Raw genomic sequence first — 279,309 nt, 5'->3', positions numbered from 1 at the left:
CCTCTTGTCCCTCTTAGAGGGAGTCTTAGGATTGTGTGCGTTCCCTTCATCCTGTCGAGCCAGGCTGGGTCTGAACGCCTCCCATTTTCCCTAAGGTAGTCCCCTGAAGTGTTCAGATTTGGGCACCTTTTCCCAGTCCAGCAGAGTGGAGCTGGCTGCTATGATCTGCACCAGCTGTTGAGATCTGTGTACTGTCTGTGGGGGTGCTGAGAGCACGCATCAGCTGGGTGGGGAGCCTGCAGATGAGTCGTGCCATGGAATTCATGGAAGGCTTCTTGTGGAGTCTGCCAGCTGATTAGCAGAATCTGCAGCTGGCTGTGGAGACCCGGATGTGGTTGCTGTGTACTCCCTCCTTCCTACTCCCTCCTGCTGGAAGTCCCCATCACCTCAGGGTTCTGGGTGAGACAGGAGTCGGCCTCCTGAGCAGTGTCCCGCAGTACTTGGAGAAACTGGTGTTCATTTGGCTCTGACCCATGGGGGAAATCACAGACCAAAGGGCATCTTTGGAGGAGGGGTGGTGTAGGTAAAGTAAAACTGTTCTTCTTACCCCCTAATGTGTCCACTCTGGGACTCTTTGCTCCCCTGGGGTGCTGGAACCTCTCAGCTAGATTCTGGGCTTCCCCAACGATATGCTTGTCCATGGGTAGTTGGTAGAATCAATGTTTCTGTGGGGGGAATGAGGGCTGGAACCTATTCTGCTGTCTTACTAACCTCTTCCTATAATTACTTTTATAATAAAATCGTCCAAGATTTAGCCATTGGAAGATCCTTCAAGTTGGCTCCTCCAGCCTTTGACGTGTCTCCAACACTGTTCGGCATTTTCTTATTTTCTAGCACTAGATATTCTAGCCTTACCCTGTACTTTCTCTGTCCTGCTCTGAAAGTAGCCATTTCTCCAAAGAGCTTTCTCCCCTTTTAATGAGGAATGGCATTTAGAAGCCAAGAAATAGACTTTGGGTGTGCAGGTCGTTTCTGGGGCACCATCGATTCTGGGCCCCTTCAGTGGATAGAGCTAGGAAAGAGATTGTGTGTGTGGGTCATGTATTATACACGCACGTACATACATGCACATGTGTGCGTCTATATATAAAAACGGTTCCTACTGATAACTTCAATCCCAGTCCAACCCACTGGGCCGTTGCTGGCCTTTCTCTCCACGTGTGTATCTTCCTTTTCAACTATGAGAAATCTGTTGCCCAGCATGATCGACTCATTTACTTACTTGCTCAGTCCTATAATACACAGAAGTTTCAGAATTGCCATCCACACAGCTGTGAGAAACAAGCATGACTCGTTAAGATGAGTTTGTAATTATTTTGTGTTTGCTCTGAGATGGAGAGAAAGGGCAGACTGTCCAAAGTTGGGTTGGCTCTCATTGTCCCCCTTTGTCTGAAATGCAGATGGCTTCATTTTTTTCTGTTTGTGTTTTATTTTGGGTCCTTCCTCCATCTTTCTGACTTACAAATTGTAAATTATTCTTAACAGACCATTACATTCATGAAGTTTTACTGTGTGCTATTTGTGAAAGTTTTGTTCCTTCTGACACAATCCAGAACAACCAAGCTTTGAAATTCCAAATATTTCTGTTGAGCGGTAAACCAGATGAGGGCCTCTGTTGTGTCACAGGCTGGGCAGTGTGGCTGCGTGGCTTCTTATGGCTTTAATTACAGGTGCAGTAGCAACCGGAGGCTTGCGGGCAGGTGCCGCTGATCCAGGCTGCTGGTGGCGACTTTCTCTCAGAAGTGGCATTTCACAGGGCCCTGCACTTCAGTCCATTTCCGAGGGGTGTTGCTGAAATCAAGTGAGGTGAAAAGGCTTTGAAAACCTCCATCCTACAGAATTAAAGTGGTTGTTAGGGCTCTGTGTCCCAGTGTCCTCTAGTGCGTGTCCTGAGGGATCACGCTGGACACCAGGCTGTCTACCCGCAGTTGGGATCCCAGCTGCTGCCCACATCCCCCTCCACGCCATCCGCAAGGCTGGCTGCAGTGCTAGGGAGTGGGCACTGGGCTGGGGCGCCAGGCTGCAGGTGCTAAGTGGTAGGTGATGGGCCGGGTCGCTGGGTGGGGGGCACTGTGCAGGGGCGCTGGGCCACAGGCGCTAAGTAGTAGGTGCTGGGCCAGATCACTGGGTGGGGGTGCAGGGCCAGGGATGCTGGGCTGCAGGCGCTAAGTGGTAGGTGCTGGGCTGGGTCGCTGGGCGGGGGGCACTGGGCCAGGGCACTGAGGCCGTAGAGTTTCCTGCCTGATGTGGGGTCTCCCGGGGGTCTGGCTCATTTTCTTAGCTTTCTTCTTCCTCTGGTTGTCCCAATTTTACTGTCAAGTCCTGTTGGGACAAAGGGAATCAAAGTGAAAGATTCGTCACCACAGGATTGCTTTGGGGGGCATCAGGGGTCACTTGGTGTGTCAGAATTCAGCAGCTGACATTTTTCTCTGGAATCTCAACCATTCTATAGTTCACTTTCAACTGTAAACATTGTGCACGTGCATGTGCTTATCTGGAAGCCACAGTGTCTCTGAATTACACCAGCTCAAGGCCCCAAATAAGAGTGTGGACATGTTTATTCCACTGGGACCCACTTGGTCCCACCCACAGAGTTAAACCCTGGAGTGAGGGCACAAGACAGCCCACCTGAAGGGTTCAGAAACACAGTTCAAGTTAGACAGGACAGGTCCTGCAGCAGAGTGTGCTGAAGGGTGACGGGGCAGTGGCTGTTCCCAGTGGGGCAAGGATTGAGAGTGACCTGGAAAGACGCTCCAAGAGAGTGGCATTTGGACTGGATCTTCCAGGAGGAGCTGAGAGGGCACCGTGAGAAGTCAGAGCACAGGCATGAGCTGACCTCCGCATGCGGGTCCGTGGGATGGAGTCATGTTGTGGCTGGCACTTAGGACAAAGGACAGTCATGGCAGGAGATGAACCTGACACCTGTTCATGAAGAAGTTTCAGCTCCACGCTGAGGAGTGAGGGCTTATCTCATAAAGAGTAGGAAGTGTTGGCAAGGCGAGTAAATGACTAAAGTCGTGTTCTCGGAAATACTGTGGACAGAGACGGCGGCCGGCCGGAGGCAGGCGAGCTGGAGCAAGGGGGCGGTGAGATGCTCCTGCGGCCTCCCAGGCCAGAGGGGCCCGGGCTAAGCCAGCAGCTGTGGGAATGGAGATTTCCAGTGAAGTTTCTGACAGATTCTCATCAGAATCAGTGACTTTAAATGAAGAGGCCGAGAGGGGGAGAGAGGAGTCTGGAATTTAAGGCAGGGATTGAGGCTCTCGTAGATTTTGGAGGAAGGTGACTTCAGTCTGAGGCATGTTGAGTTCTCTGGGGTCTGTGGAACCCACAGGGGTCAGGGCTGAGGGTTAGAGATACACCACCTCTGGGTGGCAGCTTAGGGATCGGCAAGATTTGGAGCCGCTCCTGGAGGGCGAGGTGATGAGAGGGAGAGGCCGAGTCCAACAAGCGGGGAGAGGACCCCGGGAAAGCAGCTGGAAACAAGGCCATGGAATCGTGCGGAATCAATGCAGACAGCCCGGGGCGGCAGTTTGTGACAGTGGAGTCGGCCTCACAGAGAGATTAGACGCTAACCCAAGGCTGCGAGCCTCTAGAGAGCTCATTGCGGCCTGGGCAGGCAGGAGCCGGGAGGTCCGCGTGGATGCGGAAGGCGTGGTCTACACAGGCACAGAGTGTGATGGAAGGTCTCGTGGGAGAAAGACGGGCCAGGGAATCGGGAGCCGTTCTGTTTCTCACCCTTACATTTAGTATCGCAGGCTGCAGTGACGAAGCTGGTGGCAGGGACTTGGCTACTCAGAGGCAGAGTTCACAAGAAGGTGACATTTATCTTGAGTGGAGCTGGATAATGATGAAAAATGATGTTTGCAGGAGAAGGCGATGAAAGGGAGACTGGGGGCTGGTTGAAAATGTTCTGAGGGTGTGGAGGTGACTCTGGGAACACTGGGGGCTGTGTGCGCTTTGGGAAACAATGCCTCGTGTGTCCCATGGCGAGGCGGCCCGGCCCCGGAGCCAAGCGATGCTGGCCTTGACACGTCCGGCCCGGGATGTCCGGCCTCCGTGGGTGAGGCAGCCACGCTCCCCGCTGTCCTGGCGCCGGCTGCGGTCTCAAGATGACCGATGGCTGCCGACGTGGACGGCTCCTCCGTTCCTGCTCTGGCAACAAGAGAGCAGCCCCCGTCTCGCCTGGCGGCACCGCGATGCTCCTGCGTGACGGCTCCCACCAGACGCCAGCCGGCCGAGCACCTGTCACAGGCTCGCTGAGAGGCAAAGGCGGGAGCCCCAGCCCCGGCGGGAGTGAGATGCTTCAGACCAGTCCCCAAGGTGATCCCTACAGCACGCCATTTGCAACAGGCCACGAGCTTCCTTTCACCTTGTCACAAGTGTTTCCAAAGAAGGAAGTCAAAATCTTCCTCTTATTTTTTTGGTTTGCCAATTATTAACATTTTGCCACATTTGCTTTTCTCTCTTTTTTAACTACACACACATACATGTATGTACATACACATTTATACACACACACACACGTTTTGATGGAGTCATTTGAAAGTACAGATGTCATGACAGTTAATCCTATGCCATCAGCCCGCGTCTCCTGAGAACGAGGACATGCTCCACGTGCCCGCCGCACCTGTACCACACCTGAGGACGCCATGTGAACCCTGCAACACAGTCCAACAGACGGTCCGGGTTCATGCTGACTTTTCTGTAGCTGTTCTTCCCCCTTAGGATATGATCAAGTTTCAAACCCTGCATTTGCTTTTTATTTCTCTTTTAATAGAGAACACTTTGCAGAGTCCTGGCTAGCTGTCTCGGTGAGTGTCCCTCATCCTGCATGTGTCTGGCGGCTTCAGATTTCACATGTTTTGCAGGAGCGCTGCATGGGGATATGGACACTTCTTACGCAGTCCTCAGCGGCCACGAGAGGTGACGCTGAGATGACCTCTCGACTAAGGCCGAGGCACAGTGAAAGTCCATTTTTACCTTTGTAATCATTAAAGGAGATTACCAGAAGGAAAGGAAATTTTACAAGGGAAAATATGTGTGACTTTCCTGTTCCCAGCAACATTTTGCCTAATGGTTTAGGCGTCCGTTGATGACCCTTGCCAGAATCCATTATTACTTGGGGGTTCCAAAGGGTCTTTTTGTAATTCTCTCATTCCTCCTAAACGAATAGCTGGCGTTCTTCTTTACAAATGAGTCTTCCTATACCCCTTGCCCATTTTCCTGGCAAGGGTCAAACTCCACCCATCTTTAGCCACTGGAGTAGTAACATGAGGACTGGGATGGGTGGGCTTGGTGACAAGTGGTCTCTCTGAACCGTAATCTTGCAGAGGATGAGCTTTCAGGAGAGCCCACCAGGAGGCATCGGGCTGGGTGGGCTGTCCAGCATGCAGGTCTGCTCAGTCTTCCCAGTTCTGCATCCTCCTGGGCTGGCAGCATGGACTTCTACCTGCTTGGGGTGAGGCCAGAGGGAGGGAAGGCTGGGGTGCAGCTTGCCAAGCCTCTGTAATTCCCAGCTGCATTACACCATCAGCGCAATGTTGTTACATTGTCCGTGGGCTGTTTTAAAAATAAATTAAAAGATTAAGCACCACACTTGTGCAGTGCCTTTACAGCTAGGTGACACCATTCTGCAGACCCTCAGTCGGTGGTAAGGTCTAGAAGGGACCAAGAACGTCAGAATGCTGACCACAGGCGCATTCACTGACCATCAACCCCCCACATCACCCACCTCTGAACTGCTAATGCCTATGAAGGCAATTTACTATTTCTTTTCCTCTAATTGTTTGGGTGGGTCTGTGAGCACCTGGAATGCCAGCCCTGAGCACCAGGACTCAGGAGGGGCTCGCCAGCAGCTAGGTAAACCACACCATTGCCGTTTCTTCTTTATGCTGATCTTTAGTCCTGTCCATTGAGAAGTGCAGGTGGTCTCGAGTACAGGAGACAGTGCACGTCAGTAAACAAGATGTCCAGTGGAATCCGCGTGGACGGGATGGGAGCAGACCCTGCTGTGACACGAGTGCGGCACTGGCCACGCTTTCCTGACCACACGTACGGGGCAGTGCTGGCAGCCGTGACCAGGCCATCGCTAGTCGCACCCCTGTCCCTTCCTCAGCATTTCCTCTTCCTCTGTTTTCCATGAATAACTTAGTGAAAGAGCTAGAAGTCCTGCTGTCGGCTTGCTGACGGCCTCATATCGGCAAGAAAAAGGCACTTCCAACTCAGAGTCTGTGATTTTACAATCTATGATGAGTTTTGTGTCCTTCAAAGGACAAAGTACTGTGTTAGTCACCGGTAGGTTCTTATCTAGATGAAGGAGGTGCCCGTTCGTCATTTATCGCACGAGAGCAGAACATGGTTACTTCTCACCCAAGTGTGAAGAGGGGTTCTCTGCATCCATTTCTCTTCCTCGGTCCCCAATTTGCCATGAACACACTGCGGGGGTATGTATTAGTGTCTATAATTCTTAAAAGTGGATGGGGAATCTGGGACGTCTTTGCTTGTGAAAGTACACGACGAGACCCAAGGCACCAGGCCCTTCAGTTCCCAGCAGCTCAGAGTCACGCGGGAGGCGGTGCTGCCCCCAGGCGCCACCGTCCGAGGGCTGATGTGGTTGCTTCATTTTCCCCAGCCTCAGCCAAATCCCTGATTTCCTAGAAGGAGTCACCCCCAGATGTGCCCGAGGGCTGACTGTCAGATCACGACAAACCCAGACTGCCTAGAAAGCGCGGCCCCAGTGCGCGCTGCGTGCCGCAAGCCCATGCCCCGTTCAGGGCACAAAGTGCGCTAACTCATCAAAGTGCAACGTGCTTGCTGCAGACCTATTTTGTCCTCACCCTCTAACTTTTGATTAGTGAAGGAAGTGTGTTTCAGTCGGTCCCCAGCTGGCGGGAACAGCCCCGCATGATCGCCAGCAGCCCTAGCTGTTTTCTGAATCAGGTTTAATGGGGCCCACAGAGTCTGGTTTTCTACTTTAGCAACAGTGGAGCAAACATGATAAATCAAGCTGCAGGGGCCTCTGGCGGCCTCCGAGCCTCATACCTGGGTCTTGGCCTGACGAAGGCCATGGGGACTGGCTCTGCCCTGGTCCTGCTGTCCTGCCCTGCCGGGGAGAGTGGCAGATGCAGGACTGTGAGGTGGAGAGCCCTGCAACACAAGACGAATTTTGAGGCCATCCCCCACTGTGTGTGAATGAATGAGGGTCCCTTTCCTCCTGTGACATGACACTGTAGAAAGCTCACAGGGACAGGCCGAAGGCTGTTCCTCCAGAACATTTTGGGTGGGTCTGGTCTTCATCAGAACTCAGAAGCATCATCAGCAAGATGTCAAGAAATCGTGGAACCACTATTTTGCCATCTGGGACTTTTTGGGGCCCCTGGGGACCCTGACTTGACTCAGGGGCCTGGCAGAATCTGAGTGACAGCCACTGCCTAGGAGCTGCTGGAGCTGGTGTTCTGCCCCCAGCCTATGGGGACCAGCACCTCCCAGCACCCGACCCTGGGAACAGCCCCAGGTCCTGAGAAATCCTGCATGGGGAGGGGGGGGACAGCGAGCAAAGGAGGACCCTGCCCAAGCAGGGATTAAATGTGGCCGAAGGAGGGGTCCGGGTCATGGCAGGGGCTGGGCCCGCTCTCACGTCACCAAACACCCTGCATGTTCAGTCAAGAGGTGGGGGTCGACGACTCCAGTCAGGATACCGGGGATCTGCTCCACGCCCACCCCCTGCTCACAGCACCACATCCACGTCACCCGGTTCTTAGGGCCTTAGGGGGCTCTCAGAGGAGCATCTCCTCCCATGACCCTATGGGGACAGATGGCAGGGGGCTCTGCGTCGTCCATCCGCATGCCTGCCACCCATGGGAGCTTCCCAGGGCCACTGGAGTCTCCGTGGGAAACACCCTGCTGACTGGAGGGCACTCTGCCTGCTTAATGGAAGAATAAAACACTTTGTTACCTGCGAGCGAGAGGCCTGATAAAAGCGAAATATTATCATTCCATCTGTGATTAGGAGGCAGCTGGGCACTGGAGACACCGTAACATTTATGAGTAAATATAATTTATTTCTGTTCTCTGATTATGAAGGTCATGGTGGTTTAACCCTGGTGAAGGCCTCAGACACATTATCTGCTCAAATAGAGCTGGGAAGGAAAACACCGGCGGTCATTAAAAGCGAATTACTTGGTTTTACGAAGTAGAAGGGAGGAGGCCTCTGAAACCTCGAGGCATGGGGCCCTGGGAGCGCCACGGGAGGGCGGGTCTCTGTGGGCACCTCGTGGGGCAGGAGCTGGGCACGCTGAGAACCTGCCAATCCACCTGCAACCAGAGACCCAGAGGGGTCAAGAGTCCCCCTGGGGCTCCTTGGAAAGCTCTCAGGATTTTCCAGGCAATTTTGGACGCTGCCAAGGGTACATTGTGTGACCATGCCAGTGTTTCTTTACCTGCGGAAACAACGGGAAGGATTTCTGAGAGATACAAAATTGGCTTCTATTTCTGGTTTTAAATGTAGCAGAGGACATATTTGTTATTTGATGCACTGGCTTTATTTTTCAAAGTGAAATCTCGGCCAGAAACGGTAACTTTTCTGTCCCTCTCTACCCCTTCTACCTGCCTATTCACCTCCTCAGCCCCCAACCCTCGGGGTCGTTGGGGACGTGCTAGTGAGCAACCCACTTGGTTTAAATTAAATTCAGAAATGCAAGAACCTCACAACAGGGACAGTTCAAGCGACCATTCAGTAAGTCCCCGTCTACTACTAATACACGAGGGTGAGCCTGTTGGCTTCTCCTCACTGCGGCTCACAACCAAGGGCACATTTTGGTGGATGGCCCCGGCTGCTGCCAGAGTGGATGGGACAGTCGAGGCGGAGATGAAGGTGACAGGGCCGGTGGAGGCAGCAGCGCAGGACAAAAGTGGACAAACTCATGAGGTGTCTCGTAGGTAGACTCGGCCCTGCAGATGGGCCGGATGCAGAGAATGAGGGAAATGCAGAATTGAGCACGACCTGAGCCCCTGGCTCAGACATCCCTTTGCTGAGTTGGGGACGACCGTCTCACTCAGTAGAAAGAAACCAGCTTAGCTTGTGGGTCCTTTCTATGTGTCCGTCTCTGTGCTGGGTACTGTGTGGGAAGTTAAAAAGCACCTAGATGCACCCAGCAGAGGCGGATTCATAGAAACAGAAAGCAGAGTAGAGGTCACCAGGGGCATGGGGGAGGGGCAGGGGAAGTAACTGATTAATAAGGTGCTGAGTTTACATTGGGGACGATGAAAACGTTTGCAGTATAGATAATGGTGACGGTTATACAACATTGTGACTGTATCTAAGGACACCAAATTGTACAGTTACAAATGGTTAAAACAATGCGTATTATGTTATGTGTATTTCACCACGATAAAGAACCAAAGCGAGTACCTGTGGCAGTTTGTTAGTTGTTTCCCAATGTCCACGTGGCCCCATCTTCCCTCGGAGGAGAACCCTAGTGCTTAGCCGGGCCCGAGGCCAGCTGAAGTTCCCATGAAGCTTGGTGTGGCCGCATTCAGAGTTCCAGCTGGTAAAAACAGGTGAAGGGGCCACTGTCAGGCCCCCGGTGGGCGCCCACTCGCGGCCCCCTCCCCTCCTGCTGGCTGGGATGTGGAGCTGAGCCGCCATCCTGGACCATGGAGGGAAAGTCACGCATCTAAGATGAGAAACGAGATAAAGCGCCTGGGTCCCTGGGGGTCGGGGGCCCTAGAGCAGCCCTGGCGCCCTGTGTTTGTGGGAGAGAGAAGCAAGCTCTGTCTGTGTAACGGCCGACACTTGGGCGTTCCTGTCATCCTAGGCCTGACACAGTATCTGACGTGGTCCTTGCCCTCAAGCAGCTAATGGCTCAGTGGGACACAGCCAACGGTGCACAGTGAGCACACGAGATGAGGTCACTGTCCCCATGGATGGAGCCCTCTTGGGAAACCCCAGCCGATAGAGCCCACCGTGCCGCTGCTGGCGGCCGGTGCCCAGCCCTTGTCCATTGCATGAGAGTTACCTGGTAAATGCCGCTCAGCACAAGAGCAGCAGCCCGGGTGCCAGCTAGAAGGCCAGAGCACACTGACGTCCTCGCGAGACCTTGGCCGGAAAGGACCAGCTGTGCCAAGTAGGTACTTACTGGATCAAATTGCTTTTTCTGGGTGACAAACTGCCCCAAACACAGGGCTCACCATAGCCTTTATTAGCTCACCTTTCTGTGCCTCGTACTTCAGGCGGGGCGCAGCGGGGCTCCTGTTGCTGTGACTGACAGGTGCCTGGGGCTCTTTGGCACTGGCTGGGGTGGCCCTGCTTCTCCAGATGGCAACTGGTTACCCACGGCAGCAGCAGGAGGAGGCACAGGCTCAAGGAGCAAGCATGTTACAAGGCTCTAGTCATGTCCCACTTGAGAATGTCCCACTGGTCAAACAGGCAGGGGGGCCGGGTCAGGGAGGCTGATCACTGGGTGTCATTCTCTCTCCCTGGCCCTGCAGAGTCAAGGCTCAGTGGCAGAATAGGACACTAAGGCAAAGGGAGGTCATGTCACCTGCCCTGGGCCACCAAGTCAGTAAATGACAGAGCCAAGATTTTCACCTGCACGTTCTTCCTCCTGGATCCTGGATTCCTGTAAGCCTCTCTCCCCTTACCGCCCTCTTCTCTCTGTGTACACACCCCACCCCACCCGGACACGCACACATCCTTCTCCCAGGCTAGCCTGGGCTACTTGAGGTCTACTTCTTACAAGTCCACAGACTTCTGCCACGGCATGTGGACATTCTGTGTACCCTGTGGGTCTAGAGACAGTTGGCTGGAGAGAAACCATATTGTAGGAGGTGGGGGCAGGTGTTGTTTTATTTATTCATTTGTTTAATTATTCAGTGAACGTGTATGTGGTCCTTGGCATTCCATAAATATTAAGTCATTTAATCCTCATAGCAACCTTGTGAGACGGGAACTGTTAGAGTCCTCATTTTACAGACGGGGATGATTGGGCACAGCATGGTCAAAGAACTTGCTGTGGACACAGTAAGTCCATGCACAGGAGAGAAAGACCTGCATCCCGTCTGAAGGACAGATGGGACCAGGGGAAGTCCAGGCAGGACCAGAGTGGCAGGTGTCCAGGCAAGGCACCAGGCAGGGGAAGGACAGCTGGTGTCACTCAAGGTGCAGTGGGCTGGAGGACAATCAGTGGCCTCCTCTTGGCTGGTAAATGAGAATTTGTGCCCGGGGCTGGATGATTGCTCATGAGTTTACTCTTCCACAGATCTCCTGATTCTCTAAAACTGACTATTAACCTTTTTATGTGGAAATTTTGTTTTTCTCTTTTATTTTCTACAGCAATCTTCTATGCATTGGTTAATAATTAAAATTAGAAAGTCATGTGTGTAATCTAGTTCTCCCAAAATTCCCACTCCCAGCACCTACACATGCCTCTCTGTTCTGTTTTCTGGGATATTTATTCCACCATAAGGTAAGAAACATTAAGTCAATAAGAATATTTGATCATTTTTAGACTCAGGATAAAAATCCTTTACAATTTTTTTTTCTTGGCGGCCAGCTGGCTGATACAGACTCCACAGTCCTAAAGGCCTCTAATGCTCTCACCCAGCCCTTAAAGGCAGCCTGTCTCATCACCCAATTTGTCGTCTTCCCACCACACAGTCCTACAGTCCTAGTGAGTGACGTTCACAACACCCGCTGTCATTTGTCGGGGTTTACCATGTTGCAGGGCCTGCGCTGAATGCTTTGTATCTTAATCTCCTTTAGCCTTCCTTTGCAATAATCTACAACCTCACACATAGCCTCATGTATCTATGCACCTTTTATAGCATATGACTCACTTATTTACTATGCTGATTACTAACTGTCCTTCTCTTCCCACTACAGTGCAACTCCAGGCGGGTGGAGATTTTTATCTGTTTTATTCACTAATAAAAATTAGTGAATTTTTAATTAACAGTGCCTAGCATATAGCAGGTACTCTTAAAAAATGTGTTGAGTGAGTGAGCACATGAATGAAGTTTCTGAGCTGGACATGACTATCTCTACATCACAGGTGAAAAGGCCACAGCCTAGACAGGAAGTTCCCCCAGGTCACACAGGTACTTCATCTGAAGAGGTGCACGGATCTAAAGACCTGGAATAAATTAATCACAGGGAGAGACTGACCAGCGTGGTGAGAGATAATGTGCACATGCTGCAGACGGAGGAACAAACACAATTTGCATTTCCTTTACAGATTGTCTATTTAAAAAACACGTTGCAGGTTTCCTGTTGCAGTGCTGGCCTCTGCTGTAAAGAGCCTGAGCCACGCAGACCTTAGACGTGGGCCCTGGCTCCGGAGGAACAGGACGCAGTTGGCGAGAGGCAGCTAAGCCTCGGGCTTACCCAGGCTGTCTGGGAGCTGCGGGGCCTCCTGCCAGGTCGCCGGACCTGCCTGGTCTTTGGAGAGAAAAGGTGGGCGCCTTCTGTCCCCTCAGCCTCCCCGGCCCAGAGCTGAGCCTCGCTCCTTTTTTTTCTTTATTTTTTCCTTTCCTTTTCTTTCTTTCTTTTCTTTTCTTTTCTTTTTCTTTTTTCTTTCTTTTTTCTTTCTTTTCTTTTTCTTTTTTCTTTCTTTTCTTTTTCTTTTTTCTTTCTTTTCTTTTCTTTTTCTTTTTCTTTCTTTTCTTTTCTTTTTCTTTTTTTCTTTTCTTTTCTTTTTCTTTTTTCTTTCTTTTCTTTTTCTTTTTTCTTTCTTCTCTTTTTAATGTCAGCACAGAAGAGGAAATTTCAGGCTTGGGAGGAAGGTTATCAAACGGGAAGACGCACTGGGATGTTAAAACAAACAGGAGCTCCAGGCGTCGTGCACCGGCCGTGGGCGCCACCGCGCTCGGGGCCACCCCGCTGTCCCTCCTCGGGGGCCGCCGGCTCCGCGCGGGCGCCTCGGGACACGCCCGGGAGGACGAGGCGCGGGGCACCTGCTCGGGCACCTCCCCAGGGAGCCCGCGGCGCGCTCGGGTCCCCTCCGGGCTGGCGACCCGGAGCGGAGAGAGACCCCGGCCTGACCCCGCGCCGGTCCCCGCCGAGATAAGGCCGCGGCCTTTGTTCCTGCCCCCAGCTGGGTAAACCGCGCCCGCCCTCGCCGGCCCCGCCGGCCCGCCCCGAGCGCCGGGGACAATGCCGAGCGCGCACGTGGCCGCGTCCCGTGTGTACACGGGGAGGGGGCGGCCAGGTGCGGAATGCGGGGTCGGCGCGGGGCCGGGCTCCGCGGGGTCGGGGCTGCCGCGGACGCCGCGCTTTGTCGTCGGCGTCCGGCTGGGACACACCTGGCGCGTCGTAAAGTGATTTACGAAGTGAAAGTGCTGAGCGAGGCGCGGCGGAGGCCCGGCCGGCGTCGTGGGTTTATTAGGTGCCCTACGACGCAGGAGAAACTTTAATCCGCCCATAAAAGCGAAGCTGAAAAACACATTTGCCCCGGTCGTCGGGAACGCGGCGGCACCCCCGGCGGAGGTCACACCCCCGCGACATCAGCTTTGTGCAGGAAGACGCGGGCGCCGCGGGACTTTGATACTGGGGGTGGGGGGCCGCGCTCGGGTCCCCTGCGCCGCCACCCTGCGCCGCCACCCTGTCCCCTTCCACAGGGTCCCCCCACCCCCTCCACGCCGCGGCCCGGGTGGGACCTAAACTGCCTCCCAGCCCCGGGGGACTCGGGGGGCCGCAGGGGTCAGTGCACCCCCAGCCTGGCAGGGTGCAGGGCCTGGTCCTCCCCTCCTGTTCCTGCAAGCCCGGCCTTCCTTTGTAAATGGGGGTGCAGGGGGTGTAGGGAAGGAGGGAAGAAAGAGGCGCAGGAGGAGGCAGAGAGAGGCAGGCAGGGGCGCAGGGGGAGGGACAGAAGAAAGTTTACAAACCACCTTACCCAGCCCGGGTGTCCCCTCAGCACTGCTCACGCTATGCACGTGGTCATGCGACAGACCTGCAAGCATCTCATCGTCCCAAACGGAAACCCTGTCCCCACCACTCACTCACTCGCCAGTCGCTCTCCTCCTGGCCCGGCAGCCACCGTCCCAGAGTTTGAATCTTACCTACAGTGACACCGTGTCTGAGCGGAACCGTGCAGTAGTTGTCTTTTTGTGACTGGCTTATTTCACTTACCATAATGTCCTCAGGGTTCAGCCACGTTGCAGCATGTGTCAGGATTTCCTCCTTTTTTAAGGCTGAATAGTTCTCGACTTTATGGACATGCATTGCTTCGTGGGAATACGTCCTAAAAGTGCATGGTTAGGCGGTTTCATCGTCATGTGATGTCGCAAAGTGCACTTGCACGAGCCTGGATGGTGCAGCCCACCCCCTCCACGCACCCAGGCTGTCGTTCCGTCCCATATGCCCTGATCCGAACGCTCTTCTGCAGCACGTGACGGTGTGTGCCACATTGTGCTTATCTTCCATCTCTTGGTGGACATTTAGGTTCCATCCACGTCTCAGCTATTGTGAGTAATGATGCGATGGACACGGGTGTGCAAATCTCTCTCTGAGATCCTGTGTTCAGTACTCTGGGATATGCTGTATGCACAGAACTCGGACGACTGGGCCACATGCTGACCCTCTGTTTGGTTTATGGAGGAAACCCCATACTGCTTTCCATAGTGGCTGCACCATTTCACAGTCGCACCGGCAGCTCACAAGGGCTCCGATTTCTCCACACCCCCCAACACTTGCTATTTGCTGAATTCGTTTGTTTGTTTGACATTGGCCATCCTAGCGGGTATGAGATAGTACCTGATGATTAGTGAGGCCGCGCAGCGTTTCATGTGCTTGTTGGCTATTTGTGTATCTTCTTCAATGAAACATCTGTTCAAGTCCTTTGCCTGTTTTTTTTTTTTTTTTTTTCTTGGCTGGTAAAGGGACGTCACCCATTTTAAAACTGAATTGTTTTGGTTTTGTAGTTGAGTCATAGGAGTTCTTTACATATTCTGGATATTAACCCATTATCAGCTGTATGGTTTGCAAATATTTTCTGCCTTCCCTGGGTTGCCTTTTTACTCTGTTGACAGTGTCCCTTGTGGCACAGATTTTCAGTTTGATATACTCCTGTATGTTTATTCTTGCCTTTTCTGCCTGTGCATCAGTGTCATAGAAATAAAGTCTTTCAGCTGATCTTTACCTGCTGACTCGGTCTGGTAACTGGGCAGGAGAAGGCCAGCAGAGGTGGGAACAGGCCCGGCCTCTTTACGTTCTAGTTGTTTCTGTGCTTTTCTGACTCCTGGGATTAACCCCCCACCCCACCCCCACACACACCCCGACACCTTGCCAGCCTGTCCCCCTGAGGCTACAGCTCCAGAGGGGCTGGAAAGGAGACTCTGGCTGCCGTCTGCAGGGTTCTTGTAGATCGCTCTCCTGTCACCAAAAGGGCTTTGTCCACACACTTCTGCACACCTCGGAGAACTGCACACAGCGAGGTGCCCTTTCTGAAAACGGAGGACAACCTCTCGTTAGAGCGAGGAGAACGCTGCCCACAGGCTGCCAGGGAAGGTGTCAGCTTGGGGTGGGGGCCGACGATGGGCACCCAGCCTCTGGGTTGCAGTGATCGCCAGGATCTCCACCGCGCATCCTTGCTTCCGTTTAGAGCTGGGAGACCCACAGGCCTCGCGGGGACGGGGACGGAGGGCTTCACAGCGACAGGACAGCAGGGGCTTCCTGAGGGGGAAGCCTGGAGCTGTCTGAAAACAATGCCTTGAACTCCCTCTGGTCTCCGGCTGCACAGACATGGCCCTGGGTCCTGAGTACCCGGTCCTCGGGGGTGCAAAGATGTTCTCCCCACGCGGGGTCAGCCTGTGGCTCCAGTGCGGATCGAGGCCCGGGCCCTGAGGACGACCCCTACCCCAGGCCAACCTGCCAGGCAGGAGGAGCGGGCGTCACGACTATTCATTAGGCGGAATGAATGGCTCGCTGTGCCCGGAGTGGGTGAGGATGAGCCAGTGATTATATTTAAATTTGCTATAATTGATTTGGGGAAGAGCTACTGTGACAAGAACGAATTGATCATTAAATTTATTAGCCAGATAAATTCCGCCGCGATTAAGCGGCCGGCTGGAGACGCAGGGGCCGCCGAGTCCCCGCGCCAAACCCGGGCCTTGCTCTGCTGGCCGGTGGGGGCGGCCCTAACAACTGTCCGCCTTCAGCGTCCCCGTCCTTCACCCCAGGGGGAGCGTCCATCGCTTGGGACGGGAGTGGGGGCAGAAAGAACCTCTGGGGACGCCGAGGCCCAGCTCCCGGCGGAGGTTACAGCCCCTCTCCGGGCCGGACCCCTTCCCTGGCTGCCCCGTGTCAGGCGGGGGCGCTGGGCTGGGCCGGCTGAGCTCAGGGGAACAGCCCCCAGATGTGGAGCCGGTCGGGAGGGGGTCGCTGCAGGCGGCCGCCCACCCGTGCTGGGAGTTAAAAGGACACGCGCAGACTGCAGGGCCTTTACAGACCCCAAGGCGTCTGCCCCCGTCTTCGTCCCCGCTCGCCTCTGATCCTCCCACCCGCTCCGGCCGGGCCCTCTTCCTCCGCACCAGCTGCAAAGCCGGTCCCGGGTCCCCCGAAGCACCTTTGGACTCTCAGGCGACCGAGGCCCGCGCCTTCCGCCCGCCCGCGGCTGCCCCTGCCCAGGCTCCCGGCAGCCACGCCCGGCCTCGGCTGAGGCTGGATTTTATGGAAGGAGCCCGCGGTGATAATGAGCTGCCAGGGAGGACATTAATGTCACCCCGGCCCTGAGGTACAGGAGTGGCCAGGTCACCCCCGCGGTAATCACCCAAATGAAACGCCAGGCCCGTCTGAGCTCGTTCATCCGCGGGCAGGGGGGGAGGGGGCTGCTCGCCCAGCACAGGTGCTGCTGAGAAAGTGACAAACGGGGAGGGGGCAGGCACGAGACGCAGGGACAAGCAGTGTCCCCTGATCGCCCGCCTCCTCGGGCCCAGGAGAGGTGCCGGGTCAGGGATGCGGCAGGGGCTGGGGCTGGAGCCCGGCATGGGCGCAGCACCTGGCCCGGCCGGCCCGGTGACTGACGGCGCGGTCCCGCCGCCCGCCGCTGTCCTCCAGGACGCCACGTGCACCGATGCCAGAAACCCCGGCCAGGCAGGGAAGGCTGGGGTCCGGGAGCAAGGGACTCGCCCTGCAGCCCAAGGCGTTCCGGGACATGTACGCAGGCAGCACCTGCGGGCACCGACCCCAAATGCCACCGAAGGCTGGTCGTTTGAGGCTTTTCTGAAACGTTCGGGGCACCAACGAAGCAAGAAGTCCCACAGGGAAACAGGAACGATAAACACGCCCAGTCCAAGTGACCCTCCTGAGTCACGCGTCCCAGACAGGTGTGAGCCAGGCACCCGGGCACGCGCCGACACCTGGCTCCGGCATCTCCACCGACGCTTCACACCTGCGGCTCCGGAGTCCTGGGCCACCTCGGGGCCCCGGGCTGGCGGGGTCCTGACACCAGCCCTGTCACTGCAACAAGCAGAACCGCAAAGCCGCTTTCGCAACGCCCCCCGCCCCCAGGTCTGCGCTCTCGTCCAGTAAAAAACCAATTTATTTTACGTTCCATCCTGAGCGATGGGAGAAGCTAAATAATAATTTAGCATGCATAGGTAGACGTTTCTTCATATATATATAAATACAGCATACAAAAATAAAGACAGCGCAGTTCTGAGATTTCCAGCCGTTTGAACGCTCGTGACGTGCGTTCCCCCCTAAGATCCTTCAGCATAAAACGTTTTCCTCTCCCCGTCCTCGGCAGGATGGCGTTTCCAGAGCAGGTTTCAAGTTTCAGAGGTCGTTTAACACTGTCGGTTTCTGCCTCCCTGGAGCTGGCAGAGGGACGTCCCCAGCCTCCCCTGGGCGCGCTCGGCCCGGCTCCCAAGCGCTCCCGCAACGCCAGCCAAGACCAAACCCAAAGAACGGGAAGTCAACTTGGGGCCCGCTGGGTCCCCGTCTCGCTGTCCCTCGAAAAGCGGACGAGGCGCGGTGGCCCAAGGTGAGGCCCCCAGGTCCCCGCGGCCGGGGCGGGTGGCCCGGGAGGCGGCGGCCGGGCCTCGTCGCAGGCCAGCCGGGCCGCGGGGGCTCCTACTGGGGCGGGGGCTGGTGGCCGGGCCCGCCGGGCCGCGGGGACAGCGGGTCGTCCTCCGAGGAGCAGTCGGAGGCGGCGGCGGGGACGCTGGCGCCGTTGCTGTAGGGGAAATGGTCCTCGTGGTCGTCGTCCTCGTCCTCCTCGGGGTCACTGTCCCTCAAGTCCCGCAGGCGGCGTCCGCTGCCCTTGTCCCCGGCCGCGGGCGGCCCCAGCAGCTCCTCCTGGCCCTTGTCCTCGGCGCCGCCGCCCCTCTGCTTCTCGGCCTCCTGCGCCGCCTGTTCCTTGGCCTTTTTGCTGCGTTTCCATTTCATCCGCCGGTTCTGGAACCAGATCTTCACCTGCGGGCACAAGCGGCCGGGCGTGAGAAGGGCCCTGCTGTCGCCCGCCCCGCTGCCCCGCGCTGGCACGCTGGATGGGGGCCTCGCGGTCCTGTCCCCCCTCAGCCCTGCGCACAGGCCAACCACGGAGCTGGGCTGGGGGCCCCAGGGCAGCTCGGACTGCGCCCCCCGCTCCCCCGTGACGCTTCTACCCGCGGCCTCTCTGCCGAGGAAGGGCCAGGGCCACTGGGCATGTCCCCTCAAATCCTAGGATGTTCCCTCGCCTCTCTCTGGGACAAAACTTCCCGAATGGGGCCCGGGGAGCACCGTCCTCAGAATGGGGGCGGTCGCTCAATGCGGATGCTTGGGCCCCACCCAGGACCTACCGGATCAGAACCGCCAGGCGCCAGTACAAGAACGCCTGGCCTGCGGGGCGAACCCTGGCGAAGGTACTGATCTGCACCCGAGGGGTCAAGGGGCGCGGCTCCAGACGCCCAGGACAGCCCGAGGGCCGAGCGTGCAGAGGTGACAGTGTCCCCGGGAAGCCGGGGTGTGCCGGGGCGGTGGGGTGGCAGCGCACCTGGGTCTCGGTGAGCATGAGCGAGGTGGCCACCTCGAAGCGCTTGGGCCGCGACAGGTATTTGTTGAGCTTGAACTGGTGCTCCAGCTCGAGCAGCTGCTGGCTGGTGAAGGCCGTGCGCGGCCGGCGGCACTTTCCCAGGAGGCTGGACTGCGCCTGGGCTGGGGACGCGAGAGGGGCGTGAGGCCCGAGGCCCACCCTCGTCACACGCCCCGCGGAACAGGGGATGCGGACCGCCAAGGGAAGCCCGACTTTCTGTCTGGTACGGGGCCTGCCCTGCGTGTCCTCATCAGAGAGCGTCTGTCACCTGGACTCAGTCTCTCCACCTGGGCGAGGGTCGGCAGGGACAGGCTGGACCCAAAGGTGAGAGCCGGGAAAAGAGGCACCAAACCGCGTGCCCTCTCCTCGCTGCGCCTTTGCCAACTCTAGCCCCAATCCAGACAGGTCTGCTGGTGCAGGGTCCCACCTCGACCTCCTCACGACAGGAAAGGAGGCGCAGGAGGGAAAAGAGGAAGGGGAAGGAGGGAGGGAAAGGACCAGCTCGCAGCCTGAATTTGTGTATTCACGGGGACCCGCCCACATTTCAAGATTTTCCCTTGACAAGGGGCACAGCCCAGGGAGATTGGAAACCCTTTCAGGACAACTCCCATTACGCAAATTAAAGGCCGAGGCGTAGGCGGATCCGGCTTTTTGTGTGTTCCAGGAGGCCCGTCCGGCTTTATTTACATAATTTCGCACGGTTACATCACAGAGAATTTTATGACCTCAAAACGAGACTTCCCTTGATTTCCCAGGAGCCTGACAAGTGTCAGACAATAAAAGAAAGAAAGCAAAGGAAAGGAAAGAGGCCAGCCCCGGGGCGATGATCTCGGGCTCCCTGGGATGGGCAATTTGCTGTAGAGGGAGGCCCACGCCCCCCGCTTTAGTTAGACAAGGCCCTGAATTCCCAACTTGACAATACATTAGAACTTTAATTAAAACACTGGCTCCGAAGGGACCATTTGGGAAATGCCATCCAAGTAGCAGAGACAACCAATTAAAGGAAACCAAACAGGTTTTCCAGCGACCAGAGCGGAGGGCTTCTCGGAACACGTTCCACTGTCCTCGTCTGCACTGATTATTGCCCTGTAGGACTGTGGTGTTCAGATTCCTTCTCCCAGCTTAAAGCTGGCTGTGTTTTTAATTTGGCCACCTCTAGGTCAAGATTAGGAATCAGAGATGGGTGAGGTGTGTTGGCAAAGAGATCCCGCTTTAACCGATTATCTGAGTGACCTAGGGCTGCACAAAGCCCCCAAAGCACTGAGATGGCTGGGGGACCCAGTGCCCTAGGAGACCCATGTGGAGACCCCTGCCTCTGGACCCAGCAGCCCCCCTCACAGAGTGACTTGTTGGGCTCTGCAGCCAGGCAGCCAGGCCCGGAAAGGTGCCCTGGGTTTGGCAGATGGATCAGCAGACTCGGAAATGTGTGAAGCTGCAGCCCCTAAACCAAGAGGTGTGGGGAGCGTCCCTCTGCTCTGCAGGACGTCAGAGGGGGCTGCCTCTCCAGCAGAAAGGACGGGTGGCCGTTAGGCCTTGTTGGAACAGAGCTGGGAAAGGCCTGGGGTGGCTGTGGGCAAACAGTGCACACGCTGGATTTTCTCACCTGCTTGTGACTTCTCCAGCCCTCTGGGGTCCTAGCTTTTCTCTGTTTAGTCACAACCACAGCTTCTAGCAGAGGCATCCGAATTCTGGCAAGTGTTTATTTCTGCTTTCTTTTTCGCTTTTTCCCCTCCCAGTGCCTGCATCTCCCCAGTCTAAACAAATCCACTCAGACGGAAACAATGGGGTCCCTTTGTTTGGGCGTCTGCGGCTGGAAGCATAAAGCCCCATATATGTCTTCTGTTCTGGCCTGACTCGAAGGTAGCCCACCCCGGTGGGGCGAGCCAGCGGCAGAGCCGGAGCCCCAGGGCGCCAGGCCCGTGCGTCCGCGAGATCTCGGAACGCCTGAGCGGGAGGCCTCCCGCGCGGTGTCCGCCTGGGTGGCCAGGCAGCCGCCGCGGCGCAGAGGCTCTCAGTGGAGGGTGGCCGGGCCTCCCTCGCTCCCACCTTGGGGACGGGTTTGCTACCCTGCTGGGTGCCCCTTACTCCCAGGTAGGCACCTACTGCTTAAAGTCCCTGCCCCGCGCGGTTCAAGCCGGGCCATCGGCCTCTTGAACGTCGCACCCCGGCCCCGGCGCCCTTCCAGGGGAGGGTGGCGCCTGGCACGGGCCGGGGAAGCCCGTTTCTTTCCGTTCGCTGCTCCTGGATCCCGGGGGTCTCTCTAGAGCCCAGGACGAGGGACCCAGGCCAAGTTCGTTTCCCTGGTGACAAGCGCCTGGCTTCGGGACCCCCATTCCCAGGCCTGCCTAGCGCAGGGCTCTCTTCGGCCGGCCTCCCCGGCCACTTCCTTGTCCTCTAGCCTCCAGGTTAATCATTAGGTTTCAGTCCCCGCTTCCAGCTGCTCCTTGCCGTTAAGAGAGCAGAGGCAAGGCCCAGCGAGGCCATTTTAATGATTCGCTGCCGGTGCCGCCCCGCCAGCCGGCGCGCGTCCCCGCGGGCCCCGGGCAGAGCCGAGGCGGCTTCGGGCGCTGCCGTCGCTCAGGGGCGCAGGAGGACGCGCGAGAGCTCGGCCGCCCTCCCCGCCGCGGCCCGGCCGCGCGGTACTCACAGTTGAAGTCGGGCATCTTGGGCAGGATCATGCCCGCGGTGGACGCGCGCAGCCACTGGTCCAGCTGGAAGGTGCCGGCGCCCAGCTTGATGGGGTCGGCGGGGTGCGCGGCGTGCGCGCCCTGCACCTGCGGGTACGCGTAGGACAGCGCCGGGTGCTGTCCGGCCAGCGCCGCCGCCGCCGCCGAGTAGCCGTACACCGGGTGGCCGTAGAGCGCCGCCTGCGCCGGGAGGCCCGCGCCGCCCTGGGCGCCCCCCGGGTGCAGCCCCAGCGCCAGGCCCCCCGCGGCGGCGGCGGCGGCGGCAGCGGCGGCGGCGGCGGTGGCGCCGGGGTGCGCGTGGTGGTGGGACCCCCCCGGCCCGCCGCCGCCGCCGCCGCCGCCGCCCGCGCCCAGGAAGCCGGGCTTGGGCAGCAGAGCGCAGTGCGCGGCCAGCAGGCGCGGCGGCGACGGGCTCTCGGCTCGCAGGCGGTCCGCGGGCGCCGTGGGCGGCTCCGAGGTCGCGGGGCTGCAGCTGCCACTCGTCCCGCTGCTCGCCCCGCCGCCGCCGGGGCCAGATGCGGCGGCCGCGAGCGACGTGACCAAGGCCAGCGGCGCGCTCTGCGCCGAGGCGGCTCGCGGGGGGTCCACGGCCAGCAGGGCGTCGATGCGGAAATTTTTGGATTTTTCCATCGGCTCTTTAGGGGCCGGCGATCAGGACCAGGCGGGGGCGACGCGACCGTGTGCGGGTTCGCGGAGTCTGTGAGTGGCGGTGGCGAGCCCCGGGGCTGGGGATTGGTATTGTGATTATTTGCCAATAACCAAAGTCGCCGCCGCAAACTCAGCCCAGGGCGACCAGGGTCCGCCGCGTCCTCCTGCGGCCCCGCCCCGGGCCGCGCTCACACTGTCGCACACGCTCCCACGCGAGCGCTCCCGTGCGTCTGGCCGGGCAGCCCCGCGCTGTGCGCTCCAGCCTCAGGCCACCGCGCCGAGGCCGCTGGCGCCTTGGAGCGGACCCGCGCCCCTCCACGCACTTGAAGCTCAGCGCGGCCTCCGATTGGCGCGCACGCCGGGGGCTCCAGGAGGAGCGCGGGCCCTGCCATTGGCCGAGGGGTGCACCTGTCATCGTCCCGGCCGCCCGCCGCCCCGCCCCCGCTCCGCCAGGTCCTAAACAGCTCGGCGTGTCGGGCCGTGAAGGCCCGGCGGGGACAGCGACACGAGTTGGAAGGCTTGGAGGCTCAGCTTAGGTCTCTGCCCTGCCCTCGCGTGAAGGCTGAGCGCGGCGGCGGCGGGCGCTGGCCACCGCGGGTCTCCGCCAGCTCCCCGCGGTCACCCTAGCGCGGCTCCCGAGACGCCTTGTCCAGCTCTGAGCTCGCGTCTCCTGGAGCCAGCAGTGCGCCTCCTCTGCCGCCTCCTCGTCGACTCTTGGGTTTCTCCACTTGTGCCTCGAGAGCCCGGAGTGCCCACGTGGTGCCCAGATCTGGCCGCTCTGCAAGTGACCTCGGCACGCTGAAGACTGTTCCGTTTCCAAAAGCCCTCCCTGCTCCTGGGTCTGCAGGGCGCAGCAGGGGCGGTTTGTGACCCTGGGGCCAACCCTCTGCAGGTCGAGCCTTCTTATCTCCTCTGGGAAGTCCCTGTGTTTCGGGTGTGTGTGGGGCGTGTGTGCGTGAGTGTCGCGTGAGCGTGAGTTTTGCTTCCACAAATCCTCGCTGGGAGCCCCCTCCCGGGTCAAGGCGGAGAGGGCAGCGTCTGTGCGCGCCCAGCCTGAGGGACCCACGTGAGACTCACCCACGTGCCATCGAGCGGGTCCTTGATGACAAAGCTCTTCCTCTCTGCCGAGGGATGCCCATGGGCATGCAGGATTTGGGGCCCTCCCGCCTTGGCTCCGGAAAGCCCTCCGGGACTGAGAGTCACCCCGAGTCTGAGCCACTCTGAGCCACTCTGAGCCCGGCCAGCCACAGGCAGGGAGGAAGGGAAATGTCCTCTGTCTCTCTCCTCCCACCAGCAGCAGCCTGCAAAATGTGGACGAAAGGGCTTCCCGGGACCCAGCGAGGTAGTGGAGTGAGAATCTGGACTTCACCCCCACCCCCATACACACACTTCAAATATTTACAGTAAAAGCACTTCCAAGGGCTTTTTTGAAGCCAAAAGAATCAACAAGCAGGTGGGGAAGTCAAGCAGCCACCAACACCAGGCTTTGTCAATGGCTCCATTAGACCAGTTATCTTCCCCAAACAGGCTGAGGATGAGGAAGGGGTTTCAGGTTTATGGGGCCATGACTTCCTATGCAGGTGAGAGGTGAATAAAGCACAGGAAGGGAGCTGTGGGAGGGAAGAGGACTGGAGAGACAATCGGTGCCAAGTACACTTTAAAATTAGCAGGCGGGTTGCTCCAAGAGAGATTTTTTTTTTTTTTAAGGTAAATATAGGAACCATGCAGTTCCTCTTCAAAAGGCTTTTTACCCAGGTGAGAGTTGATCACAGGGATTTTGCTGCACAGGCAGTGTTTCTTTTTCCCTACAGCACAGGGTGGTTCTGAATACACAGTACTGGCTGGAGGGTTAGGGGAACAGCAGTGGTTAAGCAACAGCAGTTTGGAGTAAATGCCACATAGCTTTGCAAAAGTCAGGAACTAGTAAAGAGAAGTGACAGTGTTTACATGGAGTTTGTCTTGCCTTGAGATGATATCTCCTTGGGGTGACAAAAATGCAGTCCTGCCCCTAAGTGGGGAGAGGGGAACACACATTTCTTGAACACCTACTATGTGCCACGAGCTTTCCGGAATTATCTTCCTTAACCTTCATGGTGACACTAGAAGGAGGATTTTTATCATCTCCACTTTCTGCAGTACAGGTTCAAAGAGTTTGAGACTGGTCCCAAGTGGGCAGTTGAGCCTCTGCTGGGATGTGGACCAGGTGTGACTGCAGGGGCCACGCAGTTCCCACCCTGCTGCCCTGTTTCCCGGTGCCATCTGTTCGCTTTGGAGAAGAAAGGCTAATGTAGGAGACCCCGGCTCCTGAGCAGGAAGCCCTGTGAGGGGGACTGAGGGCCCCTTGGTGGCCCTTCCTCCTACCCAGAGCAGACGGAGCAGTCTCATGTGCTCCTGCAGGGACCTGGCTCTCGGGCTGACCTGCCCTGCCTTCACCTCCAGCTGCTGGGGGTGGGTTGGTCTCTGGGGGAGGGAATGGCTGCAAGAGACATTTCCCAAGACATCCTGGAGAACCTGCCGTTCTTCTCTCAGACCTCAGGCCATTGCTAGGAGTATTTTAGTTCGTGACAGGTGTATGCTCAGCACTCAGTAACATCACTCCATCTTTCTCAACAAAATCATCCTGATTTATTTTCTTTTATAACTCCCAGAGGTATTCATTTTAACTCTTTTTGTTCTGCAGTAACCATGCTCCAAAACCCCCGCCCCACCCCCATGCTCCTACTCTGCCTGGGACTGCCTGAGAGCATCTCCCTGAAAGCACGACAGGACAACAACGAATGTGCGAATCTGGCCTGAGCAGGTCTTTTGGATGTACCCGCCTTACCACCTGTGGGGCTGAGCAAGGCCTTCCGAAGAGGGCTCCTGGCTGCCCCTCTCGCTGCAGTGCGACCTCGGGGTCGAAGTGCCTTATCTTGATGGATTCCTTTCTTTGTCTCGAAAAGCAGGGCATGGACCAAAGGACTCTAAGGTGCTAAAGGCCTTTAAAATGATCATGTATTCTATTTACACTTAAGAATAAGGTAATGGAGAGAGGCGGTGTCGCGGGGAGAGAGACGGAGCTGTGTGAGAAGTGTGGGATCTTTGTGTGGTTTGCGACCTGGGAAGCGGAGCAGCTGGGTCTCCTCCTGCCCCGGTCTCTGTACTGAGCACGCCAGCTTGCTCAGGGCAGGCCGGAGCTGGGCTTGGGTCTTGGGCAGGGCCGCAATGGCACATCAAAGGTCTGCTCCAGCAGCACCCCCAACCCCAGGCCTCTGGGTACCTCCTCTCTCAAGCGGCCCCAGGGCCAGAAGCCAACCGTGGGAGAGCAGGGACAACTGTCCGTTCCCCAGGAAAGCAGGGAAGGCCTCGTGGCCTTTAAGCGGCTGGCTCCCCGCGCCCCCAGCCCGCCGCACCGCTGCTGTGTCTGCGCGGGGCTCGCGGGACCCTAGAAAGGAGGCTGCTGACTCGCACAATTACCAGCGAAGACGCTTTTGTAATCTCGCCTATTTCCATCTGGAATTACACGTGAAGCTGGGAACTGAGGATTTGGAGATAAAGTCTTTATATTCACACACTTACAAGAGGAAAGGCAGGCGCCGTTCATTCATCATTTATACACCGCTTTCCTCCGTGTGAAATGCGGCAGGTACAACAGTCGTTAACATAAAGGCGACCCTGGAGAGACGCCGGGTGGCTGAAAGACAGGGTGGCAGACTTTTCCCTGGGGTACCCCTCTGTATGCCGCCCACTTTCACCTGAGCTGGAGGGTTTCCAGAACCGAACCCCAGGGCCAACAGGCAGGAGCTCCCCTCAGAGGACGCCGCCCACCTGGCCTGGCCTGCTGAGACCGTGCACTCAGCTCCACTGTGATTTAACCGTGGCAAGTTTCCCTTCAGGAAACTGAGGCATGAGGGTGCTGTGGAACCAGCCAGAGGTCAGGACCTGAGCACGTGGTGGCGATGGGACGTGCCCTAGCCTGGGGGGGTCAGGGGGAATGCTGCGACCTCCTTCCGGGCCCTCAGCTCCTGGAGCCGCCCTGGGGACGCGCGCGGGCGCAGGGGAGGGCCTGGGTCACCGGAAGGCAAGCGCGAGGTGGGGGTGGGGACCTGCTCAGATGCCTCCTCCCACGCCGGCCCCTGCAGCGCCCCAAGGGCCAACGGGATCAAGTCGTTAGCGCCGCCCTTTGATCTGCTGACCTTTCTGACCCCGGAGCTAGGTCTTTAAAGGGGTCTGGAAAGGGTGGTAGTCGAGGTAGCGACCCCGAAGACCCACCGCTCAGATCCGAGGTGCGGGCCACATGTGCCCATGCTTGGTGCCTTTTCTCTGTCGTCCCTGCTTCTCGGCCATCCCTGTGCACCTGGATTCGTGTCACTCTTTCAGAGGCCTCAGTCACCCCTGACCCTACCTGCGTGGCCAGCACCTTGGGGACTGAGCTAGAGCTGAGCCCAGGCTGTCTTGGTGTCACATCTGTCTCCTCCACAGGCTCCAGCCCTAGCTGCAAACAACCAGCAGAAACTGGGGCTTGGTAAGAGGTTAGGGAGATGCTGCAGGATATAAATATGTAAAACTCCACCAACCCACGGGCCTTCTATTTTTGGAAATTTCCTCCAGGTACAAAAATATCTGCTTTATGCCCAGACCTTGGGCAGCTTCCCATCTTCCCTGGATGGAAGGGCAAGGAGAGGCCTGGCAGCCCAGGGCCTGCAGCTGGCCCCCAGGTTTCTTCTGACCCAGGGAACCAAAAGTGCTTCCAACCTCTTCTGTCACAAGAATTCAAAGCTCCCGAGTCATAAAGAGAAACAAACCCAGGAGGGGGAAGGGAGGCTCATGTGAGCCCCTTTAATCCTGTTGGGGAACAACGACGCTTGACAGAAATGAAAGACTTGTTTGCTGCAGGATTTTTATTCCATCTTATTTTACGTTATTGCAGGTTCAGGCAGGGTCCTTTATTTCATACTACTGTCAGGAACAAGGTACACGCATGCAGTGGCTTTCTCAGAATGCTGTGACTTGTACCTCCCCCTCCAAGTACACACTAGCGTCTGGTCTGCAGTGCTCATGAGTCTTGCACAGAGGGGTTTATATTTTAAGACCAGGAGCAACGCATGCACGCTTTAGAGGGCCCAGCCTCCAGTCTCCCATACAAAGTATGTTTAGTGATGGATGGCTCGCTTTCCAAAGCCTCCGCGTGGCTGTTCACGTAGCACTCGCCCAAGGCTCCAGGCACACCTTTCTAACCCACCTGTCCAGCTGCCCCAGCAGGAGGAGGAGAGGGTCTCATTGCTGGCCACTCTATGACCCAGGAAACAACACCCACAAATGCAGGCAAACAGCACAACGTGAGTTACAAAAGGCTGGTGTCCACCCCAGCCTGGACGGTGACTACTGACCTACAGGCTGCTGGGGCTGGGGGCAAAACACACAGAAACAGATGTTGCTTGGGGATATCTTAATGCTCCAGTGCGTGAATTTTTTAGTGCATTCTGACTCGAAATTATGGCCGAATAGTACACGCTAATGTCCAAATCCGTGTTAGATAATGGCAGGAAGTCTTAGCTAATTGGTCTATTCACTAGTTGCTGAGGTGGCAGAAGCTGTGGCCGATGGCGGCTGGGGGGAGAGGGAGAGAGAGAGAGACACTGGCCCTCCTCCCACACTGCTTCCCAGAGCTGTGGGGGTGGGGGTGGGGTGGGGGTGGGGTGGGGGTGGCTCTGCAGGATGGCAAATGGCATCTACAGTCAAGTTTACCTCTTTCAATCCTGTCCAAGCCTCTTCCCACAGGTGCATACAGTCAAGGCCCAAAGAGGGACCCTCGAAGTACCCATGAGATCCTAGTCTTGGGGTGGGCATGGGGACTTGGCCGGCTTGCCCCAGACACTCTTCCCAGTCTCTGCCTTTCTTAGGGCTACTTTCTCTACCCCACCTCATACCCCCCCATCCATGTTTTCTAACTAGGGTTGTGGGGAGGTGGGCTCTGGAGGGCAGAAGAAAGCTAGTCTGTCAAAAACCTACTGCCCACCCCACCATGTGGACTGGGAATATTTTACCCAAGAGGCATGTGAGGCCTTGAGAGACCAACATCACACGCTTAGTAAGTGTGTGTTGACTCACGGCTCCCAAGCCCTTAGTGCACCCACCCCAGCCGGGTCCCCCGAGGCTGGCTGCACTTCATCCAGTACTCACAGCACTCCTGCCAAAACATACCCCGCCTCCACCTTGCAGTTGGGCAAACAGCTCTGAGCAGCCAAGACACTGTGCTCAGGAACCTCAGTAAAAAGTCGCACCAGCCTCCCACTTCAAGTCCTGTAGGCCGGGCTTTAGTCCCAAACCTGGGCCGATCCCGCTAGTTATTACATTATTGTCTCTATAGCATGATTCTAACTTTTTTTCCCACTTGACCTTTGACAGGGCTTGGCTCTGACCTGTGGGACATAACTGCAGCGGGTGTCCTGCCTGCAGCTGGGACGCGCTCTGGGTTCCTTCCTCCCAACACGCAGGCGGGCTGGGTCTTTCCTCCCCTCTGCAGTTTCTGCAGAGGCCAGGCGGGAGGAGACAGACCACCGAGCCCCTCCTCCACCCTCCCCGAAATCCCCAGGGCTCTGTGCTGCGGGCAAGATAATTTGGCTAATGAACTCGTTAAAGGGCCCCTGGTGACCCGCCCAGGCCTCCCCTTGGCCCATCTGGGAAATTCCATTGAAAGGCGGAGAGCTCCACAGCCCCGCCGCCGCCGTCTGTCGCTGCTGGAGGCGCGAACCTGGTGACTGGGCCCCGTTACATTAAAATAATTACCCAGCGGAACAGGTGGCCCACTCCGGGAGCCCAGCAGCATCTGGGCCCCAGAGCCACCGCTGCGGGGGGAAGAGAGCAGCCCGCCCAGGGGAGCGAAGGTCGGGCCCGCTGACCGGGAGCCGGGGAGGAAGGAAAGGGGCCTTCCTGGGGGGTTGACGATGCCAGGGCACGAAGGACAGGGAGGGGAGGCCACCGCCTCCAGGTGCGGGTGAGCGCGGCCGGCTCAGCGCTTGGGCCGCACCTGGCCACCTGCACTGCCACGCGATCTCGGGGGACCAGGGTGACAGGGCGCAGCCTCGAACTCACACCCAGCTCCGAGGCTGGAGCAAATCCTTATATTGGGCTTTGCGCCCGGGGCTAGCGGGAGAGGGTGCCCGCTACGCCGGCCCAACGGGCTCGGAGCCGGGCGCGCCAAACAGCGGCGTGTGCACCTGTGTGCGCGTGTGGAAGTGCGTGTGCACCTGTGTGCGCGTGTAGAAGTGCGTGCGCACCTGTGTGCGAGTGTGGAAGTGCGTGTGCACCTGTGTGCGCGTGTGGAAGTGCGTGTGCACCTGTGTGCGCGTGTGGAAGTGCGTGTGCATGGTTGTGCGTGTCCGTGTGCACCTGTGTGCGCGTGTGGAAGTGCGTGTGCACCTGTGTGCGCGTGTAGAAGTGCGTGCGCACCTGTGTGCGAGTGTGGAAGTGCGTGTGCATGGCTGTGCGTGTCCGTGTGCACCTGTGTGCGCGTGTAGAAGTGCGTGCGCACCTGTGTGCGAGTGTGGAAGTGCGTGTGCACCTGTGTGCGCGTGTGGAAGTGCGTGTGCACCTGTGTGCGCGTGTGGAAGTGCGTGTGCATGGTTGTGCGTGTCCGTGTGCACCTGTGTGCGCGTGTGGAAGTGCGTGTGCACCTGTGTGCGCGTGTAGAAGTGCGTGCGCACCTGTGTGCGAGTGTGGAAGTGCGTGTGCATGGCTGTGCGTGTCCGTGTGCACCTGTGTACGCGTGTGGAAGTGCGTGTGCACCTGTGTGCGGGTGTGGAAGTGCGTGTGCACGTGTGGAAGTGCGTGTGCGTGGCTGTGCGTGTCCGTGTGCACCTGTGTGCGCGTGTGGAAGTGCGTGTGCTCCTGTGTGCGCGTGTGGAAGTGCGTGTGCGTGGCTGTGCGTGTCCGTGCGCACCTGTGTGCGAGTGTGGAAGTGCGTGTGCATGGCTGTGCGTGTCCGTGTGCACCTGTGTACGCGTGTGGAAGTGCGTGTGCACCTGTGTGCGGGTGTGGAAGTGCGTGTGCACCTGTGTGCGCGTGTGGAAGTGCGTGTGCTCCTGTGTGCGCGTGTGGAAGTGCGTGTGCGTGGCTGTGCGTGTCCGTGTGCACCTGTGTGCGCGTGTGGAAGTGCGTGTGCACCTGTGTGCGCGTGTGGAAGTGCGTGTGCGTGGCTGTGCGTGTCCGTGCCTGCACACTGTGGACCCCGGACTCCCTTTCCGTGGGAGAAGCGTCCCGTTCCCGGCCTGTCCGCGCGGATTCCCAGGCCCGGCGGTGGGGAAGGGGCCGCAGAGCTGGGGAGTCGGGGAGGTCCCCGCGGCCGTGCTGATAAAAAGAGCCGCGCAGCCCAGGCGCGGGGCCAAGCCTATTGCCAAAAACACATATTACACTGCGACATTCTGTAAATGAGATAATGATACATAAACCCGGATGATAGATGTGACGCGCCTGGGATGTCTTCTCTAAATTAGCTGCTCGCATCGACTGCTAATAATGGTGAGTTTATGAAAGCAATTTCAGTGCAAACTGCGAGAGGGTCTTACTCTAATCAGCCCGCCTCGGCTAATGGACGAGGGGTCAGGCTGAGAGTGACTGACACGCCCGTGCCCTTAACCTGTTTCCCAATAAAGCTGATTAGTTTTTGTCAATTCATCAGCTAACCGCTCTTGCTGGAACTGCATCAAAGTCTTATTTGCTCAGGGGAAATCCACAAGTCACAGATCAGCTCCGTTAAGGGGCGCGGCCGGGCCAGGACCCTCCTGGGGCCCAGGGACGCCCCGACGTACCTCAGGCCTCCCCGGAGCCGCCAGTGTCTGACAGCGGGGGCCCCCTGAATTCCGAGCTCCGCGACAGGAATGAGTATGGCAAAGCTGCTGTCTGGAGACTTCCTTCCTCTTCCTCTGATGGCCGAGGAGAGGCACCCGGGGCCAGCCTCTTGCTGCACTGTCCTGCCCCTGGCGGTCCGGGTTTGGGCCGGGTCACTGTCGAGGCCGGTGCACGGAGTTCAGCGGCATGTCGCAAGGCAGTGGAAAGCAGAGGTCGTGAGGGACAGACTGGGGGAGGTCCTAGGGGTCTGCACTGTGTCTGTCCGGTGGCCCCACATCCCTCCTTTGGGTCCTCTTGAGGTGACTGAGAGGCGGAGAGCGCAGAACGCTGGGACCCCACCAGGTGCACAGGCCTGAACCTGGGCTACGGGCAGAAAAGTGTTGTTTGGGTGGGATCACACCCAGGGCTGACGGCGACTTTGCTGAGTGACCGCCACAAGCGCGCGGGAGGGAGCGCGGGGGCCGCCGAAGAGCGCAGTGGGGTCGGGGTCCGAGTTACCGCTCCACTGCCCCGGCTGCAGGAAGGGTCCGCCCAGGCCTCCCGCCGGCAGGACCGAGCAGACCCCCGCTGGCAGGAGGTGACCTCCAGCCCTGGCCGGTGGCGGGAGAGGAAAACGTGCGCTGTCCCTTTAAGCCCCGGCCACCGCCACCTCCCAGCCCCATCCCCCCTCAATTTAATTTCATTAAAACAGAGCATGAATATTTCTATTAAACCTAAAATGAAATATGAAGCCATTTAGACTCTGCCTGCACCAATCACCCAGATTTATGACTTTTATTCATCACATCAAGAGCTTGGAAAAATGAATTTTCTTCACCCAGGAAGGAAATAAAACCTCAGGCTTGGTCATTTCCAGAAAGCTGTTAATTTGACCATGTGGTAATTACTTTCACAATTAACTAAAATACAAATCAACTTGACAAATTGGGCTAGTTTATATATTAATTAGCCCGCTTAAATTTATTCATTATGAAAAGACAATTTCAGGGGACCTGCGGTGTCTGTTTTATTGCAATAAATTATTGTTAGGAAATGGGTCTAATAAAATATCTTAATATTAAGCACACTGTATACGCGGGGGGGATGCTTTATTGACAATTTCATTTTGCAATTAGCGATTTTGTTGTAATATATCTGCGAACCCGGGACTCCCGGGAGGAGAGGCCGGACTCTCCCGGCTCTGGGCAGGGGCCGGCGTCCCATCGGACCCCGCACCCCGTCGGTGGCAGGAGGAACCCAGCCGGGCACAGGACCCGGGCCGGGATGTCGCACTGTCGGGGCCTCCTCCCCACGCAGACCTCGGGGGCTGATTTAATAGGATGTCGATAGAATCATTCGATACCTTTTAGCTTGTGATCTTTATAAATGTCCCTCTATTAAATTAGAAAATGATTCTCTTCTCGTTTAATTGTATTCCTTCGTTTCTTATTTCCAATTAATTAGTCCTATCGACGTTGCAATATTTTAAGTGACGAGTCCGTTTCCAGGTGGAGTACGTGGGTCGGCACACGCGGCTTTGTACCCGGCAGAGCTGCACGATGCGGCTTTTGACCGCTCGCTCCTCATCCGTCTTACACGTCGGGCCGGAACGGGCCACCGGCCGCCCGCCCGCTGCGCCTCCTGGGGTCGCTCCCGGGCCCCGCGGGCTCGGCCACCGCCTTGATCCCGGGTTCTTTCCGTTTAAACCCGGCCCCAGCCGCGTGGCTCCGGGGTCGGTGGGCCCCTCAGAGCAGCGCGGTGCCACGTCCCGACTCAAGCCCCGTGTCGTGCTGTGTCCCCCGGGACGAGGAGAGTCGCGACGCCACCTCGCCCCCGTCTCTCCCTCGGCCTCGAGGTGTCGCAGGGGTATGGCCGGCCCCGTGCGGATCGGCGGAGGGACAGCCGGGCGGGAGGGCCTGGGCCCGGCTGCCCTAGAACCTTCCGTCGCACCTGCTGTCTCCGCGCTGCCGCCCGAGCCTTTAAACATCACCTTTTAAGAAGATGGCCTTGGACCCCGTCCCCTCTCTGCAGCCGCCCTCGGCCCTCACGTGCGCGCCGCCCCCCGCCCCAGGCCCGCGCCTCTGCTCCTGGGGACCGCGCGGCGGCCGCTGCTCCCGCGGGACTCGGTCCCCGCCCCGCTCTCCACGCCGCGGACGGAGAGTTCGGCCTAACCCGACGGGGCCTCCACCTTTCCTTAACCAGCTCGCGAAGAAGCCACTTCCTCCCAGGCACGTTTATGGGGTGCTGCTTGCTGCCGGCGCCCCCGCCCCGTGCTGGAGCCGCCCAGGCTGACTGAGGACCCCGGGGCTCGGTGCGCCCTGGCCCGGTGGCCAGGCCGCAGCCCTGCCCGCGTCCCCAGACCCTGCCCCTGTGTCCCCAGGCCCTGCCCCCGGCCCCAGCCCTGCCCGCCCCCCAGACCCTGCCCCCGGCCCCAGCCCTGCCCCCGGCCGCAGCCCTGCCCGCCCCCCAGGTCCTGCCCCAGTGTCCCCAGACCCTGCCCCCGGCCCCAGCCCTGCCCGCCCCCCAGGCCCTGACCCCGGCCCCAGCCCTGCCCGCGTCCCCAGGCCCTGCCCCCAGCCCCAGCCCTGCCCGTGTCCCCAGGCCCTGCCCGTGTCCCCAGACCCTGCCCCCGTGTCCCCAGACCCTGCCCCCGGCCCCAGCCCTGCTCGCGTCCCCAGGCCCTGCCCGCCCCCCAGGCCCTGTCCCCAGCCCCAGAGGGGTGCCGGCGGGGACCAGGGCCTCCGCGCCTTCCCGTTATGGGTGGGCAAGGGGGTCCCCGCGGCCCCTACGGGACGCCTCCCCAGCCCGGGTCTGCGCTTGTTTCCGTGGCGCGGTGGGAGACAGGGGGTGTCAGAGCCCCCCAAAAGGTTAATTCGTGTCAGGACGGTCCACGTGTTTTCCTGGGGGCGGGGCGGCCTCCCCTGCCCACGTCCCTGCTGACATCTGCGCAGGGACCTCGCTCCTCACCCTGACCCCAGCCGCAGTGCCTGGAAACCGTGGCCTCCTTCAGGCTTGGAGAGTCGGGGGTGGTTTCCCTCCGCCCTTAGCCTCTCTGTCCCTTCCTTGCAGGGCGACGAAGTTAGAAAGCGATTTTGTGTATTTCCAACTGGCCAAGCCTTCCCTCCCCGTGACTTCCTAAAGTGGGATGAATTCGTCCGAGTAGCAGGCGCTCCATCGCCTCGGCTTTCTTCCCCAGAGCAGAGACCCCCGCTTCCTCCTAAGACCCACGTCCTGAAAAGTGGGAACGTGAGATTTACTGAGCAACCGCGAACTTGTCCCTGCCCGTCCCACGGGGACAGGGACAGCCACGCCTGGCCTCGGTGGAGGAGGCACCCTTCCATTCTCACACCTGGAAAGTTCCTGGTCCTTGAAGGCACGCAGGGGTGGGGCTGGGAGGCATTTAATTAATTTTACAGTTTTAAGTCTGGACCTTACAGGTCACCTGGGAAACCAGATAAAGAAGCTACTGTCTTGCCCAGGGTCCTGTGGCAGGACTAGGGTCTGTTCGTCCCCTCTGCAGAGGATACCTGCTTGTTACACCTGCCCTCGGTGAAACGCAGTAGCTGGGACGGACAGATGTCCTTACTGCAATTGCGTTTTTTGCAGGGGTAGAGGAGGATTTTAGGCCAACTGAAGTGGGCAGCCCATTCCTCCAGTGCCTCTGGCTGAGATGGGCAGGGAAGGACCCTGGGATCTGGAAGGTACTGTCCTACTTTAAGACATCTCTACCACTAACTACAACAGCAGGTTAGCTTTCTCGTGGGATATAAGGGCAGACTACCTACCTCCTTTCATACACCCTGAATCCATCTGCTGGGTAAATTCAAAATTTGCTCATCATCAATTTTTCTGGTTATTAGCTAGGATTGTCTACAGACAGGTTGAAGGGAAAAAATAATCCTTGGCAATCAGAGATCACCAGAGGACTGAAATCTGCCCCGCTTCCCCACAGCAGCTGCTGGTCCACCTGGGTGCAGGGCCCTACTAGGTGCGAGATGAAGGACTTCCCTTCATCGCCACTGCTCAGTCTGAACATGATGAGAGCAATGGCCTGGGACAGGCCAGCCAGAGGGTGACCTGCCAGATCTCAGTGAGAGCTTGCAGAACCACAACCTGGAACACCCCCCCCCCCCGGCCCCATGCCTGCTGGAGCATCTCATGCTGTTGCAGGGGACAGGAATGAGATGTCCTCTCCTCCTGTTCTGAGTGACACTGGCAGGTACATTTTCTGGTCTCTTGGCCCCAACTGGACTATTTACCATGATACAAGCCAGCAGGTACTTATTAAGCCACTCTGTTTGACCAGCTTGATACTAAAGGATAGGGCAGTAGCTTAAAATACTCTTTCTGTGCTCAAGGAACTTAATGCTTTCTTGGAGGAGGAAAAATGTGCACATGTGATACAATTAGAGAACGCTGTCAAATCATACATCACAAAGGACAAGAGTGCGGCAGGGAGTGAAGCTGTGGGAAGTCAGACGTAAAGCCTGGTATTTATGTGTGACCAGAGTGTGCCTCCCAGAGCCCTTCCAGAGGGACAGAACATCAGGATGCCGAGAAAACAGTGCCAGAGCCTTATTTTCTCTGTGTTGTACAGCAGAAGGATTGTCGTTTTATTAACTATCACCTTGCACACAGAGACAATGTGGCCTGTAATCAGGATGACATTGGCACATGTCTGGTGAAACACTAGGCACCACTCCTGCGTCAGCCACTTTCTTTGTCATTCAGGGGCTGGGGTTCAACCATCTGTGTATTTGGGACACTACCAGGCACCATGCAGTGGGGGAGTTAGGACACACAGACATGAGCTGATCACCGGTTGTGGAGAAGCTCAGCAGGGACAGAGGAAGAGACGAGAAGGGCAAGCTTCGGAGGTTGGGGAGGAGCAGACTGAACGGGAAGAGAGAGGGAGGCAAACCGCCAGGTGGTTCCGCCTCGTTCCGTATATTGGATGTCGCAAAACTAAATAAGGAAATGACTCCCAACTACTGGTAGGCAAATATTAAACATAAACACAACTAAGGATAAAATTTAAAAAGTGAAAATAAGGACTAGAGAAATGAAATGTCATAACCAATAGGGGAAAAAGAGTGGGTTTTTTTCAGCTTTATTAAGGTATAATTGACAAATAAAAATTGTATGTATTTAAATTGTACAACACGTTGATTTGACATGTGTACACGTTGTGAAATATTACCACGGTCACGTTAGTTAACATATCCATCCCTCACACAGTTACATTTGTGTGTGTGGCGAGAACATCTGAGATCTACTTTCTGCAGATTTCAAATTTACAATAGAGTATTATTAACTCTAGTCCTCATGCTACGTTAGGTCTCAGAAATTATTCATCTTCTAATTGCAAGTTCGTGCCCTTTGACCAACATCTCCCCATCCTCCCTGCCCCTGGCAACCAGTCTTCTCTGCTTCTATTAGTTTGACTTTTGTAGATTCCCCATATAAGTGAGATCAGACATTATTTGTCTTTGTATGATTTATTTTGTTTGGCATAATGCCTTCAAGTTTCATCCATGCTGTCACACGTGGCAGGATTTTCTTTCTTGTGTAGCTGAATAATATTCCGTTGTATATATACCACCTTGTCTTTACCCACTCATCTGTGTCGCAAATGCTGCAATGAACGGGTGAATGCAGATGCCTCTTTGAGATATTGACTTTGTTCCCTTAGGGTATTTACCCAGAAGTGGGATTGCTGGGTTATATGTAGTTCTATTTTAATTTTGTGAGGAATCTCAGTACTGTTTTCCATAATGGCTGTGCTAATTTACATCCCCACCAGCAGTGCATGAGGGCTCCCTTTTCTCCACACCCTCACTAATACTTATCTGTTGTCTTTTTGATAATGGCTATTCCAACAGGTGTGAGGTGATATCTCATTATGGTTTTGATTTGTATTTCCCTGATAATTAGTGATGGTGAACACATTTTTGTGTACCTGTTGGCCATTTGTATGTCTTCTTTGGAAAAAATGTCTGTTCATGTCCTTTGTCTATTTTGAAATCATATTGTGTGTGTGTGTGTGTGTGTGTGTGTGTGTGTGTGTTTTCCTATCAGAATGTATGAGCTCCTGATATATTTTGGATATTAACCCCTTATCAGATATATGTTTTGTAAATGTTTTCTTCCATTCCATGTGTTACCTTTTTATCCCATTGCTGTGCAAAAGCTTTTTAGTTAGGTGTAATCACACTTGTTCATTTTTGCTTTTGTTGTCTGTGCTTTTGGTGCCAAATCCAAAAAATCATTGCCAAGACTAATGTCAAGGAGCTTGCCCCTATGTATTCTTCCAGGAACTTATAACTTAAGGTCTTACATTTATTTAAGTCTTTAAACCACTTTGAGTTAATTTTTGTGAGTTAAGAGAAGGGTCCAATTTCATTCTCTTGCTGTGGATATCCAGTTTCCCCAACACCATTTATTTAAGAGACTGTCCTTTCCCCCATTGTGTTTTCTTGGCACTCTTGTCAAATATTAGTTGACCATATGCATGGGTTTATTTTTGTGCCCTTGATTCTGTTCCATTGGTCTATGTGTCTGAATTTATGCCTGTACCATGCTGTTTTGATCACCATAGTTTTGTAACATAGTTTGAAATCAGGATGTGTGATACCTCCAGCTTTGTGCTTCTTCCTCAAGTTTGGCTATTCAAGGTCTTTTGTGGTTCCATAAAATTTTAGGGTTGGTTTTTCTACTTCTGGGGAAAATGCTAATGAAATTTTGATAGGGATTGCATTGAACCTATAGATCACTTTGGGTAGTATGGACATTTTAACAATATTAATTATTCTGATTCATGAACTTGTGATGTCTTTCCATTTATTTGTAGTGTTCTTCAATTTCTTTCATCAACGTTTTGTTGTTTTTAGAACACAAATCTTTCACCTCCTTGATTAAATTTATACCTAAGTATTTTACGTCAATTTTTTGATGCTTTTGTGGATGGGATCATTTTCTTAATTTCCTTTACAGATAGTTCATTGTTAGGGTATAGAAATGCTCCTGATTTTTGTATGTTTATTTTGTACACTGCAACTTTACTGAATTTGTTTGTTTATTGTTTTTTAGTTCTGACATTATTTTGGTGGAATCTTTAGGGTTTTCTAATTTAAGATCATGTCACCTGCAAACAGAGAAGATTTTACTTCTTACTTTCTGATTTGGATGACTTTTATTTCTTTTTCTGGTCTAATTGCTCTGGCTAGGACTTTGAGTACTATGTTGAATACAAGTGAAGAGAGTGGTCATCCTTGCCTTGTTCCAGGTCTTAGAGGAAAAGCTTTCAACTTTTCCCCATGGAGTATGATGTTAGCTGTGAGTTTGTCATGTATGGTCTTTATTATGGTGAGGTTCATTTCTTCTACAACTAATTTGTTGAGAGTCTTTACGATGAAATGATGTTGAATTTTGTCAACTGCTTTTTATGCATCTAATGAGACAATCATATGGTTTTTGTCCTTCATTCTATTAAAGTGGTGTATCACATTTATTCGCTTTTGCGTGTTGAATCATCCTTGCCTCCCATGAATAAATCCCACTTGATCATGGTAAAGGATCCTTTTAATGTGCCACTGAATTAAGTTTACTAGCATTTTGTTGAGAATTTTTGCATCTATGTTTATCAGGGATATTGGCCTATAATTTTCTCTTCTTGTAATGCTCCTATTTGGCTTTGGCCTCACTGTCATGCTGACCTCATAAAATGAGTTGGGAAGTGTTCTCTAAAAGAAAGATGTTTCTAAAATCTTTGAAATTGCCTTCTCTGGCTGGGTCTCCTGAAGGGCCCCAGTAAGGGATGGAGTGGCTGTGGACTGCAGCTTGCCATCCCCCACTCAGAGCATCTGGTCAAGTGTGCATGTGGGGATCCTGTTAGGGGGCAGACACCCACAAGTGACTTAGAAAAGAGCTAGTAAAATCGGAGATATAGGAGGGTAGAGATCTAGCAGTGGGGAAGGAGAAAGGGGTGGAATCTGGGCCAAGGTAATTGTGGAATGCTGCCAAGTGACAAGGGGCTTGAGCACTTGCCGGCTGGACATTAAAATACCGTGAATCATTGACAAGAAACCAAACAATGCTGGGTCTATATAACAATTCGAACCCATATTGCTCCAAGTAAAATCAAATTAGAAGCTTTTCTCCAATTAGATTATGCAAACGCTGACACAGAGCAGAACCGTGTTTGCGGCGTGCAGGACGGCAACGCCACCTCACACCTTGCACTGCACGGCGGCTCTCAAGCACACCCATCTCCACACCGGCTTGTGTCAACACGCTCCCTCTAGAGAATAAATATGAGACACAGTGCACACTGCTTTTAATTGCATCGATAAACTGGGATTAACCCCCAAGTCAGACTTCACTATTGCAATTAAATGTCCTCAAATAAATTGTTTCCTCAATAAACAAATGGAAGGGGCTGTGTTTGCCCTGAATAATAACAGGTGTAATATTTTACTGGCTAAAGTTAAGCATTAAGTGGAATCACTTGCTAGTCCTGATTTATTCCCTGAGATCGGAAAGTCATTTTTCACCCGTCATGTGCTGCTGCAGTACTGTATAAACAGCTAATAATGCACTAAATCAACACAGCGCGACCTTGCATTTCACCTAAAGCCACCAAGCCTCAAAAAACTTGCGCTGGGGGTTCTCAAAGGAGCCAAAGAAAATAGCTGTCATGAAAAAAACAGCTGGTTGACTGCTTTCTGCGTTTTTGTCTTCAGCTCCTATGATTTGAAACTGAAGAGTCATTGTACATGAAAACCTACAGACAGAACCATTACCCAGTCCAGGAGCTCCTGATGGACACAGGTCCCCTTTGGGTTTCCCGGTTGCTGTCGAGCAGGCTGGAAGGCCTATCGGAGGGCGGCTAACAACGCTGAGGTGCTGACTCGCAGCCTCTCTGCTGCTGTTGGTAAAACGGCACAGGCAGTTGTGAAAGCCCCATTTCCCACCTCGTCACAGGAGCGCTCTCCTCGCCTCGGTGTGTCGGTGGACACCGGGTGCACTTTCACGGTGTGTGATGCACAGAGGCAAATTTGAGGGTGTCACTGCTGCTCTTTATTTTTGAGGGGGCAGGGAGGGGAGAAGACAGTAGCGTGCCCTTGGAAGCCGGGGGTGACAGTCACAACAGCTCTCAAATAGCTAGGACCTGCTCTTCTTCTGTAACAGAACAGGACAACGTGTCTGTTCTATGGCAGTCCACACGGGGAGCTGTGATGTGTTAGAACAGACACTACTAAAATTCAGATTATCAGCGGTCGATTTTATTTGGTCTTTTTAGATTTGTGTGTTCTTTCTCTCTGATTCCTTAGCCAAGGATCTAGTGATGAGAATTTGTAATCTTTGCATTTTGGTGTTTGTTATAAAACTGTTATAATTTACACTAAAGATTAAAGTAGACACATCTATTTTATCCGTGTACAGTCTCTCTAACATTTTAGCCTGTTGCTGCTTAAACTTTGCATCACCATGGACCTCTCTCATTTTTCCCTGGAAACCTTATACTCACACACCAAACTGTATTTAAAATAATGCATCGCTTTTTAAAAATTAGTGAAATACCTATTGAGTTTCTCATCCACATGAGAGAGATAACACATATACCACACTGAGCTAATTCCAGTTCCAACCAGAGATTCCGAAGACTCTAGCTAAGGCTGCTGCATGGAGAGAAAACGTAAGGCTTTTACTGAGCTTTTAACATATGGAAAGACACTGCCCCCTTCCCCATGACCACCTGCTTAGATGCCTAGAGACCTGGAGACTCTAGGTTGGGATTTATTGATTTAGTTAAAGAGCAATTTAGGACACATTTTATCAATATTCTTGTCATCAGCATCACTGTCACCTTCTCATCATTGTAAATGATCACCACGCTACACTTATTTTTACTTAGTGAATCTTTCACACTTGTAATACCACGGGGGAAAATGCTTGTTTAGCTCCTACACAGACAAAAAATATGCACAGGAACTATTACGTGACTTAAACATACAAAAATAACCTTCCTTTTAACCGATGGCCTATAACTTAAAAGAGTTTGCTTTCCCCAAACTATTATAAAACGTTTTTAGATGGCAGAGGGTATCAGATGAAGCAGATAAAGTATTTAACACATCGGTCCTCATCCAGAGCATGAATTTGTCTGTGGGTAATTGTAAGCTCCTGGGAATACTTGATGGGAAATCTATTGATAATACAATTTTTCTTTTGAAAGGGATTGTAATGATTGCAAATTTGGTTTAATAATTAAATTAATAAGAACTATTTGATTCAAACATGGGCCTTTTAATGATATACAGAGCTAATAATATCAGTCTTGCCAGCTAAAGAGGTTTTAAAAGACTGTATCGGGTGATCTAGAATTGAGTACCTATGTGCCCTTTATTAATGCAACATTAACCTTTATATTAAAATGCATTTAAGTGTAGTATATGAAAATACTAAAGAAAAAACAAATGTTATATAGTTCACAACAATACCCTTATCTTACTGTTGTGAATAAAAATGTTATGTAATTTTCCATAAAATGTGACCCTTTACACTTTAGGAATCCGTTGCAAAGTAGAAATATAAGTTACTGAACCTGTTAAAGCATTTTAGGACAACATCTTAGAAGCTGGTGACATGCAAGAGCAAGTTCAGAAAACATGCGTCCGTATCTTACGTGTAACATGTGCGTCGAGTACTTGCTGCCTGCAGCCAGCGTGGCTTCTCAGACGGAGCGTGAGTTTGGAGCCAGACGGGTCGCAGGTCAGGGCCAGCTCTCACTGCAGGCTGTTATGTGACCTTGGGCAGGTTACTTCATCATTCTCAGCTTCAGTTTCCTTATCTTATCTGTAAAATGGAGATAATAGATGTCAACCCCAATGAGGACATTGGGAAAACTGAGAGTCCATGTGTGGGACACCGGCACACGGGTACCTAACATCTGTGGGCTCACGTTGGTCTCTTTGCAGAGTATTAATTTATCGTAACCAATGGTGGTGGTTGGAATTTGTAAGGGTGTGAAGGCCTGAAAACAAAAACTGAAAGCAGGAAGCCAGGCTCGCTGGTGTCTACTGTTTGTCAGACCGTGTCTTCCACACGTAACCTCGTTTCCTCCTCGGGTGTCTGCGGGATTGAATCTACTGTTGCCCCATTTCACTGATCAACAGACTGAGGCTCGGAGACATCAGGCAGCCTGTTCAAGGTCACCTGGCTGGTAACTCCATTCACACCCAGAGTTGGGCCGTGCCTGGGTTGCTGATTTCCTCCAGTGCCTCACAAGGTATTAACCAAAAACAGGGACCCCGTTAAGAAGGCTCTGAGGACACCCCAAGGCCTCTTTCTGCTCCTCTGCGTGGGAGTTCTCAGCCCCCATCCTTGTTGACTCCACATGAGGACTGCCCGGGCGAGCAGGGCTGTGGCGGTAGAGACCCCTCTGTGGGACACGGGCTCAGGACACCAGGTGGAGGCAGATGCTGAGAGCCCCAGGCCAGGGCAAGAGCAGAAATCAAGGACTGGGGAGCACATCGAGGGGAGGACAGGGACTGGGGTCAGGTGTGTGGAGGGTCGGGTCACCTTTTTCCTGCAGCTTCCTAAACACCTGCCCGTCCACAGGGCTTGGGCCACAGGTGGTAGGTTCTGAAATAAACGCGGGGCACATCGGAACATTCCCGGCCACTGGACAGACACCCGGAACTCAGTGGCTCTGTCTCGACCTCACACTGCAGGGTGGAAGGGCACCTGCAGGGTCACCTGTTCTGAAGAAGCAGAGGTGGAGACGTGGCAGCGACGGGTGGCTCAAGGAGGACACGGCAGTGAGATCGGTCCACAGGCACAGGTGACAACACCAGCCTCATCTTCAGAGGACTTTCCAAAATTTATTAGACAATGTTTATAAAAAATTAATTTCCCAAGCATTTTCTCTATATTACTCTAATTGTCTTTCCTTGACTAATGTTTTTTAATTGCAGTTTTATAAAAAACAAACAAACAAACATTTCCAGATGAGAAGGTGTCTCTCTGGGAATACAGCTTCCAGAGAGGTTTGTAATCTTTATAACTGGCTTTATATATTACCCATCTATTGATACTACTTTTTGATTAATATTGTGTATAACATTCCTTAATGCACCAGCAGAATTAATTATGCAGAAACATTCAGGCACACGGATGTTATACTGATGAAATGACATTTTATTGACAAAATGACAGGTTAATACTGAGCTCTCCTGAAGCCGTATATCTAATCGATTGCCTCAAGTCCAGGAGTGAACCTGCCGGAGTACGGGCGAGGGAAATCTGTCCTGCCTTTACTACGGACTCTTGGTGGACCAGTCTGGAGCATTTGAGAGATGTACAGTATACTTCTGTACAATATTCTGATTTTGGTTAACCTGGTACATACATAGTACAGATTGTTCATCCCTGGCATATATCTGGATTATACACTACATTTCTTTTTCAAAATTCTGCAATTTGCACCTTTTATCGGCTCAGGGCTGCTTTCCCCTGTGATATGGGTTGAACTGTGTACCCCTAAAATTCACATGTGGAAGTCCTAATGCCCAGTACCTCAGTATGTGACCTTATTTGGAGAGAGGGTCTTTAGAGATGATGAGTTTAGATGAGGTCACTAGGGTGGGTTCTTATCCAGTGTGACTGGTGTCTTTGCAGAAGAGGGAATTTGGACACTGAGATACGTTCGCACTCAGGGACATCTGGATGCTGCTGCTGGAAGCCCGGGAACCGCCAGGAGCTGGAGAGGGGCCTGCGACAGGTCCTGCCCCGGCACCCTGGGGGGAGCCCAGCCCTGCTGGCACCTCGATCTCAGACCTCTGGCCTCGGGACTATGAGAGAGCGAACTTTTGTCGTTTAAGCCACCCGGCTGTTACTATGTACCAGCACCCCTAGGAGATCAACACACCCTGTTTCAAACAGAGGTTTTTTCTCTGTTCTCCTTACACCTGGAGACTCCAGCGTCCAGGTGAGAACGCATGATCGTGGGGGCCTTGTGGTGGACCCATCTGGGGGGTTAGGTGGTGATTAAATACGGGCACTGGAGGTCTGAGAGTGAAGGAACACTGGCTTGGGAGACTCGTTGACGCCATGTCACAGGGTGGAGGTGCAGTGACTGAGCTTGGTGACAGCACGACCCCACAGATCTTCTCGGCTGTGACGGCTCTTTACCTAATCCTCACCACAGCCCCATCAGGAAGGCGGGGTATTTGTCCATGTGGTACTGAGGCCCTACCACATCCAACTAAAGCAGAGACACCACCTCTGCAGGTTAAGGGTCAAGGTCAGCAACAAGAACAGAGCGGATGGCCACCCTGCAGCAGTGGCACTGGTGGCACAGGGGTGGACTCAAGGACAGAGGAGTAATGTCTTTCCTCCAGATGATGTTACTCAGGGTCAAAAGGAGGTCACAGCTGCGGCTGGGCAGGGGCCACCCGAGAGCCTCCTGGCAGCCGCGGTCTGAGATGCTGGTTTCAAGCCATTTCCTAAGCTGATGGGAACCCACATCCCTCTTGGAGCACTATCTTAATTGGCAATTTCAGCAGAGAGGTCTAAGAACAAATGAGAATCATTACTTGGTCCAGTTTCATCCGCTCTTCTGTGCCATGAACATTTATCAGAAGGGCCACGCAGATATTTATCATTATCAGTGAGACTGCCAATGCTCCTTGAGTCATTTCTCCATCGTCCAGGGTCGATGGCGGTGTTGGTGAACTATCCGTGCCCTTGCCTTGGGTTTGGCTTCTCTCTCGTCTGGTCCTGCACCCACCGGGAGCTGCCCAAGCAAGTCTGGTAGAGTTTGGCCCCTGCTGGTGCCTGCTGCCCCCTGAGCCTGCTCACAGCCGAGGGCTACTGGCCCTCCATACAGAGCCAGGAACCCTCCTGCCCTGGGCGGGTTCTGACCTTGGAAGAGTCCTTGTCTCAGCACCAATTCAACCTTAAATAGTGACTGTTCCTGCTTTGGGGGAGAGTGCTCTTCTGGAGACCATGTCTTAAAGATCCTCATTGTAAGGGATAGTCCTACTATTCACAAGTGGCAGGGACATCAGAGAAGGTGGCTAGAAGTGACCTTTGGACTCATTTAAGGTGGTCCGGCTTCAGAAAAGGGGTACAGAGCTGGGGCGGTTTGTCTTCTGATTGTTGTGGTTCGGTCAAATGGTCGTACTCTGTGGGTTCCTGACCCAGTGTCCAGCGCTTACCCAGGGAAGCCGCTCATGTCAGCCGGCTCTGTCCAACTCACAAAAGCGCTGGTGAATCCCAGGAGGGAGGTGTTGGTCCCACCTGCCACTGCAGAGCCTCCAGCTCAAGTACCTGAACACTGAGCAGCTGCAGACACACAGCGTGTCCTGCTGAACGGACCCTGGGCTATGTCTCCACTTCACCACCTTGTCTGGTACTCAGAAGCCTTGTGGGAAGGACACCATCGGCTTCTTGCAGGCCTGGCCACGTGTACTGTCACGCAGGGCTCTGGTTCTCACGTGACGTAAGAGCAAAAGCAGGGCCCGGGGTACAAGTGCACCTGCTTCCCGGAATCCAGGCCAAAGCTGAAGAGGGCCTCCAACAAAATCATTGTACCTTCGTTGAAACTCAATCGACCCTGCATGTCAGTGTTGTTTCTGGACTCGCAGTTGCACCCTCCGTTGCTCTGCACCGGAATGGGCCGGGTCTCAGTCCTCAAGTCTCTTCCCTATGTTGAGTCTCTGCTAGGGGACTTCATTGAGTCTATGGCTTCAAATGTCATCACATAGTGGTGACTCCCAAGTCTGTCTCCATCCTGGCTCTCTCCCCTGGGTTTCAGACTCACGTATCCAGCTGACACTAGCAGCTCCTCTTGGGTGCCTCGTGGGCATTTCAAACTCAGCAGGCCTGCAGACCAGACATTGGTCTGCTCTCTCATCAAGACGTGCCCTTCCTCCACCTCAGAGATGGCAGTTTTCATCCTTCCCGTCACACAGGCTGGAACCTTGAGGTCACTCTTGACACCTCCCTTTCTTGCATGGCTCCTATCCCATCTGTCAGCTGATTTTCTCAGCTCCTCCTTCCAGCCTGATGTGGAACCCAGCAATGTGTCGGCACCAGCACAGCCATCTCCTCATCCAAGCCACTGTCATCCCTTACCTGGAGTCGAGCAAAGCCTCTGCCAAACCTTCCTGCCCTCCCCCCATGTGCAGTCGCCTCGGTCACTTTACACGAAAGTCAGCTCACAGCCCTTCCTGCCCAAAGCTTCCAGAGAGAAGCTGAGGTCCCACCATGACCTGCAGTGCCCCAGATACCCCCCTACCTCTCCTCTCTTCCATCCCTGTTCCATCCCATCCTCTTCACTCAGCCCTCGCTCATACCCTGCCATCCACACTGGCCTGTTCCAGAATATTCCAGGCACCCCCACCCCCCAGGGCCTGTGCACTAGCTCTTCCCTCTGGCTGGAACCCACTTGACCTCTCCTGATTCCTGCCAAGCTTCCCTCCCTTCCCTCTTTCGGCTCTCATATCCAAATACCACCCTCTCTAGATATTTGATCTAAAATCATAATCCACCCCACACAGCACTTCCTACCTTCCTCTACTGCCTTGGCCCTGCATGACATCCTCTAGTTTTCCTTTACTTATCTTGTTTCTTGTCTGCCAATTAGACTGTGTGCACTGTGATAGCAAGGGTCATATCTGCTTTGTTCTCTGCTGTATTCCTTGGTGTCTGGAGGAATGACAGCCACAGTAAAGGCTTGGAGCATGTTGCTTGAGTAAATAATAAATGTTGTTATTGGAATGAATGAATCAGTAGGCAGACTAATGACTCCTTCTGATATTTGTGCACATCTTTATTCCCAGAACCTGTGAACATGTTAAGTACATGGCAATGGTAATTAAGATGGAATTAGAATTCCAACTCAGCTGACCTTAAGATGGGGAGATTGTCCTGGGTTACCAATGTGGGCCCAGCAAATCACAGGATCCTTCAAAGGGGAGGAGGGAGGCAAGGAAGGAGGAGGGAGCTGTAGCTAGCGGGGAGGGTCAGAGAGTCGCAGCTTTGCTGGCTTTGAACGTGGAGGAAGGCACCGCCAGCTAAGGAATGCAGTCGACCTCTGGAAGCTGGTAAAGGCAGGAAATCAGGTGGGGTTCTTGTCAAGATGGTGGAATATGTGGTCTCCAGTGTCACTCTCTTCCACAAATCAACCAATTTACAACTATAAAAATGTAACATTAGCCAAGCTGGGGCTGCTGGAGCTCAGGGGAAAAGTAGGAGAGATCTACAGAGTTCATGAAAGGGGAGAAGCCATGATAAGAGAAAGAAAAAACTGCTCTGAGCATTTTGTGCCATGGCCACATTAAGGCTGGAGCTGCTGAGCGCATGGAGCGGGAGCTGGCAGAAGCCACAGCTGTGCCTTTTGGATGGAGTTACTTGGAGGCAGCAGGGGGAAGAGGGCCTTGGGGCCCCCAGGACAGCAAGACCACTAATAGATTTCCCATGGACCCATGCAGGAGCGAGGAGCCAGAACAACTGAAAAAAGGGGAGCCATTCAGAGGCCGGTGAGTCGTCACAAGGGACCGGTGCAGGGCCCATCCCACGGGAAATGTTTGGAGCATGAGTGGTGGGGGAGATGGGCCCACTGGGAGAACACTGGGACACAGCAAAGACAGCCAACCTGCCCCCCAATCAGCACAGGAACACTCAGAGGAGACTGGTTGGGAATACAGAATTGCTTGGGGTGCAGTTTGATGAAAAGATTCAGGCCCAGATTAGAGTTTCTACACAATCCGGATCCACCAGGTCTCTGGAGAGCCGGAAATACCTATAAGGTCAACCACTAAACCTTGAGCTGCACAAAAAGCCTTCCCTAGGGAAACAGCAGCGAAGCAGCAATTTAGTGCAACCACAGAGCTTAAGTACTGGTTCCCACAGGAAGTTCTGCCATTTTAGAAGTAAGCAAAGGACAAAAAATTAGTTCCCATCCAGGCACACCACCAGCACCTCTGGGCCTGTCTGGGAACCAGAGGCTTAAAGTGGGGGACCAGACCCTCCCACAACCAGGCACACTGCCAGTGCCAAAGAGCATGTAAAAACATCACCTCCATGTGAGTGACCCACCACAGCCACCACAATAACCATGGCTGCCGCAAAAGCAGCTAGACGCCATAACCATCACACAGATGGTCACCAGCCACTGGAGTGCATTGACACAAGGAGAGTCACGAGCAGAGACCAAAGAAAAGAAGAGGATGTTTCTCACCACAAAGCCCATTTCAGAGTGACAGAAGAAGCATCCGCTCTGTGATAATATTGGGGGACCTGAACACACCTCTCAGCATTGGACAGATCATCTAGGCAACAAGGAGAGAAGAAATCTAGGGTAATGGAGTGGGGGAAAGGGGATGGGGAGAGATTGGACAAGGGGTATAAAGAATAATTATGATTTGTAACAATATATGTGCCAGTAATATCGATTTGATCAACATATCTCAATGTTGAACCCCAAAAATACGTATAATCAATTTCAAGTCAATAATAAAAAAAAAAAAAGGCAGGAAGTCAGGTTCTTCCGTGCAGCTGCCAGCAAAGAACAGCCCTCGGACACCGAGATTCTAACCCTGAGACCCATGCTGGACTTCTAACCTACAGAACTGTAAGAGACTAAATCCACAGTTTTTAAGCCACTGCCTTTGTGCTAATTTGTTAGTCAGCAATGGGAAGCTGATACAATGAATAAATGCATGGACTAAGGTAGTAAGTGTCAAATTCGACAATTTGCGTGTGATTTCACAGTCTTCCATCACAAACCTAACTTCACACCCAGAAATGGTGGCCCCCCAACCTGACATATATGCTGAATCCTTTCTTGCACTCAGAACCTGTGGGGTTATTTTTTTTTAAGGGTGTACGCGTTATAAGCACAAAATAAAAAGACTTCAAAACAAACGTCAACAACATCTACGTGAGCGTTGGCCTTTAGGGTACTCCTCTCATGACCATAACACATACGTCTACTCAATCCATGGCACAAATCTTGGGACCCTCCAGGTCTTGCTTGATGTCGTGAGTGTCACGTCATGACTTTATAGCCCCACGTCGTTCTTGACCCAGTACAGTGCCACAATCCAGCTTGACCACCCACATCTAGGTGCTTCCAAAAGTCTATTTCTCCTCAAAGAATCAAGTTTTGTGACCATTGAGGAAAGTCCAAAGAATGTGCCATGAATTCCAAATAGGAGCTGGAAAAACTCTGTGGATTAGTGCCGCACCTTTGGAATACGGTAAATGTGGAGTCGTGGAGATGACCACCTTGAAGTACCGATGCTCGATTAGGTGTCTAAGTTTCAGAATGTTGGTTAAATGACAGTCACATCCCCAACTGTACTAGTTTGCTAAGACTGCATGACAAAGTGTCACAAACTGGGAGCCTTAAAACCGCAGAAATTTATTCTCATACAGTTCCAGGGTTAGACGTCTGAGACCAAGGTGTCCGCAGTGCTGTGTTCTCTCCAGAAGCTCCAGGAGAGATGCCCCCTCTCCCCATCCCTGGCGCTCCCTGGCTGGCAGCCGTATGATTCCAGCTTCTGCCTTCATCATCACATGGTGGTCCCCATGTTTCTCTTCCCATGCCATCTCAAGGACACCCGTCATATTGGATTAGGGACCCACCTACTCCAGTGTGACCCCCATTGTAAGTAATCATGTCTGCAGCAACCTATTTCCATATAAAATCACTATCTCAGGTACCAAAGGTTAGGACTTCAACATGTCCTTTTGGAGGACACAAACTTACACCACCACCGTCGAGGAATGTTAAGTGTGTTGAAGAAGCAAATCTAATGTGCACGAAGCAGAGAACCGCATGGGGTAGCATGTAACAGGTGTAAATTGTATGGTTTGGGTCCAGCAGGGCCTCATAGTTGGGAGCTCTGCGCGGGCTGAATAAGGATAGCAAGGGACACGTGGGCTTCAGAAGAACGGGCTCAGGCTTTTGGGAAAGACCGGGAAATCCTTCTAGGGAGGGAGAGCTGGTGACAGAGGCTAGAGGAGGAAATGACCAGGTTGTCCGTGGGGCTGAGCAGACACTGTCGGGCCCACCTGGATCCTGGTTCCCCTGAACGGGGGCCCAAACCCCCGCTGTGGTAAGTTTTGGCTTCTAGAAGCCCACAGCAGGGGGCCTAAGGCCTGACCCTTGCAGGCCAAAGGGTGGGTGACTTAGGACGCAAGCCTCCCCAGGGCCAGCCAGGTGGCCTTCACCTGAGCCCACGCCCTGCTTGCCCCTCCAATCCCCACTCCCTGTCCTGCAGGGTTTCCCTGGAGAGCACTTCCTCGATTACTTGCACATGTCATCCTGGTCACAAGCTTTGCTTCTAGGGAAGCTGCCCTTCAGCAGGGACAGTCCAATCCACCTGGCTTGCAGAAGAGAGGGAGAGAGATTAAATATCTGCTATTTAATCTATTACCCTACGGCTGCTATGGTGACTGGTTGGAAATGTCAGACTTTTCCTCTGTCTTTATATTCCACGGATAGGATTGATGGACACATAGGATGAGCAGGTCAAACATCAAAAACAAGGCGAGGAACACGTCCCTAGGTCTGATTTTACGTGTTACTTCTTTCCACCTTAGTGTTTGTATCAGTGTTCTCTGACTCTGTGTAGAAAAGCAGCTGACAAATAAGCAGATGAGGAGCGGCAGGACTTCCAGATCTATGTGACAGATCTTAAAATGCCCCGGTGATTAGGAGGTCACCTGAGCAGACACATTCTTTAATCCAGCCCATTAGCCCTCGGCAGTGTCTGCAAATGTGGGAAGCGGCTGCCAGGGAAGACCAGCTGCTTGTAAATGTTGCATCAGCGTAAACACCCGAGGCTGCTGCTGTAAGAACCCAGCCGAGCTCACAGTGGGATTAGCATAATGAAGTGAGAAGGTATTGACGCCTTGTATATCTGCAGCGCTGAGGCTATATGAAAAGAGATATCTACAATGCTAATGGCAATGTAATTGATGTAAAACTGCAATTCTTACGATGAATTCAGAAGGCAAAGAGCTCGCTTGTAAAATAGATAAGATTAGAGGGAGCAGTCAGAATCCCAAGACATCAATCCTGACTGCATTTCTGGTGCCAAACGCTAATAAGTGATTGTTTTAATTCATACAGGTACCACCAGTATTTATGGTGTTCCGCAGATCAAGCTCACCTGCTGATGAACAAATCAATGAGAGTTTCACTGTTTCACTTCTCCCTCAACAGTGTCTGTGGCACAAGCACCACATGCTGTTACAATGTGACAAGCCAGATGCAGAGCCCATCAGCAGGCGCTGCACATTCATACGCGACAGTGCCATGACCCGGTGCTCCCCGCCTGTTAATGCAGCCCTTGCCACCCAGGGCCTCACCTGGCCACCCCTGCTGCCAGAGCTGCCCACAAGAGACTTGTGGCGTTGTGGAGGGGCACACCAGCCATTGGTGGGGTGGGTATCGCAGGGACATCATGTTTGCTCTCAGACGGTTTAAAGCTGGGGCTGAGTGTCTGGACTGGGATAAGTGTGCCCTGGGCGGCTGGTGATGGCAGCACTCCCGCACCTGGTCAGTTGGCCTCGGGCCCCTGCCTCGCCCGCCCCTGTTCTGTCCCGGGCCATCGGCTGACTCCGCAGGCTCCTCAGTCGGCTGGCTGCCCACTGCATTCCCAGAGCAGAGATACGGGCGTGAGGTCGAAGCAGGAAGAAGTGAGAAACCAGCGCATTCTTCCCCCTTCGGTGACTCAGGAGAGGTCCCCGGCAGCTGAGGGTGGGGTCCTCCTCTGTGGCCAGCTGCCTCTGGAGGCTGGCACGCTTATCTCCCGCTTTTGTCCTGTCTGCTTGAAGAATGGTGGTGGTTTCCAGCTGTTGCAAATTTCTGCAGGGCCTCAGCATCCCCTGCTCGGCTCGCCAGCTCTCCCGTGCACGCTATGTCCCTTCTGTCTTAAACACTTCAAGTGCTTTCTGCTCTCCTGGTTGGAACCTGACTCCAGTCCCCCACCCTGGATCAGGAACTTGTGAGGTGCCACAGATCGCTTTGGCTATTTGGTGGAACCCAGGGATGGCTTCTCAAGAGAGTCTTTCAGTGCATAATGCAGAATACGTGGGCCTTGGAAGGAGAGCAGTGGTAGTCAAGCATACTTATGGAAACAGTTAAACCATGAAAGAGTAACACGTGCATCTCTTTATTGGTGCATTAAATGACAAGACATGGGAGGTTCTAACACTGACTGTTTTAAAGGAACAATGTCTGTAAACAATATTCTGAGGTTTCGGCAAAAACGTGATGCATATTGAGATATCTGCAATAATGTGATAGTAAAAATATCTGTGCTTTCTACTGGTGACAGTCGTAGGATGAGCGAAAACACCTGTGGCCTGCAGCCCACATTCACAATAAAGTGCATGCTACATTTTAGTTGGAGATTAGTGAAAATAAATTCATGGACTAGTGAATTTTATCCCCAGACCTCTTGGTGGGAGGTCTCTGAAACCCAGATTAATGACACTTGCCACAGATAAACCAAATGTGTCCTTGGATTTTCAGGTTGAGACCTGGGCCGTCCTTCCCCCAAATTGCCATTTCACTGTCACCCAGGTTTTAAGTGACCGTAGCTTTCTCTCTCCCCACAGATGTCTGGCCACACTGCTGCCCTATCCGAGTTTAACTCCTGGTAGAGTTAAAGTCCTTTGGTTTTTGGGGCTCAGTGTTCTCAGTGGGCACTACTTGCTGGATACAAGGGAAGCCCACCTTTTCCAAGACAGCTGTTTGGATCTGAAAGCCTTGATTTAACTTCCAAAGCCCTTCAGGCATGTCCTCCTCAGGAGGGTGTGAATAACTGCAGGTTGGCCCTCTGGAAGCAGAGCTCCACTTTTAATATTTTAGGGAAATTAGAGAATAATATTTCCTCCCAGGAGACAGTTTCCTGGACCCAAACAACCATGAGTCAGCTGGGGCATGGCAGCCTTCTTCCCTGATGGGGCCATGTGCGTGTGTCTTCGGGTCACCAGGGCTCTGAATCAGGTCACAGAAACAGGTGTTTCTCAGGCTGGCTGACGGGTGCTCAGACATCAAGAGCTAACATGAGCCTTGAAGGGCCGCACCTCCACCCACAGCCGTCCTTTATGGGAAGGCCACCTTCGCCCTGTAAGTGTCCATGGAGCCAAAAATGTTCCTCCGTTCAAAGATGCAAGTAAACTCAACGGTGAAAGAAACCAACCACAGCTAAACCAGTTGTTCCACTAAATTGTCTTTTTTTTTCCTTTTAATTAAATGGACCAGTCGTGTACAAAATTATCCACATGACTTGTGCACATGGATCCTGTATTGACTCTGTCACTCAGGGGGCCATGGAGTCGACAGTCCAGGGTAATTTACTACACACATTGTATTTTTCGTTTCCTGGGGCTGCTGTAACAAAGTATCACAAACTCGGTGTCTTAAACAACTGGAATGTGTGCTCTCACAGTTCTGGAGGCTGGAAAGCCAAGATCAAGCTGCTGGCAGGGCTGCTTCCTTCTGAGGCTGTGTGGACAGTCTGCTCCAGGCCCCTCCACGTCTGGTGGTGGCTCCGATCTTTAGTGTTCCTTGGCTTATAGATGCTTCACCCCGATTTCTGCTACGTGTTCACACGGCATTCTCCCTTTGTGTGTGTCTGTCCCTGTGACCAAATATCCCCCTTTCATAAGGACATAGTCATACTGGATTAGAGCCTATCCCAATGACCTCATCTTAACTTGATTATATCTATAAAGACCTTGTTTCCAAATAAGGTTATATCCACAGGTACTGTGGGTTAGGACTCCAGCATGTAAGATTTAGGGGACATAATTCAACCCTTGACACGTTATCTCTTATGAAATGGGAAGCTTCTCAGTGCAGGAGCAGTGCCTTCTGCTCTTCCTTCTCTCCCAGATACACGGTAGAATTTAGCAAACACTAGCTGAGCCCATTTCACTCAGACCCCAGGCCCTGGCCCCAAACGCCACCTTCAGGAAGCTCGGCCAAGGATTGCAAGAGTAGAGGCCCGCAGAAACCACTCACCTTGGAGTACGTTCCTTCTCTATGATGGGCTCATAAATGGTTGCTTTTCTCTCAGTCTTAGAAGTTCCCTCCAGCCGTGCCTTTGGCAGCGAGCTACATACAGACCACCGTGCTGAAACTGAGGCGTGTCAGACAGCTGTTTGTCACCACCTTCCGCTGATTGACCCCGTCAGCTGGTGTTCAGACGCGACGCAGTGTTGCCCTGGAATGACAGAGGTGTCTGCTCACAAACAGGAAGCGGCAACAAAGGACTTAGATCTCCTCAGCCATGGGGCAGACCTCAAGGTGCCCTCGGGGACAGGGGAAGAAAAGCCCATCGTGTTGTGGGGGAGATGGCACAGAGGAATCCACGACCGGCGTCAGTGTTGCAGTTTTCCAGCTCTTATTGGTGTTACAGCTCTTTGTTCAGTGTGACAGCACTTCATTTCTTGCAAGCAAGGAGAGCACTGGGGAGGGAAGACTCCTAGACCAGTGTCTCCCAGAATGAAGGAAAAAAGCAGTCTTATACCGCCAAAATTCCCGCCCTGACTTCCCACCCAAGTTCCCATTTAGGTCCTCCTATGTAAATGAGGGATGCAGTCCTGCTAATTTGTATTGACTGATTATGGGACACAGTCCAGTGGTCAGCTCTGGAGCCTATATTGCATCCAGACCTTAGGGCCCTGTGAGACTGTTGTCTCCTATTAGCACATGGATACAGGCGGTGCAGGAAGCTGGCGAGCCAAGCCGCAAGGAGCCAGAGTTCGCTACCAAGACAGTCAAGCATAAAATCTCTAAAATGGTTTCTTGAGCGGAAAAAAGGGAAAGGTTTAACAATTGGAAAATGCTCAGGGTTCCCTGCAACAATCAGAGACAAACTCCTCCATGTGGTGAATGCTGCCATTCACTACCAGCTTTGGTGGAAAGTCCCACATAGGCCAAAGTATGACGAGGCAGAAGGAATACCAGGAGACTGGAGGCTCAGCTTTGCCACTGGGTGACTACAGGCATGTCGTTTAACCAAGTGGAGTTTCTGTGTCTGCATCTGCTCACAGAGGGCCTGAGCTCAGAGAACTGCCTGGACTTTTCCATTCTTCATAGCTGTTCTGTGATCTGACAACCTGCCAAAGAACATGGCAGCATCTCATCCACGGGGGCTCTCAGAGCTGCCTTTGGGGTGTCAGCCCAGCCTGTGATTCCCAGTGCCTCGGCCTGGGTCGTGCCTGGCACCTGGTAGGCATTTGTCTTAATCAAGGCTTGTCTGGTTACAAGGTATAGAAACCCACTCAGCCTAGCATGGGCACAGTGGGGATTGCTGGACAGACACCCAAGGCAGAACCAAACAAAGCTGGGCCACGTGTGCCCCAGACACAACGGGATGTTGAGGACAAGGCTGCTGCCTGCTTCATGAGGACACATGATCCACTTGCGCACACACCTGCACACACCTGCACACACACACACACGCATGCTGGCTTGCGTCAGCACACACTCTGGTTCGGCTCTACTTGATCTCTCACTCGAGAGTCCTTCATCAGCTGTCGGATCTTGTCTCTTAGTTCAGACTATCTAGAGAGAGAGGAGAAATTGATCAGCTCGGGTAGCATGGGCTGATTCTCCTTGGATTAGGTGCTACAGCTTTGGGGATTCGTTAGTTCAATCAATCAATAAACATTCTTAAGCACTGCAACAGAAAACCCGGCGGTTGCTTGTCTTCCACCTCCTCGCCCCCCAAATTTTACAATCTTTGCCAGGCTGGTAGGTGAGAAATAGTATTTCAACTAAGTCTTAATTTGCATGTCTTTTATTATGAGTGAGGTTGGGGGATCTTCCATGTGTAAAACTAGCTGTATTTCTTTTCCTAAGAATCATTCATCTGTGTATGGCCTTTGCACATTTGTTTCTCTTGGGTTGCTGGTCTGTTTCTTATTGATTTTTAAGGAGCTCTTTGCAAATTGAGAAAGCATATTGTATGTGTTACAAACATTTATTCCCAGCTCCTCTCTGGTCTATTGGCTTGATTTATGTGTTTTTCTTCGTAAAACTGTTATACTTCTATTTAGATAAATTCATCAATTTTTTTCTTTTATGGCTTCTGGGTTTTATGTTGTCTCAGAAATGCCTTTCCCACTCTGAGATTATTCAAAACACACAAGCCATTCTCTCTGGTTTACTCTGTGCGTTCATGAAGAGCCACTCACAGGGGGACAGCCACACAGCTCGTGGGACCCGACGGCTCCCGAGCTCTGTGTGGTTCTCCCCACCGGGCCGGTTCTGAAATGCTCTCAGCACCACCCTGTTCAATTGATTCTATAAAGGCGCAGAAGATTTTAAAGCGGGGAGTGGACACGGCCAGCCTCACGTTTAGCAGAAGCCTCGGGAGCTGGTGGACGGCAGGAAGGCCACTTTGGAAGGTGCTGTGACGGCTCAGCCGAGAGATTTGGAGAGCGTGGCCTCCGAGAGGAGCGACAGGAACGAAAGACAGGAAGAACGTGTCTCCTGTTTCTGGGGAGAGGCTTTTTTATGTATGCAGAGCTGATAAAAAAATAGACAAAATATTTAAGTATTGTCCGATCTATAATTCAGTCAAGATCTTCCAAGTACTCACCCTGCCCCCGATGCACGAGCCACATCACCACTGAGAATCTGTCACATGTTCCTCCAGGTTTTCTTTACTGCATATCCATAAATGAGCCTATAGTGCACATGCGTAATTATCAAATATATGTTAGTAAGTATGCACGTATTTTTATTAAGATGAATATTAAGTCCGATTTCTCTCATTTCCCCTTCCAAATATACTTCTTCACTGTTAACTGTCTGTGATTTTAGTTCTTCCAGTGATTATTAATAAGTAACATAAATTAATATAAAATATATAACATAACATGATATAATATATAATTTATGACATAAAACAAATAATATAAAATAAAAACATAAGAGAAATAATATGTAAGTATATAAATAATATATAAAATACAAGAGAAGGTAAGTAAAACGCCTTGTAAGACAAAAACAGCACAGAGAGTGTAGGCGCCGTCTCCCGTCTTCCCTGTCCATTTTCCCAACGTTGTTATTCACATCGATGTTTAGTTTTCTCAGTCTCTGTCCCCCACCAGGAAGGACAGGGGCCTTAGCACGCTGATGGTTCTTTCTGCTCTTCCTCACCCTCTGCCTTCCAGCTTTTGTTGGTCATCTTTTCCACACTCTCAAGTTTTGTTTGCATTCGGTTTATAATTGTAGTCAGGTCTTCCGTGCTTTGCCTACAAGGTGGTTCTATAAATTGCAAATGCAGTAAGAGACATTTACTCATTAGGGAAACAGGTGAAAACCACAGTGAGATGCCCCTTCATGCACTACGAGGGCAACAATGAGGAAAGACGGACGGTAACAAGTGCTGGCGAGGAAATGGAGAAACTGGAGCCTCACATGCTGCTGGTGGGAATGTGAAACTTTTAGCCACTTAGAAGCAGTCTGGCAGGTCCCCCAAAAGTGAAGCATAGAGTTACCATAGGACCCAGCAATTCCGCTCCTAGATATAAAACCAAAAGAGAAATGAAAATATACGTTCACACAAAAACTTGTACATGAATGGTCATCATAGCATTATTTGTAGTAGTAAAAAAAGTGGAAACAACCAAATGTCCAGCAATTGATGGATGAATAAACAAAATGTAGTATATCCATGCAATTAAAAGGAATAAAGCTTTGATGTATGCTATGAAATGGGTGGACCTCGAAAACATTATGTTGAGTAAAAGAGGCCAGTCACAAAAGTCACACATGTTGTATCATTCCATTTATGTAAAATGTCCCCAATAGGAAAATCTACAGAGACAGAAAATGGATTAGTGTTTCCCTAGGACTGGAGGTGGGGTGGCGGCGCAGTGTTGGGGAGAAATGGGGCATGACTGCCAATGGATGGGGTTTTGTTCAGGTGTGATAAAAACGTTCTAAAATTGGTTATGGAACTGGCTGCTCAACTCCATGAATATACTAAAAAGCATTAAATTGTACAGTTTAAATTGATGAATTATATGGTATACGAATTACATCTCAATAAACTGTTTAAAAAGACATTTGTGATTTTATGATTATGTAAATATTATTCACTTTGGAACAAACAGTATGATTAGACCAATAAAAAGGAAATATAACTCTCTGCTTTCAAAGCTTTGCTGCTCAGAGTAGACACTTTCAAGCACCAAGGTCTAGGTGATTCTTCTTTAACGTTTTTCTAGCTTTGCACTTATTATCAGGTACAGCTTTTGCTTTGTTTATCTGTTTTGGTTTTTTAAATATTATAATAATGTGTGTATGTATATATATTGTCCTTGTAAAATTTAGTTGGCTGGTTAGCTCACTTGGGAGAGCATGGTGCTGAGAACACCAGGGTCAAGGGTTCAGATCCCCTTACTGGCCAGCTGCCAAAAAAAGAAAAAAGAAAAGAATTTAAATATTATTGAAAAGTCTAAGGTCACTTTGATCGCCCGCTCTGCCCCCTCCCCCAATCCCAGTCTGTATTGTATTCTTCTAGACCTCTAAGTTTGAATTTTCATAAATCTTCATGTATCTCTGAGAAGTATATAATGTTTTGTGTCTGTGAATGTGTGTTTAGCATGAATGGTGTTCTCGACCATGCTACTACAGCTTGCCCTGCTCACTCAACAACGCTGCGAAGAACGTTCTGGTCCTTCTAGGTGGATGTCTGTAAAGCTCACCCCATTCTTTTCAATTGCTTCTTAGTTTTCCACCGTGGCTGTGCCACAGTTCATCTCATCATCCTACTTAGGGGAGATATTGAGGTGCCCCAAATTCTCGTAGACCATGTTTTTCTCTTTTTGTGAATTCCTTTTTTTGTTGTTGTTGTTGTTGGAGTACCTCCTTGAGTAATTTTTTCAGGTCTTGAGAAGCATATAAATGTCTCTCTCTCTCTTTTTTTTTTTTTTTTTTGGCTTCACATGTGGCTGATTGTGCATATGCCATAGAACTCCAGGGTGGACAATTTTTCCCTCTGAATTTTGAAAGATTTAATTTATTGTATTATTATATATTATTGCCAATAAGAAGTCTGCAAATCTTATTACTATACACGTAGCCCCCTCTTCCCATGAAGTTGTTAGGATTTTCTCTTTATTTTTCGAATTCTGCAATTTCATCAGAATGTGTTTAGGTGTGGGGTCATTTTTCATTAATTCCCCTGATATTCACTAGATATTTGCAACCTAGGCAAAGATCTTCTGTGCATGGAAATTGTCTTTTATTATTTCTTCGACATTTTCCTTCCTTCTGTAGTCTCTGTTCTGGAACTCCTGTTAGATGGATATTGTACCTCTGTGTTTTCTTAACTTTTCTCTTATAATTTCCATCTCTTTGTTGTTTTGCTCTATTCTGGGGGAGGATTTCTTCTAATTTATCTTCCTGTTTATCAACTTAGTCTCTAGTGTATCAATTGAAGTTTTTAGTTCAGCAATTATATTTTTTTATGTCTAAGAATTTTTTTGTTTCCTCTTGCTCTTGGGAACTTGTTACTATTTTATGGAGTCCATACACCCTGTTGAACATACCTGAGGATACTGAGAATTTTTCAAAAGTTTTGTTCCATCCTCTCTGTTACCAGCTGCTCTTGGGCCTTCTTTTATGTACTGGTTTTTCCAGAAAAGCCCAGTGATGGTTGGTTATGTGTCCCATGTGTTTATGAGACAAGGACTGTGTGGGTTGGTGTAGGTATCTGGAGCAGAGGTTTGGTTTACTTCTAGGGATTAGCTCAAGAAAAGGGTTTAAGTTCTAGACAAGCCCGTCTTCCCAGCCTTTTCGAACTTCCCTCAACTTCCCTCTCAGATTTGTTTCTGCAGTTTTCATGGACAGACAGCCCCACTTCAAGTCTGCATGTTCCCTCCTCCAGGACCCCTTTGCCAAGAGAGGACTCAGGTGCCTGTAGAAATGGACAAGGCTGTGTAAATAAAAATATTTACAAATAATCCAAGTGAAGAAATGGGCCTAAAATTGAATTCAGAGAATCTGCTACTCGTGTGATTTTACTTTATTTCCAAATAAAAGAGATACCATCATTAAATAACTCACACTAGTTAGGTGCTGGCTCTGCGCCAGGTGCCTCATATGAATTATTCAAAGGGTGGTGCCGATGCCGTGGTAACCATCCCCGTTTTGCAGATGAGGAGGTAAGTTCTGTTATTATTCCTACCTTATGGAGGAGAAACCCGTGCTCTGAGAGGGAAATGTAAATTGTCTGCGGCAAATGGCATGTGGCACAGACAGGACTTGAACCCAGGCCTGCGCTCCAGCCCTCTGTTGATGGGCAGCTGTGGTGACCACTGACTCCACCCCGTCCCACATGTAGGGGGAGGTCTGGTCCTGAAGGGGCAGACAGATGGAAGTGAAGATTCTGGGCTGATCTCTTACCAGCTGTGTGACCTCCTGGGCTGTCGTGACCATTAAGCCAGGTGTGGTGTTTAACGGCTGCTCAATACATGTTAGTTACCTGGTTGTCTAACTGGGGCACAAGACTAGGGGTACGTGAAACACTCACAGAAAAAAGCAAGAAAACATAGACTTTTGCTGAATATCCTCTGTCCCATACAATATTGAAAACCGTCTCTTGGTTAAGTGAATTCTGGTGCACTGTGATGAGCAGTGTCAGAAATGGCAGGTCCCCTGACTGCTGATATGTGACATGGCAGTTTGCTAAGAGACCACTGGCCAGTAGGAAGATGGCCTGTGGCACTGGGGGCTTGCCCCTGGGAATCCGGTGGCCATTCACTTCCTGCAAGCGTTCTCCCAGGGTGCAGGTGGCAGTCCCCCAGGGACACTGACGCCCTCCCTGCCTCGCCTGGAACGTAGAGTGGGGCGTAGGGTGCCGCCTGCCAGTGGCACCGGGATCTCCCTGTGTGGCCCACCTTCTCCCGAGTGGCCGTCCCCGTACTGAGCCCCGGGCACCCCGCACTGCTGTCTGCAGAAGCTGCCTTTGCGGCCGGGCTCCGGCCTGTGCCGCGGGGCCCCACAGACACCTGGTGAGATCGCGGCCTCCTGCCCTTCCCCGGCACCGCCCGTCTCGGGGAAACCCGCCCCATGTCCCAGCTGCCAGCAGGCACCTGCTTTAGGTCGGAATTATGTCCTTGAACCTCCACAATGCATGGAAGTCATTCTTAAAACAATTAAAAGTATGAAAAATACCACAAAGCTGTTTCTGAACAAAAGTGGGGATTTTCGTGCATCGAGGAACCCAGATTGGCTCCGCAGGCCGACAGCGGGCAGCGTCCAGTGCTGGCTCTCTGGTCACTGTGGAGCCCTCGCCTGGGAGGTGCCAGAGAAGCACCGACTAGATGCAGGAGCCGGTGGGATGCTGCCGCTCCCCAGGGTCCAGTGTCGCCCCTCCCCGGGGTCCAGCATCTCCCTTCCCCGGGGTCCAGCGCCTCCCTTCCCCGGGCTCCAGCGTCGCCCCTCCTCGGGATCCAGTGTCGCCCCTCCCCGGGGTCCAGTGTCGCCCTTCCCCGGGGTCCACCGTCGCCCCTCCCCGGGGTCCAGTGTCGCCCTTCCCCGGGGTCCACCGTCGCCCTTCCTCGGGGTCCACCGTCGCCCCTCCTCGGGGTCCAGCGTCGCCCTTCCCCGGGGTCCAGTGTCGCCCCTCCCCGGGGTCCAATGTCGCCCCTCCCCGGGGTCCAGTGTCGCCCTTCCCCGGGGTCCACCGTCGCCCCTCCCCGGGGTCCAGTGTCGCCCCTCCCCGGGGTCCAGCGTCGTCCTCCCCTGGGGTTCAGCATCGCCCTTCCCCGGGGTCCAGTGTCGCCCTTCCTCGGGGTCCAGTGTCGCCCCTCCCCGGGGTCCAGCGCCTCCCTTCCCCGGGGTCCAGCGTCGCCCCTCCTCGGGATCCAGTGTCGCCCCTCCCCAGGGTCCAGTGTCGCCCTTCCCCGGGGTCCACCGTCGCCCTTCCTCGGGGTCCAGTGTCGCCCCTCCTCGGGGTCCAGCGTCGCCCCTCCTCGGGATCCAGTGTCGCCCCTCCCCGGGGTCCAGTGTCGCCCTTCCCCGGGGTCCACCGTCGCCCTTCCTCGGGGTCCACCGTCGCCCCTCCTCGGGGTCCAGCGTCGCCCTTCCCCGGGGTCCAGTGTCGCCCCTCCCCGGGGTCCAATGTCGCCCCTCCCTGGGGTCCAGTGTCGCCCTTCCTAAGCCTCGCAGAGGCTCTGCCTGGCTCGGCGCTCTGTCACCGTCCACCTCCCCAAGGTAAGGCGCTTCCCACGCCAGTCGCTGCAGTGACCCTCTGTCTGCGGGGTCACCTAAAGGCCTTGACCGAGGTGGTTTGCCTCCTCGGGGACCCCAGACACCGATGACTTTCCTGAACACTGGCATCGCTCCAGAGTCAGCTTGGACCCAGGTCTAGTTTCAGAACCATCAACTCTAAGCTGTTTAAGGAGCCTGTGTACATTAAAACAGCCGTAAATCACGGTGATGGCTCCGCATTCCCATCCCGACCACGAGGCTGTGACTGCGGCCCTCGGTGCCCGAGCCTTCCGGGGCAAAGCGCACTAACAGGCGGCCCCACACAAAACCTGCACGCGGGGACAGAGGGGCAGGAGCCCGCCCAGCACGCACAGGCCTCACTGTTCTGAACTGCCCGGAGCAAGCAAGAGAAAGTGGTCAGCCCGAGAACCTTGTCCATCAGGGAGAATTTATAAACGTATCAGTTCAACCCTTGGAAGGGTTTCAGCACAATTTGCTGGGCCCCTGCAGCAAGGAGCAGTGCGACTCTCAGTCTCCGGAGAGCAGAGAAAGGGCCACGTGGCTGCTCGCGTGTGCACGCGGATTCACAGCATCCGAAATGCTTCACACTTTCCAAACTAAATCGGTCTGCCCCTGAGACGGACAGGAACGGCCGAGGACGTCCCGAGCCTTACCAAAAAGCACGGGGTGCTCTGAGCAGAAGTTCCGAGGCCCGGGCAAGCCTGCCAGGCAACCCAAGGTCGGTGTCTCTCCCAAGTCCCCGCAGCTGGCAGTGAAAACGCTGATGCATTCAAGCACAGTCCTCATTTGATTTCCATTTGCAAATGAACAGGAATGATTTCTTCCACTTACCCTTGGTGATTAACCGTTGGCAATCACCATCGTACAAACAAATGAGCCTGCCCCAGTTTTCAACTTCATAAATTGCACACTTCAGAAATGTCACTTCTCAGGTTTCTGAGAATGAGCCCAAGTGACTCCAGCAGGTACTCAGCCTTGTGTCTGGGGTCTGGGCTGATTCTTATCGTGGTCTCTCCCTTTCCATTGTTAGTCCTGCTCTGGGTTCTTTCCAGGGGTGGTCTCCATGGAAAATCACGTTGTTGACTTTCATAAGAACGCCTCTGGCTGGCTGTCCACTGCTGACGTGAGGACAAACAATGAGGTTATTTGGTGACGTTTATTTCAGGATCAGGTCACCTCCCAGAAGGGATTGTTGGGAAGGATCAAGTCACCTTGGCTACCTGGAAACTCTCCTTTCCCACTAACCCTGGAAGTTTTCAGAGCAGTTCCCCCATGGCAGTCTCTGGGTGTCCTCTCTCCCCTGCCCTCTGGGGGCAGCACGGGTGGGGGGTGGGTGCAGAGGCAGAGACGCCACTCGGGGCCTGTGTGTGAGAGAGAAAAGCCAGCCGCATCTGCAGGAGAACACTTCTGGGCCACGTGTTTCACTTCCTAAACCATGTGACCATGGAAAGTCCATTCACAACACTCAGGCAGGAGCAAGCATTTCATGGTCACCTGGGTCCCCCAAGGGGCAAGGGGATAGTTAGGACAGAAATGTGGTGGGTGGGAGGGGATTAGAGAAGGGAAGTCACTTTGGCAATGAAAAATCTAAGATCTAGAATGTTTAAAAAAGAAAAGCAGTTTTTTGTTTTTTTTTTTTTCTTTTTTTTTTTTGTCGTTTTTTCGTGACCGGCACTCAGCCAGTGAGTGCACCGGTCAGTCCTATATAGGATCCGAACCCGCGGCGGGAGCGTCACCACGCTCCCAGCGCAGCACTCTACCAAGTGCGCCACGGGCTCGGCCCGAAAAGCAGTTTTATTACTGATTTCTAACCCTGGGTTCCCTCCTTGCTCCTGCTCCGGCTCTGACGCCTATGCTGGCGGCCTCCGTCCGCCCCAGAGTCCACCGCAATTCACACGTTCCATCCATCACCGAGGTGCACAGAGGCTCCCACCTAAGTGGCTCCTGGATCCGTCTGTCTTCTCCCCACCTCCTCAGCATGGGCCTCCCTCAGGGCCTACACAGACGTCTAGGACAGCTTGCTGGCCTCCCTGCGTTTATCAAGTGTTGGGTTTTCTGAAGGCTCGGGCCCATGCTCTCTTCTTGTGCTAAACTAGCTTTCCACGTGACTGATCTCATTTCATGGCTCTAACTCTCAAACCTATATCTTTACCCAAGACCTCTTTTTAGAGTCTAGACGAAACATCCAACTGCTCTCCGCATGGGTGTCTCACAGGCAGCTCAGACTCAACATGCCCAAGACTGGGCTCATGTCCGCCTTACCTGAAATGTGTTCCTCTGCTGCTGTAGCACCAGCAGGTGGTACCAGCATCCACCCGGCTGAACAACCAGACACACAGGAGTCACTCTGGCGTTCTCCCTCGTGGTCTGTCTGCACACGTGCCCCGGCACAGAGATGAGGCGCCTTCCATCTCAGTGGCCCGCGTCTGCTTATACCCCTCTCCGTCTTCCTAGTCCAAGCCTTCTTCAGCACCGACCTGAGCTTTTGCAACAGCTTGCTGGTCTCCTGCAGCTATTTTAGCTTCCTCCAATCCACTTCCCAAACCGAAGTCAAAATGATATTTCAACAACAACAAGACAGTTCTTTGATAGCTTCCAGTGCACGTAGAACCAAATCTAAAACCTGTAACAAGGTGAAGCCCTGCACGATTAGGCAACAACAAAATGGATAAATGAGCCATAGCACCGCCATGCCACGAAACACTGGACAGCCGTGAGAGTGACCAAACCATTGCTACACACAGCAATGTGCATGGAGGCCTCAGACACGCTTCAATGAAAGTCTTCTTTAAAAATGAATTGTACTATACAGGCCAGCTGTGAAAAAAAGAGAGAGAGAGAGAAAGAAAAGAAAAGAAATGTGGGCTGGCTGGTTAGCTCATTTGGTCAGAGCACAGTGTTGATAACACCGAGGTCAAGGATTTGGATCCCCATACTGGCCAGCTGCAAAAAAAAAAAAAAAGAAGAAGAATTGTGTTTGGTGGTGAAGTGCTGTGGGCTGAGTGTCTGTCCCCTCCAAAGTTCATGTCCGGCTTCATCCCCATCGTGGGAGTGTTGATACGTGAGGCCTTGGAGGTGATTGGATCGTGAGGGCTCTGCCCTCATGAGTGAATTAATCCATTTATGGATTAATGGGTTGATGTATGAGTTGGTTGTCACAGGATGGGCACTGGTGGCTTTACAAGGAGAGCAAGTGAGCAGGTTGGTACACTCTCTTCCCTGAGCCGTGGGACACCTTGTGTCACCACGGGACTCTGCAGAGTCCCCATCCAGAAGAAGGCCCTTGCCAGATGCACCCTTTGACCTTGGACTTCCCAGCTTCCAAAACTGTAAGAAATAAGTTCTCTTTCTTTATAAATTACCAAGTTGGGGGTATTCTGTTCTAAGCAATGGAACGCACTGCTACGGGAGGGCTGCGTGTGCATGGGGACAGGCATGCGGGGACTCTATACCCTCTGTTCAGTTTTGACTTGAGCCTAAAATTGCTCTAAAAAATAAAGTCTATTTTTTAAAACAAGTAATCGTGCTGTACGCTCCCAAGTCCTTTCAGCTGGAGACGCGTCCTTCAGACCTGGGAAGTGCGCTGGTGTTGATTTGGTGACTTCCTCCTCTCTGTTTTATCTCTTCTGCTCTGTAATCCTCACGACAATGCGTGACTTTTGGGTCGATCCTTTGATTGTCTTATTTTTTCCTCCTATTTCATCTCCTTGTCTTTCCTTTTTTTTTTTTTCCCTGAGCTGTAGCTTCAATTTTCTTTTCCAAACTTTCTGAACTTTTCACTCAGGTTCTCATATCATCAATATTTAAGAGTGCTTTCTTATTAGAAGTCGTTCCCTTTCCTTTAAAATAGTGTCTGTCCCCTTATGTTGTGTATCCAGCATCTTCTCCTGTTTCTCTGAAGATGTTAATTCTAGTAGGGTTGGTTTTTTGTTGCTGTTGTTTTAGTTTTCTTTTGCCCCCTATGATAAAACTGCTCTTTACAGTTTCTTCTATTCTTTTTCCTATCTCTTTATTCTTTTTCTTTTTATCTCTGTCTTCATGTTAGAGGCTCTTCTCAAATGTCTCGTGATCCTTGGCTATCAGATCACATTTGAGAATGAGGCACTAACAACTCCTGAGAGCTCTGTGCGAGGAAGATTAAGGGAGCCACAATCCTCCCCACGCTGCTGTTGAGAGATGGTCTAGTCGCCCTCCCCTCCAACCTGAGCTTGCCTTGGGGACTTCCTTGACCAGCACGATAGAGTAGAAGTGGCTTCTGAGGCTTCCGAAGCTCGACCAGAAGAAGTCCTGAGGCTTCTGCCCAGGCTTCTTGGAATCCTTGCTCATGGAGCTCTGCTGCTGTGCTGTGGGGAGGCCCAAGCAGCCCGCAGAGAGGCCCCCGCGGAGAGGCGCGAGGCCCCCGGCCAGCTACCTGCACCGCGCTGCAGCCGACAGCCACGTGAAGAAGCCGTCTGGAAGCAGATGCCAGCCCCAGTCAAGCCACCCCAGACGACAGTGTGTGAGGGAGACATGAGCTGTCCCATGGAGTCTGGCCCAGACTGTAGATTTGTTGGGCAATAACTGCTGCTGTTTTAAACCACCGGATTTGGGGGTGTTTTTTTACACAGTGATAAATAACCAGACTCGTGTATGCAGGCAGAACCTTTCAACAGGTGGTGTTCACTCTAGGGGTGGTCAGGTGACAAGCCTGCCTTTGGGTCAGGGACTCCTAGACATCACTGTAGAGAAGACTCCATCCACCTCCCGCCTGAGCGCTGGTGGACGGGGATGCAGCACGTGCTGCCTCGTTCTGAGAGGTGACCCACTCTTCCCACCTCCTCCCGGGCTTGGTGTCCTCAGGTAAGAAGCCCCTTTAGTTCAATTTCTCCAGAGAAGAAATCTCCAGTCTCCTGCAGGGAGGGGTTGCAGGTGGGCGAGTGACACGCAGGTCTCACGTGGATGTGTACCCCTTTCCAAACCTTCCTATGTTTGATGTACAGACGGCAAATCAGCACATATAGAGTTGTTCAAAATCGCCGTCCATTAGACACGCAAATGAAAACCACAGTAAGATATCACTCCACACCTACTGGAACGGCGGAAATAAAAGTCTGTGACAACACCAAATGCTGGTGAGGATGCAGAGAAGCCAATCAGCCGCACGTTGCTGGTGCAGCCGTTGTGGAATGTAGTGTGGCAGTTCCTCTCAAAGCTAAAAGTGGACTTACCATGTGACCCAGCAATTCCAGAGAAATGAAAACTTATTGTCACGTGGAAACTTGTATGTGAATGCACATAGCAGCTCTATTTCCAATAGACCCAAACTGGAAATGATCCAGATGTCCGTGGACAGGTGAAAGGTTAAATAAACTGCAGTGCACCCACGCCGTGCGACAGCGTGTAGCGACAAAGAGGAACGAACCCTCAATACGTGCAACCTGGATGCACCTCAAAGAAATCATGTTGCGTGTAAAAGCAACTCTCAAAAGGATGCCTGTGTACTGCATTTATGAGCTCACAAAATTGTCAGACTACTGGCTGCCAGAGGTGAGGGGTGGGGAGAAGGCGCGGAGTGGGGGTGGCACAAGGGAGTCTCACAGTGACCGTCCAGTTAAATCTCCTGATTGCGGCCGTTGCACGAAGCTACACGTGTGAAAATCTCACAAGGCTACACACGCACAGAGTGAGCGCACTGTAACGTGGAACCTGAGCAAGATCTGCAGGTCGCACCAACATCAGTTTGCTGGGTGTGACATCGTGCTGGAGTTGTGTAAGAATTTAACGTGGGGGAGGCTGGGGAGGGTGCACGGGGACCGCATGTGCCGTTCTTTGCAACTGCCTGTGAATCTCTAATTATTGCAAAGTTAGAAGTGATTCTAAAAATAAGCTTGGATGGACCATGACAAATAAACAGTAATTAGAAAACGGTGTGGAAACCCCTCCCTGTCCAGCAAGGTCTCGCTCAGCCCTGCCCCTCACTCAATGCTTTCCGATTTCCCGGGAAGAGCAGGGCCTCGCCCCTGTGCGGCAGAGACTGCTGCATCTGCCCTCGCCCCTGTTTCCTCGGTCGTCTTCGGTAATGGAATCCCCGATTCTTAGTGGGGCATTTAGCCACCCGGAGCAAAGATGGCCTTTTCCAGCCTCTCTGGGATCTCCGTTAGTTTGTGAAGGGGGCTGTCTGCCGTCTCTGCAGCAGACACTTCATGGGACGCGGTGTGTGCTTCTGCCTCTTCCTTCCTCTGGGAATGTAGGCGTGATGGCTGGAGCATGAGCAGCTTCTTGAATCAAGAGGTGGGAGCCACCACTATGGATTTTCTGTCCCTCACAGTCAAATCCTTTCCTCCCCTGTACACCATCTCAGGCTTCTAAACACACCAGCCCCAGCCCAGGACTCTTTTCTCTCTTATCGCTTGCTACCCAAATACCGCCTCTTCATTTTTCAGAAGTTAGGTTAAATCTGCTTCCTCCAGGAATCCTTCCCTGAGTTCAAACTCAAGTGAGATGTAAGCCCTTTTGGGGTGTTTTCACTTTTCATGATAATTCCTCTTCACTGAGAACTGCCATCTGTCTAAAAACAGGGTTACAGGGGAGGACCCCAGGAGCCATGTCTGTGTGTCATGCTCACTTAGGGATGAATGGACCCTTGACCCAGCCGGAGCCAAGCAGATTCTCTGCTCTGGGATTTGGGCTGGAGACTCAGGAGTCTGTGAGCCTGCACTAACCTGGATGCTGTGGACAACCACGCTGCATAACGTCAACCGAGGGGCAGAAGAAGCTTGTCGCAGGGAGAAGAGTGACGCTGAGCCAGAGGAGGGAACAGAAACAGGACTTAAGGAGAGCTCGGTGTTTCACTCCCTGGTTTCGTTTCTGCCAAGACAGGTCTCTGTCGCCTTGGTTAACTCAAACAACTCTGCAAGCTTATTATTGCTATACTAAATTCTACCCTGCTTTTTCTATTTTTTCAAAATTGTGGTAAAGTACACATAACAGAAAATCGACCATCTTAACCATTTTTAAGTGTGCAGTTCAGCCGTGCGAAGCATTTTGACATTGTGCAGCCATCATCACATCCACCTCCAGGACTGTTTCCATCTTGCAAAACTGAAACTCTGCTACTCTGTTTTTTGTTTGTTTTTGAAAAGCTGGCTCCACCTGGCTTCTGTTGCTGCAAATAAGAGTTGTAAGACCTGTGGGACTGTGCAAGATGTCCATGAGTCAAGGAGAGCTTGGCAACGTCTGTGTGAGAACTGTGTGCGTGCGTGCGTGTGCGTGCGTGCGTGCGTGTGTGTGCGTGCGTGCGTGTGTGTGAGAAGTGTGTGCACGTGTGTGCGTGCGTGTGCACGTGTGTGTGCGCGTGCGTGCGTGTGTGTGAGAAGTGTGTGTGCGTGTGTGCATGCATGTGTGCGTGCGTGGGTGCGTGCGTGTGCGTGCGTGTGTGCGCGCGTGTGTGTGCATGCGTGCGTGTGTGTGAGAAGTGTGTGTGCATGCGTGCGTGTGCGTACGCGTGTGTATGCGTGTGCATGCAAGTGCGTGCGTGCGTGCGTGTGTGTGCGCGTGTGTGTGCGTGCGTGTGCGTGCGTGCGTGCGTGCGTGCGTGTGTGTAGGTGAAAGGTGAGTTTGGATGGGACGGAGGTGGGCTTGGAGTTAGGCTGAGCTGGAATCTCACTTCCTGACGATGGGAAGCCACTGTGTGTTTCTGTACGTGGAACGTCCAGTGTACAATTGTGCCCTGGGAAGTCCGACTTGGCCGTAGTGAGTAGTACAGATTGGAGAGGAATATTAAAGGAAAGGACATGAGTTCATTAATTCAACAAGTATTTATTTAGCTCCTGCTGTAAGCCAGGCCCTGTTCTTAGTCCTGGAAGTGCAGTGAGGAATGCAGTGGACCAGGTCTCCGCCATGACGAAGCTGACGTTCTAGATGGGCCAGACAGTGATGTACAGCAGCAAGTGCACACACAGCTCCAGACAGCAAAAGTCATCCTCATGGGAATGACCTGAGGTGGTGAGACCAAGGGCGGCTGGACAGGGTCTGCTTTAAATGGCGACCCTCGAGACCTGAGTTAAAGTGGGGAAATGGAAGTCATAAACAGGACAGAGTTTAACCAAGAAATAATTCAAATTATTCCAGTTGAATTCCATAAACCGTTACGGGGCATCTACTCGCACCAGACCTTCACAGCGTTGGGCATTACACCAGCTTTTAGTCCAGCGGTTTTGTGCCCAGATGGAGAAAGAGGACTGAACGGGAGGCCAGGGTCAGACAGCACGCAGGCTAGTGAAAAACACAGCTGTGATGCCGTTGAAAGCGATCAGAGTCTGCAGGAGGGCTCGCTTCGTGCAAAGTTGATTCATTCAGTCGGGCTTGGTGGCTGTGGCGTGTTAATGGGACACACCAGTGGAAGCATCCAGCAGACCCAGAGGGTCAGCCTGAAAAACCCAGTTCTAGGAGCATCCTCAGGCCCTTCCTCTCTCTCCACCTCCTCGGCCACGTGGTCACCCAGCGGGGTGGCATCTACCTCCTGGCAAGCCAGCCTGTGTCTGCAACCTCCATGCCACTGCCTGAGTCTTTGCAGCCACTGCCTTCTCCAGTTCCCTCTGGTATGGGGCACACAGTAGATGCTTCATAAATGTTTGCTATAAGTGAAATGAAATTGCAGCAGAAAAGTGTAAAGAGAGGGGAGTGTCAAGCTGCTGAATTAGGAGTTGGCAGCATTTTTATACCTTTGTTCCAGATAGGTGGGAAGAGGGTCTAATGGGTTACAAAATGCCAGGGTGGCAGCAGCAGCTTGGCACGTACAGTATGCCTAATACCATGGCACTCTGCTGCCTACAGAGATAAGGTACGGAGAACACGGTGAAGATGGAGGGCAGCTCGGGGCTCGGAGGAGGGAGCAGGGGCGGTTGTTGGGGGCCCTGGAGTGGTCCTGAGCAGCCGCACCCATGCTCTGGGCCGTCTTCTGGTCTAGGGTTACGCCCTCCTCTCCTCCTCAACCTCACCACCCTCTTCATGGGTTAACAATGATCTGTTGACCATTAAATCGTTAGTTAATTAGCTCGGTGTCGGGGAAAGTCTTTGCTGGGTGAGGCGCAGAACAGGAGACTGAGCTCAGAGACCGCAAGTCACTTGTTCAGGGTCACACAGAGGGTTAGTGGCGATGGGTGGCAGAGGAGGCTTTTTTTGTTTTTGAATCACACTGATGTGCTTCAAAAACTTGAGGCAGTCGGTCCGAACAGCTGTGGGTGTCTAGACTATCCCGGAATGAATCCCCTTCTTCCCTCCCTGTACCCCTTTCAGACAAGATTTACTGAAGTCAAGTGAACCTTGGTTCAACCTTGTTCGCAGGTTCTAAGTGGTCGTTTCATTTAAGACATTTAACTAAAAGCCCTTTCCATAGAACCAACTCCTGCAGGCACGCTGCCAGCAATTAATGAAAGATGATAAAATAATAAAAGAAGTAATACATTAACTATATTATCCTTGCACATTTGGGCAGTCCTTTTCATTATATCCTCTTTATGGACATTCTCCAGCAACATTTGAAGAGCTGCTTTATTGCTGTTCTGTGACTGTTTAGGTTTGCAGACATTAGCAGGCTACTTAAATGCTAATGCTCTCCGCGCTCCCCGTCACCTCTGGTTGGGTTTGATGCAGATGCTCAGTGGGGCACGTTGCAGCGCCCCGTTCCCTCTCTGCTTGGAGAGTGAGCTAAAAGAGAGCTTGGAATGACGGATTTCATTTTTGGACTCTCTGAAAGAAATTGGTTTGCTAATTAAGAGAAATGATGCAATTGGCCTCTGTCTGTAATTTGCTTAAAGAACAATTCGGTCTAGAAGCTGAGCGTCCCCGTGGAGACTTACATGTCCAGGTCACAGTCAGCGTGGGCGTAGCATGGCTGACGATCCTCATGCCTGAGCAGCAAAACCTGTGGCGGTCACCTCCCTGTGTACTTACCCCCCTCCTGAATTGTCCCTTCCCACCTTTCATCCAATCTACCGGACTCTCTTACACCACAGTGTCTGAAATTACAGCTGAATATTGTCCCTGAGGCCTAGGCCCTTCCTTACTAAAAGAACCCATATTCTGGAGGAGAGGAAAAGTGCCCAACTAAAACACCCGCTGTCCAGAGACTCTCTTGCAGCTTGTCGCCATGCGACACCATTCTGACCGATGGGATGTGAATACAAATATGGGCGTAATACCTGGGAAAGTTCAGGCAACCAAGTGACACAATTTGGACCAATGAAATGCTAGTAGAAGTACACTGCAGATTTCTGGGACAGATCAGGTGACCACGGCACACAGTTTTGACCAATGAGATGCACGGAGGAATGTGACTTCTGGGAAAGTTTAAGTGACCATGTGCCACAGTTCTGACCAATGACAAGAGAGCAGAAGAATGGGCCTGGTGTTGGGAAAGCTCCCCAGCCCAGCACGGGAAGCACCCTTCCTCCTCTCTCTTCCCTTCTTTCTGCCTGGAACTGGGCAGGTGTGACTCCTGGACAGGCAGCCTGCACCTTGAAGCCATCAGGCCGTAAGCATGAGGACCCTGTGCAAAGAAGGTGGGGCAGAAAGACAGAAAGGACCTGAGTCTCTGGCAGCATTTTTGAGCTGCTACGCCTGCCAGGCTACCTTTTGACTTCTTGTAGTGTAAGACAAAGGGTCCCCAAGGCATTGAAGCCACGGTCGGGTGGGCTTTCTGTTATTGCAGCAGGCTGCACTCCTTGCAGATACAGGGTCTCATCAGAGAGTATTGGGCTGGCTGAGCAGCGGCCACTCTGGACAGAGCCAGCCCCTCTCTGCATCCCTCTCTCCAGGCATAAGCTTGACTCTCGCTGCCTCCTCGGTTCCCCCTGTCCTGGTTGCCATCGTGCTGAGCTTCCTTGGCAACAACTGTGACCTCTGTGTTCCTGACCTTGACTCAGCAGACGCCTCTCTCCTCCTCATTCCTGTGTTCCCACCTCTGCCTCGGCTTCCAGTCCTGACTGCTGATAAGGGAGGCTCAGGCCCTCTATTTCTGCCTTTACCAGAAGATGAGTCATCCAGAGGCAAAGCCTGGAGACTGAGTGGACAGTGAGAGTAAGAAAAACAGACCCAGAGGCTTCGGTGGGTGTTTCATGCCTGGAACTGAGCCCACCTAACAGGGAGCACAGTCGGCAGCTTCCCGTGTCCACCTTCCTTCTCTAAACCCTCATTCCAGAGCTCGGCTTGCTTTTCTGGCCTAATCAAAGGAAATGAGTGAGCCTTAAAAAAAAAAGTGCCTCGGGAAGAAAACGGGGTGTGGGACCTGGATGACTGGATTCATTTGGGGTCTCAGATAAGTGCTCTGAGAATGACAAGTCTCTGCCAACTCCACGTGTTCTAAAATTATCTTCTGTAATTTTATTTTCCAGCTATTTTTATGAAGAACCTAATGTTTCCTGCAGTGGAGTTACTGGCCCCTTAGCCTAAGTGCACTTCTCTGGGCTCTTGGCACCGAATGCCATTCTCACCGTGGCTGCGGCGCTGCAGCTTTCTGGGGCAGAGGCGCCACTGATTTTTGCTCCTCTCCTCATACTCCTGAGGAAGATGTCCCCAGCTGGCAGATCGCCGCTCGGACAGCCCCAGGCCCTGCCCTGCTGCAGCTTCTCTCCAGAGCTTCTAGGTCTTCCTTCTTCCCGATGAAGAACACAAGTGAGTCAAGGCTGAGCTGAAAGCCCAGGAGGAGATGCTGGGGAATGAGAGAGGCTCCCGGCCAAGTCAAGGTCAGGGACACAGAGGCCAGAGAGCCATTGCCAGGCCAGCTCAGTGATGAGGGCAACCAGTGACTGAGGGGTCTAGGAGTTGGAGGAGAGCGCAGAGGTCTTCTAGGCGCGTCAGGTGTTTCCCTGCACCCCCTTCTCATATGACTTTCTGGAATGTGCCTTGCCTGTCTGCTGAGACTCCAGGTGTCTGTGGGTGCCTTGTGTTCTTCTGGTCCTTTGTTTTTGGCAGCTGGCCGGTACTGGGGATCTGAAGCCATGTGCCTCTGGCATTCTAAGTCTGTGCTGTAACCAGCGGAGCTAACTGGCCAGCCCCCGCCTTGTGTTCTAAGGCGGTCTTGGCTTTGCCCCCTTACTCGGGGCTGAGCTGAGCCCTCAGGCTTCGCCCTGAGAAGAAAAGGACAGCATAGGGCACTGTCGTTCTATCCCAAAGGGAGCAATTTTACCTCAGCTGGACAGTTCGATGTGGTCGTATGACCTTGGGTTTGGCCCTGACTCCAATGAATACCATTAGCACTGTTCAAAAGAGAGGGGGTCCTAGACCATGTTTGCACCCCCTTTGGAAAGCCCTTGTTTGTGGACCAGTCGTTGAGGGCTTTGGATGCTGTGAAGACATCAGCTTCAATGGTCTTGGCAGTAAGGAGTGTCCTATAAATTCATGAGAACCTGTTAAGAGAATCAGCTTTGCTCAAAGAATGAAATGGGACAAAACCCTGTAAGTCGCCGATAAGAAGAGGTCCTCGTTTTCACAAGGTTTAAGCTCAGTTGTTCAGAGACACTGACTTGTTCAGCAGTAAAACAATGTGGCACGTACTTCCTATACTAATACTTTGTGAATGGTTTTTCTCATGTATTCTCTTTTTATTCTTTTTCATTTTAAGCTTGGAAGAAACCCTCATAACCTTTCAATTTAGAGATTTCATATTACTCACTGTGGAAATCAAAAGCTTTGCCAGATTGGAACTGAAATGTCAATTAATTGTCAATTCTTCACATTGAGTAATTGATTAATTGGCACAATGTTAATCTCTAAATCAGTGGTAATAAATTACTTGGTTTTTAATCTTGACCTTGAGAGTGCTAAAACTCTTCAAATTGCCACTGTTCTGCAGAAAAATGACGGATGAAGCTACATTCTCCCATAATTTTTGTTGCTCCTAAACTTTGTACCTAACTGAGAATCTCAGGAGTGCTGGGCGCCAGCTCTGCCGGAGGACCCCTCACCTTGCCCAGACCGCAGGTGGAGACTCGGGGAAACCGGGCCGATGCATTGGCGGGAGCACATTTCCACTGATGATTTGTTTTTTGTGTGTGTGTGTGCAAACCTAATCACTTTAATATCACATGGGGTTAATTTAACAGGTGCCCTATTTATCACAAAATTTATAGCTAAAACACTGGAAAAGTGTTCTTTTCTCTTTTTTTCATTTATGAGACAGAACACAGAGTAAATGGCGACAGTGTAGGAAGCTGTTTTCATACAGGATTTCCCGGTGATTTGGTGTCACCTTCTTGAATCCCGTATTCTCCTTGAACAGAGGCTATATGCAAATAAATGCATTCAGCCTGACACCAAATGGCTTCTAAAGGTGAGCGTTCTTATAATCAGGAAAGCTTTGGGAATAACTGCTTTGTATTTCTTTCTAAACATAGGTTTGGGTTTTTCCCTCATGCAGTACAGGGTCAGGGTGAAATTGCAAGGCGGGTCACTTGCTTCTGGGCTCTTCTGTTCTGCTCCCGGTCCTCGAGTCCTCTCTCTTGTCCATTGCCTTCCTTTCCCTCTGATCAGGTACGCCAGACACTGAAGTGGGAACGACGCCACCTCTCAAGGCTACCTGCGAATTAACAGCCCTCCTGAAGAAATCCTACCTCTGCTCCCCTGATGCTCGGACAGTCCCCTCCCGGGCAGTCCCAGCCCCTCTGTGTCCCCTCCCGGGCAGTCCCGGCCCCTCTGTGTCCCCTGCTCTGATCCTGACCCCTCTTCTCACACTGCTCTGTGGGACCTGGTCAGGGGCTGCCTTGGGACTGGAACAGGAGCTCCTCCAGGCAGGGCTTATTCAGCCGTACACCCAGCAGGAACAAGGGATTGATTGCTTTTTTCAACCAGGTTCAGCAATTAGAATTTATCTATTTGATTCCTTGTAAATTAGTTGACATATCTTGATGAACTTTGGCTAATGTAAGAGTATCAAGATAAGCATAAATATAGCGATAAACCCATCTACCATCCTTAAAGCAAAATGGTGGCTGCTTAACACTTTAAAATATACATGTCTTCTGTAAACTTCAGTAGTCTCCTAAGAAATTGGGCGTGTTTTTAACATTTAAAGAGGTCTGATTTTATTGAGTTAAAGTTGTATGCGCATTGAAGAACCTTTACCATGAGTAGCTACTGTCTGTGGCAAGTCACCATTAACATAGGCAGATCTAGGTCCAACTAGAAAGACTAGAAAGATCTTCCTCTTGGGGGGGAGGGGGGGAGGGAGAAGGGAGGGAGGTTTTGGTGATGGGGAGCAATAATCAGCCACAATGTATATCGACAAAATAAAATTAAAAAAATAAAAAAATAAAAATAAAAAAATAAATAAAAAATAAATAAATTAATTTAAAAAAAATAAATGCTAAAAAAAAAAAAAAAAAAAGAAAGATCTTCCTCTTGTCTATATTTTCGCAGTGTCAGGAGGTTGTTGAGTGAACATTGCCTGGATGTCCACAGAGCTGCATTTAGGTCACCGTCTTTCTGTCTGTCATTGAAAAGTCACTTTGACCTCCCTGAGGGTTTCCCGTCAGCAAAATGAAAATAATATTGTTTACCTGAGAGGGTTGTTTTTGAAAATTAGATACTATGTGAAAAAATGTTTAGAAAATGTAGCATTATATATATAAATTAGGTAGAGTCGTGTTTTACTTGATGTTTCTGGAGTTCTAGCAGGATTTATGGCTCTTCTGGGAACGCACAAGTGCAGGCACGACAAAGAGGCCTGGGGGCCTCCTGAAACTACCCCACAGTCCCCTCAGTCCCCCGGAGCAATCGGCTTGGTGGGCAGACTCGGCCAGAGGTTTACCAGCAAGGCACTCGCGAGCTGCTTCCGGGTCTGGCCACAGCTGTCTGGGATGCCTCGACACCAGGGGTCCAGGCAGCAATGTAAGGGGGATGCGCTGGCACAGCATGGGGCGCTGGAGTCTGGTAAGTGCTGGACTCCAGTGAGTCTGGTTTATGCTCTTCAGGGTGAACATCGCTCCTGTCATGTCCCGAGCAGCGCTGCATCGGGAGGAGGGAGCAGGGTATCTGGCCAGGCCTCCCAACAACTCAGTGGGGGTGAGAATAACCAGGCGGGTCCCTTCTCCTGTCAAAGAGACCAGAGTGACACCCAAGTGCAACATATGAATCTTGACTGGGTCTGGGAATGTTTAAAAATCAGCTTTAAATGAGTGTAGGGGACAATTGAATATGGATGGTATGTATATTGCATGATATTGTGAAATTGTCCATTTTCCTTGGTGTGATAATGATATTGTAGCAATGTAGGAGAATGCCCTATTTTGGAAGCTGTATTCTGGAGGGTTTAAGGATGAAGAGTCACGATGTATCAATGGTTCAGCAAAAAAGGACACATCAGTACCCACCTGCACATCCACACACACACACACATCCAGGCAGCATACATGTACACACACATCCACACTCACATCCACCCTGAATATATATACACACACACATCCACACACATATCCACCCTACATATATACACACACACACACACCCTGCACATATATACACACACTGACACCCACACACACCCTGCATATATACACACACACATACACACACATACACCCTGCTTATATATATATACACACATCCACCCTGCATATATATACACACACTGACACTCACACACACCCTGCATATACACACACACACCCAAACACACGTCCACCCTGCATATATACACACACACACACCCCAAACACACATCCACCCTGCATATATATATTTACACTCACACCCACACCCTCCCTACATTTATATATACATACACATGCACACCCACTCATGTATACACACACACACATCCACTCTTATATCTATATATGCCCACACCCATACCTTCATATAGATACACACACATCATCACAGCCACACCTACATATATAGGTACATATACATACACCCACACTCATACCTACATATATGTAGATATTCACCCACACCCTCCCGCACCTACATATATCTCCACAACTGCAAGTGCATCTACATACATGTAGTTGGGGGGAGGGAAGCAAATGTGGTGAAATGTTAGCAAGTGGTGAACCTAGACAGAATATATATGAATATAAATTGCACTATTTTTCTAGTTTTCTGGTAATCTGAATATTTTCAGAATAAAAATTTGGGGGAATAAGACATTGTACAAATAACAAAAAACCACACTGGTGGCCTGGATCTGGCCTACTGGTTGCCTATAGTAAATTTTGAACTAGAATTTCCTTTAAATTTATATTCAAGCTTTCTTCTTGAGTCTTTTAGGTTGCTATACCTTTTATTAAGTGTATATTTGAGAATGAGTAGAGAAATAGTATTCACCATTTGCTCTTTTGTGTTTATGGAAGGAAAACTCTACTGTTACAAAAAAATCTGCATGAAGTAGAAATTGATTCCAATAACATCAGAGCAGAATGAAGCTGTGGGGAACTTGGGGTGAACTGTTGTTCACAAGTGTTGTAAATTCTGTGTAGTGAAAGGCTTCCTAAGATGGACGTCACTGTCACAGCCGGCGTGGCGTAGGTTACCTGACACAGAGACAGCACTCACACGAGCTCCTAACTCCTGGCTGTCAATGTGCATTCAGTGCAGGATGACTGCACCTGCAGCGTCCACCAGGACTTGGTGGTGACGGACCACGTCGCCCCTGTGTCAGGATCCAGAAAGCAGCCACCACCACCCTCTGTGTGTGTTCTCTTTTTGTGTTTTCCTTCATCTTTTTAATCAGCTCTGCTGTTGTTATGCTTCTTAGCCAAAGTGGTAAAAGCAAAGTGGTAACCATCTGACACAGCCCCTGGCAGTCGAGAAGAGAGCGGGTGTCGCACAGCATCGGGAGCTCTGACCTAAAAGCAAGGCGGTCGCAGGTCTTCCCAGTGGCAAGACCTGGAAGATTTTCCTGCTCGGGCCACAGGAGGTCTGGCTTGAGTTTGTCTCAAAGCTGACATAAGAAAATTCTAGACCTGGGGAGTGTGAATAAGTCCTGTAGTTTCCATCCAATTTCATTCCCCTCATCAAATACCCACGAGGGGTGCACACAGTGAGGCCGCAGTGACGGAAGCTGGTGTCAGAGTGGGAGTGCCACTCAGCCCTCGCAGTCACGCCGTCGTTCCTGTGAGTCATCTCATCGGGATCCGCAGGGTTTGCTCTGGCTGACAGGTTGTCCACACCGGGAATCCAGGGCATAAACGACGGGCGAACTCGTGCGTTGCGTACGATGCTCTGCTGTTTGGGTAAAGGGCGTGAAGAAACTCTTTCCTCCTGGGAGTTCTGGTGTGGGTATCCTTGGCGAGAGGCCTCCATGAAATTCTTATGAGAATAAGACAAGCTTTGAACGGAGTCAAACCCACTGTAATCCCCAGTGAACTCCAAAGCAAGAGGGTGGCACGGCCACGTGTTCAAACAAAACGTCTCTTGGAGACAAACGTGCTCGTCTCACTGAGTACGGAGGCTTCCTGCTTACAATTTGTTGTCACACTTATGACTGGACTTCATGTCCTTCAAAAAGTATGTCCCCTTGGATCTTGGGGTGGTGTGGAGATCCCCACATCCTTGGTTTGCATGAGTTTGTGGCTGGGGGGTCCCTTCGGGAAAGCGTGCGGCTTCCCCTGCCGTGAGAGCAGCAGGCAGCCTCAGCCACGCGGATCAGCTGCGCCGGCCGTGAACTAAAGTTTGGGTTCCTTTTTTTTTTTTTTTTTTGGCTATAATTTTATAGCAACTCTAAAAAGGGGGGAGATTAATAAATTTTTCCTGGATTTGTGTGTGTGTGAGCAAAGCCGGACAGGGGTCTGTTGCACATAGAGGCAGATACGGTTCTGTCTGTCGTAGCTCACTGTGTCCTTGCTGAGAGCGTCAGCTCATGTTCCATGTGTCCCGGCCAGACTGTGTGAACCCGATCTCTTTTTCAGACTCCTGGAGGGACCTTTGTGCTGGGAGAAAGGATTTACTAAGTACATAAAGTACTTTCTAAAGTCATGGAACAGGTTTAACCGGAGAACTGAGGATGAGCTGCAGCTGCAGATGAGAAAATCATTCCCGACTCCCATAATTCATCAGAGGCCTGAAGCTCAGCAAAGACACTGCTTGGTATTCCGTCACACCGTTGGCCTATTTTACGGACCATGAGTGCCAAACTAAATGTCATTAGCTCCTGAGCCTGGTGCAGAAAGGAAACAGCAGGGCTCGGCTATCTCTTCCTCCCTGTGCCTCTGGGTCTTGCTGTCGCTGGGGCTCAGGGACTGTGCGGAGGGTGTTTGGCTCCTGACCTCTGGAAGGTCAAATGCAGTCCTTGTCTTTCAGCTTCCCAGAGATGCCCTTCCCGGTCCAGTGTGACGTGAGCTTGAGGGATGTCCGCAGCCGTCTGGAACACGTTCCGTTTGATCCTTCCCCTGGTGACTGGGAGGCTACTCACCTTCACTCTGATCCGACGGGGAAAACAGAAGCATCTCCTCAGCGCTCAGGAAAGCGGCTCCGCACACTCTGTTCTCAGTTGACCGGGAAAGCGCCGATGCAAACGACAACCGCTCAGGTGTTCTCAAGGAAGGCGATCGGGGCCTGGCGGGAGTAGGGTCAGGTGTTTGAGAAGGAGGCGCCTCCCCGGACAGAGCAACGCAGACGGCACAGCTGTTCTCTCTTTGCTCCTTGAGCTGGTTCTGTTTTGTCGCTCAGTTTGATTCGCCGGCACAGTTTCAATGATTGCTTTTGTGAGTCGTGCTGCGTGGGGCCTCTTCTGGGGAGCTACCGCTGCAGATCCCAACTGCAGATCAGGAAGGGAAAACGGTGACGTTAGAGTCCTCACCACTCGGAGTCAGCTGCCAGGAGCGCGAGCCTGGGCAGGGGCTCGGGAGACGGGGCCTAGCTCTGCCATGGTCTGTGTGGCTTGAGGAAGCCAGTGAAGAGCCCCATTTCCGCAGCCATGTGGTGCGTTGTGCCCTGCTAACTTACAGACAGGATTCCCGATGGAACCCGTGCTGGGAGGCCCCCTCCTGCAAGAACGCACTCACACGCCGCTCGTGCACAAAAGGGCAGCTTATCCACTCCACTGGCCAGCGACCGTCTCTCAAGGAGCCACCAAGGGAGAACGGCATCGGGCCTTGGTCTTGTGGGGTTTTTAAAGGCAAAAACTACATCCCACTGGCACACGGGTTTGTCCAGGTGCACAAAGCAAGCTGGGGAGCTAGGTCACAGCGGCCGAGAATGAGCCATTCGAGCCGTCAAGCACACGAGTTTTCATGGTGCGCGGCTCCCGTTCCCACGTGGTAGTTCACTGCTATGGCTCCTGTCTCCATGCAATGGCTTTTGTTTCTATGAGAAGGTCAGCGGTTTCTCATGCAGAAGGGCGGGGTAGTCTGCAGGTCAGACGGGGGTAAAATGGAGTTACTTAGGTTAAGCAGGCAATTCTACAGAAGCAGACAGCTACGTTATGAGGGTGCGGGGAGCTCTATTTCACCCGTAGACACGAGGGGCTGGAGAGCTCACTGGCGGCCCCGAGACCTAGCCTGGTAGGAAACTTGTCCGGTCACATCCTTTCCTGGACCAGTCAACTGCAAGAGCAAACGAGCCGCGCAGCATCGGGGACAGGAGAGCAACTGTGGAAGGCAGTTCTGTTCAGGGCCGTGGCCGCCGTAGCTGCAGGAAGCCCACGAGTCTCAGCGAGAACATGCGCTTACTGGCTTTCACCCTGCAATGTGCTCATGAAATGTAAAAAGCAGATCCTAGCAATCCTGACGGAAGGCAGGACACACTTCAGTGTTGCGAAACGCAAACCCATCCCTAGGTCAGAGAAGACAACCAGAGAGATACAGGAAAAAACACTTATTTGGTGAAAAAGAAACTCAATTTCGTGTCCGTGCCGTGAGAGCCACGAGACAGACACGTGTGTGTGCGCGCTGCGGGCAGGCCTGGCTGGGAGGCACAGTGCAGCCTGCACCGGGGGCTTCTGCCCTCCCACCCATTGTGCTTGGCACCCGTGTCCCTGGGCACTCCGCACCAGCAGATTGGTGAGCAGCTCTGCACCTGCCCTTCCACTGGACGGAGCTTCTCCAAGTCAGGCGTGTGTTTCCTGCTAGTCTGTGTTTCCCAGCGGCTGACCCCGCTGGGTCGTCTTCTTATGCTCAGTAATGCCAATAAAAAGAATGAACGAGGTGCTCTCAGACCTCTCCTCGCCCCGGGTGCCTGGGCTCCTTAGGTGCACCTGGCTCTGAGCTGTCACTTCTCAGGTGGCTCATTCTCTCCCCTGTGCCCTGCCCTGCACTTTGTGTCACCTGGTCCTCTCTGTTCCCACAGCTTATCTGATCCATGTCCCTTTTCATCAAATATTGCAAGGGTAAGTAGACAGCAGCACTCTGAAATGTCAAAGTGTAGTGCTGTGGTTCTCAACTGGGGGGATTTTGCTCCCCAGGGACATTTTCAACTGTCATGACCCTGGGGCAGGGGGCTGTCATTGGCGTTGGGCAGGTAGAGACCAGGGATGCTGCCATGATCCTACTGTGCAGGGCAACCTCCCCCAACAGGGAAGAATTCTGTGGTCGGGGCCTGAGGGTGGCTGGTGAAAGGGGAGATGTTGTTCTAGGGGCACCGAGTTCCAGTTAGACCAGAGGAAGGAGCCTTAGCGACCTATTGCCCAGAATGGTGACTACAGTGAACAGTGACACAGTGTATATTTCAAAATGGCTAAAACAGTAGATTTTAAATGTTTTCTCCACAAAACGAGGATGAGTATGTGAGGTGTTTGATTGGTTAATTAGCCTGATTTATTCATTCCACATTATAAACATGTACCAAAATATCACATCATACCCCATAAATACAAACAATTATTATTCATTAATTAAAACTAAACATTTTAACGAGAAAAATAAATAAACAAATGTTTAAACGCTACGCCACTGGGGAGAAAAGAAAGAAAAAGAATTATCTGGTTCAAAATGTCGCTAGTGCCATGGTTGAGAACTCCCGGGATCGTGGTTCCATGTAACCCTCCTCCTGAAGTCCTGTGCATTTTGGCTAAGAGCTTGGGGACACCAGCACAAAGGCATGTCCCTAATCGAGGGCACCACAGGCGGTGGTAGGTCTGTGCTGACGAGAGGAGAGGGGGCACTCTGGCCCTGTCGCGCTCAGTCACTGCGGCCAGGCAGGCAGCAATTGGGTCAAACGCTCTTTCCCCAGTGGGGGCGTTTCTGCCTAAGTGACGTACCTGCTGCTTGCGTTCTCCACTCTGCTGTTCCACAGTCAGAGGGAACGTCTGTTTTCTTTGAAACGTTCTTTGGCTGTACGTATCCGTGTCTACACACTCTGTCTGTCTGTCTGTCTACATATACCAGGGAATGACAACGCTGAGAAGTTGCGTCGACTACACTTGCTTGGGTCTTCGGCAGGAGGCTTTACAGTTCCCAAAGTAGGAAGGTGGCTTCCGTGACTCAGGAGGGACCGCAACAAAAAGAACAAAGTGAGAAAGGAAGTGTTTGTGGACTCCTGCCAGGATTTAGGTTTTCCTTGTTTGGCCACCCTCCCTTCTCCGCAAATCCAGTCCAGTCACGGTGGCAGGTGCCCGGCCAGTTGCGCGGCTCCCGTCTGGATCCGATGCCCTTAATCACAGGTCCCCTCTCCAGATCAAAGCATGCAAGGTGCGGGCTGCCTTCTGTGGCCTGGGAACGGGTTTACAGTGCAGGAGTCAGCTCGAGTGAATACAGGACCCACTCAGCGAGAATCGGTGTCCACCCTGCCCGTGACCCAGCCGCCGTCCCATCCCACCACCACAGCAGCCCTCTGGTTTGGGAGAAGACTAGGAGGCGTTAGCACAGACCCACAGCTTGCAACCTTGACCTCCAGGACAGAGGTTTCCCAACCTGAGTAACACGTTCGGGGGATGGGCTCTTGTGATCAGGGCACCCCTGACCGTATTTACACCTCACTTGCAAGCTGGGCCCCGGGATCAGGGGACAGATGGTGCGCCTGGCCTCATGTGTGTGGAGACCCCACAGAAGGCTTTGTGTTTTCTCACCAATGACTAAGCTGCTTTCCACCCCAGACCCATTACACCAGGCAGGAGGGGGACTGTCCCATTGAAAGGCCACGCTCCTTTTCAGGATGTGGAGCACTCTGTCTGTCCTCCAGAGGGTGACTGGACTCACACTCGCAGACCCTGCTTCTGCACTGAGACCATTGTCCTTGGGTTTGGCGGGGAAGTTTCCACAGGCGCTGTGAAAGGGCGCTCAGGGCAAGACAAATGACCCGTTTGTTTGCAGGGGAAGGGGCTGCAAATCAACGCTGGGGGGCGAGGGGTGGGGAGCGGAGGTCGGGACAGGAATGACAGAGGACAGGCGGCTGGAGCCTCGCGAGCAGGGCAGCAAGCATCAAGAACTAAATCCCACTTTCACACCTCAAAATGTAAAGCTGTCAATTTTCATTAAGGATGAAGCAAATGAAATCTAGATGCTGCCAAACAATTAATGATGGTTAATAACCCTAGTAAATTTGGATTTCATCAAAACCATATTGCCTATCATTGTGATCGCTGGCAGGAATGGGGACCCAGGAGGGGGCCCAACACCTGGACGAAGCTGGACGCACCTGACATCCTTCCCAGGTACATCAATTATAATTAAAGAGTCATAAGGATGCCAAGCGGGCTGCCCGAGCCCTTGGATGTGGAGGCCCAGGCGACCAAAATTAAATCCATTCATTGTCACTGCTGTACTTGTGCGGTCCCGCAGGCAGTGCACAAGCTTGCACACTGCTCCAGCCACCACCTCGTCTTTGTTTAAGAAGGACTCTGATTTGTCTCACGTGGGAGGTGGCACGAGTGTGCCCAGTCACGCTGACAAGGGTTGTTAGGTCATTTTGCTGCAGACAGTTCAGAAACGGATCATGTAACACGTGTCTGGAACCTGGACCAGAACTGAGTCGGGGAAGATGTGAGAAGGGTCTTCAGGGGCCCCCTCCCGGCGCTGCCTTCCGGAGCCAGGGACAGAAGCGTGGCTTCCCCTGCCGGTGTGGTGACCGCCACCCAGCGCAAGCTCTGACCATGCAGGTGCGAGTCCAGCGACCTTGCAGGTGCGGAGATCCAGGGTCAGGCTGCACGCAGGCCTGGGGGCTGCTCCAGGGGAGGGGGGTCCACAGGGGAAGGGGGAAGGTGGGGAGGGAGGGGGAGGGGAGGAAGGGCAGAGGGGCGGGAGGGGGAGGGGAGGGGAGGGGGCCAGCTCGCCGGTGGCCTGAGCAGCAGGAAGGAGGGGTGTGCTGGGGTGTGGGGTCCGCTGATGGAGCAGCCAGGCCCTGCCTGTACCGGGGCTGCAGCACAGGACTTGACGGGGTGTGTGTGGTGTGGTATGTGTGCACATGAGTGTGTAGTGTGTATGGTGTGAATGTGTATGATATGTGCTATGTGTGTTGTGTGTGTGATGAATGTGTATGGTGTGTGGTGTATGTGGTGTGGTGTGTGTGGTGTGGTGTGCGGTGTGCGTGTAGTGTGTGTGAGTGTGTCTGGTGTGTGTGGTATGTGTGGGGTGCATGTGGTGTGTGTGGTGAATGTGTGTGGTGTGAGCGTGTGTGAATGTGAGTGTGGTGTATGTGGTGTGTGAGTGGCTGTGGTGTGAGTGCAGGTCTGTGTGTGTGTGAGTGTGGTATGAGTGTGTGATGTGTGTGGTATGTGTAGTATGGTGTGTGTCTGGTGTGTGGTGCGTGGTGTGGTGTGGTGTGTGTGGTATGTGTGGTATGTGTGGTGTGTGTGGTGTGTGTGGTATGTGTGGTGTGTGTGGTGTGTATGGTGTGTGGTGTGTCTGGTGAGGTGTGTGTGGTGTGTGGTGTGTGTGTGGTGTGTGGTGTCTGGTGAGGTGTGTGGTGTGTGTGGTGTGTGTGGTGTGTGTGGTATGTGTGGTGTGTGTGGTGTCTGGTGAGGTGTGTGGTGTGTGTGGTGTGTCTGGTGAGGTGTGTGGTGTGTGTGGTGTGTTTGTGTGGTGTGTGTGGTGTGTGTGGTGTGTGGTGTGTCTGGTGAGGTGTGTGGTGTGTGGTGTGTGGTGTGTGTGTGGTGTGTCTGGTGTGTCTGGTGAGGTGTGTGCTGTGTGTGTGATGAATGTGTATGGTGTGTGGTGTATGTGGTGTGGTGTGTAGTGAGGTGTGTGTGGTGTGGTGTGGTGTGTGGTGTGTGTGTGTCGTGTGTGTGTGCGTGGTGTGGTGTGTAGTGTGTTTGTGTGGTGTGTGGTGTGTGGTGTGTTTGTGTGGTGTGTGGTGTGTTTGTGTGGTGTGTGGTGTGTCGTGTGGTGTGTGGTGTGGTGTGTGGTGTGTGTGGTGTGTCTGGTGTGTCTGGTGTGGTGTGTGAGTGCGTGTGTGTGTCTGCGCGTGTGTGTTTGTGTGGTGTGTGGTGTGGTGTGCTGTGTGTGAGGACCCCTGGGTGCAGGAGCAGCCCCCAGCGTGGGGAGGCTGAGCTGGTGGCAGGCAGCTGTGCGTCCTGCCATGCCCGCATGTGATGGGCGCTCAGGAAATGACCCATGAGTCAGGGATTCAGCGACAGATAAGAGCTCACTGTCCCCGCAACACCCAGGGCAGTACAGTGTTGCCTGTGTGTGTGTGTGTCCTGGTGCCGTGTGTGGACCCCAGCCTTCCGCTCACCCTTCTCCCACATGCCAGACCACGGTGCCCTGGCTCTTGCTCCTGTGGCCCCTTCTTGGCTGCCTCCATGTCCCCGGCACCATCGTTCATGATGTGACCTCTCGGGCTGGCTTGGGGACCTCAGCTGGTGCTGCTCAATGCACTGTGTTTCCGTGAACGAGATGAGGAGCGTCTCCAGGACAGGCTGTCCCTGAGCCACAGCACACAGCTGGCGCTCAAAAATGCTTTGCTCAGTGAATTGAACAGAACGACGCTGTCGCGGGTCTCAGAGACATGTCCGTGCAGCGCCTGCAAAGAGGCGAATGGAACCGCCTGCTGCCTCTTGTCTAGGGTTGCAGGCCCTGCGCCCTCTGAAGTTTCCTTAAATGGCATCCTCGGTTGGTGGCTCTGCTCTGGCAACACTCAGTTCTGCGTCCTGGGTCCCCTCAAAGTACTTGCTGCTTCTTCAATATGACAGTCTCTCAAGTATTGTAAATAAAATATGCACCAGTGGTAGCAGAACAACAGCCCCCCACAAGGCTGTCCTCCTCATCCCTGGAGCCTGTGACTTCGTTCCCTTTGGGACTTTGGGATGGGGAGATTGTCCTGGATTAAATGGGTGGGCTCATGTAATCACGGGGTGCTTATGAGAGGGGGTGGGAGAGTCAGTCAGAGAAGGAGATGCGAGGACAGAGGTCGCAGTGTCACGGCTGCTGGAAGGGGCCACGAGCCAGGGACGCTGGCAGCCTCCAGAAGCTGGAAAAGGAGAGAAAACATTCTCCCTGGAGCCTCCAGAGGGAACCAACCCTGCTAAAACCCCTTGATTTTAGCCCAATGAGACCCGTGTCTGACCTCTGGAACTGTAAGATAATACATTTGTGTCATATTAAGCAGCTGAATGTGTGGTCATTGTCACAGCAGCTGTGGGAAACTGATACACTTAGAGTCTCATCTCCTACATTTGAAAACTCCAGCGCCCCTGGCTCCATAAGAGCGAACTTGCATAGAATCAAGACGCTCTGGGCAGAACCCAGGACGTGACGACGGGATCGCTCACGCCCAGCAAACGGCGAGCCCAGCCTGGCCCAGCCGCCCTGGGTGGACGCCCCGCCGGCACTGTTGGAGGGACAGGAGCTGCGACGACCCCTGCCTGTGCCACCTGCTTGGGTTTGTTCAGCCACTTCACGGCGGCGGTGATGGCAATCTGGTGCCGAGCTCCGCGGAAGGAAGCTTCTAGCTGGCTTCTGCGGTTTATTTGCTTTACCTTAAGACTGTTGGGATCAACAAACTGGTGAGTCTGAGATTGTCTGAGGCGTTAATAACCGATGGCCTAATCAGAACAGGTGAGCCACTTCGGCAGCATAGATGGGACATTCTCTGCTTCTAGATTTTTGGGGGGGGATGGGACACCTTATACTTTTTATTTTTATTACAGTGTACCTTTATAATGACATATTCGATGTCCTCACTCAACCACATCATCGGGCATTGGTACTTTCATTTAAGTCAAAGAGAGTTCACATTTACTTTAACCTTGAGAATTGTTCTAGTTTGCTGTTCTGAGACTCTGACTTCCCTGGGAAGGTTCTGGGCTTTCCCCAGCTCCAGCGTAGGCCCTGTCAGGTTCAACAGATGCACGGCTTTGGGGCAGGACCACTGTCGCCGCGGCTCGATTTATTGGCTGCGACATGCGGCTCCTTCTGTGCATGAAAACACCACCCGGAACAGGCTATGCAACTCCTGATCGAGGTGATACGAAAAGATCTCAAATATGTGCTGCTCCTGTGACAAAACACCTCAACTGTCACAAGGTAGGTCTGAACACATTGCTCGCAGAGTGTACATAATACGTGAGATGAAACCTGCTTTAGCAACAGGACATGTTATACGTGTAAGGAGACATGTACCAGACAACGCGACAGGTTAGCAATTTCCAGAACAGAAAACTATGTGACGTGCTTATTTCGGTTTATGAATTTCTTCTCCAAGAGCAGATAATCTCAACAGCGGCCTCTCTCTGGGCCTGCGATCGGTACCAGCACCTGTAAGGATTAGCTTTGTCTCGGTTTCATCTTATCCTCCAGGCTGAGTGTATTTTATGGGCTTTCATGAAAGGCATGATTTATACTTCAAGACTCCTGGAAAAGCTTGTAGCTTTTAAAAATAATTTCTGAAAATGAATTTCTTTTTAGGGTCAATGACATTATCTTGTAACTCGGGAGGACTCAGGCCTTGCCAACAACAGTTTTAAGTGTTTTCCTCTTTCTTCAAAATTTATTTATTCTTTCGCAATCTTTTAAAAGAACATTAGCTATGTAAAATATGTGCCTCTTCTTATCGTTTACACATTTGTCCGGTGTCCCCCAGCATTTATCTGAGCCTCATCTGTAGTGGGGTAGCAATAGGTACTTGTTGATTGAGTTTCAGGAAGCAGGGGCTGGGCTGTCGTTCAGAACCGGGGGCCTCCGCTCTTGCACGAGGTGCTTGTCCCAGCCCTGCAGGCCTCCAGCGCGCAACCCAGTCAGGATTCTGAGGATCTCTTGACAGTGCTGCGGCTGTGGTTCCTCTTCGTTCCGCTTCTCTGAAAAGATCCTTTGCCCCCAGCAGTGGTCTGAAAGGTTAAGGATCAATTAGCGCCAGCTCAGCATGCCGGCAACCCTGCCATGGGGGGAGGAGGGAAAGACAGTGAGGGGACAACGCAGGAGGAAAGAAGGCAGAAGAACCCAAGGAGGCCCAGGGACAGTCAGGTGCAGGGACAGTCAGGTGCAGGGACAGTCAGGTGCAGGGAGAGCAGTTTGCCCCTCCTGTCCTGAGGGAGAATTCTGAACTTGGGACTGGAGGAAGGGACGTGGCCTCCCGCTGCGATGGGCAGGGAGGGGGAGGGCAGGGTGACTCCCTGCTCTGCTCGGCAGGTCCCCTCTCTTTGATTGCTCTCAAAACTCCCTCCAAATTCCTTGCTTTAAAAAATACAGGCTTTTATTTATTGTTAAGTTTGATTGTGGTAAAACAGACATGACATAAATTGACATTTCTAACCACTTCTAAGTGTGCAGTGCACTGGTATCAGGCACATTCACACTGTTCCGCAGCCATCTCCACTGTCCATCAGGTGGCGAAACTGACACCGTGTCCCCATTAAGCACAAATACCTATTCCCGCTCCTCCCAGCCCCCCACAACCTCCCTTCTACTTTCTGTCTCTCTCTATGAGTGTGACGACTCTAGGAACATCACACAAGTGCAACAATAGAGTATGTGTCCTGACTGGCTTTTTTCACTTAGCATAATGTCCTCAAGGTGTATCCATGTTGCAGCATGCGTCAGAATTTCCTTCCTTTTCCAGGCTGAAAAATATATCAAAATTCCCTGACTTTTTCAACCCATAATTTGAAAACTTGCTCTTGATTGGGAGAAGAAGGTGAGGATCTTCAGAAATTGTGAATCAAGTCTTGTCCCACCTGTGGTTTTGCTTTGGAGGTAGGATCAGGTTCACAGTCTCAGCTGTTGCCTTCCCCGGCCTGTCTCTAGAACATTCTCTTCCCTGCTGGGTGCTGGCTCCACCAAGCTCTCAAATAGGCCAATACTGCTCTGGTCTCAGGCTGCTCCCTCTTGGCTGTTCCCTGGGTCCTAAAAACTCCCTTCCAGGTGTCCTCAGGGCTGATTTCCTCCTAGCATTGGTCTCAGCTCAAGCCGCCTCCTCAAAGAGGCTTTCCTTGCGCTGGTCCAAGACTTGCCCTCCCCCCGGGTCATTATTTTTACCCCTGTCCACAAGGAAGCTGCAGGAGAGCAAGACCTAGTCTTTCCTGTTCATTGCTGAGTCCTGGCGTCCTTCTCACCACTTCGGAAGGAGTTTGGGAAGCTAAATCAAAGCGGAGTGGGAATAAAACACCCGTTGCCTCTAGTGAATGGGGGTAAACCGTCCACTATTCCTCTGGCTCTACAAATTGGCAAGCAGGAGGGACAGAACGGCCAGGGAGAGAGAACGGTTTGCAGACCTGAGACTCACAGGACTGCGGAGGAGAAACGGGCCTTCGCACCTCAACGCCACGCGGGAGTCCAGCAGCAGTTATGGAAACAAGCAGAGCCGGCTGGTCTCCTCCTAGTCAAAAGCCCCAGCAACGTGCCGCTCAGTCTCTAAGGTGTCGTGGTGACAGAAGGTAAAAGTCACCACCGTGACTGCTAGCAATTAGTACATTTCTGTGGATTGAAGCCTGTTTTCCAGATTTTGTTTCTGGAATAAGTTCAGTAATTCTGAAAGAGTAAGTTAGCTGTCACTCAGGGAACTAGAAGTGGTTTGTCAGAGAAGAGTATGTCAGCTCCTGAGCTCCGTCTGAGAACTCCCCGGGGCTGTCTGCTAGAGCTGAGCGTGTGAACGTGCCGTGCATGTGCCAACAGCCAGCCAGCTTCGGGAGGGGCGGGCCTGATTCCCTCGTGCTCACGTGGTCCTCACATCCTTCCTCTGAGCTTGCAAATGAAGAAAATAAAAATAGCTCCCATATACGGAGCCTCTACTATGGGTGAGGCAGACACTTTATATGTATTATCCCTAAGTCTCACCACGACTCTGCAAGTAAGGATTATTATGTTTATTTTACTGCCGAGGAAACTGAGGCTTAAAATGATTGGTTAGATTATAAGGTTATACAGCTAATATTCATATAAGTACCGCGCGCTAACCGATTGCGCCACTGGAGCTTCTACAGCTAATATTCAGCAACTGGGATTCCAATCCAAGCTTGTAGAGCTCCCAAGTCTATCCCTTCATTAGAAATACCAGCCTGACTTAGTGACACAATTTTAGGATTATCAAGAGACCCCTGACCAAATGTATGGTCTGAGATCCGTGTATGCTCTGATATCAAGCATGTGACTCTCTCCATTAGAAACCCTGGGAAAAAGCAGGTCCATATACAGTAGGACATCACTTATATATATATATATATATATATATATCTTAATTAAACTATATTTTCAGATAGTTATGTAAACTTTTACTTCACAAAAAGCTTAGAGTTTCAGGATGATGGAGTGTCTACCTCACCCTCTAAGCATCCTCTACCCAAAACAAGGAGACAAAGACCCGGGAACAACTCCCACTTTTGATGAAACTACAAAACATCTGTGACCCTGAATCACCATGCAGAAGACTGACAGCATGTGGGGGCTGGAGAACCACGCAATAGAGGGGACGTGTCTGCAGAGTGTTAGGAGGTAGAGAGGGACAGAGAGAAGCTGTGAGCTGCTCCCCTCCACGTGGCCCGAGAAGGACAAGGGAGCCAGAGGTACTGAGCCCCTCGGACGGCCTTAGCCATCTCAGGCGTGTTTTTTGACAGTCTGGATGAGGACTAGTTAGACCCCCCGGTTCCCAGTCCCCACAGCCAGGCAGCCACCCTTTCCCATTCGTCCAGTGGTTTGGTTTTATTATTTGGAAAAGTTAAACCAGAGAGACTCTGGATTGGGAGCCAGGCTGACGGAAGAAAGAAGAAAGGTCTGTCCCTGGAGCTCAGGCAACTACGTTCATGTCCACACGCTGTCAAAGGACAATTACAACAAATTGGATTACAGATCTCAAGTGGCTTTACTGTGATTCTAGACTCAGGCAACACATTATTCCATCAACTAAAATAAGTGTTCCAATGGCCTGAGCAGAGGGGTTTGGTTTTATAGACAGAAGAGGCTGAAGAAAGCAGAAACAAAGAACAAAAAGCAGATGGGTCGTTTCAAAGTTACTTTCCTTGTAAGGCAGGGTCAGGGGGGCAGAGCAGTAGGAAAATAACTGACCGGTTAACGTCAGGCTACTGCAGGCTGTCACTTCTGTGCGAGGATTAGAGCAGAGGGAACTTCATTATCACGCCTGTTGAAGATTTCAATCGGCCGATTTGGGGAAATCGGCTGTTTTCTCTTTCTCCTGACTTCTTGGAAGGTCAGACCACAGCCAAAGTGACTGGAACTTAGCAGGGGGGACTCCATTTTGGTTTTTAGACTGGTCCTTTGGGATGTAGTGCAGGAACTTAGTCCAGTGGCCTCTGATAATTTTTAAGAATGCTGATGGGGAGACGTGTTCCTCCCCAGCTTGTGAAAGTAACATCCAGCTTCACGCCCTCCACAAAGGAGACTCTCGTCCATGTCCTGCTCTGGAGACAATGATCTCCCCCCAGAAAATGTGTACAGATATTGACCTTGGGGGGTTTCTGGTTAGAGCACACAAATGCTGCCAAGTAACTCCAAGGAAGAGCCCACCTTCAGCAAGCACCTTCTTGCCAAGTAAGTAGTAAAGGGAGGGCCTGGCCCAGGAGCTCGGGAGCACGTGGGGACGTCCAACTCAGACTAACATGTATTTCAGAAAGACAAAACAGGAAAAGAAATGCAAGGAGGAAAACACCAAAGACATAATGGAAGGAAATTCCCCAGAACTGAAAGACACAAGTTTTAAGATTGAAAAGACCCATTGAAGGGCCGGCCCATGGCTCACTTGGGCGACTGCAGTGCTGACAACACCAAGGCCACGGGTTCAGATCCTATATAGGGACGGCTGGTTAGCTCACTTGGGAGAGCGTGGTGCTGACAACACCAAGGCCACGGGTTCAGATCCTATATAGGGATGGCCGGTTGGCTCACTTGGGAGAGCGTGGTGCTGACAACACCAAGGCCACGGGTTCAGATCCTATATAGGGATGGCCGGTTGGCTCACTTGGGAGAGCGTGGTGCTGACAACACCAAGGCCACGGGTTCAGATCCTATATAGGGATGGCTGGTTGGCTCACTTGGGAGAGCGTGGTGCTGACAACACCAAGTCAAGGGTTAAGATCCCCTTACCGGTCATCTTTTTTTTTTTTTTTTTTTTTGTCGTTTTCATGACGGGCACTCAGCCAGTGAGTGCACCGGTCATTCCTATATAGGATCCGAACCCGCGGCGGGAGCATCGCTGCGCTCCCAGCGCCGCACTCTACCGAGTGCGCCACGGGCTCGGCCCTCATCTTTTTTTTTTTTTAAAAAAGAAAAGACTCATTGAATACCTTGGAATAATGATTGTAAAAAGACCATATTGTCATCAAACCCTCAGAATGGTAGGGATGAAGATCCTAAAAGCTTCAGAGGAAAAACATACAAAGTTATGTACAGAGGATTGGAAATCAGAGCCTCATCTTCTCAAAACCAATCGGGTAGTGATACGACAATAGAATCTAGTTTTCTGCATCCAACCAAACTATTGTATTATTCATGTGTGAGCATAAAAAGACATTCAAAGACACTGAAGAGTTCACGAGACCTACCCGTCTTGTCCTTGGCAAGCTACTGGGAGAGGTGTTCCACCCAGTGAGGGAGTGACCCGGGCCACAGCTGGCAGGAGGCAGCATTTACAGAAAAGTGCTTCAGCAGCCCAGAGCCTGGAGCAAGAGGCCCCAGGGCTTCCAAAGGCGCATCTCCAGAGAAAACCGCTGGCTTCATAGACCCTCTGACACATGTGACCGTGTAGAAAAGGCACTGGCCTCACTGGAAGACATTTCTGAGAGCTGTAGGAGACCAGAAAAGCATGCACAAAAGTTTCAAAAGAAAAGAAACATAAAAAATTAGGCAGTTATTAATTAGCTTCAGGAAAAAAAGTCAATTAAGAGAGGAAATACAATCATAGTATAGATTCACTGTGCTGTCCAATATAATAGCCATGAGACACATGTGCTTATCTAAATTTAAATTAATTAAAATTAAATAAAATTAAAGACTCATTTTCTCGGTTACATTAGCCACAAGCGCTCCCAGCCACAGATGTCGAGTGGCTGCTGCGTTGGACAGTGCAGAGATGGAGCATCCCGTCGTCACAGAAAGCTCTGCTGGGCAGCGCTAACACAGAAGCTGGTCCCACAGTGAAAAACATTGACATAGTCATAATGATGAGAATATGAAGTAAAACAAAACTACGAGATTTCTACCCAGAGAAGACGGAGGAGTACTGGAGAGCTGAAATCCTCCTCTGTGCTAACATTATCATAATGTAACAGAGGTTTAAGAGGGTGCATCAAGAACTAGCTGCAGGGCTGGCCAGTGAGCTCAGCTGGTTGGGGGGGGGCATGACACCAAGGTCAAGGGTGTGGATCTCTGTAGCCTCCAGCCACCAAAAATAAAAAACTAAAAACTAGCTGCATCTGCATATAATACAGAAACAAGGCGGGAAATAACCAGAGTAAACCACCAGAAGAAAAGTGGCCACCCCTGAGGATGGGGGTAGGACGGGTAGAGACCTATTTGACAGTCGCGTAACACTATTCGATTTTAAGAACCACGCTTGCATATTACTTTGATAGACGTAAAAAACAATCTAAACCAGGACAGATTAGCCACGCTCCGCGTGGGCATATGCACAGGTGGTGGGATGGAAAGATGCGGGCGGACGGACGGACGCACCCCCATCTCAGACAGATCCCTCCCAGCAGGGCTGAGGGGGCTTCAGCAATACCTGACCCTTTTATTTGCTCAAAGGAAAAGGGTGCGAAGTGAGGAAATGTTTCTTGGTCTAGGTGATGTGCACACAGGGATTGCTGTACATCCTGTCCTGTGTGTGAAAGACGTCACAAGAAGAATAAAAGGGAGAGAAGCCCCCTGTTCCCGTCACTGTCCTGCATGTGATATTTGTTGCCTCTAGAGCATTTCTGTCAAAACACATAATACAGGCTCTGTCAGAAATGGGGCAGGAATTGTGTAAGTGGAGCCTGGAATACCTCGTCACTCCAGAAATCAAGGAGGCTACCCAAGGTGGCAAGTGTCATGTCAATAGACTCAGGAGCTAAATCTAATGGGCTCCCACTAGCCAAAGGTGGGACAATTAGAGCATCAATAAGAATAATAATTACAAGGGGTTGACACTTGTTATGTTTTTTATTGATACTTTAAAAAAAAGAAAAGAAAAGAAAAGCTCGCTGGCACATAGAGTGCATCAGATGGGAGGTTAAGGGCACAGTTCTCCAGGAGCCTGCCCTGGCCTCAGGCACCAGATGTGAGTTCACTTCTGACCAGCCGGCTGCAAATTCAGGGCTCCCTAGACCACCTGCAGCTTCAGTAACTTACTAGAAAGAGTCACAGAACTCAGGAAGTGCGATACTTATGACTACAGTTTTATTATAGCAAAAGGATACAAATCAGAACGAGCTGAAGGAAGAGACATGCAGGGGACGGGGGGGAGGTCTGGGAGGACCCCAAACACGAAACGTCTGACACCCTCAGGTGGGGCTGCACAGAGTACCGCCAACCAGCCTCCAGCCCAGCCGGGATTGCCCAGGCCCAGCTGCGATCACCCAGCCCTGGAATGACCAGACATGGGTGCTCTTTCTGGCTGGCCTGCCCCGACCACCTCAGTAGCACAAACTCCCACTTGGGAAACCCCGAGGGCTTAGAGGGTCTAAGGAGCCCGGGACCACAGCCAGCCAAGGTCCTTATTGCACGACTGGTTGTGACTGAGGATGCTCAGAACCAGTTCGGCATTTTCAAAGCTGGCGAGTAAGGTAGAGAACGAATCCAGCCTTGCCCCTACTTTTCCTTGGTGACTGCACCTCTGGTTGCCAAATATTGATTAGGAGAAATTTCTCTTGATAGAAAAGCATTTCACTGGTAAACAAGGAAGGAACAGATTAGAAGATATGAATAGAATCTCTGCATTTGTCTCCACAGTGACAGCTGATGTGACACAGGACCACCCCACCTGGGAAGGAATCTTGCCAAAGTGGAACCCGAAACCAGCCAGCTTCTAGATGTGACTTCTCGCTTCCAGATAACACATCAGCCAGCACAACAGGGATGCATTTTGTGTAACAGGCTATGGGACACTTTCTAGGACAAAGGACCTGGACTCTTCAAAAGTAAATTGTGGAGGGGCTGGCTGGTTAGCTCAGCGAGCTAGAGCTTGATGTTATAACACCAGAGTTAGGGGTTCAGATCCCCACACCAGGTAGCCGCCAAAAAAAAATTTTTTTTAAGTTGTGGAAAAGATCTATTGTACAACATCATGACTATAGTTAATGACAATATATTGAATTCTTGAAAAATGCTGAGAGAGTAGATGTTAAGGGTTCTTACCACAAATAACTATGTGAGGTAATGCATAAGTTAATTAGCTAGATTTAGTCATCCCACAGCATCTACATTCTTCAAAATATTGTGTTGTGCATGATGAACACATACAATTTTACCTGTCATTTTATTTATTTATTTTATTTATTTTATTTTTTATTGTGGCCCATTACTGAAACCTCCCTCCCTCCTCCCTCTCCCCCCTTCCACCCAACAATGTCCTTTCTGTTTGCTTGTTGTATCAACTTCAAGGAATTGTAGTTGTTATGTCTTTTTCGCCCCCCCCCCCAGGTTTTGTGTGTGAATTTATTTATTTATTTTTAGCTCCCACCAATAAGTGAGAACATGTGGTATTTCTCTTTCTGTGCCTGACTTGTTTCACTTAATATAATTCTCTCAAGGTCCATCCATGTTGTTGCAAATGGCAGTATTTCATTCGTTTTTATAGCTGAGTAGTATTCCATTGTGTAGATAAACCACATTTTCCGTATCCACTCATCTGATGATGGACATTTGGGCTGGTTCCAACTCTTGGCTATTGTAAAGAGTGCTGCAATGAACATTGGAGAACAGGTATACCTTCGACTTGATGATTTCCATTCCTCTGGGTATATTCCCAGCAGTGGGATAGCTGGGTCATATGGTAGATCTATCTGCAATTGTTTGAGGAACCTCCATACCATTTTCCATAGAGGCTGCACCATTTTGCAGTCCCACCAACAATGTATGAGAGTTCCTTTTTCTCCGCAACCTCGCCAACATTTACCATTCAGAGACTTTTGGATTTTAGCCATCCTAGCTGGGGTTAGATGGTATCTCAGTGTAGTTTTGATTTGCATTTCCCGGATGCTGAGTGATGTTGAGCATTTTTTCATATGTCTGTTGGCCATTTGTATATCTTCCTTAGAGAAATGCCTGCTTAGCTCTTTTGCCCATTTTTTAATTGGGTTGCTTGTTTTTTCTTGTAAAGTTGTTTGAGTTCCTTGTATATTCTGGATATTAATCCTTTGTCAGATGTATATTTTGCAAATATTTTCTCCCACTCTGTTGGTTGGCTTTCAACTCTGTTAATTGTTTCTTTTGCTGTACAGAAGCTCTTTAGTTTGATATAATCCCATTTGTTTATTTTACCTTTGGTTGCCCATGCTTTTGGGGTCATATTCATGAAGTCTGTGTCTAGTCCTATTTCCTGAAGTGTCTCTCCTATGTTTTCTTTAAGAAGTTTTATTGTTTCAGGGTGTATATTTAATTCTTTAATCCATTTTGAGTTGACTTTAGTGTATGGTGAAAGGTGTGGGTCTAGTTTCATTCTCCTGCATATTGATATCCAGTTCTCCCAGCACCATTTGCTGAAGAGGCAGTCTCTTCCCCAGTGTATAGGCTTGGTGTCGTTGTCAAAGATCAGATGGCTGTAGGTGTGTGGGTTGATTTCTGGATTCTCTATTCTATTCCATTGATCAGTGTGTCTGTTTTTATGCCAGTACCATACTGTTTTGGTTATTATAGCTTTGTAGTATAGTTTAAACTCAGGTAGTGTTATGCCTCCAGCTTTATTTTTTTCTTGCTCAGCATTGCTTTGGCTATGCGTGGTCTTTTGTGATTCCATATAAATGTCTGGATAGTTTTTTCCATTTCTGAGAAAAATGTCACTGGAATTTTGATGAGGATTGCATTAAATTTGGATATCACTTTGGGTAGTGTGGACATTTTCACTATGTTGATTCTTCCAATCCAAGAGCATGGGATATCTTTCCATCTTCTTGTATCCTCTCCAATTTCTCTCAGCAGTGGTTTGTAGTTCTCATTACAGAGATTTTTCACATCCTTTCAATTCCTAAGTATTTTATTTTTTGGTGGCTATTGTAAATGGGCAGGCTTTCTTGATTTCTCTTTCTGCATGTTCACTATTGGAGAATAGAAATGCTACTGATTTTTGTGTGTTGATTTTGTATCCTGCTACTGTGCTGAAATCATTTATCAACTCCAAGAGCTTTTTTGTAGAGGCTTTAGGCTGTTCAATATATAGGATCATGTCATCTGCAAACAGGGACAGTCTGACTTCATCTTTTCCAATCTGGATGCCCTTTATTTCCTTCTCTTCTCTGATTGCTCTGGCTAGTACATCCAACACTGTTGAATAGGAGTGGTGAGAGTGGGCATCCTTGTCTAATTCCTGTTCTTAAAAGAAAAGCTTTCAGCTTTTCCCCATTCAGGATGATATTGGCGGTGGGTTTATCATATATGGCTTTAATTATGTTGAGATACTTTCCCTCTATACCTAACTTATAGAGGGTCTTTGTCATGAATGAGTGTTGAATTTTCTCAAATGCTTTTTCAGCATTTATAGAGATGATCATATGGTCCTTGTGTTTGATTTTATTAATATGGTGTATCACATTTATTGATTTGCGTATGTTGAACCAACCTTGCATCCCTGGGATGAATCCCACTTGATCGTGGTGAATAATTTTGTGCATGTGTTGCTGTATTCTGTTTGCTAGTATTTTAGTGAGGATTTTTGCATCTATATTCATCAAGGATATCGGCCTGTAGTTTTCTTTTTTGGTTATATCTTTACCTGGTTTTGGTATCAGGATGACGTTTGCTCCATAGAAAGACTTTGGGAGATTTGCTTCTGTTTCAATCTTTTGGAATAGTTTGTAAAGAATCGGTGTCACTTCCTCTTTGAATGTTTGGTAAAATTCTGCTGTGAATCCATCTGGTCCTGGGCTTTTCTTTGTTGGGAGCTTTCTGATAACATCTTCAATCTCCTTTATTGTTATTGGTCTGTTCAGATTTTCTACATCTTCATGGCTCAGTTTTGGGAGCTTGTGTGTGTCCAGAAATTTATCCATTTCCTCCAGATTTTCAAACTTGTTGGCATATAATTGTTTATAGTAGTCTCGAATGATTCCTTGTATTTCAGATGAATCAGTTGTAATATCGCCTTTTTCATTTCTAATTTTTGTTATTTGAATCTTCTCTCTTCTTTTTTTTGTTAGCCATGCTAATGGTTTGTCAATTTTATTTATCTTTTCAAAAAACCAACTTTTTGATTCATTGATCTTTTGTATTGTTTTTTGGGTTTCAATTTCATTAAGTTCTGCTCTGATCTTAATGATTTCTTTTTGTCTGCTAACTTTAGGTTTGGATTGTTCTTGTTTTTCTAGATCTTTAAGGTGAAGTGTTAGGTTGTTCACTTGCCATCTTTCCACTCTTCTGAGGTGAGCATTTAATGCAATAAATTTCCTCCTTAATACTGCTTTTGCAGTATCCCACAGGTTTTGGTATGACGTATCATTATTTTCTTTAGTTTCAATAAATTTTTTGATTTCCTGCTTGATTTCTTCTTGGACCCATATGTCATTAAGTAGAATGCTGTTTAATTTCCATGTGTTTGTATAGTTTCCAGAATTTCGTTTGTTACTGATTTCTAGTTTTAATCCATTATGGTCTGAGAAAATACATGGGATAATTCCAATTTTTTTGAATTTGTTGAGACTTGATTTGTGATCTAATATGTGATCTATCCTGGAGAATGATCCATGTGCTGATGAGAAGAATGAATATTCTGAGGTTGTTGGATGGAATGTTCTGTAGATATCTGCCAATTCCAATTGGTCTAGAGTATTGTTTAGATCTTGTGTTTCTCTGCTGATTCTTTGCCTAGATGATCTGTCTAATATTGACAGTGGGGTGTTCAGGTCCCCTGCTATTATGGTATTAGTGTCTATTTCCTTCTTTAGGTCTAATAGAGTTTGTTTTCTAAATCTGGCTGCTCCAACATTGGGTGCGTACATATTTATGATTGTTATGTCTTCTTGATGGATCAGGCCTTTTATCATTATGTAGTGGCCCTCATTGTCTCTTTTTATGGTTTTCAGTTTAAAGTCTACTTTGTCAGATATAAGAATAGCTACTCCAGCTCGTTTTTCTTTTCTGTTTGCATGGTAAATCTTTTTCCATCCTTTCTCTCTTAGCCTATGTGAGTCTTTATGGGTGAGGTGGGTCTCTTGAAGGCAGCATATAGTTGGGTCCTCCTTTTTAATCCAGTCAGTCAGTCTGTGTCTTTTGATTGGGGAATTTAAGCCTTTTACATTAAGAGTTGTTATTGAATACTGTTGATTTATTCCTAGCACTTTATTGATTGTTGTTTGGTTGTCTTAAGTGTCTTTTGTTCCTTGCTTTCTGATTTACTGTTTGTTTTCTGTGTTTGTTGGTTCCTTAGGTTGTAGATAGTCTTTTTGTTTGTTTGTTTTCTCTTCATGAATGCCATTTTTATTATACTAGTGGGTTTAGATTTTTCTTGGGTTTTTATGGCAGTGGTAGTTATTTTTCAGGAACCAAGCCCAGTACTCCCTTGAGGATTTCTTGTAAGGGTGGTCGTGTGGTAGTGAACTCCCGCAGTTTTTGTTTGTCTGAGAAATATACTATTTGCCCTTCATTTCGGAAGGATAGCCTTGCAGGGTAGAGTATTCTTGGCTGGCAATCTCTGTCTTTTAGTATCTTGAATATATCATCCCATTCCTTTCTGGCTTTTAGGGTTTGTGATGAAAAGTCTGATGTTAGCCTTATTGGGGCTCCCTTATAGGTGATTTGATGCTTCTCTCTTGCAGCTTTTAAGATTTCTCTTTGTCTTCGAGTTTTGCCAGTTTGACTATTACATGTCTTGGAGAAGACCTTTTTGGGTTGAATACGTTTGGAGATCATTAAGCTTCCTGGATCTGAAGATCTGTGATTTTTCCTATACCTGGGAAGTTTTCTGCCACTATTTTGTTGAATATGTTTTCAATGCAATCTCCTTTTTCCTCCCCTTCTGGAATACCCATGACTCGGATATTTGAGCGCTTAAGGTTGTCTGATATCTCGCTCAGATTTTCTTCAATGCCTTTGATTCTTTTTTCTTTTTTTTTTTTTGTCTGCTTGTGTTATTTCAAACAGCTCATCTTCAAGTTCAGAGGTTCTCTCTTCAACTTCCACTCTCCGTTGTGTTTTTTATTTCACTGAATAACTTCTTCAGTTTGGCAAGTTCTGCTACATTTTTTTTCAGGGCATTGATTTCCTTGTACATTTCCTCTTTCAGGTCCTGTATACTTTTCCTTGTTTCATCATGATGTCTAGCTGAGTTTTCTTGTATCTCATTCAGTTTCCTTAGAATTATCACTCGAAATTCCTTGTCAGTCATTTCAAGGACTTCTTGTTCTATAGGATCTAGAGCTTGAGAGTTATTATCCTTTGGTGGTGTTCTTTCTTGATTTTTCGTATTTCTGGTATCTTTTCTTTGATGTTTATTCATTGTGGCAGGGGATTTCACAGTCCACAGGTTTGACACTATTGACTGACTAAGATGTTGCTGTGGTTGCCAATTTGGTATGGCTACCTCAGTGACTCCCTGTTCCGTGCACTCTGGCCCGGGCTGCTGGGATGCGCCGAGGCACCACAGAATGTGTGGTCTCTGCAGAGTTTCCCTTTCCCCTGCAGGATGTCTCCCTGCTCTGTACACACTAGGCCGGACTTGGGATGGAGCCGGGCGGTGGCGGTGAATCCTACCTGCTGCTGGACCCACAGCGGCAGCCCCCCCACAGGGTGTGTGGACTCTATGGAGCTTCTATCTCCCTTGCTGGATGACTGTGCTCCATAGACATTGGGCCAGGCTGCTGGATCACGCGGCAGCAGCGTGGACCCCGTGGAGTTCCCACCTACCCTGCCGGATGTCTCCCCGCTCTGTGTGCCCTGGGCTGGGCTGGGAATGGAGCCGGGTGGTGGCGGTGAAGCCTACCTGTTGGATCACGCAGTGGCGGCCCGCAGGGCGTGTGGTCTCGGTGGAGCTTCTGCCTCTCCCGCTGGACGTCTCCCTGTCTCGGCCGCAGGTTGATTCGCTTCTATCTACAGGGACGGGCAGGTGGGGGGTCAGAAGCCGCGGGCACTGCTGCAGCCCGGGGTGACACACGCTGGCTCAGGCCGCCATGTTTCCACGTCTGCGGCTGCAACACGGGACACGGTGCACCGGCGGGTCGCGCGCGCGGGTTGGGGGAAGATTCCCGGTTCTCGGCAGGGTAAAGACACCCTTTCGAAGCCGTTCCTTTGCGCTGATTCTGCTACAGCTGCATCTGGCGTGGGCCTCAGGCTGCTCCTACTGTGGCGGAAAAGCGGCAGGCGGCTCTCCTCTTCCGCCATCTTGACCTCCACTGTACTCTTACACACAGGAAGTGCAGTCAAGCGGCCGCCGCCGAGAACCAGCTGCTCTTGACCTCTGACGCCTCCCGTACCCAGGTATAGGCGTCGGTTCCCTGTGCCCGTACACAGCGCTGAAGATCTATAAATCTGCAGCCAAATCCAAGAGAAGTCTCTCGCCTGCACCGCGGGCTGCAGCCTCCACCCGCCTCGCGCTCGGGACTCGTCTCTCAAGCTCTTCTCCTTTCTCTCCCGGGGACTCCCCAATTTAAAACATAAATAAATAATGAAAAATTTTTAAAAAGCTGAAAAAAATTGTTGAGAAAGAAAGAGAGGGGAGAACCTAGAGATTAAAATAAGTTTAGAGACATGCCAATAAATAGCAACCTATGAACATTATTTGAATCCTGATTCAAACAAAGTAGAAAATTCTTGGACAATTAGGGAATCCAAATACAAACTGGATATTTGATGAATTAAGTAGATATTTTTCACTTCTTGGGTGTCGTATGGGTCTGTTTCTGCTGCTTATAACAGAATACCTGAAACTGGGTAATTTATGAAGAAATAAACTTTATTTCTTACAGTTTCAGAGGCTGGGAAGTCCAAGGTCCAGGGAACGCACCCTGGACTGGTGAGGGCCTTGTTAGTGGTGACTCTCTGCAGAGACACAGGTGCTCACATGGGAGACTGGGCTGGGCAAGAGAGAACTAACCTGCTCCCTCGGTCTCCTTATAAAGCCGTCAGAACCACGCCCGTTACTCCATGAATGGGTCAGTCCATTCACAAGGGCACAGTCCTCGCAGTCTCATCACCTCTTCAAAGCCCCACCTTTCAAATACTGTAATTGGATTGTCCATGCTTTTAACAGTTACAGTGGGGGCGAAGCTTCAGTGAGTTTTGGGGGGACATCCAATCCACAGCAGGTGTGGTAATGGATGGGTGGTAATGTCTCACCAAAAAAACAAAAACAAAGGGGGTGGGGGAAGTGAGTGGCTCCATAGGAAGCAATTATCCATGAGTCGTGAATTGGGGGAGCTGAGTAATTGATACATAAGGATTTATTATGCTCACCACTCTCCTTTTGTAGATGTTTAAAATTTTCTCAGATAAGAAGCATAAAAAAAATTTAGTGATGTTCCCGGGGAAGAACATTCATTTCCAGATCAGCAGCTAAGGCTGAGGACCCAGGGAAACGGAATCCAGGGCAGGTGCCCTTGATGGAGAGGGCTTTGCCCAGCATCCTCTGAAGAGAAGGAGACCGTGGGTGAGGGCAGGGCGGTCCTGCAGAGAGGGACAGGCACCCACCAGAAACCAGCGAGGGCATGGCCCGCTTGGCTGATGCTTGGCGTGCTTTGCTGAATGTTATCCTAATCCTGAAAAGTAAGGGAAAAGGCTCTCTTTGAAACACAATCAAGATAATTTTAGGATAATAAACCAGGCATGAAAATGTTAATGTAAAGAAGGAGAATTAGAAATTGCATCCATTTGGGTAATTTTTTTTTTTTTTATTTCTCTGAGCTCAAAATTTCTAATCTGTGAAATGAGAGGGTTGGACAACATCCATGGCTATCAATCTTTTTCTACTTAATATCGATCTATTTAATATCTGTATGTCAGTCTTTGCACCTTAAAAATACATAAAATGTTTAAAAGTAATCACAATTCCTCAGGAAAAATATAATCATAAACCTACTTACCAAATTTAATTTGAAAGATGAGCCAAAGACGGATTAAGGAGGCCTATTTTCTAGTGTGATATTTGGCAATTGGATGTACACTTGCAGCTCTGTGTCCAGTTTATTATAATACTCTGTTTTTCATGTAGAAGTGACTATAAAACCCAGATTCCAAGATATGATTAGGTTGTCATAAAAATTTTTGTTTAAATCTCTCTTGCACATTAATTCACTTACGCAGTTTTTTTTTTTTTATAACCAAGTCAGGGTTTATGCTCTTAAATAGATTGTGAATCCAATCACAATTCTTAATTTCAAGAGGAAAACATCCACACATGTAAAGCCTTGTATCGCCCTTCACGGAGTCTTGTGATTATTCTTCCAGAAGAAGTTGTCATGGTTGGAGAAGCAACTAAATAAAACCTTTGTTTCACGTGCATACCAGATTCCAGGTTTTCTTTTTTGTGGTGATGATTTTGCCATAGTGTAGGGAAAGTGAAGGAAGATGGTCAGGGCACCTAAGATGTTCAGAATCTTGCAGGGCATTTGATATAAATACACACGTGCACCCAGGTGTTCCTTGGCTATTGTCTGATGTAGATGCACATGAGCACCCAGGTGTCCTGGGTTATGGACTTAAGTATAAAGGACGAGTGGTTCTGATCTACAGGGCCCTCCACCCCCAGGATGCCCCCAGGGAGGCTACTACCACTGCTAGAGGCTGTTGCTGCAAGCCGTTGCTGCCAGTGCCCCCAGGACCCTCCAGGAGGCCACCGCCACTGCTGCTGGAGGCTTCTGTTAGCTGCTGCTGCTGCTGAGGAAGCTGAGGACTGAGCTCATGTCATCTGCCAACGGCTTCCAGGATCTTTCCCAATTTCCTAGTGTGGGCCTGCGTGGGAGGGGTCTGGTGACCCAGTCTGTACAATGGGTTTGGAGGGTCTGTGGGCTCTAAACCCTAGCCCTGACAATACAAATGGAAACTTAGTATAGCTAAAATAATGAGACGTTTTGGCTTTAGTTATGAAATGCCTAGCCGTACAATTAGGGTAGCTCTAGCCTCAACCCGACAACTGGCATAGTCTGTAGCTTGACAGCAAAGAAGAAATTTTGCCTTAAAATTTTAGCTTTTTCTAACTGCTAGGTATATACCCCAAAGAATGGAAAACCAGGACTCATACACCATACGCCAAAATTTAGAGCAGCGTTATTCACAACAGCGCAAAGGTGGGAGCAGCCCAAGTGTCCATCTACAGAGGAATGAATGAACAAACCGTGGGCTGTCCACACAATAGAACATGCTTCAGCCTTAAAAAGGAGGCAAATTCTGAGGAAGGATGAACATTGAAAAAATTACGCTAAGGGAAATAAGCCAGACATAAAAGGACAAATACTGCATGATCCCCTTACATAAGGTACCCAGAGTAGTCAGACTTACGGAGGCAGAAAGTTCCGGTGCTGGGGAGAGGGGGACGGGGAGTTCGTGTTTAATGGGTGAAGAATTTCGGTTTGGAAAGATGAGAAGTTTCTGGAATGACGGTGGTGATGATCACACAACACCGTGAATGTACTTAATGCCAACGACCTGTACTCTTCAAATTGTTAAAACAGTCAAACACTAACAATGTTGAATTGTTAATTCAATCCACTACAGTAGCTACTTTGTGTCCCCCCCAAAAGTCACTAAGACTTGAATTGTGTCCCCCAGGTCTTATGTATTAGAAACTTGGCCCCCACTGTGACTGTTAAGAGGGTGGGAGATCCTATTATGGTCATCGAAAGGGGGAGCCTTGAAGAGGAGATTGGATTGTAGGACCACAGTGCAGTAGTGAATGGATTAAAGATGGTGGTCAGGGGCGTGGTTCTGAGGGCTCTAAAAGAAGAGGAGAGAATGTCTGTCTCTCTGCTCTCTCTGCTTCCACCATCTTGTAATGTGAGACCCTTGGGTCACTGATGCCACCACCAGATGGACTTTGGACTTCCCAGACTCAGACACTGTAAGCAATAAATGTTGTTTTTCTTTATAAATCACCCAGTTTCGGGTATTTTGTTATAAGTGACATAAACAGACTAATACAGTTATGTTACATATATTTTACTGCAATTAAAAACAACTATGAATTAAAATTTTTAGTTTTAGTTTATTCTTGTTGGCAAGTGAGTTTGATAGGAATGCAAGACCAGACAGTCAGGTAGCAGTCTTCTAGTCAGCAGGTAATGCCAAAGGAACACAAGAATCCAAAAAAATTTAATTTTCATTCAGTCAGCTACTCTGATTAGTGTAGTCATTTCTCAGTGTTGTGGGGCACTGGTTCCAGGACCTCCCTCAGATACCAAAATCCATGGATGCTCAAGTCTCTGATATAAAATAGTGCAGTATTTGCAGATAACCTACGCACATCCTCCTGTATACTTTAAATCATCTCTAGATCACTTAAAATACTTAATATGATGTAAATGCTATATAAATAGTTGTTATTGTTTAGGGAATAATAAAAAAGTTCTGTACATGTTCAGTACAGATGCAACCATCCTTTTTTTTTTTCTGAATAATTTTTGTCCAAGGTTGGTTGAATCCACAGATGCAGAATCCATAGATATGGAGGGCTGACCATATATGTGTACATGGGTACTTCAAAATTCCATGGAAAGATCTGTATTACTGTTGGAGTGAGCGGGACTGAAGCCATGTTGGGACCTAAATCTGCCTGGGCTTTAGGAACATTTTAAAAGACACAATTTTTTTCCTAGCATAGCATGCATTTCTCTGAGTTCCCTCTTTTCCCATGATTACTCATATCTTGAACCATGGTTACGGGGCAGGATCCCATTTACACAAGTGTAGAGCTGTTTTTCAGACCCTGAGAAACCAAGGAAGACATCAATAAAGCTAAACTGATTTCACCCTGATGCTAATCAATATTCTGCAGGACTCTAAGATAATGTCAAGGTCGAGAACAGAAGCCCCGTGGAGCCCTGGTGGGAATTTGCACCTGGCCCCCTACACGCAGCCCACGCAGTTCATGTCTCCCCCTCCTGCTTTTTGCTCCCTCAAACTCCCCTAAAAACCCCTTAGTGAATCTGAGCTTTGGGGAGACGGGGAGCCTCCCACCTCTCTCCAGGTGACTGGCCCTGAGTAAAGCTGCCCTCCCATGTCACCAGCATTTGACTCTGTTTTGTTTTGTTTGCTGGTCAGCAGCTGGACTTGGGTTTGGTGACGTTATCTATTAATTCTATTTTTCATGAACTGTTTGAAACACCCTGTATGTATAAACACACACAGGGTCTTCAAAAAGTTCATGGAGGCTGGCTGGTTAGCTCGGTTAGTTAGAGTGTGGTGTTGATAACATCAAAGGCAAGAGTTTGGATCCCTGCCGGCCAGCCACACATGCAAAAAAAAAAGTTCATGCAAAGATTTGTATTATCTTTAAATGCAATTTTCCATGAACTTTTTGAAGTACCCTCATATATATTCAGTATCTATATTTCCAAGAAGTAATTGATGTGTCTTATATACAGTCATAAAATCTTTGTTACTATAAAAAAAGAAAAGGACTGTTTGATGTGAAAGGACTTTCTAGCTAGCCATATGGTCCCAAAGGTGAAATTAATATATAAAAAGTTGATTCTAGCACTTAAAGCTGGATGGGAAGATCAGAGACATGAGATAGGAATTAAAGGACGTAAGCTGCGCAACAGAATGGTCAGGATAGGAAAAGTACGTCTTATTTAATACTGCTTAATTTTCTTACTGTAAAACAAGTTTGATAATATCTACTTCATCGATTGTTATAGGGGTTAAATGAGAAGATACAAGTTCAGGTATTTTGTAAGCTGTAAAGCTCTATACAAATGTAAACAATTGTTTTAACTCGGTGTTCTAAAATTCAAAACCAAATTGGTAAAGACAATTATTTAAATCTAGGTGGTAACTATATCCTCTCTTGCTCCTAATGCCTGGGAGTGATAAACAGACCAGGGCTGAAGCTACGTCCCCCGGGAAGGGAGGCAGGTGCAGTCAGAGAAGGTAATGTTTTATTTTTAAATTGGGTAGTGGGTACACTGGAACTTGATATTTTATCCTTTTAATCATTTTGTATGTCTGAAATATTTTATCATAAATTTAAATTGAACTATTTTATCATAAAAAAAAATCCCTTTCCTTGCTTTTCAGTTAGTATAGAATGAATGGCACTTGTCAGGGAGATCTCTGACGGATCTCTTATGATTCCTGAGAAGTTTCTATGGTGTTTGCTCCATTAGATAGGATTTTAGCTTCAGTTGTTAATCAGCCAGTCTGTTTCCTGAGTATAAGTTGACGCAGGTAGAACCAGGTACTAGAAGACTGAAAAAAGAAGACAATAGGTCACCAGAATAGAAGCATTATGAGGAGAGGGACTTTGTCTTACCATGTGTCTTTAGCTCCTGGCTCAGTGGCATGCAATAAACGTTTGTTGACTGAATGTGAACCTCTCTGCCGTGGTCTTTCAGTCCTCATCCTGTCTGTTTCTCCCCATCTTCAGGACTGTCGCGTGAGTAGCTTTACCTCATGGCCACTGGGTGATTCCAGGACCGTGGGACAAGTCGCAGCCAATGGACCACCAGCGGAGTACTGTGCGCCACTTCTAGCCCAGCACATCCAGTTGCCACCCTGAGTGGCCCACTGTTCTTGTCCCCTGCCATGGAGACCGAGGAGGGGACATGTGGATGTGGTGGAGACATGATCCAAGCAGCCCTAGTGGTCGAGTGGCCGCGCCATGGACGGCTGTCCTGAGAGTCACCCGGATGGTGGCAGACTTCACGTTTGCACCAGGTGAGCCTGGGTTGTTTCAAGTGACTGTCACGTGGGGTTGCCTGTCTGGAACATTTCATCTTTTCTCGGAGAGGCCCAGGTCCTAGGACAACTCACAGCAGTTCTGGGAGGAAATGTGTCGGAGGCAGAGACAGGGGAAGAGGAGGGCGTGGGTGATAACCGCGGTCGAGGCTCTGGGTTACATCCGAGATGTTCACATGGGAACATGCTGAGACTGGCGACAAACGCAAGGTAAAATCCGCAGTCCTTGTCTCGGTAACTTTGAGTTCAAGGAGGTCATGGTCATCGTGCTGCGCTCCCGGACAGACAGACACTCTTCCCATCGACCCCCGCCAGTGCATGGGGACCTCGTGGTCTGCGAGCTGAGGACAGATGCCTGCTCGCCTGTCACCATGCTTTTGTAACACAGACACCATGCATGTGACGATCGAGGGCAGGCGGGACAGAGCGGGTGTCAAAGCAGACTAGCGATGAGCAGCTCTCGCGCAGAGGAGAGGCTCTCATCCTCAAGCCCCGTCACAAGTCTCTGGAGCTGATGCGACACTGGCTCTGGAAGCCTCACTGCAGACTGCCAGCTCCACAGCTTCTGACATTAGGCCTCAGGCCTCAGCCCACCACAGACCCAGACTCCTGGCAGGTCCCCACCAATGTGCGACATGTCACACGGTACTAGCAGTCAGAAGCACAAACACTCCTCTCCCGTCCACGTGGGCCAGGAGCTCTGGAGCAGCTCGGGCGGCTGGTCTCCCGGGGCCTCCAGTCGGGCTGCAGGACGCACCCCTCTGCTCGCGTCCCCATGACGTGGCATTTCGCTTTCTCCAGGGCCAGGGGTCTGGAGAGGGAGCAGACAGGAAGCCCCTCGCGACCTTGTCTCTGAAGGCCTTGCGGTCACCTCCGGTTCCTCGTACTGGGTGGACAGGAGCTGCTAAATCCAACCGCACTCCGGGGCAGGGGATTAGGCTCCGTCTTTTGAAGGGAGCCTCAGAGAGTTTGTGGATATATTTTAAATAACTTCCCGATTCAATTAGCTGATATTTGAAGTGCCTGTAATGGGCCAAGCACCATGCTAGATTTTTTATATGTATAAATTCTCTAATCTAAGGATAGGTATTACTGTCTCTGGATTACACATGAAGCGACAGACCTCAGAGGTGACCTGATCCCTCACACAGCTGGAACCTGAGATTTGAACCCAGGTCCATCGATGCTGTACTAACCATGTTTTTATTTTCCGGATTTTCTTTCTTTCTTTTTTTTTTTTTTTTGGCAGCTGGCCAGTACAGGGATCAAACCCTGAACCTTGGTGTTACCAGAACCACATGCTAACCAACCGAGCTAACCAGCCAGCCCTCTTTTATTTTCTGTATCTGACTAATGCTTTGACATCGGGGCCTGGCTGACCCTGGAGGGACTGCCTCTCCCAGGATTAGCCAATTCCTAGGCACAGTAAATACTCAACCACCCATGAGCACACTTTTTAAATGCAAGCCCACCACTCGAGAGCCCACACCCCCACCCTTCTGTCAGGGTCTCACACTCAAGGCCACTATCCCCTGTTACCCCAGGGCAGGGACAGACAGCCAGGGTAGCCCCTAGATCCCAGAACCCGTGGGAATCACTCGAAGTGGCCAGTCCTCAGCCGGCTAACCCTGCGCTGGCTGTTCCTTCCCACAGACAGCACAGTGAAGGCTCGTGCTCAGTCCCTCCTTTCTCTGTCCCCCGACTAACCCCAGTGCTTCCTGTGTGGCCCCCGATGGCGTGCTGTGCCCCTCTCCTGGGGACCTGTGAGTAACAAGCTCTCTTTTCAGTGGCGGTTGCCTCCTGATCTGTCAGCCTGTCAGCCTCTCCCTGCCTGAATCATAATCAAACCTACATTAAAACAGATGCCGGGTCTGGTTCTGTCCTCCCCGCATATACACTCATATGTACGCTCGTCGCACCGGCTAAATACCAGCAGCGAGCGCCTAGGGAGCGCCCCCTGCTTAGATCTGGTCACATGAAGAGCTCTGGACAGGCCTGGAGGGCCTGCACTTCCCGCAGCTGGCAGTGGTTTTAGGCTCACCGCTGCCTCTAGCCTTGGCTCTGAAACGAACTCCTTGTACCACAAGAGATTTACTACCCTAACTATATCCGTATCTCAATTTAATGAAAATGTTAAGGATACTTTGATGGTCTTGCGCCAGTGTAATTTTAGATAAAATGTCTTCATTCTTTGGCAGCGTAAGCTGCCTCAATGTTTAACTATCAGAAAGTACTTAAGTGAAGTGCTCTTTGCAATATTGTCTTTACATCATCAGCTTGTTTTAAAGCATTTTTTTCCCCAGAGTAAACAAAAAAAAGTTTTATGGATATCTTTGAGGCAAAGCCTCATCCGTGTTGCTAGAAATTAAACCCTGGATGACGCAACGTATCTTAGAGGGAAAATACAAGGCTGTGGAGTTGCACAGTAACTCGGCCTTTGAGTCCTAGCTGTGCTGATTCCAGCTGGGAACCATCTTGTTCAACCCTCTTTCTAAGCTTCAGTTTCTACATTTGTAAAATGTGGTGATGATATTTACCTTATAGAGCTGCTGTAAATAAGTTAAAAAGTCTGTACAGTATATACTGTAACACTGGACAGAATAGGAATGCTCAATAAATAGTAGATTTATTTTCCACCGCTGTGTTTATCTATTCCAGCACTTTATTTTTAGGTGACTTTGAACAGAAGTGTAAGTATATCTTTCCAAAACACTTGAGGGATAATTCTTTATTTGAGCTTTGGAGCAGAGCTCTGCGGGATGGTCCTGGCAGCGTGCTGCGGTCCAAGGTCACGTGGGGCATTTGCAACTTGGCCCCCTGCTCCCACACGTTGAATCGTAGCCAGACACACTCTTAATTGTCTAACCTTTTTAAATGATTAAAATGATGATGATGATAATGCATAAAAATAGTATCACTAGGATGTTAACAGCATATTACAATACTTGGTCTTTTGATATTGTTTATTATTAAACTTTTTTTGGCCTATGAACTTACCAAAATGCTCTTTGAGTACAGATGTTAGATTAGTCTGTTTCTGTTGTTTAGAACAAAAATACCTGGAACTGGATAATTTATAAGAAAATGAAACTTATTGCTTACAGTTTCAGAGGCTGGGAAGTCCAAAGTTCAGAGAACACATTTGGTGAGGGTCTTGGTGGGGGCCACAGTGACCCAGGGTTCTCACATGACAGAAAATGGTGGAGCAGAGAGAGAGAGACTGTCATGTGCTCTCCTTTTAAAGCCCTCAGAACCATGCCCCTGACCACCATTGCTAATCCATCCACTATGGCCTATAATCCAATCACCTCTTCAAGCCTGAGCTGGCTCTCGGAACAGCGCTGCGGCATGGCCTTGACCTCTCCTGGAGAAATTCAGCTCAAAGTGCAAGCCACATCAGTCGAGGAAGACAGTGCATGGAGGAGGATAGGTGGGGGGCGCGGCGTTCCTGTGGACTCTACAGCAACGCCTCTTTAAGGCTCTACCTTTCAACTACCATAACAGGATTTCCACCTTCTTAACAGTCACTGTGGGGGACAAGTTTCTAATACATAAAACTTGGGGAACACAATTGAAGCTTCAGTGAGTTTTGGGAGGACTTGATTCAACCTACTACACGTGGCATGAGAGACTTTGCAGATATAATTAAGGATCTTGACAAGGGAGATTATCTTGGATTATCTGGGAGGACCCAATGTAATCACAGGGCACTTATGAGTCAGTCAGAGGAGATGTGAAGTCAGAGGTCACAGTGATGTCCTCTGGCCCCCACCTGACCCTCACCGCAGGCCAGGGAATGCTGGCAGCCTCTAGCAGCTGGAAAAGGCAAGAAAACAGATTCTCCTCTAGTGCCTCCAGAAGGAGCCAGCCCTACCGCCACCTTGATTTTAGCCCAGTGAGACCCATGTTGGACTTCTGACCACCAGAACCGTAAGATAATAAATTTGGGTGGGTTGAGCCTCTAAGTTGGTGGTAATTTTTTACAGCAGTCATAGGAAATTAAGATAGACAGACAGACAGACAGATGATAGATTGATCATCTCAGAGACAGGATAAGGAAGGGAAAATGGGATGTTTCACCTATTACTTTGCTTGTGGTGTTATTGTTCGATTTCTTAATAATTAACATGTATTATTATCCTAAATAATAAATCCTCAAAATAAAAATACGACTAATTTTTACCAAATGTTTGAGTTGTGAGGTGACTAAGAGGAGACAGTCTGCAAGATGGAAGAAAATGGAAACTGCTTTCCTGCTCAAAGTAGCTCTTCCCTTTCTCTCCTTCTGCAGTTTGGATTAGCAAAAGAACTTTGGAAGCAATTTGTGGTTTTCAACTAGAATATTCAGATAAATTGGGAAGCTTCCATAAATAATAGCATAAAAATATTATATTAGATTCATTTGGAGCAAATGCATAGAAAAAAGAAGCAGAAATAAGAGGAGTATGTTTCCTAATAGAATGAACGCAATATTCAGGGTTTTTTTAAACCCTGGAAAACCTGAGCTATAGGGGCTATACAGAAAGAGATCTATTTTATTTATGTATATGTGTGTGCACCTATGTATCTGTATTTGTCAAGGTTCTCCAGAGAAACAGAACCAATTTGTGCATGGAGATTTATTATGAGGAATTGGCTAATGCAGTTTTGAGGCTGAGATGTCCTACTATCTGCCACCTGCAACGTGCAGACCCAGGAGAGCCGGTGGTGTAGTTTGGTCTGAAGCCAAAGGCTTGAGAACTGCAGTGGGGGCTGCTGGGGCAGTCCTGGAGTCCAAAGCAAGGACCAGGAGCTCTTATGTCCAAGGACAGGGGAAGATGGATGTCCCAGCTCAAGGTTACAGACACATCCAATGCCTCCTAAAGTAATTCTGTGTCGTTTTATCACATATGTATTTTCATGTAACCACCACCACAATCAATACACAGAACTATTCATTCCGTTGCCACAAAGATTTCCCTCCTGCTGCCCTTTATAGTCACGCTCCTCCTCCTCCTCCCCGCTTCCCCGACCCCTCATAACTACTAATGTATTCTCCATATTTAGAATTTTGCATTTTATAATTTTTTGGCAGGGAGGCTGCTGGCTGGTATAGGGATCTGAACCCACAACCTTGGTGTTATAAGGCTGTGCTCTAACCAACTGAGCTAACCTGTCAGACTTGAATTTTGTCACTTTGTCATAAAAATGGAGTCATACTTTTTTGGTGGGGGGCGGGGGGGATTGGCCTTTTCAGTCAGCACAATGCCCTTAAGAGCCATCCAAGGTGTTCTCCGTATCAATAGTTTGCTCTTTTTTAATTGCTGAGTAGTGTTCCACGGCGTGAACGTACCCAAGTTTGCTTAACCAGCATCCTTTGAAGAATATTTTGATAGTTTTCTTCTTTGTGTTATTAGAAATAAAGCTGCTGTGAACATTTGTGTACAAATGTTGTACAGAACTAGGTTTTCATTAGTCTGGGATAAATGCACAGGAGTGCAGTTGCTGGGTCATATGCTAAGCATACGTTCAGTTTTTGTTAAAGAAACTGCCTATTTTCTAGGCTGGTTGTACTATTTTATATTCCCACAGCAACATAAGAGAAGTCCTCCTTGCCAGCATTTGGCATTGTCAGTATTCTTTATTTTTGCCATTCTAATAGGTTTGTAGTAACTATAGGATTTTTTTTTTTTTTAGTTTTTCTGCTGTAGGATTTTGACATACCTCTTCCCACCACCTGTTAGTAATTATCTATTTAATTTGACAAATGTTCGATGGCCTGTTATATAGCACTACAGTTGATACAAAAGTGAGCTAGACAGCTCCTTCAACCTTTTAGGAGTCTGCAGCCTGGAAGAGGGACTTGAACAAGCGAAGACCAGTTAGCTCAAGTGGTTAGAGCACAGCCTTGTAACACCGAGGTCTATGGGTTCGGATCCCCATGTCAGCCAGCCACAAAAACAAAAAACAAACAAACAAAAAAATCAGAAAAAAAAGGAATGGCATTCACTGGAGTCACATTTTATAGGCATTAGGTTCTAAGGTCAGCACATACCGTTGGAAATCTTTTATAGTCAAAATTATCTTTGAAAATTATTAATTGTTGTAGGGCAATTGATATTATAATTATGTTTTCCAAAAATCTCGTCATTTAGAGATACATACTGAAATATTTACAGATGAAATGAAGTCTGGAATTTGTTTCTAAATATTGGAGGAGAGTGGGGTAAAAATTACACAGGTTTGGCCATGAGTGGATAATCACTGAAGCTAGGTGACAAGTAGTGGGATTGATTATACTAGTCTCCTGTTTTACTTGCTTTGAAATTTTCTATTTAAAAGGTATTTTTAAAATCCTTGAAAATCTTTCAGTAGGAATCATGTTAGAGACACATATATGATCTTTTGGTAAGCCAGTTTTTAGTATGGGGACAGATGCCTAGTTCCTCAGTGGAGTACCCAGTGAAGCAGTTGGCTCACATGCTGGGGCCACCCAACAAAAGCACTGGAGTTAGCACAGAGACACTCCCATAATGAGCAGCATGTGGACTGAGACCACGTGAGGGACAGTGGTGTTGACATTTGCAAAAGCCGGATAAACAGCACCTCTCCCCTGCCCATGTGTAGCAACAGAGAGGGATGCCAGCACTTCCAGGTACGCACCAAGCAGAGAGTGTGGAGAGTGGGGTCTGGGTGGGACTCCATGGACTTGCTCCTGCCTCACTCCCTGGTCTAGACCTTGGAAGAGTTTATTCGAAGCAAAATCTGAGACTTCAGAGCAGACTCACTTACTGAGGTCATATACTGGCTGTTACCCATATTTTTAATCTTTGCTGATCTGACAGGTAAAAAAAAAAAAAAAAGCTATGTCTTTTTAATTGACAAAACCTATAAAATTTCAAAATGGGTAAAATTTGGACATTTTTTATGAATCAAGGATTTTTGACATATTAAAGTAGCTACATATGTTAATTGGGAAGTGGTGTGCATATCCAGTGGCTTTCAGAATTTTTATTTTATCGTGACTTATAATAATAAAAATACATTCTATATTGTGACCTAGTTTACCTATATAAACATCATGTGTGAGTGTGTGTCTTAGTCTATTTGGGCTACTGTAACAAAATACCTTCGATTGGATAATTTATAAACAACAGAAAGTCATTTCTTACAGTTCTGGAGGCTGGGAAGTCCAAGATCAAAGCGTGGCAGATTTGGTGTCTGGTGAGGACTCTCTGCTTCACAGATGGCACTTTGTTGCTGCATCCTCACATGGTGGAAGGGGCAAGACAGTGCCTTCAACCTCTTTTATAAGGGCACTAATCTTATTCATGTTGGTGGAGTCCTCATGACTTAAGCACCTCCTAAAGGCCCCACCACTTGATACTATCACGTTGGGGATTAAGTTTCAACCTATGAATTTTGGGGGTTACCAACATTCAGACCATAGCAATGTGTGTGTATCTATCTATCTTTCTATCCATCTGTCTATCTATCTACTTTTATACATATGGCAGGATTTTCCAGACTGTGAGCTGAGACCCACCAGTGGATTATGGAATGCATTTAGTGGTTTGCAACTAGCATTAAAAAAAAATAGAAGACAGAATAAGAAAATATCAGTGCATCCCACATAGTAATAATGAATATTAGTTTTAAAATTTTGGTTTTCCCAATCTAAAAAGGTCAAAGTTCTCAAATTGACATTTTTCAAAAACACATAACAACGGCCAACAGGTATATGAAAAGATACTCAACATCACTAACCATCAGGGAAACGCAAATCAAAATCCCAGTGAGATATCATCTCACACCTGTCAGGACGGCTATTATAGAAAAGACAGGAGATAACAAGTGTTGGTGAGGGTGTTGGGTGGAATGCAAATAGGTGCAGTTATCATGAAAAATAGTATGAGTTTCCTCAAAAAAGTTAAAAACAGGACGACTATATGACCCAGAATCCCTCTATTTGGTACATATCCAGAGAAAATGAAACCAGCTTCTCATAGAGACGTCTGCACTCTCATGTTCGTTGCAGCATCATTCACTCACAATAGCCAAGACATGGAAGCAACCTAAGTGTTTGTTGATGGACAGATGGATAAAGAAATTGTGGCATATACAAACAACGGCATATTTCTGAGCCTTAATAAAGAAGGAAATCCTGTCATTTTCTACAACATGGATGAAACTGGAGGACATTATGCTAAGTGAAATAAGCCAGATACAGAGAGAAAAATACTCTGATTTTTATGTGAAATCTAATAAAAAGTCAAATACATAGAAACAGAGTAGAATGTGGTTACTAGGGGCTCAGGGTGGGGGAAACGGGGAGATGTTGGTCAAAGGGTACAAACTTGAAGTTTTGTAGAATGAAAAAGTCTAGAGATCTGATGTTCTGCAGGAGGACTATAGTCAATAATATTATACACTGAAAACTTGCTAAGAGACTAGCTTTTAGATGCTCTTGCCACACACTAAAAGAGGATAATCATTTCACAATGTATATGTGTATCAAAACATGTTGTACACCTGACAGAGTCTGGATGTGTTGTCCCTGCCAAAACTCATGTGGAAATCTGATTCCCAACGTGGCAGTGTTGGAAACTGATTGAATCATGGGGATGGATGCCTCATGAATGGATTTATGCTCTCCCTGGGGGAGGGGGATTAATGAGTGAGTTCTCGCTCTATTAGTTCCCGCGAGAGATCGTTGTTTAGAAGACCCTGGCACCTCCTCTCTTGCTTCCTCTCATATGTGATCTGCTTGTACTCAGGAGCTGCTGCCACTTTCCACCATGAGTAGGAGCAGCCTGAGGTCACCACCAGATGCAAGTGTCCCAGAATCGCAAGCCAAATAAACCTCTGTTCTTTATAAATTACCCAGTCTCAGGTATTCTGTTATAGCAACACAAAATGGACTAATATAACACTTTAAATATGTAAATCAAAAACAAATTTTAAAAAATGGTTTCAATATGATACACACACAATATGAGATATATGAGTATATGAGATACACGTATATATGTATGAGATACATACTTATGTGTATGATACACGTTTATATGTATGTATGTATATGATATATATTTATGAATGAGTATTATGCATATATAATATATACATTTATATAACATTTATGTACGTGTGTACATGATATATTTATGTATACCTATTATACACATAAAGGTATGTGCACATATTATATATATTTATGCGTGTGAATGCTTGTGTATATGATATACATTTGTGTATACTTATACATGTGTATATGATATATATGTATATGTGTGTATATGATATATGTATGTGTACATGATATATATTCACGTATGTATATATTATGTGTATATGGTATAGACTTATGTGTATGTGTGTTGTGTGTATATTATTTAAATTTATGTACTTATTTATGTATATGCATATGTATGTTGTGTGTACATGAATGTATGTGTCTGCTCGTGTGATATAATGTTTAGAATGCAAACATATGAACTAGGTCACCACGTACAACGTACGCGCCTTCCTCCCTGCGGGCACTGAGTACAATGTATCCATAAAGCTGGTCCTTGTGGGCTGCGGTCAATCAAGTTTGGCATCTTAGTGGAAGCGCGAGTCAACGTCTCAGAAAACCGTACAAACAGCAACAGAGCCCAGCACCCCGCCCTCGGGGCGCCCATGCGAGGACGCGGGCCAGGGAGCCGCTCCGCCGCCCCCAGGCCGGGCCCGGCCCCGCCCCGGGCCCGCCCCCGCCCCGCCCCCGCCCCCGGCCCCGCCCCACTCGTCCTCGAGGCTCCGCGGGCACCTTCCCAGGCTCGGGCACGCCTCGCAGGGCCGCGCACGCCGGCTGGGACGCTGGGAGGAGCGCCGCGCCGTCGATGGCTGGCGCGGCCGCGCTCGCGGGGGGAGCCGGGAGCAGCACCGCGCTGTCGGTGGCGGGGACGCGCCCGTTCACGGGGGCGTGCACGCAGTTGCGGCGACCGCCATCTTCCCTCCTGAGGCGGCTGCTTCGGTTCGAGTGCGGGGTCTGTGGCGGGCGCCCTGGCCTCGGCCGCTGCGGTGGGGAGGCGTGGATGAAGGGGGAGGTGCGGAAGGGCTGCCCCTCGGTGTCGCCGCCACTCCCTCCGAGGGCAGGCCTGGCAGAGCCCCGCGGCCGGTTCGGGCTCTCCTCCGGCCGCCGCCTCGTCCACCGCTGCCCTCGGCCGGGCGAGCGGGACCCCGGGACCCCGGGACCCAGCCCAGCCGGTCTCGGCTGCGCTTCGGGCCGTCGCTCCCAGATGGGATAAGCTGTAAAGATGTTCAGTTTTGAAGGGGATTTCAAAACGAGGCCCAAGGTGTCCCTCGGCGGCGCGAGCAGGAAGGTAAGAGCGGCCGTGCGTGCCCTGGGAGGGTGGGCTGTCTCGGGCACGCGCCCGGCCCCGGCCCAGACCACGACCCCGGTCACCGGCCCCGATCCCGGCCCGGCCCAGACCACGACCCCGGCCCAGGCCACGATCCCGACCACGACCCCGGTCACCGGCCCCGGCCCAGGCCCCAATCCCAACCACGGCCACGGCCCATGCCACGACCCCGACCCCAACCCAAGCGCAGGCCGCGACCAGGCCCCGACCGCAACCACAACCACGACCCCGGCCCAGGCCACGAACCCAGCGCCTCTTGGGGGGTGGGGGTGGGGGGCCGGGCCGGCGGGCGCTGGCGTAGACCTCGAGGGAAGGGAGCCCGGGGTGCCCAGGAACTTGTATTCATTGCATTTCAGAAACTGCAGAAGCGGAGAGCCTTTCAAATTAGGCAATGAATACACTTTGGCCGTTTTTTTTACTCCTGACGCTGAAGTTGCCCTTTCGGTGCAGAAAGGGCAAAGGACAGTGTTTCTTTTCAGAAATGACGTTTGGATACCTGATCACGTTTGACATCAGATAATGATTGCTCTTACAATAATACCGACAGGGTATTTTCTGTTGTTGCAAGTAAATGGGTCATATTCGCTAATGTCAATAATCTCTGAGATTGAGGCAGAACTCCTCCTAATTAGCCACGTGTTTGAATCCAAGGCCATGGGAGTTATTCCTCATCAGCCTTCCAGAAATGTACTATTTGTGAAGAGACTCTAGGACTTCTTTCTATTATAATCAGTTGTATAATTATTCATATGATAATTGCTTAGAATAAGAGGGGACAAACTATGGTTACTCTGTTGTCCGCAATTCTAAAATTTCCAGTTCTGTCCCTGATGGCTGGCACCTTTTGGTTCAATGGAATTGCTAATAAATAATGGACCAGTCTCTTGCTTTCCACCCCTTCTCTACTTTTCTGGCCCCTGCATCGGGTTGGTCCCCGTGATGGGACAAATGTTTGAAAGTTTAATTGAATTTAATTAGATGCCTGTTTGCTAAGTAATTTCTAATGTGTTCTTTAAACTGCTTAGCCTAGTCTTTATTGCCTCAATATTAGTGTATTCTGTATATTACCTTTAATAACTGGGTTGGGTGCTCAAGTCCGAGTAGGAACATACTTTTAAAATTGTGCTATGGGTGTGTATGTATGTTGGTTTCTGAGGATAGAGGAAGAAATCTGGGTAGGGAGAGAAGCATGATGATAATTTTCAAACTTTGAGGTTTCCTTGATGGTGATTGGTTGGAGGTAGTTGGTACTGCAGAACTAGGTGCTAGAACTAGGTACTGCACAAGTATGGCAGGGTTGGCATGGGTAGCATTCAGGGGCTTGCGTGTTAATGAAAATTCCATATGAGACCAAAGGATTTGTGCAGTTGGAAGGGGCTTTAGAAAGCCTGAGGATCCAATCTCCTAGCTGACAAGTTTGGAAAGTGAGGTCCAGAGCAGTTGAGTGATTGCAGTCACTGAGCAATCTGGTGGCCGGCCACCACCTTAGACTTCATGACATTTATGTAGGACCTGCCCTGCCACTGTGTTGGTTCTTTTTCACCAAGTAACACACCTCTACTCAGTAAGTAGTTTTCTGTTGATGAGAATCTCAACGAGAGATTGCACATTTTGCTTTATAACTGTACAAAACAATTTTTCATTCTTTTAAAACACTTAAACTTAACATACAGTCACGTTCACAATCATTAAGTGTCTTCCTGTCTTAGGTCCTGTCCTTAGGCGGAGATCCTTGTGCATGTGAAATTGAGGAGGAAGAGAGTGAGGGAAGCAGGGCAGGGAAGAGAGGTCTTGTCAGCTGGAATCTAGCTTTAGCCCAGTCCCACTGCAAGCATTCCAGAATTGTCCCTTCTTGAGGCTAGGGGGCTGGTGGCTGCAGGCTACCCCTGGGGTGCTGGTGGGAGTGTGACACTGCTAGCCCCTTAGCAGAGGGCAGTTCTCCAGAGAGGGGAGCAATAAGGAGCCATTAGTAGCCAACCTGCAGCAGCTGAGGAATGGTGCACTGGCCTGGTAAGGAATCCAGGGAACCAGCGGTATGATCAGCTTGAATGATTTTTACATATGGACACACCCATGTGTAAATGGCACACCACTCACGTCAGATAAGAGCATTCCCGGCATTCCATTCTCCCCTTTCAGTTTTCCTCCTCTCCAACTGTGACTATTCTTCTGACCTTGGGTACCATAGGTTAGTTTTACCTGCTGTTGACGTTCGTGTAAATGGAGTCACATACAGCTTGTTCTTTCATGGTGTCTGGTTGCTTTGGCATTGGTCCATTGTATGAATACACCAGCTTATCCATTCAGTTTTTTACAGGAGTTTGTTTTGTGTGTCTTTTGATGGACACACATGCTCATGTGCTGGGTGCCAGCTGATGCTCCGTCCAGCCCTGACTGAGCCTATCAGTGGCTCCCCTTTTTTGTCAGCACTTAGTATTGTAAGTCCTTCTAATTCTGGCAGTTCTGGTGGGGATATAGTTTTCTTGTGGTTTTAATTTTGCTTCCTGAAAACTAATGATGTTGAGCATCTGCGTATGTTTATTTTCCTTAATTCATTTTGGCTGTCATATAAGTCCTTTCTCTCTTAAAAAAAAACAAAATTATAATGATCTTTTCCTCATGTCAAATTATTATTTGAAATCTTCTCTTTTTTCTTGAGCTTAGTGGAAAACTGCATACAGTAGTTACCACCTTTTGAGTAAATACTTCTTTTTCTTTTTTAAAATTAAATTAATATTTTTAGTGTTTATTATTTGTGAGGGCTCTGTGTAGGAAATGTCTATGCCCTGAAGGAGTTTAGAATCTTTTTGGGGAGATAAGACTTAAACAACTTAAAGTTAAATAATAGTAGGCAGTAAATACTACATTCTGGATTTCCCTTGGGTCTGATCCAGGAAAAGTGGATTTGGTCAGAGCTTAGTCCTGAAGGATAAGGTAGGATTAGGATAGGCAGAAAACAAGAAGGTATTCTAGGTGGGTGGAAGGGTACACATGGAGTTGGTATACATTAAATTCTGTTGACCCAAAGTCACACCAATTTCCACTTTATAATAATTTTGAAGTGAATATACATCTTGATGGCATGATATACGTTAATTGGCAGTATTTCTTTTCTTGGTAGTCCATAGGAGAACATCTCAGAGGTCACTTGAGTGCAAGTACAGAAATCCATTGAAACTGGCTTAGGCAAAACAAAACAAAAGAAAAACACATTTATGAGAGTATATGATATCTCACAAAATGTAAAGGTCAGAAACATAACCAGATTCCAAGTTGTCAGTACCAAGGTAGTTCCTCTCCTTTCTCCAGGAGCTGTGTGGTCTTCTTTTTTCTGTCTTCTCCATTCTTGTCTCTGCAGACCGGCTTTCCTCATCTCATCGACACATGATCTTGGCCGTGTATGATTTCCTAGTTCAAGTTTGGAGACAATTTGATCTGAATTCCAGATTTTCAGGAAAGGAAATCTGATTGGCCTGGGTCAGTTTTCCACCTGATTTCACTGAGTCTGAGGAGGAGGTTGGAGTCTTTCAGTACAAATAGAGCAGTCTAGATGTGTGTAGATTCTCCAAGAGGGGGAAGTGGTTGTTGAATGAATGTCTAAGTTCCCATGGGGCATAGGTGAGCCTGTCTAACAGGCAGGGGATTGTACCTGTGTGAAACTCAAGGAAGAATCTGTGTTAGAGATGTAGATTTGGGGGTCACCAGCAGACAGATGGCTTAGAATGCTGTCACATAAGAGAGTTCATGGTTTGGCATGGGGAGGGATTCGTGGAGTACTGTAGCATTTAATACATGGGGAAGGGGAACTTATGAAAAATCATACCTCAGAGTGAGAGGAAGAGAATGGTGTCCAGGAAGGGAGTCTCAAGGCGGGAGGAGTGACCAGCAGTGCCTAATGCTGCAGAGGGGCAGTGAGACAAATACAGTTAGTATCTGTGGGTCTGGGGGGCATTGGTTCCAGGACTTCCCACAGATGACAAAATCCATGGATGCGCATCCTTTTGTATACTTTAAATCATCTCTAGATTACTTATAATACCTAATACAATGTAAATGCTATGTAAATAGTTGTTATACTGTATTGTTTAGGGAATGATGATAAGAAAAAAGTCTGTACATGTTATTTACACACGCAGATTTTTCCCCAGAATATTTGCTTTTCCTTTTTTTGGCTGCTGGCTGGTATGGGAATCCAAACCCATTTGTGTTATAAGGCTGTGGTCTAACCAACTGGGCTAACAGGCCAACTCTAGACCCCGGAATATTTTTTATTTGTCGTTGGTTGAATCCACAGGTGTGGAATGCAAGGATGCAGATGTCCAGCTGTACTAACAATCTACTGGATTTGGAACTAGAAAGAATTTGGTGACTTGAGAGCATATTCTGTAGGGTAGTAGGAGTTGGAAGTCAAGAGATAGCACATCAGGGAGTGAACAGGAAATCAGAAAGTAGGTAGACCTTTTTTGAAAAGGACCAGAAGAAGATTGGATGATAGGTAAAGGGAAACTCGAGGTCTAAGGAAGGTTTTTGTTTGTTTTGGGGGATGGAGGAAACTTGAGCAAGTTATAGACTGGGGAAGGATCAAGTAGAGAGGAAGGAGGGGTTAGAAATACAGGAAAGACAGGAGTTGCATGGCTTTCAGAGTCCTGGTGGAGGCAAGAGAGTGGGAAGTATCAGGTGTGAACAGGAAGAGGGAAGTGTTCTGTGATATAAAGGAAAGAGAACGGGGGAGGATGTGGATATAGAAATGTTTGTAGATAGCAGGAAGGGATTTACAGTTTCCTTTTTGTAGATAGCTGTGTTAATAGTGGCAGAATTAAGACCACTTTAATGTTTATCCATTGCTTTAAAAAAAATAAATAGACTATTTTTTTTAGAGCAGTTTTAGGTTTACAGACAGATGGTAGAGTTCCCCTATTTCCCTTCTTCCCAACTTATGTTTCCCCTGTTATTAGCATCTTGCATTAGGGTGGATCATTTGTTAAAATTGATGAACCAATATAGATACATTGTTATTAACTGAATTCTATAGTGTACATCAGGGTTCACTCTGTGTTGTACTTTGTATTGGTTTTGACAGATATGTAATGATAAATATCTACCCTTAACAGCATCATACGAAATAGTTTCATTGCCCTGAAAATCATGCTCTGCTTATTCATCATCCTTTTCTCCCACCCCATACTCCCAATCCCTGGCAACCAGTGATCTTTTTACTTTTCTATAGTTTTGCCTTTTCCAGAATGTCATATAGTTGGAATCATACAGTATATAGGTTTTTCACACTGGCTTCTTTAACTTAGAAATATGCATTTAAGGTTCCTCCAAGTCTTTTCATGGCTTGATACCATTTCTTTTTACTTTATTTTATTTTTAATCAATAATCTGTTTTTTTTAGAGTGGCTTAAGGTTTACAGAAAAATTGATGGGTAAGTACAGAGAATTTACAAGTACCCCCCTGCATACAGTTTCCTCTGTTATCTATATCTTATATTTGTGTGGTATATTTGTTATACTTGATGAACTAATATTGATATTGGCTAAAGTCTTCAACTGCTATTCGGGTTCACTCTTGGTGTTATGCATTGTGTAGGTTTTGACCTTTTCATATTGGCTTCTTTCACTTAGCAATATGCTTTTAAGGTTTCTCCTAGTCTTTTTGTGGCTTCATAGATTCCCTCCCTCTCCCCCTATTTATTACCTTGGTTAAGAGATCTAGTTGGCAGTTAATACTGTGACTCAAGAAAATTAGCATACACTCTAGTGTACAAAGCCAGGTGTGGAGGAACCAAGAAGGGGCAAGCCAGGAGCCAAAGGCACGAATTTAAGGAGGCACTCCCTCCAGTCCTGCATGCCTAGGATAGATCCCACTTGTTTGTGAGGTATAATTCTTTTTATACATTGTTAGACTTAGTTTGCTAATATTTTGTTCACAATTTTTGCATCTGTGCTCATGACAGATACTGGTTTGTAGTTTTGATTTCTTGTGATGTCCTTGTCTGGTTTTGGTAGTAGGGTAATGCCATTTTCCCAGAAAGGGTGTTCCTGACCACGTGCTAGTTTTTTCTTGTGAACTGTTGTTACCTTCTACGTTATGCTGCTTAAGAATTTAGGTTCCTGCATTATCCTGCCTGAAATGCTGTTAGGCAGTTTATCTGAGTTAAGCGTCTTCCTCGAAAAACTTCATAGAACCACAAAGAGCTGTCGTTTATTTCTAAGAATATAAATTTACTTATTTAGATTATTTAACTTTTTAGTCCACCCATCCTTGGAGAACAGGAGGATATGCAGTTGGGCCAAGAGGAGTAGATAGTTTTGGAATGAGTCAGAGTTCTTGGCTTGTCCCCATGACACCGTAGGGCAGGAGGTGAAGGCGCATCAGGATGGGGAAGGGAGGTGGGTGAAGTAAGAAGTAGGAGGGGATCAAAGTAAAATTTTGATTGAGGACTTTTTAAGACAGTTTTATACCAACCAGGTGGAGGAAGTTTGTTTTCCTTCTAGTACCATGTATATCCTATTCCCAGAACTCTAGGCAAAGGGTATGACATTGGTGCCATGGGCTTTTGTGTGCTGGACTGGGATTCTTACTGTTGTTTACATATTAACATCCATGTCACCAGTTAGAGAACAGCATGGGCAGAGGTTTCCAACCGTGGAGAAGTGGTGATCAGAGACAGGCTGTACAGATTATGGCTAGAACGGGGTGGGCAGAGAGGGTGGGATCATAGAAGGGAAGGCCAGACACAGGGGTACTATAGGCTGCAGTAAGGCATACTCAGCGAGTGTTGGAGAGCCGTGGGAGGACTTTACACAGTGAAGTGACGTTGGGCAGACTTAGGCTTTAAAAAGAGGAGCATGGGGCAGTGTGAGTGTTGGCTTCCAGGGAGGTAAGCCTGAAGTCAGGGAAAGCAGGGGAGAGACAATTGCCTTTGTGTCTGAGAGTAACAAGGGCCTAAGGTAAGGAAATAGGAACCTGAGTGGAGGGGATGGATTCAGGAGAATTGAGGAAGTGGAGTTGATAAGATCTGCTGGTAATAGGACTCTGGGGATGAGGGAGGAAGATAGAGGCTAGGATCACTTCAGGTCTGGGATGACTGGAGATGAAATGAGGCAGGCTTAGGAGGGGAGACAGTGTTAAGATCCTAGAGACATGTTAAATTGGAAATGCTTGTGGGAATGTGTAGCGGGCAGTTGGAAGTGCTGGAGCTTGGATAGAGATTCAGAGTGCTTCACATCTGTAGTTGGTAAGTTGAAATTGTGAAATGAGATGAATCATCAAGCGAAAGTGTTCTGCCTGAGAAGACGTGGGCACAGGACAAAACTCTGAGGGACACCAGCATTTACAGGAAAGCAGAGAACAAGGGGCATGCAAGAGATTGTGGGTAGAGAGCCAAGTGTATGTCTAATGTATGGATGGAAACATACTCCTCTCCAGACAGTAAGTTTTTCCTGAGAGGAAGCAGAGGCAGAGTGTAAAAATGCAGGGCTTTTTGGAGGAGCATCTGTAACTTAAGTATTACTGATTTTGAGGCTTTATTTGCTGTAGCCATGACTCTGTTTCGTAAATATGATTTTTAATGACTTATTTCTGTACTATCATGCATCTTTAAGTATTTTTTGCATCTGTGAAATTGGTTACTTTCATAATTTCATAGAAGTTCTTTCATGTAGGTCTGCAAAACAAAAGAAAAAACCCCACAAATTGTAGGTTATGCATTATTTATAAATACTTTGTTAACTTTTAACATTTTCACTCACTCAGAGGGAGGTGTTTTTCTTGAATATTCTTTGAATTGTATAAAATTGTTAACATTATGTTAGTGCATGAGGGCTAGAAAAATAATGACTTGAAACAGTTGTGAAACTGATCATTTTAGTTACATTGGTAAATGGAGTAAACTGCTAATGGAAAATAATCCAAACAGATGAAACAAAGGAACCCTCACAGTTTTTTAAAAATCAAGATATTCATGAACATCTTTTTATAAATGGTTAGCCATTAATTTGAGCATTATGGAAATTATCATGTTTATAAATTTGTTACATACACTCGTTTTTGACCATAAAATTTTTTTATTCTGATAGTTTAATGAAACCCAATTGAAGCCATATATGTCTTTAGTATTTTTTTAAAAAACTTCATTTTGTTACTACTATATTTAGTGAAGAAAGCATTTTTCCCCCATATAAAGACATCTTTGTGAATGGCATTTGTGAAGTTTGGTCGTATTTAATCTTCAGAGAAAGTAAGATAGTGCCTGAAGCTCAAAGAGAGAATAGAGGAGTTTGCTGTGGTTCACTATTGTTTACACATTGGTGGGCAGGTGAGTGTCACAGCTGCTTAGGGAAGAGATCAGCTTGTAAGGGAACATGCATGCCGTAAGAACGATAGCTTCATCATTCCGAAAACACTTCACTGGTGTGTTTAGTGAAACTAGTATGTAACTGCTGCTGGCAGTGCCTGTAGGACTTGACTGGACCTGCAGAATTCAAAAGGTCAGAGATGTTCTCAGGTATGAGTGTAATAAATTGAAACTAAAAGCTTGTTAGTAATCAAAATGAAGTTTAGTGCTTTTTTAAAAACCTGAATGTGCTTTTTGTTAGTACCACATTGCTGTTTTTCTCTCAGTCACTTATTCTTGGTTATATTGAGCTGTTTTTTAAAACTTTATGTTCTCATATTGCTTCATTAGTTTTTTATTCTAAAAAAATGAGAAAATATTACATGTACATGGGTAATAATTCAAACAGTGAAAAAAAAAATTCAAATAAGATATTAAAAGTCTCCTTACCTTTTACCTCCACGCCTCTCTCCCCCAATGCCTTAATTCTTTCTTTCTTTTTTTGGTGGGGGAAAGGGTCAGCTGGCCAGTACAGGGATCGAACCCTGGACCTTGGTGTTAGCACCACAGTCTAACCAACTGAGCTAACCGGCCAGCCGGCGCATTTGCCTCCCCGCCCCCATGCCTTAATTCTTATTTAATTCTTATATTCACTCTCTACTTCTGGGTTTTTGCATATGCTCTCATAGCTATTTTCTGCATATATAATCATAGGAGTGTGCATATTCCCCTCTTTTTTTAAAACACAGGTTAGAGCATATTAGACAGACTGCTGTACTTCTATTCTCCCCTTAATAACACATTTTGGAGATGGTTTCAGATCAGTACTAATAGATCTACTGCATTCTTTTAAAAAGCTGTATGATACTCCATGTAATGAATGTTCCATAACTTATTTAATTGCCCTATATTTTAATGGCCATTTAGGTTGTTTTAGTTTTTTGCTAATTCCAATGAGACTGCAGTGGCTATCCTTGTATATGTGCCAATAATATCTGTAGGTTAAACTCCTAGAGGCTATGTACATTTTTAATTTTAATAGATATTTCCAAATTGCCTTCTAAGGTTCTATCAGTGTATGAATGTAGCTGTTGTCCTGTATTTTCACCTGCACAGTGTGTTGTGTAACTTTTTATGTTTGCCATATAGATAGATTTTTAAAAAGCCTATTTCACTGTAGTTTTTATTGTATTTTTTCTAAAAGAGAAAAGTTGAAGTTCTTATGTTTAAAAGATATTTTTATTTATTTCCTTATGTACCGTTTATACTTTTGGCTAATTTCTATTTGATTGTTGACTATTGAGTGCTTTTACAAATAATCATTTTTGTAGTATTACAGATGTTTACAGTAGTCCCCCCCTTCTTATGGGGGATATGTTTCCAGATCCCCAGTTGATGCCTGAAACCATGGATAGTACCTAATCCTATATATGAGTGTACTATGTTTTTTCCCTATACGTACATACCTATAATAAAATCTAATTTAAAATTAGGCAGAGTAAGAGATTAACAACAATAACTAATAATAAAATAACACAATTATAACCACATGCCAGCATCACTATCCATGCACTTTGGGCCCATTATTAAGTAAAAGAAGGGTGACTTGAACACAAGCACTGCGATACTGTGCCAGTGGATCTTATGACTGAGATGGCTAATGGGTGGGTGGTGTGTACAATGTGGAGACGCTAGATAAAGGGATGATGCACGTCCCAAGTGGGACAGCAGGAGATTTTATCGTGTTACTCAAAATGGCGCACAATTTAAGATTTAGGAATAAACTTGTTTATTTCTGGAATTTTCCATTTAATGGTTTCTGACTGTGGGTAACTGAAACCTCTGAAAGTGAAACTGCAGATAAGGGAACACTGTATTCCCTCTTCATCACTTGTCTTTAGCCTGGGTGATGATATTTTTCTGTGTAGAAAGTTTTAATTCTTATATAGGCAAATTTATCACTCTTAAATAACTGAAGGGCTTTATATCCTTAGAGAAAGTTTTCTTCCACACTGAGATTTAAAAAAGAATTCAGCAGCTGCAGTTTGGGCAAAAAGTTCATGGAAAGATTCATATCATATTTTTAACTATTTTTTCATGAACTTTTTGAAGTACCCTCATATAGTTCACATTGCTGGTAGGGACTCCTGTACTCGATTTACAATGATGGGGTTACATCCCCATTTGTAAGTTGAAAATATAAATAAAAAATGCATTTAATATACCCAACCTGCCAATCATAATAGCCTAGCCTACCTGAAACATGGGCAGACACTTGCCTACAGTTGGGCAAAACTGTCTAACACAAAGCCTATTTTATAGTAAAGTGTTGAATGTACCGTGTAATTTATTGAATGCCATACTGAAAGTGAAAAACAGAACAGTCATATGGGTACTTGAAGTACAGTTTCTACTGAATGCGCAGCACTTTTGCACCATCATAAAGTTGAAACATAAGTTGAACCATCGTGAATCAGGTACCATCTATACCAAATTTCTTTATGCATTATTGTGGCTTTGTTTTTAGAAGCGTGATGAAATTTCACTTTCGAAAGTTGACAGTTATTTACTAGTGTGAGCCACATGTTGGTATTCATAACTACAAATTTGGATCATGCCTGTGCCTTTATTTTTTTCCTTCTGACTGCTGGGCCTGACATGTGCAAGAGGTTAAAGGAAAAAAAATTGTTGTTTTTGAAGTCTTAACAGTGAAGATTGTCTTATAAATGAAGGCAGTAATTGTAATCAGGATTGTCATATGTGTCTTCATATATAAGTACCATGTTAATGATTCACTGGAGTCAGCTTTTAGTCTTGGAATTTTGCTGGCTGAAAGTGAAACACAAATATGATGAAAATTTTTGAAATTTGTTTTTTCCTGGACTGGCTGAGAGTGAACCTATCTTCATTAGGTACCAAATTTGATTGTGAAACCATCCACTCAAACTTTATTTTGAAACCATAAGACATACCACCCAAAACTTCTGTTGACCCTTGGGGAACAAACAGGAAGGACTTCCAAATAGCCTGAAAGTAAGAGCACAGGGTGACAGGAGAGTTACGGTGCACATGCCGAGAACACTCCATCTCTGGCATTGTATTTAATTGCAAAGGCTGGAGCTGCTAATTGGCCAAAGGGGAAGCCTGCTTGCTGCCAAAGTTATGATTAAAAGTGATGATTAGTGACAAAGCAAATAAAATACAGTAATTGATAAGATTTTTTTGTCTAATGATTTAGTTCATTGTCCATTTATAGATCGGGCCAAATATGTTGTGCGGCTGTTATTCTCCCAGGAAAGACAAAGTTGGTTCTGTTCATTGCAAACTGATGAACCCACTGATATTCTAAACTCAGCTGATTCTCTGCTGTTTGTCAGCCGTGAGCTGAATAAACATGTCCATGAAGACATTTTTTTCCTAGCTCATAAATTGGAGGAAATTCTTTAAAATCTATTGATGACTTTATGACAAACATGGGGAAAACAGATGGTGTGTTGGTTTAATATGGGGATTTGGTCCAGTGTGTTCCAGCATGAGAAACTTGACCAGAAACGAAATCTCCTGTTAGTCTCATACATGCAGGAATATTTAAGAGTATACATTATCTAATACAGTGTCAAGTCATCACTCTCGTTAAAGGCAGGTGACTTAATTCCCTGGCCTGTCAAGGTGAGAGCAGTTGACTACAAGCACCCAGTTCTCCCTCATGCTGAGAGCTTGCAGAAGTCTCCCATTGACTGTTATTTAAAGAAAAGTGTCAAATCTTCGTGGAGTAAACCTTTCACTATGGGGTATATACCTTGATTGTGGGGGAAAGAATTTCAAAAAAATTTGAAATAAGTATTTTGAGTAATCACATTTACAAAGTTAAGAGTAAAGGTCTCCATGAGTGTTTCCCAAAACTAGTTGATGAATGGATAAGGAAAGCTTCCCCCTACCCCCTTTATTACTGTGCAAATATTATTAATAAAAGGATACGTTCAGGAGATCAGACCCTGGATGATTTCTTGAAACAAATTTTGAGCCAAAATAGTATTTTGGTTAGGAATTCCTTTTCAGAATCTAGTTCTGTCAGAGAAGGTGATTAAATACCATTTGCCTGATATAATTATAAATGTGTTCGGATTCTGTGTTGAAAAAAATTAAGTTGTCTGGTAGAGTTACATCTTCCTCTTAAACTAAGAAACAGCACCATAGATGGGGCTTTTCATAAATTTATTAGATTTTTATGAATTGTTTATTACATTTTAAATTAATTGCATTAAAAATAATGTAGTTTTGTTTTCATTGTATTTCTTTTTTCTTTTTATTTATTTATTTATAATTTAATTTTGTTTTACTTATCAAAATACACTGTACTTGATTTTCGTGCCCCTTTCATTGTGTTTATTTTCAGTGGTACCTTATGTTATGACAGATGATACTGTTTTTCCCTTTAGCATAGTGATACAACGTTTCCCCTTGTAATATATTTAAGTTAAAAAGAGTCTTCTTGGCAAGATTATCACCATAGTTATATTGTATCCTTTACATTGTGTCAAGGAGTAGTTCATAATGTCCTTATGTTTTTATCACTGGTGATGTTTACTCGATCTTGTGGTTGATGTCTGCTGTGTTTCTCCATCCACTGAAATTTACTGTCTTTCTGTTGGTAGTTAGTTGATAAATATCTTGAGGGAGATACCGTGAGACCAGGCAAATCCCGTTTCCTTTCAAACTTTTGCTCACTAATTTTAGCGAGTATCAGTAGATCTCCTCAGTAACATTTATTACTTTGGTGTGGAGATTCTGTTTTCCTCTTTACTCCTACATTTGTTAACTGGATTCTATGAAGAAGAGATTTTTCTTTTCCCTTGTTTGTTTGTTTATTATATAAGTATGGAGTCATGAACATATATATCATTCTGCAGATTAAAATCTAATACTATCAGTATTGCATAACCTCACTCTAATCATGAAAGAATATTGGAAAAACCCAAATTGAGAAACAGCATCCATGACATGAAAGTCAGAGGAACTGCCGTAGATTGGAGAAGATTAAGAATTGGTAACTAATGCAGTGTGGGATCCTGGGTAGAATTCTAGAACAAAGATCATTAGTGGGAAAATTGGTAATTTCTAAGAAGGTCTATAGGTTGGTTAACAGCACTGTTTATTTCCTGTTGGTAGTTGTATCTGGTTATGTGGGGAAGTGGGTAAGACATACATGGGAGGAAGGGAACTTGTTCCATTTTAGCAACTTTTCTATGTTTAAAATTAGTTCAAAATAGAAAGTTTAAAAAGTCAGTTTAAAGAATATGATGTAAATAATGGTGAATCCTTTTAATTAATTAAGCTTAAAATGAAATACTTTTCTGCCTTTGGACATATGGTAGGTAAAGGCTTTTTATTTGAAAATTTCTATAATGGAAAATATTTGGAGGATCTCTTTCTTTGGCTTTACATATTGACAGTGAGAAGCATTTGATTCTACATATTGTATGTTCACATATTAATGTATAATTTTAAATTGGCTAAGTTACTCTCTGGCACTGTTTTGATGGGTGTATCTGTTAAGAGATTTAAGTTTATTAGTTTTTCCAGTGGTTCACATGCATCTTGGACCTTTAATTTTATTTTGGATTAAATTAACAAAAATACAGTGTCCATACACTAAAGACTGGAACAGTTTTGAGGGGAGGAGGGTTGTCTTTAAGTATTTTTCATTTATTTGAAGTGTTTAACTTTTCCTTTTATTTCAGTTCCTTTTATAAACCAGGTAGTTTTGTTCAAAATTTACTTTTACTTATGATGAAAAACATTTTTTAGAATATGGTAACAATAAATAAATTGATTTTATTCATTGAAATTTCTGTTGAGATTATTGTAGGCTCACATGCAGCTATTAGAAATAAAACAGAGAGATCCCTTGTTCACATTGCAGTTACCCCCCGGGTAATGGGTAATGTTCTGCAAAACTGCAATATGATGTTGCTTTGATACAATGCACCGATCTTATTCACGTTTCCCCCATTTTACTTGTACTCACTTGAGTATGTGAAAAAATGAGATTTTATTCTTAGAAAACTACTGAAATACTAACTTTAATTAAATCTGTGACCTCAGGAAAACCACTTAACCTCTCATGCCTTAGATTTGTCATCTAAGTCAGATAGTTTGATTGGATGATCTTTAGAAACATTTTTGGGTCAAAACATTATAATTTTTGTATAACGGTGTTTTAAAATTTGAAACTATAGCCTCTTTACCTCCTTTTCTCTCTTTTTGGATGTAGGAAGAGAAGGCTTCTCTTTTGCATCGTACTCAGGAAGAAAGAAGGAAGAGAGAGGTAAAAACAGTTTTGTAATATTTTCTCTAGATAAGCATTTCTCCGTAGCATTTAAACAAGTCTTGGCTTACTGGTTATATGTATATGCATATGTGTATATGTGTTATATATGACATAATGTGTGTGTATATTTAGCTTTAGGAACATTTCTGGATTTGTTGGATTTCACAGTAAGTCGTTTATTTTGGAACCAGTGTAGAAAAATGAATTTAAAAGGCAGATTCCAGACTGGAGAGGGAATGTGGGCTTTTGGTTGACTTATTTACTTACGTTTGGTGTCGAGAAGATCTAGAAAGGCTTAGTATATAATGTTCATACTTCCATCAGTGAAAAGGAGAAAACTCAGTGTTAAGGCATGTATCTCTATTTGTGAAGAAGCTAAAAGAAAGGAGCTAATGGCATTCCCTTTTTTTCTTCATTCCCATTTTATTCTTTGTCATACATTTCATTTTTCTGGTGATAATTTCTTAAAATAGCTTTACTTTCTTGGCTAATCAGCAATTGTAGTATCTTACGGCCTTTTCTAGTTTTTTGTTTTGTTATTTTTAACAATTCATTTATACCTTTAACAGATATTTATTGAGAGCACGTTATGTTCCATGTAGTGTTCTGCTTTCTGGGTATACAGATAGTAAAACAGGCGAGGTTCCTTCTCACCATGGTAGAACACTGATGTTAACCAACAAGGAGCTGTTAAGGCAATGGAGTAATGTGATAGTAACTGGTAAGGCCTGTATCAGATGGGGCTGTCGGGGAAGGGCTCTCTGAAGAGGTCAGAGTTGGACTAACCTCTGAAGGATGAAAACGAAGCTGCTGTGTGACAAGCTGGTGGAAGGGTGTTCTTGGTTAAAGGGACAGCAAACGCAAAGGCTGTCGGGCAGGGTTTCTCCACCTGGGCACAGCCGACATTTCTGATAGGTAATTCTTTGTTGTGGGGACTATCCTGTACATTGGAGGATGTTTAGCAGCATCCTCTGCTCTCCTTCTTGGACACAAATTGCAAATCTGTTTGACTTTTGTATTGTGCCCCATATATCTTCTGTATGCTTTTCTGAATGTTTTGCATTTTAAATATCTGTGCTTTAGTTTGGATATTTTCTTCTGACTGAACTTCCAATTTACAAATTATCTCTTTAGCAATGTCTAATTGTTAATACATCCATTGAGTTCTTAATTCCAGTTTTTGTTATTTCAGTTCTAGAATTTTCTTTGATTCTTTTATATGTTCTCCAGTTCTCATCTTTTAATTTCTTGAACATAATTGTTGATTTTTAAAGATGATGTTTATACTCCAGTAATTGGATCTGCTTTGGGTTTGTTTCTGTTCCTTTGTCCTCTTGATTTTTAGTTCTTGGCTTTCGCATGCCTAATTATTTTCGGTTGACTATTGGACATATGCTGTATGACAAATTGAGTAGATAGTTTCAGGCTCTAGAATTTCATATCATTTGGAGAGCATTACGTTTGCTTCTGACAGGAAGTAAGGGGAGGGACAAAATCACCTTTAACTAATACAGGGTTGAGTTAATTTGAAGCTGACTTTCAGTCCTTGTGAGCATTGATCTATTTCCAGTACACCTAAGGTATAGCCATTTAGGTCCCAGCCAAAAGGCTGGCATATTACCAAGACTTCCTCCTCAATGAATAACTGAATGAATAAATCAAATGTTTTGAAAACTCATGGAATGATGTATGAGCTTTTAATTAAATGCTCTTAGAATCATCATAGTAGTGAATAGATTTCAAAACGAGATTAAAGCTCACAGCTTCCCTTATTGTGACCATTTCAAGCTCAGAAAGTACACCTGCGTGACCTGCTGATGTTCTCTAACCCCAAGACTGTGTGGATGAGTGTGTGTGCAGCTCAAGTTTGTAGATGGAGTTCATAGATAACATGAAGCAGTGTGGTGTGGTAAGGCAGAGGACAGGGTTTAGTGTCACACCAGCGTCTGAATTCTAACTCTCACATCTTCGGGTGTTGACGAATCTTTATGGCAATCTGCATCTTCAAAACTGGAGTAATAGTAGTAGTAGATGTTTGTGTTGTCTGTTCATATTTTTTAGTGTTTAAAACTACAACTTAAAAAAAAATTTTGCAGTGTTTGTGGGATTGTAAAATGGTGTGGTCATTTTGGAAAGCAGTGTGACAGTTCCACTCCAGTAGAAATGAAAACATACATTCATAAAAAAACTTGTACGTGAATGTTCATAGCAGCGTTATGCGTAATAGCTCAAAGGGGAAACACAGCTCATAGGCCCATCAGCTAGTAAACGGATAAACAAGATGTGAGAAGTCCATGTAATGGAATATCATTTGGCCATGAAAAGGAATGAGGTACTGACACATGCTACAACATGGATGAACCTTGAAAACATTGTGCTAACTGAAAAAAGCCAGACACGAAAAGCTGCATATTGTATGATTTCATTATATGAAATGCCTGGAATAGGCAAATTCATACAGAAAGTTGCCAGAGGTCGGGGGGGAAGAGGACAGGGAGTGATGGATGACTGCTCGTGGGTACAGGGTTTCTTTCTGGGGATGGTGAAGTTGTTCTGAAATGAGATAAGTGATGATGGTTGAACAACTCTGAATATTAAAAATGTATTCAGTGAATGGTACATCTTAAAGAGTGAATTTTATAGTGTGTGAATTATGTAGTTTTTTTTTTTTTTTTTTTTAAATCTTATACTAGCTAAATGTCTTCTTCACTGATTCTAACCAATTGCTCCCTTTCTCCTCCTCCCATTATTCAGGAAGAAAGGCGAAGACTGAAAAATGCAATAATTATCCAGTCATTTATTCGAGGCTGTAGAGACAGAAAACAGCAAGTAAGTTTGTTTTTAAAATGAGAAGGGAGTAGAAGAGCATGTGAGAGCTTATTTTAAATATGGCCTTGTTATTAAAAATACCATTCATTTTGTATGTATTTTTATGTACCTGTTAATGTTGACAATAATATTTCCCCCAATAAATAATTTTATTAGTTATATTTATGTAAAAATGTATAGATAGGTGAATTTTTAGGTAATTTTTAAATAACAAAATACAAACCTGGGCCAAATCACAACTGAAGATCGAAAGAAAAGGAAGTGGTGGGAGGTTCTTTAAGGAGGCATTTAGGATCTTTCATTATTTTTTAGGTTGGGTTTGGTTTTTTTCACCTTTTACTAATAACTTCAATAAGAGAATCTTAGTTGTCAGTTTCCACCACTCCTATAAAAACATTTAGCATATACTGAGATCATTAGAATCATGTGTCCAAATAATATATTTACGTGTTGTTTTGTTTTACTTTCAGTATTCCATCCAAAGAAGTGCATTTGATCGCTGCGCTAACTTGTCACAGTCTGGTGGCACTTTTTCCATTGCTAGTGGTCCCAACCTTACCCTTTTGGTAAGGCAGCTTCTTTTTTTTTACAAGCAAAATGAAGACTCAAAACGTTTGGTGAGTCTTAACTACGTTTTCACTCATCCTTCTTTACAAATTTTCCAGTTCCTTTTTTTTTTTTTTTCCCAGTGGAAATTGTTAAGTATCTGATCAAGAAGTCAGGCAGCCCCTCCAATATGTCTAACCAAGCCTTTGGGAAATTTTCCTCAGCTAGCTGTGATGTAATAGCTCACCTTTGTGGTAATGTTTTACCTCTTGAAATGTGATATACATTTGTGATGGGATTTTTATTTTTTTATTATGGAAAATTTCAAATATTAGAAAAATAGACTCTGTTGACCCTCCTGCCACATACCCTGACCAGCCGCGGTAGTCATTGCAGACCCTTTCACACATTGCCCTCCGCACTGTTGTCTTAGGTCATTGTGAAGTGCATCCTAAATATCACATCATGTTTATCTGTAAATGATACTTCGATGATCAGTCTCCAAAACACACAAGGTCTCTCTTTTTTAAAACATCCAAAATGCAGCCGTATCTCTCTAAAAATTATATAGGCTTTTGATGTTTTCAGTGATGAGGGACACTGTGCATTAATGATGGAAAATACATATAGAAACATAGATAATTTTTTTAATGGAACTTGTTATTATCCATTTTCTTAGGAAATATTAAGAGATTTGTATATAATTGTTAGGTTAAATATATATTTATTTTTAGAGGTTTTTGTTTACCAGTAATAAAAACTTCAAATTGTATTAAAGGGTAGGTGTACTTTGAAAAATAAGTCTTCCCTGCTATGCATTGTACATACCAGAAAGATCTCCTCATGAAATAAGTGCAGAGGGCAGAGAAATGCTTTATTGCTTGTCTAGTGTTTGTCTTCAAAACCCAGCATTCCTAGGCCGGAACATGAGAACTCTCTATAAACTAGAACCAACATAGGGATGAAGTAAAAGCGGTTTAATCCACCCGTTATGGACTTCCCTTCAAGGGCAGCCTCTTTCTGAGCTTTCTGTCTGAAGTTCTATGTGAAGTTGATGAGAAAAAGACCCAGAAAAGTACAACAGCAGGTGATGTGGCTTTCTTTCTGGAAGATGCTGTCCCCATCTTCATATACTCCAGTCTTGTAGATGGAACATCACCAGGGAGCACAGACGCGCAAGTGCTGTGGGGTGTCAGTGGGTGTGCCTCTCCAGAGCACCCATTCCCTTTTGAGTGTGAGGTCTAGTCAGCAGTCCACGCACAGTGCACCCGCACAGTCCTGCTTTAGAAGCCATCAGAGAAAAGTTCAGAGGTCCAGTGTATGCATTGGACTCCAGGCCTCAAGCATACATGAAACAAATTGCTCATGTATGGATTCTGAAACCCAAATAGAATTAAATGTCACCAAACCTGGTAAATATGAGAAAAGTGAGCTCCAATGTCTATTCAGTTTGCAAACAAAAATGCAAAAACAATAAATTAATCGTGTTATAAAAGTCTCCTGCCCCAGTCTTCTAGTTACCTAATTTCCACTCTAGAAACAGGCCTGATGCCACCTGTGATAGTTTTTAAAGGTACTCTGTACAAAAATAAGAATAACTATATGCAGCTGTCCCTTCCTCGTTCCTCTCTTTAACTTTATTGTTATTATGACTAAATATGGTTCTCTGCTAGGTCAAGTAGTGTACTGTGATTATATTTTCTTTTGTGTACAGTTTACCTTTATTCTGGAGTTAATAATTGCCTCACTTTTTAGTTGTTTAATTTTCTTTTGAGTCTCTTGGTAAAGTCTTCCTCCTCTAGTTCTGTACAGTGCTGTTCAGTGCCGTTTTCCAGGTGCCTAATGCTGTCAGGAGACTAGACTCTGTTTCCCCTGGAGCTTTTCCTCCTGCATTGCTTTCCAGGCCTGCCGTTACCCTGGAAAGTCTAGCTTTGCTTCAGTTTTATATCCTCTTTTATGGTTCCAAGTATTTCTGCTTTCTTGGTTTACTTCCTTATGTTACTCATATATATCCTCAGTTGACCTCTTGAGAAAGGATACTATATAAGAAGGAAAGTTTTAAGAACTTTACTCCTCTACATTTAGTAAATAACAACAAAAAGTTAAGGAAAACAGATGTTGAATTTAGTGATATTAGAACTTTTTGGATGATATTGGTGTATTTGTCAAGATTGTTAAATTCAGTAGCAAAACCCTGTCCAGAAAGTGTTCAAGTATAATACAGAATCACTACTGCTTTGAGGTGTTTTTTTTTTTATTTCACAGATAACTTGAAACATAAGTACTTGATTAATATATTTAGAGCTGTATTTTTATGGTTCCCACAGTTGTTCATTAACTTTTTATAATTGATAGTTACTGCATACCTTATTTTTTATAGATAGTAGAAATTTTAGGATTAACTACATGTCAGTATGGAAATATTCATATCATGCTGGTTCCTGAGAAAATATGAACAAGGTAGCTCCAAACAACTCCAGAAGGAGGCTCATGGGAGCTTAAGACATCTTCCATTTTGTTATGCAGAGTGCTTTCGCATTAGTATTTTTATTGTTTAGAAACATTTCTTATCAAAGAAGTGTTTGTATAAAAAGAGACACTGCTTAAAGATAACAGTCAAAAAAGAGGTTGTATGGCACATTTATAACTAGCCACTTAAGAGGCTCTCTTTTAATCCCAGCTGGTTCTAAATGGGTCTTACAGTATGAAATAATAGGATACAGTCTGTTTCACAAAAATATAGTAGAGGAGGTGGAAGAGATTGCTTGTTAGGTATTGAGTTTTAAAGTTCATTTATGGCAGCTGTGTATATACTGTATAGTCAGGCCTCTTGAATACAGTTGATGGAAATCTGACTCAACCTTACTGAGCTCATTGACCAGCTATTTATTGTGTCCAGGAGAATGGGGAACTCTGGTCAGCTCAGTCATATGTCTAATCTCGTATTGGGGGTAGTGGAGCCATATGGTTGCCTTCCCTACCAGAAGTTCATGGAGTTAGGGAAGGAAAGTATACAAAAGGATAGGGTGCTGGGACACACACACACACACACACACACACACACACACACACACACACACACACACACACACACACACACACACACACACACACACACACACACACACACACACACACACACACGAAAAGGAGAACAGATATGCCACGTAACTTATGGTTAATACAGTATTTCTCATGTATTTTTATTACGAATTGCTGATTTTTACAAATGAATTGTTTTTGTTTCAGATTGACATAAGCTTTAAGTGTACTTTGTTTTAGTAACTAATTTAGTTATGTAGTTTAATACCAATGTATTACGATGAGAAATGCAAATACTACTAAGTAAAACCTGACTTAGAAGATTTACTTTTTATCAGGTTTTGATTAGGTTTAAGTGTGTACTACCACTTATGGAAATTTGGAGTATTATGTAAATTAGAAAACAATTTAATTTCTATGGGTTAAGAGTTATATGTTTTGCTGTTTCAGATATGGCTGTATCAGAACTTAATTAAACACAGCTCTCTGTTTGTCAAGCAGTTGGATGGATCTGAGAGACTTACTTGCTTATTTCAAATAAAGAGATTGATGAGCCTCTGTTGCAGGTAAATTCTGTCATTGTTAGCAACTTGCATAATGTGTTGATCACTTTTAGTGTCTAGGGGAACACCTCTTTATTTTCATTTTCTGAGACAGTGTCTTTTCCACAAAGTTGTTTTTCTGAGACTGCGGAATATTCTATGTATTACAATTTTTACTTCAGGTCATTCTGGCCTGTTCGACATAGAAATTAAAACAGAGGTATAAGTACCTTCCAGATGATACTTTCTTTTATGGATGTCCTGGAATTGTCATGTGAGATGTTAGATGTCCTGTTTACTAGCGAACGGACTGACCAACTGAGAGGACTCCCAGTGTGAGAGTGACTCTATAAGGGTTTCTATCAGAGCACACATTGAAAGAGCCTCTTTAGAATGTGCTTTTCACCAGGCTCTCATTATTTATGTGTGATCTCACTTTCATGACTTTCTTGGATTCGGTCTACAAAGGAACACGTTGAAGTGGTGTGAGTTGTATTACCTATATGAGAGAGCAGCATAACATTTTTACCAGTTTTTAATAAGTTGTTTATATCTGCACAGTAGTAAACTTTTCAAATGATTCTGAGCCTTTAATGTAATTTCAGTTAATTTCCTGGAAGCCACATGTTATAAAGTTTGTTTAGGATTACTATCAAAACTAGACTTTCTTAACTGATTTTTCCAAAATACTTAGCTGGGCTAAAGATAGGAATAGAGAACCTGTTAGAAGAGAGAGAACCAGGAGGATCCCAAATCCCAAGAATCCATATTTTTTCCTAATTTCTTTTAGTTCTTGGAAAAACTTACTCTGAAAACACATTGCATTCATTCTCTAAAGCAGGAGCTAGCAAACTTTTTTATAAATGGCTAGATAGCAAGTATTTTAGGGTTTGCAGACAATGTATGATCTCTATTATGTTTTTCTTTTTTCTTACAAACCTTTAAAAATGAAAGAACCACTCTTCACTTAACAGCTGCACAAAAACAGACCGAGGGCTTGGTTTGGCCTGTGGGTTATAGTTTGTGAATACCTACTCTAATGTAACTTTTGAAGATATTCAGATAGCAAGTAGTTTTGGGGGGATTTGGGGGGGTTTGTTTGTTTGTTTTTTTATGATGACCGGTAAGGGGATCTTTAACTCTTGACTTAGTGTTGTCAGCACTACGCTCTCCCAAGTGAGCCAACCGGCCATCCCTATGTATATCCGAACCCATGGCCTTGGTGTTATCAGCACCACACTCTCCCAAGTGAGCCATGGGCCAGCCCCTAGCAAGTAGGTTTAATAGATGATGTATCTAAATATAATTTCTCCTTTCTTTCCCAACTTTTTATTTTGAAAAATTTCTAATACCAGAAAAGTTGAAAGAAGACCTCTGGATAGATTGAAAAGTTAGCATGTTGCCACATGTGCTTCCTCCCTCCCTCCCTTTGTATGGTTTTTCTGAAGCATTTGAGAGTAAGTTGTAGACATCGCAGCACCCACCTCAGCTCACCATACACTTCCTGTGAGGTGTACCTCATCTGTTACCACGTCTAAGAAAATTAATAGTATTTAGTGTCATGTAATATATACTTCGTATTCACATTTTCTCAGTTCTCAAAAATGTCTTTTGCTCGCTTGTTTTAATGACCTTAAGATCCATTCGTTTCATTTATTCCACTGTCTCATGCTTTTCCTATAAACTGGAAGTTGGGTCTAGAGAAAGGTTTCTCACCCTTGTCCTACTGACATCTTGGGACAGTTCTGTCCTGGGGGCTGTCCTGTGTATTGTAGGATGATTGTTTAGCAGCATCCCTGGCCTCTGTCCAGTAGATGCTAGTGGCACCCTACTCCCAACCCAACGTGGCTCCAAATACTGCCAAATAATTGTTGCCTGAGAAACAAAATTGCCCCTAGTTGAGAGCCACTGGTAAAGAGGCTATGTTTGATTTACTTTGAACATTTTTAACAAGAGTATACCTGCCCGAGACAAGAGCCAGCCTAGAGTGCAGGGTTTGGGTGTTCACGAGAGGGCAGCATGGATTCTCACGGTCTGGTGGGGATTTTCTTTAAGAACTCGGACTTTATGCTGAGAAAGCAGGGATGCGAAGGAGAGTTTTGAGCAAAGAGTAACATGACCTTAATTTTCTTTCTTCTGTGTCTTTTAAAGTTTTTTTATGAAAAATTTCAAACATAAAAGAATAGGAAAATGGTACACTAAGTGCTCATTTGCCTGCCATCTGGAGTCAACAGTTTTTGACGTTGATGACTGTTTTTAACATTTTGCTGAATCATTGCACAGTAGCAGAAATACTCCCTAAGTACTTCTATGTCCATCTCTCAGAAGAAGGATGCTCCCCTGCCAATCTCAATACCATTGTCACACCTATAAACATGATCAGAATAATTTTAACAATACTAAGGGGACCAGCAATCTGGCTTGATATTCCCAGTGATAGCGCCCCTTTCACTCAGAAATGGCTCTGGTTGGTCACATTGTCTAATACTTACTCCATTTTCCAGTTTCCCCTGTTATCTTCACAGTGTGTTTTATAGCTGTTTTTCTTTTTTCTTTTCCTAACAATCTATTTGATCACACATTACCTTTGATATCTTCTAAATCTTTCCATCTAGAGCAGCCCTTCCATCTCCATACCTCCAATTTATATTTTAATAAAAGCTCTCTGGCTAGTGTGTTGAAAAGGGCCTGCGGGGGAGTGAGGGCAGAATCAGGGGTCAGTTAGAACAGCAGTCCAGCCAGGGAGCAGTGGCAGGTGTGGATTCTGGCAGAGTCAGGATTTGATGACAGAAGATAACAAAGAGTCAAAGATGGATGCAAGTTTTTAGTTTGAGCAGCTGGAAGGATGAAGTAATTTTAAAGAGCTGGGGGACATAAAACTGCACAGTATTAAGTGAATTGAGTAGAAGAGAACAAGACAGATCCCTGGGGGCACTCCCCACTGTAGGAGGCTGTGCAGAAGAGGAGGAACCACCTGCAAGCAGGAAGAGAAGACAGAGTCTGAGGTCCCGAATGTACAGAGAGCACAGGGAAGTGGGGTAGAAGTGGGAGGAGTGGGCATGGATGCTGCTAACTGAGCAACAAGGCGAAATCAGAGTCGACGATTTGGTTTAGTAATGTTAAATATTATTTTCCCAGAAAGGTGAAATCAGACTCTCAAAGTGAACATGTGTCAAAGGTTTTATTTAACTACTTAGTAGTGGAGGACCCAGTAGCGTGTTACAACTGTTTCAAATGAAGATTTGCCTCACTGAAATTTGTATTCTCTGTCTGACAAAAGCCTTTTGTATGGTCAGAAACAGGAGTGCTTTGTATAGCTCTGCATGGAAATATTTTCATGGCTCAGTTTTCTACAAGTTTACTTCCTACTCTACGGAGTCATATAGTAGTCTAGTGGGAGACAGGGTGGCCATAACCCACTGGGCAGCTGGGCAGGACACCCAGTAACCTCCCCCCGCCCTCCTCTTTCACAGTTTTTCCCTCAGTAGCACCACTGGTAACCTGATTGTCACCTCTCCTAGGGTGACAGAGACACAAAGAATTACTCAAAGCCCATTTCCCCAGAGAAGTGAGAGGCCCAGAAGGGGTTAATCCCAGGAAAGATGGCTTCAAGAGAGAATTCCTAGGAATAACCCTGAATTAGGTTTTTTCTCAGTTTTTATTGTCCAGGCAAGAAAGTTACAGAAAAGGAACACAGGTGGTTACAGCTTATAAAGTTAAATATATAGCTACTTTGTGACCCAGTGACTCCACATCTAGGAATTTACATAAGAAAAATGAGGCTCAGTCCACACAGAGCCTATTCCTTGAATATTCAACAGCTTGCTTTGTGATAGGAAAAGACGGGAAACAACCAGATGTTCACAAACATGTGAATACATAACCCACAGGTATTTCCATTCATTGGAATACTACTCAGCAATGAAAATGCCAAGTTTTGGACACTTGTTGCCTGGATGAATATCAGAAAGATGCAGATTGAAAGAATCTAGACACTGAGTCTATACTGTATGAGTCCTTGTATTTAGAAAAGTAGGACTGGCCGGTTAGCTCAGTTGGTTGGAGCATGGTGTTGATAACACCAAGACCAAGGGTTCGGATCCCCTTACCAGCCAGCTGCCAAAAACAACAACAGAAATAAATTTAAAAAGCAGAAAGTACAACCTAATCTATAGTGACAGAAAAAAGGGGATGTGGGTGGGGGTGGGGGAGTTTGAGGGAGGAATTAACTAGAGACGACCAAGAGGAAACTTCTGGGGGTGACAGATGTGTTCTGTGTCTTGATTATGGTGTGATCTGTCTGGACTCATTGTACTGCCCGCTTTAAATGGATGCAGATTGATGTATGTAAATTATGTCTATAAAGTTGATTTTAAGAAAAGACGTCTGTTTTAAAATAAGACTTATTTTGTGACAGCTAAGCCTTTACTTCTGTCCATAAATCTTGTAGTATGAAGGCAAGTTTTAGTTAAAATGATAGATGACTTAGGACAAGAAATACGTTATTGTCTGTTCTACTTTGGGGATATTGCAGGCATGGAAAGTATTGAAGGCCTCTTTGAAGGACATATGTTTGAGATCCTTATCTGAGTTTAATTAGATGTATTTTCTTGTGGTACAGTCTATGGATTATAATACTTCTCACACTGTATTTATAATCTTTGATTTTTCTGTTCATTTCTCCCTCTGTGATTGCATATTTTTCATCTCTGTTAACTAACCACCAGTGTACTATTTGGTACGTAATAAGGGCTCTTTTTAAAAAAATCTGAATGATAGAATGTTCGATCATTTCCCTGTCTTCGAGCCATGCCTATTTTCAGAGATATTCCAGTACTCGAACAGAGTGGCTCAGATACTCACCTGAGTAACTGAGTAATTTGGGGAAACTTTTGGTGACATTTGCCATTCACTAAGTGTGTTTTTCATTTTTACAGATTGCTGCAAAACTGTAGCGACGACAGCTTGAATGTTGCACTTCCAATGAGAATGCTTGAGGTGTTTTCATCTGAGAATACTTATTTGCCTGTTTTACAAGATGCTAGCTACATAGTGTCAGTAATTGAACAAATTTTGCACTACATGATTCAAAATGGTAAGTAGCAAGTGGATTGGCATTATTGTGTGAAATAAGGCCAGCATGCTTTTTAGGGCTCGTACATTATTCTGAACATCAAAATGTGACTTCTGTGACAGAAGCATTGTGCACGACTGGGGGAAGTGCCTCGGCTCCAGGCGCTCTAGAAAGTTGGAAACACATTTATTCTCTTAATTTATTCTTTTCTTGTAAATGAAGGAAATTAGCATATGCCTTCAGAAATTTTTCCAGGTAGTTAATCCAAGATTTATCTCTGCAGTGAATGGTAGTTCTTCCAGAACTGAGCAGGAAAGGGTTTTATCATATCACTGTCATCCAGATGGAGAGGAAAGAGAATACCACAAATACATGAGCTAAGTCATTTGAAGAGCCTGTCTCGTTAAAAAGTAAATCTTTATTTTTTATTTTTTTTGGCGGCTGGCTGGTACGGGGATCTGAGCCCATGACCTTGGTGTTAAAGGGCTGCACTCTAAACAACTGAGCTAATTGGCCCACCCTAAAAAATAAATCTTATTAAATTATTTTTATTAAAAGAATGGTAAACTCTCATACTGGTTGAATAGAATAGAATAGGATATTTAGTTTATTTGAATTTTATACATGGATAGTGCTGTTAAAATGACTATATTATGTAAGGTATAATAATCTATATCTGAAATTCCTCTAAAGACACATTAGTGACACTGTTTTGGAGAAAAACCATGAAATAAATGTAATTCTTAAAAATTTTATGCTGAATTCAACAGTATAAAATCTAAAATAAAAAATCCTCAATCCCAGTATCCTTACAGATAGAAAGCCAAACACTTCAGGGTTCCTGGACTTTAGAAATATTAGTCAGCACTAAAAAATATATGGCTGATTAATCATAAAAGGAGATATAGGTGGTTCTGGAAAACCATAGTTACTGATAAAAGTATAAACAACTTTGCTTTTGTTTTCTTAAAGTGATGGCTAGTCTAGGTTAAGTGTAGCTGACTTAGTCCACTGGATTAAAACTGTAAGAATTAAATTTTTATACATTCCAACCTTACTGTTTGGCTTAGGTTTAAAAAAAATCTTAATTTGTTGAAAACTTGGGAAAGCTACTGAGTTAATTAAAAGTAAGTCGAAATTTGTGGAATTTAATCTTTTAAAAAACAATTAATGATGATTAGACACTGTCCATTATGTTAATTGATGAATTATTATATATATTGACTTAAGGCTAAGCATTGATGAAAATTTTTTCCTCTTTTCTGAAAACATAAGGATGATAATTGAGAAGTATGAATTGCAGATAGGAAGTGCTTGAAAATCAGGCATTTGAACTGCCTCTAGCCTATTCTGTGGTATGGCCAGTTTTAGTTGTTTTGATAAATTACGTCCTGTCGTTTTTAAGTCCATAAAATTTTAGCATTCCATTTATCAATTATAGTTTGTATTGTTATTGTACATTATATGATGAAGCTTTTTAACACAGCAGAACTTTACTTAATACTCTAGTCATGCTATCAGTTAATCTAGTCAGTATACTACTCATGGATGATGATATACTTCTAAAACGTCTTGATTTTTAAAAAATTCTTGATGTATTTATGTCTACAGTTTTGTAACAAAAGAGTTTTCGAGCTTCCTTGTTGAGTTTCATTCATAGTCAGTGTATATAATAGGTTAGAATTGGGGCCTAGAAAGTAGGTCTAGTGATGGAGTACTGAGTATTCATTGTTTGGTGGTCGTAAGTCAAGTACAAAGCTGTATAGGACTATTTTCAGAAAACATACCAAGCAAATGAATTATGTTTTTAATGGGTGCTATGAAATATGCCTGTGCAATGATGAGATATTCACAAACCACACCTAAATATTGTTCTTGTTATTTTATAAAAAGGGGGCGAGTATTTCTAAAAGAATGTATGATTTGGATCATTGGTGATACCAGAGTCTATATTCAGTGCACACCCAGAAATCCCATCAAAAGCTTAGAAAGGAAAATTTGGTAAAGGTTATGAAAGTTTTTTTTTCTGTTTACATGTAAATTGCCTTTCAATCAGTTAAAACTTCCTTGGTGCCCAGATTGTGTCTCCAAATATATCTTTTTCTCTAAAAGGAACTTAAGAGTCCCTGTAGAGAAGGCTGATTGCAGGTCATCGGGGTCAGGACACAAGAGGCAAGACTGGGGCATCCTGTTCTGCCAGACAGCAGAGTGCTACCTGCGACCCCTGGGACGTGGGGGTCACAGACAGGCCTGTGAGGGTCAGCGAGGACGATAACTGCAGGAGGTTGAAAAGTATCAATATGTTTAAATCCAGGAGTTCAACATCACAAAAATAATTGAATACTTAGGGTGTGCTTAGGAGACAAATGAAAAGATCACAATCTATGGGCCATGTTGGGGTCCTGATTCAGGCAGACTAATTAAATAAAATCTACGACATGAGGCAGTTGGAGACTTGAACTGACTAGATGTTTGTGATATTAAGGAATTACTATTAACTTATTTTAGCTGTGATAATGGTATTAAAAAAGCAAAACCCTTATATTTTGATAATATACTGAAATAATTATATCTTAGATTTCCTTCCACATGAGTGGGGTTATACGTAAAATGAGATTGGCTGTAGTACACAATTATGGATGCTGAATAAGGGGCACTAGAGGTTTATATACCATTCAGGATACTTATGCATTTGTTTAAAGTTTTCTTTAATAAAATGTTAAAGAAGAATTAACTTAAATTTGGACCTATAGAGATTTGTAAAAAACATTTAAAAATTGATGAGTTTTTTCCTCATAAGAAAAGGCACTAAATTTTAAATATGTGCTTTTTGTTTTTTTTTAGGGTATTATCGGTCTCTGTATTTGTTGATTAACAGCAAGCTTCCATCAAGTATTGAATATTCTGATTTATCTCGCGTTCCTATAGCAAACATTTTACTAGAGAATGTCCTAAAACCGTTGCACTTTACTTACAACTCCTGTCCAGAAGGTGCAAGGTGAGAATGGAGTAGATTTACTGAATTTGTCATTTCACAAGACCTGTATTTAACAGTAACTTTTACATGTGACCCTGTTTTGAATATAGACTGGAAAGTCAAACTTCTACTTTATTGATGTGACTTAGTTTATAGAAAAATGTACTTTTCCTATCTGGGCTGTAACCCAGTAGAAATCTATAATTCTGATAACCTGGTTATTTTTGTGTTTTCTAGTAGCTGTCAAAAGATACAAAAGCATGGTAGAGTTATCTTGATAGAGAAGACATAAAATTAAGCTTATTTCAGGTTGATCAAGTTGATATTAAAATGATTGTTAGTTAATTTAGCATAGTAGATCTATTTAGAAGGATATTTTGAGGTAATTTTAATCAGCAATTTGATTAACAATATATTTTGATTTTATAAAAAGCTTCCACTTTTCTTTCAGGCAGCAAGTGTTCACAGCCTTCACAGAGGAGTTTCTGGCAGCACCTTTTACAGATCAGATTTTTCGTTTCTTCATTCCGGCATTAGCAGATGTACAGACCGTTTTCCCTTATGAGCCCTTTCTGAATGCACTGTTGTTGATAGAGAGTAGATGTTCAAAAAAGAGTGGTGGAGCACCGTGGCTTTTCTATTTTGTTTTAACTGTTGGCGAAAATTATTTGGGTATGAAATACAAGATACGTTTTACCTGCGCTCACACATAGGTAGCATCAGCAGTTAGTCGAGAGAAGGCCATGCAGTGGCAAGTGTCGTGTTGTGAAGATCCAGGGTATGGGAGGGTCTCTCGTATGAGTGTATTTGCTGAGTGGTCTGGGCAGCATCCCTGGGGAAAGTGTCCAGGCACAGTAAAAAAAAAAAAAAAAGTCTGATTTAGGCACATATCTTATAAGACCACTCAGATTAAAAGGATCTACAGAGTTAAATGGGAGAAGTCTTTTGTGAGAGCAGGGATGTTTCCCTGCTTTTGCTAAATTTTTTATGTGCCTATTCTAGAATTACAGCATCTTCTTCTGGTATATTTTAATACATACATATATATACACACAAATTCTTAGTGTAAAGAGATACAGGAAAAAACAAACTTTTTCCTACTCTCACACTCAACACAGCACACTTCTGTGACCAAATATGTGAGGGTTTTCTCCACACACCAAGCAGTTCTTGAGTGGATACAAACTGGGTATCCTATAATTCAATTAAATCCTGATGCTGTTAGATAGCATCTAATCCCACAGGTTGAGGGTTCAATCCCATAAGACTGTCCCCACTTCAGACATCATTTGCAAGTCATAGGTTGTCACCTACACTTCTGACCAACCAGCAAATATTGTAGTTTCCCATGACCTTCTCCTTTGGGTTTGATAATTTGCTAAGATGGCTCACAGAACTCAGGGAAACACTTTACTTACATTTACGGATTTATTGTAAAGGCCCAATGAAGAGATGCATGGGGTGAGGTATGTGGGAAGGGGGTGCAAAATTTCCATGCCTTCTCTGGGCACACTACCCAGCCAGCACCTCCATGTGTTCAGCAACCTGGAAGGTCCCTGAGTGTTGCTGAAGAGTTTTTATAGAGCTTAACCTTCCATCCCTACTTCCCCTTCCTGGAGGTTGGAGTGTGGAGCTGAAACTTATAACCCTCTAATCACTTGGTATCCTAGTTACTGTCCCCATCCTAAGTCAGCCTAAGTGTTGTGAATAACAAGAGACGCTCCTGTCTTTGAGGACATTCCGAGGATGCTCTGTGACATGAACCGGGGACAAACACCAGATATATTTCATATTATAGCACAGTTTGAATTTTAAAAATAAGTTCTGGTCAGATATGTCTCTCTGTGTATGAGAACAATGATACCTGCATTTTCCATTTTAAAAAAAATCTTTTTACTAAAATGTGTTATAACTGATTGTTTTACAAAGGAACCCTCTCTGAGGAAGGCCTGCTGGTGTATTTACGAGTTCTCCAGACCTTCCTCTCTCAGTTACCGGTCTCACCTGCCAGCGCGAGCTGCCAAGACTCAGCCAGTGACTCTGAGGACGAGAGTGAGGAAGCTGACAAGCTCCCGAGCCCGGTAAGCCCCTAGTGCCTCATGTCCGTGAGGCTGCACCATAGGAGCTACCTCTGACTGTGCAGGTACTTCTCTCGCTCTCTGTCCACCCTTATGGTTAGTTGCATGAGTAAGACATTCAGGTAGTCTTGTTAGACATTCAGCTTTACAGATAAGCCCCTGCCTCCACCCCCACCATTCTCTTTCCCCGTGACTGGACGTGTCTGCTTCCACACCTCTCTCTCTGCATCTGTGGAAGTGTCTATAAGATACAGAGTTTTGTGTTTGCTTTTTATCCAGAATTGAGTCATAATGTATATTAATTTAATTATTACTTAGGAAATATTTTTTAGAAGTGAAATTGTTGGGTCAAAATGTTATGTACTTCTTACCCTATCCTGTGAACACTGAGTAATGTCTTTATTAGTTTCTGCTAATTTTACAGTGGATAAATGTTATGATTTATTTTTAAGTTACTTTTAAGTACATTGTCTAATGTTACCTTTTAACCCCTTCTCCCTTTTCTTTCTTACTATTAGGAGTTTACTGTGTATTTTCAAGGAATAAAAAGCTTTAAAATTTGATATGCACACACATACTTTGTGTGTTTTGTTTAAGGGATTCATCTGCCACTGACCTTTTTTTTCTCTTAAACAATTGAAATGGCTTGAGGTATGGCTATAATAGGTTATTAAATATTTTTTTGTTAAGGAATGTTATATTGATTAATATTAAGCCTATTCCCAAAATATATTTGAGAATGGCTCAGGTTTTCCAGGTGAAGCAAATTTAGAGGGTCAGGAAGTGAAAAGGTGTGTTAGTACTATATTTTCTGGATATGAACAATTCCATTAGCATAGAATGAAAAAAATCACAACAATGGGAGAAGGAAAAACAGGTTACTCGTTGCCAAGGTTTATCGCTATGGGAGAGGTTTGATTACAAAGGGATGAAATGAATTTTTTGGTGCATGCTGGAACTGTTGCATCTGTTAAAACTCAGAGCTGTACACCAGAAGGTATAAATTTTGTTGTCTGATCAAACAAGAGTAGGGTTCTGTGATGGAATGTAGATAAAATTTTTGTTTGTAGAGGAAAGATAACGTTTTAATACGCAGTTGCCTTCCAGAGAATCTGTAAAATTAAAGATTTATTTGTATACAGTATGTTTTACATCCATGTGAAGATGAGGCTGTGACTTTGCTGGCTTGAGTAATGACAAGGCCTTCCTCGCTGTGGACGTGCAGACACGGTGAAAGCAGAACATCAAAACCCAGGAGACAGAAAAGAACCTGTGGGCTTGCTTGTGGCTACACTTCTAACATTTAAAAAGCAGGATCAGTTTTTTTTTTTTTTTTTTTTTTGGCAACTGGCCAGTACAGGGATCTGAACCCTTAACCTTGGTTTTATAACATTGCGCTCTAACCAGTTTTTTTAACCGGCAAGCCCCTTACATACAGATTTTAAGGTCTTTCTGTTACATAATAGTAAACTTTAATCTCTCTTTTTCATTTATTTTCTTCATTTTTCCCTTGCCTTGGGTTTTGTTTCTTCTTTTCTGTCCACATTTGGGTTGAGAACTAATGACCCAGTTGTGAGTCAGGTACTCATAGGTTTGACTTCAAATCATTCTTTATTTCTGGGCCAGATCTTTTATGTCTGTATTTATATGTTGCCTTTTCTTTCCTGTGATATGTAATCAAAGGGTCAAAGTTCACCCTTTATAAAGATCACCCTTTTGTTGTTTAGGTTTCCATATGATCTGTTCAATTATTGTTTGTGTATAATGTGTTTTAAAATTGTACACTACAAAAATAGTAGTACTGGGATAGTACTCTTGTTCTAACATACCTTTTATTAGATGTATCTTAAAGATTCAAGTTTGACAGATGAATTTACTATTTTTATCTCTGAAGTAATGTTTTCTTTGGTAGAGTATTGTAAATCACATAAATTATATCCATCCAAATTTGCAAAGAGTATATATAGCCAGCAATACCCAATGTCACGTAATATTCATATTTATATATATTCATATATATATATGTATACATAAAAAAAGTATATATCTTTGGATAATATACCAAAGGAGTTAATTGCATAGAGTATTAGCTTACGTTTTTTTCAGTGAATCAGATCTTGTAGAGAAGATATAAAATAGATTTATTATGCATGTCCTTTGATTTAAAAAGAAAAAATTTAATATCCTCACTTATTTTGCTGAAACTGTAATCTCAAATAACTTAATGTGGAATGTCATCAGATGAAAATATAGTTTCACTGTGTATGCTTTCTTAGTACAACTCTATCTAAAAAATATGAAATGAATTTTTCTTAATATGTAAATACTGAAAACATTGTCACATCAGTAGGCAAGAACTGAGTATTCACAGTTCTGTGTTATCGTGCTGGCGAAAATTGATGCATCCTGGTGACTGTGGATCTCTAGATTCATAGATTCACTGTCTTCACATTACTTTAATGGATACATTAGTAGAGATATTGATAAGTTTGTTGTGATGCAGATAATTTTTAGATAATCTTGTATTTTCACTGGCAGAAAAATACAGTTTTATGTGTGTTTGTAGTGTAGAGGCAAGTTCTAATAGAGCATCATTAACTTAGACTAATTTCCCTGGTGTATTTTAGGAGGATGGTAGACTGTCAATACCATACATAACAGAGGAATGTCTGAAAAAGTTGGATACTAAACAGCAGACCAACACCCTGTTGAACCTGGTGTGGAGGGACTCGGCCAGTGAAGAAGTGTTCACGGCGATGGCATGCATCTGCCACACGCTCATGGTGCAGCATCGCATGATGGTGCCCAAAGTCAGGCAAGTCGGTTTCAATGTGAAGTTGCTGTCCTCCCCAGGGGTTCACTTTGGTCTTAATCTGGATCAGGTGTAGCTGCTGTTTTCTGATAGAATATTTTACTCTCCAAGGATTTCATAGAAAAATAAAGTTTGTTTGTTTGTTTTTGTTTTCTAAACCAGCTAATAGTGGTTGAATCCTTTTCCTGGCATGTGAAGCTTTGAAGTGCCCTGTATGTAATATTTAAATCAAATCAGCTTCTATTTCTGTAGTCCTTACCACCCATTTTAAAAGTTGGGCTCATACGTACATTGTAGAACCAACATATTTTTTTAGGTTTTTTCATAGCACCCTTTTTTTTTTTTTTTTTTTATCAGATTGTCCTTGACAATTTACTCTTGTAAGTAAGTTTTTGTTTTTCAAAAGTTGGAAATAAACTTTTGGTTGGAACAAAACAAAATATACAAATTAAAAATGTAGCTAATTTGTGCTTAAATAATTGTGACAGTAATCTTGAACTGTTTTCTTTCCCTCCATTTTGAGTGATAGTTTAGTGGTTTCTTGAGAATTTAATAGAAAGATATTTAATTGTATACAGTGCAAAAAATATGTAGTGGTCCTACTGGACCTGAGGGCCTGATGTCACACAGGCAAACCGCAGAAAGGCACCGTCAATAAATATGTCCCACAGTGATTCATGTTACCCCACAGAATTCTCTCTGTTTTTGTAAAATGCCATCTCATAACATGTGAAGAGTAGTGTCTGTTGGTTAAGAAAGCATTCTTTGAAATGAACTGTAAGTGAGGGACGCATCATCGTTGAAATTGCCTTGTAAACACTAATGCAGCCGACTAATGAGGTGCTATCTTAGCTCACTGGTGTTTATTACCATTGGAGGAAGTAAGAGGGCAGTGAAGATGGGACCCCTCGATTAGGTAATTAGCTCTTTGTAGGCTAATTGCATGAGAGCAGGATGTGAGATCTGAGGATCCTAGCAGCTGAACCAGGACACTGGCTTTTATGGTAGCACAGAGTCCATTGCTTGGGATAGCAATTACTGGATTTAAATGCATCACTGCCCTGGTCTGAGGTTTACTCGTGAACTGCTTCCAAAAGGTGTTTAATGGGTAAAGGAGCTCTCTATGTAGCTTGATTTTATGAGTACAGCACCTATTTCCTCCAAAAAACTACTCTAGGAATTTTATTTATGGCTTAAATATATTAGGTTTTAAGTATTTAGAGTGTTTTTTCATAGCTCATGAAAGAGCAAGTGGGCTTACTTTAACAGTTGTAGATTTTAACTGCTTTCCATTTTGATTTTTAAAAAAGTATTTAAACGATGATTATTGTATTCTTAGGTTGATAACTCATTCTCGACACCTCCCTGGCTCATATTAGTTCCTCTTATTTTCAGAGTTGTGATTTGCAGTTTTAATTTGTGTTTAACATTGATTGTCAGGATGTATAAAGGAATATGGAAGTCCTTCTTACACTGAAAGATTTCAATGTGGAAAGATTTCCAAGACAGATGTTTATATGAAAAAAGGAAGATATAGAACAATGTGTATAATAACCTACATTTTGTGTAAGAAGGGTGGAAAAAATAAGAATGTATTTGTATTTGCATAAAGAAACTTGGAAGCATATACAAGAAATTCATACAAGTGATTTATCATGTGTCTGCATGTGCTGGGGAATATAGGGCTGGAGGTGAGAATGATCTTTTAACAACACTTTTTAAAATATTTTTTTGAGTTTTGGATTAGGTTAGTGATTTAAATTGTTTTTTAATTAGGTAAGTAATAAATGAGTTGCCAGTTCCCTTTTTGAGAGGAAATTTGTATATCTTACCATTGAACTCAGAAATCTGAATAAAATTTGGATTTAAAATTATTTTTTCCTTAAGAAAATATATTCACTATTTTTAAATATGAATAAATATTAACTGGTTGTTTTGTGAGGGGGGGGAAATGAAGGGGCTATTGTAATATCTAGAGAACTCAAGGTAGAAAGTAGGATATTAAGTAGGTGCCTAAAGATAGCCTTGAAAGTGATAGTTTGAAAGTGTTCAGCTTCGATCCTGGCAGACTTAGAATTTTAGGTGGATACTATTTTCGTGTTTTATTGAATGGGTTTGTGGTCCTCGTTTACAGATGTTACACACTGAGATGAGGACTGCTGTGCTTCTTCAGCCCCTCCGGCTCGCCCCAGTCTGTGTGGCTGCTCATGACAGTGTCTCGTAGACGGCCCTGCAGCCGCTCATGCTAGTGCTGCATGGACAGCCCCATGGACACTTGTGACGGTGCCATATGGCTGTGACACTGCTGTTTAGACGGCCCGGCGGGGCTCCAGCAGCTTGGCCAGAGGTTTTCCTGAATTATGGGGCTTCTGCATGGCATTGACACTTCTCACCCATCCTTTCCTTGGCCCTCTTTTACCTGTTCTCTTCACACACACTGTGTTCTCATGATTTTTCCTTTACTGTTAGGCAGCTTCTTCTCAGTTTCCTTTGTGGGTTCTTTTTCTGTGTTTCAGTGTTTTCTACATTTCTTAAACTTCTTTTTCTATTCAGTTTTTTAGTTCTTTTCCTTCAGTTGATTGTCTGGGTAATCTCTTTCATATAAATGGCTTCAACTCTCTTCCAGTGACTCCTAAATTTGTATCTTTAGCCTAATACCTTTCTGGAGCTCCAGGCTCATATTCATGTGCTTAGTAGGAGATGTCCTCTGGGATCTGCCCTCGGACTCCTGACGCATTGTCTAAAATTGAACTCAGCGTCTTTCCCCAAGAACCTCCTCTTTCCATCCCTATCTTGTTCACTTAGTTGTCTGTGCCCAAAACCTGGAGATGCAGTGTCCTGCATGGTAGTCACTAGAGACATTTTACTTTAAGTTAATATAAATACAAACACAGAACCAGTTCCTCGGTCACACTGGCCATGTTTCAAGTGCTCAGGAACCTCATGTGCCCAGAGCATGTTTGTCTTCTCAGGAAGTTCAATTGGGCAGCACTGCCTGTGGGTCTGGGCTTAGAGTCACAGTCCCCACATGCATTCAGTCACCATGATGTGTCAGAACTGTAGTCTTTGTATCAGGTTTTGCCAAACTGAATCGTCAAACATACAGTCCTAATTATCCATTCTCTTGCGTGAACATCCACCAGTGGGCCTCTGTGCATTCAGGAAGAGCTTCTCATCCCTCAGAGGACTGATTTGTGCTGTGTGCTTTTGTTGTCGAGCGTTTGGTTACCTCTTTAACTTTCTTTCTGGCCACAAAATACTGTTTTGCCCCAGCCATGCTTAATTAATTACATTTTCCTGACCCAACTATGCTAGTTTAATGCCTTCATGGTGTTTCATGGCTTCTGTCCTTTTGCGTGTGCTTATTTCTGTCCAAAGTGCCTCTTCCTGCCCCCTTTCTAACACTTGGGTGGGCAGCAGGCTGTGCCTCCAGGCTTGGCTCGGCTCAGCTCAGCTCGGCTTTGAAATGGAATTTTAAAGGTAGCATTTTAGGGATCAGAAAGATTGATATTATAATTCGTCTATAGTTTTCACATAAATGCATCAAATATAAAGCATCACAAATCAATTTTACTTCAGCACATGCTTGATTTTTTTCACCCAAAACTAATAGAATGAGCCAGCTTAATTTTTTCTTGTGTTATTAATCATTGTCATGTAGATAATTGTGTGCCCTGGAAATGTAGCACTATTTCCTCATGTGTTACCTAAGCCCAGTTAAGTGTGCACTGATAGATAATGAATACGCTTTAGCTCTTGATTTATAAGTTCATATCTCATGCTTTAATAATTTGGGATAAAATTATTATACAAATGACGTGGAGAAAAATGCAGATTTGTGTTTCATTGTATATGCAGCATTAAAGATTATATACTGTTCCTGTGTTGGTAAACACAAAAAAATTGAGGATATACCTGGAGAGAGAAAAATAAATTTATTTCTTTGCTTATAATTTCATGATTGCTTTTATTATCAGTGATATTTTCAGTATAATAAACAGGTTTAATCAGCTATTGATTCATGTTGAAATTTGCATTCTGTTTCATGAAGGTCAAATAAAATTGATGAGCTTTTAAACATTTCAAGACAGATAATTTTATTATTAAGTCTATTTTGAAATCACATATAGGTTATGAACTAATTTCCAGTAGTTATTGTTAGACATATCAAATTAATAAACTAGGCTTGCTTTAGTCAAGTTTAGCGATATAATTTGTAGTGAGTTTTCTAAACATTTGTGGTATTGATTCACAGGAAATAAAAGTAAACTTGAAGGAAGCAATACACCGAATCTATTTTAAACCCACCTGCCCCTGAAGTTTTCTCTTAACAATAGTGTTAAGAGAGGGAATATACAGGGAGGTGTCCGAGGTAACGAATGCTACTTCCCCCATTTCAGTTTAAACTGTAGTGTGAGGAAAAGTACATTTTTTGAGTCTGTTAGTCTTATAATTTTTTTGAAAATCAGTTACCAGTGAAAGGGGAACTGTCTGTTAAAACTGTTTATGGTTTTAATACTGGGATGTTAGTTTAACACAGCTGTATGTCTAAAGCTTTTCTTCTATTCTTAGCTTCTAGTTTGTGAAGAAAAAAATTTTGGCAGCTTGCCTCAAGATGAAAAATGTCTTAAAATGTTTATTATCATTGAGGAAATTTGGAATTTATTTTTAATCTTACATTATCTCAGGTGAACTGTTATATATCTATTTTAATATTGCTTTTGCCAATACTTTGATACTTTCAGCAGAAAAGCACAAAGGATCGCCTTTGCACTTGCGTGTTACAACAGTTGGGTAGGTCATTGGGTGTCTTGTCATATTTCTTTCACCTGTGACACCTCCACTTACAGGGGACGTCTTGGGCTGCCTTGCTGTAGTGGCCTTGATGGCCTTGTATGTGAGCTGGTGTCTTCCATTGTGTTCTTTAATAACTTACAGAGTCCCTGTGGAAAACTGGCCTCAATTTATGACCTGCGTTGAAAATGTTACCCTTTACTAATTAATTCATAGGATAGTTACAGCGAAACATAGCTTAATGGGTAATTTTTATCCCAGTATATAGAAAGAATATGTCACTTCTTCATGTTTTTGTAGTAAAGCCCCAAACTAAGTAACCTTCCAAATTTATTTTTAAAAGTTTAATAATTTGTTTTATTATTGCCTGAGTGACTAATTTAGTAAATATAATTATTTCAAAGTTAGCTTAAAGTACACCTTTTGAAATATGTGGCCATTAAAATGGTGTTTCAGAAATATGCATATATTCTCATGTAAAGATGTTAATAATAATCCTAATGAAAAACTCTGTTATAAGAGACTGTGTGGGAAGAACCCATTTTTGTTTATACACATGCGCTCAAAGTGTCTGGATGGATTTATAGCAGGGTGTTCACTCTGATTATTGCCACATAGATGTGATGAAATGTTGCTAATGTTCTATTGCCTTGTTTTTTGTGTGTGTTTTAGAAAAAGCAAAAGAAACACCTGTTGAAAATTTGTAAAAATTGTAATAGATAATACGTTTTTAAAAAATGAACTCAATTTCTTGATTGAAGTGATAAAAGAGGCAGATATTACTACCTTTTAGAATTCTTTCATGTCGTAATGTTTTTTGTAGCTTTTTTCTTATTCTATTTTCCGTGTGGTTGTTTGGATATCCTTAGCAAATAAAACTCCACAAAGCCAAGAAAAAATCTTAACACTATTTATATATTAGGCATATGGTAAGCATTTGAAATATCTCAGGGATGAGGAATGTATTATTTCTAATACGGCTCCAGTTTTCAATAGTATAATTTCTTTGAAGTGGAAATTCACTTGGACATTAATAACGGGAAGGCAGCATACTTAACATGGCTTAATTGTTCTCCCTTAACGTATTATTACCATTTTTTCATTATTCCAGGAAGATTTTTTTTTTTTTCAAATTTCTCAATCTAATTTTGAGACTTACCCGTTTGAGCTTTCCGGTGGAATTAGTGTTTGTATTGTTACCACTTTCTCACGGTATGTTCCTGTGACAAATACTACACACTTTTGTAAAGTCATACTGCTTTTGAGCTGGGAAGAACCTGAAAATTGTTGCCCAACCACTTCATTTTCTGATGCAAACAGATCACTGTTTGCTACATGACATTTGAGGTATTGTTGGGCTGAATGATCCAATAGATTCTTTCTAGCCTAAAGTTTCATGATTCTGGGTAAATTCCACATACTCCTCATGCTTTCGCTATTTTTTAAATGATTGTGCTCTTAGTGTCATTTGGGCATCTCAGAATACACTATATTAAAATAAGAATGGAATTTTTTTTTTTTAAACCAGTACTCCATAATCCCTATTGTGTACTCAGAAAATGCTGATATCAAACAATGCAGCTGATATTTTGGATTGAATGAATGCAGGAAATTACTCAGCCAATCAAATTTGAGATTTTTGTATTGAAAAATGTCTTATTTATCTAAGCCTTGCTAATTTCTTTTCTACTGTGGTTATTAAAATTAACACACTTCTTGCAAAATGTAGGCTACTAAAATATTACATATTATACTTCATATGGTGCAGTAACAACAGTAATTAAATTCATAGAGAATTGTGGCTGCTACATAGTGTTTTTATTTTGGCAGATCATCAAATTGTTATTACTGCCATTTCTCAGGAAGGAACTAGAAGCAGTTTAAAGAGATGCCCGGAGCTGGTCGTCTGGGTCTGAGCAGGTAGATAGAAGAGACCACCAGTCCTCACAAGCCATGTGCTGCCACAGACTGGCTTTTCACTTTGGGAATCCCACGGCTCCTGTGCCTCTTGTCCTTGTCTGTGGAACACAAGAATGGAACCTGATGTGACCTCTAAGGTCTCTTCAAATTTGAAAACCCAGTGATTCTCTATTAAATTCAGCAATCTGCAAAAGGATGGTATAAGACTAGATGTGCTGATATTCACAAGTGTGAAGTTTTGCTCTTGTAGTATTTTTATCTTTAAATTTTAATTCTAGGATCATTGCTAATACGTTTCTAATTCCACAGTGAAAACTTACATTCTTAAGATGTGCATACTAAACCAACTTTGTTGTTGTTCTGCTCTCTTGTTCTTCTAAAAATGTTTCTACTAAGATCACATCTCTATTAAAACCATGTTTTTCTGCCATCCTAAGCCTTTTTTTAAACTGTGATTTATTCTCACATATATTTGAAATTTAATATGTTTGAAATTTAATTTTTGACTCCTGCACTTCAAAGAATGTTTATGCAGGTGTTTTTTTTTTTTTTTTTTTTTTTTTCCCGGATTATGCCATTATGACTAGAATGTGTGTCCTATCACAAAAATGTATTGTACGCATAAAGCTAATTTAGAGGAGTTTGTAAAAACCTTTAATACACATTGTTAGATTTTAAATATTTTTGGAAAGGTGTCATAGTACATAGGGCTTTGCTTGGTTCTGTGATAGGAAACACAGTGTTCCCTTCCAGCAGCCAGGGCCACAAAGAACATTCCCAGTGTCCTCTCGAGTCACCTGTTGTAGGAGGTGTGTTCTTTGTGATGTTAGTGTGGATATTTTCTAAACTATCTTAAAGCTATATGGATAGCTTCTTTTTTTTTTTTTTGAAGAAATATATTGAATGAATATTTGCTTATTCTTCCTTATTTTTCCCCCATTCCTTTTTAGACTTCTCTACAGTTTAGCCTTTAATGCCAGGTTTCTGAGACATCTTTGGTTTCTAATATCTTCCATGACAACGCGGATGATTACAGGGTATGTGTTACGCAGACTTACAAATTGAGCATGGAAAGTGGCGGCCTGATCAAAACGGTTGTAAGAAGGCGTTTTTAAGTACTGCTTACAATTAGCTCATTTCAAACTAGCAGAGTAATTCTGGACGGTCTGAGTCTCACAAAAACAAAACTTAGTGCCTAACTTTATCTGTATATATATATTATGATGAGTATGGCTTTATCTGAAGGTAAATTTGTTTCAAAAATCATAGTCATTTTCTTTGGAAATCAGAAACTTGAAATTTCTTTGCTCCATGTGACTTTAATGTGCTTTTGAGAGTGGAAATATAGATTTGAATAAAATTTAACACCATTGCAAACATTAAAACAGTATAAAAGTTGATTTTTAAAACTTTTTGTTGAGATAATTAGATTTCTCATATATGAATCATTATGTAACTTGAAAGCTAGCATCTTTAATATACGTATTTAATTAAATGTGTAGTAGAAATTTCGTATTTAAAAATCCTTCATGGTAAACTGACTTAGCTCATTACCTTGTTGTTGAAATTCTCTGTCAGAAGCCTAAGGTAATTCCTCTGTTCTGTTATGTGAAAGGGTGAAGTGTGTGACTCAATTGGAGACTGGACTTACAAAATGCAACTGCATGTCATGCTCACTACACTAGTAATAACAGCAGTCAGCTTTGCTGACCACGTCCTGTGAGCCAGCTCATCCTGTGAAGGAAAGGCAGGTCTCAACTGTAGAGCAAGAGTGTGGAAGGAAGAGGTAGTTTTTTTCTTTATAGGAACAAGAAATTGGAGGAAAGAATTTTTGGCAGTTGGGGCTGGGGTATCCAAAATTTAAATATGCACTCATCTGCAATCTAATTTGGTTTGCAACATGTTAGATGGTACTAAAAAATCTTGTGTTGAGATTTCTGGATTTTGAGCTTTTTAGTGCAGTACTGTAGAGAAAAAGATTATTACATTTTAGTGCCTTTTAATCGGTCACAGTCAGCCCTTTAATGAATGGAACTGGTGTTTGAAACTTCCTACTAAATAAAAGAGGAATGTCAATTTATGAATAGCATTACTTTGAATTACTTTCATGTTTTTTCATTTAATCTTGATGAATCTTAAGTGAGTGAAGGGAGTTTTTAACCCTGCCCCTGCCGCTGCCTCTGGTGAAACTCATAAAGATTAAGTGAGTTATCTTGTGTCAACAGTGAGTGGCAGAAGCAGACAGATGAGAGACATCTAGAATAATTTAACGTCTGAAAAAATTTTCTATCATTTCCGAACTAAAATACTAGGTTTTAGGTATGTTTTGTTTTGTCGTATTTTGGTGTATTTCAGCCTCTTCTGACTATGCCAACCATGGCTTTCACGGATGACAGGTTTGTTTAGGGTAAAAGGAGATTGGGGATCATTAGGACAGGAAATTATCATTTAGTCCCAGCTTAGCAACAGGGATACTATCATAGTTCTGCCTGATAATTGCTCATTTGTTTATAGCATTTGTCTCTGGGTGAGGAAGTGGAGTCATGTGTGAAAGAAAATGGGATATTGTTAATTACATTTAAATTATTGTAAATTGGTAAAGTGGTACAAGTTTTTAAAAACTCATCATTTCTTAAAAGGCAATTTGAGAATTTGAGTTTCTTTTTGCTTGTTTAATTTATTAAAATAAGGTCCCTCAAGAAACTTAGAGTGTATTAATACATTTCTAATATGTGTCTCATATTGACTATTGGGAGTAAAATTTAAAATGAAATGCCTGATTTTCTGAAAATGGCACTGAATTTAATTTGAAAATGGCTTCACAGGAAGACTTGCATAGCTGGGACTTTCAGCTTTAGTGAGCCTAAGGGTCATCAGGGGAGTGTGCTGAAGTGCAGGACCCCGTCTCGCCCCTGCGACCTGGGTTAGAAACCCAGCAGTCTGTGCCTACAGGCCTGCCAGGGCACTGAGACGCAAGTGGTTTGGGACCTGACTGAGGACCACTTGTCCTCAAGCAGGACCACGCTAGCACTGTGTCCAGATGGGTGTGCGAAGTTGTCTTGGTACATCATTTTGCAAACAACATTTTTATTCATGTGCCTCATTTCCAGTATCTGCTATTGAGATTGTACAGTTAGTTTCCTCCTTGTTGAAGATAAAGGAACCCACAGCCAGCTGGTCATGATTTTCCCCAAGCTTCCCTTTATCAAGACAACACAGAGGAGCTTCACCAGCTGTCGTTGGCTGTGCAGTGCACGTCAGCATTTTTATTTGGTCACACAGTCTCAACGTTATCCACAGCAGCACTCTGAAAACGTTTTTAGGGAAGAGTCTATTCAACAAGAAGCTCATATAGAAGACAAGAAGCTGGTTAGGTTAGCAGGAGGAGGAGTAGAGGTTCCCGTAGACACACAACATGAAAGCCCTTGTTCTGAGAATATGTACAGAGGTTCGGGATTTGTCTGAGGTCTCATTTATGGTCAGCAATTCAGCCAGCTCCCCGGAGTTACAAATCAGTGTCTCTTCCATTAAATGATGGATTTATTTGCTCATAAGTCTTTGAGATTGACCTGTTTTCAGAGGAATATTTGAGTCAGTGTTTACAGCAGAAAGAGTGGCCTGCATGGAACCAGGAGGTGTGTTTTATTTGTGCCCTGACTGCATGGGACCACTGGCATATATCTGACCCTTCTTGCCAGTCCCATTTTCTGTCATTGAAGTGGAAATGATCCCATTGCTTACCTCACAGGGGTTTCAGTAAGTTAATGTTGGTTAATTGCCTTTGTCTTTTTTAGGGAACCAATAAAAGGGCTTTGTGCCTACTGGCATATATGAGAGAGCTTCAAAAAGATCATGGAAAGATTCATATTATCTTTTAATTCCATTTTTCCATGAATTTTTTGAAGTACCCTCATATGTGCGTGACTGATGATATGATGGTGGTGATTTTAAAAAGAGATTCTTGACAAGGAGAATAGTTGAAAACTGATTCTTTGCTTTTTTAGATTTGCAGAACACTTTGTCTCCATTTTACCTGGTTAACTAACCTGTACTGTGTTCCTCTGAATAGTGTGTGTTTATCAATATTACCTATTGTTTTTGTAGTTCTGCATTTAGTGGCAAAGGGACTAAAAAGTACTGGCCATTTTTATTAATATGAACAAAGTATATGACATTAAATTTTTATTCTTCTGTATGTCAGCAAAATTTTTACTGAATACCATGCCCAGTAGTAGGCATTGGCAGGGGGAGGGGGGGGAGAAACTCAGAAAATAGAAGAGGGCTCCTGTTTTCACAGGACTGGGCAGTTAGAGAAGCCACTGCTGTGCAGCCGAGGCAGCCCACGCTTCTCATCCCCCACATTAACAGCCTTTTTCTGCCTCCTGGCTTTGAAAGTGAGGTGGGACATTCATACTTTGTTCCTTTTTGTATGTCCCTGCTACATGTGTATTTTGGGTAGATGGCTTTCATTCATTAACTCATGAGTTAATTCAGCACAGTGCTAAACACAAAACGCTACGACTACAAATGAGAGTCAAGAATTTGTGGGGTGTAGGAGGTGACTGTGGCATGTCCCTTCTCCGTGAGAACAGCGTTGAGGCATCACATCTGGGTCCCTGTTGTCATGGCACTGCTTCTGGTGGTGCCCACCTCTGAGCCCTCTGCCACGGAGACTTGAAGGCTCCAGGCAATTAGTCAAGCTCACCAAAGCCCCCCTAGTAATAACCAGTGACCTCACCTTCTGCTTTGCTCTCATGTGTCATTTGTGGATCTTGGCTCCTGGCCAAATCTTTTCTAATATACACCTATCGTTTTGTGGAAATAGGTATTCAGGGAGGTAAGAGAGTGGTCTTGGCCTCAGTCTATTAACACACGATTGATTTGACGTGTTGAAGGGACCGTGAGGCTTTATAGTTTGGAAAGCACTTACAGGTGAACTTCTTTTAGCAAAATGTTCCATGAGACAGGGAACCATACTTAAATAATAGAGAAAAGGAACAAATTCTAGGTGGGAGAAGTAAATTTAATAAATTGTAGCTCCTAATAGGTGAAAGAGACTAGAAAGTTATCAAAAGACCTCCTCCCTTGAGAGCTGCTCTGGTGGTCACTTGACTCCTGGTAAAAGCAGGAGTAGTCATGGGAGTTGGTAAATAAACTTGGACAGTAGAAAGAAGGCTTATTCCTGAGGGTTCTAATTTGGCTTCAATATTGAACTGTTTTGAACATTCCTAAAAGGAAGTTGCTAGATAAATTTTTCATGAGACCGGAGTGATTTCCCTATGTTAAATATGTTCAGAGGGAAAAGGGAAAGGTTTTCCTCATAAAAGTAAAGCATGTGTCTTTAATAGTGGCATGACCTCCTGTGACTCTCTTTAGGGTCTCAGCCTTGGGACCACTGGCTCACTCTTATAACTTAATTTATCCAGTTGATAAAAGTGGCAGGCACATTAGTGAAAAGTAATGGGTTGTCATGCTATTTTTTATTGATCTGTGATATTTATTAACCTGTGTTGTCACAGTGACTTTACCTTGCCTTTAAGTAGTTTAATTGCCAATGTAAATGTTATTTTTCCCTGATTGTATTTGTCTGATGTCATGTCTTAATTAGTTCTGAAACTAAAACTAATCTTAAAATAACTTTTTTTTCTTATTTTCCCCAATTCAAGGTCTATGGTACCATTGCTTCAGGTGATATCAAGGGGTTCTCCTATGTCTTTTGAAGATTCTAGTCGAATCATCCCACTCTTTTACCTTTTTAGCTCCTTGTTTAGTCATTCGCTAATTTCCATACATGATAATGAATTCTTCGGTGATCCCATAGAAGGTAAGAATTTTGAGGAATTAGCTTGTTGCTGGCCACATAGCGTCTCAGACTGCATAGAAAGGTTTTAAGCCTTTAAACATCTTTCAGTGTGTGTTGAAAAATGAAAAAAAAAAATATGATAGAAAATTGGGTTATGTTTTTCAGTTGTAGGTCAAAGACAATCATCAATGATGCCTTTTACTTTAGAAGAGCTGATAATGCTGTCTCGATGCCTTCGAGATGCGTGCTTAGGGATCATCAAGCTGGCTTATCCGGAAACAAAACCAGAAGTTCGAGAAGAATATATTATAGCATTTCAAAGTATTGGAGTTACTACTAATTCTGAAATGCAACAGTGTATACAGATGGAACAAAAACGATGGATTCAGTTATTTAAGGTATAGAGTATGTTTTTGTTTCCTGAGGTCGAATAATATACAAATTTGTTTTGGCTTGACTCATTTCAGAAAAATAGAAATACAGGTTTGTTTCAAGTATTCAGGCATAATTTTTAATTTGCAAAAAACAATTTGGGCCAGGGTGGGGGTGGGGGCGGCTGGCCAGTATAGGAATCAATCCCTGGACCTTGGCGTTGTCAGCACCATGCTCTAGCCAAATGAGCTAACTGGCCAGCCCTGCAAAACTTTTTAATTAAGAAAATTCATTTTTATTTTACATTCATCTTCTTTTAAAACCTTTTTTTTTTTTTTTTTTTACATTGTTACATCATCTTTTATAAATTATCCTTGGTACTTTTGGGACAAGTTGAAGTATAAATAAAAATGTTTAAATGTTTTTATTTTTATTTTTCTCTAAAAGATCTCTTACAGATTTTCTTTGTTTGAATCTTTTAATAAATTGATTAACAAAGGTGGAATATAGACCATTACTTTTTAATGGAAGTTGTATATACAATAGTTTAAAGTATCTTCATTTTTAACCGTGCAGAAGGAGAAGTTATGAGTTACCACGACTGGAATGTTGGCAGGAAATCACCACCACTGAGAATGTAACTATTGGGATAGAAAAAAAGAAAAGAACTGGGGGCTTGACTTCCCATGAAATTTCTGCAGCAAACACATCTAGTCAGCTAAAATTGCTCATTAAAGGAGTGAGAGCAGAAGAAATGCATTTTCCAAATTGAATGCTGGATTTACAGTCCGTTTAGTACCAGCGACCTCTCGCACACTAATGTTCAGTCCGAGTCATCAGCTGTCCCTTTGGGTCTTTTATCACTGCTTTTGTCAAGCTATCTATTTAATTGAAAGAAGTTAATTGAATGAAAATGATCAACTAAGCTTGTATTAATATTGCTAATGGAACTTTCTTCTTGGCCATGTTTGGAGAAAGATGTCAAGCTAGACTTTAGGAAAGGCCCATTAATGCTTGCACTTAACCTGATGGGCTAATTAAGGAATGCTTATTCATCCTACAAGTCCAAGAGAGTCTCTATCCAGCCCATTCTGCCTGATTCTACAACACATTTCACTTATGAGCATGAGCATTAGTAGCAGTGAAAGTAACTGATAATGTTTTGATTGCACTGAATACAGTACTAATGCATCATTGAATTTATAATTTGTGCAGATTGATGTAATATATGTTTGCAGAATTTATTTTAATTACCTATCTGTATATTCCTAAGTAAAGTTTAAAGGCCACATGTTGAGCCCTTAATATATCCTTTCTTAAAGGTTGAAGATATTACACCTTTTCTAGGTTAAAAATAAGCTATCTCACCTGTTTAAAATTTACAGTTCTTATGTAAGCTTTTCCTGAATATGGGTATTATGGTAGCATATGTGTTTTCCTTTCAGTATTTAATTAAGCTCTGGGATCTTTGTTAATAAAGCTTTCCATTATGTAGGATATCAGGCTTTGTGTACAATATCAAATAATTTCATTGTTTTATAGCACCTATTGAAAGTTTCATAATTTTCATATGACGCACTTATCTTTAGGACATAGAAATCTCTGAATTTAATAATGCTGTATAAGATATTTTCCATCCAGCCCTGTTTCATTTCGTTTTGCTTAAGCGTTGAGTGAAAATTCTGTAGAGGCTCTTTTTCTTGTGCCTTAAGTTGACTCACTGCCACTTTATTAATCACTGAAGGTTTTAAGAATTTTTTAAGCATTAATGTTAAGTTTCACTTTTGTTTTTGGTAAGGTTTTTTTGGCTTGAAATTGACTTGTTACAAAAATCTTTTGAGTTTAGAATTGATTGAAGACAATTTTTTTAAAGGATTCCTGTTCTTTGACCAAAATCCTCCCCCCACAAACCATTTTATACTACCTGGTATTGAGCTGAGTCCTAAAATTAATGAAAATCAAAGCATAATCTTTGAGTGATCAGGTACTAGTTTTTCATTAACAAAACATTATTTTTATTATGAAATGATGAGAACTTACACATGAGAGGTTCCTGTGTTCCCTCGTAAGAGCTTTGTGTGTGTTAGTCATTTGCTGCAGTAATTCTGTGAGGAAGATCTGTAACCCTTCGTAGTTTACAGATAAGGTCACGTAGCTAGTAGTTGGCAGAGCCAGCTGCTACTCTACATTCCCCTCTGAAAAACACTAAAATAATTTGTCAGCACTTTTTATATATTACAGTGCCACATTTGAGTTGAAGAACTCAAGGTAGAGTCAGCCAAAGAAGGTAAAAGCATTTTGCCCATGATTTCTTGCCTTCCGTTGATTTTGACAGAATTGCCAGTGATGAGACTTGACTCTCTCCCCACCGGCTGTTTTCATTTTCAGCCTTGTCGTGGGTCCTCCCAAACTAATCTGTGTGGGAGGCTCTTTTGGCTGGCTACAGAACATAGAATTTTGAGTGGATAGAGTCATCTTTCTTTGTCACTGTAAGAATTGAGGTCAGTTTTTAAGTCCTGCATTGACACTGCTAAAACAGTTTATGCATTTATCAAATTTATATACTCTTCATGAAGTGTAATTTACAGCTATAATTGCTTTAGCTCTATGAGGAGATAGGAAATCCTGTTTTGATATGTCTTTGTGTGCAATTACCAAACTTGATAGGAGTTACCTCAGAGGACAGCGTGGTAGGGAAATGAGGAGCAGGGCTTCCATGCCTCGCTTGTCCATTTGTTCCTGCACGTGCTCGTATAGAGAGAGATCTGTGGCATAAACAATTGTCGCTTTCGTGGTGGTTGATTTGTATTTTCACTTCCAAAAATGCTTTTTAAAAAAAGCGAACAGTTTGAACAACAGCACTGACTTAACTACTGTAATCCTAACATGTCATCGTTAACTGTCAGTGGTTTTTTTGGTTTTTTTTTTTTTTTTTGTCTTTTTCATGACCGGCACTCAGCCAGTGAGTGCACCGGCCATTCCTATATAGGATCCGAACCTGCGGCGGGAGCATCGCTGCGCTCCCAGCGCCGCACTCTCCCGAGTGCGCCACGGGCTTGGCCCTAACTGTCAGTGTTAACCAAACAGCACTAAGCAGTATACCTGTATTTTGTTCTTATAGAGCAGTGCCATACCCTTTTCTATCTTTGATGATTTTTTTTTGTTTTTTGACTGCTGACAAAAATAGATACTTTAAGAAGTAATTTGTAGTGTTTTAAACATGTGCTGGAGAATACTATTGTCTTTCAAAATATACCAGTTTTAACAAGTAATAACTAAGGGCTATATAAAACTCAATTAACCTTTTGACAACAGCAATTCATACCAGATAGTCATTACTTTCATTGGTTAGGGTGTTGTTACTATCAGTTATTTAAACACCCACATTATTTATCCCACACATACTGACTCAGCCCTATTCTAGGGAATCATAAATGAGTTCAGACTGGGTCCCTGTTCTTGCAGTATTACTGTACAGTGAAAAAAACAAACTTTGAACTAATTACAATGAGAAGAAAATGAAGTTAAGAGGTCAGTGCTATTGAAGCTCAGGATGGGAACACCGACTGCTCACGGTGTCTTTTGCTTCTGATTGACTGTAGGAAAACTCGTTCTCCTGCGAGAGGATATGCTTAGAGCTGGTGCATTACCTGTTTTTCTCAAAAAATTCTTATTTAACATATTTACCACATTCAACATTTACCACACTTAAATACCTGTGAATTATGTGTAAAGTGTGTGCTTTGAGCTTTTTGAAGAATTAACTAAACTGTTTGGTTTTACTTACCAGGTTTCACATAGCAGATTTAAGATAAAAAGAGATTTTTATTTAGTATTATAATGTAATTTAGTCTTCCATTTGCCTTTCAAAACTTGGACTATATGTACTTACTGTTTTGGGTGCAGTACTGTGTTCTTAAATATCAACTCTCTCCATTCAGAAATGTCATAATTTAACATTAGTAGCCTTAAGTCATCTAATTTATATAAACATTTATTATATGATAATACTATATTGTGTTTTGATATAATATAGGTGAAGCTTAAGGATATTTCCACAAGATCAGTTAAGCAAAATTTTCTTATGATCATCACCACCAACGAATTCTCAAACATGAGTGATCTTGTGAAAACAAGGAGTCTGTATGTTTCTAGGCAGTGTTTTTACTTGGAGCTTTTTAATATTGGGGTTAGGGGAGACTTGCTTACAGTTATTAACTATTTTAAATTCAAATGGCACCTAATAGAGCATGTATAACAGTTGTATGTGTTTCTGAGTATTTACTTAAATAATTTACTAGTTTCTGAGCATTTATTTATTTAGTTTAAGGTTTTGATCTAGCATGGAAGAAACATGATATGGGACACCTGAGTTAACACATAAGTATGTTGTGTTTCTAACTTAAAATCTGCTAAACTATATAGGTTGAGCTAGACACAGCTAGTTATTCCAGTGTTTGCTTGTTTACTTATAACTTAATACACTGGTTCTTAAGTCTAACCACATATCGAATAACCTGGGGAATAGTTAAAAACAACTGTCAGCTGACTCTGTGATGTGGCATCACTGGAGGTGGCGTGCTGGTGTGGGTGCTCATCAGTGCTCTCAGGTGACTCTAATATGCAGCAGAGGTTGAGAACCCACAGGCCGGACTCTACAGAGAATTCACTTTGGGCAGATTTTATAAACTTTGATCTCAATTTGCAAAATTGGACTAATCTATGACTTAGGTATTGTTTAAATCTAAAATCTTTCAGAAAATTTTATTAAATTAATTAAAAGAAAATCTCCCGTCCAAATTCAGCACTGGTTATCTATTGAATGCAGTTTAAAATTGTTACTTCAGTTTTCCTTACCTTTCATGCTTAGTCAAATTTTGCAATTTTTTAATGGTTACCTCCACAAACTTTCCTTTCTTGGTACTAAATATTTGTAGAGAAGTTGAGTTTGAGATACTGTAAGTGAATGGTTAGAAAAGGAATGTGTTTAAAGGTGTTTGGATGTCACAAACTGGATCCATTCAAATTTTCATGGTTTCTTAAAACTTGTATTTTTTTAAAGTTAGAAGAAAAATAGTTTATATGAAGGAAAAAAAAAATGTTCTTAGCTGGATTTTAAGGAATCGTATGTGACATTTCTGTAAAGGCATTTTGGAATTGGTCCATGGTTTGTCATGCCATATTTAGCAAATAAAAATATAGGCTACCCATTTAAATCTGAATTTCAGATATATCACAAATTCTTAAAAAAATATAGGCTGGCCAGTTAACTCAGTTGGTTATCGCAGTGTTATAACACCAAGACAAAGGGTTTGGATCCTCATACCAGCCTGCCCCCAAAAATGAAATATATATGTTGGCGTAAATATGTATATAAAATTATGTCCCGTGCAATATTTATGTACTTATATTTTAAAGACAGCAATATTTGGGACGTACTTATACTAAAAAATATTTGATGTTTATCTGAAATTCAAATTTAACTGGGTGTCCTGTATTTCCTCTGGCATTCAAGTTTGGTTTTCTGTCCCCTTTATTTAAATTTAATTAATTTAAAGTCCCACAGTGACCACCTCAGCACCCCTTCTTTGCCATGTCTTCTTAGAGTCAAATCATTTTTGTACCTTCTCCTTCCCTCTACCTTTCTCTCTCTCCTTCCCTCTCTCCCTTCTTTTTTTTGAAGAGGATCAATGGTAGTAGGACATTTTATAGGTAATATGTGATTACTTCTTTTTTTATATTTAGGGTATGAAAATATGAAAGAAGATGCCCTGTATTGAAACTTCTTTATATTTAATTTCACAATAATTTAAAAGAAGAATGTAAATGATGCCATTAACTGCCTCATATGTAATTTAATAATGTTTGTGACCTATAGAAAATAAGTGTCCTCATAAACAGAGATTGAATAGAGAGGGATATTAAGAGGTGGGTAACATTTTATTTTCTGGAGCTAGGCAGACCTGGTCCTCCCCTTGCATGGCCTTTCGCAAATTACTTACCCTCAATAAAGCTAAGTTACCTTGGTGATGATAAACTCATGGGATGCCAGAATTCAAGAGGATGATGCAATTAAATAAATACATGTAAATATTTGTCAGAAAACATGTCTTAAACAGTTGTGTTTTTGAAGGGTTAAGTTTCAGTATGGCAGCTGTTAAATCTGAATTTATTTACAGTATCAATATAATTGGTCATGAAAATGGAAGGACAAGACATGATTTTTTTCATGCAAAAAGATTGTATGTTCTTCTGTCTCTGCTATTGGAAGAGGGCTTATGTTGAGTTTGTGTGGTGTACTCCGTATGAACGACCTGAATTTTTCCCATATTTATATAACACATGTACTATAACATAATTCACTGAGATTTAGTCTTTGGAAGGGCAGAACTGGCTGAAGAATTAAGTGCATTAGCTCAGTTACAGGACTTTGTTTTGACCATTCAGTTAACCGTGTAGAACCCACAACTAGGCTATTCCTAGTATGCCTACAGTAAGACATTGCTGTGTGTAACCAACACCCCCCTCCCAAGCAACCACAGCAGAGTTGAGGGTCAGGTAGTAACAAACTCCACATTTACACCAACTACTTAATTAAGCTAATTTCCACTGATTCAAAAAGGATGATATTACATAGTATTATGACAGATTTTAAAATGCCACAAGATAGATGCTACTTCTAAATTGATAAGAAAGACCCAACAGTTAAAAAGCTGTGTTTTAGGTCTTGAGAGGTTGTTATTAACGTAGTTTTATCTGCATGGCTAAAGTGTTCAAATATGTTTCTCTCTCCATGGGTAGGCTGTTGAAGTGGTGTCTGCATGATAGAGATCTGAGACATCAACCAGGGACCTTTTCTCACCCTTTTCCTTTGGGCACACAATTCCTGGTTTCCCTGCAGGCCAGAATTTTCATTTCATAAAAGAAGGATTTGTGTTTCTTTTGTATGTAGATGCTAAATTGTGGAATTTGAAAGGGAAATCTCTATTAGCAATTAAGATTATGTAATCTTGCTTATCCAGTGGGCATATGTGGAAATTTATCACATTACCTTATTGTCGTTACTTGTTTGGTTATTCGGATTTCATTTTATTTAATTAGAGGCAGTGTGTACACCAGCCTGGCTGATTTTTTCAGAAACTACCATTATGGTCTTACTTTAACTCCATAGGAGTTGTATGATTGAGTCCTGATTATACAGGTTTAAAACTTTGGATTTACAATTTTGGCTTATCTTTGTATGTTACAAAGTACATTTCTATTCAATATAGGAGCTCAAGTCTTTTTTAAATAGTACTGTTAGATTTCTTTAATCATATACCTATAAAATTTACAAATAAGTATTGATCCCAAATCAGTCAGTAAGTACCTACTAGGTTCCCAGTTAGTTAGATTCTGTTCATAAGGAACTTATACTGCGTAGCTAGAGAGGACCTATTGCTCACCGGGGAGAAAAATGATAACAAAGGATAAGCTATGACAATGTAGTGTAAGTTTGTGTAGGTCTGACCATCTGGGGAGGTGAGACTAAATTTTTGTGCAGTTATGGTGGGAAGTAGACCTAGCTCCAGAAGCTTATGTAAGGGAAATATTGAAATTGTTTTTCTTTTTAGAAGATGTGAAAGTGATATCTGGGGTGCTTCTTTTTTTCCCCAGTGCCCTTGAAACAGGGTTTCTCAGAAAAACAAGAAATGCTATTTGACCTTAGGAAAAAGTTTTACAAAATTGCAATACTTGGAGATGTCTTTTGTTATAGTTTAGATGAGCTGTTGCATTTTCAGATTTGTGTTTCAAAACTTAATCTCCTCTCCCTGGTAACTTTTAAAAATCGTGTGCACATATTTATGTTACTTTTTCTATATTTGTTGACATATAACTGGTTTGTACTTACATTCTTGTGATGCAAAAAGAAGCCATTTCTGTAGACTGGTTTATTGGTCTGTGGCCAGATCTCAGTGCCTGGATGCCATTTTCTTGCAGGCATTTAGGTGAAAGAAGCATTCTGTGCCCCACCGTCATGTGCTTCTCTTACGTCTGGTCAGTAGTGGTGTGTCCTGTACGCTTGTAGTTACCGAGCTGTCTGTGTGACACAGACCTGTTCTTGTCTTCCTCTTCAGGTAATCACCAATCTAGTGAAAATGTTGAAGTCCAGAGACACGAGAAGAAATTTTTGTCCTCCAAATCACTGGCTGTCAGAACAAGAAGATATTAAAGCAGATAAGGTGTTATTGAAAGATCTTTTTATATTTTTTATTAAAAATATTCTTTCAGTTTTTAAAGAATTTCTTAAAGAGTAATAAATTCTTTAAAATTGCTTAATTTATTACTTATATACATCTTTATTATAAACCTTATTAACTTTTAGTTTATATAATGGGACATATAGCAAGATCATTGACCTGACTATGCATCCTGAGTTTATTAATCCTAATTTTCCCTTTTTAACCTCAAATTATCTTGAAGCATTATGATTCTTCATTGGGGTTGAAAAATATTTTGTGTTTATTGGTATTAATGACAAATGTATATGTTCAGTACTTAGATGGATTTTATCCTTGATTTTCTGAAGGAGTAGAGACAAATTTGAACACTACTAAGATTTAGATTTAGATTCAATAGTATAATAGGAAAAAAATAAGTAACATTAACAGAGGACATGACATGTTCTCATTTTGATTTTTCAGAAAAAGTCATGACTGGATTCATTTCAGAATTTTGGGAGTGGGAGACAGGGAGTGGAGGGGCATGGAAGAAATAAGGTCACGGAAATATTAAAGAGAAGAAAATATGAGCATTACTGTGTCCTCATGAGATAGTGTATCTTTACATTAAGCCAGTAGCCTCTGGCTCTGCCCACTGACAGGTCCAGAAACAGTGGCAGATCCTGCAGCAGAGAACAGCTCCAGGGCCCAGCATGGTGTCTCTTAACTACATTTTCCACCAAATAGAGAGTCCTTGGCACACTAGCATGCATGGGAGCCACAGAAGTCTGCTGCGGTCCTGGGAAAGGATCAGGAGCCACCTGAGAGCTCCAGTTGGTCATAGCTGGAAAATTTAAGCATCAGTAAAAATAGTTCCAGTGAACTCATATCAAACATGTTTAACCCTATGAGTTCATAATGATGCTAAAAAGAAAAACTTCATCGGTCACTTTTCTAGGATGCCAGGGAACCAGCTCATTATTTGGAATACAGTTTTGAAAAAAAGAAGTAATTGAGCATTTAGCCTACCTTTCCTTATGAACTGTGCCTCAGGCTCACCAGAGAGTTAATGATGTGTCGTCTTTCCAACTAATAATATGTGAAAACAGCATTGGCGAACTAGAATCATGCCATTATTCAGGCTCTAGTGAAGTAGATGACCTAGGTAAAGCTCCTCCCAGCAGGTTCCACACGCTGGGCCTGTGGTCTGTGACTGTGAGAGTCCCCAGGAGTTGAGGGGCTGGCACGAGAATATAAGTCACTGCACCTTTTCTTCCCTCTAAAAAGTTTTGCTGCAGAAAAATGTCAGCTGAACCCCAGAGCATGTTAGTGATGTGATTGATTTACATTTTGGCTCAGATTCTCTATCTCATCGCTGGCCTGTAACAGTGCACACACCACACTCAGAGTAGCTTTGATCTCCTGTCTGCGGTGCCTCCAACAAAAGAGCACACCACCACCAGGGAATGTTCTTGCCAGAAATTCTAACCTGAACATGATGAAACCTCTAGATCTAACTATGAAAGTATCAGAAGCAGAGGGGTTAGAGGTACACATTTAACAGCACTATGAGGATGCAATTAGCAAAATCCAGATCATGAGAAATTTTATAAGACAAAAGCCTCTGTTTCTTGGTTAAAAATTGCAAGAGCCAAAAATGAGGGATGAGAGGAATCAACAGATTAGAAAAAACTTAAAGTATGTTGTACCTGTCTTATTTGGGTACTAATTCAACCAAATTAATTGAAAAAGAAATATGAGACCATGGATATTTGATAATAGAAATTGTTAATTTTTTAATTGTGATGTGTTTTACTTCATAAACCAGTTACATTACTAAGATGATTTGCTATGTCCAGATGTTGTAAATCGTTAAATAATATAATTAGATTTCTTTGGGATGTATTAGAGAAAGGAATTAAACTATAAAAGTATTCAAAGGACAGCCAGCATAAGAGAGAAGGCGTGAAAAGTTAGCCTGAAAGGACGTGAACATATAAGGTCCAGGAGGGCCCAGCTGGATTTAAATAAATGTAAAACACTGACTGTTCAAATATGACCAGGTAAAGGTTTGTACTAGAACAAAAGAAAGTGCCGAACGAGGTTGCTTGTCCCCACAGGTCACCCAGCTGTACGTGCCAGCATCCAGACACGTGTGGAGGTTCCGGCGGATGGGAAGGATAGGCCCTCTGCAGTCCACCCTGGATGGTGAGTTTTCTAGCAGCTACCACTTTCTTAAACACAGGTTTACTAAGGTACAATTTACATACTGTAAAATTCACTCCTGTCAGTGTATGGTTCTGTGATTTTTGTTAAACACATATAGTCATGTAACCACCACCAGAAACAACCACATAGACTAGTTTCATCACCCCCAAAATCACAATGTGCTCCTTGGTGCCAGCCCATTCCCTAGCCCCTGACAACCGCTGATTTGTTTTCTGTCCCTATCGTTTTGCCTTTTCCAGAATGTCTTTGAATGGAATCCTGTGGTCTGTAGCCTTGTGAGTCAGACTTCTTTCATTCAGCATGAAGCCTCTGAGGTCTCTGCTGCTGCACAAGTCAGTAGTTTGTTCTTTGTATTGCTCAGCTGTATTCTGTAATGTGGATGTACCATAGTTTGTTAATCCATTCATCAGCTAAAAGACATTTGGTCATGTTTTCAGTCTCTGGCAATTATGAATACAGCTGCTGTAAACTTGATGTGCAGGTTTTTATGTGAACATACATTTTTCTTTCACTTGGATACATATCTGGAAGTAAGAATCATGAGTCATGGCAGGTATATGTTTAACTGTAAGAAGCTGCAGATCTGTTCTCTGATGTGGCTATACCAGTTGGCATTCAGACCAGCAGTGTGTGAGGGTTCCAGTGGATCCACATCCTAGACAGCACTTGGTATTGTCTCTTTTTAGAGTTTAAATTTTTATTTTAGCCGTTTAAAAAGGTTATACAATGATATCTCACTGTAGTTTTAATTTGTATTTCCCACCTGACTAATGATGTTGATTATCTTTTCATGTACTTGTTTTAATTATTGAGTACTGAGAGTTTTTAATACATTCTGGATATAGTTTCTTTATCAGCTACATAATTTGCAAATATTTTCTCCTAGTCTGTGGTTTGTCCTTTTCTTTTCTTAGCAGTGTGTTTTGAGGAGCAGAAGTTTTTAATTTTGACATAATCATATTTATCATTTTTTTCCTTTATGAATTCTGTGTGCTTTTGGTGTGCTATCTAAGAAAACTTCACTTAACATAACAGTTTACTTTTCTCTCTCTAATATTTTTCTTACTAGCTGCTGCTCAGTTGAGGTATGATATTCGTAATCTGTATTTATAATTTACAATTTACAGTCAGCTACCTGAAGCAAGATTTGGCATACCTTTTGTTCTTTATTCTCATTTGCTTTTAGTTTCTGGGGTCGGTGAAGGAGATGGTACTACTAGACTTCGGTCTTTAATTTGGAAATTTTCATGTTTCCACCATAGTAGATGAACCTTGTGAGGTTTGTGTTTGCTGTGTCTAGTGAAAGTAGGACATCAGGCTTTAGAATCTTATGTCAATTTGCTTAATGTTTTATAGATGCTTAGTTTATATTTTGATCAAAATTGATTTATCAACAGTTTCTATTTAAGTTTTGTTAGAATTGTTGAGATATAATTTTTGTTTTCCAAAATGTTAAATAACTTTTTTTTTTTTTTTGCTAGAAAGTAGAGGATAAAATTTATGGGAATAAGCACATACATTTGTGTTTAAATTCAAGATATTTAGTATTTTGTGTCATTTACTAGAATAGCCACACTGTATGCATTATGATGTGTTTATTTTTAGTCACCAAGTAATACCTTCTATTTTTGCCTTGGTGAACAAATTTTGAGGTTTAAAATATTACCCTGTGCTCTCACAGATTTACACCCAAATATTTAAACATAAATTGCTGTCTTGTATAATACTTTTTTCCTTACAGATCTTGTTTTTCCAGTATAGCCCTGCAGTTTGGAAATGGCTAAAATATTAGAATGGCTCAGCTGGCTTGGCTGAGGTTTAAGGGAAATAGGCAGCTCTTATAGTTTGTCAGTTTCAGCAGTCCAGAGTCACATGAATCAAAGAATGAATAAATAAAAAAAGAACAGTTGTTTTCATCTATTTTTATTTTTTCCCTTTTCTTAGTCTTATCTAAAGCATGATGAGATGTTTCAAGAATACTTAAATTACTAAAGTAGCCCTGCTTTTGTTGCATATTTTGCACAGTACCTGTAAGTTTTTCTTTGTTGTTTAGCAGCTGTCTAGGTCTTGAGCCTAACCTGTCATCGGGCTTCTTAGTTAAGATTACAGCAATGATTTTCTCTTCTGTTTTTAACTCCTTCCTCATTCATAATAATGGGGGGGGGCGCTCTCTCTTTTTTTAAACTCTTTTTAAAGCATAACTTATACAGAGAGAGATGATTTTTTTAAGTAAAATTTTATTTTTATTTACTGTCACATGAATGCATAATTATTCTACAAATCAAGAAGTAAAAATCTTACACAATGGATCGTCTAAATTCTAGGCAGGCATTCTCTGCCCCAAAACCTAGTATTGAATGACCAAAATATTTTCTTTCTCTGTAATGATATTTCTTCCAGGCCAGAGTTTATTTGTCATTCAAACCCTTTCAGTGCCACTACACTCATTTTTAAAATATGGTCAACATGGTGGTATGAAAACCACAGCAAACAATGTGTGATTTGCTTAATCCCACTTAGTTTGGGGCAGGATAAGTTAGTCACTAGACTGTCACACTGTCTAAGCATAGTCTGTTGTATTTAGTTGCTTTTTTTTTTTTTTAATTCAAATGGAAAAACCTGAATTTCTAAATACCTATGTATTGATGATTCATATTTCCTTCTAAAGAGAGAACCTTTGACAGGGAAATAGAAATAAAATTAACTAAATAACCAAATTCTTTGAACAGATAGTTCGTATCTCTTTCTTCTGTATGCTCTTGTAACTTAAAAGGCCTTTAACCTTTGTTTTTATAGATCATGTTGAGTCTAATTACGTGTGTTTTCTGGACATAATAATCCTATGTATAATAATGATATATAATTAAAATATTTTGAGGGCTTTAAGGTGCTAAAATTGTTCAGTTTTTAAAAATCAAATTATACTAAAGCTTCCTGTAAATAAAATATAAAGAATTTAGTATTTCTCAATTATAATTTTAGAGAGATGGGACCGTGTCTGCCAGTAGTGGGATGATGAACTGTTAAATTTTGAGAATGTACTTAATTGTCGTTAAACTTTATTGTATCCTCAAACACATAAAAATAATTCCTGATTGATATTTTCAGTGGATGATAGTTAAAAACTTGTCACTCATTATTCCTGCTAGTTGAACTTTATTATATAAAATTTCACCTACCAAAATGAATATATTTTGTGTTTGTAAACACATTATATTTGAAGAATTCTGAGTCCAGTGGAGTTTTGGTAGAGTAACTATAGGGAGGCAATAAATATGTTATTTACTGCAGAGATAGCCATGTACTTCGAAAGGTTGGGCTAAAGAATATATGTTATGGTGAACTATTACATACTGGTTTCCTAAGAATGAATTGCTATTAGGGATGTTAAAAGTGATAGTAAGATTCCAGCTGGTATCATGCCTGGCAGTTAGTAGGCACTCAGTAAGTCTGCTGCATACTTGTTGAATAAATATGCAATAGATTTCAAAATACTTCAGTAAGATGCATTTTATATGTTTTAGTTTTCACTTACATAGAGAGTATGAAAGAGTTACTATTACTAAGAGTAATTTAATGAACTGATAAAAATCTTCAGGGTTTTTCCTCATTCTTAAAATGAGTGATGATTTATGGAGCCGCACACAGCCCTATCCTAAGTACTGTTGGGCCTGGGAGGAACCTTGTTGACACAGTAGGAGGAAAGAGCACACTCAGGGACAGGGACACGTCCCACGGGCAGACCTGGCTACACTCAGCTCAGCGCTGGTTCTGGTGCCCAGACGTGCACTTGGGATTTAATAGGTGATTGAAAAGGTCCCTTTCAAGGCAGATCAAGTAGTCTTAAGAATGATTTTATAAATCCTAGCCTGAGTAACTGGCAATGGAAATGGAAAGGAAAGCACAGATGAACTAATCAAGTTTTTATAATGTATCTTAGTAGGTTTGGAGGCCCCACCACTGTCTGTGTCTGAGGAAAGACAACTCGCCATCCTCACAGAACTACCTTTTGTGGTTCCGTTTGAGGAACGGGTAAAGGTATGCAGCTTGGTTTCTTTATTGATTAACTCACTACATTTTATGTTATTTATCATACAAGTGTTAAAAAACACACCACCACCAACAAAAATCTCTAAAGTTCTGTATTGCCTAGGTGGTTATATAATTTATATTTTTCTCCTTAGGTTGTAATAACTAGCAGTGATTTATAAAACCCAACCAGTTACCTCTTTGTGCAAACCAAAAATTTTTCCCCTTAGTTGTAACTGGTAGAAAGGCCTGTTACACTATAGAATTCTTATAGTGGGAGTCTAAGTTTTCTTTCTCTCGAGTAAATTTTGCATGTTTTTGAAAATAAAAACTTTTGTAAAGGTATTCTGTACATTTATATTAAAGTTACTTACCACAAACACTATTTTAAAAAAAGAAATGGATAGGTATCTTAATTTTGTTTGTATTCACCAGCTATATTTAGTAAATTTCTAAAAATTACTAGGTTCCACTCTTGGGTAATAGCTTCAAGAGGGTATTTTTTTTTAGGCCTACACACTTTCTTTGCAATGTGTGTAAAGAAAGAGTTGCTTTTCAAGCTGTTGATGTTTTTTTCATTAAAAACCACAAAAACACATAATATTACATAATTCCTGAGCTCCCTCTACTGGAATTTTAACATGAAAAAAATTACTTGAATTTCATTTCACTAGTATTAGTGTATAGCTTTTACAGAGCTGCTCTTCTTTCTTTCCTGCACCTCCTAAACTTTTATGAAGGATTTGTAAATGAAAATGTACTGTAGCATGGGATTTTTGAAATTTATTGTAAAATGGGGGAAAGGAGCAGTATTAGAATACTTAAATATTATTAATTTACTGATAAGTCAATATTTGATACCTTGACTATTAAAATTTATTTCAGAATTTATGGAGATAAAAAGTTAGGATTTATTTAGCAGTTTTTCCTTTTGGTCACTTGTGTTTATAACAAAAAGTCGATTGTTTCTAATAATTTTGCAATTTCCTCTATTTGTTAGATCTTTCAAAGGCTGATTTATGCAGATAAGCAAGAAGTTCAAGGAGATGGTCCATTTCTGGATGGAATTAATGTCACAATAAGAAGAAATTATATTTATGAAGATGCTTATGATAAACTTTCCCCAGAAAATGGTATGTGTAATTCTCTATGTATGTATATGACAAGGGGAGGCTGGGGAACCATTTTAGAAAATGGAGGTCATTAAAAAATTAGTGTTCATCATCTTGTTTTATAATGACGTTTTAAAAATGAAATGTAGGTCAGATTTGGGAGATATATCAGATAGTACAAGGTACTTCAAAGCATTTGTGGAAAAATAAAATTAAGAAAAATACAAATCTTTCCATGAACTTTTTGAAGAACCTTCATATTCCCAAAACTGACAAAGTTACTACATAAGAAACCTTTTTAAATATTGATTTGCTTTTAAAGGCAAGAAACTAACACCTTCCCCCACCCAGTTGTCCATCTCTAAAATTTCGTTTACAACCTATAATTCTAAAAATGTTGGTGGCGGTCATTTACCTTCTGTATCTTTTATATAAATATATATTTATGTAAATATCATAAATTGTAAACCAAATTAAATATACCAAAATAAATGCCATTGCAATCCAAATTTCTTTATAAAAAGACAAGCGCTTCAATGACAGTACTATTAGTAAGTGAATTACATTGTAACAATAACTGGAGTGGCATTTGGAGGTTAGCGACCCATGTTCTGTCTCATGTTAATATTTGACACTTACAGTTAAAAGTTTCCTTATATAGTAGCAGTCTTAACTTCACAATATCATGTTCATGATGCAGCATTAAATCAGTGTTGAATCAATGCAGAGGGGATTAAAAATGAAAGCTTATGCAGAATCTAAAATTTAAAATGAAAGCTTGTATTAGATCTTTGAGAGATGGTAGGTTGTCAGCTGTGAAATAACAGTTGCCTTTTCTTTTGGGGGAGCAATTTAATTTTCTTCTAGGAAAACAAAAACCTAGTTTTCAATAATTTTTACTGCTTAGATAGAGAGCTAATTTTGTCATAATGTGGGAATAGTGAAGGAGAGGTAACATCAGGTGTTCCCCTACTCTATTCCAGGTTTTTGTAATTTACTTTTGTCATTTAATCTATACTATGGTCCTCTGAAGCCCAATACTGGAGTTCTAACTCAAGTCTGAGTACAGGCTGTGAACTCTCCACCATGCCAGGTTTTCTTGTCTAAGATATTTTGATTTCAAAATATTAAATGTGAAAGAGTTGAAATCAAGTAGTCTGACTAGGTTAACTGATCATCTAATTGGGGACTGAGCATACTTTAAAAAAAAATAGTTCTCCCTTCTTTGGGATCCCACAGTACCTCATACGGTACCAGTTAGTAGTTCTTATGTTGTGATATTTTATTAGCTGATTTCATTTTTATCTCCCACTTGTCTGAGGTCCTTATGGCCTGGGATGGAATGAATCATTTACTCTTTGGTCAGTGCACATGGCTGGTGCTCAATAGATGTTTATTGAATTTATGATTAAACCCTGGGAAAAACATATCAATAGGACAAAACAATAAATTTGCAAATGATCAGCACAGTGTTTAGAGAAGAGTGAGTTGCTCAGTGTTGGAGGTCTTTGTGAGGCCCCTGAGAAGGAGGAGGAGGGAGCCTCATGGGTGAGGTTCCAGCAGAGGGCATGGGTGTTCCTGCAATGGCTCATCCTGCACTTCAGTGACAAGAGGCCCCTGAGAAGGAGGAGGGGGTCTCATGGGTGAGGTTCCAGCAGAGGGCACGGTTGTCCCTGCAGTGGCACATCCTGCACTTGAGGGACAGGCTTCTGTGGAGGGCAGGATGTGTGGATGTGTGAGCTCTGCAGCCACAGTGAAAATATTTGCTTATTTGTCAGTGATTTTAAATTAACTGCGAAAACTATTTCATGAAGGGGGGTTTTAGGACATTACCACCCAGTTAACTCCAAATTTCCTAATGAATCCTTAAACTTTAAAAATTATTCAGAGCTGATCATACCCCAACTCCCTAAGTGCATGCTGATAATTGCACTGAGCTTAAAGGATGTGGAAAAACTTTCTCATAATATTTGTGTTAAAATGCTTAAAATCTTTACAAGATGTTCTCTAATTCAGGCTTTATTAATAATTTTTAAGCTATGTGTTAAAATTGTTTGATATTTGCTAGGCAAATTAATAAAATTAAGTATCATCTCAGAGCATTTAATTTACTTATGAGAAAATCATTTGACCTGCTTTGTTGACTGATCATTTACATATGACCAGTTAATGTGATTATTCCATATATCATCTAGTCGTTAAAGTAAATCCATCCTTTAAGGGTGCTCAGTATCTCATTTCATCTCAGCACTTTTCTGAAGTGGAGGCATTAGTTCGCCCCATTTTACAAACGGGTTGACACAGTGGATCTCAGAGAAGTCAATCGCTTCTGCAGTGAGGCACAAGGTGAGCACAGACTGGAGTACTAACTCTTTTCCCACTACACTACACTGCCTTGTTGCGGTATTGTGCCATGTAAGAGTGTGGTTTGAACATGAACTTCTCCACATGGAGAATATGGAGAAAAAGTCATATGTACTTATGAGACTGTCGTGTGACTTGTAAAGACTGTGTGTGCAGTATACCTGCTACACGCCCCGGTGCTCTGTAGTAAGGTCCTCATGTCTTTCACTGTCGTGGGAGAGAATGTGGCAGAGCTGGCTGTGACCTGTCCTGTGGTCGGTTCCTGAGAGTCTCACTTATCTGTGCTTTTGTTGATTGATTAGTTTTGTTTTGTTTCACTTAATTAATGACAGAATTAATTACATTGTTTTCCTGAAGAGGAAATGGTAATAGGGTAAAATCAAATGAATATTTTCCATGGCTTTTTTCACTGAAACCTTCCCGTATAAATAGGTTTTTATAATCCGTCCATAGAAACAAGTAGTGGAAGATACCTGGAAGGCTAGATTTGATTTTGAAAATATTATTGTGCTATTATTGTATATTGCTCTTTACAGAAATGAGCTTCAGGAAACCACAGAATCTCAATTCTAGTCATAATTAAAGGGCTGCCTTTTGTGAATGGCCATTGAGGTTCCCGGAGAGTGACACCGCCTCCCCCTTGAATATTGGTGTTACATATTGAGAGGGTTAAAGGATGAACTGTGGCTGAACATTTCCCACTTGCAAAGTTTTTATAATTACAATGTTTGCAAAATCTGCTGCTGCTAACCCCTAATAATCAGGTTGTGAGATATACGTAACAAGTAAATGTTTGTATTTCTTTCTTAAAATTGGGTATTGCGAGGATATATGTAAAGGTAAGAAATACCAAATGTATTTTTGTGTCGCATCTATAATTAGCTGATTGGATTTTTTTTGGAATTTTATCTAGAACTTGAGATTGAACATATTTTGTAATCATATTAATCAAAATAGATGCAAATAACATGTTTGTGGAATTTAATTATCAGTAAAAAGCATGTTTTTATATAAGCATAGTGAAGTTAAAGAAATTGAGTGTTTTAGTGGAAAAGCACCATAGGCTTAAATTATGTCACTACCTGTTACAATATTGACTATGTGACTTTAGAATAAATCATTTATCCTTCCTTGTCCTTGGTTTTCTCACTGCAAAATGGAGATAATTCTTAATCCAGAAGGTCATTAAAGGATTTGAAGTAATACATATAAATTTTTTAGCATAAATTGTAGCTCGGGGTAAATAATCAATGGTAGCTGTTGATATTACTTAAAGCATGAGAGCAAGCTATAACCAAAATAGTTTGGGTATGTCCACCTGTCTCCCAAAGGAAATGTGGGAATCGGCACAGAGGTCACGCGCTTGGGAGTCTGCTGGCCGTGCACAGTGACCCTTTCTTGGGCTTGCTCGGTGAACAGCAGAGTTGTCACTCCTATGTGTGGGGACTGTAAACTTTAGTCAGTAACGCTGATTTATATTTGAAAACATAGAATATTTATATTCCAGGTACTATAACTTCAAAATTACTGACATTTGTACAAAGTAATATTGAGAAAAGCAGGGTTTTGAGATTTCCTAGAGGCTCTACCAAGCATGCGTTCTGCTAAACCCCTTTTCCAGATGTTTCTAGAGGTCACCTGCACCTGAGATGCTCCAGGTCACATATGTTTGGGTGATTCTGCACACTCATATGAAAGATAGCAGCAGCACACGAAGCCCGGGAAGGTTGCTTTTCTACCTCCCTGGCTTGGCACAGCAGCATGCCCCCAACTCCCCTACCTCCTCTTCCCCTCCCTCCTACTTCTCTCTCTGTTCCCTCCTCCCTTCTCCTCCCCTCTATTCCCCCCTCCCCAGTCTTTTTTTTTGCAAAGCACCTGTAGAACATTCTTGGGAAAGGATAAAGGACATTTCAGTGACTTTCTCAAACCTGTTTTCTGATCCATCCTGTCCATCAGAGCACATCTTACTTGGCACACCTTTTTTTTACTTTTGATAGAATCACTTTTATTGACTTGTATTTGGGGATTATATCCTGAAGCTTATGTTGAAGTCCTGTTGTATTCATTGCAAGTGAGTCCACGGGCATATTATTCCTACTTAGGAGGACCTGTGTGAGAAATTTCACTCAGGTATCAGAAACAGTTGAGCAGCAGCCTTGTAATATAAAAAAAATAATTAATTTAATCTTTGCAGCAAATTATATAACCAGTAATTCTCCCCATTTGTCAGCCGAATATAGCCGAATGAAGATTTTGGAATACTGACTCTTCCCAAGAGTTCCTGTATCACTCACCACATTCAGAGGTTCTCTATAATGTTAACTTCATCAACGTCTTCTTTATTCATTTTTCTTGGGGATGATGATATGTTCCAGTATCATCCACTCTGCTCCTCTGCAAGCATTTTAGTCTGTCATATTCATTAGAACATGGGAGATAATTTTATCTTTTTCCTGAACACCCCTCTTTTCTCCATTCTTGACATATTAATGTAAGGGAACTGCTTTCTCTCTTTTTTCCATTGTAGGCTCTGGGGAAGATCTTGGTCAGTCTGTCTCATCTCTTTTTATAATTTCATTGCTGTTTTGAGACGTGCATTAAAACATCTCTAAATATTCTCGCTCCTCTTCCCTAAGACTCTGTGATACAGGTTGAGCATCTCTAATCCAAAAATCCAAAATCTAAATTGCTCCAAAGTCCAAAACTTTTTGAGTGCCAACATGACATTCAAAGGAAACACTCATTGAAGCATTTTGGATTTTGGATTTTCAGATTAAGGATACTCAACCGGTATGTATTCTGCAAATATTCCAAAATCCAAAACACTTCTGGTCCCAAGCATTTAGGATAAGGGATACTCAACCTGTACTAGTTTATTTAATTGCTTTCTTTTAACATCTTTTCTCCTTGCCCTCTCTCATTTTGGACAGAGCCCGATTTGAAGAAGCGGATCCGTGTGCACTTGCTCAATGCCCATGGCCTGGATGAAGCTGGCATTGATGGTGGTGGTATCTTCAGAGAGTTTTTAAATGAACTACTGAAATCAGGATTTAACCCCAACCAGGGGTTCTTTAAGACTACTAATGAAGGGCTTCTGTACCCTAACCCGGCTGCTCAGATGCTTGTGGGAGATTCTTTCGCCAGACATTACTACTTCCTAGGCAGAATGCTTGGAAAGGTAAAGCAATCTTTATTTTAAAATAGATCTCAGACCAAAAGATGTTGACATTTTTGTGTTTCCGTATGGTTGTTGTCGAAGTTTCATGGATGGTCTTTATTTAGTGAACCTTGAATAGTACTTTTTTATATAGTAACTACGTTTCATCATTATACATTACATGCACAGTAATTATATACAAAAATTATTGGCGTAGTCTGGAAAACATGGGAAACATGATAAAATTCTACCTATACAAGCATGGTGTGTGTGCTGTAAATGTTTTGAGTCTTTTCATAGTTACTCTTGTTGATAATGTTAAAAGTGAATATTTAAGGTTCTGTACAATTTTAAAATGCTGTGAGATGGAAGATCATAGTTATTTAGTATGGTTTAAGTGTTATACATACTATATGCAAATTCTGCGAAAATTTTGCATTTAAGGATATTCCGGTAATGCACTAGTTACCAGAGTCTGCCGACCATTTGTACAAACTGGACTTAGGCTTTATTGTAAATGAAAGGGAAAAAATTAATTATACAACCTAGTGGGAAGTTCATGTTTAATGGTTAAATGTTCGTAGTACTCCCCACTCAAGTCAGGAGGAAGACATGGACACATACTGGTGCCAGTCCTCTTCATTTGTCAACTGACGGTTCCAGCCTGGGGGAGTGTCATGCTGTGTCATGGGGAGACCAGGAGGAGACAAGATTTTGTGTAAACCAGGGGTGACTAACTGTTCCCCTATGGGTCAGGTCCAGTCCAAAATGTCTTGTTGGTTTTTCTTTTTAGTTGTTACTCGCATTTATAAATGGGGAAGTTTTACATACAAGTTTTTATTTCTAGGTTATGTTGTTTGTTTTATTTTAGTTACTTCTTTGAAGTTTTAAGTAAATTTAGTGTTGGTGATTACTAATCCTAGAAGAATGTGGCTAGCCAGTAAAGTCAGGAATTGAAACTCATGCCTAAACTGTTCTGAACATGGGAGAGGGGGGAAATAATCTAAGTTATTTCCACGGGAAATTGCAAATTAATGATTCTTGATTTTTCTTCAAATGATGGTAATTGTGAGATAGAGAGAGAGGGAGTGGTGGTTTTGGGGATGTTTATAAGGATTCCCACAGTATTCAAACTCTTTTAAATACTCACTAGAATACTCACGAACCTGGATCCACTTTCAGAAGACATCTTTCTCATATTATTTCCTTGTTTGTTTTCATAATTGGTTATGTTTCTTGCAGTGTCAAAGAAAGATATAATATATCTGGTACTTTAAAGTAGCATTGCATAGTGCATATGACATAATCATTAATGAGATTATTATTAAATAAAATTAGGGCTAGCCAGTTAGCTCAGTTGGTTAGAGCGCAGCCTTGTAACACCAAGGTCAAGGGTTCAGATCCCCAAACTGGCCAGCTGCCAAAAAAACAAAAACAAACAAACAAAAACCAATAAACTGTCTTAACTGTTTTGAATGCATCCTTGGTGTATTGCTATATAAGTAGGTAAAAGTTTTTATATTTTAGTGGAATTTGTTAGTGTTTTTTGGGTAGCTTGGAAATGTATTTTTATTTCCCATGTTTAAAATAGTTGAAGACAGGTGCCTCATAGTCAGTATTCAAGCTCAGCACATTTTTAGAGACAGATTGAGTTGGGCCACAGGACTGTAATCAGTGTGTATGGCTCCTGCAAGTCAAAGTGTGGCCAGAAGTGGCACTTCGGAGCAGTGGCCAGCAGACTACAGCCACTGGGCCAAGTCCACCCACCCATTCTTTTGTTTAAATTAAAAAAAGAAGAAAGAAAAAACTGTTTTATTGGAACACAGCTAGGCCTGGTTACCTGCGTGTGTTCATGGCTGCTTTCCAGATATGGCAGAGTTGAAGTGTTTGTCATCTGGCCTTTCACAGGAGGCCTTTGCCAGCCATGCTGTGGAACTAGGACGACAGGCAAATCATAAAGGCCTTAGTGTCCCATGATGAGAAGTTTGGGCTGTATCTTATGGGTAGTAACTCAGGTGATAGACCTACTCCATTTTTAAGGGGACATTCTGGTTACCATGAGGAGAATAGATTTTAGAGGATAAGACTCAAAGTAGAAGAGGTAAGAATCTGGTCCATCGGTGTAGGTCATAGGTGGCCCAAATTATGGTAATGTCATGCTTGCCGTGAGAAGGGCCAGGTAGTAGGAGGACTGAAATTTGACCACTGGTTCATCAGCAGTTTCTTGTTTATTGGTGATTTTTTTGTTAAAACAGTTTTATTGAGTTGTGATTCACATACCATGCAATTCACCCATTTGTGTGTGTGGTTCAGTGGTTTTAGCATAGTCACAGAGTTGTGCAGCCTTCACCACCATCGATTTTAAAACATTTTCGTCATCCATATCCATTAACTCCTTCCCCCTGCAACCCTAGGCAAACAGTAATCTACTTTTAGTTTCTACAAATTGACTTGTTCTGGCCATTTCATATAAATTGAACTGGCTTCTTTCCCTTAGCGTGATGTTTTCGAGGTTCATCCAAGTTGTAGCATTTATCAGTACTTAATTTCCTTTTATTGCCAAGTAATACTTCATATGCCACATTTATTTGTTCGTTTGCCAGTTGATGGGCATTTGGTTGTCCTTGCAGCGTCTTTCATGGCGTGGTATGACAAAAATGTGTTTGCTTCAGGTTGAGGAACAAGAAGTGGAAGGCACAAAAATGGAAAGGGACACGGGTGGCCTTTTTCAGAAGGTGTGGCTCTGAGGGAAATGGGAGGGAGGGTCCCTAGAGAAAGAGCAAGTCCCAGGAAAGAGTGGGCAGGCGACTTTCAGGGACTGGAGAGTGTCCCTGATAAGGGACCAATGAGAGGGGCGGTTTGGGACACTGGAGAAGACTCAGCAGAGATGCCTAGAGCCTTGTTCTCTAGAACTCCCAACAGGGTGGGTGCAAGCAATCACATTTTAATTTAATTTTTATTAGCTTAGATTTAAACCACCCCTGTGGCTAGCAGTTTTGGGCAGTTCTGGAGCACAGGTAGAGGGGTGGGCTTCAGGCTGTGTAAACAAGGGACAGGCAAGGGGAGGTCAGCAAGGTCGGATGCAAAGCTCACTAGGAAGGCCAGAAGGGCGGCCACCACTATCAGGGTGTCCAGCTGGTGGGCAGTGGGGGCGGGCCTGCGCTTGGATCCCTGCTGTGCTTTGATGTCCAGAGAGGGGTCTGGCCCTCCCTAGGGAAGTGACTGCAGAGGCTGTGGCAGAGTGGCCACTGGGATAGAAGGACTGTGTCTTGGAAGTGGAGAAGGGACGAGGGGTGGAAGTTTTCAAGGGTGGTTGTGAAGTCAAGGATGATGGGGACTGATGACTGGCATTGGTGGCCTTGCCAGGAGCAGGTTTGGGGACATTTGGAACCCACACCAGGCCAGACTGGGTGTGAGAGAGAACAGCAGGGGGAGGGGTCAGCGGCAACCACAGGGAGTCTGGAAGTTTTGCCAAAGCCTGTGACCGTCTCTACACTTTGAGCGTGTAGGACAGCTCCACGTTCTTAAATAGTACTCAAAGGGTTTTAAATTTAAAAAATAGAATATGCAACATAGACAGTATGGCCCTCCGAACCTAAAATGTTTACTATCTGGCCATGTGGCACCAACAGAAAACAGGTAGCAGACTCGAGAGGACATGGGGACGACAGTGAGCGTTGGAAGAGATGGCCACTTCCTTAACCATTACAGTCATTCTGGCCACCGTGAGAACGTCTTGCACACTCCCACATACACCCATCCGTCCAACGACACAATTTCTGGATATTATTCCATGTCATAGACAGTTTAAATAACTGGTATTTCTATTATGAAGGCAAGGGAGAAAGTAAACGAGCAAAATATTATATAAGCAAAATATTATAGCAGATCCCAAGAATAAAGAAGCATCTAAATTCAAGATAAAGAATTCTTTGGGCATTCAGGCAGAGAGATCAAATCACCTTTAAGGAAGAAGAATTCAGTGTGGGCTCTGACTTTGCAGCAACAGGGCACACTGAAAATACAGTAGAGCAGGGGCCAGATAGTAAACATTTTAGGTTCTGAGGGCCATACCGTCTATGTTGCATATTCTCCTTTTTAAATGTAAAACCCTTTGAGTACTATTTAAGAATGTGGAGCCGTTCTACACGCTCAGTGTGTAGTGATGGTCACAGGCTGTGGCTTGAAAGCCCTGTACTCATACCATGTGGTCACACATGGCTCCATCTGGTGTTCTTGCTGGTGGGGCTGTCCTCTGAGACAGCTACCCAGTCTGTCTAAAGTGTGACAAGGGGAGTGAACAGCTACAACAGATCTGCTATCGTTCTTCCTTGTTTCTGGATTACGTAATTGAAAATTGTCCTGAGTTGTAAGGCGGTCAGCTTTTAAAAATGTATCATTTGCTGTAAGAACATAAATGTGAATGTTCTAATCCAGATTTCTTTGATGTTTTAAATGCTCATGCCTAATTTCATACTATTGTGTCCATTAAAAAGACATACTAACTGACTTAGTAGCAATGTTTAGTTATAATTAGCAATATTTTGTTTATAAACTTATGACATTTGAGCTTATAAAATATATTTAAACTAATAAAATATGGATTTTCATATTTTATGTACTAGAGTTTACCGCAAAATATTATTTTTTAAAAATCAGATGCTGAATATTCGAAAACGACTACAATAAACAAAGATTAGGCTGTTTTTCATTTACATGGTTGAGTAGGTTACTGCTTAGTGACTATTTGCTAGGGCTGCCACAACAAACTACCACAAATTTGAGTGGCTTTAAAAAACAAAAATTTATTCTCACAGTTCTGGAGGCCAGAGTCCAAAATCAAAAACGTCCCCAGGGCTGGTGTCTTTATAGAGGCTCTGAGGGAGACTCTGTTTTGTGCTTCCTCTTGTCTTCTGGTGTCACTCACAGTCCTTGGTGGTCCTTAGTCTGTAGGTTCATCACTCCAGTCTCCGCTTCTGTTCTCTTGTGGCCTTCTCTGTGTGCGTCTGCATTCAACTTTCCGTCCTTTTATAGGGGCACCAGTAATTGGGTTAGAACCCACCCTAATCCAGTCTGACCTCATCTTAACTTGATCATCTACAAAGACCCTATTTCCAAGGAAGGTCATATTCACAGTTTAGGACTTGAACTTATCTTTTGGGGGAGGTGGTTCTACCTGCTATAGTGACATTGAGCCCAAATGGTAAATTGAACGCATGCTATGCATAAAGCTGAATATTCAAGGATTATTAACTAGCTTTATCATCCTTAAATAAATAATTAGGAAATTAATGTTGCTGCTGTAATTATTCTCTTTAAGAATAAATCAGAACAGTTAATCATTTTCAACTTTGTAACAAAACTCCTTTATCACATTGGCTGTTCTGTTCTCTGTAGTACAGTCCTGTCGCGGTTAACCTCAGAGTGTGGTCTAGGAAGCTGCCCACTCAAGAAGTAAGTTAATTAAAAATCAGTGCCTGCAAAACAGATTACGTATGCTCTTGTGACTTATTTTACATAATAGTTTTATTGAAATATAATTCACGTTTTATAAAATTCAGCCTTTTAAAGTGTATAATTCGGTTGTTTTAACGTATTCACTGAGTTGTGCAGCCATCATCACTATCTAATTTCATCATCCTTACAAGGAAATTATATTTATTAGTAGTCACTACCCATTCTGCCCTAACCCCGCCAGTCATAGGCAACCACTAATCTACTTTTTGTCTATATAGATTTTTTTCTGGACATTTCATATAAATGGAGTCATATAATATATGGCCTTTTATGGCTTCTTTGATTTGGTGTAATGTTTTCAAGTTTCGTTTTGTGTTGTAGTATGTATCAGAAATTCATTCCTTTTTATGGCTGAGTGGTATTCCTTTGTATGGATATACCATGTTTTATTTACCCATTCATCCGTCCATCAATGGACATTTGATTGTTTCTGCTTTCAGGCTGTTATGAATAATGTTGCTGTGAACATTTGTGTACAAGTTTTTGTATGGACATGGGTTTTCTGTTTCTTGTACCTAGGAGTGGGAGTGGTGGGTCATACAGTAACTCTGTCAAAGGGTCTGCAGTCTTTTACAGTCCCACCAGCAACACATGAGGGTCCCCGTCACTCCATACCCTTGCCAACACTTCTTACTGTCTCTCTTTTTGGTCGAAGCCATCCTAGTGGATGTGAAGTGGTATCTCATTGTGGGTTTGGTTTGCATTTCCCTGATGACCAGTACTGTGGAGCATCTTTTCATGTGCTTCATGTCTTCTGTGGAGCAATGTCTACTCAAATCTGTTGTATTAGTCAGAGTTCTCCAGAGACAGAACCAATAGGATATGTATATAAACGTACGAGAGGGGGTTTCTTAGGGGAGTTGGCTCACATGTTTGTGAAGGCTGAGTAGTTCCATGATAGGCCATATGCAGACTGGATGCTGGTAGCATGCCTCAGTCCAAGTCCAGAAGCCTCAGAACCAGGGAAGCCGATGGTGTGATTCTCAGTCCGAGGCCAAAGGCCTGAGAGCCTGAAGGTGCCGCTGGTGTAAGTCCTGGAACCCAATGGCTGACGAGTCTCGAGTTTGGGTGTCCATGGACAGGAGAGAAGACTATCCTAGCTCCAGTGGATGCAGCAGGAGATTCACCCTCTCCTCCATTTTTGTTCTTTTTGGGCCCCCAGCAGATTGGATGGTGTCCACCCATGTTGAGGGCGGTTCTTTCCCACCCAGTCCACCCAGGCTTACATGCTAATCTCTTCTGTAAACAATCTCATAGGCACACCCAAAAATAATGCTTTACCAGATGTCTATGTATTCCTTAATCTAGTCAATACATAGATTATTGACTATTAACCATCACATCCATTGACCGTTTTTTAATTGGATTGTTTGTCTTATATTCTCCCATTCTGTGGGTTGTCTTTTCACTTCCATGATGGTGTGTCATTTAAAGAAAAAAAAGTTTTTAGTTTTGATGAAGTCTAATGTATTTTTACATTTTTTGCCTGTGCTTTTGGCATCTTATCTAAGAAACCATTGCCTAAACCTAAGGTCATGAAGATTTTCACCTGTGTATTCTTCTGTCAGTTTTGTAGTTTTAGCCCTTACATTTATGTCTTTGATCCATTTTAAGTTAACTTTTTAGAGTGTGTGAGATAGGGGTGTTAATGTTCTTGGCACCCTGGTTGAAAATTAGTTGACGGTAGATGCAACGATTTATTTCTAGACTCTGAATTCTATTCTGTTGCTCTCTGTGTCTAGCCTTATGCCAGCACAACACTGCCTGCATTACAGTGGCTTTGTAGTGAGGAGTGTGTGTGTGTGGTTAATGGCAACGGTGCTGGAACCCCAGGCCTAACAAAGCAGAGGGACAGATGGAAGGGAATCAGTCTATCCTGGATATATAATAATTCCCTTTTATTTGTATTTCCTTGAGATACATTGTTACAGGCCCAGTTATTTTATTTATTTTTTTTTTTCAGATTCCATCTGTTGCTACCTTGATAATGCAGATTTTTAAGTGTTCTTGAAGTTAGTAATAGGCTCTACCTTGACCTCACCACTATCACTATTTCTCTTTAGGCTCACCTTATTGCAGTGACAAATTTCAAACATCGATCTGATGTTAGATTCCTTAGCATAGATTTTAAACAGATCATTTTCTCACTTTGATTAATTTTAAGACATGTAACGTATCTCTGTCAATTTAGAGCTGTGTCGTGGCTTTGGTGTCAGTTCTTAGTGAAATAGCATATTTCTCCTTGTTGATGGTCAAACAAACTTCTTAATGAAATTCAGTTTCAGCTTCCTCTGGAGGAGATAAATTTCATAACTCTTTGCATGAAAATTTTAAAAATGATGTGCCATAGTTTTTTCTATTAAGGTGAAACCAAGAACACTCTAAATTAACAATAAAAATAATAAATAAATAAAAATAAAGGAGAGCCTTTATTTTGCCAGACTGACCTGAAATACTGTAAATTCATTGGTTCTCTCACAATGCAGTAACAGAGACAGAGTATTAATTTTATTTGCATGAATTAAATCTTATAAAAATTGTGTATTATTTTCCTCCATCCTGAATGTATAAATCATCCAATCTTGATTAATGTAGATACTAATAGTTATACAAGTCTAGTGAGAATAAACTCATTTTTCCCACTATTTATTGACGGGTTCATAATTAAAATTATTCTGAAGATGATGTCTAACTGTATAGTACTGCAGATTCAGAAGGGATGATAGATTGCTCTTAGTCTTCTACTTTGGAATATGTATATATTTAAACCAGAATTCCAGGGAGGAAAACTTGTGACCTAAACCTTTCTCCCCAAAATGAAGTTTATATAAATATATCTCAGTAAACCTATTTAAAGTAATAAAGTTTAAGGCTGGCTGTTTAGCTCAGTTGGTTAGAGTGTGGTGCTGATAATATCAAGGTCCAGGATTTGGTCCGTGTACCAGCAGCCACCAAAAAAAAAAAATGGAGTTTAGGCAAAACCAATAACCAAACTATAGTTACTTGAGATTGGTAGTTAACTTAGTTTCACATATTTAAGACTTTCCTTACGTAATTTTCTGTGTGGCAATTCCTATAGGGGTGCTGTTTCTAAAACATATCCGATTATCATTTGATTACAAATGGTTAAGCTTTGTATAAGCATGCTAAAAATTGTCCAGACCTAAGTAAATGTAATAGTATGGCACTAATAGTATGGTACCTGAATATTAAATCTTTAAGAGAAGAAATTGTATATTGATTGATTATGATATTTATTGGGTCATAATGTATTTAAATTTTCTTTAATGCATATGTTAGTGATTGTTTACTGTGATAAAGTACAGAAAGGTCTTCAAGCATAATCCTGTATAGGAAGAATTACCTCATGTCACTGGTCACTTCTCAATTAAAAGTTCCATTAGCAGATGATTCCTGCTTCTGGTGTGGGTTGTGGTTGCATTTCATCGCCTGTAAATCAGGCTGTAGACAGGGAATAAATAAACAGCTCAAGGATGTGGTAATGTCATCTTGAACTTTTTTAACAGATAGAAACACCTAGGTCCATTTAAACCAATTAAGTTCAGAATATTTATTGAAGCAAATCCTTTATCATATTTGAATTCTGTTTAAAAATGGCTCTTTTTCCCCCTTCAGAATATTGATTTAATTGGAACAGATGCCTGTAAATCAGATTATTTGATAATATCTTGGTCATATATTTGAAAATTTTAATTAGATTATGTAACTTCGGCATGGTTATTCTAATTTTGTATTTCAGGAGAATACAGTGTGCGCTTAGTGTATCATATGGTGTAATACTGGCAGTCAACAGTGTATCTTGAGATTTTCAAAAGTTGGGAAAATGTATTTGTCTGTATCATTAGAGTCCTTTTATAAAATTCTCACTGAATTTGCTAAGGCTTTAAAACTATAGATTGAGGTGAATACTAGTAATTAAAGTTACCTTAGTCCTTAAACTGGCAAAGCTTCTCTTTTGTAATATCTTATTTTGAACTTAAACTCATATGGGGCAGTGTAGTTGAGCTAGCTAGCTCCCCTGGCTGTCTTCAGACTGGGTGCACTCATCTCTGAAGCTAGTGTATCTTTCCCCTTAGACTTTGTAAACGTAACATTCAGCAAATAGCAGATTGTGCTGTGCCTAGCACAAGCCTTTCGATCAATGCAAAGACTTTTTTTCGACTTTGTTGTGAGCAGAATTTTATAAGCAAGTTCTCTCCAATTCTCACAACTTGCTCTTGTGGACTTTCCACTCTTTTTGGAAGCAGAAAATCAAAGATGATAATTTAGAAATGATTGCTTTATATTTCTTCAGAATTAACCATGAAATAAAAGTGGTTTACATTGTACAGTAAAAAATTACAGATGTATTCATGAATTCCGTTGATTCCAGTACCTAAATAGTTTTCTCATTGTTCTTTTAGCCACCCCAGGATATTCAAAATTTTTTTCTGTCCCTGGATAAAATAGATCTTGCTTACTATTAAGTTATTCCTTCCCACTCGTTCTTTAAGCACTCCCGAACAGTAGTTAAACCATCTGAAATCTGTAAGGAGATTAATCAGTGTTATACGAGTTCCATTTGCCTTTTTCTAAGCCGTGTTAAATTGTCACCATGAAAATTAGAAATATACACTCTTGCTGGTCCTGCTTAAAGGCTACTGTTCATCTTAGCCTGGCCTTTATTTGTGCAATAAGGACAATAAATATCTAAAAATAAAATAGAGCCCATTTAAATCCTTTAAACGTTTAAATATTCATTTAGATTTAGTAAATGTAACTATGAAAAACAAACGAGTGCAGGTCTATAGTGTTAATCTTGCTGTTTCTAAACTCAGGTGATCTTTGGGAGGCAGCAATAGGTAATTGACTCAAGCTCTGGAGCAAGACAGACCAGGACTACTTACTCTTGATTTTACCAACAGAGAGATTTGAGCAGAGGAAGGACATGATCAGAATGATGTTTTAATGGATTTCCCTGGCTTTGGTATTAGAAGTAGCTTAGACTGGAGCAGGCACTCAAGCAGGGAGGCCAACTAGAGGCATTACAGTCATTTGGGTTGAATCCTGAGTGGTACTGGGGGTGAGAAGTAGTCATGTTCAAGGGGATTTGGTAATGAATCAGATGTTGGGATGTGAGAGAGAGAAAGAGAAGGTTAGGGAACTGCACAGATTGTGTTCTGAGAACTGGAAGGATGGAGTTGTCATTGGCTAAGTTGGAGCAGATTTGGGGAGGAATGATTAGATGTTTGGTTTTCCTTAAGGTTGAGATGCTCATGAGGTTTTCACATGGAGACTTTAGGGAGGCAGTTGAATATGTGGGTGTGGAGTTCAGAGGTGTCTGGCTAGGTGACTACGCCAGTTGTATAGCTAGGGCTGTGGCCTACAGACCCTTCAAACCCATTGTACAGACTGGATCACAGACCCCTCATATACAGACTGGGTCACCAGACTCCTCACACGTAGGTCCATAAGTGAGGTAATTGGGAAAGATCCTGGGAGACATTGGTAGACAACACAAGCTCGGTCCTCAGCTTCCTCAGCAGCAGCAGCTTACAGCAGCCTCCAGCAGCAGCGATGGCCTCCTGGGTGCCGTGGCAGCAACAGCCTCCAGCAGCAGTAGTGGCCTCCCCGTGGCCCTCCCTGGGTCAGGGGGCATCGTGGATCAGAACCATTCATCCTTTATACTTAAATCCAATAACCTAGGAACACGTGGGTGGAGTCAGAGAACCAAGGAACACCTGAGTGCACGTGCATATTTACATCAAATGCTCGGCAAGATTCTGAACATCTGAGGGGCCCTGACCATTTCCTATATTTTCCCTACAAGGGGTGAGATCTGGGATGAGCCGTCAGTATTCAAATTGTATTTAAAGTCATGAGACTTGATTAGGTAAGCTCAGGCAATAGGAGTAGCAAGAGGAAGGGGAAGAGCTGGAGAGCTAAGTCCCAGGGCATTCTAAGATTTAGAGTGCAGAGAGTGAAGGAGAATTTAGCAATGGACGTTCAGCACAAGTGGCTAGAAAGGTAGGGAGAAAACCTGGAAAGTGTGGTATCTCGGAAGCCAAGTAAAGACAGTGTCTCAGGGTCAAGAGGATGATGCCTGTTGCCTGATGCTACTAATAGGTCAGATGAGATCAGAACTGAGAAGTGCCCGTGTCATTTAGCAGTGTGGACAAGTAGCATTCGTGGAGCGGTGGAGCAAAGCCTCTCTGGGTTGAAAAGAAGGGCAGCAGCATCTTCCTGAAGTGTCGTGTTAAAGCTGAGGGCAGCCACACCCTGTGCCCAGCGTCTGTAGGTGTGTTCCAAGAGAAGAGTGTGCATGCTTGTGTATTCACCAAAATATGTGTAAGAGAATGTTTTATAGTAACACCATGTGGACCTGAAATAATGCCCTTCAAAAGGATAATGAATAGTAAGCCATGGGGTATTCCCATGAACTATTCACAGTGACGTGGGTGAACAGCACAGACCTAATGTGGAGAAAAAGAAACGAGACACAAGCGAGTATGGAAATGTAAGAGTACACTCTGTAGGGTTCCATTTGTGTAAGTTCAAAAACAGGCAAAGCTAGTTGATGTTTTTGGAAGGTAACAGCTGGAAGAGAGCACAAAGAGGCTTCTGGGGTGCTGGTAATTGAGTTGTGGACTGAGTGTTTTTACATGCATGTGTTCACTTGGTGAAAGTGGATAGAGCTGCTTGTGATTGGGGCCTCTGCCATGGTAGAGTCAGGATAGGTACAGAGAGGAAGGCTCGAAGAGAGCTGGGGGCAGTTACATTCCACTCTTACTAGGAGTGTCACTGTAAAGAAAATTTGAGCAGTTGCTTAAGAGATGTGGAGCTAGTAGAGCTTTGTTTTTCTTTTGAAGATGGGAGAAATACCAGTGTGTGTGTATGCTGGCGAAGTTGCTGTGGGTGAGAGGGACCATCGTCCTGCAGGGCAAGGGCGGGCATGGGGTCCCGAAACAAGGAGAAGGAAAACCTGTGGGCACAGCTGCAGAAGGTGGGCACATGAGAGATCGCCCCGGTTGTCTCTGCTCTATGGGTGATGCAGCTGAGGGTGAGGAGAGTGAGGAAGGGTGAAGTCCTCAGAGGGTGGTGCCCAGACCAGCCATCTAAGCATCCCCTGGGGACTTGTTAGAAATGCAAATTCTTGGGCTCCACCTTGACCTACTGAATCTGAAACTCTGGAAGTGGGTCCCAGCAAGCCGTGTTGTAACAAACCCTCCAGGTGATTCTGATGCTTGTTGAAACTTAAGAATTACTAGACCAGGGAAATAGAATACAGGATTGCCAGTTAGCCTAGTAAGGTTAGTATCATAAAGTGGCTCACGTAAGGTTAGTATCATAAAGTGAAGTGAAACCAACAACTTGGTTAGTTGTTTTTCTACAACTGTAATCAGCTGTGTGGGTCTGACTAGCATGTAGAGTTAGATTTAACCAGGGGTGGTTTTTTGCCAAGTGAGTGAAATAAAGGGTGGATGAGGTGCAAGTGAACTGAGAATGTAAGGAAATGATTATAAGAGCCAACCTATAAATCTAGGCCATTTAATCCATCCATGAATGGAGACTTGAGGGGGAGGGAAGCTAAACCCATAGGAGTTGGGGCACTGTGGAAGGTGCTGGGAAGAAGACAGGGAGGTAGTCAGTGTGGGCAGGCACAGTTAAGATGAGGAGGGGCTCATGTGCTGGTAGTGACAGTCCCACGATGAGACTAAAAGAATAGGAGGCTATGGTTAGAATGTGATCACCTGTGAGTCATCGAAGTCACCAAACATTATAGCAAGACTGTGTTGGACTGTGATGACTGTCGGGAGCTTAAGTTCTGAATTAAGGAGGCAGTGACTGCACCAAGGAGGTGTGACAGGGGCTCTAGCCCAGTACATGAGATTCACGGTGGGAAGTCTTGGGGGGGGGGGGGCATGGTCTGGAGGTGGCAGCAAGGAACAAAGGGGTCCCACCTCATTTCTGTTCCCAGTGGTACAAGAGTGTGAAGGAGACAACAGCCACTGGCAGAGTGAGCTGCAGAGGCATGTTAAAGGGTGCCGCAGAGCCCATGCTGACAAGGAGCTAAGTGAAGAAAGACAGTGCTCAGTGTTGCAGTGTGGCCAGAAACAACCCATGTCTTAGATGTGAAACGAGAAGCACAAGCCTCAAAAGAAAGGTATACACTGGATTCACTCAAAATTGAAAACATTTGCTTCACAGGACACCATCAAGAAACAGAAAAGACAACACACCAGAAAAGAGAGAATGTCTGTAAAAAATATATGTGATAAGGAACTTTTATTTAGAATACATAAAGGACTCCAAAATAAAAAGACAACATAATTAAAAATGGGCAAAGTATCTGAATAGACATTCCTCCAAAGAAGATAAACAAATGAAAAGATGGTTAGTGTCATTAGTCATCAGGAAGTGCAAATCAAAACCAGGAGGTTAGACTTCATACCCACAAGGATGGCTGTAATCCAAAAGACAGATGATAACAAGTGTTAGCGAGGACGTGGAGTAACAGGAACTCCACACGTTGCTGTGGGATGTAAAATGGTGCAGCCGCTTTGGAAAACAGTCTGGCAGTTCCTCAAAAAGTTAGTTACCTTTTGACCCACAAAAACTTGTGCACAAATGTTCACAGAAGCTGTATTCTTAATAGCCAAAAGAGAGAAATGGCTCAGGCCATCAGCTGACAAATGCGTGAACAAACTGGCCCACCCGTGAAGGGAGTATGACCCAGTCATGCACAGGGTGAGACGCTGGCACTTGTCACACATGGGTGAACCGTGAAAACATCATGCCAAATGAGAGAAGCCAGACACAAAAGAACACCCGTTACATGATTCCATTCATATGAAATGTCCATAACAGGGAAATCTGTAGACACACAAAGTAGATTAGCGACTGCCCAGCACTGGAATGCTTGATGCCTGTTGGCTAAAGGATATGGAGTTTCTTTTGAGGGTGATAACAATCTTCAAAGATTGGTTGTGGTGATAGTGGGAGTGTTCTGTGAATGAGAACCATCGTATTGTCCACATTACGTGGGTGAATTGTGAGGTATGTGGATGATCTCTCAGTAAAGCTGTTACCAGAAAATAGCATTGTCATGTGGTCGCCATGATCAGTCCAGTGTCAAGGAGTTAAAGAAAGGAGCAGGCGGTATAAACTGGAGGCCACAGACGTGATAATTTTAAAGCGGGGAGGAGCGGTAGTGACCATATCATAAAACCTTGTTAGGGAGACATACTCAGCACCTAGTGATAACTAAATCTTTTATCACTGAGGGCATCAGTATCCTCAAATTTCATAGGGGGTAGTTTGGCAGATTTCTAAAGTCTGACATTTTCCTGTATGGAAAAGAATTTTTAAGCCTAAAAAATATTTTCTTCTAATCAGAAAATAGTTCTTGGTTATGTGGGGTATGCTAAGACTGGACTTCAGTATTCTTTTAAATTCCTAATGTCTTTCAGAAGCAAGGATGTAACAACTGTTGTAAAATGCTGATATTTGCTTCTTGTGGGTGGAAATGGGAATGTGGGTTTGTTACTTTGGTCATGAAGATGTAAATTTTTTATCTTCTAGAAATATATTGGTGAGTGGGCTGGGAAGTTTCTCTTTTTAGGTGCCTGAATCTGGGCGTTGTGGAACTAGAAGCAGAGAGAAGAGTGAAGGATCACCTCCGAACTGGTCTAAATTATTGTTTTCATATTATGGATGGATTCCTGGGCATCCAACCAGGAAAATTGGAAGTGAGAATTGAGCTTTGCATCTTCCACCCACCCAATATTCTCAGTGGATTTTCTGAAGTAAAAGAAGAATTTAAGGAGAAGAGAGGAGAGGCTATTCCGCCCAGGTTTTCCTTGCCTTTCTGGAGTGCCGTGGTCTCAAAAGAAGAAAACTTGGGGAGCATAAGTGAGGTCCCAGTAGCTTTGATTACTGGGAACACTGAGTCCTGGGAAAGGCAGAGCCAACATCCTGGTGTGGTATTTCAGGATTTCCAGTTACTGAATTACTCCATTTCTTTGAATAGCAGAACTACTAGGCTCTGCCGATTTGTGCTTGCTGAATCATAAATGAGCAGTTCAGTTTAACTCAGCCAACATTTAAGAAATAGTGCAGTGCAACAAGTGGGGTGTGTGTGCAGCATTCGGGGAGCCTGTGTCCTCCCAGGTGACAGTCATGCATGGAAAAACACACACTACTGTGACAATGCACATTTTTAACTTAGTGTTGGGGTAGCCTGTGTAGTCAAAAATGTTCCAGGAACTGGCAGAGTATTTCTAGAATAGGGTTGTGAAGATGAAAGATTTGAAGTGAATCTGACATGTATGTAATCTTACATAACCTGAAAACTCTTTAAAAAGATTGATTTTTTTTTTTTTTTTTGCAAACAAGTTCATGGATTCAGAATTCCAGTGTGTAAAGTGGTCCCTGGCATGTAGTTGACACTTAATGAATATTTGTTAAATGAATGGGCATCACATGTTGTACTTGGACTCATGCATAAAACATTAGGTATGTTTCTTGCCCTACAGGAGCTTAGAGCTGTAAAAGTCACTAGTGGTCTCAGTCAAGAAACCTTGTTTTTCATTTCCCAGTTATTCATTCTGAGGCACAATTATGAAATTAAATAGCATGTTACTATTAGTATACATCTTTATTTTATGTTTCTTTATTATTTTTTAAACTGTGTGGTTAACATGATTTGAAATAATTAAAATTATCTGCTTGCTCAATTAGAATGACTTTAAAGCAAGACATCATCCCTTATATAGTTTTTAGATTAAGTTATAAATGTTCACTTTAGAACTACCTGAAGATTGATAGAGATGCATTTGAAAAGCATTATTTTTTTTTATTGATTCTTAATGTAGTAAATTACTGAAGTTATTTGGCAGCAAACAGAAGTGGCCTGTGACGTGGTTCACATTTATTCTCCCGATAGAGCCTCAATTTGCATTAATTGCATTGCGACTGCACTCACTTATATTAAAAGGCTTCTACAGTAATTAATCCTTTTTATTTCAAATCATTTTGGCACAATTTCTAGCTATAAACACTCATAAAAGACAGACACTTGAAAAATACGTTTCAGGTTTTTACCATATACCTATTGCTATTTTCTTGTGACAAGTAGTTATTGATACGCTTCTAGGAAAATGTGTATTACAGCTGGCCGAGAACTAAAGCCAGTGTGAAAAATGCTAAGTGGACTCTTTTGCATAAAAAATAGGCAGTTTTGAAGTTGTATAATTAACCTGTGTTTAGAAAATACCTTGATTTATGCTTACATCTGTATCTTGGTTGCATGCATTATGGAAATTTAACTTACAATCCATTTAGCTGATGCAGTCGTACTTTTTAGTGCCATCACTTATTAGTACTTGTATATTAAATGCTGTAGACATTTAAACCTGCCTTATGTAAAAAATTATATCTATGCATTTACATTTTATGAGTCACAGTGGAATTTCTGTTTAAAATTCAGGTAGCTCTGATATATTTAACGAATTTCACTGGTCTATTGTTACTAATGCAGAAGTGGCAAACAATGACCTTATATATTGAACATCAAGTGATTTACACTTTCTGTTTACTTTTAAAGTCCGCTATACAAATGAGGACTTTTCTTCAGCACCTGGAATCGATCATGTAGTGTTACGCAGAGTGTTCTCCTTGGCTTTGAACTCATCGTTCATTTAGAAGTCATGGTATCTGAGTGCCCCAGGCTGACGATACTAATCATTTCTCGAAGAGACTCAGTGTGTGATCAGTGATGACAAGAAAATTAATTGGGTAGTCATTGGTTTTGAAATTAGAAATAAAATCAGAGTGATATAACACCTCAGTTTACCTGGCAAAAAGCAGCCGTGGTCTTCCTGGAGGGTGTCTTGCTGTCTGAGATCCCCACACAGGGAAGCCTTGGATAGAGCATTCTTCACAGTACGTGTCAGTCATGTTCTGGACCAGGAAGCCTGCGGGGCGCCAGATGCTGACTTCTGAGAATAGTTAACAGCTATTTTCTAGTCTCTTCCAGTCATATTAGTGGGCAAGCCTTTAAATTGCAGATCTCAGGGGGTATCTGAGCAAGCTTTGAGTGTGTGAGTTTTAGGGTTTGGGTAAGGAGTAGAGATTTTATAGACTGTACATATGAAATAGATGATTAAATACTGTAACTACTGGAAGCTAAAACTAAGCAAAGGATTCACTCTCTAGCTGAGCACTGGCGTGCAGAGAAAACATTTCTTGTTTGTTGGAAGATTACAGAAGCACAGTCCTGGCTCTCTGGAAACTTTTTACTCTCCTGTTAGTAATTCTCACAGATCTGTCTTATTAAACCCTCAGGGCTTACATGTAGTATAATGTGGCCCGGCAGTGGCCACTTGGCTGGAACAGTGACCTCTGAGCTGATAGTCTCATGGATGAATGTTATTGCCCTGTAGATGAAATTTTGTTTTTATTTTCGTATTTCATGCATTGTACAATAGCACTTGAATCTTAAAACAGCAGGATAAAGAGGATCCAGGTGTGTCACAGCATGTGTCTTACAGCACAGCTCATTGTAGTCATTTGTTAGGTAGGGCTAGTACTGCGTTCGTTCTCCCTCTGTCTGTCTGTCCTTCCTGGTGTCTCTCAGTCTCGGGCTAGGGTCCCAGTGCTACACCTCCAAACATGAGAAAGATTCTTGGCCACCTCTGCTGAGGAGGACATCTTACTATAGAACTAGGCCTCAAGTTTTCCACTTACCAAGTGGGAGTACTCCCACCACTTCTTTGACCTGGGAAGATAGGGGAGAGAGAAATCTCTGCAGATTAGACATATTCTAACAGAAATGGCATTTGCAGAGGATATCCAGATTTCCTGTTGTCTTCAATAGGAATCATTCTTTTACCTTACGTTAAGAAGTTGCCCAGATAGAACAAATGGAAATGAGACAACCAGTACTTACCATGTGTTTAGCATGGTGCCTGGCACGTAGCACACATACAAGAAATGGTAACTGTGATCTTTATTAGAAAACTTCTGACAAGAAAGATTTGTTGTGGCTTCCAAGTCAGCTGTCTGATAGAATAAAATACCGAAAATGTTTTTGAAATTTCACAACCGATTTCTGACTCCTTGTTGCATTTTAAAACCTTAGACCATTGGGATATTCATCGTGCGACGTGAAACCCTGATGTTATGTTGGAAACCTTACATAACTTTACTTCCCACCTTCTTTTGCTGTGGAATCTCTGGAGATTAATATAGTAGTACTCACCAACACTTGATTTAATCCAGTACCTCTACTTGTCAGGGAAATGCAATTAAAACCACAATGAGATGCCCCATTGCACCAACCAGATGACTAAATTAAAAAGGCTGATGGTACTAATGAGTGGTGAGGCTGTAGACAAGGTGGGAACCCTCCTACATTGTTAGTGGTGACAAAAACAGCTTGCGCAGTGTCTAATACAGTTCAGCATGCCTTGTACCCCAGCACTTCCACTCAGCAGATCTGCACTTAAGTGGAGAGAGTCAGCTGTTCGTAGCAGCTTCATTCATCATAGCCAAAGCCTGGAAGCAACTCAGATGTCCGTCATCAGATGAATAGGTAAAGATATTACACAGCATTGAATAAAAGAACAAACAGTAATAACATAGATGAATCTCAAAAACATGATGTTGAAAGAAGACGTATAAAAGAATTCATACTGTGTAATCCCATTTATGACGTTCTAGTCCTGGCAAAGCTTATCTATAGTGATGGCAGAATGGGGGTTAACGTGGGGAGAGGGTATTGACTGAAGGGCATGCGGGAGCTTTCAGTGTGGGAATGGTGTGTGTGGTTGTTAAAGAAGTATCATCAAACGTAAAAATTCATCAAGCTGCACATGGAAGATGTGTACATTTTACTATATGTTAATTATACTTTGACATAAATAAATGCAAAAAAATTATGCATTGAAGTCCTTAGTTATAAAGGTAGACAGTAACTTACAGGAAAAGCATCAGTAACATTTGTGGACATGTGAAAGTTACATGAACGCCAGATTTGGAGCACAGCCACCCTCACTTGTTTACACTTTTTCTTTTTTTTTTTTTTTTTTAAGATGACCGGTAAGGGGATCTTAACCCTTGACTTGGTGTTGTCAGCACCACGCTCAGCCAGTGAGCGAACCGGCCATCCGTATATGGGATCCGAACCCGAGGCCTTGGTGTTCTGAGCACCGCACTCTCCCGAGTGAGCCACGGGCCGGCCCGTTTACACTTTTTCTGTGGCCACTTTTGTGCTACAAAGGCAGAGTGGAGTAATTGTGACAGATGGTCTGGCCTGCTTTGTGATTGAACTGTGACCCCCCCCCCAAAATGCTATGTTTAAGTCCTAACACCCCATACCTGTGAACATGGCCTCATTTGGAAATAGGGTCTTTGCAAATGAAATCAAATCAAGATGAGGTCACACTGGATTAGAGTGGGTATCAAAATCCAATGACCAGTGTCTTTATAAGAGAAAGGAGAAGAGATTCAGATGCAGAACACACACACACACAAGGAAGACAGTCATGTGGAGAGGCAGAAACTGGAGGGATACAGCTACAAGCCGAGGAACATGGAGGCTCACCAGGAGGTGGGAGAGACAAGGAGGACCCTCCCCAGAGCCTTGGGAAAGAGGATGGCCCTGCCAGCACCTGGCCAGTGGACTGTCAGACAATAACTTGTGGTGTTTTAAGTTTCCCAGTTTGTGATAATTTGTTACAGCAGCCTCAGGAAACTAATGCACCTGAAAAACCTAAAATATTTACTACTTGGCTCTTTACAGAAAACATTTGCCAACCTCTGTTTCACATGGAGGATTTGGCTCTTAAAAGTCCTATTTGATACTAACACTCTACAATTTCAGCCCTAAATTGTCTGTCGTAGAGTTGTTGACATGCTGAATGCTTACTCGGTGGCCTGGCACATGGTGAGTGCTCCCTGAACACTAGCTTCCCCCATTCTCACAGTGCATTGTAGAGAAAAGTCTCTACTCTCTTACGCTCTGTTCAGTGACCGCCATTGTTCCCTATTCTCGTTTGAAGGCTCTCTACGAAAACATGCTGGTGGAGCTGCCCTTTGCTGGCTTCTTCCTTTCTAAGTTGCTTGGGACGAGTGCAGATGTGGACATGCATCACCTAGCCTCCCTAGATCCTGAAGTGTATAGGAATTTGCTGTTTCTCAAGAGCTATGAAGATGATGTGGAGGAACTTGGGTTGAACTTCACCGTGGTGAACAATGACCTGGGAGAGGCACAGGTAAGGAGAACATCCTGGCACCAGTTCATGTGGTTTCCAGTTTTATTCACGTCAGTGAAGAAGGTGAATTTCCGTAGATCTATAACAGGTGGTAGGTAGTATTTCCTTTTGTGTGAAAGTATGTTTTACGTTGTTTGGGTTCTTATACATTTTAGTTAGAAGAATTACTGAGGCTGAGAGTTAGTAATCACTTTCTGAGCACAGTTCTCAGCTCCTTCTCAGTGAGAACCTGTGAATGTTCTCATGGCCGTAATTAAGCCTTGTTTCTTGTCTCGTTCTTGGTGCTGGAGAGTAGCCAGTTGGCACCTTCCTGACAAAAACCTGTGGGGTTAGCTAACTAGTCCTCATTCCTCACCCATTCAAAGCCACCTCTGGCTGCTCCACCACTGGTATCTGGGATGTTTTTGACCTTCATAATACATCTGGTTGCTCTTTTTTGTTGTTTTTGTTTTTTAAGAAAGGCCTATATTAATAAATGGAATTCACATACTATAAAATCCACCCTTTGAGAGTATACCGTTCAGTAGTTCTTAGTACAGTTTGTAGAGTTGTGCAATCATCACAACCAGTTTTAGAACATTTTCACTACCGCAAGAAGAAACTGTGTGCCCTTTAGCAGGTCACTCCCCACCCCCAGACTAGGCAGCCATGAATCTGCTTTCAGTCTCTGCATTTGCCTGTTCTGAACATTTTGTTGCAACAGTTCTTTTATGTGGTCTTGTGTGCCTGGCTCCCTTCACTTCTTGCGTGTGTCAGGACTTCTTTCCTTTCTCTGGCTGAATGCTATGCCACTGCATCGGTACACTGCATTTTCTTCATCAGCTGGCAGACATTTGGGTTGTTTCCACTTCTGGGCTGTTATGAATAATACTGCTGTAAACATTCATGTACAGTATTTATAGATGAATTGAAAACATCTGGGCTTTGCTGCAGATATTATGAGAACAGGGGCAGTAGACGGGGATGTGCATGACCTGGAATGCTGCTGGACATGAGATGACACTTGCTGGAGGTGGTGGTGGGGACTTGGGGGTTTATCAAACTGTTCTGTCTACTTTAACGTACGTCCAAATGTTCCATAATTTGCAAAACTTTTAAAAATGTATACAGGCACCCTCAAATTTTTTAAGGATTAAATGGAAGGGTTACAGCCTAGAACTTTGAAGTCATATTGTTCATATCTCACATTATTTTAGATTTTTTAATCTAAAACCTGTGCTTTTCTTTTTTTTTTTTCTTTTCTTTTTGTGACTGGTAAGGGGATCGTAACCCTTGGCTTGGTGTCGTCCGCACCGCACTCAGCCAGTGAGCACACCAGCCATCCCTATATAGGATCAGAACCCGCAGCAGGAGGCACCTCCGCGCTCCCAGCGCCCCCAGTGCTGCACTCTCCCGAGTGAGCCACGGGGTCGGCCTGGAAAACCTGTGCTTTTCTAACCTTATACTATTTGGTTTTCAGGCTAATAATATTTCATGTACGGGGAAGAGACATCTTTTCTGCTATGCTTATGTAGAGTGATAATCTTTTCTGAATCTAATAGCTGGATTTTTACTATAAAAATATTATTGTTCTTAAACTTTGCAGTTGTTTCTCTAAATTTATATTGTTATTTGGTGTCTAATCCAGGTTTTCAAAGATATCAGCTTTACCTATGTTAAAAAATTACTGCATATTAAATAATTATATACTTTAGTGTTCAGTCAAATCACCATTGAAAATACGTTGACCCAGAGGATACTCCTTAACTTAAACCCCCAGGTTTATTGCATATTGAGCAAGTTTAGATTAATGCAATTTTATTTTTATATCATGTGACCTCCTTGCCACCATGCCTGTTCTTTATTTCTTCATTCATTCATAAGACATGCATGACACTCTGTGTACCAGTCATTATGCTGTGCATAGGAGGGTTTTTTGGTTTTTTGTTTTTCAATTATAAGAAAATACATTTTCTAGTAAGAGGCAGATAGATTTGATTTGTAAGCAGTGTGATCTGTGCAGTATAGGGTATGCATAGTTTAGTAGCAGTTCAAAAGAACTGCTACCTGGAAGAGATCCTTGGTGGATGTTGAGGAGCTCACCTAGCAGCTGATGTCCCAGTGGCTGATGGTTAGAGTACATGTAGGGGAGCAGGTGGGTGGGAGTTGTGTCAGACCCTGCCGGGAAGTCTGGACTCTAGAAAGGCTAACCATGGTTTCAGAAACAGAGCCCGTGTTTCGTTTCATAGCTGATATTGGGTATTTATTTCAGTATGTCAGTGTAAGATGTCCTAAAACAGGTGCATTTCATAGCTGATAGGAAAATAAGTAATAACAAAATATTTGAAGCTGAGATTTTGATTCATGAGTCAGGGCAGGACCTGGAAACTGTCAGGACGTGTTCTGAGTCAGGAGGCTCCAGAATTCACTGAGAAAACATGTCTGGGGGGCTAAGCAATTAGAAAGATGTTTAATGAGAGGACTCCTGCTGTAGTCTTCATGTTTTAAAATTACATTCTATAGATTAGTATACTGAACTCAGCAGATTTTGATTGGTAGGACATTCTTGTACTAAGCTCCTCAGTCTTTCCCCCAGCTCTGGGCACCCATTCTGTCTCTATGAATGTGACTACTTTACTATAAGTGGAATAACACGGTATTGTCCTTTTGTGCCTGGCTTACTTCACTGTGCGTAATGTCCTCAAGGTTCATCCATGTTGTAGCAGGTGTCATAATTTCCTTCCTTTATGAGGCTGATTAACATTCCATTGTATGGATGGACTACATTTTGCTTAGCCATTTGTCCCTTGATGGACACTTGGGTTGCTTCCACCTTTTGTTTATCATGAATACTGCCATGAACACTGATGTACAAATATCTTTTTGACACCCTGCTTCATTTTCTTTTGAGTGTATACTTGGAAGTGGAATTGCTGGGTCACATGGCAGTTCTGCGTAAACATATGTAAACTGTTTGAGGAACCAACAAACCATTTCCCACAGTGACTACCATTTTACATTCCCACTGGCTGTGCACAAATGTTGGGATTTCTCCACATCCTCCCCAATGCTTATTATTCCCTCCCTCCTTCTCTCCTTCATTCCTTCCCTCCTCCTTTTTCTCCCTCCCTCCCTCCTTCTTTCCTCTGTTTCTTTCTCTCTCCCTTTCTTTCTCAGTGTTCAAAAACTAAAATAAAAAAGTGTACACAGAGACTTATGCATTACAGTGTCTAAACTTTCTGGATATTATTTTTAAATGACTGTCTTTTAGGAACTTGAATTATCAGTCTGCTTCTTAGCCTTTAAAGCCACCTAATTCAGAAATAGGTTCAGATTAAATCCCAAGTTGGTGTAAAGGAAATAACACCTCAGGCTTGCTGCTTCCTCCTGCTGGGACATCTTTAGGCATTCCTGAGAACTGACACCAGTAATGTCAAAATAGAGTGAGAGATACAGACACGTTTTATGTGGCTGCAGTTTATTTAGTTGCTTTTGTTTCAGCCTCTTCTTCCATATCATAGAGCTGAAGTTTCAACCATGCAAAATTCAGATGTCTTTTGGAAAGTGAGGTTTGTTACTGCTGTAAGCAAGTGTTCAGCACACGTGTAGTGATGTTGCTTGCTCCTGTTGCCTTGCACCACCTAGTGGCCTGGCTTTTAAGTACAACAAAAGTGTTGAGACCGTCTGTTCCGGTGACCTGTCTAAGGCTTTTGCTAATGGGAGGATTTCCTGTTTCTCCTTCTGAAACAGATGGTGATGGAGAACTGCCACGTGTGCGGGAGCTCCATCTGAGCACCACTGGTAGTATTGGGATCTGGTGAAAGCAAGGTGTGAAGTTAAGACATTCCCATTATTCATAAATATTCCCACTAAGTTAAGAAATTATAGATGATGATGCATAAGAATAATTATACTGAAGAGTCTAATTAGAAAGTTAAATTCACTGGTAAAGCACCTTATGTAGAGGGAAAACTTACAGGCTTCTGTAGAAATAGATATAAATAAGTGGTCCTCTGTACAAGTTTAAGTTTATAAATATAATGATTTAAAGATCTGTGATGTGTAAATACCTCATTATGTTGGCAGATTGTTAATTAATCTTCCCTTTTAAAGTAATGGTGCTGCTCTCAATTTTGTCTTCTTCAGTATAATCAATATGGCAATCTGTTAGTCCGTTTAATAATGAACATGAAATTTGAGATGACTAATATACACACACATCTTCCTTGAGAAAAATGCTAAGGATTTAGAAAGGAATATATAATAATCCTCTGTTATGTGGGAAGGATAGAGCTTGAGTTATGACACCTTGGTTCATGTCACAGTTCACTCCTTTGCTCTGTGGCCTTAGGCAAGTCACAGGACCCCTTCCTCATCTCAGAAGGATCAAGTTGCTAGAGGATTAAATGAGCTGATGTAGGGCCGACCCCGTGGCTCACTCGGGAGAGTGCAGCGGCCTTCCCGCCGCGGGTTCGGATCCTATATAGGGATGGCCGGTGTGCTCACTGGCTGAGCGCAGTGCAGACGACACCAAGCCAAGGGTTGCGATCCCCTTACCGGTCACGGGGAAAAAAAAAAAAAATGAGCTGATGTAAGTAGGTCGTGTAAAGTGGTATAGTGTGGGGCCTTGTCGGTTCTACGTCCTGTAAAAGTAGACCTGCAGGTGTGGCAGAGAGGACAGCTCTTGCTGTAAGAACTGCTCTGGTTCTATACTTAAAGGAGATTTTACATGCGCCCCTCAAGCATGAAGTTTTAGTACACAACTGACATGATTCTTAAATATATATAGTTGTTTAGGTTTAACCTGAGAGAGAATTTTAAGGTAGAAGTAGTGTGACCATTTTTAAGGTATTAAAAATGTCATTTTTGCCTGATTAGGCGGGGTAATTGGTAGGCTTTAGAAATTCTTTTAAATAAATTCATCAGTCCTTTGTCTTCCAAATCACACAAGTACCTCATCATTTATTACCTGCCTTTAATCCATTTAAAGGAAGGGTGTGGTGTTTTATATATTGAAATGTAACAGCCAGCCTCATGAGGTTTGGTTAACAGATGGACTGTCAGCTGAGTACAAGCAAAGGAATTAAGGTAATGAACACAATCTTCCATCAGAATGAAGACAATGGATTCGAAAGCCTGTTCTCAGACTTGATGGTTTGAAAACTAAGAAAGTGAATTAGTAAGATTAATTGGATTGTCGTTTAAAATGTGCGATAATTGAAAGAAGGAAATCTGACAAATTTAACACTCAAGTTTAAAGCTACACAACTTTTATAAAGTGAAAACCAGTAAACTCTACTCTGTCTTTTTACCATAAGGTATAGGAAGATTTAAGTAAAAACTCTTCTGCAGATTTTAAAATAGACTTTCTGTCAAGTGGTTAAAAAATTGAAGTATAAATGCCATTGCCCAGAGGCAGTCACATTGTCTTTGTTATTACAGGAATATAAAACTACCGAGGCAACCAAAGGCTATGGAAAGAAAATCATGGGTGGGAAGGGCGGTTATTAATAGTTTTTCCATAATCTACAATCTAAGTATCTCTATCTTTACCCCAAAAGTCTGCTGTCTACTTAGCAGGCACATTAAGCCTGTTGTTTACTGTTTCTTGGGCTCACCAGCAGGGATCGCCCTGAAATGTCTTTGTTCATCTATTTTATATTTTCCTTGTCCATGTCGTAGACTACCCTCGTCTAACTCCAGGAGTACAGTTCTTTTTTTAAGTACTAGTAAACAAGGAATTAAATAAGTATACTCTGGTGTGCTTGTATGTTTATAATTGTCTATGGTGTTTTGTCAATAAACTTTGCATATATGAGTTCACATAATCACAGTTCCAAGAGAGACAAAACAGCACCATTTCATTAATGACAGAAGTAGTTCATGGAACGAAACGACTTTTCTTTGGCCAGACTTTTTTGTTGTTGTTGTTTGCTGGCTGGTACAGGGATCCGAACCCTTGACCTTGGTGTTATGGCATCATGATCTGATCAACTGAGCTCACTGAGCCCCTGTGGCCACACTTGGCAGTGAGGGAGAGGGAACTAAAATTTAGGTCTAAGCATTTCTACCATGGTGCTTTTCTCTCTAATACTCTAGAGATGCTTACAGGAATATTTTCTGACCTCTATACTAGACATACAAATTCTGTGAGTGTGACTATATACTGATAAAAAATTGTTCTTGTTAACTGTGTTTATATACATAAAAATTGGCTGGTCAGTTATCTCTAATTATTACCCTATCCTTTAAATCATAATTAAAGTGCTTTACAGTAGTAATAACATGAAAATACAAGGATAATTATATGCTGCTTTATATGTACAAATAACAGTCATCAGTTTACTACAGCCTTAATTCCTTAAGTTGTGTTTTCTCCAAAATGAATCCTTTTGTTCTCTTCTAACTTGTGTTGGTAATTTCATTTATCTTTGCCCTTCGCGATTTCTGACTTTTTAAAATGGAATTGCCATTATTACATTGCCACACGACTCCTTAGTGTACTGTACGTTGGTGAAAGCCAGGATGGTTAATGATCTTAAATACAGAATAAGATGCCAACCTTCAGAGAATCTCCTCGGAGGTCCGCCTCTGAATCTACGCACAGTGGGTGTGTGTGGGGGGGGGTGTACACGTACTAGTTTATGCTGTTTCGTATTTAGATTCTTGTTCACAACACGAGTTATATTTCCTTGAAACATTTGTTTCTCACTTTTTTACTGTGTCGTCATATTTTGAGAATTGTAAGGTCCTTATGTTTTATACTCACAGGTAGTAGAACTAAAATTTGGTGGGAAAGATATCCCTGTCACCAGTGCCAATCGGATTGCATATATCCACCTGGTGGCCGACTATAGACTGAACAAGCAGATCCGCCCGCACTGCCTGGCTTTCAGACAGGGCCTGGCCAATGTCGTCAACCTCGAGTGGCTCCGAATGTTTGATCAGCAGGAAATTCAGGTACATTCTTGCTCCCTCTCGGGGGCACAGTTGTCTCACGAAATGAAAAGCCTTTCTTAAAATCTACCTCAAATTTTATTTTGAACTTTTTTTTTTCCAGGTATTAATTTCTGGTGCACAAGTTCCCATCAGCCTAGAGGACCTAAAATCTTTTACAAACTATTCAGGTGTGTTTTCACTACTAGTTGTTTTTCCTGAAAATGTTACTGGTAACCCTATTTCCAAAATAATTTTTAATATAATTTTTTCGTATAGGTAATTTATGTGATTCGAAAACCAGAATGTGTAGTAAGGTGTGCAGTGAGTCTTTCTGTTCTTATCCCCATCTGTCCTGTTCTGCCTGCCCTTCCATGCCATGAGTAACCACTGTTCCTAGTGTCTTTATGTATTTACAGACATACACAAATTTAATTCTTATTTTTCTTATTTTCACACACCTCTGCATCTTGTGGTTTTTTTCTTGACAATGTGTCTTTGTAAGTCTCTACTTAAAGGCATCTGATTACTTCTTATCTTTTGCCTTTAAAAACAGTGCTAGCCTACCTCCCCCCAACAAACTCACTGATAATTAATAAAAGAAAAAACTGAAAATTTGGACCTCATAGAAAATTTTACTTTTTGATTTAATTAAACTTAAAACTTTCGGCTCTTCAAGAAAATGAAAAAGCAAGGCACAGATGGGGCAGAAATATTCATAATACATATATTTGACAAAGAATGTATATCGACAGTGCATAAAAAACTCTCTAAATGCAATAAAAAGGGGAGGGAAAGCCCAGATACAAAAATGGGCAAAAGTCTTAACCACTTCCAAAAAGAAGCTATGCAAATGGCCAGTGAGCACACAGAAAGATGCTCGACAACATTAGTCATCAGAGCAATAAAAAACTACAGTGAGAAGGAGATTGTTCGGAGTAGGACTTGGTGTCTTTTGGGTATTTGTAGGGTTTTTTGTTTTTTTAAAATTCATTATGTACTTGGGAAGAGTGGAAAAAAAAAAAAAAAAAAAAGGAAGAAAATCACCCTTAATTCCAGTATTCTAAAACAACCACTGCTGTGTTGAAGTGTTTTCTTTATATTCTGTTATTCTGGTATTTTCATATGGTTTATGATTATATATAATTTATAGGGTATATTCTGGTTAGAGCTTAGATATATTATAACTAACCTTTCACTGTGAAGAACTACTGTGTGTGTTTTTATCTGTGTGTAAAGTCTTTATATATATATATGTCGTGTATATATATATGTCGTGTGTGTGTGTGTGTGTGTGTGTGTGTGTGTGTTCAGTCTCGTGTCCCCAGTGCTTCTCTGCTGTGTCAAGACACAGAACGAGGCCATCACTGGAAGCCAACCAGACCTTGAGCCTCCCAGCCTCCAGAATCATAAGCTAAATAAACCTCTTTCCTTTATAAATCACCCAGTCTCTGCTATTGTTATAGCAACAGTAAACAGACTAAAACACCCTTTCGTTCTCAACAGTGTCCTTTGAAGCACAAAAAGTTTTAAGTTTGATGAAGGCCAGTGTATCTATTTTTTCTTTTGTTGCTTACGCTTTTGCTGCCATACTTGACCATCCATTGCCAAATCCACGGTCAGGAAGACTTACCTGTTTTCTCCTACATGTTTTATGGTTTTACCTCTTACATTAAGATTGTTGATCATTCTGACTTATTTTTGTATATGGTGTGAGATGGGGTATGGCTTCATTATTTTGCAAAAATCCACTTGTACTACACTCAACTTTTAAATAACTGGAAATTTTTCTGAAGAGGCTTTACCATTTTACCTACCCACCAGTCAAGAGGGTTCTGATTTCTCCACGTGTTGCAAACACTTGGGGCTGACTTTGCTGATGACAGCCATTCCAGTAGGTGGGCAGTGGTAACTCATACATATTTAATCTGCATTTCCCTAATGACTGACTGTGTGAAACATCTCTTGATGTCCTTAGTGGCCATTTATATATCCTCCTCTCCTTTTTTTATTTTGGTGGCAGGCCGGTATGGGGACCTGAACCCTTGACCTTGGTGTGGTAACACCATGCTCTGACCAGCTGAGCTCACCGGCCAGCCTGTTTACCTTCTTAAGTGAAATGACTTTTTGCCCTCGTTGCCTAATTGGGCTGTCTTATTACTGAGTTGTAAGCACTCTTTGTATATGGTACACATAAGTCCCTTACCAGATATTTGACTTGAAGACATTTTCTCCCAATCCGTGGTTTGTGCTTTCATTTGCTTAATGGTATCCTTTGAAGCACAAAAGTTTTTAATTCTGAGAAAGTCAAATTTATCAATTTCTTTTTTCTGGATCATGTTTTTTATGTCATAACTACAAACTCTCTGACTAATCCAAAGTCATTAAGATTTTCTCCTGTATGTTCTTTTAGAAGTTTTACACTTTTAGCTCTTACCTACAAGGCTCTGATCCATTTCAAGTTAATTTTTAAGTACGGTGTGAGGGTTCATTCTCTCTCATGTGGACATTATTCCAGCACCACTGAATTGTCTCGGGACCTCTGTTGAAAACCAGATGACCACAAATATACAGATTTGTTTGTGAACTCAAAATTATGTTCCACTGATCAATATGCCTATTCTTATGCCAATACCATGCTGTCCTAATTACTGTGGCCTTACAGTAAGTTTTAAGAGTGTAAGTCCTTCAACTTTGTTCTACAAAACTGTTTTAGCTATTCTATATCCTTTATGTTTCAAAATAAATTTTAAAATCAACTTTGTCAACTTCAATAAAAATCCTTGCTGGGATTCTGGCAAGGACTGAATTGACTTTGTAGGTCAATTTAGAGAATACTACCATTTTGACAATACTGAATCTCCCAATTCATAAAAGTGGATAATCTCTGCTTTTATTTAGGTCGAGGCTGAAAAAAGCAAGAAAAAGAAGGAAGGCAGGGAGGAAGAGAAAGGTGATGGTGGTGAATAAGCTGTTTGTTTGATTTTTGTCTATAAAGTATTTAATCCCCTGTACACAACTTACTTCTTTCAAAGAAAACAATTGAAACGTAAGACTATGTTTAAGATTTGTTTTTAAACTGTACAGTGTCTTTTTGTATAGTTAACACACTACCAAATGTGTCTTTAGGTAGCCCTGTCCTGGTGGTATTTTCAGTAGCCTCCAGCCTTGCCAGGTACAGTACGGGGGCTGTAAATTAATTGGCATGGAAATTTAAAGTAGGCTCTCACTGGTGCACAGCACAAATTAGTTATATATGGGGACGGTCGATTTTTCATTTTCAGTTGTCTGTGGTGCAGCCAATATGAAATAATCGTAGTCTGTTAACTGAATACCAATCTATATTGGAGGGGGGAGGGGGAATTGCAGCTGTACTATTGACATTCTGAAACCTTCTAAGTAAATAACAATTTTTTTTATTAAAAGAAATTCTGGGGCTGGCCCGTTACCTCATTTGGTTACAGTGCAGCATTATAACACCAAGGTCAAGTGTTCAGATCCCCATAGCAGCCAACCACCAAAAAAAAAGTTCTTGGAAAAGTAGAATTAAAAGATAATGCGAATCTTTCCATGAGCTTTTTTTTTTTTTTTTTTTTAAAGATGACCGGTAAGGGGATCTTAACCCTTGGCTTGGTGGTGTCAGCACCACGCTCTCCCTAGTGAGCTAACCGGCCATCCCTATAGAGGGACCCGAACTCGTGGCCTTGGTGTTATCAGCACCACACTCCCCCAAGTGAGCCACAGGCCAGCCCTTTCCATGAGCTTTTTGAAGCACCCTGTATATGCCTGAAGGAATCAAAAGCAGGCACTCAGACACTTGCACGCAGATGTTCATAGCAGCACTGTTCATAACGGCTGAAAGGTAGAAACGGCCCAAGGTCCATTGACAGTGAATGGATAAACAGGTGCAGTATATACATACAATGGAATAATATTGTCTTAAAAAGTAATGCTAACACATGGATGAATCTTGAAAGTAATATGCTAAGTAAAATGATTCACCTTATGTGAGGTGCCTAGAATAGGCAAGTTCATAAACACCAAAAGTAGAGAAGAGGTTACTGGAAGCTGGGGAGAGCAGGGATGGCGAGTAACTGATGGTTACAGCATTTCTATTGGGGGTGACGAAGAGGTTTTGGTTGGAAACAGGTAGCAGTGATGTCTGCACAACAAAGTGAATGTAATTAATACCACTGAGTTGTTCACTTAAAAATGGTTTAGATGGTGGATTTTATGTTATGTATGTCTATAAATGAGACAGCAGATGAGTGGGTGAAATATAAAATATGTTAAATATATGAAAGGTATGGGGCAAAAGTGGGACCCTTTTGAAGAAATGGAACTGGCCTAAAACTGGATTTGTTGATGGTTGCAAAACTCTAAATTTGGTAAAAATCATTTACATATATATGTATATGTGTATTTATGTGTGTGTATCTCCCTTTTCTATAGTTAAATTTGTATTGCCTTGAATTGAACTCTAATTTTTATGTAAAGGCAAATAATGCCTAAGGTCTCATTGTCTCCACTATCAAGTCATAGTTTAAGAAAATGAAATGAATCTAACCTTTCCTTTGCCAAGAAATTGTCTTGGGTTGTTTGCATTACCCTATCTGCACTGAAAGCTTATACCTTTAATGATCTTCGCTATTCCAGTAAATAGGTTTAAAATATTATCATATTCATTTTGGTGCCAATTAATGCACTTAAGATATTTTATTGATGTTATTTCTGTAGTATGTTAACAATGAGGGAACTATATATAGTAATTATTTTAGTTTTAGGAAGCACTTAACTAGATTAAAAGCTGTAAGTAGCAGATACTACATTTTAGAACAGTGGTCTAATCATATGCTGGGATTTGTTGTTAGCCTGGTCTGTATCTTCTTATCAAAAGGAGAGTTAATAAAATTAATGTAGACACTAAGATTGTGTTGGCAAAAGACCTAGCTCTATTAGAAATAAAAATCCCAAGGTCTGTCATTTTTTAGATATATGGCCACATATAAAGCCTCTGTTTATTTAGGTATACTACTCACCAGCTGTTCATGTTTAACTACAAGCATAGTTCTTAAAAATCAGACTCCTTTGCAGTATCTTTTGCTGCCAGTAACTACAGGGTGTTCCTTATTCTGGCTTTTTACTACTTTGATCCTTCTGAGGTTTCTCTCTCCCTCTTGTACTTTGCCCATTATCTCCAAAGAATTAAGTGGGGGGAGTGTTTCTTCAGAATTCATTTACTGCCACGAGCTCCTCTGCCACCGTGATAGGCATGATGAAATGCGGGGATCGTGCTTCTCAGCTCGTCATTCTGGTACCTTTAGGAGAATCCCGCTTTTGCAGGCATTTTCCTTTCAATGAAGCACTTGTTTGTTTTGTCATAGGAGGCTATTCTGCCGATCACCCTGTCATTAAGATCTTCTGGAGAGTCGTGGAAGGCTTCACTGATGGAGAAAAGCGCAAGCTGCTCAAGTTCGTGACAAGCTGCTCCCGGCCCCCACTCTTGGGCTTTAAGGTATGCAACTCCATGCCATGGCTTTCAGAACCAAGTCGTAGCTGAGAAAGGCAGCAGAGGTCAGAGCAAAGGAGGCTAACGGAGTGGTGCTGTGCACATTGTTTCAGGGAAATAGTATCTACAGCATACAAGCTTTTTATAATATCCAGTTTATTATTTTGTGCCATGTTTTATTTTCAGCTAGATATTTAATCAGTCAAGTGCTGGTTATCTGTATTGAGTTGCTTTTTCATTGTGTTCACAGCATTAACCTATTTATGTGATAGTTATGTGCATCACGGTTGTGATAGGCTGTGAGCATTCGGATGAACTGTCTGTAAGGTGAGTCACCACCTGTGATGCATCTTAGGCTTTTACTGCTGAAGTGAAGAAAACACAACCTACAAATGTTGGTGTGGTGTATCTGAGCAGAAGGAAGTATGTTTTTGCCCTGGTTGTCACTTTCTTTATGTTACCCAGCCTTAGGCTAACCACTTCTGAAAATTAATGTTGATCTCATATGACTTGTTATATTTAGCAATTAAAATTGCCTGAGGGACATTTAATGTTTCCTGTATTCCTTGTAAATTAAAATAAAGCAGTATTAATACCTAAAGGTACACACAGTGGTATATATAACACAGAATGATATCAATTGTACATTGCTTGTACTTATGAGACTTACAGGTAGGCATTCACTTTCAACTGATCTTTAATCAGAAAGTTGTATTAAGTATTTTACATTTCTGAGTGAAGTTATTTTAACTTTTTACTTTGGAATCTTTTCTTTTTTTTTTTTTTTGACTGGTAAGGGGATTGTAACCCTTGGCTTGGTGTTGTCTGCACCACGCTCAGCCAGTGAGCACACCAGCCATTCCTATATGGGATCCGAACCTGCGGCGTCTGCACTATCAGCATCACACTCTCCCAAGTGAGCCACGGGACCAGCCCGTTACTTTGGAATCATTTTGAACATGTTGAAAAGTTGCAAGCTATGGACAGAGAACCTCTTCACCCATGCTGACCACTTGTTAGCATTTTTCCACATTTGCATTGTCATCCCCTCCATGTGTGTCTCTTCTAAGTCATTTGAGAGTAAACTGAAGACATCATGTCTTCCAGTCCTTAAATATTTTGGTGCATGTTTCCTAAGAGCATAGGGACGTTCCCTCAAATAACCACAATTAAATGATAAAAAATGAGGAATTTAACTATGATGTATGGACATTTTTTAATCCACTGATGGGTGGAGTGTGATCCTGGGACCAGGAGCTTCAGTGTCACTTAAGAGCTTGTTAGAAATGAGCATTTTCAGTACAGAATGAGCACTGTGGGGGTGGAGCTCAGCAGTGGTGTTTTAACCTGCCCTTCAGACATCATAGAGCATGCTGAAGTTATGCCAGTTGTCCCATGTCTTTTGTAAAACTAGTTTCCCAGTCGACAGTGTAGTAGACAAGACCAAGGGCACATTTAGTCGGCATGCTCTTTCACTTCCTTTCATCCGTGTCCTGACACTTTCATTGGGTGTTTGCAGGCTGTCTTGAGACTGTCTCTTAGTGTAATGGAGATGACAGCGTATGTTCACACAAGTTGTTTTTTGGTTTTTGGGGTATTTTTAATTTTTTTTATGCATCCCACAAAGGCACATACAATGTTCATGTGAATGATCAGAGCAACATTATTCATAATGGCCAGAAACTGGAAATAATCCAAATGTCTATCAACCCTTGATAGATACCATATAATGGGATATTTTTAGAAATTGAAAGTAATAAATTATTGATACTACAACATGTATGAATATTGAAAACATTGTGCTAAGTGAAAAGCCAGACACAAGACTGCATAGTACATAATTCCATTTACATGAAATGTCTTTAAAAGGCAAGTTTGCACCCAGCCACACTGAGCTGCTCTGGGCACTCCGCATGCTGCTCTCTTTCTCTTCCTTCTCCTCCACTGGGTCAGCTAGGGCAGCCAAAAAGACCCTGAGCCCCAAGGCCAGGGTGGCTTGAGCCCAGGCGGCACTGGCAGTCAACTTCAGAGCAGCATATGGGGAGTGCAGGACAGGCTAAGAACTAACCTGGGGCACCAGGGCACCATGAGGATGCTTATTGCTGGCGCTGGAGATGTTAGGCTTGCTGAAGACAGCAACGTGCTGCTACACGAAATGCAGGTTCAGTGCCCAGAATGGCATGACTAGTGGTGCTGCTACCTCCAGAGTCTTCATTGGAGAGGCGCCGAAATAGGCACGTCTCTGCGCTTCATCCCAGAGTAATCACTGAAGGACTTGAATCTGCAAAGGAAAAGGCCCTTCAATTTTTAGAACAAGTCAAAGTAAGCAGAGCTCTGGACAGGGAAATACCTGTAGGTGCGGCCAAAACATCTCTTCATACTGAAGTTCACACTGAACTTGTGGACGTCTTGACAGAGGCTGTAGTAGACTCCACTTTGGCCCTTAAAAAACAAGATGAACCTATTGACCCCTTCATGATTGAAATTATGGAGATGAAACATAAATCTGAAACTGATACAAGCTTAATCTGAGGGCTTGTTTTAGACATGGGGCACGGCATCCTGATACGAAGAAAAAAAAAGATGCTTACATCTTCACATGCAGTGTCTCATTAGAACACGAAACACTGAAGTGATTTCTGGCTTTTCTTACAAGAGTGCAGAAGAGCAGTGGGTGGTGCCGATGCCCAAGGGGGGCCGGGGAGGCCCTGGCTGACCCCACAGCAGCGCACATACAGTGGCGACTGCAGCCAGAGGAGCTCCCCATGTCTCGCAAGCACTGCATGACCCCGGCCTGGGTGGAGACCCCGTGTCCGTGGCCAGAGTGCTGGAAATGCAACTACACATATTTCACCCTCAGCGTGCCTTTCCTGACTCCCTTAGAGGCAGAGATCGCCTGCGGGTCCCTGGCTCCAGGTGCTGAGCCCCACAAGGGGTGGTTGGGAAGGAGCCCACAGTGAGCTCCAGCATCCTCAACACCTGCTGCAGAGCTGAAGACTCTCGACTCCTCCTAGTTTCTGTCATGAACTTTCTTGAACATCTTTCCCTGGTAGTACAGACCATGGAGTGCTTTGGGCCCCCTATTTCCGTATAGGCCTGGACTGGGGAAAGGGGCAGAGGTCTAACCTTAGGTCCCCTCCTAGGCAGTGCATCCTTCTCCAGGACAGTGATTCCTGCAGTAGTTGCCACTTGAGTGTGGGGGCTAATGGTTTGCCTGTACTGGCCCTTGGGCGCTCGGGGCCCACTTCTTTTTTTTTTTTTTTTTTTTTTTTCCCTTAAACATTTTTTAACACAGAAAATAAAACTGAGCTACTAAAAAAAAGAAGAATGCAGAAGAGAGGGAAAAACTAGTAAAAGCTAAAGAAAGTTCATTAAAGATAGAGTTAAAAAAATAATAAAACTGAAAAAGAAAGTCTGTAGTGATTCAGATAAAGGATTTGTTAGTAATCAAGAGGGAATTGACCCCTTTTTCTTAGATGCTCTTGCATAAGAAAGAATAGTAGCTCTGTGCAGAGCTAAAAGAGATATGGAGAGGCGGACTCTCATTCTGGGTTAGCTCCAAATTCTTTAGGTGACCTAAATCCTGATGGATTAAGACATGCAGGACTTGTCTATGTGTACACAATGGGAGAAGAGAAGCTCTCCTTCACTGAGAAATGTAGCAGTCCTCCCTCTGTCACATGGTTGGTCAAAGGACCAAAGAGCACACACACTCGAATCACAGATGCAATAAGAGATGGCTTGAGGACTGTCAGAAATGCTACTGGTGGTGGATGGCTGTGTGGTCCCAGGTGAGGGGGCAGTGGCAGTGGCAGTGGCAGGAGCCCTGACTAACGTAAGCCCAGCGTAAAGTGAAGGATCCAAAGCATTTGCTGATGCGTTGCTCATCGTTCCCAAGGTTCTTGCTCACAACTCTGGTTTTGACCTTCAGGAAACGTTAGTTGAAATCCAAGCAGAACACTCAGAATCAGGTGAACTTCAGAATCAGGTGAACTTGTGGGTGTGGACTTGAACAAAGGCGTGCCAGTGGTGGCAGCAGAAGTGGGCATGTGGGAGAACTATTGTGTGAAGAAACAGCTCTTGATGCCTGCACCATGACGGCCATAGCACACTCCTGTAAGATGAGGTCATGTGAGCCAGAACGTCTTCCCTGGAAGTTGAAAGGAAGCTTCCCTCACGTCATGAGTCTGGAAGGCTCTACAGAACGATCTGAGGAACACAGCTGCAGGCTTTTGTCCAAGATTCAGATGATCTGCAGAGGGCTGGCCCGTGGCTCACTCGGGAGAGTGCGGTGCTGATAACACCAAGGCCACGGGTTCGGATCCTATGTAGGGATGGCCGGTTGGCTCACTGGCTGAGCGTGGTGCTGACAACACCAAGCCAAGGGTTGAGATCCCCTTACCGGTCATCTTTTTTTAAAAAAAAAAAAAAAGATGATCTGCAGAGGAAAAAAGGAGAGAACACTGGCACCTATCCAAATTCTGTAGTTCTGAAATTATAATTACAGTATTTTAAAAATTGCCCTGAAGTGTATACATAAAAAGCAGGTCCTTTTTGCCTCATGAACAGGATGTTTTGCTTTAGCTGCAGTGACTTAAAATTACATGTCAGATAAGCATATGTTATCTCTCTTGTTAATGGTTTAATAATTTTTTCTTAAGAATATATTTTAAATTATCCAACAGTTCCCTATTGTTAAGCATTTAAGTTCTAAATTTTTATGCTAATACATATAACACTTAAGTAATTTAAGATTTTGAAAGCATCCTTCTTTCCTTTGTATAAGTTTCTATGAGTAAAATTATCAGATTAGTTAGACTTTTCACACTTTTGAAATACCTCTGCTCCCCCAGAGAAGTTGCATTGTAGGAAGCAGGAAGAGGAGTGAACTTGAGGCAAGGGAGCCGAGCAGTGCAGGTGCACAGTGGCAGAAGAGAGAGAGAGGGAACCAAGCACTGCAGGTGCACAGTGGCAGAAGAGAGAGAGAGGGAACCAAGCACTGCAGGTGCACAGAGGCAGAACAGAAAGAGAGGGAGCCAAGCGCTGCAGGTGCACAGAGGCAGAACAGAGAGAGGGGGAGCTGAGCACTGCAGGTGCACAGTGGCAGGAGAGAGAAGGAGCTGAGCACTGCAGGTGCACAGAGGCAGAACAGAGAGAGAGGGAGCCAAGCGCTGCAGGTGCACAGAGGCAGAACAGAGAGAGGGGGAGCTGAGCACTGCAGGTGCACAGTGGCAGGAGAGAGAAGGAGCTGAGCACTGCAGGTGCACAGAGGCAGAACAGAGAGAGAAAGGGAGTGGAACGCTCCAGGTGCACAGAGGCAGAACAGAGAGAGGAAGGGAGCCAAGCGCTGCAGGTGCATAGTGGCAGAATAGAAAGGAGAGGCACAGGTGAAGGGCTCCCGAGGGTGGTGTGGCCAAGGGTGGAGCTACTAGGTGAAGGGCGAACTTTGGAGCTGACCATATTTTCATGCCTCTGCACTTTTTGCTCATGTGAAATATCCACCCCAAAGCCTCTAGTGTCGTGTTTTTCTGTTTTTACAAAGTATGTCTTGAAGATGAAGTTGTGTTACTAAACTTTGTATTTTGAGGGCTCAATAATTGCTTACAGTGAGTGTGCAATAAATATTAAGTTGAAGGGTTTTTTTTAAAAGCAATTTATAGACAGAGCAGATCATTGGTGTGTGCAACTGGAGGTAGAAGTGGGGAACTTTTGGGGAAAATGGAAGTATTCCAAAACTGGATTATGAGTATAGTTGCACAACTCCATAAATTTACTAGAATCACTGAGTTGTGCATTTAAATGAGTAAGTGTTGTAGTATGCAAATTACACCTCATGAAGCTGTTTTTAAAAATTGACATCAGTAGGTTAATACAGTGCCCCCAGAACTGGAGCTGTGGTGGAGAGATGGGAAGAGGTGTGGTGTATGTGCAGTGTATCTGCCTTTCACGGGAGGCAAGTTACACATGCTGTTGTGTTTTGGAAGCAATGAATATTAAAGACATACGAACTTAGACCTATTAGTGGATAATATTATTCAGTGATGTTAGTAGAACTAAAATCACTTCTCTATCTTCCAAATTATTGGAGAGGAAAAATAACCACACAAAACAAGACAAACAGCACCAACTATATCTTGCAGATTCAGAAAACATGAAAGAAGCCTGAACTGTTATAGCAATGAATGTACCAAGGATAAACTCATCTATTAAAGGAAAGAGACTTTCAAACTGGGTCAAATAACTCTACTGTCTGCAAGCAACACACCTAAACAGAGTGATCCAGAAAGGTTTAGTGATGCTTCTGGCTTAGCATATAATCCCCTCCCCCCAAAACTATGCAGATGGGTCTACATAGTTTCAAGCTCTGACCAACATAACCAGATGCGAAAATTGGCATCGAGTCTAATGAAAATTAGGCACAAACCTGGAAGACACCTGTATTTGCCATCTGGTTCCTCTTGGGCCAGTAGTGGAGTCAGGGTGCCGTGCTGTGTGGGATCAAGAGCAGAAGGAGTGCAGGTGAAGCCTGTGAGTGGTGCAGAGAAGGGGCTCAGTCCATATTCCAGCAAACGGTTCTTACCATCAAGATACAGTCAAGTAAGTTAAGGGGATTATTACATACTAAGATTTAAGTACCGTTAGGTGATTTTATCAGTGCCATTTATTATGAGAGACAAGGCGTCTGGTGTCTTTGTTTCAAAACAGTACCAAACCTAGAGGTAAGAAAATTCAGCATCTGGTTTCAAAAAAAAGAAGTTTGGAGGGCCTGCTCCCATCAAAACAAAGTAAAAGACCCAGAGATTTTTGTCAGCTCCTGGCTCATTAGTTAATGCCAATGATGTTAGCAACAATAAAAATTAGGAGTTTTGCTTGGAAGGAGTAGGTTCTGGACTTTGTGACAGCCAATGCAAGAGCCCGTCACAAAGTGACAGTCCAGAAGTGCCGAGAGCCTTCCCTACCGTGCTGACACTGCCAGGTTCACGCTGTAGCCATTTCACTACAGGTGCCACTTGTGGAGGAAAGGAAGTTGAGGGATTTACATCAGCTTTTGAAATCCCAAATAGAGTAATAGTGAAAATTCTCCTACCCCTGGTAGTGATTCCTGTACAATCATAATTGAGTTCTCGTACCATGAAAAACACTTTCTTGGAAGCCATGAGACAATCTTCCTATTTTGGATTTTTTGCAATGATCTAACATGCGTTATATGTGAAATTTAAGTAAGAGTTTTCCATGGTAAGTGTTTTTAAAGTTGTCGTATGTTAGACATCAAATTTGGAAAAATCCCCTTAATATTTAGGCTTTCCAGTTAGCTCAGTATCCTGATGAAACGGCTGCCAGAATTAATTGAGGCTTCAAGGAAGGGAATGACTTTCACTTGAAGTACTGTAAGTAGCAGAGGCAGGCAGGCATAATTTAAAAGTTATGAAACTCTAGTGCCAGATTATTGGAGAAAAATAACATCTGCTAAAGCTAATTAAAGTTTAATATGCTTAATAAATGTGATTGTTACAGACAAAAGAAAATCATTAAAGTGCTGTAGAAAATTGTTAAGTTACCATCAGGACACGTAATAAATTGATGATTTTTTTCCACTCTGAATTAATGCAAATTCCCGTTGTACTGTATTCAGTTATGCACAGGATGGTGCCCTTGACTCAGATTTCAGTGAAGGACTTCATTTTTTTACTTTTAAGACTCCAAGTAGGAAATTCAATTAGCATTATGAAAGAAACACTAAAATATGGCATTTAACTGTAGAATATATTCCACGCTTTCCACTTACACAGTAACTTTGCCAGCAGTCACTGACCCTGCCTTCAGAGATCTTTTTCTGTTTCAAAATTGAGACGCTTTCATTTTAGTTCATTCAAGCAATTGAGAAAATTATTGTCCTCGTGTACTCAGAATGTGGAATAATAAATGTTCTTTCTGGTTCTCCTTCGGTTCCTATTCTAACATTTTTATGAAAGATTTAAAGTAGCATATAAACTATGATTAGAAAAAAGACAGTGGGTTTTAGCATGTTACGTGCCACGTATATTTCTTAAGTTGAGTTTGTATTTAACTGTAGAGAGACCTATGAAGCACGTAAGGAAGCTGTGTGACAAACAGTAGGAGGCTACGAGTCTCTCGTTCCACTTCATGGGCTGCTCTTCCTCAATTTTACCCCATCGTAAAAGGTACACTCAGTTCAATATGTAGATGAAACGAATTCCCGCTGAAACACAGTTCCTGCCAGTTGGGTGCATTTTGGTGGTTTGTGACAGCTTAGATGCTTCCAGAGGTCCCCGTCGGAATGGGAACATGGCTCCAGTTTTGTTCTCCATTTTCCACCACAATGATTAGTGCTAATCACTATTTTTTATACTGTTGGATTATTTTTTTCTTGTAACAAAATTAATGTTGTTATAGAAAATTGGAAATGTGGTTAAGCATAAGGAAGAAAAAAGTCTGTATTCTCTCCCACTCCAACCATATGTTTTTATGTTTCCTTCCTTTTATGAATTTGTGTTTGAATCTACATACATAGGTGTGTGTTAATGCAGATATGCATAAATTTTAAATATAATTGTAGCTGTATCATGTGTACAGTTTTATAGGCTGCCTCTTTTACTCATCATTACCTCCAGATCATTTTTCCTCACGTTAAATGTTCTTTGAAATGTTTTTAATAAACATGTCTCATCATGTGAGTTTACCAGTTTACTTACTATTTTTTATTGGTTGTTTACAATTGTTTTTTCCTTATGATGCTATCGGTGAACATCCTCATGCATAAATTATTTTCTGCATCTCTGATTATTTCTTGGCGTGCAATCCTAGAAGTAGAGGTGCTGGGTCAGAGGATATGAACGTGTATGAAGCTCTGGCCACTCAAAAGAGTTATGCCAAGTTAGGCCTTGGAGGGGAGAGAGTGGTTTTAATTAGATTGTACCTTTACATCTGGCATTTGAAGCACAGCTCGCCCAGTTACAGCGCTGAGGGAGAGAACCAGGCACTGCACTGGGCCTGCCATGAGGAGTTGGCCTCAACAGAGCTCTGATGGCTGTGCCAGATTACAGTAAATTCCACCAGCTGGGAGGGTGAGCAGATTGAGGGCAGTCCGCACTTTGTCGTTTCCATGTTCGAAGGGAACACATAAATCACATCTCCTGTATCTCAGATATGAGGCAAGTAGCTAATGATATTCGTGTATAAGAGGAAGATATAATCACTGTAATGTACTTGTAATAAAAGACTGACATTTCCATAGATCTCATGCAATAAGTCTGCACTTACCAGTGCCTAACATTTAGGAATTTAGTTTGCAGCTATATTTGCACAATTGTAGATGTACCTACACAGTTATTTATCGCATCATTATTTGTAAAGTCTGAGACATCACGAGTGCCCGTGTCACCATGTTATGCTGCATGTCACAAGGAGGGCTCTGTAGCCTTGAAGAAAGAGGAAGGGAGCCACTGGTAGGGAAGGTAACTAAGATGTAGCGAGTGGAAAAAGCAAGGTACAGAACAGTGTGTATAAAATGGGGACGTGTTCTGAAGAGTGGGGGAGGGAGTCTGTTTCCTGGTCTGTGCCCGGAGTATCCGTGAGGGCACTTGAGACACTGATAGAAGCATCTGTTGCTCATGGAAAGGGGAAATGAGTGTCTGCCAGAGAGGAAGGAGAATTTTTACACTATGCCTAAGAATAACCAGAATGTCGTTATCACATCTAGAAAATAACCTTAATTCTTTAATACCATCAGTGCTCGATTTTCCCTGATTTTCTTTCTCTTTCTCTCTCTCGTTTTTTCCTTTTTTAGCAGTTGCTTAGATTGTGGTACAAGCAAGCCACATTCCATGCATGGTATTTGGTCAGTGCATCTCTGTAATCTTTTCTCGTCTACAAGTTCTGCTTCCTTCTCTTTCACATTGTGATTTAACTAATGAAGAAACTGGGTTTCTTCCTTATATCTTGTGAACCAATAGAGGTTTCATCAGAACCTAGATTTGAATTTTTCTTTCTTGACAATGCCATCGCATAGGTAATGTTGTGCATGTCCCATTTCCTTGGCTCTCTGGGAGACCCACTGCTTGTGAATCATCTCTCTGAGATGCTGGAGTTGGTCTGTGGGTTCAGAATTCCTCATCGCCCTTGTACCTAATGATTTCAGCAGTCATTGTCACTGCCTGGGTCCATTCTTTAATATGTTATAAAACAGCTGTACTTCATCTTTCTCATTGACCATTTGGTTACTCTGAGGCATAGTCTGTACAGGAAAGGTAGATTAAGTCTTTATAAGGTTTGTATTTCTTTGATTTTATATTTGGACCTCCTTTTCACCAATGATAATTTCGGTTTCTATTAGCTCATTTGCTTCTAAGTTATATGATCCTGTAAGTTGTAGTTCTACAAAATACAGTTGTATGATAGTTATAACATAGTACCCTAATGGTTTTAGAACAGTAACAGTAATTTACTACAACAACATTTCTGAAAATAATTCTGAAGCACTTGAGACAGTTCCTCTCCTGTGACTAAACCACCAGTAAGTCGGTCCATTTGTTTTGTTTTGCTTTCAGTATTTAGAGATTGATTTTTCCTCCCATTTTGGTTGAATTTGTTTTGTTTTTGTTAACGCAGCCACATGGTTCCTAAGTCAGAGCTACAAAATGAGGTTCATGTGAAGGGGTCCCCAGCCTTCATCCTGTTCATTCCTCCCCTGGAGGTTGGCCTTCCCCACTTTTTAACATAGGCAAATATGTGTAGTCAGCGCTTAGCACTCTGTACCTTTCAAAATTTTAAAGACACTCCCCCCAAGAAAACCAAAAAAACCTTGAGAGGCCCTGTTCTCTGAAAAGTTCATTTGCATGCATGACTGTTACTCTCTGTCCCTTTTTGTGCCCAGAGCTCAGTGCACAGCACTTGGTGTAATTTAGAGCTGAGTCTTCAGTGTGATTAAAGAAGCAAATGTGCTTTTGGGAAAATGTGACTGCAGCAATAACTTTTTCCTGACTGAAGCAGGCATGTTTCGTGTGCTTTTTAAGTCCACTTAAAGCTGCACGTGTTAAAGCTGTGTCCTGTGCACGTGCTGTTTTTCAGGAGTTGTACCCGGCGTTCTGCATTCACAACGGAGGTTCCGACCTCGAGCGGCTCCCCACAGCCAGCACCTGCATGAACCTGCTGAAGCTCCCCGAGTTTTACGATGAGACACTTCTGCGAAGTAAACTGTTATATGCTATTGAATGTGCTGCTGGCTTTGAGCTGAGCTGAAAGCAATGCTGTATCTGACCTTCTCCAGAGAACCCAGCACCTCCTTTGTCAGCAGCGCCTCCCCAGACCCACGAGGATGCTCAGGCTGGACGCCCACGGCTCTCCTGCACTCCTCCTTTCAAGCCTTCCTTCATTTTTTAAGTGATTTTTATTACAGTGTGGTCACTTATTTAGATGGACACTACCTTCCAAATAACTTAAAATAACAAGTGTGCCGTGTGGCTAATTTAGTTATTTTGCCAAGAAGAGCACAGTTTTTAGACTAGTGGCCACTCAGTGAAATTAACCAAAGAGGAAGCTTTGGCTTTGCTGACCAGAGTCGAGTCCCTTCCGGAGCCAGCGGCGCCTGCTTCCTGGGTTCAGACTGGGCTGGGCGGTCTGCAGAGATACAGGGTCTGAGGGGTTGAAACGCTTACTTTCAGGGGGCCCGCTGCTTCTCATGTGGCTGAATTGTTTACAAGCCTAATTGTTAAAACTACAGGCGTTTTTCTTCCTGCTACCTTTTCCCAAAGGGGTTAGGTTTGGAAAGTAGATGACAATGGTCATTCTATATTTGCTTTTTAAGCCGTTTCCTCCACATGGGACGAGCATGCTTATTTTCAGTATGCCATTGAGCTGCATCATGATGGTTTGTGTATCACTGTGTGGTGGTGTGAGGTGGGGACTTCATCCGCTATTCTGTCGGTCTCCGCTTTGTGCCTGGAGAGCTGATGGGGGAGGAGGAGGAGGAGGAGGAGGAGGGTCTGTCCGGCTCCTTCGGCATGTGTGTTGCCGGCAGTACATGATGACTTGGGGGAGAACAGGCACTGTTGCATCTATTAAAGCTGTTTGAACCCAAGTGACGGATCAAGCCTTTGTCCCTGATGCTGCTGCGGCTGGGTCTCTCCATGATCCCCTCTCCCTCCTCACCCCTGGGCTGTACCAGTCTTCCTGGATATTCTGGGGTAATTCGCCGTGCCTCGGCACCCTCTGCTTTGTGGTGCTGCTTTGACAGAAAGACGAGACAGTCCCCACACGTGTCCAGGGAAGAAGAGCGTTCAGTGATTCTCGTAATAAGGCACTTTATCAGGACCTAATTAGTTGCTGGGTGATTTCAGTCTCTAAAAACAAAGCGTTCCAAAGCGTCAGCCATGGAAGCAGAGTGACCCTTTGCTGATGCTGGGGGAGAAGGAATCTAAATCCTTATTCATCTCTTCTCTGTCTAGTATTTTACTGTCACTGGAGGCTCTGTGGACTGTCATAGTTAATTGACCATAATTAGCAATATACTTTTAAATGTGGGAAAACTGAGTGACACTTTTAAGACAATGACCATTATCAAAACAAAATGTATAATTTCTTAATTTGAATAATAAATTAAGTGTTTAAATGCTATTTGTAGTCTTGATATACGGAAATAAAATAATTAGGGTTTGTCTTTGGTTTTATTTTATATTAGGTTGTTTTGAATGTTCTTATTAGTTAATTTTATATTTTATTATCAGTATTTTGGAAATGGACTATCTGAGACTGAAGAGAATTGGCAATCACACTTATTTGTGGTCTTTTTTTTCCTACCCTCAGCTGTTCTGAGCTTATTTATTTATTTGTATGTTCTTATGGCTAAATATTTGCATTAAATTTTTTTTCCCCAAATTCTGTTGGAGTCCTACCCCAAATCATTGTGATTAGTTTTATTCTGCTCCAGTAAAAACCACAGCTTCCAACTGTTAACTAGCTTTATCACAGGTGTTTAAGTGTCATCAGTTAACACAGTGTAACAACGTAGCCTATGATTACTTAAATCCAGATATAGGAGGGAGCAGGGCTGTCATCTGTCTGCACTCTGCTGAGGGGCTACAATGAGGTTGGCCTCCGCTCAGCCCCCAGCCTGTGCTGTGACACCATACTAGAGGCCAGCGCTTCTGGTCACAGGAGTCATCTTCACAGCTCTCTACTTGGGTTTAGCATCAAGTTGTTGAGAAGAGTTATTCCTAAGGGAAGATTCTCCTTTCTTCATTGTTCTGTTTTCTAATTCGTTCTCCCCTACTTTTTGCTTATTTCTGATCGTTTTGTACTCAACCCTAAATGTTGGGTGTTGGAGGGGGCAGTGATGCAGTTGTTTCTCACAAGCTATGATCTGCTTTCAGGTCCTAAGCTCATTACAGCAGCATTATCAAGCCTTGGTGGTCTGCACCATAGTGTACAGTGTGGTAATCTCTCCTCTGCACACAGCTGTGCTACGGACAGCGAGCTCTGTGCCACGCAGACCTGCCAGTGCTCATGGGACTTGGAGCACAGAAAGGGCTGTGGTGGGGTAAATTACCCTTTCTGGAAACTTCCTGAGGAGGTGAGTGGTAGGCTTGGAATAATTTAATATATGAGCTTTCTCATACTTTAAAGGACAATAAACAGCTAAAAGCACATTATAATTCAAATAAAATAGAAATTCAGGGCCACCACACAGCTCTTTCAGATTTGCCTGCTCCCAGTCAGAAAGCGTCACATCTAGCACAGTAGTCTGTGTGCAGAATGACACAGCCCATCTGTATGTACCTCCCAGGGCGGTAGGTCTCACCTGGAGTGTGTGTTGTGGGTGAGTTGTTGAGCTCTGTACTTTGGTATCCTTGGGATAAACTCAGGGATTTCCTGGTTTGCAGGTGGTAGCCAAAGTGGTGACCTGAAATGACGGTGACCCAGCAGGTCCAGGTGGGAAAGGGTACCATCTGCTCAAGGTCTCTCCTTCCAGAAAATTCTGGGGGTAAGTTCTTGAGCCTAAGTACTTTGTGCCTCAGCTTATATATCTATGGAATGGGGATAGTCTGGATACTTTGGTTTCCCAGGAGTGCTCTGAAGATAGGATGAGAATTATAGGTAAGCTTTTTACTTCAACATTCCATAAAAGCAGAATAGAACCTTACTTTAACTTGTCTGCTTATGTGGTTGAAGTGTCGCCCTGTAATGGCAACATCACTGCTGCTGCCTCCTCCGTGGGGCTAGGCAGGAAGCAATAATCCTCAAGTACTCTTACATGCGTTTTCCTTGCCTCCGTTTTTGTTGTAGAAGGATAATTCACGTCATGGCTCAGAGAAGGACTGCCGAGGCCTGGCGATGACAATAGGAGGCCATCCCACCAGGAGTTACCAGAAGTTAGCTGGTAACTAGTGACTAACTTGCTTTGTGACTTCTGTAGTGCCTTCTTTCTACTAAAAATGTAGTCAGCTGAAGATCTCTTCACTTTACACCAATTCCACGGCTCACATAAGATCTCCCACCCCTGGCCTCATCTGCCCCGGCCTGCAGAGCAGCAGAGCAGGGTGGAGGGCCCCAGGGTGTCACAGAGGAGCATTGGGTGTCTCCTGCATTCAGAATAAACACAACGCATATCTTATAACTTGCCCAATAAAGCAATTATATCATGGGAATTAGCCTTTTTGCATTCTTGAATTTAATATGAAGATTATTCAAATATTGAACAATATTTGAACCCAAACAATTTGGTTGATGGGAATGTGTCTGAGAATTATTGACAGTGCAAAATCTGAGCATCTCCTTGAATGGCCCGGATTGCAGACAGAAGCCCGCCTCTGTGATGGGAGCTTCACCTGCAGGAAGCAGGACGCGGGCATGAACTGGTGGGCATCACCCCACCTGGCAGAGTATAGCTCACAGGACGATGGCTTATGTGACCAGAGAGCTGGAGGGGTGTAGTGAACAATGCCCCAGGTGCTCGGGTCAGCAAGGGAACTGCAGACAGCGGTGGCAGAGCTTTTCCGGCATCGTGTGGCTGCCGCAGCACATCACCACAAGTTGGGTGACTCAAAACAGCATTTATTCTCACAGTTCTGGAGTCCAGAAGGCTAATCAAGGTCAAAGGGCTGCATTCTAGTCTGTTCTCTGTCTCCGCAGCTTCTGGTGGCTGCATTGCTCCAATCGCTGCCTCCCTGGTCACAGGCCTCTGTCTCGAATCTCCGGCCGTTCACCTGTTAAGACAATCCAGCCCACCCAGATAGTCTAGGATGATCTTAAGACCCTCAACTTCATGACCCTTAGTCTTAACAGCCACATCCACAGGCTCTGGGCTCAGGATATGGACTTGCTTCATGTACTGAATTATTCTAGGACATGGTCTGCCACTGCACCTGAGAACCGGGGCAGTGTGGTAGGTGGCCCTTGGGACAGGTGGGCTCCTGTCCGTGCATCCTTCACAGTCTCCATTTGACAGTAAAAAGGGCGGGTTGTACCAGATCTGTGTTTCCCCAGACTTGCTGAGAGTGAGTCTCTAGGGGTGGGGGGTCACAAGTTTGTATTTTAAAAAGTGTCCTAAGGTCATTCTTCACAGGTGATTTTTGGAAAACAATCCTTTTCAGTGCTGAGAACTTCCAGGCTGCATGGCATTCCGACTGATGTGCCTGGGTATGTTCCTGGTGCGCTGGGAAACGCGGGTGTCCTCAGTTCCTGAGTAAGTGTGCCGTCAGGTTCCTTGGAGAGTGGGCAGGAGCAGTCTCTAACTGCGCTGCCATGGCCCGGCCCAGCCTTGGGCCTGTCTGCCCAGCCTGGACTGTGCCCTGTGCTTCAGACCTACAGCTGCCTGCTGAGCTCTCCTGGCATGCTAGGCAGCATCACACTCCAAGACATCTGCTGACCTCCATTCCTGGACCAAAATCTCTGTGCTGTCCTTGCCTTCTCTGCAGCCCAGTCCCCATACCACTGTGTTACAGATCCTCATAACAAAAATCTGACTACTACTTGCCACTCTTCTCTGCCACCTCCCTGTCCCAAGCCATTGTCTTGGACTTGCCTGGGTTTGCAGTATTTGAAGTGTTCTCCATCCTGTCCTTGTCCACGCCAAAGTCTTCCTCGATCCTAAGTCAGTCCTTGCCATTCCTCTGGGCAAGACCGCCCGGCATCTCCCCATCTCAGGAGGAGCTGAAGCCCTGTGTGGTTTGGTGCCGGGTGCTGTGTGACTTCATCCCCACTACCCTCCGCCTTGCTAACTCGGCTCCACTGGCTTCCTGGACATTCCTCCCCTGGCCTTGGGGCCTTTGCACACGCGCGCTCCAGCTCTCTCTGCTTGGAAGACGCCCCTCGCGTCCTCCAGGCCGTGCTTCGCTCATTGTCACCTCGCTTACGCGACCGCCCTGCCCCCACGCCCGTCTTCCCTCGTCTGTCTGTCTCTAGCGCTGTGCTGTCTGATGTCCACTGCGTTTTACTGGGGCATCACTCTCCCTTCCCCCAGAAGGTAAGTTCCACCAGGGTGGAAGTTTGCTCACTAAGATGCTGTGGCTTCTTTCCCCTCTGGGTACCGTTCCTCAAAGTGCTGCAGCTGTCTCGCCGCCAGACGGGATGAAGAAAGGTAGGAGTGGAAAGGGTCCCAGCACAAGGGAAGGCGCCGCACACCTGAGCACAGCACATCCCCGTTCATACAGGAGCACCAAGTCAGCATTTCAGTTCACAAAGGCGCCCACGACTGACGCGGAACACAAACACCACGGGGTGATTTCCCTTCCTTCTCTGTCCACTCCTGAGTAGGATGTCGTATGGGTGACTCTCAGGGTCAGAGCATGGTATTTTCTTCACGTTAGCCTGTATTTGACTCTGTCACTGGGACACCATATGCTGCCTAAACAGCATACCTCCTTCTGTTGGAATAAAAAGGTCTTTTCATAAATAAATAAGTACATTTCTGTGTACCAAGCACCTAGAGTAATGCCCAGCACGTAGTAGGTGCTCAACACATACTTGCTGAACGAATGGATTTGCTCTATGAAGAAAGGTTTTGCTAACCAAGATAAGTTTCAAACTAACACCTGTCCGGTTTCAGGTTCGCCATCGTTGGGCCAAATTTCTCAGACAGCTTTGAGCACTTAACTCCCACGTCCAGCCTTCGCAGAGGACGGAAGAGAGGTGGGTGCTCGGCAGGCCCACCCCGTGCTGGCCCTCAAGGGTGCGTCCGTGAGCCCTCTCCGCTCCAGCTGAGGGTTTCTGGCCTCCCGGTGCTAACTCCTAACTCCGTGCTCGAAAGCGTGTGTCAGCTGCGGGTCTGGGCAGTGAACAGGCTCCCTCTAGTGGTCAGGAGCCGCTACCTGCAGTCAGGGCTGGTGAGGACCACTTGGCCAGCGACCTGGGAGCTACTGACCTGTCATGAAGTTTTAATGTGTTCACAGGATCAAGAGCATTATCCTACTGGTATCTCTTCATCACACGGGGGCTATTAAAATGACAGGAATATAAAACAATCCCTCTAATAGAAACGCTAAGGTTTATTTTTTTAAGAAATGTTTAAAATCCCATTGCCTTTAAGTTTCTTAAAATGCTACACATAGAGTTACCATGTGAGCCAGCAGTTCCACTCATAGGTTTATACCAAAGAGAAGTGAAAGACACAGACAGTTGTGCACAGATGTTCCCAGAAGCATTATTCATAATAGCCGAAAGGTGGGGAAAACTCAGATGCTCACCAGCTGAGGGATGAATAGATGAGAGGCGGTCCATCCACACGTGGGATATGATGTGGTCATAGAAGGGAATTCAGTGATGACGGGGCTACGAATGGGTGAGCCCTGAGGACATCATGCCGTGTGAAGGAAGTCAGATACAGGACAAACGTTGCATGGTTCCATCTGTATGAAACGTCCAGGACAGGCACATCCACAGACACAGAAGGCAGAGTTGCCAGGGGAGAGACAGGGAGTGGTGGCTGACGGGCACCGGGCTTCTGGGGCTGAAGAAGATGTTCTGGAATTAGGTAGTGGAGACGGTTGCCCAACCTTGTGAATACAGTAAACACCATGAAACCGTGTAAAGGGGTGAATTCCGTGGTGTGTGGATTACATCTCAACATGCGGGTTTTCATCATCACATACGTCTTTATCACGCGTGTGGCTTTTCTCATGCATAGTGACTTTTTTATTTGTATGTGAATGTCTTGAAGACAGGGACCATGCCTTCACTTCCATAAAGCCTGGGCCACCGTACCTCACACAGCAAAGGCACGTGATACACATTTTGAATGAACTTTTTAAAAACTTAAGATAAATTACAATCTGAAAGAAGATATCTGCCATACACGTAACTGGCAAGATTGTTGTAAAATATGTCAAGAATATTTAAGAATCGATAAGACACAAACCACCCAATAGAAAATGGGCTCTTCATTGAATAGGAAATACACATAGCTAATGAACACACGAAGAGATTCTCAGCATTAGCAGTGATCAGGGAAGTGCAAATCAAGATTGTGAAATACCATGTGACTCCCATCAGTTAGCATAAGTTGTTCAGTCTGACTGTTTTAAAGAGGGTGTGGATCCTCGTAATTTCTCATGCATTCCAGGTGGGAGTGTAAACTGGAACGGCCTCCTTGGAAAGCCATTTGACATAATCTCGTGTGTATACCCTGTCATGCAGCAGCTCTACTTGTAGGTGTACACCCAAGGGAAATTCTAGCTCAGGTACACCAGGAAACGTTGTAAGCACTTCCTGGCAATGTTGTTTACAATGGAAAAGACCTGGAAACAACCCAAATGCCCATCAACAAGAAAGCATTAACAGTGTAATGTTATACAGCCGCCAGAACAATATGGATTAATCTTAGTTACCTCAGGTGAAAAAGCCCCAAAAGATTACATAATACCCATTTTATAAAGTTAAAAACAACTAAAATTAAAAACTGTACTTTTTGTTGGAAAACAAAGATGCAATAAAACTATATTAATAGTGGAATCAAGGGTGATAAACGCAGGACTGAGGATGGTGGTTACTCTGTGCGCAGAGGCAGGGCCGGAGTGGGACGGGCACCCGCGGTCAGACACAGGTCGCGACCAGGAGCCAGGCTGTTCAGGTGCTGGGCTCGAGAAGGTGCTTAAAACGGGCTTTGTGAGAACCAGTGATGCGCGTGTATCATTAGCCAAAGATTGTGATCAACGTAGTGTGCGCCCTTGATGTCAACGAAGGAAGCGCAGGAGGGAGGAAGGGACAAGACGGGCTGCTATTTGCTCACCTGCCCAGGTAGGGGGCGAGGGCGGCATCGTTGCCGGGCAGAGCTGCTGGCAGAATCCCGCAGCACAGCACGGTTGAGAGGAAAGGCCGCAGCTGGAAATCCTGACAAGCCCATCTGAAGAAACTGCGAGTTTCCTAATTTTTGAAGAGATTCATCATCTTATTTCGTTTTTACTTATTTTTGCTGAGGCTTCCAGTTCATAAAGAATGGGCCTTCCTCCTGCGCCCCCAGCTGAAGGACTGTCCTCCTCCCCGAGGCGGCCTTCCCCGCCCTCCCCCAGCACCCTAACCCTCTGCCTTCCCTGCTCAGGAGGGAACCCAGCCCCTGGCGGAGGGACCCTGACCAGCCTGTGCCACCACGGGACCCCACTTCTGTCCTTGGAGAGTGACCTGCTGGGGCGGTAGGGCCTGGCAGGGTCTGCAGTGCCTGGGGCAGTTCCCTGTCCTGTAGCAGAAGCTGCCCAGGCACACGTGCCCCGGCCGCTGCTCCACGTGTGAGCACGGGCAGGGCGCACGCTGAGGACCATGGGCCAGACACACGAGAGCCGGTTCTCACTCTGCCCATCTGGAGACCCGGTATGAGGCCTGCAGGCTCCCAGTGTGGCTTCACCTGAGGCAGGGGACGGGGGCATCAATCCAGCTCGGAGTGGCTGGGCAAGGTTTGCACCTTGTGTTCACGTCAGGGGCCCATGAATGTGAGGGGCCCCAGCGGACGTTCTGTGCCAAGTAAGGTCCAAGGCCTCCTGCACCCTTGCTGCTGCCCCCTGCCCCGCCTCCCCGAGGCTCCTGGCTGGGGACGAAGGGTGAGGCCAGGGCCCCTCCAGTGGCCCTTACCACCCCTGCAGCTGGGAGCCAGTGCCCCCTTTGATAATGAAGACGTCTCCTATGTCCTGGAACATCACTCAGGAAAGCCAGAGCCCCGAATTCCCCATCACTGTCATGACATGACGAAGAGTGCCACGTGAACACACACCAGCCGAAGGCAGGCCGATCCCACCATGGACTGACGGGGCGAGAAGTGCCTGATGAACTTACAGGGGATGCACACGCTGCTCTCGGTGGAAGCAGGGGAATACCTGCCCCCGTCTGCTGCAGGGAGCACTGCCCACCTCCTGTGGGACTGTCGACCTCAAAGAAACTGAGGCCAAGTGAAGAAAGCACAGGAGCACAGGATCTGTCGAGCTGATATGACGATTGCAACCAGGGAAGCATAGACCAGGTCACCTGAGAAACGCTCTCCGAAGAGGCCCGCAGAGGCCTGCGTTCCAGGATCATAGACAGCCCCCCTCATCCCTCCATCAGGTCTCCGTTGGTTGTACGTGACTGTGGGCTTGGGATTGTTACCAGGTAACATGACACACACAGGGATCGAGGGTAAGGGTTTCAAGAAGTATTCTAGGTGGTTTTACGGGTTTCCGGTGCTGTCCCATCTGCTCCTAAGTAGAAACGGTCTTATGATAACATTTTCCAGGGCAGGTGGGTGTGGTGACTGACTTTTCCTGGATCGACAGGGCACTGCAATTTAGCTGACCTGGCCAGAGCAGACCTTTTTTTATCATTTGTGCCTTTTGATCAAAAAATCTTTTGTCTGAAAGCATTGATGATCCACTAGGTAGACATTTTGGTGCCTCATTGCTGGGAAGGTTCGTTCCCAGAAAGTCCTGTCCCGTGCAGGAGGGGAAGACCTTGCAGGCAGGTGGAGCGTGCCCGTTGTAGAAGTAGGTCGCCTTCAAGAATGTGAGTGGGCTGGATGGAGAAAACAGCAAGAGAAGGAAACCGAGGGCGCCTTTGCGCCTTTACCACTTAGCCTACGTAGTCAGTTTTAACTCGGTATAGGCCGGGGGACAAATATTAAAGCGAGAGTTTAAAACTTTGTAAGTAGGTGGCTGGCTGGCTCAGCGCAGCCTTGTCACACCAAGGTCGTTCGTTGGCATCCCCTTACCGGCCAGCCACCCCCAAAAAACAAAAACAAAAACGACTTAGTAAGTAACCTTGAGGCGTGCGGCCTGGTTAGAGTGGGGACTAGGACATGAGACGCACAGTCCGACAGAGGCCGGAGACCAGGAGAATCCCCAGCGTGAAAGTCACAGTCCAGTCGCTCAGCAGCGCTGATCGCGGGGTGTCATCAGGTCACGTCTGGGGTCTTGGGAAAAGCTGTCTACTCAAGTGCTGTCGTCTTCTCGCCCTGCCTGGAAGACTGAGGTGTTTGGCTATGGGTTAGCTGCAGTGACGATCTCCAGTGACGCGGGAGGCCCACTCGGGTGGATTTGTCTTTTTAAAATGAGAAACGTGAATCCTTGAGGCAATGCGTTTCAGCTTAGCTGCACGGGATTGGCGAGTAATACCTGACATGCTCCTTCCAGTGGGGCTGCAGGGAGTCCTTTTACTTGATGATGTTTCCAGTAAACAAAGTCTCTGGGCTGGAGACTGCGGTCTTTGATGTCCTTGTCTCCCAGGAGCTTGCTGTGGAAGGAATCCTTTATTAATTTAGAATTCCTCGTGAGGAGCTTTATAAGGCCTTGGCAGCAATATCACCTTTTAGAAGAACTGGGTTATAAAGTCTTTTACCTGGGCCCACAGGTCCACCTGCTATTATTTTGAGGAAAGAAGCTGTTGCTTTCCAAGTGGGCAGAGCAGTGGCTGCGGGAGAGCCTTTGGCCATGTACTGCGAGTGCACTGAGCTGTTTGACCCGGTGTTACCGACAGGCCAGGCCTGGCTTGCCCTCTTGCCTTAAACAAATGACCTGAAAGTCCAAAAGTTGGTGCAAGGATTGGAAGGTTTATTTAGATTACCGGTACTCAACTAAATGTCTAACCAAGCAAACAGAGAAAAGAGGAGCAGTGGGGTCCAGCTCAGCCTAGTCCCAATCCATGGGGCCAACCTATTCCATTAACAGTAACTGATAAAAGCAGTTCTCCCCACTGTTTTCAGCATAAAGAAGAAAAGTATCGACTAGATTTAAATCAGAAAAACAAAGCATAGCCAGGAGCCGTCCAGGGTGCACCTATACAGAAGTGGATGCAATCCAACCAAACAGAAGAGGGCTCAGAAAATCAGAGAGAGATAAAGAATAAAGCATTGCCTTGTCAGAATGTAGACCAGGGACTCCAGGAGAGATCCACCAGCAGCAGAGACCTGGGAGCAAAATAGTCCCAGTGGCCACTTGCCTCTTGCAGCTGGAGTCCTCTCCAGTGCACGGAGCTTTCCAATTTTTGCCAGTGATTAAATTAGGCTCTTGGATTCCAAAGTCATAAAAGTAAATAATGTACCCAAATAGTAAAGCAAGCAACGCTTTATTAGAAGAGGTGATAGACTTATGCATAAGAGGGGTAGCGACAGTAAAGCCGACCCCCGAGGGGAGCTGTTCAGGGTCTTTCATAGGGAAAGGAGTTAAGGGGTGGCAGGCCAGCGTCACTGGAGGTGGTCCATTCTGTTCTTCCCAGCTGTGTCATGGGCGCATGCTCAGTAAGCTGTGGTGTTCATCATTGTCACCCCAGGAGGGTCACTGTAGCAGTCACCTTGATGCTTTGTGCGCAGGTGGGAATTCCAAAGGGGTCTTAAGGCTAATCTGTAACTTTTACAATGATAGTAAACAAGCCTTGGGGAGGGGTTTTGCAACTCAGTAAATATCTGTTTCCTCTCTTATCTCAGTCTGTTTTGTCAGGGCAACCCCTGGGCTAATCATTTGCCCTGAGGGTCTCATGACTGAGGAGTGGGAAAGTAACAAAGTGTCCTCTGCAGGGAAGATGGAGTCAGTTTGGTCCACAGGCCTGGCCTTGCTCTCTTTCACGGGATGGTCCCTTGGTCGCTGTGTGGCCCACAGGGAGTATCTCAGGAGGGATGTTTGCTAAAACTCAAGATTCAGTTCAGATAATAAAAACTCAAGAACCATGGATTGGGCTAGAGTATTGTTAATACTAAAGTTAATTTTGATAAAATCTTATGAACAAATTTACTCAATCTTGGTTTGCTTTGACCACATAAGATTTTTATAAACACTTTATAACTTTTTTAAAAATATATTTTTAAACTTTCCATATTCACTTAGTTTTATTTATAACATTCCTCTTCATTTTTAAAACAACCTGTAAGTATCCTTTAAGCTTAGACAAAATTACCTCTTTTTTAACAACAAAACACATGTCCTCATTCCTTTTAATAAACTTTGTTTTAAACCAAAAACACATTCTACTTTCTTTATACACTCTGGATACAGAATTGTTTCTTTTGTATCCAGCAGCTTTAATTACATATATCAACTAAAATTTTAACTCTTAGTAACCCTAATTTCCAGTGAAGCGAGTGATTTTAAACTGTTTTATATCAGTCTGTGTTTAAACTGATGAAAACCATTTTATAATCTCCAGAGAAATATGTTTTCTCAAATTCTGTATTAACAGATCCAAATTATTTAGCTTTTTTATACCATATAAACAAGATGTCAAAGTACATAAACAAGATTATGTTTAATAATTAATGTTTTAGGATTTTAAGACACTTAGAAATGACTCAGATATTTTATGATTACGTTTACTTAATTCAACGTAACGTGATTTTAAGATTTTAAATTAGTGAAAAGGTTTTTGAAACTATGATAAGTTCATGCATAAACATTTATCCTAATCATGTTTACCTAATTTACTCATTTTAAGCAGTTATATTTGAACTGCTCTTTGGAAAACAAAGCTAGCCATTTCAGTTACTTGTAATCTTTGTAAGGTGTCCTGGTTTGCTGTAGTGAAAGCAGACTTTTTTTTTCTGGTTGCTCGGGGTGGTCTGCTTACTTTTAAAAGATCTGGTTTGGCTAGTTAACTGCCGAAGCTGTAAGCTCACGGTGTCAGAGGCCTCGCTTTTCCCCTTCTTTTGGAGAGTTTCGAAGAGCTGATCAGCCAAATCTGCAAGATCATAAATCTGGGCAGCAGCCCAGTAATGTGTTACCTTTTACCAGAGGGTTAGATCCTCACCAAATCCATCAGGGAAGTGGAGGTTAAAGAGTTATCATTTGACGACTTCGGAGGCTTTCATCTGTTATACCAGAATATTGTTTAAAAGATTTTTTCTTCTTTTCCTTTGAAAAAAACAAAATCACATCAACCAATCTCCTCTTCACCAAATCCTTTAAGATACTAGACATAGGTAGCCTTTCCAATGTATCCCTTAGCCATCCTGGGTGTCAAGTACCCAGGTGGCATCCAGGGCAGCGTGGACAGCAGGGCCCATGGAGTCCTGAATTTGCATACCCAGGTTGGATCTCAGGAAGGAGGACAAAGCAGCAAAGACAATGTCTTGAGGATACGACCTCTCCCAGCCTGTCCCAGCAGCCAGCCCTCAGAGCGTTAGCTTGCAAATAAGTCAGTATCAAGAAAGACGATAGAAGCATCAGTTTTACGATCTTAAAACATCCGGCAGAGACAGTAAAAATTTGTCTGAGCAATAGACCTAGCCAAAAATATCTAAATTAAGTTTTTAAAAACATTTCTATTTGATTTTAACAACAATTTAAAATTGCCTTTATTTACCCAAGACTACTAAAGTCATGTGAACTTGAAAAGTATTTGGGCTTAATTAATTAATTTATGAGCGTGCATTATTTATAAGCCAATTTGGTACCATGTAGACAGTATACAAACACAAGTACAGACATAGACATGTAGATACAACATAGCACGCACATAGGTGTATGAGTACACACGAAAACACGGAAACAGACATCCACTATCTTTCATTAAGATTTGTCATTTGTCAGTTTTTGAAGAGTTTTCTTTCTCTCTTAGACTATCAGTCTTTGATTACCTGTTCCATTGCATTGCCCTAAGCAATCGTCAGCTAGGCAAGCCTAAATTCGCACTTAAAGGGAAGACTCCTGGCTGGAGCAAGGCAGAAGATCTATATCTCAAGGCCCAGAGAAGGAATGTGAGTTTTTCAGAGAAGGAGCTTCAGGCATATTGCCTATTAGGTCTAAATGTTCCCAAAGCTCATCTGAGGGGACAGAATACCCATTTCTGCTAAAACTAGGTTTCTTGCATCTTTTTTTTTTTTTTTTTCTAATTTGATTTTGAGGATTCTCTCTGGAAAGTTGCTACAAACTCTAGTTCTGTCTTGACAGGTTAATGGGCCATTCTCTAGGAGTGCCCCATAGGGGCAGAATTAGGTTTAAGTATGTCGGTTAGGATATTTCTTTTTTTTTTTTTTTTTTGCCTTGCAGCTGACTGGTACAGGGATCTTAACCTGTGACCTTGTTGTTATAAGGCTGTGCTCTAACTAACTGAGCTAACCAGCCAGACTTAGGCATATCATTTAGATAAGACACAGAGGAGGATTTTAAAATAGATGTCCAGACAACATAAAATCATAGGAATTCGCTACAGGATTTCACAAAGAAATACGCAAAAAAAAAAAAAAAAAAAAAAATACAGAAGTCTGTTTAGAATAAACAGTTGAATGCCAGAATGTCCTATTTTTGGAGATCAACCTCATTCAATGGGTGGCTTTTTCAACTTAGTTTCTGTTCCTTAACTGGGTTACTGAGATAAGAGCAAAGCTCATTAACAAATACGGCTGAAAGGAAAAAAAGAGTTCAGTTGACTTAAAAGTTCCCATGGGGAGAAGCAAAAATCTAACAGAAAAAATGGAAAGCCTTTTAAAAATAAATACAGCATGAATCATTAGCTTTTAATTAAGCCAAATCTTGACCATGGAGTTATAAAAATTTTCTTTTAAGTCTATTATTATCAGATTTTAGCCAGAATAAACAGCAAATATTTCTGGCTTTTAAGCTTTTAAACCAAGTAATGCAAACAAAAACTAAAGAGGTATAAAGAAGTCTTCTTAAGATCCAGAGCCACCCCCAAAAACAACACTTGGAGAGCTAGCAATGGTCAATATGCTAGCCTATTCATTTAGCTAAGGAGAGAAGTTAAAAAAAAAAACAACAAAAGTTTCTAACATGTCATAAACCAAAATTTTAAATCAAAGCTATAGCTGCAAAAACCCAAAACAAATAAGAATTTTGTATTCTTCCATGATTTAGACTTTTTCCAATGACAAAGACAGATTGCTATGGTCTGAATGTTTGTCTCCTCAAAAGCTCATGTGGAACTTTAATTTTCAATATGGTATTTGAAAGGTGGTGCCTTTAAGAGGTAATCCGATTATGAGGACTATGCCTTCATGAATAGATTAATCCATACATGGATTGGTGGGTCAATGATTTAATGGGTTATCAGGGAGTGGCTTGGTGACTTTATAAGGACAGCAAGTGAGCACATTAACTTTTTCTCTTGCCATTCTCACCATGCGATGGCCTACATAGCCACATGACTGTAGAGTTCTCACCAAGAAGGCCCTCACCTGGACCTTGGACTTCCCAGCCTCCAAAACTGTAAGAAATAAATTTCATTTTCTTATAAATTACCCAGTTTCAGGTATTCTGTTATAAGCAACAGAAAACTGACTAATACAAAAATTGGTGTCAAGAAGTGGGGCCGTTGTCAATAACAAATACCTGAAAATGTGGAAGCAGCTTTGGAACTGAGTAGTGGGAAAAGTCTGGAAGAATTTGGAAGAGGAAGCTAGAAAAACTTAGATTCTGGTGAGGACTTAGAAGACAAAAAGACCAGGGAAGGTTTGGAACTTTTTAGAGGTTGGTTAAATGATGGTGATCAGAATGCTGATAGAAAGATGGACAGTAAAGCCATTCTGAGGAGGTCTCAGATGGAAATGAGGAAGAGTTTCTTGGAAATTGGAGCAAAGGTCACCCTTGTTATACAGTTTTAAAGAACTTGGCTGGATTATGTTCATACCCTCGTACACTTTTCAGTTGGAAGCTAGCATTGAACTGGCCACAAATAAAAAGGCAGATACAAATGTAATTTATTAAAGAAATGTTTGTTACATTAAAGAATGCTATGTAATTTTCCCTTGAGTGAGAAATGAACCTAAACCACACTGGCCTATCTTGCTTAACCACAACCCTTGTGGGACACATAAGCAGAATTCTTCTCAAGAGAAAAGAGAGAGTTAGAAGAAAAAAATCTCAATAAGTCCCATTCAGATCTCCAACAAAAAGAGAGATGTCTGAAATCCAGGAGAAACTTACCCCTTTCCTACCAATGAAGCCCATAGATTTGGAGGGCAAAATGGACCCTTATGCTGGTACCAAAGTACAAACTTGAAAGAAACATTGGGCAGTCAGGGGAGTTGCTCTGGATCTCATCCTTGTTGCTAGGAATGTTGACCTACGAGAAACATGGCCAAACAGAAAAAGCCTAGGACTTACTGAACCAATATGATGATCGCAACCAGAAAAACACATGGGTCAGGTCATCCTGAAACATGTGCTCCAAACAGAGCCAATGAGTCTTTGCATTTTTAATCACAAGAAGGGGGAAGAGTTCAATCCCTGTACTGGCCAGCTGCCAAAAAAAAAAAAAAAAAGGAAGGGGGAAGAATCAAAGGGGAGAGAGAAGGGACAGCCCTCCTAATCCCATCAGTTTTTCTATTGGTTGTACATGATGTATAGATTTGGGATTGTTACTAGGTTACATCCTACATGCAGGGATCTAGAATGAGAGTTACAAGAAGTATTCTAGGTTATCTGTGGCTTTCTGGTGCCATCATGTCTGCTTCTAAGTAGAAATGGTCTTATGATAACATTTTCCAGGATAGGTATATATGACTACTGACTCATCCCAGATCTCCCAAAGCATTATAATTCAGCTGACCTGTTCAGAGCAGACTCTTTAGAATCAGGATCATTTCTGTCTACTGAGGGACCATCCTTGGTCTACCACAGGGACCCTCCCTGTCTACAGGGACCATCCTTTATCTACTGGGGACCATCCTTTATCTGCCGGAGAGAGCATCTCCTGTCTTGTGCAGGAACCATCCCCTGTGTAACCCAGGACCTCCTCAGGTCTCGGACAGAAGGGGACATCAGGAATAGAGTCTTGTCACTCTCAACTGTTTCCATGGCCTCAGTGACTGGGTGGCTTCCTCCTGTCTCTTTCTCCCACCAGTTCTCTCATCTCCCAAGCTGGGCTTTAGCCTCTGTCTTCCCAGAGCCTTTCTTTACTAGTGCATGGGCTCCTCTGCAGGTGCCATCAGCCTCACCCCTCCTACAGCCGTTTGTGCCCAGACTCTGGGGTTCTGGAGCCCTTCAGAAGGTAAAGTCATGAAGGGAGAGGATCTGTTTATCTTCTTTGTAATACCACCATGCCGGGTTGCTCAGGGTGGCCCTGGCTCAGTGCCTGTCTTTGCTGCCATCTGCACAGAAGTGGAAAGTGAGCCTCTATAATATGTTAGGGTATCTTGATGGTGCAATTTCATGTCTGTTGAATCTAATACTAAAATATCTGGGCATCTGTGTTCTGTGTCTGAGTTTTTGCATTTCATTTTTCTAGAATTCACATCGATGACATGTTACACAATTGATCTAGCAGTTAAGCAAACAAACAGACCCTGCCTCACTGCCCAGCTCAGCCCAGCACGTAGTGATCCCCAAGGAACGTTTGCTAACTGACCTCTTGTAACGGAGGTTTCAGGGGCTCGAATTGCTCCTCGTGGGGGGACTGGGACTTGGTTTACCCCTGAAAGCACAGGGCAGTGTTTCCATCTGTGCTGGTCTCACCCCACTGAGCAGGATCTGCAGGGGCTGCCTGTCCTGCATGCACCAAGGTTCCAACTGTCATGTGCTACCCAGATCCCAGCTCTGGGTGGACAGAGGGGCAGGGGTCACCAGCAGGAGGAGATGAGACCCCTGTGCCGGTGGGCAGCACCAGCAGCACCCACGCTGCCCAGCTTCATGCTTTTAATGGAGTCGTCTTCTTTCTTTGGGTTCCCCTTGCAGTAGGTTTTATGTCGGCTGTAACAAATTACCACAACTGGGTGGGTTAAAACGACAGAAATTCGTTCTCTCTCAGTTCTGGAGGCCAGAAGTCCAATGTCAGTGCCACTGGACCAAAGTCAAGGTGCCGGCTCCTCCAGAGGCTCCAGGAGGCTCCTTCCTCGCCTCTGTCCCTGGTGGTCCTGGGCTGTGGCTGTGTCACCACAGTGTCTGCCTCTGCGACATGGCCATCTTGGCCTGTGCACACTCCCTCTGCTCTCTCTTATGCGGACCCATGTAATGGCATTTAGGGACCCCCAGGATAATCTCTGCAACTCAAAATCCTTAACTTTGTCACATCTGCAAACACTTTATCATGCGAAGGGACATTTGCAGGTTCCAGGGATTAGGACCTGTTATCCTTGGGGGCCGCCATTCAGCCCACCACAGCCCTTAAATGATTTTATTTTGCCACCACCCTCTCTGGGCCTCAGTTTCCCTGATGATAAACTGAAGCTTTGGGCAAGTGGGTCAAAGGTTCTTCCCAAGCTCTCCGGGCACCACGGCAGAGGCCTCCAGCCCGCGCACCCGCCTCTCCCTCCCTCCCTCCATCATATGTGTTTGTTTTGACTTCTTTTGTTAACTCAGAGTTACACGTGCACATTGTACAAAGAGCCAACTCATTTTTCAAGGCTTCTTATAAAAATACTTCTTGCTCCCGCCAACCACTCCCTTTGCTAGAAGCCACCACCTGTAGTGAATGGAAAATGAAGGGTCCCTAGTCAGGGCTGAATTTCAGATGATCAGCAAATCGCTTTTTGGGTATGCACCTGTAGTGGGGCGAATCATGTCCCCCAAAGCTCACTGACCCTTGAGTTGTGTCCCCAGGTTTTAGGTGTTAGAAACTTAGACCCCACGGTGACCGTTAAGAGGGTGGAAAATCCTATTGTGGTCGTTGAGAGGCAGGGCCTTGAAGAGGTGATTGGATTGTAGGGCCCTGCAGTAGTGAATGGACTAATAATGGAGGTCAGGGGCGTGGCTCTGAGGACTTTAAAAGAAGAGGAGAGTCTGCCTCTTGCTCTCTCTGCTCCACCACTTTCGCAATGTGAGACCCCTGGGTCACTGTCACCATCACCAAGGCTCTCACCAGAAGTGTTCCCTGGACTTGGACATCTCAGCCTCAGAAACTGTAAGCAATAAGTTTCATTTTTCTTTATAAATCACCCAGTTCCAGGTATTTTATTACAAGCAACAGAAATGGACTAAGACGGAAAATTGGTACCAGAGAAGTGTGGTGTTGCTTATAACAAATACTTGAAAGTGGCTTTGGAATTGGGCATTGAGGAGAGGCTGGAGGAATTTGGAGGAACAGACTAGGACAGGCCTAGATGCTGGTGAAAGTTTAGAAGACAAGAAAACCAGGAAAAGTTTGGAAAGCTTTAGAGACTGGTTAGGTGGCGGTGAGCAGATGCTGATAGAAATTTGGACTGGAAAGACCACTCTAAGGAGGTCTCAGATAGAAATAAGAAGGAGTTTATCAGAAACTGGGGCAAAGCTCACCATTGCTGTGAACTGACAAGGAATTTGGCCACATTGTGTCCATGCCCTAGACTGTGGAAGCTGGAACTTAGGAGCTGTGAACCAGAGTATCTGACAGAAGAAATTTCTACGCAGCGAAGCATTAAGGAAGCTGCATGGCGACTTGAAGCAGCCTACACTGAGTTATGGTGGCAAAGGCATGACCTAAAGCCAGAATTTAAAAGGGAAGCAGAATGTAAAAATTTAGAAAATTTGCAGCCTGGCCATGTGGCAGAGAGCATGCAATGTGCAGCCCAGCGACCATTAGCTAAGAAGATTAGTACAAAGAAAGGGGATTATCAAGAGAAGGAGAAAAGGGCCCTGAAGGCTCTGCAGAAGCCTCTGGAGCCAACCCTTCCATTTCAGGCCCAAAGGCCTAGGGAGACAGAAGGGTCTTGGGGAACAGGCCCGAGGCACCGTCCACAGGCTCACTGCCCAGGGCCACCTCGAGAAGCTGCTTCCAGCACCAGCACCCCCGCTGCTTTGGCTGCTCCAGCTGTGGCTAAATTGGCCCCAGGTGTGGCTGGACACGCAGCTTTGGAAGATACAAGCCAGAAGCCTTGGTGGAGTCCACGTGGTGTTAGGTCTTTAGGCTCGCAGAATGCCAGAGCTGTGGAGGCTTGGGAGCCTCCACCTCAATTTCAAAGGTTGTATGGAAAAGTCTGGTGGCCCAGGAAGAGATCTGTCACAGAGGCAGAGTCGTCTCATAGAGCCTTTGCTAGAGCAATGCTGAGTGGAAATGTGGGGTCAAAGATGCAGCAGAGAAACCCCAACAGTGCCATGCCTCGTGGAGCAGCGAGAGCGGGACCACCATGGAGACCTCAGACCTGTGGAGCTACCAGAGTTGAACCCCAGCCTGGGAGAGCAGGCCTGAGAGCAGGAAGACCAGAGGAGTGGAGCTGCCCAAGGACTTGGGGACCTGAGCCCCACACCAGTGTGCAGAGGAGGTCGAACACGAAATCAAGTAGCTGATTCACCAGCTTTGAGTTTAATGCCTGCCCTGCTGGGTTTCGGACTTGCTTAGGACCTGTTATCCCTTTCTTCGGGCCTGTTTCTACAATAAATTTCATTTTTCTTTATAAATCACCCAGTTTCAGGTATTTTGTTATAAGCAACAGAAATGGACTAATACAGCACATCTCACAGAATGTTTAGGGAATACTTACACTAAAAATTACTCATCGCTTGTCAGAAATTCTGACTTAACTGGCCATCCTGTATTTTCCTTGGAAGCCTTGCTCCCAAAGCTTTTATTCCCTACACAGGCAGCTGGCGCCCAAAGGAGGCACACAGCGTCCTACCTGATGTCGGCTCTGGCTGGAGCCAGGCGAGGGCTGTTTTCCTCCCCGTGGATCCTTCCAGGGCCAAAGGCCGCAGACCCCGCAGACACATAAGCAGCACACACAGGTTGTTTACACCGGTCCTCTGGTCATCTGTGCCTGTGCCTTAACTGACCGTGACGGCTGGTTTCATTTCCATATCTGTGCATTCGCTTAACAAATATTTACTGAGCACAAATCCCATGCCAGGCCCTGCTCCACGGGCTGAGCCTCCATGACGAGTGAACAGACACATCAGCAAGATCAAGTCCACTTGTGCTTGCGGGTGTGAGAGCGGGAGTGGGGTCGGGGCGGAGTGGACAGACGGGAGAGGGTCAGGGAGCCTTCCCTGAAAAGAAGGTTGGGAGCTCTGCCCAGGGGAGAGAGGGGCAGGGAGCTGTCAGGGCTGGGGACGCGGCTGTGCCAAGACCTGAGGCAGGACCGGCCATCTGAGGACAGAGGAAGGGGGTGTGGAAGGATCCATGCAGGCCTCAGGGCTTTATTTGGAGAGTACTTGGGAGCCATAGAAGGGCTGGGAGGGAGGGTGGAGGGTTTCCAGGGTCATATTTGCATTTCAATGATGGGTTGGGAGGGACAAGAGATATGCAAAATGACCAGTTAGGGGTGTTGCTGACCAGGGCTTGGGGGATCCCAGGTGCTGTTCTCAGTGTGTTGCAGGATGACTCAGAGAGACTCACAGCAGCCCCAGGAATCGGGACCACCCGGCTCAGACACATAGATGAGCCAACAGAGGCTCAGAGAGCTGAGCAACTGGCTCCAAGTGCCCAGGTGCCCGCAGGGGAATTCAGAACACCCCAGGAATGCGAGCTGCTCAGCACGGCCTGGCCAGGGCTGCACACGCAGGTCCCAGCCTTGGGCGCCCACACGGCTCCCTCCGCCCCAGCTGTGCCAGGCAGCACATGCTTCAGGGACTTGGGAACCCAAAGAAGGTGGCCTCAGCTCAGCCCCACTCTGCCTTTCCACTGATCCGCCCTCACCCCGAGACGGGATTGCATTCACCTTTGACCTTTCAGGTGACTTGAGACGTTGTGTCAATTATTCACATCTTTCGAAAACCAGCGGTCATGTTATCTGCTGTCTGTGTGAACAGTTCCAAGGAGCAGGTGCAGGCGGCAGCAGAGAAGTTTCCCCCACTGGTGCCCTCAGGAAGGCCCCGCTCAGGGGTGCGGGCAGGTGGCCTGAGGCTCCTGAGACCTGCACCGGGGGTCACCCCAGATGTGAGTTTCAGGTAAACAGTGAGTAAGATCTGTCAGCACAAGAATGTCCCAAAGGGTGTTTATCTGAAATTCACATGTCGCCAGATATCTTGTATTTTGTCTGATGACCCCGGTCCCCGAAGGAGCCACAGCAGGGAGAATGCCGTAAAGACTCCTCCCACTGCACCAAGGAGCCACAGGCAACCACAGCCCAGCGCCCCCAGGGCTGAGGGCATGATGAAAGGGACAGACAGGGTGGAGCCAGGACAAGTGACCCACAGGACTTCTCTTGGGGCCACGCTGGTGGCTCCTGGGTCCTCCTTGGGTCATGCCCGGGTCTGGGGCTGAGGACACTGGCCTGACCAGGAGGACTGGAGTCCACCTGGGCAGGATGGGGCAGCGGTGTGGGGACAGGAACAGCTCTGCCCCTGCCCTTGTCCTGGAGGCCACTCTCCATCTTCCAGCTGGGCTCTGAACAGCAATGGGTCGGAGCTGCTAAGGTCTGTCCTGGGCTGGAGGTGAGAAGGAGGAAGGTGGGCAGCAGCCAGGAGGAGGGTCAGGGAGTGGCTGACCCATGTGCCCGGCTCATGCAACAGGAAAATGCAGGACTCTGGGGAGAGGTGGATGGTGTCAGATCCTCCCTGTGGTCCAGCCACCCCCATGGACAACACTCCACCCAGGGCTGGGATGCACTATGGACCAGGGTGCAGGGCTGACCCTGCCTGCTCCTCTCCAAGCCTATCCAAGGCTACAGGCTCCATTGCCCCATTGGACTTCACTTACAAAACACAAATGCAAATGGAAAAATGATCAGGAACTTCAAGACTGCATAGATTCAAACCCAAGTGATGGGCCCTTTTAAGTGCAGGGCTCCATGTGACCGCATGGTCACACGCCCATGAAGCTGGACCTTCACAACCTTAACAGAGCCACCACCATGTAGAGTGTCCCAGGTTTCACTACCTTAAACAGGTGCATTCAAGGCAGAAGGCCCTTTCCCTGAATGTTGCTCATTCCACCCATGACAAACATTTCCTAATATATTAGTCTGTTTCTGTTGCTTATGACAAAAAAGGCCCTACTGTGCATGAACAAAAACTTCAAAAACTCAGGGATACATGACAGGAAACTGGTGCGGCCTCGCATCAGCCTGCCAGGCCTTAATTACCCTCGATCCTCCTGCGCGGCCCAATATTCCTCCCCTTAGTTAGGACAGAGAAACGCAGCTGTACCGGAACAGCATATAATCCCTCCGCTTAGAATCCAAGGCGCGCCTGAGTCGCGAGGGCGCCCGCGCACCCTTCTGCACGTGCTTCTCTTTGTAATAAGGCTCTGTTGCTTGAGTGTTTCCGCTGCCTGTCCCTCTTCCTTTCCTCTCATGGCACGGGTGCTCCCCGCCATATGGACCCCTCTCAATCCCATGAAAGATTTTCCTTCACAGATTGACCAAGAACCTGGAACTGCTGTCTGGTGACACTTGGGTCCCTCAAATGTCCACCTGTCCATCCTGACAAGGTAAAGTTAAGTCACACACAGACATCCGTCATGCTGTTTAGACCATGCTGTGGTTACAGACAATCTAATCTACAAGTTGTTCTTCCTGTCCCTCCTGGAGGACACTTTGGTTGCTCACAGTCTTCTGCTGTTAGGGTTGTCACGGATAATCTTTTGAGGGATCACTCTCCATGCAAACAGCTGTATCTGCAGGATACATTTGTAGAAGTACAGTTGTCAGGTAAAGGAAAATGCACGTGGGACTTCTGGTCAATATGGCGGAACAGATGGTCCCCAGCATCACGCACTACCACAAATTAACAAATTTACAACTGTAAAAAGCAAAGACAGCCAAGCTGGGGCAGCTAGAGCTCAGGGGAAGAGGAGGAGAGACCCACAGAGTGCATAAAGGTGGGAGAAGCCACGATGAGAGAAGGAAAAAAATGCTTGGACCGTTTCAAGCCCCGGATGCATCCAGGCTGCAGCTGCTGAGCACACGGAGCAGGAGCCGGCAAAAGCCACAACTGTGTACTCTGGATGAAGATGCTTGGAGGTGGCAGGGGAGAAGAGGGCCTTGGCAACCCCCAGTCCAGCAAAACCACTAATAGGGTTCCTGTGGACTCACACAGGAGAAAGGAGCTACTCAGAGGCCAGTGAGTCATTGCAAGAAACTGGTGCACAGCCCATCCCAGGGAAGTGTTTGCAGCATGGGCAGTTGGGGAGACAGGCCCACCAGGAGAACATTGGGGCACAGCAAGGACAGCTGATCTGCACCCCTATCAGTGCAGGACCACTCAGAGGAGACTGGTCAGGAATATAGAATTGCATGGGGTGCAGTTTGATGAAAAAACTCAGGCCCAGACCAGAAGTTCAGGTCTCTCGAGAGCTGGAAGTATCTATAGTCAGCCATTAAAACCCGAGCTGCACAAAAAGCCTTCCTTAGGGAATCAGCAGCAAAGCAGCAATTTAGCTCAACCACAGGGCTCAAGTGCTGGTCTCCACAGGAAGTTCCCCCATTCAGAAGTAAGCAAAGGACAGCAAATTAGTTCCAGCACAGAGTTTAAATGGTGGGGACAGCAAATAATCCAACACAGAACTGAAAGAAAAAACAAAGTACCCACAACCAGAGACAAAGTTTGGTATTAACTAGTAAAGGTCTCATTTCACCAAAGAACATCTATAACACCTAGACAGACCAGAAGTCCCCTGGGCTACCAAGCCAGAAAGGGGGGAGGGCCGGGGGCCTCCACCATGCTCCCCCGACACCCGCAGCCATCCCAGCAGTGAACACCGAGCTGCCACAGGAAGCACCCCAGGCTCTCCTGAGCTGGGGTGGTGGGGGGCCTCGGGCCTCAGCCATGCCCCCCCAACACATGTAACCAGCCCAGTGACGAGTACCAAGCTGCAGCAAGAATAGCCCCAGGTTCCCAAGCTGGGTCAGCAGGGGCAAGGGCTTTTCCACACCCCCCTGACATCTGCACCCAGCCCAGCAATGACCAAGCCACTGCTGGAAGCCCCCCAGTCTCCCCTATGGGAATGAGGGGGGTGTCACAGGCCTCAATCCTGCCCCTCCTGCTCCCACCTCTTCCATCCCATTTCCTTCCCCTTTCCCCCTCCCCCTCCCTCCCAATTGCTCTGCAACAACATCCTAGAATGTAAAAAATAATAAAATTTCATTTCCTTTAAAAAAAGAAAAACACATGTGTATTTTGATTGGTAATTGCCCAAGAATGATCTCATTTGTTGTCCCTCCAGCAATGCCCGAGAGGCTGGCTCTGCAGATTCGAGGGAGGTGAGAGGTGGGCATGGGGGGCTCTGGCGGAAGCAGGTCTGAAGGCAAAGACCCCATGGTGAGCACCTGCTGGGTGAGCCTGGGGAACTGCAAGGAGGCTGTGTGGCCGGAGCTGAGCAAGGCAGGACATCTGGGACAGGTCAGAGGCACAGGAGGAGGCTGGACATGGGGTCTATGAGTCACTGAAGAGACCCTGGCTTTTGCTCTCAGTGCCGTGGGAGCCTCTGCAGAGTTTTGAGCAGGAAGGACGTTGATTCACGTGTCAAGAGACCCCAGGCTGCTGTGCTAAGAAGAGACAGCAAGAGCCAGAGACGACCGTGCGATACAGACGTCCCACTTCTGGGTTCACACCCCAAAGAAATGCGAGCAGGCTCACACAGAGAAATTTGTTCTCCCGTGTCCACAGCAGCCTTATTCACAACAGCCAAGAGGCAGAAGCAGCCCAAGTGTGCACTGATGAATGAACAGGTGAGAAAATGTGGTCCATCCATGCAACGGGGACTGCTCAGCCTGAGAAAGGAAGGACATTCTGGCACATGCTACAGCACGTATGAACTTTGAGGACGTTATGCTCAGTGAAATAAATCAGTCAAAAAGTGACAAATACTGAGTGACTCCACTCACACGAGGTCCCTGGAGCAGTCGAACTCAGAGCGATAGAGTCCATGGTGACGCAGGGTATCACGCGGCAGTCCTGAGCAAGAGGGTTTCCACATGCTTGCTCCTGTCCTTATAGAGCCCCTAGTCCACTCCCTGGTAACCCATTAATCCACGAATGGATTAATCCATTCAGGAGTGCACAGTCCTCGCAATCCAGTGATCTCCCAGTGACCCCCTTTCAAATGCCATAGTCGGATTTCCCACCCTCTTAACACTGTTACGATGGGGGTCAAGCTCCAACCCCAGCTTGGCAGTCATTGAAACCACAGCACATGTCCTGCCTCCAAAGATGGGGTGGATTTAACCGCAAACAACCCAGGCGAAGATCTGTCACGTGAAGATGCGCAGTGCTCCGGCTCAGCTCAGGGCAGCTGTCCAGCTCGTGCCGGCCCCCACGCGCTCCAGCTCTCCCTTTTGTTTTTCTTTTTTTTTTTTTTTTAATTTTATTTTGTCGATATACATTGTAGCTGATTATTGCTCCCCATCACCAAAACCTCCCTCCCTTCTCCCTCCCCCCCAACAATGTCCTTTCTGTTTGCTTGTCGTATCAACTTCAAATAATTGTGGTTGTTATATCTTCTTCCCCGCCCCCCGGTTTGTGTGTGTGTGTGTGTGTGTGTGTGTGTGTGTGTGTGTGTGTGTGAATTTATATATTAATTTTTAGCTCCCTCCAATAAGTGAGAACATGTGGTATTTCTCTTTCTGTGCCTGACTTGTTTCACTTAATATAATTCTCTCAAGGTCCATCCATGTTGTTGCAAATGGCAGTATTTCATTCGTTTTTATAGCTGAGTAGTATTCCATTGTGTAGATGTACCACATTTTCCGTATCCACTCATCTGATGATGGGCATTTGGGCTGGTTCCAACTCTTGGCTATTGTAAAGAGTGCTGCGATGAACATTGGGGAACAGGTGTACCTTCGACTTGATGATTTCCATTCCTCTGGGTATATTCCCAACAGTGGGATGGCTGGGTCGTATGGTAGATCTATTTGCAATTGTTTAAGGAACCTCCATACCATTTTCCATAGAGGCTGCACCATTTTGCAGTCCCACCAACAATGTATGAGAGTTCCTTTTTCTCCGCAGCCTCGCCAGCATTTATTGTTCATAGTCTTTTGGATTTTAGCCATCCTAACTGGGGTTAGAAGGTATCTCAATGTGGTTTTGATTTGCATTTCCCGGATGCTGAGTGATGTTGAGCATTTTTTCATATGTCTGTTGGCCATTTGTATATCTTCCTTAGAGAAACGCCTATTTAACTCTTTTGCCCATTTTTTAATTGGGTTTCTTGTTTTCTTCTTGTAAAGTTGTTTGAGTTCCTTATATATTCTGGATATTAATCCTTTGTCAGATGTATATTTTGCAAATATTTTCTCCCACTCTGTTGGTTGTCTTTTAACTCTTTTAATTGTTTCTTTTGCTGTGCAGAAGCTTTTTAGTTTGATATAATCCCATTTGTTTATTTTTCCTTTGGTTGCCCGTGCTTTTGGGGTCGTATTCATGAAGTCTGTGCCCAGTCCTATTTCCTGAAGTGTTTCTCCTATGTTTTCTTTAAGAAGTTTTATTGTCTCAGGGTGTATATTTAAATTCTTAATCCATTTTGAGTTGATTTTAGTATACGGTGAGAGGTATGGATCTAGTTTCATTCTCCTGCATATCGATATCCAGTTATCCCAGCACCACTTGCTGAAGAGGCAGTCCCTTCCCCAGTGAATAGGCTTGGTGCCTTTGTCAAAGATCAGATGGCAGTAAGTGTGTGGGTTGATTTCTGGATTCTCTATTCTATTCCATTGATCAGTGTGTCTGTTTTTATGCCAGTACCATACTGTTTTGGTTATTATAGCTTTGTAGTATAGCTTAAAGTCAGGTAGTGTTATGCCTCCAGCTTTATTTTTTTTGCTCAGCATTGCTTTGGCTATTCGTGGTCTTTTATTGTTCCATATAAATGTCTGAATAGTTTTTTCCATTTCTGAGAAAAATGTCTTTGGAATTTTGATGGGGATTGCATTGAATTTGTATATCACTTTGGGTAGTATGGACATTTTCACTATGTTGATTCTTCCAATCCAAGAGCATGGAATATCTTTCCATCTTCTTGTATCCTCTCTAATTTCTCTCAGCAGTGGTTTGTAGTTCTCATTATAGAGATTTTTCACCTCCTTGGTTAACTCAATTCCTAAGTATTTTATTTTTTTGGTGGCTATTGTGAATGGGCAGGCTTTCTTGATTTCTCCTTCTGCATGTTCACTATTCGCGAAAAGAAATGCTACTGATTTTTGTGTGTTGATTTTGTATCCTGCTACTGTGCTGAAATCATTTATCAATTCCAACAGTTTTTTTGTAGAGGTTTTAGGCTGTTCGATATATAGGATCATGTCATCTGCAAACAGGGACAGTTTGACTTCATCTTTTCCAATCTGGATGCCCTTTATTTCCTTCTCTTCTCTGATTTCCAGCTCTCCCTTTTCATCCCCCTCCCTCTCCTGGTACTGGGGGAGGCTGGAGAGGGGACGTGATGAAGGCAAATGTCTCCAGCCCCTGCCAGCTGACCATGCCCTTGGTCCTCCCACTTGGATGGACTGCCCCAGGAGCTGTCACCTGTGACCACAAGTCAGCCCCTGGCTGGGTCCGTGAACACATGGATGCGTCTCCTGTGTCTTGCTGGAGTCCCTCATGGGCAGGACTGCTCCTCACTGCTGCAGCGCTGCCCATTGTGTGCCAGAGCACAGATGCAGAACAGCACACAAACACAGAGCTTAACAGTGAGTGCAAAGCAGATGCCCTGGGAGCCGCCACCCCAGGCAGAGTCAGCATCCAGAAGCCCTGCAAGGCCCATCCAGAGCACGCTCCTGCTCCCGCTCAAACCCCCTCCTGCTCCCGCTCAAACCCCCTCCCTGACTTTCACAGGAGCCTCCTTTTCCCTCCATGGTGTGCTCCCGGGCATGCGTCCCCAAGCGCTGGACTTCAGCTTTGCCCGTTGTCTTTCTTTAGTGTCTTTTAAGTCACGTTTCCTCCCGCGTTCACCTCTTGCTCCATGCCATTGGTTTGTGTAGGATCAGATCCTTTGACCTGAGGAGCCGCCGCTGGCTGGTCCCATCCCAGCAGCACGTTACAACCTCTCCCCCCAGGGGGTGGACTGCAGGGGCCACAGGGGTGGCATGACACAGGGCCCTGGTCAATGAAAGGCGTCTGCCATGGGCACAGAAAGGGTCATCATGGTACATGTGCCAAGTCTTTACCATTGCCAGATTCCTCAGGAAAGCTTGGGCGGTGACGCCAGGCAGAGCTGAGATCGTCCCCACCTCGTCCGCTCCCTCTGGGACATACACATAACTGGTTGTGTGACTGGGTGAGCCACTTATGCCTCTCGGTCTCCATGTCCTTGTTGGTGTAATGAGTGTGGTGCCTGGAAATAGGGCCCTCAGCCAGAAATGGTCCCTTCCAGGAAGGGCGAGCTGCCCAGAGTCACCCTGAGGAATACAACTGCTCCCTCAGTTCTATCACCTTCAGAGATGACACTGTCACCATCTCGCTGGCGGGTGGCATGCACAGGCTGATGGCCTCTGGCCCTTGGAAGTGCTACACAGGTGCAAGGCTGAGGCACCCCCTGTCGTGAGGAAAGATGGCGACAGCTGGCTGGGGACATGGGATTGGGGAACCACCCCCACTGCGGGGAGGACCCAGCCCGTGGTACCAGCGGCCAGCTGGGCGGGGACTTCTCCGAGGTCACAGCCACTGAGCAAGGTTGTGGGCTGCAGGGACAGGAGGAAGGAAGGGTGCTCTGGGCCGTGCGGGGCTGGGGAAGGGCGCACCTATGCAGGCTCTTCACGTGGAGCACCCTTTCCTGCAACCAGCGCAGCAGCCACAACCCCCAGGGCCAGGATTGTGCAGGGCCCCACTAGGAGGGCAGCGATGGCTGGACACGCCTAGTGGGCATGAGTGCTGTGCTCAGCCTCGTGCCAATGAGGCGAAGATGTCCTTCCTGTCCCCAGGACTTCTTAGCATGACCTGGGGGGATCCCGGTGCAGATCCGCGGACCCTCTTCGAGCAGGTCACAGACCTCAGCTGGCCACCAAAGGACTCCGTGCAGAGAGGCCGGGGCCCTCCCACTGTGCTGTGACCCGTTGAGCTGTGCCCCCTGGGCTATGTCCCCCCTGGGCTGTGCTCCCCTTGTGGCTCAGGCTGCAGCCTCTGGGGCCTGAGCGTCGTGGGTGTGCAGCAGGAGGAGGGGCAAGGAGGCAACGAGGCTCGAGGCGCCCCCCAGGCCAGGTCGTGTCCCGCCTGAGGGCCAGAGAAGGGCTCCAGACAGTGGCGGCCTCCACGTGGGGATCAGCCTTGCAGTGGAGTAGAGTGACGCGGCGGGAGGCCAGGTGCGAAAGCCCTGCAGGTTCTAGAACATTTGTACCTGTGCTGCTGCCACTCTCACCCATCCGGGGTGTGGCCTCACTTGGAGGAGTCCACTGAGCTACAATGGCAGGAGGGCCGGGGCGACCACCAGCCTCTGTCTACAACCGCGGGGGCCTCAGTCCGCTTCCCCCACAGGACGAGGGTTCAGGGAAGATGGGAAAAAAGCAATTTGGAGCTGGCAGACCAGAGCTTATCCACTCTCTAGTCTTGGGCCAGTTACTCAGCCTCTGTGTGCCTCAGTTTCCCCTCTGTAAAAGAGATGAGAATTCCCACCTTGCAAGTTTGTTGTGAGGATTCATGATAATAAATCTAGAACCCCACAGCTGTCCTAAATAGTGGCTGCCCATTAGGAAGGGTCCCCGAGGATCTTAGGCACCAGGAGTGCCCTGTGCCCCCACCCCCACCCCCACCCCCACCGGCTGGAGCCGGGCAGCTGGCTGGCGTTACTCAGCTTGGTGGTTACTCAGCCTGCTGGCTCCTGGTGGCACGCCCCGCGTGAATCAGGCTGCAGGGTGGGGCCTCAGACTCCATGACCTCATGGCTTTGTCTCTAATTGCCTCTGCCACCTCTGCAGTGCTGGCAGACTCAGCCCAAGGGCACTGGACGCACAGGGAGGTGGCCACCAGAGCGCGCAGTCCCTCGAAGGCTGTGTGCTGCGTGGCGCCAGGAGTGTCTTTGCCTGGGGATGGCCCTCCCGGCTTTACCCCTGGCAGGGTCCTTCCCACCCCGTGCCCAGGGAACAGCCTCCTGCTTCGAGGCTCGGTTTCCTTGGTGCGTCTCCCTACAGCTCACCCAGCCGCACGACGCCCACCCCGGCCTAGCTCCCTGTCCACCTGTGGGTCCCCTGCCCGCCTCCTGGAGGGCAGGGCTGCGTCTCACTTACTCACTCTGCACTTCAGGGCCTCGCCCCGCACCGGACATTGCTGGGGTTCAATAAACACTTGTTGAATGAACAGAGGACCCGACGTGGCCGGGCCGGGGTGACAAACAGAAGGCAGTAATGATGGAGATGTAGACTTGGGTCTGAGACAAGGTGGTGGCCGCAGGGCCAGCAGGCAGGGAGAGGAGGTGGACGGCCCTTCAGTAACTGCAAATTCCTGACGGGTTTCACCTTCAGGATTTGGGGGTGAGAAATCAGAATTCCTGTGATTATGGGAAATTCCTAAACTCCTAAGTTAGCCTGTATTTTTTCTATCGCGCTTTATGGTCATGTTTTTAAGTAATATTGACTGACTGTAATAATAAGAGTGGGTCATTTTTCTGTGATAGGATCATACTAATGGTGTGGGGGCTTTTCCGTTTAAAAAAATATATAATAATAAATGCTTGGTTCATTAGTATTTAAAACAGATCTGGCCATGGGCTGGTTGATTTCCTTTATCTTACTTAAAATACTTCCAGCGTTTTTCAAGCTCTTTATTCATCATTATGTAGATCTAAAAAGTTCTGCTTAATGAAGAATATTAAGTCTAGAAGTTTTATGGGGATCCATAGCCTGCAGCGGACACTCGAGCACTAGAGAACGCGAGGACACGTTACTAGGTGGTGTTCGAATAACCCGATGCTCAGACCTGCTAGTGAGGTTAACAGCCAGAGCCGGACCAGAACCTGGAGCCGCCACCCTGAGGACTCCCAAAGCTCCCTGTCTCTTGGAACGCTGCTCTTGGGTGTGAACAGCGTACGGGGTGCGCAGCCTCGCTGCTGTCGATCTTTTTGCAGGAATGACTCATGGCCAGCGGCAGACAGGCCGGACCTCACATTCAGTCCTGACGACAGCTCCCAACCTGCTGGCCGCCCCATCTCTCCCACATGCCACTGCCCCATTCCCGAAAACGCTGACTCCATGTCGCCATTTCTTGCTCCGGCGGGACACCGGGGTTTCCCCTTAACAAGCAACCCCTTTGTGTGGGTTGATAAGTTCTAATTCTGGCAGGGAATTATAATCCTTTTTCCTAGTTCACCAATTTTCCCACTGATTTTTCTTGGGGTTCTGAAAATCATACATATTTCCTGAGAAATTCTGGGGTGAAAGATCTGTAGGGAAACACCCTGGAGGCCAACCCTGCCACCGAGGCCAGCCAGCCCCGGACAAGCAGCAGGTTGCTGGGTCGCCTTCGTGGGGCCTGGGGGCCAGCCACACCATGCCCAGTGGGAACAGCAGGCGCAGGCGCAGCGCAGGACTGGCCACGTGGGTTGACGCAAACAGCCCCCCCCCAGAGACTTATCCTCGGGGGTCAGTGGAGCAAGTGGGTCCCTCTGGGACCATCTAAAGGATACAGGAGAATACGATGAGAAGTTCATATCTACTGAAAAATAAGATTTAGTCTTTATCAATGTGTGATGTATAGCTTGACCATAATATAGTTTGTTTGTTTTTTTTATAAATTCGCATTTTTATTAGCACATTAAGTCTTGATTTGGGGCGATGCTTTAGCTTAGGTTTTGAAGTCACCAGCAAGGTGCGCTGATCTGCCCCACCACCAGCCTTTGTGAGCACCTCGCCACGGAAGATATCTTACACACGCACATCATGGTATATAAACAAATGTTTTTATTGATGGGGTATCCAAGTCAAAAGTTTGGAGACCCCTGGTCGTACCAGGAGCAGCTGGACCCCTCCTCCAGGCTGGTGAGGGGGGTGCCAAGACTGGCACATGCCTGGCCTGGCAAGACAGCCCCGGCACAGAGATGGGGAGAGGCTGAGGACCGAGTCCTGTGGACAGCCCACCCTGGCAGGAGCTCCACGTGGCAGGGCCGCCCCCAAGGAAGCCAGGCCCAGCAGGACCAGCTCTGATTGACACCAAGGGCCTCTGCGGCTCTGTTGGCTGGTGTCTCTGGGTGAGGGTCCCCCGTGGGTCCCGTCAAGGTAGGGGGCTTGAGGGATAGGCTGACAAAAGGGAGAAAAACCTGTTCTCTGCAAAACTTGTTCTCTCTGCAGCTCTCCATACAGGAAGCCATAAGAAGTCAACTTTTGTGTCCCTGAGACGCTTTGCTTTGCAGGCTGCTGCGGGAAGAGCTGACCTCCCAGCAGGTGGGGCCCAACCCCTCCGAGCCCATGCCGACAGCTCAACAGCTCGGGAGGACGAGGGCTCCTCGAACCCAGCTCCCACCAGCTAGAGCACAGGCAGCTCGCCCATGGGGGTCCCTCAGGTCCCCCATTTCTCTTCTTGTCTTCGTTAAGGGCCCGCTGTGTGGGGTCTACAACCGTCAGTAAGGCTGTGAAGCAGAAGTTTGCCTCCTAGTGCCCTCGAGTCCACATCCTCTGCCAGAACCCCGGCCCCTCCGCCAGGCAGACACCCACCTCCCTCCTCCCTGCCAGGCCGGCTCAGGAGAGGGTGACGTGGAGAGAAGGGCTGAACGCGGCGCTCGCTGCGCATGTCTGCGTTCCTGGACAAGACGCGTGTCAAGTCCTGGAAGGGTCTTAGTTTTTAACCTCCTTGCAAACCCACTCGGTAGCCTGCCACAGTTTCATGAGTGCAGGCAGAAGGCACGGGACTCCTGGGTCAGGGACCAAGGCCTTTACTACACAGCAGTAGCAGGAGACAGAGCACTGGGGAGTGTGAAGAGGACCCGGTGCCACCTGCTTGAGCAGGGGGTTGCATCGCAGGAGACCCTGGGCTTGGAGAACCTGACTCTCTTACAAGTGGCAGCGAGCACACCTGTCCTTTGCTCTGGGGTGAGACCTCTGTCTTCCAGGGCTGTGTGCTGCCCACGCATCCCCCGAGAAGACGGTCGGAAACAGAGGCTGTGCTCACAGGTGCAGAAACAGACCCTGTAGAGAGGTGGGGCCTGACCCCATGCCCTGGTGAGTTTTCACTGTTAAATTGAATTGAATTGTAGCTTTTTGTCAGGCAGGCAATTAACTGGGGAGACACTTGGGAGCAAGGCCCGAGTGGTCAATGCTGGTCCGAGGCGGGTCGGGATTGCCTCCCCTTGGCTCACATAGAATTATGGAGAGGCCAATGCTGGGGTCCCTGGTCACAGGCTGCCACCCACAGGGGATGAAGAAAAGGAGAGAAGTAGCCCTCTGCTGACTGCTACAAACCCCGGGAGAGCAGTCCCCTGGCAGAACCAGGAACCTGAGGAGTAGGGCCTCTGTGGCAGCCCTGTCACCCCTGCCCAAGGGCTCACCCCCTCCAGGAGCTGTTCTGGGAAATCCGAGGCTTCCGTGCCGTGCTCCACCCAGACCGGCTCTCCTGGAAATGCCCGGCTCCTCCCTGCGCCATGGACTTGCCTTTCCCTGAACGGGCCCCTGTCTCAGTGAGGTGACAGAGTCAGCTTGTTGGCACTAACAGGTAAATGACCGAATGGCTGAGAGCCTCTCCCGGGGCAGACAGCCCACTGGACCGGACGTCAGGGGTCTCTCCGGGGTAGGTGGGAGGCGTGTCTCCGGGGATGGTGTTTGGCAGAGGTAGCTGCCTGCTGCCCGCCCTGCCCAGGAGGAGTGGGGGGCTCGGGGGAGTGACGGGGAAGGGGCTCCTGGGCAGTTTAGGTCTGTGGGCGGGAAGGCACCAGGCAGGCGAGGCGGAGTGAGTCACGCAGGGAGGGCAGACGGGTCTGCCTGGTGTGCGAGAGGCAGGCCCTGGGATGGGTGGCCTGTGGCTCTACGATGCCAGCTTTGACGCCAGGGCTGCCTAAAAGGGCTTCTGTCCCCGACTGCCACCTCACGTGCAGCCTCTGTGTCTGCAAACCACACCACCAACCACTCCCAGAGCCCAGGCATCGAACCCCCAGAGCCAGCGCACGTGTGTGCTCGGGAAGGGCACCGCTCCACGGCCGGCTCATCCAGCCCGAGCACCTGCTCACCAGGGCTGCAGGGTCTCAGGGAAGGACACCAGCAGGGAGCCCCGGGGAGTGGGACGGAGGAAGATCGGCTGCCACCCCCAGGTGAGGGTGGAGCGGTGAGGGTGAAGGGGACAATTCCAGCCGAGGGAGGTCCTCGCACCTGCCCAGCCAAGTGCGGTGCCGTGACCTTTCCTGACCTGTGAGGCAGGGGAGCTGTGGAGAGCATGGGAGGACCCCGGCAGCCACTGTGATAAGTGTCAGCTATTGTTCCGTGGTTGCTGTTTGCCTCCACTTCCATCTCCCCTGTTTGCAGCCCAGGAGCACGAAATCTACAAATTCTTCCTCGATTTCACAGCACTGGAGCCTTCCCGGAGGGAGACCCCTGGGGCTGCACAGAGGATTTGCTGGGGGGTGTTGAAGGAGACGGGGCCACCCTTCCTGGCCCCGCAGTTCTGCCAGAGGAGGCCTGGAAGGGTGACGCAGGAAGAATAGTCAAAACAGATTCCCACGTTATTCAGCCTTAGGAAGGGACATTCTGACACCAGCTTCATGTGGGTGAACCTTGGGAACACTGTGCTCCGTGAAATAAGCCAGTCACAAAGACACATACTGTGTGATGCCGCTAATACGAGGTCCCCGGGGTCGTCAGATTCACGGAGACAGGAGGTAGCACGGGGGCGGGCCGGCCCGCTCAGATGGTCAGAGCGCAGTGTTGTAACCCCAGGGTCAAGGGTTCAGATCCAGGCTGGGGATGGGGAGAAGAGTGGGGGTTGCCAGGGGCTGGTGGGGAGGGCGGGGTTAGTGTTTGATGGGTCGAGGGCTTTAGTTTGGGAGACGAGAAAGCTCTGCAGATGATGGTGGAGGTGGCCGCACGACAGTGGGAATGTGCTTAATGCTACGGAGCTGTGCGCCCAGCAGTGCTTGAGGTGGTAAATTTCCTGTACGCTGTATGTATTTTACCACAATTTAAAAAATTCCCAAAGTAGAAATTTAAAAAGCGGGTCCCCAGGAGAAAGTGGATGACAAGGGCAGGTGGAGGGAAGGCGGGTGGGAGGCAGGTGGGAGGCGGGGGCAGCAGCCCAGCCCTGCAGAACAGCCTGTGCGGAGGGGCTGCTCCCTCCCTCTGCACATTCAGAACTCAGGCCTGGGAGGGGACCAGGCTTGCCTGAGCTCACAGAGTGACCGTCCGTAGGAGGCCAGCGTGGGGAGGGAGGGCAAGAGAGTCGCTTGTGGTTGCGCGTGTGCCCAAGTGCACTGTGTTTACGTGGACTGTGTGCGTGCCTGGGGCGCTGGGTGCAAAGGGAGGTCTCCAGGCTGCCAGCCTGCCCAGCAGGAGCAGGTGAAGGACCATGAGGTGGGTCCAGGCCCCCGCAGAGCTCATGCTTAAAGGGGGCAGTTTGACATCACTGGACATTAAATTGCTCATCTCCTCTGTCCCAAAATTGCGTTTCCAGAAATTCACCCTGCAGGTGTCCCTGGGTATGTGCTCCAAGAGCAAGTCGAGGGCGTCCCAGGAGCAGCTATGGCAGTCCAGCAGGGACAGGACAGACGCCCAGCAGGACATACTCCCAGCACCTTCCCACAAGCAGCACGGAGGCGTGGATCCAGAGGCCGCTGAGATGTGGTGTCGCATGAAACACCCACCTCAGCCGCAGCTCCTGCCTGGCAGGTGCCATGTGTCAAGATAAATGACAGCGTCTATTTCCATGTCCATTTTTATGCACAGAACATTTCTGGAAGGATAGGTAAGAAACAATTGATGACAAGTGCCTGCCAACAGCAAAGCTGCGACGTCCCTAATGTTAGAGTTTGCGGCGAGGCCCCGCGTGAGCCTCTCGCTCTCCCAGGCTGCAGCGAGCAATGCAGCTCACCGTGGGGAGTGGGAACACGCGTGTGTGCGCGTGAGAGTGCGCGTGAGTGGGGCTATGTGTGTGGGGTATGATACTGGAGCCTGGGGGAACTGTCTGTGGGGTCTCAGAGGGGACACGAAGGTCTCGTGTGTCCATAGCTAGACATGATTCACTGCCACACGGGCATTTGGGCCAAACACCCTGGCCTTCCAAACCTCCACCAAAGTGGGCATTAGGCAGGTGGCCAAGCTGATCACAGCCAGACGCTGCCCTGTGGCCACCTGCCTGGCCACTGGGGCGGAGCCCTCCCACCTGTCCGGGGCTTTGAGCTTCCTGGGCTCACACAGGCAAGGCACCTACACCGCACCTGGCGCCAGGTGAGGGCTGCGTCTGTTACTCTGACTCAGCACCACGGAGGCAGGCAGGGTGTGGCTGCCCGTGGAAATTCCCAGTCCAGCCCCAGAAACTCCCATCCTGTGCTGACCTCAGCCCAGGGCCCTCCTGAGACACACCAGCCCCTCCCCAGTGTCACCGTGGGGCTGCCAGGCCGCAGGGCAGTGCCTGTGCCACCGCCCACCAAGATGACCCCGATGAGGACTGAGCTTATCCCTTGGAGGGGAGCAGGGGGTGCTTATTTTTCCCAAGACGGGGATCTGCCTGTGGCCCGAGGGCCTTGGCTCAGTCTCCCTTTGGCAGGGCCAGGTTATTATGGGGTGTTGTCCCAGCCCCGAATGCACCTTAGACTCACTGGAAGCTATAAAAAGCACGTGTCTGCCATGCTCCCGAGGGTTCTGACTCAGTGGTCCAAGTGGGCCAGGGGAGCTCACAGCACCCACTGGGCCACCGCTGCTGGCTTCTGAGGCGGGGAGCTGCTGACTGCCACAGCCACTGGTCCCCACACTTCACACCCTCTCCAGCCCCATGCTCCTGCAGGCTGCAGAATTGGTGCTGGGTGATTCCTTACTCCTAATGCCAGGTTCACACAGTCTTGAGCAACGTTTAGTTCAGCTCTGGGGACCTCCCAAGGGGGACCCCTTCTTGGAGGACTTCTTAAACTTCTAAGAGTAATGAGCGGGGGTACATAAGCTAATTTTGTGGTTAGCGTTTAGCAGACTCGCTTCTCTAGTCCCCAGACGCTTGGGCTAAAAGGGCAGAGACGTGGACATTGGAGAGATGGTCTCGGATCCCCGGCGTGAGTGTTCTCACTGGGACGGCATCTTCTCAGGTGTAAGCTCACATGCATCGTCTGGCTTGTGGACGAGTCTCTGGGTGGTCTGTGTAGTCTGCACTGGCCCCCACTCATTTGTTCAGCTGTCCCTTCATCATTTAGCCATTCGACAACCATCGGTTGGGCATCTGCTGTGTGCCAGGTGCTGCAGAGCCATACAGCTGAGACACGACACAGTCCCCGGCTTCAATGGGCTGTCAGTGCTAGGGGACAGAAGGGCGCTGGGCATGGAGGTCCACAAATACATTTTGGTGACCTTCGTGGAAAGTGTCCTGAAGGAAACGCATGGGTCTCTGTATGTAACAAGGAAGGACCTACCCAGCAGAAGTGACAGTAATTTGTGGGAAGAATGAAGAGGGAGAGGGGTGGACAGATGACCCAGAGAAGGATGGAGGCTTCCCAGGTGGAGGGACCGCTGTGCTTGGAGCCTGGTGACCAGGCAGAGGTGGTGCCGATGCTGGCAGGAGAGCAGGAGCCCTGGTGCCCTCCGGGAGCTGCGCCCGCCACTGTGGAGTTTGGGGTGTTTTAAGCTGAGGGCCAGATGCTGGACGGCAGCGACCCCTCCCTCTCAGAGCCCACCCACCTACAGGGAGAAGCCCGAGTCCCCGGTCCAGTCTTCCGACGGCAGCAGCCCCGGCCGGCACGTGACGCGATGGCGCCGCCAGAGCTGAGCGCAGCCACCGGAACCGCCACCACTGTTTCAAGGTGACTGACAGCTGAGCAAGGGGTGGGCCGCCGTCCCGGGGCCTGTGGAGGATTCCGCTTCCCCTGACCCTCCCGGTCTGCGAGATCTCGGGGCCCCTGGCTCACCCCTGAGCGGAGGCCCGGCCCGCTGAGTCCCCGTGAGAACACCTGCGAAGTGAGCACAGGCCACGTGGGTACCATGTCACTTCACAGACGGAGGCCCAGGCGAAGAGCAGGGGACGACTTCGCAGCACGCCCGGCGTCCTGGACCCACCGAGCTCACTGCTCCAGGCGGCTCCCAAAGCCCTGTCAGCTCGCGGCCCCCAGCCTGGGAGAACAAGGGGGTCTCCAGCTTCCTTCCAGTTCTCTGCCTGGTCGAGGGCAGGAGCTACTGCGTTCTCTCGGGAGGGAGCCATCGGGAACCTGCATGCAGGCATCACTTCTCTCTCCATGGCCCTGCTGGCGGGTCTGGATTCCCCAGAGATTTCTGAGGACATTTCTGCTGAGCCAAAAAACCAAGACATATTCCAGCAGAAATCCCCTAAAGGCCTCGGCTGACGAGACCATCCCAAGTCATGTCACTGGGGCAGCGTCCACCCTTCCCTGGCTAAGCGTCTAATCAGGCAAGAAACTCCCTTATTGGGTAATACCTAAGCCACCTTGTCTGTCGGGGTTGCTTGTTCACATTCTTGGGTGGAAGAAAGCAAAGGCCACAATGGTGGGAAGTGTCGTTGGTCACGGACTTGGCCTCCCTGTCCCCGGACCCCTGGACCCCACCACACAGTGCCCAGTCATCTTGCTGTCATTTCTATTTCTACCTTTGAGGATATTAGATACAGTCAATGTGGTACTTTCTTATTTTGAGTATGAGAACCATATTCAACATCAAAAAATTATTGGGGCCTCTCAAATAATTTGGTTGTTTATTGAAGGAGAAAACTCCAAGGGATCCAAAAGCCACTGTAAATTCATTAGCATTTTAAATGACTTTGTATTTCATTCATTAGATCAGCCTATACATTTCATTTCATTTCACACATTAGTAGGATGTGTATTATTCATCCGCAGTCAAAGTTTGCTTTGTGCCTGAATTTGCAAATCACAGAATGAGCTGACAATCTCCAGGTGCTCAGGTCCACCACGAGGACCCTCTGACCTATCAGGTACTGGCATGCAGGCTGTATTCAGGCAGCCTCGGGGAAGACAAGAGCCGCCTCTGTCAGGTGCACATGAACCTCATGTTGGTTGTTGTGGGTTGAATTGTGTCTCCCAAAAAGACGATGAAGCCCTGGTGCCCGTGAATGTGACCTAATTGGGAAGTACGGTCTTTGCAGATATGATTAGCTAAAATAAAGTCATACTGGATTAGGGTGGGCCCTAAATCCAGTGAGTGGTATTCCTGTAAGAAGAGAGAAATTTGGACACAGAGACACACCAGGGAGAAGGCCCCGAGACCGCAGAGGCAGAGGCTGAGGCCTGTGTCTGCAAGCCGAGGAACGCTGGGGCAACAGCAGGTTCTGGAAGGGCGCCATGGACCAGCTTCTCCCTCCAGAAGGAACTAACCCTGCTGACACCTTGATTTCACATTTCTGGCCTCCAAACAAATGAGAGAATAAATTTCTGTGGTTTCTAAGCTGCCCAGTTGTGGTCATTTGTTACAGCAGCCCTAGGAAACTCATTCATTCATTCATCGACCTTTCTGTGCACTACGTGCCGGCGAGTGCCGGGTCCACCTCCCAAGCAGGCAGGCTCTGCTGAATGTCCACAGGGCAGAGCTGGAAGCCAACACTTCCCCATGTAGCTTCTCTCCCTGCACCCGCGATGACACACCTAAACGAGGACTGTGTGAGAAAACGCACATGGCGGGTGGCGGAGCTCGGAGGGTCTTCAGACGCTGCAGCTGGCAATTCTCTAACCCTCATTACTTTCACTGGTTAGTTCCATAAAGTGACTGCATTCACCTACTGTCATCCAATTTGCTCATTCAGAAATAAAAACTCCAAAGGTCACACCTCTTGTCAGGGATCCGCAAACTATGGCCCATAGGCCAAAAGCAGTCACGGACAGTGTTTGTGTGGCCCTGGAGCAAAGAATGGTTCTTCCATTCGTGGTGGGTTGTAGAAAACAAACGAGGAAGGATATGTGCAGAGACCATATGTGGCCCAAAAGGCCCAAATCACTAAAATCGGGCACATTCTGGAAGCTTGCAGATCCCTGCACATGGGGAGTAAAGTAAGTGTCACTCAGACTTGGAGATAAGGCTATTTCCAAGAGTCAGACTTGTAAAGTTAGCAAAAGATGGATAAAACCATAAGGGATAGTCTGTAATTATCTGAGAAGATCTGGGGACAGCCACATCCAAAATCCAGCCACGACGGATAAAAGTAGAACGTGACTAAGATACGTGACCTAACCAAGTGTGGAGAGAAAAATATTTAACAGGTTTTTGGGAGATATGTGGGGAGTTAACAAAACTGTGGGATAAACATTAAGAAATCTAACGAGCAAGTCATTCAGACCCCTCCATTGACTCACAAACAGCGCAGCCGTGTCCTTGCAGAGACGGGACAGGCTCGTGTGCATTCAGTGCACGTCACGTGCCCTCAGTGCCCGTCCAGTTTGCTGACAGGGCCTGCGGTCGTTCCTGGGGCTGCCGCGATGACATCCCGCACCCCGGGTGGTTTAGACAATAGAGGTGTTGTCTGGGGTCCGGAAGTCCCAGGTGCAGGGGTGGCGGGGCTGGGGCCTGCCAGGCTCCGAGGCTCTGTCCAGGCCTGTCCCCTGGGCCCGCGGGCCGTGGTCCCGTGTCGCCGCGCACCGCCATCCCTCTGCGCCTGTCTCTCAGTCCAACGTTCCCCTTGTCGTAAACACACTGGTCCCTTTGGAGCAGGGCCTGCCGTCGTGACCTCATTTTCCCTAAGTTACCTCCTGCAAGAGCCGCTCTCCCGACACAGCCACGTTCTCAGGTACCGGGAGTTGGGCTTCAACGTCTGAATTTGGGGCTAAGGGCACTGCTCAGCCCATCACAGGCCTCGGTGGAAAAGTTTAAGAATCTGTGCCGTGAGAGCAGGGGAGGGGGACAGAAGGGGCCAGGTCAGCGCTGACGTAGCTCCCCCCAAGGAAGAGACACTGGATCCGCCCATGGAGGAAGAGCTGGGCCCACGGCCTCCCCACGGCCCGCAGGGGAAACCACGCCGTCCTGGAACAAAACAGCTCAGGACTAGCGATCGACAAAACTGTGGACCCTGTTGGCTTGGGGCTGTGTTCACCAAGCAACGCTGGTGACTAGGTGGTGTGTGGGGCACCTCGGTGCCGGGAAGTGGGCACCCTCTGCCTGCGTTTACCTGTGTTCCGGCCACTCTGAACCAGAACAGTGGCAGCTGGTTTCCAGGTGAGCTCCCTGAGCGGTTTTCTTTATTCATCTGCCTGCAGAGTTTTGTTTTAATAGATTTGCTTTGGTTTTTTATTTCCAGTTTTAAAAATATGTTCCTCTAATAAATAAAATACACACTTATGAAAAATTCAAAGAATGCCTGGTGTATGAAGCGGGCAGGCCCCGCAGTTCCACGCAAGTTACAGGTCTGTGCCTTGCACGTGCTCATGCGGGCATCCTGCATACGTGTCCCCACAGCCGGCTCTTCTCATGTGGTAGCATGTCAAGGACCACCTTCCACGTCGGGTCACGAAGACCAGCCGTTCTCTTGGTGGCTGCGTAGTATTCTGTCATCCGGTCCACCAGTGTTCCTTATACCAAGTCTCTAGCAACGAGGGCTTAGGCCAATGGCCGTCTTTGCTGCAGTGTATGTCCCGGCACACGTACAACCTGTGTAACCTTGTCACTCGTGCAGATGCATCTGAGGAAGAAGTTCCTGTTAGTGGAACTGTCGGGTCAAAGGTCATGCGTATTTTTCTCTGTGTATTGATTAAGTAATACATCTCACGCTGACATAAGTTACTGATTGCAAATATATGTAGACACTGCTGTGTCTAATAAATTAGAATTAGTTTAAATTCAGAAAAGAAAGATTCCTTTTGTATGGGTGGTCCCTCATAGGCAAACGTACAGACAGGAAGGGGAACAGGTGAACAGGTGCGGGGCGGGGCGTGACTGCTAATGCACGCGAGGTTTCTTTCTGGAGTGATGATCATGTTCTGGAGTTGGATAGTGGAATGGTTGCAAAACTCGGTGAAGATACTAAAAACTACTGAATTGTACACATAAGAGGCTGAATTTTACGGTGTATGAATTACATCTCAATTAAAAACTAAAATAAGTAAAATTTAAACTTAAAAAGGTGATGCATATTTGGAATTTCCATAGACATCACTCAACTGCCCTGCACAAAGGCTGCACCGATTCGTTCTTCCCCACAGCTCCGGACTGGGTTCCCCAAAGCTCTCGGAACTTGGGGGATCTTTGATAGCTATGGTCTTTGCCAGTCTGTTCAGTGGAAATGTCTCCCTTTCGTCGGCATGCCTCTGGTTACTGATGACGTTGTGTCTCTTTCTGTGTTTACTGGTCACTTACATTTCTTCTGTGAATCTTACTGGATTCTTGTGAGCTTGGCCACTGAGGCTCTGGCCTGGGAACCCTGCTGCATCTGCCTCAGTGTCCCAAAAGCATTTCCCTGGCCCCAGGCCGAGGCCAGTCCCTGCTCCAGGCCTCCTTGCCGGGCACTGCTCCCCAGACGACCCTATCAGGACAGTCTTCCTTTTGGATTGTTCCCACTTTGCATCTCACTCAGAATTCCCCTGTTCAGCCAGGGGTTGAATCGACCTTGTTCTAGGTCTGCCTTCCTAAGACTTCCCCCGCACTGGGACACGAGATTGCCACTGTATTTTCCAGTTCAGCGATTTCCTGCGTCTCCCTAACCTCCGTCCATGCGTGCTCGAGGAAATATTCAGCGTCTCTGAGCCATTCGGTACAAGCATAGACTTTCTACAAAGAGACTCAGCATTCACAGAATTCTAACAGTTATTCTCTTGGTAATGTTTTGTAAACATGCAAATAGTTTCAATTTCTAAATTTCTAGAAAATATTTATTAATTGGCAATATGGAGTTTGGGGTGGCAAGCGCAGAGGTGAGTGGAAGAGGGTTTGGTCCACAGGACAATGATGTACACAAGCAGTGGACAGCTAAATGCTCCTCTCGGTCGCTGGGAAAATTCAAAAGCCTTGGAGACTAAATGTTAACTACCTGTGCGGTTTGGTGCATGAGAGGTTAGAGACATCCGGTCACAGAGGAACGCCTGGCTGCAGAGCTCAGCAAAACCGCTCTTTTTATTTTTTATGCTAAATGCACATAATATTAGATTGACCATCTTAACCATTTTTAAGTGTGCCATTCGGTATCATTAACTATATTCACACCATTGTGCAGCAGATGTCTAGAACTTCTTCATTTTGCAGCCCTGAAACTCTGTACCCATTAGGCACAAATTCCCCCTGCCCACTCCCCTAGCCCTTGGTAATGTAACTGACCGGAGAGAGGATTCATCGTCCACAGCCCTAAAATGACTCAAGATTCCCTCACACCAATGTTTGCAGAGCTAAAGATCAGCATTGATGTGAATGGCCAGTCACAGGAGCTGTGGCAGCCAAAGTAGCTTTAAGACCCTGGACTTCCCAATATCTTAGAATCACAAGCATTTACAGGGCAGAATCACGAGTAGGGATCCCTGGAGTCATGTGGGAAGTGGATTGGTCGGGGTGAAGTCAGCACCGTGATTCCTGGCACCTTAATTGATATTTTCCACGGCACCTGAGGGGCCAGGCTTGTAGTTGCAGAGGGTCTGCAAAAACAACTTGAGACTGGCATTACAGATGTCACCCTAAGCCATAAGGCATTCCGATCAGGAACAAATATCTTGACCTTCAAATCAATTTTTAGCTTAAGGAAATTATCTGTTTAACTAACTTTACTCTTATCTTATTAACCACACTACACTGCTGTTCTGAAGAATCCAGTCTGTCCTGCTCAGTGGAGCAGCTTTCCTTTTGCTATTTCCCCCTTCCTCTAGCCGAGGCCTGTTCTGATGGGGGATTGGAGGGGGCCAGGGGAACAGCTAAGGGAAATCAGGGGACTGGTCCTTGGTTTCAGTAACTACCCTTCTACTTTATGTTTCCATGACTTTGAATGTGTTAAATACTTCATATGAGTGGAATTGTTTTGCTTAGGAAGTTCCTGGCACCAGGCAGAGATAAGTGAGAGGAGGCCAGCCGCCCGAGGGCACCCGGCCCACCTCCTCCGCAGCCGTGTAGAGAAGGGACTTCCTTTTTCCAGCTCCACAGGTCACAGGGCGGACGCTGGCTCCCTAGTCTCCAGGGGTGGCTGCTGCAGCTCTCGGGAAATTGCCTTGGAGCCGGTCAGCCAAGCCTTCATAATCCACCCTCTGAAATCCTGTGCCTGCAGCGCAGACAGACTGCATCCAAGCCCCAGTGAGAGCAGTCGGAGAGACCCTGGCTTCAGCCTGCACAGCTCCGGATCCAAGTCTTCAAGCCTTGACAGAGTCCCAGACAGGCCTGGCCACAAAATATCACTGTCCATTCAAGTTTCTAAAAGGTGTTAAAGTATGGAGACTTAAGGGGCCGGCCGGGGAGCTCACTCGGTTAGAGCGCAGTGCTGGTAACACTAAGGTCAGGGGTTTGGATCCCCGTACTGGCCAGCTGCCCAAGAAAACAAAAAGAGCACAGACTTAAAGATAATCCCCTCTCCTGGCTGTCTGTGCCCATTCGTGTTAATACTTCCTCTGAGAACATCTCCAACTCACACTTTGCTCTGGCCCTCCAGCCCCATCGTCTACTGCGCTCCCTTAGTTTGTCAGCTCACGTTGTTGGAGGGTGCTTACCTCTAGGACAGGGATTGTGTGACTGCTTTTCGGCATTCTCCTCAACTCTTTCCAGGGTATGGTTTCTGGCCGACATTCGTGACTGAGAAAGGTAGGCCTCGCCCGTGAGCTTAAGTTGACCTCTGTGGCGAGATCTCAATTCCGGGCCTGAGCAACCTGTGGCATCCTGTGACCCTTCCCTTCCTGAGATGCTGTCTCTCTGATCACAGTTACCAGTGACAAGAGCACTGTGGTTCCCAAGGTGTGGTGCCTGGAAACGCTAGGACTGCAGAATCTCGGTGCCCACCCACCTGCTCCATCAGAAGCTCTGTTGGGGGCGGTAATTCCTCGTTCTACAAGACCTCGGGTGATTCCAACTCACACTGAAGTGTGGGGAAAATAAAATACCTGGCCCCAGAGCCAGGAAAACACACTCTCATTTTCACAAAGAACAAGATAATTGTATCAACAACAATAACTACTCTTATTGTTGTTATG

The 279,309-nt window shown here is 45.6% G+C and overlaps 2 protein-coding genes, 1 non-coding gene and 1 pseudogene across 8 annotated transcripts; 3 read left to right on the top strand and 1 right to left on the bottom strand.

Annotated features, from left to right (window-relative positions):
- Positions 1–18,067: 18,067 nt before the first annotated feature.
- Positions 18,068–22,324, bottom strand: MNX1 (motor neuron and pancreas homeobox 1). Its single transcript, XM_063098544.1, has 3 exons — positions 21,655–22,324; positions 18,969–19,129; positions 18,068–18,409 (listed from the first exon to the last, which is right to left on the bottom strand). Exons 1-3 carry the CDS (start codon positions 22,322–22,324, stop codon positions 18,068–18,070), a joined length of 1,173 nt encoding a protein of 390 aa, XP_062954614.1.
- A 36,210-nt stretch (positions 22,325–58,534) lies between these two features.
- Positions 58,535–58,608, top strand: TRNAL-GAG (transfer RNA leucine (anticodon GAG)). The gene has a single exon. It is a non-coding gene; the product is annotated as a tRNA-Leu (tRNA).
- Positions 58,609–119,714: 61,106 nt separating this feature from the next.
- On the top strand, positions 119,715–234,788 carry UBE3C (ubiquitin protein ligase E3C). 6 transcript variants are annotated; one of them, XM_063099679.1, is made up of 23 exons: positions 119,715–120,093; positions 134,749–134,802; positions 137,560–137,634; positions 138,105–138,251; positions 141,673–141,788; positions 146,702–146,859; positions 149,683–149,836; positions 150,267–150,487; positions 151,745–151,896; positions 154,521–154,708; positions 162,370–162,456; positions 167,086–167,243; positions 167,388–167,620; positions 175,712–175,816; positions 177,916–178,003; positions 181,965–182,062; positions 183,054–183,186; positions 188,460–188,707; positions 209,266–209,478; positions 216,229–216,417; positions 216,518–216,584; positions 221,778–221,908; positions 232,991–234,788. In XM_063099679.1, exons 1-23 carry the CDS (start codon positions 120,028–120,030, stop codon positions 233,159–233,161), a joined length of 3,252 nt encoding a protein of 1,083 aa, XP_062955749.1. In that variant the 5' UTR covers positions 119,715–120,027; the 3' UTR covers positions 233,162–234,788. The 6 variants fall into 6 exon arrangements, with proteins under 6 accessions (XP_062955749.1, XP_062955748.1, XP_062955747.1 ...); XM_063099678.1 differs by lacking the exon at positions 119,715–120,093 and adding an exon at positions 127,493–127,570 and having other exon boundaries at positions 181,968–182,062; XM_063099677.1 differs by lacking the exon at positions 119,715–120,093 and adding an exon at positions 127,493–127,570.
- On the top strand, positions 223,816–226,000 carry LOC134379623 (T-complex protein 1 subunit zeta-like; annotated as a pseudogene).
- Positions 234,789–279,309: the final 44,521 nt, after the last annotated feature.

This window comes from Cynocephalus volans, chromosome 6 (genome assembly GCF_027409185.1).
Source record: "Cynocephalus volans isolate mCynVol1 chromosome 6, mCynVol1.pri, whole genome shotgun sequence".
NCBI lineage: Eukaryota > Metazoa > Chordata > Mammalia > Dermoptera > Cynocephalidae > Cynocephalus > Cynocephalus volans.
Note: the sequence above shows the minus strand (reverse complement) of the source record. Positions and strands in the feature narration are given on the sequence as shown.

Excerpts from the sequence above, each read along its gene's own strand:
- MNX1 (XM_063098544.1), bottom strand. The coding sequence starts at position 22,324 with ATGGAAAAATCCAAAAATTTCCGCATCGACGCCCTGCTGGCCGTGGAC. Across the intron at positions 19,130-21,654 it reads CAAGATGCCCGACTTCAACT|CCCAGGCGCAGTCCAGCCTC; the intron begins GTGAGTACCGCG and ends TCGCGTCCCCAG. Across the intron at positions 18,410-18,968 it reads TCATGCTCACCGAGACCCAG|GTGAAGATCTGGTTCCAGAA; the intron begins GTGCGCTGCCAC and ends TTGTGCCCGCAG.
- UBE3C (XM_063099677.1), top strand. The coding sequence starts at position 127,499 with ATGCAAGAGATTGTGGGTAGAGAGCCAAGTGTATGTCTAATGTATGGA. Across the intron at positions 149,837-150,266 it reads TCCTGTCCAGAAGGTGCAAG|GCAGCAAGTGTTCACAGCCT; the intron begins GTGAGAATGGAG and ends CTTTTCTTTCAG. Across the intron at positions 182,063-183,053 it reads CGTTTGAGGAACGGGTAAAG|ATCTTTCAAAGGCTGATTTA; the intron begins GTATGCAGCTTG and ends TCTATTTGTTAG.